General features: G+C 47.1%; 9 protein-coding genes across 16 annotated transcripts; all 9 read right to left on the bottom strand.

Moving 5' to 3' along the window:
* Positions 1–13,473: 13,473 nt before the first annotated feature.
* On the bottom strand, positions 13,474–48,818 carry TSPOAP1 (TSPO associated protein 1). Its single transcript, XM_033172568.1, has 28 exons — positions 48,709–48,818; positions 48,048–48,131; positions 47,601–47,690; positions 47,194–47,316; positions 45,915–46,019; positions 45,623–45,673; positions 43,983–44,003; positions 42,720–42,912; positions 42,159–42,388; positions 41,761–41,870; positions 40,414–40,523; positions 38,949–39,190; positions 36,211–36,799; positions 34,862–35,013; positions 33,245–33,793; positions 31,347–31,667; positions 30,358–30,546; positions 26,973–28,061; positions 26,168–26,288; positions 25,527–25,678; positions 21,192–21,360; positions 20,678–20,749; positions 18,795–18,833; positions 18,245–18,351; positions 17,830–17,901; positions 16,102–16,200; positions 14,633–14,706; positions 13,474–14,098 (listed from the first exon to the last, which is right to left on the bottom strand). Exons 5-27 carry the CDS (start codon positions 46,014–46,016, stop codon positions 14,680–14,682), a joined length of 4,806 nt encoding a protein of 1,601 aa, XP_033028459.1. The 5' UTR covers positions 46,017–46,019; positions 47,194–47,316; positions 47,601–47,690; positions 48,048–48,131; positions 48,709–48,818; the 3' UTR covers positions 13,474–14,098; positions 14,633–14,679.
* A 1,954-nt stretch (positions 48,819–50,772) lies between these two features.
* LOC117060352 (RIMS-binding protein 3A-like) lies at positions 50,773–66,192 on the bottom strand. The gene is made up of 8 exons (XM_033172569.1): positions 66,110–66,192; positions 64,811–65,006; positions 55,678–55,785; positions 54,796–54,924; positions 53,824–54,000; positions 52,443–52,718; positions 51,281–51,473; positions 50,773–50,798 (listed from the first exon to the last, which is right to left on the bottom strand). Exons 1-8 carry the CDS (start codon positions 66,190–66,192, stop codon positions 50,773–50,775), a joined length of 1,188 nt encoding a protein of 395 aa, XP_033028460.1.
* A 9,280-nt stretch (positions 66,193–75,472) lies between these two features.
* On the bottom strand, positions 75,473–82,267 carry SUPT4H1 (SPT4 homolog, DSIF elongation factor subunit). Its single transcript, XM_033172406.1, has 5 exons — positions 82,110–82,267; positions 79,104–79,210; positions 77,285–77,340; positions 76,659–76,712; positions 75,473–75,746 (listed from the first exon to the last, which is right to left on the bottom strand). The coding sequence occupies exons 1-5, from the start codon at positions 82,176–82,178 to the stop codon at positions 75,679–75,681; spliced, it is 354 nt and encodes a 117-aa protein (XP_033028297.1). The 5' UTR covers positions 82,179–82,267; the 3' UTR covers positions 75,473–75,678.
* A 3,988-nt stretch (positions 82,268–86,255) lies between these two features.
* On the bottom strand, positions 86,256–137,432 carry RNF43 (ring finger protein 43). Of its 2 annotated transcripts, none has more exons than XM_033172403.1 (9): positions 134,951–137,432; positions 103,268–103,390; positions 96,425–96,499; positions 94,744–94,875; positions 94,341–94,442; positions 92,793–92,948; positions 92,095–92,197; positions 87,761–89,212; positions 86,256–87,033 (listed from the first exon to the last, which is right to left on the bottom strand). In XM_033172403.1, the coding sequence occupies exons 1-9, from the start codon at positions 135,185–135,187 to the stop codon at positions 86,990–86,992; spliced, it is 2,424 nt and encodes an 807-aa protein (XP_033028294.1). In that variant the 5' UTR covers positions 135,188–137,432; the 3' UTR covers positions 86,256–86,989. The 2 variants fall into 2 exon arrangements, with proteins under 2 accessions (XP_033028294.1, XP_033028295.1); XM_033172404.1 differs by lacking the exon at positions 134,951–137,432 and adding an exon at positions 114,662–114,768.
* A 2,287-nt stretch (positions 137,433–139,719) lies between these two features.
* Positions 139,720–153,319, bottom strand: HSF5 (heat shock transcription factor 5). 2 transcript variants are annotated; one of them, XM_033172186.1, is made up of 6 exons: positions 152,259–153,319; positions 147,024–147,395; positions 144,251–144,348; positions 142,333–142,863; positions 141,631–141,808; positions 139,720–140,133 (listed from the first exon to the last, which is right to left on the bottom strand). In XM_033172186.1, the coding sequence occupies exons 1-6, from the start codon at positions 153,103–153,105 to the stop codon at positions 140,063–140,065; spliced, it is 2,097 nt and encodes a 698-aa protein (XP_033028077.1). In that variant the 5' UTR covers positions 153,106–153,319; the 3' UTR covers positions 139,720–140,062. The 2 variants fall into 2 exon arrangements, with proteins under 2 accessions (XP_033028077.1, XP_033028078.1); XM_033172187.1 differs by having other exon boundaries at positions 152,325–153,318.
* A 2,289-nt stretch (positions 153,320–155,608) lies between these two features.
* On the bottom strand, positions 155,609–206,801 carry MTMR4 (myotubularin related protein 4). 3 transcript variants are annotated; one of them, XM_033172162.1, is made up of 20 exons: positions 206,717–206,801; positions 199,017–199,079; positions 194,779–194,830; positions 182,299–182,388; positions 177,629–177,745; positions 176,269–176,351; positions 174,136–174,302; positions 173,714–173,810; positions 172,658–172,771; positions 171,650–171,846; positions 170,672–170,800; positions 168,766–168,877; positions 166,538–166,733; positions 165,215–165,400; positions 163,336–163,506; positions 163,095–163,249; positions 161,017–162,268; positions 160,252–160,362; positions 159,529–159,617; positions 157,644–157,821 (listed from the first exon to the last, which is right to left on the bottom strand). In XM_033172162.1, exons 3-20 carry the CDS (start codon positions 194,779–194,781, stop codon positions 157,644–157,646), a joined length of 3,447 nt encoding a protein of 1,148 aa, XP_033028053.1. In that variant the 5' UTR covers positions 194,782–194,830; positions 199,017–199,079; positions 206,717–206,801. The 3 variants fall into 3 exon arrangements, with proteins under 3 accessions (XP_033028052.1, XP_033028053.1, XP_033028054.1); XM_033172163.1 differs by lacking the exon at positions 206,717–206,801 and having other exon boundaries at positions 199,017–199,149; XM_033172161.1 differs by lacking the exons at positions 194,779–194,830; positions 199,017–199,079; positions 206,717–206,801 and adding an exon at positions 189,821–189,865 and having other exon boundaries at positions 155,609–157,821.
* A 10,068-nt stretch (positions 206,802–216,869) lies between these two features.
* LOC117060205 (caspase-1-like) lies at positions 216,870–225,339 on the bottom strand. Its single transcript, XM_033172384.1, has 9 exons — positions 225,303–225,339; positions 223,841–224,113; positions 221,943–222,088; positions 221,490–221,663; positions 219,999–220,233; positions 218,801–218,953; positions 218,059–218,168; positions 217,645–217,744; positions 216,870–216,937 (listed from the first exon to the last, which is right to left on the bottom strand). The coding sequence occupies exons 1-8, from the start codon at positions 225,307–225,309 to the stop codon at positions 217,652–217,654; spliced, it is 1,191 nt and encodes a 396-aa protein (XP_033028275.1). The 5' UTR covers positions 225,310–225,339; the 3' UTR covers positions 216,870–216,937; positions 217,645–217,651.
* Positions 225,340–230,601: 5,262 nt separating this feature from the next.
* ABHD11 (abhydrolase domain containing 11) lies at positions 230,602–235,247 on the bottom strand. Of its 4 annotated transcripts, none has more exons than XM_033172258.1 (6): positions 235,076–235,244; positions 233,694–233,829; positions 232,758–232,931; positions 232,353–232,523; positions 231,234–231,415; positions 230,602–231,063 (listed from the first exon to the last, which is right to left on the bottom strand). In XM_033172258.1, the coding sequence occupies exons 1-6, from the start codon at positions 235,192–235,194 to the stop codon at positions 230,919–230,921; spliced, it is 927 nt and encodes a 308-aa protein (XP_033028149.1). In that variant the 5' UTR covers positions 235,195–235,244; the 3' UTR covers positions 230,602–230,918. The 4 variants fall into 4 exon arrangements, with proteins under 4 accessions (XP_033028149.1, XP_033028153.1, XP_033028150.1 ...); XM_033172262.1 differs by lacking the exon at positions 235,076–235,244 and adding an exon at positions 234,922–235,041; XM_033172259.1 differs by lacking the exon at positions 232,758–232,931 and having other exon boundaries at positions 235,076–235,247.
* Positions 235,248–250,655: 15,408 nt separating this feature from the next.
* Positions 250,656–251,971, bottom strand: CLDN3 (claudin 3). The gene has a single exon (XM_033172378.1). It carries the CDS (start codon positions 251,872–251,874, stop codon positions 251,227–251,229), a length of 648 nt encoding a protein of 215 aa, XP_033028269.1. The 5' UTR covers positions 251,875–251,971; the 3' UTR covers positions 250,656–251,226.
* Positions 251,972–260,687: the final 8,716 nt, after the last annotated feature.

Here is a 260,687-nt window from a genome sequence, read left to right on the forward strand (position 1 = left end):
CAATTTCAACCATCGTGCTACAAATGCAGCAGTGTTGCTGCCCTTCCCTCCTTCTTCAGTCCTCCATAATCTCAAATTTGTGTGTCTTATCTGCTTTTCAATTTCCCCCCATTTTGGTTGCGGAGGATCTTTCCAACGTCCCAACCAGGTGCAAAACAATTTCTGGAACCTCTGCTTCTAAGGGAGACATTAACTCCTTCAAAGTGTCTATAAGAACTGTTTTGAGTGACACTGGCTGAGTCTAAACTCCTTCTTTCTGAGAGCTCTCTCTATTCACCACTGACCCTGCCATTTTGTCTGGTGTCCTGCAATCAGGATTAGCTTTTCCTGGGTAATTGTCTTGAGGTTTAAGGAACGGTGTCAAATCACCTGTTTTTGTCCTCAAGGTAGGTACTGACATCCGCTGACAGGTTTTCTTTCAGTTTGAAGAGTAACTAGTCACTAAGACCCTGGAGGACCCTGAATGTTGTCTGTGCCAGCCAGTAAGGAGAAGAGACATGGGGGATGCAAGGAAATCCATCTACATTTCACTGCCTGGCAACCCTGCTGACCTTGAGCTCAGTACTTGGTTAAATTGGAAATATTAATTTATGCTGTTGTAATTTTGCTTGTTTGTCTTATGATACCATTGTTTATTATGATACCTGTTTATATGATTTTGTAATACAGCTGTACCTCGGTGCCTGAGCGCCTTGTGACTCAGATGTTTTGGCTCCCGAATGCCGCAAACCCAGAAGTGTTCCAGTTTGCAAACTTTTTTTGGAAGCTGAACATATCGGGTTCTCCCTTGGGAGAGCACGCGTTGCGGTGGGGGCTTGCAAGACACCTCCCTGGTAGCTGGGCGGGTTTAGTTAGCTGGCCACAGCTCTTATGGGTCCCTGCGAGTTGCTGAGGAGAATTGAATGTAGCAATGTTGTGATGGACAGCCCAGCGTCCCTTATATTGCTCTGCATGCAGGGAGATCCTTCTCTTGGCTGCGTGCTTCGAATCACCTGGAATGCCTGGACCGTCTGGAGGACAGTGGAGCGATACTCGCATTGTCTGGTTAAATTTCTTTGTTTCCCCCCTTTCTTTCCAATCCTCTCCAATCCCTTAATTACTTTACTTCCCCTTTTTCTTGTTTGATTTCCCACCCCACCCCTGGCGGGGGCTTTGCCACACCAGGGGCATGTTTGGGCTCTTCCCTCCTACCCTTTGGGAAGATTCTCCCTGTGCCCGTGAGCGCTGCCCGTGCGTAATCCTCCTTGGCTTGCCATTCCCAATAGTTAGGGGCTTTCCTTCACACAAAGGGTTCCCCCCATTTCTCCCATTTTATAATGGTGGGGTTAGTCAGGGCTATTCCTATTTGGCCGGAATCACTTTCATTAGTATTCCCAAAGGTTGGCTTTATTTGGGGGGGGGGGGTGCAGTGCTGTTGGCCGAATTTTAATCTAGCCTTGGGCGGGAGCGCTAATGTGAGGTTCTTTAATACTGCAGCTGTTGCTATTGCAAGCGTGCTTTCCTAGCCTTTTGATGTGAGCACTGTTTTGGGCTGCTTCTTTTTCATTTCGTGTGGGCCTCATCATGACAAAGATCCTTAAGAGCAGAATCAGTGAGGCCTGCACAAATCATTCAAGCCTAAGCCTGCTACTGTTAACAGTAAATGGCTGAGTCTCTGTGACACGTGACTCACTCTCTCTATAAAAATGTTTGCAGGCTCACTATCAGTGTGGGTGTGACTGCCTGAATGTCTGTGCTGTTATTGCTTACTAGCTGGCCTGGCCACGCGTTGCTGTGGGGTTTTTTGCTTTTTAAAATTCTGACCCCGAAAGTATTCTGGAAGCTCCTGTTTTCGTTCTTCCCTGTCCCTCTAGAGCAGGGGTCAGCAACCTTTTTCAGCCGTGGGCCGGTCCACTGTCCCTCAGACCATGTGAATGAACGAATTCCTATGCCCCACAAATAACCCAGAGATGCATTTTACATAAAAGAACACATTGGTCGGTGGTATTGATCACTTGGGACTGTGTGTGTTGAACATGCGAAGCTGCGGCGGCCATTTTAGGTGAGGGCACTGGGCACCTTATAGAGGCCTACTGCGGGCCTTGCTGTGGTTTTTTTTACTGTAAAAGTGCACCCCCCACAAAGACCCCCCCACCTCACAATTAACTGGCCCCATGCTCTACACCATTAAAAAGAGCATTCTCCCCCACCCCAGTCCCCAAATTACGCACCCCAGCGACAAAATCCCCTCAGAGCCGGTCTTACTCACTGCGACCTCTCAGGCAGCCTTGGGCTTATTTTGCTCCCACATTTTTTTTCTCCCCCCTCTCTTCCGCAACTGCCCTGCCTCCTGCTCCGTCTTTTTTCCACATTTCCACTAAGCAGTTTGTGTCAGAAAGTCCTTGGGTGCTTACAGATGGCAGTTATAAAATAGTGGATGGGGCATGATTTCTCGGCGCAGGTCTGATGATGTCAGCAGTCAATCCGCCTTTCTATTGGATGCTGTTGGAGTCTTCATTCCTTTTGCTGGTGAGGTATAATAGGCGCGCTACTTCCCCCCCCCTTTATCCTTTATTTTAGGTATGACAGGTGTGGTTTTTTTAAATTTTTATTATGCCAGATCCTTCCTTGATGGTCAAGTTACACTTTGTCCTAATTTGATGCTGTTTGGTGCAGCGGTTACGGAGAACATAGGTTTCCGGCGTACACGCAATGGGAATATAGATGTATCTCTGAGGCAGAGTGGAGCCAGTGACTGTCTGTACCACATATGACTGTGAGCACTCTGTGTATGCTCTTTAGCTATGCTGTTTCTGAACAAGTTTATTTTCTTCAAGTATGTTTTGCCCTGATAGGACAGTCACCATTTTAGATGTCTATCTTACTTAGTATTCCTTACTGGGGCTATTCTATTGCTGGGTAGGTAGAATAGAAACAGAAATAGAAATACTTATTGTCACTGTACCACATGTTTACAGTGAGATTAAACAAGCCCCACTCCCCCCAATCTCTCAGTCCTTGTCACACGCTGTCGTACTACCACCAACCCCTAACGTCAGCTGCAATGTTGCTGTCTTTCATTCAGCAGCCTCACGGCCCATGGGTAGAAACTGTTCTTTAACCTGTTGGTGCGGCTGATCATGTTTCTATATCTCCTGCCCAAGGGCAGCCCATTTGTGATATTATTGATCCCCCCCCAAGAAGAACTTTGGGTTTCTTGAGGGGGTGCTTCCCTCTAATAGGGCAAGCAGGGGTACCTGGACAGGTGGCGGGCCACCTCGAGTTTGTTATTTCATTGGAATAGGGCTTTGCCTTAATAGGCCTAATGGTCCATGGAATACTGCAAACGACAGGGCTGTTTACCCATTACAGCCTTTGTGGTTGGGGGGCTTATTGTTCTATAAATAAATTTGAATAAACAAGGCAATTCGGACAGGATCTGATATGCCAAAGGTTTTAATAGTTCAGCAGCTTGGTCTGTGATTGTTTTGCGATTCCTTTTATCTGTACGCAGCTAGAATGGCTCCAAAGAAGGCTTTTCAATGCAGCCTGCTTCCTCTATCCCAGCAAAGAGGGCTATTAAGGGGCCACCCCAGTCACAATCCTAGTTGTGCTGTGGGCCGTATTAAATCCTTCATAGCAGGTTTGGCTGGTGATCCAGAAGCGTTGGCCCGCTTTGCATCCAGAATGGATGGTCTCCTTCAATGCTCCGCCCGTCAAACCAGTGCTCAAGCAGGGCCACCGCCTCCGGTTGGGGCTTCGTCTCCTGCTACATCGGCATCCAGCGAGGAAGGAGAGGAGCCCCCAGCATCAGGGGTTTTAATTTCTGATTCCCAATTTTCACGGAGTCCAGTTCCTTCCTCTCTGCAGGCCCCGGTGTGGGTGGTGGGAGCATCAGTTCGGCGGGCAGCTAGGAGGAGGGGGCAGCAAAAGGCCCCCTCCCGATCTGGGAGGTCTTCTCAGTCCTTACCCGGGCCTTCTTCTGGGGTTGGTATCTTACCTGTTTCCTTTCCTCAGCCTCTCCCAGGTACTTTGCTGCAGGATCCTGCGCCTGAGTCCTCTGCGGAGGTCAGCCTGCCAGTGGCAGCACAAACGTCTTCAGGCGGAAAGTGTCGCCACAAAAGACGTTACAGAAAGCCAGCCAAAAGGAGCCGGGGAGACTCTTCTTCTTCAACGGCCTCTCCCAGGTACCTCGGTCCAAGGGGCGATTCGCCATGATGGGAGCACCTCTTGCTGGTGCAGCAATAACAAATGCTGGCATGCTTTCAAAGCTAAGCAGGCCCTGGTGCGGTTCAAATTGGATGGGAACCACCTGTTGCGATCCTGGGAGTTGGTCAAAATGACCCTCAGGGTCCCTTCCACCTTGTCAATTATTTGATTCCATGACACCTCTTGTAAATAGGTGCACAAACTGTTCGCTACTTGCTGCTTAGGCAGGCACCCTCCCTTTTTTGGGGGGGGAGAAGGGAGCCCAGCAGCAACCCAAAATGCCCCCTGTCCAAGCAGGGCTGGGGCTTACAAGCAATAATTTTATACCCTCGCCCATACTCCCATAAGATTATCTCTATCGAAACCTGGCTGGAAGGTTATACAGATTGGTCAACTGTTTTGTACTTGTGGGAAGGGTTTCCCCAATATTCTAGGATTCCCGTGGCTTTTCAGCCTGTGGTTCGGAATACAGCAAATCAAAAGTCGGTTAGAGAGCTACCTGAGGTAGCCAGAAAGAGGGGTGAGGAAGGAGCTTGCATTGAGTCACGTGGCGGGACCCCTTTGATTCTCCTTTTGTTCCTGACTTACATTTATCCCCATTGGGGATTTGTCCCTAAGTAAGCCCCATGTGATTTCTGTCTGATACATAATTTTGCATCCCAAAGGCCCCCCGTGAACGATGCCATCCCGTCGGAATTTTATTCCATGAATACGCGTCCTTGGATCAGGCGGTTAAGCTTATCAAAAAATACACAAACAATCAAATCAGCAGACGGGAAGAGGGGCCTTGTGGTCAAAAAGGCGTTATTGAATCGGCTTTGAGGTTATTACCAGTTCACCTGCAAGATTTTAAGTAATAATAATAATAATACTAACAATAATATTTTTTTATTTATACCCCACCCATCTGGCTGGGTTTCCCCAGCCATTCTGGGCGGCTTCCAACGGAACATTAAAATGCAATACTCCCATCATAAAAAGTGTTTGGGCTTTCATTTGGATGGAGCTTATTATATTGAAAAGGAGATTCCAATGGGCTGTGCAATAGCCTGTGCAGCATTTGAGTCCTTTAGTACCTTCCTTGATTGGGCTTGGCGACTTAGCCTGGTTAGTCTGGTTCATTGGGGTGACCCATTAATATGATAATTTTCCTGGCTGGATCATGGGACATCAGCGATGGCGTAGTTTTACTGGACACCTTTATTCCTTCACTGAGGAGCTGTGTGTCCTGTTGGTAGAGTATTAGACAGAGGGTTCTATTGCCTCCCCCCCTTTTTTAACGTAGTTAGGGATCCTGTTGGATATCATTCCTCGAACATATTGCTTGCCTATGGAGAAGCTATATGCCTTGAGGGAAGTTATTTTGTAATACTTCCTCTGAAGCAAGTGATGCTTCATCAGATCCAATCTTGGCAGGTCATCTAATTTAATTTTGCAGGCAAAGTGGTTGCCCCAGGCCATCCCTCCGTTCCATTTACCAAGCGAGGTGAGGACGGATCTCATGCGGTGGTTGCACCTCCTAAGCGAGTGCTATAGTGTTCACCATGGCATGATACCTTGAACCTGCACAGTGTTTCAGGTTCATTCTGATGCTACTGGATCTTTGCCTTGGGTTTTATTTCAGGGGCGGCTGGTGTTCAAAGCCATGGCCTCCAGTCTGGTGTGGTGAGGCAATCATGTGACCTAACCTTTCTTGAGTTTCCCCCATTGTAGTAACAGTGCGCATCTGGACCGTCGGATCTGCGTTTGGTCTGACGACCAGGCAGTGATGAGCCTTGACAAAATGGTCCTCATGCTCCAGTAGAGTCTCCGCCCCTTTTACACATTTCCAGCTGCACTGCTTAAGGTTTCATATGGTGTTTTCTGCTCACTTTATTATGGGGTCGTCTGAGGTTTTCGCTGATGCTCTATCCCATATTTCCAGATGGAGAGCTTCAGGTCCTGGGCTCTGGACACCCAGCTATAACCGGACTTTTCTGGAGCTCCTGTGGCACTTTAGCAACAATTAATTATTACGGGGAGTAGCAGCTTCCATTCCCTCTTCCACTTTAGGTTTTATGAGAAAGTCTGTACTGATTTCTTAGCCTTTTGCTGGCAGTCACCGGCCATTCAGAGGGACTTGCCCCCATCCTCTGAGCAGGCGTTGCAGTACTTGGCTCGCCTGCTCCAGTTCGGACGTGCCACTAAAATCATCAGGATCCAGTCCGCTGCAATTTCCTTTTGGTAAAAACTTAATTTCCAGAGACCTTTGCGCAAAGGATGTCTTGCACAGGGCCTTGGAAAGTTGGAGTTGGCTCCAACCTCTGAGGACATCGGGCAGTGAGCAGGTCACTTTGACCTTCTATGCATTATCTGCAGCAAGCCAAGACTTGTCTGCTGGTCAAAGATTGAGGAAAAACTCCTTTCTGCTGCATATTCCATGGCAATTTAGTGCCCTGAGGGTTGAGGAAATTATGTTGCAGCCAGCACAGGGCTGAGAGTCTAGAGGCTTTATTGCTTCTGAACTTTTCCTTATCTGCTTGGAATTTGTCGTTAAGAGTAGGAGCTCTGAGACAGACCTGTATGCAAGGGGGCTGCCATCATCAGGCTTCTGGTCACAGGTGTGGCGGGCCCTTGCCCTGTTATGGATACCAGTAATATTTGGCTCTTCGTCCCCCTGGGGGCTGGTCCGCTCCTAGTGCACGAAAATGGGTTCCTGTTAGCCAGGCATCAATTTGCTCATGTTGAGCACCATTTATTACAGCCTGTAGCTTCCTACCGCTGAACACGCTTCATTCCTTCCGTATAGGTGCTGTTACAAAGGCTGCATACTGGGGCCGGTCAGGAGACAGGATTATGAATATGTGTCATCTGACACTGACAAGAGTTACATCAGGAAGCGTTGCCGGTGATGCCTGTGCTGATGGCCTGCCTGTTATTTCCTTTTTCCTAGGAGCAGATGTGTGCATTTGGTTTGTTGGCCGCAGCATCGTGCGCTGGGCTGGCAAGTGCACTGATGAGTCTGGACTGGGGCGCCATCTCGACCGTCCTGCCCATGTGAGCGTATCTTGGAGGTCCAGATGGCGAACGCTTTGGGAGGAGTTCCTTCCTTTCGTGCGGTCGAGTGTGACCGCCAGCAGCGCTGGTGGTGCAACTGAGCAAACTGTCCATGTGAGCGTATCCTGTGTGTCCAGACGAGGAATGCTTGGGAGGAGTTCATTCCTTTGGTGTGGTCGAGTGTGACCTGTGAAGGTCCTCCCGCAGCGTTGGTGGTGCAGCTGAGCGAAAATTATCTGCCGTCTTCCCCCGGCATTAAGTTGTTGTTGTTGTTCAGTCGTTCAGTCGTGTCCGACTCTTCGTGACCCCATGGACCAGAGCACGCCAGGCACGCCTACCCCTTCATGGATCACTGCCTTGTCGTGGCGAAGGGGCTTGAATTACTCAGGGAAGCTATGAGCTATGCCGTGCAGGGCCACCCAAGATGGACAGGTCATAGTGGAGAGTTTGGACCAAACGTGATCCACCTGGAGGAGGAACTGGCAACCCACTCCAGTATCCCTGCCAAGAAAACTCCATGGACAAAGACAACCGGCATTAAGTTGGTGTTCCGCAAAAGGAGGGTTTAAGGGTCTGGTTGGATATGTGAGTGGTTTTGGCGGGAGCCTTTGGCTCTGGTGGCGGTTAGGCATTGGTTATTGTGTTGGTTACTGGAAGGGTGCCCCCCCTCCAAAATTATGATGGTGGGCAGGGAATTCCATTAAAGGAATCCAGGGGCTCGACATGCTTTTGTCCGAACCCCCGGTAGGGGGACAGGTCCACGCAAGAGTCCCTGGGACCTCTGGGGAGAGGAAGGGCTCTGCTCCCGGCCTCCTTAACTCTCCCCAGGTGGCATTCTCCTGACGCTGACCGAAAGTCAGCTCTGTCCTGGTGGACAGCTAGTCTGAACCAATGCCTACGCAACCACTCACGTAATTTGTATTTTAATAAAGTTGTGGCCTAAATTATTGCCAAAAACCCAAACAAAAATTATGTCTGTAGTGTGAATTTTGGGGGGGGTGACTTGGGGACCTCAACACGCAACTGAAGCAGCTTCCGCAGTTTCTGATTGAGTGCAGGAAGCTCCTGCAGCCAATTGGAAGCCACGACTTGGTTTTTGAACATTTTTGGAAGTCGAACGGATTTCCGGAATGGATTCCGTTCAAGAACCAAGGTACAACTGTACTGTATATTGTTTTTCCGTTTATTTTTATTACTTTGTTTCTTTCTCTAGGGTTGAAAATGTTCAATGAAGAGCAAGCTATAATACTGTAGTTAATAACTACTACTACTACTACTACTAGTAGTAGTAGTAGTAGAAGAAGAAGAAGAAGAAGAAGAGTTTGGATTTGATATCCCGCTTTTCACTACCCGAAGGAGTCTCAAAGCGGCTAACATTCTCCTTTCCCTTCCTCCCCCACAACAAACACTCTGTGAGGTGAGTGGGGCTGAGAGACTTCAGAGAAGTGTGACTAGCCCAAGGTCACCCAGCAGCTGCATGTGGAGGAGCGGAGACACGAACCCAGTTCCCCAGATTACGAGTCTACCACTCTTAACCACTACACCACACTGGCTCTTTTTCTGGGGGTACGCAGGGGTACACATACTCCTAAACATTTTGTGAATCTAAGTTTGGCCTCATTGAGGGGCCGTATTTCAATATGAGTAGGAAAATGAGAGTACCCCTAAACATTTTTTTTAAAAGAAAAAAAGCACTGAGCAGTAGTAGTAATAATAATACATTTTGGGAAGATGAAAGCTCTATCCAGGAATAGAACTAGGAGTCTAATCAGTCATTTCCTCCAGGCCATATCCCCACCTTTGCAGCTTATTCTATTGCACAGATGTTCATTGAATACAGGGAATTGTCGCAAGCCTCAATTGGCACCTTTCCATTGCTATTTCACAGCGCTAGAGTTGCCACATGAATTTCTGCTGCAAGATTACGTCCAAAACAAGGTATTGCTTTAATTAATTTAAAGCAATAGACATATTGCTTTAGATTAATTAAAATTTATTTAATTTTAATTAAAATTAAAATCTATTTAATTACCGGTAATTGCAATAATCAAATCATTTGGGCTGGATCCAATTATACCACATGCAGTTCTGGTTAGTCACCAGAGCACACTCCCAGCAGTTCAAGAGGGCTAACAGCTATTTCATATAATATATTCTTCTTCTTCTTCTTCTTCTTCTTCTTCTTCTTCTTCTTCTTCTTCTTCGGTGATCACTCGTAGCCGAGTAAGATTGTCTTCCATAAACACGGTTTTAACATTGAGTCCGTAAGTGACTGTGGAGGCCACAACATCTTTGTTTCCATTGTGCACCAATGGAACACATTCTTTGCCCTTCCAAATCATGGTACCATTTTAGCCGTCAACCCCTTGACTACTGGTGCTGGCGGCAATGACACTGAAGTAAAACACCTTTCCTCTGTAACATAAGAGTCTAATATTGGAGTGGATACATGGATCAGTTGCTGGCCAAGTGCGTCAGGGGGATGAGGCCAATCACCAGGCATCACAATGATGTCAGGTGGCCCATTTTTGACCACACAATTTGGATAGCAAGTGTGGCACAGTGGTTGGGGTGTTGCACTAGGACCTGGGAGACCAGGGTTCAAATCCCCACTCAGCAATGAAGCGCTCACTGCATGAGCCTTGGACAAGCCACTGCATCTCAGCCTGGCCTACCTCACAGGGTTGTTGTAGGGATTAAATGAGGAGGGGTGAGAAACATGCACACCACTTTGAACTTGTTAGAGAAGACGGTGCAATATATATCTAATCAATCAATCAATGAAACCATGTGGGCAAAGGCACTGTGCTCTGCCAACCCCACCAATTAGATGATTGTTGGGGATTGCCAGCCTACCTTCTTTGGGCCTAGACAAAGCTTCACGTGTTCCACACCTGACATCATATTCGCATGGCTTGACCAAAACAGGTGAGTGGGGGGTTCGCCGCTGCTGATCTGAACACAAAAAAGTTTCAGAGATGCAGTGTTGACCTTCAAATGCAAGAGCATCCCATTCCAAGGGTGTTTCCTTTGCAGGTGGAAAGCCCCTGGTCTGGCCCACGCTGCAAAACTGGAAGTGGTATCTTCCCGAAAGCCTTGCGAGATGTTGGTGGTGTTCAGAGAAGACAACAACAGTCCCGTTGGATCATGAGCCTGACAGAGCAAATGCATGAGATTCATAGCAATTGCAACACTTCCTTTTCAGTTCCCTGCACAGCAACGGTTAATTGGGCCAGAAGAGAAATTTCAGCTACAGTTAGAAGTTATGCAAGGCAACTTCCCCTCAGCCTGCATCTCCGGAGTTCGAACCATGATAAATGTGTCTGACCTCGCAGTGGTGTTGATGTGCTTTGCCTCCACACACACCCTAGCCATATGAAGAGTGCCATCAGCCTAATGAATGGGGAAGTGTTTCGAACAGCAATAAATTATTTTTAAATCATCGATGGGCTTTTCTGAACTCGCTGAATTTCTGCCTGGGTGGGTTGAATCAGCAGCTATAGGGGAATTTCTAGCTTTTCTGTTGCCAACTCACTCTGTGTTATGGGCCTCCTCTCTCTTGACACAACCTTCCCCACCGGACTCCACAGTCCAGTCTTGCAAATGAGTAGGAAGTGAGCTGGGGGGTGGGGGCAGATGTTCTGGAAGAAAAAGGTGTGGGAAGGGACGCGAGCCCCAAAAACAATCTCATGGGAACAGCCTGCTGAATCCATCTAGTCCAGCATCCTGTTCCCACAGTGGCCAACCAAACGCTTGTGGGGAACCTGCAAAGAGAATTTGAGCACAAGAACCCTCTAACCTGTGATTTCCAGCAACTGGTATTCAGAAGCATTGCTGCCTCCAGCTGTGAAGGCAGAGCAGAGCCATCACGGCTAGTAGCCAAGGATAGCCCTCTCCTCCATGAATTTGCCGAATCCTTTGTGAAAGCCATCCAAGTGGGAGGCCATCATTGCCTCCTGTGGGAGGGAGTTCCACAGTTTATGCTGCATGAAAAAGTACTTCCTGTTATCTGCCCTGAATCTTCCAAACTTTTCTTTACCCACTTTCTCCATGGCAGGCATCATTTTATAAGCTTCTATCGTGTCACCTCTCTCTTGCCTTTTCTCTAAATGCCCCACTCTAAAAGTCCCAGACGCTGCAACCATTCCTCATAGGGGAGTCGTTCTATTCCCTTTATCATTTTGGTTGCTCCTTTCTGAGCCTTTTCCAACTCTGCAATATCCTTTATGAGGCGAGGCGACCAGAACTGTACACAGTATTCCAAGTGAGGTTATCACCATAATGACATTAGCAGTTTCCCCTTCAATTCTTTTCCTAATGATCCCTAGCGTGGAATTTGCCTTTTCCACGGCCTCATACTAGGTCACCGCAAACCCCGACATGGAAAGAAGTAAGCATCTAATGGCAACAGTCTCCTTTTTTGTGAAAATAGACTTTAATGTAATAAATTAGTTTTCTTTTAAATAAAAACATAGTTTATCCAAACTCCGACACCCTCCACTCAATGCCCCAGAGTGAACAGGATGAGCATGATTACCCCCTCCCAAAAAGCATGCAGAGGAACATCAGTTGCAAGAATGAGAGTCACACCATTAGTCTATGGTTTTAAAACACCCCTTGGCCTGGAATACAGGCTTCTCAACACAAGAGACGCACTCCTCAGGCTGGGTGTACCAGCTGGCACTGTGCCCCCTCCCCAGCCAGAAGTGCTTGACAGCTCACATAAGGCAGACCTGAGGAGAGGGTCACATGACCCTTTGGGGCTGCCATATTTGTTTGGCACAGTGGGATGTAGGGACTAGGGCCAAACCGCCCCTCTCCACCACCGCAAGAACTCACACGTCCATGTCTTTATCGAAGCTCTTTTTTGCTTCCTTTTTTTAAAAATGAATTTTCTCCAGAGTTTCTACAGAACAAGAAATTTCATTTAAGGAGAAATTTTGGGCCTATTTTAATAGTCCCACGCTCGACCAACCCGCTTGGGGGATTTCTTCACTAGCCCCAGAGATGGTGGAATGTATGAAAGGCTCTGGATTTGATCAAAACACCTGGTTCTGAAAATACTTTGAAGGTTTTCCCCCTGCTCAGCTTGTGAGCTTCCTGGAAGCATATGGGAAACAGGATAGAGTCCACTGAGGCAGGCCTTTGGTCTCACCCGGCAAGGCTGTCCTTATCACACCTGCCTGTTCTGGTAGGGTTGGCGAGGTAGGAAACGAAGCTATTAAGAACAGAGCATTGTGAAGTTGTTGATGAATTTTGCAGAATGTAAAATTCCGAGATTTGGGGTGTTGAATTGAGGGAAACACCAGAGGAATTTCAAGGACTGTAAAAAGATATGAAGTGAGAATCCTCAAGAGTGGACCTTATTCAGCCGGCTGTCTTAAAACATCCTGCCCAGTGGCAAAGAGAACTATAATGGCCCTCAGGATCTGATCCAGTGCAAGAATGTGAAAACTCTGAGGAGATGAGGGCTCCCAGACTGCTAAGTCACTGTGACCAAAATTACCCAGAGGCTCTGGTTTGTTCAAATGTTGGTGGAGTCATAAGAACATACAATGAGCCTGCTGGATGAAACCAAAGGCCCATCTAGTCTGGTGGTCAACGAGGTGCCTGTGGGATGGGAAACCTGCAAGCAGGACCCAAGCGCAAGAGCCACTCTCCCCTCCTGTGGTTTCCAGCAACTGCTTTCCAGAAGCATTACTACCTCTGACCATGGAGGCAGAGCATAGCCACCCTGGCTTGTAGCCACCCACAGCTTTCTCCTCCATGAATTTGTCCAATCCTCCTCCATGAATTTGTCCAAAGCCATCCAAGTTGGTGGCCATTGCTGCCTCCTTCAGAGGGAGTTCAGAAGTGCCCTGCTAGCATCTACTCCAGCACCGTGTTCTCCAGGGGCCAGCAAGATGCTTCTTCTGGGAAGACCACAAGCAGGACCTGAACGACCTCCTCTCTTTCCAGTGAAGGGACCAAGGAGGCAGAGCACAACCAGCATGGCAAGTCACCATCTCTTCCATCATGCCAGATCATTGGCCATGGTGGCTGCTGGGGGACCACATCTGGATGACCATAGGTGTCTCCCCATCTGCTTAGGCCTATCTGGGCATCAAATGATGATCCTAGTGTGAGAGGGAAAACTCTGCCACAATCGGTAGCAATTTAGAATCTGGATTATAAATTGCACGAGGCCTGTAGTGTGAATCTGCATGAATAGCCAATGGGTGGGAATCCCAAGTAAAATCTATTTCAGATTTCAATGCACCCTGGTGGGATCATTGTCCGTCTTTTTCTCGAATGGCACCGTGGAGGATGCTCCTGCTGTAAAAATCTATCCCCAACAGACCAGTGGGAGGCCTCAAGGAAAATCCTGGACTGGTGGAATGGAGGAGTGAGCTGCCAAGAGTCCCCACCCCACCCCATGCAGGCCTAGGGAAAGGAGCTTCTGTTCCTAACCAAGGGGAACGTTTTCTCAGATAATGGAGATGGGAAACATCCATCGGACAACATCACAGCCAAAACCACACACCGGAGAAAAGGTAAACTAAATGGCAAATGTTCCTGTCGGAGTCCCTTTTCTAGAGCGCTTCACAGAGCGACCAGCACATCCTCAGTTCCTGGAAGTCAAATGCCAGCAAGGCTTAAGTTTCTGGTAATCAGAATTCATCTTGCACTGCAGCGTCTCAGCTCTGCGTCATTGCCAGCCCTGCTCAGACCCACAGATGCTTATCTTCTCCTTCTTCCAAGCCGATGAGTCCGAAGCACGAGAGGCCCATGGGTCAAAGGCTCTCATCTGACTGAGATGGCGTGATGAAGTGGGGCTATCTAGCTACTACTCCAAGACAGAAGGCTGTGCCTCATAATCTGGTGAATGCCGCTGCTGAAGGAAAAGAAAGGGAAGATGGCAGTAAAGAAAAAAGAAAAGGCAGGTGATGTTATCTGTAGGGATACACAAGTATGCCCTCACTGCTTTGGTCCTTTTTCAGGGTTCCAGACAGCTGCCCCACTTCGACTGATCCTATTCCATCCCTACTCCCCATTTTCTTGTTTTCTTTTCCAACTAACATTCAACATTCCATGCTTACTGAGCATGCTCAGTCCTCACTGAGATGCGGCTGCTTGGTAGTTCTTTTGTTTTGCCTCCACCAACACACATGTACTTCTGTAAACCTTGGAATTCCCTCAAGAGCATGTTGATTCCTGGCCTCTTGTTTCTCAATAGACCCATTTCCCCTCTATTTCTGTCTGCATCCACTGCCCAAGTTTGGCATTAAGAGGAAGTGATTTTGACTTTGCGTTTCGCTAGCTGAAGATATCTGCTGAACGGTCCATGATGGCTGGTGGCTGCCAGCTGTTGCATGCGACACCTAAGCTGAAATGCTGCTCTTGTGAATTTTCTGAAAAGGCTGCTTACATGGTTTCTCTCCGTCGTTCTGTCTCCCTCTGCCTGCCTGGCGTGTGTCACTGGACTCTCCGCTTTCTCATTCTCTGAGGGACGCAACCAACCATTGGACGTGCAAAGCCAGGCAAATAAAGAATTAGTTTACAACAAATGGGAAAGCGGGTCAAAATAAAACAATGTCAGGGATTCTTTAGCTGTGACTCCTGCATTGCAGGGGGTTGTACTAGATGACCCGGGGGGAGGGGCAGTCCCTTCAACTCTACAATTCTGTGATTCTGTGATGGTGACAATATGCTGTCCAACATTATAGAGATAAAAATAAATACCTGCTCACCGCCCGTTCCCCACTGATTGAAAAAGCAGTTCATTTCGCTACAGATTCACTAGAAAAATATAATTGTCCTATAGCTGGTTGCCAGTGGTTCAGGATGTGAACTGCAATGTTGTCTTAACGGCTATATGGGTGTGCATTTGGATCAAGTGTGGAGCACTAGATCCAGCCTGTAGCTTGGATCCTTACCTCTCTCTGCCCGAAGGGACAATTTTGATAAGTGGGCAGGGTTGTCCATCTGCCAGTCTTTTGACACCATGGCGGCTTCAAAGGAACTTTCTCCCAGCACCAATCAGCTGATCGACACTTAGACTGAGCCATGTCAGCTGCCCTTGCGAGTTCCCCATTGGGAATGTGCAAAGCCAGGTAAAATTCCCATTGGGAACTCCCCCAGGCAGCTGATCCTAGTGGATCAGCTGGTGTCCTGGTTTCTACTTTTGGAAACAAGGCAACCCTAGTAAAACTGAATTACTGTCTCATGAAATGACACATGACTACAAAGTGTTGTCACCAACATGAAAAGTTTGGAAAGCACTGCTCTAGACACCCTCTAGGGAAGGAGGCTGAGCCAGTAGGAAGCAGAGAGTTGCAACTCCCATGGGGTCAAACTCTGAACTCCCCAAATGGGGACCGAGATCATTTTGGACTGTCTCTGGTTAAACTGGGGCAGTTGGGAGCATGCCACAAATTGCCTGCTGAAATCCAGGTTGTGGGGTGCTTGGGTAGGAAGCAGCACGCCCATTTCCTGATGTTCTAGACTAGAGCAGTGGGTGGTACTGGCGGGATTACCTAGGGGGTGCTAAGAGCCATGGGGGGCAGCAGGGGGGTGCTGGGGGTGTCAACGACCACCAAGCGGCTTTGAAAAGCTGGTATCACTGGGCCAAGTTCATCCATTGAAGAGTTTTAATTGGATTTTGAACAAATGCACAATTAATTGTTACTCTTTTGAACGTTGCTGTGTTATTATCTTACTTAGTGGGTTGTGCAAACTGCGATTCTGAATAATGCTTTTAGGGTAGGGGGGAATGGGGATGAATTTATGGGTCTAAGGTGGTGGTGGCCCAAAAATGCTTGGGGACCACTATTCTAAAGCCTCGATCAAAGCCTGCATTTGCAGCTAGGCCCCGATCCAGCAAGGCACCCCCCTTACCTGCCTTCCAAGGCTTGGCTCCCCAGGTAGCTCTCCATCCAAGGACATTGCTTCCAGGAAGTTAGATGGTGCAAGGCCCTTCTGCCCATTCACCTCCCCCTGCAGAGAAAGATGAGAAATGCCTCTATAGCCCACAAGGTATATGAGACTCCCTGGTGGATACCTAAAAGTAATTCAGAGTGAGAGGCACAGATTGAGAGGCTGCTGTGCTCGATGCCGAAACTTCAGTTGCAGTTGTTCCCTGGCAAGGAGATGTAGCCATGACAAAGACACTCCCTGTTGAATTTCTGCCGGTCACACACTTGTTTAGCACAGGAGCTTTATAAGAACATAAAAGAGGCTGCTGGGTCAGGCCAGTGGCCCATCTAACCCAGCATCCTGTTGTTGCAGTAGCCAAACACATGTCCATTAAGGGAAGCCCGAAAGCAGGATTTGAGCACAAGAGCCCTCTTCCCTCCTGTGGTTTCCAGCAACTAGTATTCAGAAACATTTCCGCCTCCAACTGTGAAGGCAGGAAATAGCTATCATCATGGCTAGTAGCCATCGATAGCCCTCTCCTTCATGAGTTTGTCTGTTCCTCTTGTAAAACCTTCCAAGTTAGTGACCATTACTGCATCCTGTGGGAGTGAGTTCCATAGTTTAACGATGCACTTTCAGGCGAAAGGTAGACAAACCAATAGTAAAAGGGAAGTGAGATCTGCCCCCCCCCCATAATATTAGGGAACAGGTAAAAAGACAAATTTCTTGACATAGAAGATGGATAGTTCAGCCTATTTGCATTGTGCCTCAGTCTCATTGGGGCTCAGCCATAGGTCTGCTCCATCCCATCTTTAAAAAAAAAAATTAAGTGCATGAAAAACATGTATTTGAACTGTATGCATTTTGTGCACATTTTATCTATGAAACACACATTTTGCATGCACTGTTTTGAACCAAGAATGCATGGAAAGATAATCTGGAGCTGTGCATAATCTGATGGATAGCTCTGTTCTGCTCTATATACAAGTCTGGGACGGGTGAATCAGAGATTGACATAGGAGGATTCGTGCATGCAGAAGAGAACCCTCCTGAACCCAGTTGTGAGTCTTGCATTGCTATGATTCTATGGATCATACAAAGGGGGCCCATCTAGTCCAGCACTCTATTTCCTTTAGTCTCCAACCAGTTACCCTTGGAGACCCACAACAACAGCCCTCCCTTGTGGTTTACCTCAGAGTACCAGATGCTGGAGATAGACTGCCCCTGTACGTGGAGGTTCCACATATAGCTGTCATCATTGATGGGCCTTGCTAAGTCAGTCCTCTCTGACAGCACTGCATCCTTTGAAAACCACCCAAACTGGTGACTGTTGTCCTGCTTTGTGGCAGTGTGTGCCTCATGTCCATTACGCCTTGTGCAAATGTCTCATATTAGCAGCCAACCAGTTTTCACCCATCTCTGATCTAAGCAATCGGGTTCCCCAAAGCTTATTTTAATTAAGTGGTGGTCCAGCTCAGCTGCCTTGAAAAAAAGATAGCTCCATAGCTCTTAATTGCCAACAACTCTTTGTAAGGAAACCCAGCGAAGGTCAACAATGGCAGAGCCTTCAAAGTGGTGGAGAGTGACTAAGACTAAGCGGAAGAGCTGGCAAGACCCCATATTGATGCAGCAGCAGCCCCTCTGGTTTTATTCAGATACATCATTTAGTGCCTGAACAGTTTGGATGAAAAGGAAGGATTCTGTACTTACATAATAGAACCCGTCATCGTCCATGGAACTGAGCACAGTGACAATATCCCCAGCACTAAACCTCAGCTCTGCCTAGAAGAAAAACAGCGAAGACAATGAGAAAGTTGGGGGTGTGGGAGAGTGACCTTGGAAATGTGTGTGAAGACAGGGCTGGTCTGCAGAAGTATCTGAGGAAGGCTGGCCTGACCTACTTGGAAGGGTGAAGATAGTATCAGGGAAAGCATGATGTTAAGAGAACCCCTCTTGCCATCTCATGACTGTAGGCAGAGTGAGTGGGGAGGCTCAGGGCACCAGGGTGACACAGAATTGCCCCTAATGCTGTTAAAACTGACTAGCCTTTGCTCATCATCACCAAAGAACCTTTGAGTGCTTTCCTAGCCCAGGAAACACTAGGTGACCAGCCGCCCTTGCTCACCTCCGTATCCAGGTTGGGGGAATTCTCTTTGGGGTTGTAGTCAAAGATGGCCACCATAGTCCTTGGGGCATCGTCCTCAGAGCTCAGATCCTGACCTTCATGTGCATCTATCAGAGAAAAGGAAGAATACGGTCACAGCTCCTTATTTCAGCCTGCCGCCCAAAGCAGAAGAACACAAGAAGAACATTGGCTGGATCAGGCCAATGGCCCATCTAGTCCAACATTCTGTTCTCATGGTGGCCAACCAGGTGCTTGTGGGAAATCCGCAAGCAGAATCTGAGCACAAGAGCTCTCTCCGTTCCTGTGGTTTTCAGCAAGTGGTTTTCAGAAGTGTTTCTGCCTCCAACTGTGGAGGCAGAACCTAGCCATCACAGCTAGTAGCCCTCCATAGCCCTCTCCTCCTCCTCCATGAATTTGCCTAATCGTCTTTTAAAGCCATCTAGGTTGGTGGCCGTCACTGTCTCCTGTGGGAGGGAGTTCCATAGTTTTAACTATGCGCCGCACGTAGCTTGGGAATCGCTGAACTAATTGAAGACGAAGCGGTGCTCACCAAAGCAAGGATTCTTCTCTTCTTGCTTCTCCTGCTCCACTGTGGAGATGAAAAACAGAAGAGCCAGTTTAAATAGAAACGCAGTGTGTCTGTCCCCACAAAGACTTGGCCAAGAGTTATTTCCAAATTGCTGGTTTGAGGCCCTACAGGCAGAGCACATGGTTAGCCTTAAATGCAGCTACAACAAATGCAGGCGCTCTAACTGGAAGAGCTTTGGGTGTTGATCTGGAGGGTTCAAAATAATAAGAAATAAAAAAGGAATTACTGTGAAAATAAAAAAAATACTTGGGACTGGTAGGGGATGTCAAGTTTTGTCCTCAACTCAGGACACCATATTACCAAAGGCCACCCCTGCTGATGCTTTCACACCCCTTTGCTACCCTACATGGAGGAATGGGGCATGATCGTCTAAAGGCTGTATGCGTTCCTGCGATATCTTGCTGTGCTTAGTAGGTGGAACCCTCTGTTGGTCACCTCATCTCAAAAACAATGTTGTAAAGTCCTCAGCCATCCTCATAAGAACATAAGCGTATGCAGGATCGTGCCAGTGGCGCATCTTGTCTAGCATCCTCTTCTCACAGTGGCCAAGCAGATGCCCGCGAGAAACCCACAAGCAGGATTCGAGCACAAGAGTCGTCTCCTCTCTTGTGGTTTCCAGCAACTGGTATTCAGAAGCATTGCTGCCTCCGACTGTGGAGGCAGAGCAGAGCCATTGGGGGCTAGTAGCCTCCTCCTCCTCCTCCTCCTCCTCCTCCTCCTCCTCCTCCTCCTCCTCCTCCATGAATTCATCTAATCCTCATTTAAAGCCACCTAGGTTGGTGGCCATCACTGCCTCCTGTGGGAGGGAGTTCCATAGTTTAACTATAAGCCGTATCAATAAGTGCCTCCATATGCATCAGCCTGACCAGCCCGCAAGACACAGGAAGCTGTCTGTTACAAAGTTAGATCCTTGGCCCACCTAGTTCAAGATGGTCCATACACCAGGGGTGTGGAACCCCTTTCAGCCTGTGGGTATCCTCCAGAGTTTCGGATCTTTTCTGTTCCCCAGCTGGAAATGCTACAGATTGAACCTGGGGCCTTCTACCTGCCAAGCAGGTGTCCTGGCCCTGAGCTACAACTCTGTGAATGGACTGTGTTTGTTTGCCAGCTCTGAGAAACCCAGATTCCCAGAGCATACTGTGGAAAAGCATCACCCTCCATCTATAGAAGCAAGAAACATTTTTAGAGTTCAAGGGCACCTCCTAACCAGGTAAAATTACTCGAGCAGGGTGCAAAGCAAGGCTGGTGAGGGGTGTGGCCCTGGGGTCAAATCCAGCCCTCCAGGCCTCTCTGTCTGAACCCCAGAAGGGTGTGTTTCCTAGAGACAGTCCCGAGGACCAGACAGAGAAACCTGGAGGGCTGGATTTGGCCCCTGGAATTGAGGTTCTCCATTGCTGGTCTACACTGGCTGGCAGAAGTTTTTCCCAATGGAACCTGGGACCTTCTGCAGGCAACGCATGTGGCCAACCACTGAGCAGTGGCTCTTCCTTTAAAAATCAAGCAGGATTCTAGTCCTCATTGTTCTGAATAAAGGAGCTGAATTAAGTAGGAACATAGGCTCCTTTTCTTTTAATCAAAACCTTGAGTCGCCCAGTTCAGGAGGACCATTTACACTGACTAGCAGTGGCTTTCCAAGATTTCAGGTGTTTCCCCATGCCCTGGAGATGCTGGGGTTCAAACATGGGAGCTTCTACTGGCAAAACAGGTGCTCCAACACTGAGCTAAGCCCTTCCCCACATCTTGTGCATGGACTGTGTTTTTGTTTCTCAGCTTTGTGATAATCTCTTCCAATGGGACTTGAGAGGGCTGCAAGAGACAATCAACACCCTGGACACAATACAGACCTTTTTTGGACCGCCGAGGCTTCGGAGGGCGAAATGTGAGGCGACGAGGAGGCGGGGAAAACACACCGTTATCTGCATTAAAAAACAACAACAACCCACCCCCAAGCAAATTAGCAATCTGCAAGATAATGAATTGTAAGTAAGAAGACCTTCTTACAAGTCAATCTTTTCGCAATATTAATTTCAGTTGGTGGATTCAGCTCTTGATCACTGTGGTATAGAGTCCAGATTTGGGGATACACAACTCTCTGCATCTTGGCTTGCAAGGGGCATGACCACAATTCAACGATACCTTCCAGGCAGGCAAAGGCATTTGAGGGGAGGGTGAGCTTTGATGGTGTTTCCTGCTTGGCAGGGGGTTGGACTGGATGGCCCTTGTGGTCTCTTCCAACTCTATGATTCTATGAATGGCCTGGGGAGAGTGCTGTGGGCCAGAGTGTTCTGGTGGGTCACATCTGGGCCTGGACCTGGGGTTCCCTATCCCACCCCGAGGTCACGGGACAGATTGGAGCACCTAGACTTTCCACCAGCATGTCCGTAGGGATCCGTCCTTCCTCTAGGAGCTGCTTCCTGGTGGCCTCGCTGTCCACCTGGACCTCAGAGACCATGTTGCAGGGGACATAGCCCATCCTTCCCCCGCATTTTCCTCTGTAGAATCCGTCAGCATCCTTGTGGCCATAAACCTGGAGGAGGAGGAAACAATGAGAAAGATGGACAATAATTTGCAAGAGATTTTTTTTTGGGGGGGGAAGCAGTCAGAGAGATATTAAGAACATAAAAACATCCTTGCTGGATCTTCAAACCATATTTGCAAGGAGGCATTTTAAGTATTTAGACTTCTTAGGGAGCACGCCATTGAAATGCATATTTGTATCTGGAAATCTAGCAAACAGTTCTCTCTCCCTCTCTTAAAAATTGTGCACAAGGGTGCCGAGAAAGGTTTACAGTGCAGGATGGTGACAAGGGCTTGAGTGTTAGAGATTTCAGAGTTGCCTACGTGCAGAAATTCAGCTGTCTATCTCCAAGCAATTAGTAGTTGGCAGAAAGCCCAGATCTGCTCTCTCTCAGACCCTTAGCAATGACCTGTGATTGGTCTATGAGTTCCTAAAGACTGAGCTCTGTGTGAGAGTTCTGTGGTTAGTGTGTGGTGCAGGTGTTGGTGTGGAGAAAGTGGTCAGTATAGAGAGAGAGAGACAGAGAGGAAAAGATTTTATGTTTTGTTTCTTTTATTTTGTAAAGTCTGTAAATAGTAACTTATGGATACTAGTTGTTTCAATAAATACTGTATATAGTTATCCAGTGAGTTGCTGAGTTCCTGCGTTGTGCTGTCCAGTCAATTACACATCAGCCAGAAGCTTCCAGAAAAGTCTGCGTCTAACTCTGCGGTGTCCAGGAACACATTATACTCCTGACACTAAATCTTAAGATTGAGAACCGGCATAGTTCCTTGCCTCTTCCCATAAGCAGAATTAGAAAAGCAAAGTGGTCAAAATTTCGTAATGAGTCTTGTTACAGAAGAGAAACCACTACGGGCACCCAAACTGTTTCTTAATTTAGGAACATTGCAGAATCGAGCTTCCTCTTGTTATCAGCACCACCAAAGCAGAGTTTCTCAGAGGGGGAGGGGGAGAGAGTGAAAAAGCTCCTCCCGAGGTGACTCAAGCTCTCTGGATGACCATTGACCAGAATGGCACCATCAGCTGATGGGAAGATAAAAAGTGTGGTATCAATGTGATAAAACCAGCAAACAAACATGAGAACAGAAGAAGAGTTCTGCTGGGTCAGGCCAAATGGGGACCATCTAGCCCAGCATCCTGTTCTCACAGTGGCCAACCAGATACCCAAATGGGAAACCTGCAAGCAGGACCTGAGCCCTCTCCCCTCCTGTGGTTTCCAGCAACTGGTTTTCAGAAGCATTGCTGCCTCCAACAGTGGAGGCAGAGCAGAGCCATCATGGCTAATAGTCATCAATAGAACTCTCCTCCTCTGTGAATTTGTCTAATCCTTTTTTAAAGCCGTCCAAATTGGTGGCCATAACTGCTTCCTGTGGGAGGAAGTTCCACAGTTTAACTGTGCTCTGCATGAAGAAGGACTTTCATTAGATGTCCACAAGTCATGACGGAAGGGAAAAACATTTTTCTACCCACTCTTTCCAAGCCATACATAATTTTAAAAACTTCTATCATGTCGCCTCTTGCTCTCCTCTTCTCTGTACTGAAAAGTCCCAAATGCTGCAACCTTCCTTCCAAGAGGACTTACTCCATCCCCATTTGACTTGCACTTTTCTGAACGTTTTCCAACTCCACCACACCCATTTTGAGGTGAGGTGACCAGAACGCTACACAGCATTCCAGATGCAGATGTGCCATATATTTTTATGATGGCCCTTAATTAAACAAAACCTGAGTCTCCATTGAGGCAAAAAGAAATTTGGAGGAAGGAATGCGTCAGCAGCTTTTTAACAGGGGAGAAATGAGAAAGGTAACTACAGGCATGTGTGGTGGACATGCACCAAGCTATCACTGTTCTGGGATCAAGTTTTCAGTGCAGTGGATAAAATGATTCTGTCATCTATTACAACAGTTTTCAGGCCACTGTCCCCTTGGTTCCATAAACTCATCCCCAGTGCTCCCCAACATTCAGAAGACTGGTTTGCACAACCCATCAAGGAAGATAGTAACACCATAAAATTCAAAACAGTAACAATTAATTGAATGTTTATTCAAAATTCAATTAAAAGTATTTTGTTTAATTCAACAAAATTGATGAACTTGATTCATCATCAAATTGATGAAATTGATTCATCAATACCAGCTATTACCAATAATTGGCTATCTTGTGACAACTCGGAATCATAAATACAAACAACAGTGGCCAAAGGAAATAAGTATTGAGAGTGATTAGTAAAACTTTAAATAGAAAGTGAGAAATAGGTTTTCCTCTAGGCTTTAGCCTGGTCAAGCCAGAGGCTGCCATGCAGCCCCCTTGCTTCTTGGTGCCCCCCTACGTACTCCCACTCCCCACCTGGATGTGATACTGTCGACTTTGGGAAGCACTGTTCCATTAGGAAGACTCCAGATTTAACTCTTCTAAATTTATTTGCAGGTGATAATACGGACTTGAAAAATCAACCCTGACAGGATACTTAATGGTCACTGCATGTGTGACCATTGCCATTTTGGGGGAGGCTCTTAAAGGAGCTAATTTAACAGCCTGATACAAAAAGATTTGGCAGATAGCCCTTGTGGAGAAACATAACATGTAAGTTAAGAATATCTAGAGGAAGTAAACAAAGAGATGCATTTGCGGAAGAGAAGTGGAGCTTTATCACTAGTACAAATATTTCAGACAACAAAAGGAAAGTCCCTAGGGGTGGCAATATATATGGGTTGAATGTTTGGTTTCTCTTCTTTATGACTATAAATACTGCACTTTTGAATTATGGTGCTGGAGGAGACTCTTGAGAGTCCCATGGACTGCAAGAAGATCAAACCTATCCATTCTTAAAGAAATCAGCCCTGAGTGCTCACTAGAAGGACAGATCCTGAAGCTAAGGCTCCAGTACTTTGGCCACCTCATGAGAAGAGAAGACTCCCTAGAAAAGACCCTGATGTTGGGAAAGATGGAGGGCACAAGGAGAAGGGGACGACAGAGGATGAGATGGTTGGACAGTGTTCTCGAAGCTACTAACATGAGCTTGGCCAAACTGCGAGAGGCAGTGAAGGATAGGCGTGCCTGGCGTGCTCTGGTCCATGGGGTCATGAAGAGTTGGACACGACTGAATGACTAAACAACACATTTATTGTTAATTTCTCTGCAAGCGTTTGCACAAAGGAGGCTCTTGGGATTTTCGTTTGATAGGCTGCAATCTTGATTCTGCAATATTGTTTTGCTAAAATTTTAATTCATCATGGTTGTTATGCAACTTAAGAAAATAAAAAAGGTTTATTTAAAAAAATAAAAACAACAAGCAAAAGGATTGGGAGAAGTGTTCCCTATCCAAATCAGGAACTAAATCTATGGGACACATATCCTGCACCCCATTGACCAAGTTTGATAGGTGGGCAAGCCCTTCTCCACCTATACCTGCCCCACATCTGACGTCAGGTGGGCGTGGCTTGTGTGTAATGGCCTCATGGGCCAAATGGGGAGGGTTCTGGTAGGCCTGAATAGGCCCAAGGACTGGAGGCTCCTGACTGCAGGTCTCAATTGTGGGGTGTGAAACACATAGCACTCAAGTACAACATTCCTAGAGTGGACATGCTAGGGGATGCTTTGTACCAGCCAGGAGAAAACTTCCTGTTTCCTCCTGAGCTAAACTTCCTGTTTCCTCCTGAGCTGGGACAAACTTCCTCTGCATGTGACTAGATGTAGGTGTGGCCTAATCTGGTTGAGGAGCACAACGTTTTTCTTTTGCTCTTTTTCTCCATTTTGTTTTTCTACATGTTAGCAGAAGTGACTGCCTGTCGACAGTCACTTGGGACTAACTCCCTTATGGGATAGTTCCACATGTATATATACTTTTGTAACCTAAGTCTGCCTTCAGGGATCCAACTGTGAACAGAATGAATGTGAGTAAATTACTTCTATATTGACTTTAATAAGATTGTCTCGTGTCTATTCTTTCTAAAAGGGACAAGAAGGGATCTTACCAGGAATCTTATATAGAGAGGCTCAGACGAGCCTGCAACAAGCAAACTGCTGTGTGTTTAAAGGGGGATGATTAAACTCTGCTAAGATATAGAACTTGCTAACAATATATCCTCTCCTGCCTCTCTGAACATTCCCACATAAATTGATAACCTGGGGGAAACGGAACTGTCCACCTTCTCCTTAGCTCTGCTCTTACCTTCAGGATCTGTCCCTCCTGAAAGGGGAGCTCTTCCTCGGCTGCGTCGGGGTTCGGAGACATCGAGGAAGGGTCATAGTCAAAGAGGGCCACAAAGAGTCGGGCTGAGCCCCCAGAGTCCATTGTTTCAGGGGAAGGGCTTCTCCAAGAATCTGTCCGAGACACACAAAAAGGGTGCAATTAGACATGGGTCTCCCAAGCTTGGGTCTCCAGCTGTTTTTTTTACTACAACACCCATCATCCCTAGCTAGCAAGACCAGTGGTCAGGGATGATGGGAGTTGTAGTCCAAAAACAGCTGAAGACCCAAGTTTGGGAAACCCTGAATTAAACCAAAGACGGTTCTAAGTCTGTTGGCCAGCACAGAGCACTTGGCCCAGCAAAGCACTGGATTGATCCCCAGGACCTGATTATTCCCGCCTCCCCAGAAATCCCTCCTTGTAGCTTTCCCCGCTCACAAAAATCCCTTCTAGGATAATTCAGTTGGTTAGAGAGTGGTGCTGATAATGCCAAGGTTGCAGGCTCTATCCCTGTATGGGTTAGAGCTGCATATTCCTGCATTGCAGGGGATTGGACTAGAGATGATCCTCCGAGTTCCTTCCAACTCTACAATTCTATATTTCTATATTTCTAAGCAGCTTACCGGAATTTGTGTCGGGAGGTTCTGCTACATCTTGACGCCTTCTTCGGGGATGCCTGCCTCTCCTGGTAGGAACCCGGCAAGAGGTTGAGTTCAGCAGCTCAAGGTTGCCATTGCCCGACACCTGGAAGAGAACCCTTGGCAGAATTAGTCCCTGATCCATCCTCACGAGATCTGAAAATTTATGGCCAGGGCAGAATCACACACACACACATATGTAAAAGCAAAGCTACAAGATGCAATATTCCTCTTCTGGAAATTTCTGGAATCTGGACCCAAGATTTTGGGAAAGTCCATTGTGTTTGGCGTTGTGGTACAAGTTACCTCTGACGTGTCCCCAAACCCACAATGCAGTGGGAGGGTTAGATCAGGTCCGTGGGCCAAATGTGGCCTATGGCCTTGGGGGCTCTCCACAAGCCACACCCCCTTCCTCAGCCACACCCCTCGCCTTAGGCCACACCCCATCGCCAACCCAGCTTTGACCCTTCACTGAGAGGGCTGGAATGTGTCCTTGAATTCTGAAAACATTTAATTCTTCAGCAGGGTTTCCCTTTGGGAAGAGGAATACTGCATGGGAAGCCTCCAGCCAGCCAAGTTGATTTTGGAGCGAGACAAAAGAAGAGCCACACCAAGGAGCATCGCAAATGCACCACAAGCTCCAGCTGTTAGGACAACAGGAGGCGCCTCTGTTTGCAGCAAAGCACTCAGCACAAGAATCAGAAAGCAAGCAAAAGCTCAGGAGCTGGGGGAGAGAAAGCACGGTCAGGGTTGCGGCAATGGCGGTAGGGGAAGGGGGCAGCTCACAGACCCGTCGGTGTGACGATGGAAGGACATCCTTCCAAGGCCGCTCCAGCCCGCCTCTCCAGAGAGAGGGGGTCCTCTCCAGGCTCCGGCTCCGCTCCTCGGAGGCGCCCACGGGGGCCCTCCTCCTCCAGCAGAGCCTCCCGGGTGAGCGGCTGGGGGACGTGCTCCAATCCCCGCTCTCCTCTTCCCAGCTGCTGCACCTCTTCAGCTCCCTCGGCCCGCTGGACTGGACTGACCCCGAGTGGCTGGAGGAGTCGCTCCACCCCTCTTCGCAGTCCGTGGGGGATCCGTCGGCCCTCCCGTCCAAACTGAGCTGGCTGGCCGGGGTGGACGTGATCGTCATGTCCTCGTCGGAGTCGTACTCGACGTTGATCTCCAAGCTCTCCGGGCTGAGGCAGCGGGAGAAGCCCCCGGGGCCGCCTTCCTCTCCCGCCGCCTTGAGGGGCACCGTCCTCCTTTGGCGGGGTCTCTGCCTCGCCCAGCTGCACAGATCCGACTCGTCCTCCACCCCGAGGCTGGTGATCACGTCCAAGTTTTCCTTCAGGCTCCGGGCCCTGTAGAGGCCTCCTCCGACTTGGTGGGAATTGCTCAGCATGGAACGGGCGGATCGCTCTTGTATATCCACCTTCCTCTTCCTGTTTCCCTGCGATGGGCTGAGTGCTTTCTCTCTGCAACGGCTGGGCCTTCCCCAGTGGGAAGACTTCCTTTCCACAGCAATCTCAGGGCAATCCCACTCCCAGCTCCCAGGGTAAGTTGGCATTTCACTCACACCCTCTCTCCTGAACTTCCCAGGGACATCCAGCAAGACTTCCTCCTCTGACAGAACCTGGTTCCTCTTCGGTGGAGCATCCACAGGAAGCGGAGGAACGTCTTTTCTTTTGTAGGGAGACTTATCCCGGAAGTCGTCAGAAGACTTCCCTGCCAGAGGGGGTGAAACTGGTCTGTTCAGGCCGCAGTCCCAATCTTCTTCCTCCTCCTCTTCTTCCGTTACTTCTGGGATGCTGAAAAGTGCTTTGCTGCAGTTTTTTTGCAATGGCATCTCCAGGATCCGTTCCAGGATCTCTTCATCACTGTCAGTGTCGCCAAGGTCCAGCTGTGTTCCAGCCCCGGAGAACAGGCCAGCAAGGGAGAAGGAGAGAGAAAGAGGAAATAGGTGTTAAAAGGGATGGGGGAACAGCGCTTACCTACCATCAGTCCTTCGGGTGGCAATAAAAGAGGGCTAAACGAGTTCGTGGAGGAGGCTGGCTACATCTATCAGTGGCTATATTAACTCTGGTTGCTAAATGGAGCCTCCACAGCCAGAGGCAATCTACCTCAGAACACTAGTTACTAGGGAAGGTTGAGGAACAGCAGGATAGGATAGTTGCCTTTGTTGCCCTGCCCATGGGCTCCTCAGAGCAACTGACTGGCCACAGTAGCAAATGTAGTGCTGGACTAGATGAACCTTTGGTCTGATCCTGCGGCTGCAGGGCTCTTCTTGTGCCAAAATCCATTGCGAAGACCAACATTATGAAGTTAGAGGAGTCCAGGTGCATAGAAAGAAGTCAGGGGTATTGGAGGGGTGGGTGTATGTGAACATCCAGGCGGAAGAATTGGCCAGTATCCCAGCTCTGATTTGGGCCCAGGACACTGGCTCAGTGATGGATCAAACACCAGCCTTTTCATCCTGCTTAAACATCTTGCAACTTTAGCAGGTCTTTTTTTCTGCTTGGCTCTTAAAGTCTTCTTCCTTAGGCCTGTCTACCTGATCTACCCTCTCTCAACGATCTGTGCAGTCCGGCTGAATAGGTGTTGCAGGTATCAAGTGGAACACAAGGCTGGTCTTCCTCCAAACAACTCTTAATGGGGCATCTTCCTATATATATATAAATGTAAGGCTGTCATCACATAGACCCCGCAGGAGGATTTGCAGTGCCACATGACGATCCTGGATTTGCATGAAGTCAGAACACAGACCCTATTGGAGGATTTGTAGTAAGAGGGTGGGGGAAAGGGGGGAAGCTGTGTGCAATGTGAGGAGGGATGGCAGCCCCTAGGAATCCATATCTGTCTGTCTGTCTGTCTGTCCATTTGTCCATCCACTTCTGTGGTTTCCCATGTCTCAACATGTGTAAGCTCTTCCTCCTTAGAATTAATTTGCTGTGGACTCTTGCTCCGAATTAACCACTGTATCATAAAGAAAAGCAGCTCCAGTGACACAGCGTGGCTCCTGACAGTCCTGCTTCTGTGCGTCACCTTCCTCCAGGGGTTCGTCTCCTGCAATGGGCGATCTTCCTCCTCCGTAGGGGCACCCCACCTGTGTTGCTGTTCCAACACAGTCCATTCTGCTCTATCGAGAAGTTCTGGATCTTGCCTAGTAGCTCAGTAGTATGGATAGGTGGGCCTCAAATTGCTGTACCTCCTTCTCCAGCAAGGCAACCAGTTTGCACTTGCTACAGATGTAGCTGTGCACGTTTTCAGGCAGGAAAAGAAACACGGCACAGGTATTGCAGGTCACTGCAGCATCTTCTTCGGCGTCCATGTCTCTTGGTCCTACACACACCATGAGACAGCACTCAAAACACCCTCACAAATGCTCCTGTTTACAAGTCCTGGTCATGAGCTCCCAGAGGCTGCAATCAACTAAACAAAACTTCTCCTGGGTGCCAACTCCTCCCCAACTCACTGGTTTGCCATTCCTAATGAGATGGCTTGCCATAGCTAATGAAAAGCTAAAGGTTGTGTTTCAGGGGGCTGAAGATCTTTAGGGGAAAGGGATTTGACAACTTGATCCTATGAGGTCAGATGTGAACGCCTCCGAGTTCAGTGGAGCATATTCCCAGGAAGAAACTGCATAAGATTGTCATTATGCTGTACTTAATAAAACTGATATTTTGCTATGTGCTGTGTGGTGGGATGAATATGGTCCCAGATCAACAGAGCTGCTTCCATTTTTGGACTCTCCCTGGGGGACATGGCTAGGGGCTCTCCCAAACAAGGGGAACCTCCTGAACCAAGTGATCAATGCGCCCCATTTCATTCCTGCTTTTGGATGAACCAGTCTGCTGAAGCTAATCGGATCTGGGCATGGTCAGCATCTAGATGGGGACAAGGGCCACCTAGGAACCCCAAAGGTTGCTGCCTTTAACCCCATCATTTGGAGAAGGAGCTCATGATATACTTTGTTATTAACAAATGCTCCTCTGGGTGAACCCAACTGACTGACCACACCTCTAGCTTCTCCAAGCAGGTGTGAGGCACCTGTAGACCACCAGATGTTGCTAGACTACAAATCCCATCAGCCCCGGCCATTGGCCAAGATTGCTAGAGGTTAATGTGAGTTGTAGATCAGCAACACCTGGAGAGTCAAAGGTTCCCCACTCATGTGGTTAAAGGAACCAACAGATTACCTTCTCTCCATTTTCTCTGCCTGGGCATTCACTTGGAGCCCATTTTGATTCTCCTGCCTTGCCAGACTGCTGACTCGCTTCCTCTTCTTCCTCCTCCTCTTCCTCCATGATATCAGACAGGTCCGACCCGCGGCTGTGGTCAGTCAGAAGAGTCACTGGACGATTTCCCGCATCAGACCTTTTCTCTCCCTGCGAAAATTTGAAAATTTAGAAATTTAAAAAGATATTACTGTCCATGAAGAATTAAGCCCCACAAAATTCATCCAGGAGCCAAACTGAATATTGCAATGCTTGAAGCCTGCCCAATTTCCAAATCTACATTCACGTTTTGAACATGAATGTTCAGGTTGTAATCTACATTGATCTTAACCTTGCAAAGTGGGATGCTTTAGGCTTGAGCATTCTGGGGTGTTTTTTGTTTGTTTGTTAAAAAAGCAAGCAACAGTTATGAAATCTCATAAAATGTTAGTTCTCCCATCCTAAATACCATTTGTGTGTCATCTATCAAAAGGTAACCACTGTTGCATGTCAGCTGTCCGGCACAAAAGCAAACTGCCATTGCATGCAAATTCCCAAATGAAATAAAATACTAATACTGTACAATTGCAGGTGAACAGCCTGATAGAAGCAAGTGCGAGCTACTTACTGCTGAATGTCAACTAACAAGCATAGTCAAATGCTGTCTACCATTGCATGTCAATTATCAAAGACTATTCATCAAACATTGGCATGCATCTGCGCTGTGAAAATATATCATTTGGTGGCAAAAGTTCATACACAAAATCTCTGTGTGTATGTTGACACCTGATAATAACATCAACACACACACGCCCCTGAACATTTTGCATATGAACTTTTGTAACCAAAAGACGGATTTTCACAGCAGAGATTCATTTCAGCTCAACTGGGTCCTAAAGCACTTGGTGGGAATTTACTGGCCCATGAGTTAACCAAATCCAATCAAAACCCTTTGAACAAAGGAGACGGACCTCTCTTCTGACCCTGGGCACCAGCAAGGAGTCATCCCTGGGAATCTCCTTCAGCATCTTCAGCCTCGCGGAAGATCCAGCCACAGATTCTGGGGCTCGCCTCTCGCTTTGCCCTGAGTCGCCAGACCTGTCCTCGCATTGCAGGGAAGATCTGCTGGGTGGCAACAGCTTCATTCCCAGGCAACTTTGATCGCTTTCTGCCCCCTTTTCGGGTGGGGGCTCTTTCGCCCTCATATCGGCAGAGCAGGCTTCCCCTCGGCTCGCTGCTTCCTGCACTCTGGACACCAGCAGGGGTTGCTGGGAAGGAAATGGTTGCAGCAAGAAAGATCAGACACCAAGAGCAACATTCGCAACAAGGATAGCTATCACTTATGATCTAATCACTTATGATCTAATCTAATCCTAAACCCAACTGCTGCCAGCAGGCCTTAACAGAGAGGGGCCAGCAGGTCAGCATGCCAGCCAGGTAGACTGATGCATCTACCTCGAGCCGGTGCAGCAATGGGGCTGACACTCAATGGCAGCAAGAAGGTTCTGGACCCAATGGATCCTGGGCTGCTTCGTTCCTTCCCCTTCCTCCTCCTCACCCCTGAATGCCTTGTATTTTCACCAGGGAACACATCCGATGTGCGGAAGCAAATGGCTGAACTTACAAAAACAGAATTAAAATGAGCTTGCACTGCATATTGGCCGAGCCATTAAAGAGTCAGGAATATAGAAGTAGATAAGAAGCAACTGCTGGATCAGGCCAATGGCCCAGCTGGAACAGCATCCTGCTCTCCCAGTGGCCAACCAGATGCCCCAGTGGGAAATCCACAAGCAGAACCCAAGCCCAAGAGCCCTCTCCCCTCCTGTGGCTTCCAGCAACTGTTATTCAGAAGCATTGCTTGCCTCTGCCTGTGAGACAGAGCAGAGCCATCGTGGCCTTATTGACCTCCATGAATTGGTCTAATCGTCTTTTAACGATATCCAAGTTGGTGGCCGTCATTGCGTCCTGTGGGAGGGAGTTCCATAGTTCAACTTTGTGCTGCGTGAAGGTGCTTCCTTTTCACGCGTCATGTATCATGCTACACCCCACTACCGCCATGAAGCTCAAGGTCCTATATAATCTTCACAGCAACCCTGCAAGGTACTTATAGAGTAAGAAAGAGTGACTGTCATGGACGCTTTAGTTGAGATTCCTGCATGGCAGGGGGTGGACTCAGGTTCCTCTCTGACGCTACAATTCTATGATGCTATGACTGGCCCAAGGCTACCCCCTTCCTCCCTGTCCAAACTCCAACCTTCTTCCCACAGCTGCACACAAGTCACTATGCCAGGAAATGGGGAAACTCAGGGGGCCAGATTTGACCCCTGAGGCATCTATATCTGGCCCTTGGGACTCTCTTCAGGCCACTCCCTCTCCCAGAGGCCACACCCTCCCCAAGTACGTTTGCCGGACTGGAATCATAAAAGCATAGAATTGTAGAGTTGGAATGGATCCTGAGGATCATCTAGCCCAAACTTCTGCAGTCTTCAGCTGTCCCATACAGGGATCAAACCTGCAACCTTGACGTTATCAACACTATGCTCTAATCAACGGTGTCTTTGAACCGGGGCAATGCCTCTTGCTTGCCTGGGAGGAGGATGGGTAGGGGAGCAGGGAGTGTAGAAACCTCTGCCTTTTCCATGGCTGAAAATTACTAAGGTAAGAGTCACATCCACTGCCCTGCACAGTTTTGTCTTTGAGTCCTGCCTAAGACTGGTATGCAGCCTCCAAAAGTTTCCCCCACAAAAGGAGGCTGCCCTTACCCTGCACCACACTGTTGCCCTAGATACAGTCCCTTCTGCAGCCTTGCTTCCTTTCCCCAACCTCCCCCCAAAAGAAAGGCCCCAACACACATGGAATCCACACTGACCAGGTCACCCTCTTCACATTCCTTCTGGGCAGCCTTCCTGAGCATGGCTGAATTGTCCTCAGTCACTGGCACAAAAGCATTGCCTTCGCCTCTTGGCAGAGGACCCGTTTCTGGAGGTGTCTCCTGCGGCACACGTGTCAAGGCAGCCCCGGAGGGAGAGCTGGACCCATTGGGAGAGGTCTCCGCCAGCAAGGCGCTCCCAGACTTCTTTCGGCTGATGCTAGGCTGGGAGGTGGATTTGGCAAACGAATCGGTGGTTGCGGCTGCAGGGGTGTCCTCCGTCCCGCATGCCTGGGAGGTCTGGGCAGCGAGGACGTCCCGCCCCTCCCCGCCCGGAAGCTGCACAGCAGGACCGCCAAACTCCAACGGGGAGGAACAGCTGGTGGTGTCTCCCAACAGAGCCAAGGGGATTTGAGCCGGCACCGAATCCACTGACTCGCCATAAAGGGACACAGTTCTTACGGAGACTTCCTGGCAGATCTGCAGGATCTGGAGCTGGGAAATCTCAGCCAGGACGCTGCCAGCTGTCGGAGAGGTCACTTCCATCACCTACAGAAAGGGGTCACCAGAGGGACAGGCATGAACCGGCGGCAAGAGGAGCAAATCCAACACCAAATTGGTTATTGGTGGTGACCCATGATATAAGGTGGTTTAAAATCATTGTTACGATTATTATTATTTATATTAGATGCTTATTTTGTCATGGCAACCCAAAGTAACTTAAAATGATTTAAGCAAATGATAAACACATACATGCATTAAAAACAGCATTTATTTTCTTTTTTATTTGATTTTTAATGAATTTTCCCCAGACACATCAGAAATTACTTGTTGATACAGAGGGTGGGCAGGGGGAGTTGAAGCAACAAGAGGACACAAAAACAGGTAATCTGTAGAAACAGCAATCTAGAAAACTGAAGAAAGTAATTTATAATTTTTTAGGCTAAAGGTCAATTTTTAAAGGTATAATTCAATGGATGTTGAAGATCTGGGGGAAGGGCTGCTCCCTGTTATCACAAAACAAATTCAACAAATGGAGACCAAGTAACTTAATAAAAATGAATTGTATATAAAGTTAGATCATTACTTCTTGAATTTAAATCCCACCCTTCCTTGGGAGCTAACAATGGGTGACAGTTTGTGGATTTCGACAGGTCTACTTTGAGTATGTAAGGGATGCAGGTGGCGCTGTGGGTTAAACCACAAAGCCTAGCGCTTGCTGATCAGAAGGTCGGCGGTTCGAATCCCCACGACAGGGTGAGCTCCCGCTGCTCGGTCCCTGCTCCTGCCAACCTAGCAGTTTGAAAGCACATCAAACTACCTTCCGGCGGGAAGGTAAACGGTGTTTACGTGCGCTGCTTTGGTTTGGCAGAAGCGGCTAAATCATGTTGGCCACATGACCCGGAAGCTGTACGCCGGCTCCCTCGGCCAGTAAAGCAAGATGAGCGCTGCAACCCCAGAGTCGGACACGACTGGACCTAATGGTCAGGGGTCCCTTTACCTTTACCTTTACTTTGAGTATGACTAAAGTTGTATACCCAAGCTAACAACAACAATATCAACAAAACAATGCTTCTGCCCAGTGCGTTTCATCTGCGCCCAACACAAAGCGGGTACCTTTTGCCCATCTGCGTACACGGCGTAGCCGGTGACTCGCACCCCGTTGGACGATCCTTCCGCGTCGATGGTGACAGGCAGCCAGCTGATCACCAGAATCCCAGGACTGGGACCAGCCTCCACTCGGACATCCAGGGGAGCATCTGGAGACCCTGCAAGGGATGAGTTTCAAATGAATGGCACTCTGTTTAATCTCTTGAGCTTTCCCTGTGCACGCTGCTGGGGAAGCGGCAAAATTCGCTCCGTTGGTGATACCGCAAGGGAATCTGTGCTGTTCAGAAGGCAAAGAGGGCACACGTTAAGAGCAGCAGCCCAAAGCCGTTTGTAATGTCTGGTTTTCTGCTCTTGGTTAATTTTTTGTTGTTGTTGCTTAACGTCATAAAAACAAGGCGAATAGCTGCTGGCAAGTTACACATGATTGTAGCAGCTCAAACAGTCAGAATCTTATCCTGGACAATTGGTACCATCCACTCTAGAATATAGCTATAACGGAGAAAATGTGTCATAATTTGAGATTTCCACAAGGACTCAAACATTCCTTTGTTACATAGACAATGGAGCCATCACTTACAACACAACCCTCGTCACGAAGCTTCGCAGTTCAGGAACCCTTAACTGATAACCAATGAACGCTAATATTCAACAGCTTTTATTCTCACTCTTTAATTTCATTTCCCCCCTTTTATTTATTTCATTAGATTTATATCCCGCTTGATTGCTAAAACCCTAAAAGCGGTTTACAAAAAAGGTAAAACAATAAAATTATCCGTAAAAGCCATTAACGATTTAAAACTTTCAAGGATTTAAAACATCAATTATATATATATTTTTAAAGGGATTGCGTCGTTGTATTCTAGTGATTCACAACTTTTTGTTTGAAATGTCCCAGAGGGCTTTGTTGATACGCAGTATAAAAAATGTTGTAATAAGTAAAGAGATTAATAATTTAATCATAATAATTTAAAATCGGCAGTAAGCTAAAAACAGATTTAAAAACATATCAGCATTCAATAGCTGTCAAGCTTTCCCTTTTTTGCGGGAAATTCCCTTATTATAGCATTGGGAAACAGCAGGGAGGGTTGACAGCTATGTTTTTGCAAGCAAGCGTTCCCCCCCCCAAAAAAAAGTACAGGAAAGGCACCTGCCTGATAATTAATAGGCAGGGGATTCCAAAGTATAGGCATCATAGCTAGCAGCCTTTGACAGCCTTCTCCTCGTCCATGAATTTGTCTAACCCTTTTTGAAAGCCATCCAAGTTGGTGGCCATCACTGCCTCCTGCAGCAGGGAGTTCCATATTTTAACTATGTGCTGCGCCACGTGAAGGTGCTTTTTCTTGGCTGAGACTCACCTGCTGATGCCGTTGTGAACTGGATCTCTGCGGAAAGCAGCTGATCCTGCTTCTCTGGGGACGGTTCCCCAAGCACCTGCTGCTGCGGCTGGACTTCCACCGTGGCCACGTAGGAAGTGCTCGGATTCAAGTTCCGGAAGGTGTACCAGTAGACTCCCGCCTTGGTGGCCTCGTGCTCCTCCCTGTTAAGGTACACGGTGTGTGGGAAGTTGCTGTTGCTCGGCATCCAGGAGATCTGCGCTGAGGTGGCCCCTACGCTCCGCACCCTGAGCTGGGTGGGGGCCACGGCAAACCCGCCCCCGGCAAGGAAAGTGCACCGCAGCCGGTCAGAGCTCCCGGCCTCCGAGACGCTTTGCACAGAGAGGCGGTAGGTTCTCGTTTTCAAGTCCAGCCTCTCAACGACAGCCTTCGTCTGCGATCCGGCCTTCACGGTTTGCCGCAGCTCGGAATCCACGTAGAGGTTGTAGCTCTGGATCTCCGAGGAGCCGGGGGTCGGCAGGGGGGGCTCCCATCCCACCAAGAGGCTGCTGCCAAACTGCTTGATGAGGGTCACCTTCCTGGGGTAAGGCACTACTAGCGAGGCTCGTTCCTGCACATGTGGTGGGAGTGCAAGATGGTTAACCCATTTGGGCCCTGGGTGTTTTCTTTGATCTCAAACGTCACTCGACAAAACATGCTTCCCAAACCCTTCTTAGGCGTTCTTCTATTTAGAGAGCGATACTGACCCCTCCACCACATATAAACACCACACAGATATCATTTTTAATTCTATTCCTGTTTAATTACAGTTTAATGACTGCCTCTTCTATGGTTTTGCTCTGTTTTATCTGTGTAAGCCGCCTGGTTCCCTGACTGGGGAGAAAGACGGGATATAAATAAATATTATAATCGGGGCTCCCCCCCCCAGCTCAGCTCCAGCACCTCTCAAGTGTGCACCATTGCCATTCTAAGAGAACAAGGGAGAAGCTCATGTTGAAGAAGAAGAAGAGAAGAAGAGTTTGGATCTGATATCCCATTTTATCACTACCCGAAGGAGTCTCAAAGCGGCTAACATTCTCCTTTCCCTTCCTCCCCCACTACAAACACTCTGTGAGGTGAGTGGGGCTGAGAGACTTCAGAGAAGTGTGACTAGTCCAAGGTCACCCAGCAGCTGCATGTGGAGGAGCGGGGACGCGAACCCGGTTCACCAGATTACGAGTCTACTGCTCTTAACCACTACACCACACTGGCTCTCACATTGGTGAGCTCTGGCACCTTTTTTTTTTTCTAGAAAAACAGCACCGATTATAATAATAATTTAAATACCACCTCAGTGAAGCATGGTTGGTATACTGGTTTGCTGTTCTTATTTCATTTCCCTGTGTTGCTTTTTATTTTACTTTCCCCCTCTTGCTTGCCTGTTTCATTGGGGCCTACACGTTTCTTTTTTATTTTATTAACTTTTTTATTTTTTGCTAACATATAAAATGCATACATTTACATTTACACAAAACACATACGCAACACACTACCTTATATTCATAGCATAAAACATACCTACATTACTCTATATAATACTTACCTATACTATACATATCAACATACCTACACACCTACCGCACACCCACCAAGTGACTTCCAGCCGTTCTTGTTACGATACTTTATTTTTCCAGCTAGCTTAAACGCATTTCATTATTTCTTAAATCTCTTCATCTACCTTGACTTTACTCTCCTTTCACTCTTATCATTTTCTGGATTCACTCAATACCTGTCAGAAATTCTACTTTTTCCACGTAAATTTTGATGTATTCCTTAAAGATAGGTAAAGGTAAAGGGACCCCTGACCATTAGGTCCAGTTGTGTCCGACTCTGGGGTCGCGGCGCTCATCTCGCGTTACTGGCTGAGGGAGCCGGCGTACAGCTTCCGGGTCATGTGGCCAGCATGACAAAGCCGCTTCTGGTGATCCAGAGCAGCGCACGGAAACGCCATTTACCTTCCCGCCAGAGTGGTACCTATTTCTCTACTTGCACTTTGACGTGCTTTCGAACTACTAGGTGGGCAGGAGCTGGGACCGAGCAACGGGAGCTCACCCTGTCGTGGGGATTCGAACCGCCGACCTTCTGATCAGCAAGCCCTAGGCTGTGTGGTTTAACCCACGGCGCCACCCATGTCCCTTCCTTAAAGATAGCCCACACCTTATTCACTTTTTGTACCATATCTCCTCTTATCCTCCCTGTTAGTTCGGCAATATGGAAGTATTCCATCATTTTAGATAGCCAGTCTGTTTTAGTTGGGACGCTGCAGCTTTTCCAGTTTTTGGCAATCAATAACCTTGCCGCCGTAGTCGCATACATAAATATTGGTCTGACCGTTCTTTTTATTTCCTCTGACATAATACCTAAGAGAAAGGATTCTGTGTTTTTTTTCCAAATGTAAGTCTAAATATCTTTTTCAATTCGTTATAGATATTTTCCCAAAATCACACTATCTCTTTGAAACTCCCACAACATATGTAGAAAAGTTCCTGCCCAGTTGTTGCATCTCCAACAGACATCACTACAGTTTTTATACATTTTTGCCAGTCTGAGCGGGGTCAGGTTACCATCTGTATTGCATTTTCATTACATTCTCTCTTAAATTATAACATGGCGTAAATTTGATATCTCTTTTCCACAGCCTTTCCCATTGGGCCTACACGTTTCTGTATGCAACAAAAAAATCAATTTAATGTTGAACCGGGGGGGGGGGGAGGCACTACCGTGGGTATGGCTCCCTCGTCCTCTTCCAGCCTGGAGGGTGCCGTGCTGGCGCTGAGCTCCTCGGTGGAGCAGTCGCTCCTTTCCGCACTGCTGAGGCTGGTGCTAAGGAAGCTCCGTTCCAGAGGGGAGCTCTGGGAGAGATCGTGGAGCTCCTGAGGCAGGAATGTCACAAGGTCCTCATCCGAAACTCGCTCTACGAAGTTGGAGGGGACCAGGCCTCTCCGCCCATCCATCAGCTCCCCTGGAAGTGAAGGTCAAGAGGTGACAGGATAGAAATTATGCTTAATTTTGTTGTGTGTGCTTCGATGCATTTTTATATATGACTCGTGTGCCCAAGACACAGATTCTATAAAACAGGGGTGGCCAACTCCCAAGAGGCTGCGATCTACTCACAGAGTTAAAAACTGGCAGTGATCTACCCCCTTTTTGGGGGTTCAGGTCAAACTTGTTGTGCTTTTTTTTAGGAAGGAGGTAGGCCCATTTTGAGGGGTTCGGGTCAAAGTTGTTGAGTTTTTTCAGGGAGGAGGTAAAATGTTGAGCCTTTTTAGGGAAGCCACAGTTGTTCAGCTTCTTTGGGGGGGAGCCAATGGTCTACCAGTGATCTACCGCAGATGTCCAGTGATCTACCGGTAGATTACGATCTACCTGTTGGACATGCCTGCTATAAAACATATTTTGCTGCACTGTGTGAAATTCAAGCAAGCCAGGGCTGAGCTGATTTTACCCTGGCTAGTTCCACTCCCAGGAAAACCAGAGGATTATTACCGGTATGTCATGTTCCTATTGGAAGACCAGACAAATGCCAGAACATTAGCAGTGGTGAAGTTTCTATCGGTGGTTGCAAGAACCAACGATCCCTGTTTTAAGTCTGAACAAAATGCTTGTGTAACCTGAAGGCTGACTGTCCAAATTGGGTATTGCTTTGTAACAAATTGATGGGTCTATGGACCGTAATAAAGATTGCATTGTATTGTATATATGACTGCCATCGTTATATTTTTGACACTCTGTAAATCTCTTGATGCTGTAAGGCACCTCCAGTACGGTGTCCCGTCCCCGTCCCCTATAATAGTTATTGAAGTTTCAAAACCATAAGAAAAAATGTACAGAAGGAAAAATGAGAAAGAAAGAAGAGAGGGAGAGAAGATACCAGAAAAAAAGAACAGGAAATTGTATTGTGCAGCATCAGTGCAGACATGGAACGTGAGCCGAGCAAAATATTGTTGAGGTTTAACAAATACTTCTACATATTTGAAAAAAGAAAACACCGCAGCAATTAGCAATATGCTGAACAGCATGGTTTTAACTATGGAAATGAGGGTGCTGGTTGTGGTGGTGATGCGATAATCTTCTGTTCTTTGGGTTGGCACTGCTTGCTCCCCAGAATTCTCGGACTCGCCACCAAAAATTATTTCAATAAGCAAGAACGTTACAAATAATCTTCATAAGACGATGATGCCGTACCTTCAAAGAAGCCATCTTCGTCCATTTCTCCGTAGACGTAAATGTATTCACCGGCCGTCAGCGGGAGTTCTGCTTCGGGGTTCTCGTTGGGGCCGGCAAATGGATTGTAGCTGAAATGGGAACAACAGGAATTGTTTTTACACGGGAAAGTCAAGAGCGGCGCTAGGAAGCTGACAGTGCTGTTTCAGAAGCCAGCGAGACACTGGATGTATAGGCAGCCAGCACAAGCTCTAGAGTCTCATTGCTGTACGCTGGTGGTAGTCTATCCCTATCAACAGTCTAGCCACAACCAGGGCCGGTGCTAGGGTTTTTTGCGCCCTAGGCGAGATCACCTTCTGGCGCCCCCCCCCCCCCGCCAATCCCTAGCACCGGCCCTGCAGAGAAGCCCGATTTCGGGCTGCTCCCCCCTCCCCGCCACTCTGCTGCTGGCGGAGCGGCACTGGGCCACGGAGGGGGGGGCAAGCTGGCCAGCGCCCCCTCCATTTTGGCGCCCTAGGCAACTGCCTAGTTCGCCTAAATGGACGCGCCGGCCCTGGCCACAGTGTTTTGCAGCATCTGGAGCTTCCAGACCAGGCCCCAAAGCCAGCCCCACACAGACTGCATAGCAGGAATCAAGTCTTGAGGTTTCCAATATATATGAACCACATATACTATGAGTGCCAGTTACTGGGAGCCACAAGTGGGAAGAGTTGCTGCCGTGCTCGTACCACTGTGGGAGCATGATGGGCCATTGGCTTCATCCAGCATGCTCTTCTTATGTTCCCATAAAATGCATCTGGATGGCCACTGAGAGAACAGGATGCTGGACTAGATGAGCCATTGGCCTGGTCCAGCAGGGCTTTCCCTATGTCATACACCACAAGTGTCCCAGAAAAACCGGGACATCCCGTTTGCTTCTCGCGAGAGGACGGCGGCCATTTTGGGCACTGTGATCTCGTGCAATTTCACGCCATGATTCCCCCCCCCCAAAAAAAAAACACTTCTCCCTGAGCCATGATCTCGTGTGGCACCCGAAAGCACGTGTTTTGGGGCTCCATGGCCCAACAAAGTGCTTATTTTTTTGGGGGGGGGGAGGAATCACAGCGTGAAACTGCATGAGATCACAGTGACCAAAATGCCCGCTGTCCTCTTGCAAGAAAAAATGGGTCCCAGAAGATGGCGTCATTTGTTTTTGCCTTTGATGTGTTGGAAGGTATGTTGTTTTCTTATGAGGCAAAAGCCACACAGCTGTTTGGAATAGCTCCACCCTGCCTTAAGTTGTGGCAGACCTCAGTGACCTTAAGAATTTGAGAGAAGCGAATTCAGAATTCCCAAGCCTCCTCATTCCCACCAACACGGAGACCCTACCTGTAACGAGCTAAGAAGACTCGGAGCTTCACTGGACCCTGGTTCTCTGGTTCTGGGATTAGTGAGATCATGTCGATATCCAGCTCTTCCATTTCACTGGCTGTGTCCACCTAACAAAAACGACAGAAGACAGTGAAATAAGGACACCTCTGCTGAGGGAAGGATAGAGCAAAGGAGCTAGTCCATCTGAACCCAGTCACCAATTTTGGTCTCCGTTTGAAGCCCTGTTAAGGGTGCCGCATAATAGCCATTTCCACATTTGAAAGAACTCAAACTTCTACTGTGGCAGGACCTACACCTTGGAACTCCCTGCCTATTGACATTAGGCAGGTGCCTTCATTGTACTCTTTTAGGTGCCTGCTAAAAGGAAAGAAGAAGACGCCTGGCCCAGGACTAACCTCAGGGGTAGGGCAGGATTTGGGGCTGTTCTGCATGGATTCGGATCTTGAGGAGCTGGACTGGGACTCCAGTTTCCTGACCATTTTCTTCAAGGCAAGCGGAGGGGTATTTGCATCTGGGCTTCTGACTACAACGGGCACCGCAGGGTCAGCAAGGCGGGAGGATCCTTCCAGCCCTCCATCTTGAGCTTTCTGGCTGCACCGGGGAGAGATGGTGGCAATTTCTGGATCTGAAACCGAACAGTATATACATTACGCCGGGCAGAGACGCCAAGCAAAGTGGGGGGTGCAGGGACAATGGAACACTCTGGAACTGGGGAGCTTGAATGACAGCCAAGAGAGCCACACTGCTGCACTTCAAGGCCCACCTCAGGCAACAGGTTTTGACCCAGATTTACCCCCCAGTCCCCTGTTTTAATTACTGTGTTGTTATAATTGGATTGTTATATTGCATGTTTGGTACTGCTTTGTCTGCCACCGCCAAAAAAGAAGCAAATCATACTCTGCAGTTACTGAATCTGGGAACACCATGGCATCTGGATTCTCCCCCTCCATAGTCACCTTTCTCCTTGAGTCCCTCCAGGAGCTGCAGAGAAGTCTGGCAAGTGGTGAAGGTGACCTCGGATGTCACCTGGGAGGAGGGCGGAAGACCGATTTTCTCAGTTTGGAGGCGAAACTGCTTGAGCTCTTGAGAGAGGAAGTTAAACTGCTCCGTGTGGCTATGGCACTGATCCTCCAGCTCTCTCACGCGGGCCTGGGGTGGGGAAAAGTTAAGGAAAATGGATAATTTGGCTGTGATTCCTGCATTGGACAAATGACCTAATGGGCACCTTTCCAACTCTACAATTCTATGATCCTTTGATTCTAGAAGAATGTCAGAAGGAACTTGATGGATCAGTCCAAGGTGACTCCTACAGAATCTGGTAGACTGCCTCTCAAGCTGGATGCCCCACTGAGACATCGCTCTTTCCCCCCCCCCCAAAACACAGAGAAACAAGGATGTTGATTGAGAGCAGACATTTAGGCATGATGTCTGCCCTCCAGCACCTGGCTGCCCCCCAACCTCAGCATCTCCAGCCTGTTGCATCTGCTTCAACTTGCCTAAGGGTAGGGATGGCTCTGTTAGGACTAGTGCAGCTACAACCAAACAAGCCACCAGAGGGGAAAGCGGACTGGTGTCATCACGTGCCCAGATCCTTGCACACATAACAACATCCACAGCACACATCTAACTATTTGCCAGCACAGCAAATGCATGACACTGCTATCCCTTTGTGCCACCAAGATCAAGAGCAAGCAAGACATTCCCAGAATGAGGTGCCTGGCCAAGGGAAGACTGCATCAGCGAGCAATGTAGGGCACTTATGTAAGTGAGCCAATTTGCATGTCATCATAATTGCAGGGGGGAAGCTCCAAAACCACCAGCCAATTTCCCTAGAAGGCAATATTCCTTCTCTCTCCCCAACACCCACATTTATTGCTGTGTCACCAAGGGCTCGTGTGTATATTTAGCAGTGATTCTTGCATTGCAGGGGGTGGGACTAGATGACTCTCACAATTCTATAACTCTGGCTGTTTCACTTGAGAAACAGCCTTTTGGGGCCTGAAAGCTTGCTCTTGTTTTGCAGGCTTGAGCACAGTTGCTCATTTGGAATGGAGAGCCCAATAAACCCTGAATTCCCTTCTGTTCTTCTCTGGCCCTCTCCCCAACCCAGTCCAAAATTGGTTAAAATCTGGTATTTCTCCATTCCAAACTCCTTCTGGGAAGCAGTCCAGGTTTGGTTGGGAAGGACATTTTCCTAAACACGGTGAGATCAGCAGTACCTGCATGCAATCCAAGGAATTCTGTCAGGAAAGAAGAAGGAAATGAGCAGAGAAAATGTGGTTAACTGCACCCTGGCATCTTCCTGAAACAATAATCCTGATGCAGAATCTAGATTTCAGAGAAATGGCTAGGAAACAGGTGTGAGGATGAACATAAGGGTCCTGCAGCTGGATCAAGCCAAAGGCCCATCTAGGCAAGCATCCTGTTAAGAACTTAATAAGAACTTGCTGTATCAGGCTACAGAGGGCCCATCTAGCCCAGCATCCTGTTGACTGACCAGATGCCTGTGGGAAACCTACAAACAGGACCCGAGCACAAGAGCCCTCTCCGCTCCTGTGGTTTCCAGCAACTGGTATTCAGGAGCATTGCTGCCTCCAACTGGAGAGGAAGAGCATAGCCCTTGCGGCTAGTAGACATCAATAGCCTCCCCTTCCTCCATAAATTTGTCTGGTCCTCTTTTAAAGCCATCCAAGTTGGTGGGCATCGCTGCCTCCAGTAGGAGGGGGTTCCATAAGACCATCGGAAGAGCCTGCCTGATGAAGCCCACGGGCGATCAAGTCCAGCATCCTGCTCTCACAGTGGCCAACCAGATTCCTCTTTGAGGAAGCCCTCAAGCAGGGCCTGCATGCAAGAGCCTTCTCCCCTCCTGAGACTTCCAGTAGCTGGTATTCAGAAGCATTTCCACCTTCACCCATGGAGCCAGAGCAGAGCATCATGACTAGAAGCCACTGAGAAGTTTCTCCTCCTCCATGAATTTGTCTGGTCCTCTTTGGTGGCCATCACTGCCTCCTTCATTGTATGCCCACCATTCTAGTATTATGAGATGGGGGGGAGGGGGAACCTTTCTCCTCCACTTTCTCCATAACATGCATGTCCTCACATTGGCCAACGAGATGCCCCAATAGGAAGCCTGAAAGCAGGACCCAAGTTCAACAGAAACTCTCCCTTACTGGTGTTTCCCAGGAACTGCTTTTCCAAGGCAACTCTACAATTCCTTCCAACCCTACAAATCTATGAAATCCTGCAACACATCAGCTCTGCTGAAAAATCCCTTTAATAAAGAAAACTCTTTGACTGTTTTCCCGGCTGCTGACACCTAGTACATTTCAAGCCCACGGGTTCCCCCAAAAGAATCCTGGGAACCGTGGCTTATCATCCCTCAAAGTTTCAATTCCCAGCACCCTTAAAGGTAAAGGGCCCCTGACCATCAGGTCCAGTCGTGTCCGACTCTGGGGTTGCGGCGCTCATCTCGCTCTATAGGCCAAGGGAGCTGGCATTTGTCCGCAGACAGCTTCCGGGTCATGACTAAGCCACTTTCTGGCGAACCAGAGCAGCACACGGAAATGCCATTTACCTTCCCGCTGGAGCGGTCCCTTATTTATCTACTTGCACTTTGATGTGCTTTCGAACTGCTAGGTGGGCAGGAGCTGGGACCGAACAACAGGAGCTCACCCCGTCGCAGGGATTCAAACCGCCGACCTTCTGATCGGCAAGCCCTAGACTCTGTGGTTTAACCCACAGCGCCACCTGGGTCCCTTAGCAAACTACAGTTCTCAGGGTTCTTTTAGAGGGCAAGACGTGTGCTCGAAACACATGCCTTCGCTCTGTCTGGCATTCCTTGATTTTCTCCCCGCTTTACCTCCAAGAGCTGGACAGCTCCTTCGTGCTCCTTCCTTGCTTCAGCCTGGGCCTGAAGGCGAGAGAAGAAGAAAAAAGAGGTTAAGGGGTCACCAGTCCTATTTCTTGAGGTCTTGGGTGCCTAACACACCCATCAGCCAGCACGACCAACCACCAGGGAATTATGGAAGTAGAGGACCATAGTTTAGCCCCCCCCTGCTTTAATCAGGTTACTAGCACACGGAAGAGCTCTCTCAAGGGTGCACTAACCAAGAAGGTAAGGATGCAAGCGGCCTCACTGGTGGATCTCTCACCTGCTGCAGTTGCCTGACTTCCTCCTGTTTCTTCTGCAAGGCCTGCAGGGCCCTCTCGTGCTCCTGTTCCAGCTGCTGCCTTCGTTCCGCAACATCTCTCATGTGCTGGGGAAACCAGAAGCGCATGAGCACAGAGCTGAGTGATGGTGACCCCTCCAAGCACCTCAGGGTCCTCCTTCCAAGCTATGGGGACCCTCATCTCAAGAAGGGGGCATAGCAGCTTCTGACAATTGAGAGGCAGCCCATGCCATCCAGACAAAAGATAGACATATTTTGGCCCATACTGTAGAGGGGAAAGAGTATCTTTCTCTTTTAAAAAAAATTGTGGTTTCACTTACAGTGCAGCTCCTGTTTGCTTAGAAGGTCTGCATTGGATTAAGACAGGGAGTAAAAGACCTCCAGCTGTGCAGACTTTATCTCTATGCTGACTTCTATTTCTTTGATGTCTGGACTGATAAATTTTAGGTTGCATCCTGTTTCTAACTTCCTGCTCCTCCTCTCACACTTTTTTTCTGGGATCTGAGGTCCCCTTGGGTGTATCCCCTGAGAACAAAAGGGGCAAACTTGGTTTCTTTGCTTCTCCCAACTAATTAGTTAGCCAATATAAATCAATATTTTTTTTATAAAAAAAATCTATTTGAATACAGATAATAAATACAGCACTGCGCTATTAAAAGCCCTTTCCTTTTTAAAACAACAACAACAACAACAAAAACCAGCCAGTTCCCAAGGGCCTGTTGGAATAAAATGGTCTTCACCTGCCAGCAGAAGGACAGCAAGGAGGGAGCCAGTCTGGCTTCTCTAGGGTGGGAATTTGACAGGTTTGAAGCAGCAAGAAGGTCCTCTCCCATGTTCCTACTAAGCATACCTGTGAAGGTGGTGGGACTGAGAGAAGGGCCTCCCCTGCAAATCGCAGAGCCCAGGCAGTTTTGTAAGGGTTAATGTGGTTCTTCAGGTAGCCTGGGCCTAAGCTGTATAGGGCTTTACTCAGACTGTCCATAAAAGGGCATTCCACTTCCCTGCTACAAATCCCTGAAACAGAAGCCACTTCCCCATTCCTGATTCCAGCTTCCTTTTTCAACACCGGAGCACAGCCAGCCAGAATAAGGAGCTGTCATCTACACACATGCACATCCTACCAATTTTTGAACTGGGAACCTGGAACCTGTTTCCCAAATCCGCCTCCTCTGTTATCCCAGCTCAGGGCAGAGAGCAGCTCAGGGCAGAGAGCTGCTCAAAGAGATGCCTCTTTCCAATCACAACGCTGGATCTGACCAACCTTCAGCGCCTGCCCGAGACTCTCCAGCCTGTTCTGGAGCTCCTGGGTTTTCTGGAGAGCAGAATCCCGTTCCTCGGTCACCACAGCCACCTGCAACCTCAAGTCAGCATTTTCAGATTCAACCTGCCCAGGGAGAGAAGGAAGGTTGCTCAGCGGCATAACACATGCATCCTTCATTGCATGGGGTCAGGCTAGATGGTCCTTGGTGTCCCTTCCAACTCTACAGTTCTATTACCTACCCCATTATTCTGCTGTCCCAACTTCAAACCTCTGGTTGAAGCCCCTGCCTGAAAAATTATTTTCTTCTCTCTGCCCTGAACTTACTGTGGATTCAATTTCCATTTCAGTTGCACTGAAAGTTCCTCAGTGATTATCAAGCATTATTGGGGGGAGAGATCCCTACTTACCTTTTCTGTCCACTCCAATTGCCCATGAAGCAGAGTGTTCTCCTCACACAGCCGGACATTATTGCTTTGCACCTCCTGCAGTTGGATTTCCTGCACAGGGACAAAAAAGCAGATTTTTCTGTGGAGTAAAAGATTTGCCTCCTTTGACAGAGAAACCAGGAATCTGTAGGAACATGTAGATTGTGACCAAGGGGTTCATACAGGAGCAGGCATCACACAATCCATTCTTTAATTGCAGGGACAGGAAACCTGTGGCCCTCTGTGTGTTGTTGGACTACAACTCCCATCATCCATAACTCTCAAAATGCTACTGGACTAAAATTCCCATCATCCATAACACTTTGTATGCTGTTGGCTGATCTGCCTCTCAAAATTTGGCCTCGGAGGTTAGCATGGAGGTGGAGATGCACCTCTGACAGTGCTTCTGGGGGGCAGGATCTTACTCACGAGCTCTGCACATCTCTTGTGCTTCTTCCTCACTTCATGTTCAAGGTTTTCACATTGTTTCCGCTTTCTCCTGAGCTCAGACTCCTACCGAAAAAAGGGGGAGAGGAAAGGAAATGAGGTGGAGAAATGCGCTAGACCAAATTTCTCATCACCACCCCACACATTCCATGCCAGGGCATCATAGTTCCTTTTTTTTAAAATAAGAATTTATTGGATTTTCCAAATTAAACCAATTACAAATACAATACACACAAAACAACACAACACACCCAATACACACAAAACAACACAATTAATTAAAAATCCTTCACTTCTTTAAAATCCTAAACTTGGGACTTCCTCACGCCCTCTCTTATGCGTTCATTTCTAATCTTCTTCAGTAACTTTGTAACATTGTAAAATCTAATTTCTTACATCTAATCTTAGTCTTACAATTATAATCAACATATCTTAAATCATACAACTTATTCTTATCAAATAAAACAGGGCATCATAGTTCCAAGGAGATTTGAAATCCAAAAGATGTTGCCTATTGACTGTTCCCCGTTCCCAGAAACTCCCCCCAACTGATTTTTTTACCATTCTTGTGGCAGTAGTGGGATTCTTATACTTTGCCAACTGCTTAGAAGCTAGATTCAAAGTAACAGCAAGGGGAACCCACCAATTGCTGGATCTGCCGTTTGGTCTCTGGAACAGTTGCGACCCCCTTCTTCACAGGGAGGGTTTCATACCCATCATGCACTTGTGCCAGAGGATGGGCTCTGGCGCCCCTCTGCAAAGGAGAGAAATCTCAGCCAGACTCAAGGGGGAAGTGGGGCCACGGGCAACCTTCCATTCTGCAGCCAAAGGGCTCCCCCCTTAACAGATAAAGCTCTACATGGCTAAGAACCTGGTGGCGGTTGTTGTTATTTAATGTATTCATAGTCCACCTTTCTCCCAAGTGAAGTTCAAGGCAGCTTCCAACATTTAAAAGCATCATGATAAAATACAAAGCAATAAAAACAAACTTGCTAAAACAAAGACATCAAAACACATTCAGAACCAGAAATTAAAATCCAGTTTGCCCTGACAGCAGCCCAGGGGCCAGTCACTATCTCTCAGCCTAACCTGCCTCGCAGGATTGTCATGGGGATAAAATGGAGCTGGGAGAACAATGTACGCCACCTTGAGCTCCTTGGAGGAAAGGTGAGACATAAAGGTAATGAATACATAAAGGTGCTCCCTATCTTTTAGGTAGTCTGTGTGGACACTGAGAGCAGGATCCTGGAACAGATAAGTTGTACAAGAGAAGAGGATTCTGTTCCAGGATCCTGCTCTCAGTGTCCACACACCCCTGAGGTTAGGTGGGTGGGTATCAGGGATATCTTTGAAAGTGGCACCTTACACACACACACCCAAATAGGACTCTATCTAATGTTATAGTCATCCTTAGTGTAGACCAATTGAACTAAGAAACATGACTAACTCAGGTTCGTTTATTTCTGGATTGTATACACTCTCAGGTGTGTAATACATACATTGCATTGGTATTCTACTGTATAAGATGAGTGGTATAGAAATTCCTGCAGTTAAATAAATAAATAAATATTTGAAGGGGTCTACCCTGAGTAGAGCTTCGAAGGCTATAACTCCATGCAAGCTTTCCCAGCTGGTTGAATAAATCTCTGTCATGGGTTTAAAACTCATCTTCTTCTGTTTTTCTAACTGTGCTTTAAAGTTGTTTTTATTATCTTCTGTACATCGCCCAGGGTCATGTGTGGAAGGTGAATTTATTTATTTTATTGCATTTCTACCCCACCCTTTTCTCCAAAGAGCTCAGGGCGGCTTGCATGGTTTTCTTCCTCCTCTTTTGATCCCCACAACAACCCTGCGAGGTAGATCAAGTTGTTTGTGTGTGTGTGTGTGTGAGTGAGTGAGTGAGAGAGAGAGACAGACAGACAGACAGACTGAGAGAGTTGGGCCCCAAGACCATCTAGTGAACCTCATGACTGAGTGGGGATTTAAACCCTGATCTCCCATGTCCTACTCTGACATACAACAAACAACAACAACAACAACAACAACAACAACAACAACAGAGCACTTTTGTCTTTCAGAGATAAAGCTAAGTCTCTTATGCACTGGCATAGTGTAGTGGCTAAGGAATTGAGCTATGTGCTTATGTATTCATAAAAAGGCTCTTAGAGCAGCTTACAAATGCCAATGGTTGTTTGTTACAATCTAAAAGATACAATAAAAAAAGAAAGAAAGGGGATTCAGAGGGAAGGGAAAAAACACTTTTTGTTCAGGCAAGCCTATCCAGATATATAGAATGCTGATGTGTGTTTTAATCTCTTTCTAGTGTTCTGTTGAATTTTATTATCTTTCAAATAATAGCATTGTAGAGTTGGATGTAACTGCTAACACTCCCCCCCCCCAAATGCAGGAATCACACCTAAAGAATCCCTGACAGATGGCTATCCAAATGTTTCCACCTACTTATATTTATTGATCAGTTTAGTATTTGTTGCAAACCGCATGGAGGAGGGTTGGTTACAATCAAGATGTATATAAATTCTGCTAAATAAATAAAATAAATGGGCAATGCCAGGACTGAACCCGCAGACCCTTCTGCATGAAAAAAACAACGGGGTTGCCCTGCCGCTTCTCTAATCCAAAGCTCTGATCTGGGCTAGTAGCAGCAGCAAAGGCCCCGATTCTGCCAGGGACCTGATGGAGAAGCAAGTCAAAGGCGAGCAAAGCCCTTGGTAGCTGCAGGGGAGAGGATAACCCAGAGGCAAAATTGGAGTTGCAATGCGTTTCCTTGTTGTTGCTGCTGCCCTTGCTGTTGTTTTGCTGCTGTTGTTATGCCCTACCTTTCCCCCAGACCACGCACTCAATACAAAACACAGTTTAAAATATCGATAAAAACATAATAGCGCTATTAAGTTTCTTCCACCCACCCCACCCATCGAACGCCTGGAAACCGCCCCTCTCTGGCTCCCGCCTCCTCCCGGTGGCTGCGGGAAGCACTCTGCAAACGCTCAGAGGACTCCATGATGACGTCCCACTGCACTGAAAGTCAGGCAGAATCCCGAAGAAGCCGGCCACGCAGGGAGCCGGCCCACAAGGCCAGGAGGGCCGGCTGCCAGCCACCCTCCTCCCTCCGGGGTCCTTATCCAGCCCCATCTCCCCTCCCTGCTCGGCTAAGCGGGCACTGCGGCCTGGCTCACCGGGCAGCGCCGGGCTCCTACCTGCTGCTCCCAATTTCAGCACCACGGACAGCTCCGCGCCGGCTCGGCCTCGGCTGGGCGGATTGGTCGGCTGGGCTAAACCACTTCGCCGCCAAGGGAGGGGGAGGAGGAGCCGCTCTCGGGAGGCAGCAAGCGGGAGGGTGGGCATCCGCGTTTCCTTCCACCCCTCCGCCGGCAGTGGGACATCCCGGCCCTGCGGGGTCCGGGCTGGGGTTGGAAAGGGCCGTCCGAGGGCATCAGAGGAGCTAGTAGGCGAGGTTGGCAGCCCTTTCCCCACCCTACATCGAAACCTCCCTCCCTTGTTAGCATTCGTACGTTCTTCAAGCGGCTTCACGTGTCTCAGAGTTCCCAGCAACCACGATAGCATCTTTAGACTCTACCTTAGGGCAAAGCAATGGTGAAGACTAACTGTTCTTCATGGTTTCGTGTGTAAATTGCCTTGAGGCGGTGGCTTAATAAATTAATTGCAATAAGAATAATAAATTCCTGCTCTTGCTGTGATAATGATCACCACGTTTAGATTTATGCAAGAAAGAGACCTGATGAGGGTACCTTTTGTTTTAATACTGGGCAGCCTTCAACTCTGTTTTACTCAGAGTACACCTGCTGAAATTAATGAGCCTAACTTAGTCACGTTCATTAATTTCAATGCACCTACTCTGAGTGCAACTTAGTTGAATAGCACCCGCTGAATCTAGCAGTTCAGGGCGGAAGCCACAACTACATAAAAACTCAGAGAGGTTCAGCTGGGGCCTTCATTATACACCTTTAGGCACCAGGCAAAAACATTCCTCTTTAATCAGGCTTTTGGCTGATGGACATCCAACACCCTTTTAAAATGTGTTGGGGATTGGGGGCAGGGGAGAAATTATTGGGTTGTTTTTCTATGTATTATATGTTTTTACATTGTGATTTTATCTTGTGAACTGCCTGAGACCTGTGGGTATAGGGCAGTATACAAATTTAATTAATTAAGCGTCCAACGTTCATTGCATACTTGACTTACATGCATGCTTGACTTATGTCCCCCTGCAAAAAACCTGGCCAAATGTCTTATTTACAAAGCAAACCAGAAAGGACATGCACTTTCATCTGATATGATAATAACTAGCGGGACTTAACAATAAGCACAAAGCTTTGAAGTGCAAGTCTAGCAGTTTACCTTTCTCACTGCCTCCACTGCAGAGGATAGCACATTTCGCTGCCGTGAAACCCTTGAAGGAGAAAAGCCATTTGAGTAGGCCGGCAGGGCTGGTGCAGGGGACCCCATGCCCATTACTGATGCCAAGGAAGGGTCCCCTGATCCCTGGCTGTGAGAGCCCAGGGATGCCTTGAAATTCTTCAGGGCGATCTGCCTCTGTAGACGCAGCACCTCCTTCTGCGACTCTCGGAGCAGGTGGCGGAAGTCCAGGAGGGGGAGGGAAGGAGAAGAAGCTTCCTAGGAAGACACAAACCATCACCATCACCTTTAGGGTTGCTTCCAGATTTGAAGAAATATCAGCTGGTTAATCAGTTCCTCAATGAGCATGAGAATATATTAAGAGATTGCTACATCAGGCCAATGGCCCATCTAGTCCGGCATCCTGTTCTCACAATGGCCAACCAGGTGCCCATTGTGGGAAACCAGCAAGCAGGATCCAAACACAAGAGCAACTCTCCTCTCCTGTGGTTTCCAGCAACTGGTAATCGGTGGAGGCAGAGCATTGATATTGGAGCTAATAGCCATCAAAGACTCTCTCCTCCATGAATGTGTCTAATCCTCTTTCAAAGGTGTCTAGGTCATTGGCCATCCCTGCCTCCTGTGGGAGGGAGTTCCATAGTTTAACCATACACTGCATGAAGAAGTACTTTATCAGCCCTGAATCTTCCCACGTCCAACTTCATTGGGTGCCCATGAATTCTAGTGTTACAAGGGAGGAAGAAAACCTTTTCTCAATCCACTTCCTCCACGCTATGCATAATTTTAAAAAGCTTCTACGTCACCTTGTGTCTAAACTAAAAAGTCCCAAATGCTGCAACTTTTCTTCATAGGGGAGTCACTCCATCCCCTCGGTCATTCGGGTGGCCCTTTTCTGAACCTTTTCCAATATCCTTTTCGAGGTGGGGCGACCAGAACTGCACACAGTACGATAAGCATCCCTCTCCACATTAAAGGACTGTAAAGGCAGCGCTTGCTGCCTGCTGTTCAGTGCTTTGTATAAAAACAATTTCATACAGAATTAACGCTTTTTAAAGGAATTAAGTCAAGTTTGGGGAAGGGGTAGGGTATCTTTTTTTGTATGCAGAAAGCCCAATCCTGGCAACATCTCTCTACAAAGGGCTGCAAAGTCCCCTGGTCTGAAACCGCAGAAAGCCTGCTTTCTGTCAGTGTACAGGCCAGGGATAAAGACCCAATTTTGGCCCAACTTTCTGGTGGCCTTGTGGCAGACGCAAAAGTTTGCAAAGCCACGAATGGGAATTTTACCTCCAAGCACCAGGATGGTTTTCGCACACACTAACGCCCCCCTCTCCAAACCCAAGATATCTAGGCATGGAACCTTCACCTTTCCCGACGTGATTTTGGCCTGCAGGTCTTGGCATTCCTGCTGCAGGGCGTTGATCTGCTTGTCCTTTGCCAGCAGCACACTGGCTTGCTCGCGCAGGTCCATAGCCCGCTGGCGGGCCAGTGCTTTCTTGCAGAGTCCCGCACAGGAGCCCTTCACCGCAACCGGGGTGTTGACCTGCAGCAGAAAGAGAACAAGTCAGTTGAGCAGACTACCTGGGAAGGTGGCAGGTTCTCCTTTGTTTGAGGCTTTCAAGCAGGGTTTGGAGTCTGTTGGGGATTCTTTAGCTGCAATGCAGGGGGTTGGGCTAGATGGCCCCTGGGGTACCTTCCCACTTTGCCATGCTATCATTCTAGATACATAATCGTAAAAGAAGTTGGAGTTCTTATTGCCAAATACACTGTAATGAATCCAAATAAGAACTCTGGCCAAAAGTTTTAACCAAAAAACATACGTTTACTCGTAAGTAATTCCAAATGTAATATCAATTCTGTAAAGAATTACAGTCTTAAACATAAAATAGTTTCAAATGGAAATTTTATTTGAAGTCTTCTAGATACAGATGTCAAGGCTTCTCAAATACGTGTCAGATGCAAGCCAGGGAGACCAGGACAGGGCCCTGTTTCGGCATGGATGCCTTCTTCAGCTGGCAATATCAAATAATATTAAATAGCACAGAGTACATCACGTTTCAGAATTTAACATTTTACAAAATCATTATTAAACAACACAAAACGAGTTGTATCAAAGTTTTAAACTTCTTTACAGAATTGATATTACATTTGGAATTATGAGTAAACGTATGTTTTTTGGTTAAAACTTTTGGCCAGAGTTCTTATTTGGATTCATCATTCTAGATACAGGCACAAGAGGCTGCCTCTTACTAAACCAAGTCTCTGGTCCGCCCACCTCAATGTTTTCTTCACCAGTGGTGGGGAATGTCTGCCACAAGGCACCTTCTCCCGCACTTACTACTTTGAGGTTGGCTTCCTGGAGCTTCCGTGCCCTTTCCTCCAGGCGCTTAGCGATGACAGCCAGCTCAGCATTTTTCCTCTTCAGGTGCCTCACTTTCTCCTGAGTCTCTGGGAAGCAGCTCTTGTGCTGAGAGGGGGGAAGTGGAAAGGGGTGGGAAGAAAGAAAGAAAGAAAGAAAGAAAGAAAGAAAGAAAGAAAGAAAGAAAGAAAGAAAGAAAGAGGTTTGAGTCCTCTGCAGCAATTGCTGGGCCTGGCCCTGCCATGAGGCAGAGGTGACAGACCCTTAGCCTGTTTAGCTCACTGACCCTGGCTGGCAGCCACTCTCCAGGGTTTCAGACATCCCCAGCCCCTGCAAAGCAGATGCTCTACCACTGAGCTAAGATTCCAGTCCTCATGGTTCAAGGAAGCTGCCTTAAAGTGAGTCAGGTGACAGGTCATTGTCTGACCCAGTACTGTCTACACTGACAGGCAGCAGCTCCCAGCTGAGTGAGCCTAAGGAGCATAGATGGTGTTTCCTTTTAGCCCTGGTCCTGCCCACCATGGACTTAAGCCCATCTGTCTGTGGACCCTGACAGATTACATATTACCACCCAACTGGAAGAAAGCTTGCTATAAAGTGGGGCGGAAGTATTTTAAGTCAGATAATGGGGAAGATCTGGACTGTGGGATGCCTGCCAGCCAGGAGGAAGTTCTCCTAAAGATGCCTGGTGGCTCCCAGATGTTTAGGACAAGAGATCCCATCATTCTCAGCATCACATGGCCATGCTAGCTTAGGCTGATGGGAGCTGTAGTCCAACAACCTCTGGAAGGCACTGGGTTGGGGAAGACTGGTGTTGCCTGATCTCGTTGGAAGGTTTCCCGTGCCCAAGCTCCTCCTCACCAGCAGGCTGTTCTCCTTCTTCAGGGTGGCACAGCGGGACTGCAGCTCCTCCAGCGCTGTAAGTAGGACTTGGTTCTGCCGCAGGAGACAACGGTAACTCACACCGTACTGGAAAGTGAGAGAGAGTGTGTGGCAGACACGTTTTTAAAAAGATCTCTTGAATGTACTTTTGCTCCAGTCTTTTAGCCACACCCCCTCTTTTAGCCACAACCACATCTTTAGCCACACCCTAATTCATTTTGCCATACCCCTTTCTCTAACCACACCCCTTTTCTTCAGCCACACCCCTCTTCCTTTGGCCACACCCATTTCACACTGAGACAGGGAACCTTTTTACCCTGGACTTTGACACCTGACAATGATATACATATTTTAGAACCTGCCTTATTCTTGTGACTGTAATATGTCTTAAAATGTTTTTAGTGTTGTCTTTTAGAATTGCTGGGACCTTTTGCTGAAGGGCATTTAATAAATCAAAGGAACAACACCCAGTAACCGTCCTGTTGTCAAACGTCAGGTTGACGCAGAATTTATTTTTTCAGTTTTTCAGTTTATTGTTTATTTAACAAAATGCATTTACTGTTTCCTTGAACAAAAGACCTCTAAACAGTTTACACAAAAAAATCCCTGTCTTTATTTTTTTTTCTTGTTACAAAATTGTATGTGCATAAATAATAAAACAGCTGTTGCCTGTCTAAACTTGAGGTTCCACCCAGATCTTGTTAGCACGGCAGGTTTATTAAACAGGCTACTGAATGATCTTCAATTCAAGCACCTAACAGTTGGTAATCCAAGGGAAGAAAAGCAGGTCAGAATCTGGGCAGTGGCTGAGAGAACAGCACAGAATTAATCCACCCTGATGGAATGCAAGACAGACATATATGAATTCCAATATGGCACCTGGCTCCAAGCTGATGCGTTCCAGACGTGTTGGACTACAACTCCCATCATCCTTGACTTGCACCAAGTCAGATCATTAATCTACCTAATCCAGTTTTGTCTACACTGACTAGCAGTGGCTCTCCAGAGTTTCAGACAGGGGACATCCCCAGCCCTATGTGAAGATGTCATTGAGGTCTGAACTTGGGACCTTCTGCATATGAAGCAGATGTTCTGCCGCTGAGTGACAGGTATTCCCCCACAACGACCGGGGCTGATGGGAATTGAAGTCCACAACCTCTGGAGGATCATGGTGGGGAGGCTGCTGTAAGATTCTGCTTACTGTTGTAATCCGCTGGCAAATTGAAAAAAAAAGATAAGAAAACCCCTTGTAGAGAAGACTGAAAGGAGTTGTTAGAGCCATCTTCAAATATCTGAGGGGCCATCACAGAGAAGACAGAGCAAGCTTGCTTTCTGCTGCTCCAGAGTGGAGGACCCAAACCGATGGATTCCAGTTGCAAACAAGAGATTATGACTCAACATCGGGAAGACGTTTCTGATGGTAAGAGCTGTTCGACCGTGGAGCAAACTCCCTCACTAGGTGGTGGACTCTCCTTCATTGGAAGTTCTTAAGCAGACGTTGGATGGCCATCTGGCAGGGATCCTTGGGCTTCAATTCCTGCTGCGTTGCAAGGGGTTGGACTAGTTGACCCTTGGGGGTCCCTTCCAGTTCTAAGATTCTATTACCTTTATTAAACAAATAACCCAGCAGCAGCCTCAAATAATGGAAAATAATGTGCCACTCCAGGAAAGGCTGCCCTAACAGCTTCTGCCATTTGCACCTTCTCTCTTGCACTTAGCTGCCTCTTTGAATTCTTTTTAAGCTGGTGAGAGACGATCTTCCTGTGAAATGACCGAGTGCTTTCAAAAGCATCTCCGGCGCTCAAGGTCGAACCTCACCGAATGAAAACTAATTGGCGCAGGCTCCTGTGACAGGACGGACGGACCATTTGATTCCGGGAAGCGGTGACACCAGAAGGCATCCCGAGGATAATGACTCGAAGCGACAGACGCAGACTACAAATCTGGCGCAAACGTTTAACGAGGAGGGCAAGGTAACCTTTGAAAGTGGAGCAGGGCCTCCGTGGAAATGCAGCGGGTCTATCTGGGTTGCACAAGGCAGAAGAGAGCTCAAGCGGCTCATCCTTGCCCTCAGATCCTCAACTACGAAGGGAGAAACTGAGGGAGAGGGGGAAAGTTTGAGTTAGTTCACATTTAAGGGCGGACCTACCTAATTCACCCATATGTAGAGTGAGAAACATCCGTTCTTCAAAATTTGCACTTGTCTGCATTTTGCAACGCAGCTCTCCAGCCAAGAAATGTGTCCCAAAATGCATTTATTTATGCACGTTGGGGCAAGATGGGGAGTTGTTTTCTCCTCACAGAGCTACAATTCCTAGCAACCTTTCAAAACTCAAGTTCCTGGGATTCTTTGGAGGAAAGTAATGTGTATGGTGTGGATGTGATCTCTTTCCAAGCCACATAAGCCCATGATTCCCAAAGTGGGTGGTACCACTCCCGGAGGAGGGGGGGTTACCTAGGGGGCTAAACCTGGGACCTTCTGCATACAAGGCAGATGCTCTACCCATTGAGCCATGTGCCCCCTTCCTCTGAAACCAATGTAAGATGCTAGTTCTCAAATGTCCTGTGGAAAAGACTGAAATAAATAGGAGCTCCTTGTGCAAAATCAGACCATTGATCCAGCTAGGTCAGGATCGCCTACACTGGCTGCCAGCACCTCTCTCCAGGGTTTTACGTAAGGGACATTCCCAGTCCTAATTGGAGCTGTTGGGACCTGAACCTGGGACCTTCTGCATGCAAAGCAGGTGCTGTACCCACTGAGCTACACCCCCTTCCTACTCCTATGGCGATGTTAGACAGGATCCGCCCCCCCCCCAATATTCTTGGCTGATGGAGAACAGGTGTTTGAGTGTTGCAAATCTGAAAAAAAACAACTCGTTTTAGTTTTCTTTATCCCATATGGTCCAGCTAGATCAGATCAAGGGGGATACATCTAACTCAACATCCAGCTTCCCAAGGCAGGCAGATGCCTCTGGGTAGACCACATGCAATGCAAAAGGCCAGCAGCCTTCTCCTGCTGCTATTCCTCCACAATTACTATTGAGGGATAGACTGCCTCAGAAGCTGCTTCCATACAGCCATCACTTGCCTCATCTCCTTTCGGATATTGCCACATCTTGTAGCAAGGAGTTCCACATTGATCAAACCACAAAAAATGGTCATATCAGCACGGCAGCTGTCATGATAGCAGTCGGGATACCATCTGCGGAGTGGCTAGGTAGGTATCAGGGGTGAGGAACATCTGTGGCCCTCCAGATGTTGCTGGACTATAATTCCCAACATCTGTGAAAATTGGGGCATACTGCCTGGGGGCCGATGGAAAGTGTTATATCCAAAACACCAGGAGAAGGGCAGCAGGATTGGAGATGGCTGGTAGATAAACACACATCAAGAACATATGTATGTATTTATGTATTTATTTATTTATGTATTTATTTATTTGATAGAAATTTATATGCCACTGGATTGTAAAAGAGAAACAAACAAATTAAAGGATAAAATTATCAATAGAAAAAAAAATAACAACAATAATCTAAAATTTTCAAAAAGCACCAGCTTTCTAAATATCTGGGTAGGAGGCATCTCTAAACAAGATTTTTTTATCTTTTTTTTACCAGGCGCCAAAAAATAGTACAGTGAAGATATCTGTCTGATATCAATAAGCAGGGAGTTCCAAAGTGTAGGTGCTGCCACACTAAAAGTTGTGTCTTTGGTGTCTCCGTTTGCATCATACAGCACCTTGAGATGATGGTGTAGAAGGCAATTAATAAATCAGTGATAATAATATCTCCTTGATATAACCGAAGGCACAGGCAAAACAGCTTTGACTCGGGTCTCCTTGATTGAGCATCGTCAGACAAATAAGTAGGCTCAGTAGCCACAACCAGAAAGGCAGTTCTGAGAGTTTTAATGTTCAAGGGAGACACACAAACACAACTGCTTGTTCCCACCATTTCCCTAGAAAATGAGGTCAAATCACCTCTCCTCCCTTCTTTCCCTCAGATTTGCAGCACCCAGAAGCACTGAAATGTACACCGCTTTAAGGCTTACCTTCTCTGCAAGCATATCTTAAGAGAAGCTCCAACACACACACACCCTTACCTCCCGGCTCCTATCATCAACCCAGCCTGTATTATATAAGCTGAAGAAATGCAGAAATCTGAAACAGTGGCAGACCCCCCACATTCCCGAGAGAGAGAGAGAGAGAGAGAGAGAGAGCTTTATGCCAGAAATTTCACAGTATTGAAAGTGGCATCCTATAGAGTTTAACCACCCTAATAACATCACACCATGATGAGTAAAATTAACCATGAATAAATGATAAAAAAGGATGACCAGCGTGGCCCTCAGTAGAAGGCATCTTCCCATTTAAAGTCTTTTCTCCAGAACCAGGACAACTGGAATCTTATTTAGTTCTCAGCTCACTGGCGGAGCAGCTGCTTTGCATGCAGAAGACCTCAGCTTCCATCCCCAGCATCTCCAGGTAAGGCTGGGGGTGACCCCTTCCTGAAATTCTGGAGAGCTGCTGCCAGTCAGTGTAGACAGTACTGAACTAGATGAGCCAAGCACCTGGCAGCTTCCTATGTCATACCCTCCAACATTTCTCTGATGAAAATAGAGATGTCCCATTCCATAATGATAATTTTACTGTTTATACCCCACACATCTTACAGGGTTGCCCCAGCCACTCTGGGCAGCTTCCAACATATACAAATACATAAAAAAAAAACATTAAGCAAGCATTTAAAAACTGCCTTCAGGTGGCTCAGATGTTGGATATCTCCATACCCTCCAACATTTCTCTGATGAAAATAGGGACGTCCCATGGGAAAGTGGGACATTCTGGGATCAGATCAGAAACCGGGATGGCTTCTGTAAATCCGGGACTGTCCCTGGAAAATAGGGACACTTGGAGGGTCTGCTATGTGCCTTTGACCAGTTTGGCCCCATTCAAGCAACCCCTGGGATATGGAAGAGTGAAAGAACTTCCTCCAAAATGAGACTTGGCGGCAGTCCAGAGAGGGAATGGCTGACCGCTGCTCCTAAGACCAGAGGTCCTCAAAACCTGTGGCAAGGTTACCCCCCTACCTGGACCTTCTAGAAGACCAGTTTTTCAGCAATAAAAATATTCGTTTTTTTCCCCTGGATTTGTATGGAGGTGGGGGTGAAGACTTAAACATAATCAGAATAGGATGTCTGGGGAGGTGGGGTGCTCTTCCCATACAGCTGATAGGCTTCCTTGCAAGATCACCCCATTCTAAGGTGAGGGAGAAGCCTCTGTTCTGGAAAGAGCAACGCAGGCCCTGCCTCCTTTGCTGTGACGCAGGGATGCAGCGGGAAAGAACCGGCCCAATTTCTCCCCAAAAAACAGGACCTGGTGGAGCGGAGATTTTTGCCAGCCAGCAGGGTGAAAGAACAGGCTGTCATCTCCTTGCCTCTCCAGGGTGGGGAATGGCAGCTTAGCTGTATAGCCTTGCAGAACTGCAACAGCCACGGAAGGAGCTCAGCCTGAGGTAGGAAGCTTCTTGGTCCTGTCCGAACTCCCCATTGCAAAGGGTCAAAGTGAACGATGAAAAGGGCATTAAGAAGAAGAAGAAGAGCCAAGGGCCGATTGAATCCAGCACCCTGTTCTCACAGCAGCGAACAGCAGCGAACCAGGCGCATCTTCTGGGAAACCAGCAAGCAGGATCCGAGCACAAGAGCCCTCTCCCCTCCTGTGTTTTCCAGCAACTGGTATTCAGAAGCATTACTGCCTCCGACTGTGGAGGCAGAGAAGAGCCATCATGCCTAGTAGCCACAGTCACCCTTTCCTCATTTTGGACAGCTTTGAAACCATTCCTTAGTTGTGATTCCTGCTTTGCAGGGGGTTGGACTAGATGGGCATTTGGGTCCCTTCCAACTCTATACATGTAATGCTAGGAATCAAATTCATGATCGAAGTGTACTCCTTCCACTGTCAGAAGCAACAGCAGCCGCAGCAACAACAACAACTTCTTAAATTTATACACCACCTTTTCTTTCAAGGAGCTCGAGGTTTCGGACATGGCTCTTCCGCTCCTCCTTTTACCCTCACAACAACCCTGTGAGGTGGGTTAGGCTGAGAGATGCTGATTAGCCCAGGCAAGGGTCATACAGTGAGCTTCCTGGCCGAATGACATATTGAACCCTTGCCTCTCCCGGGATTTCAAAGTGGGGGGGGGGGTTGCTGCTGCCCTCAGTTTTCCGCTTGGGGGCTCTGGGAGAAGAAGCCTCTGGTTGGCCACTGTGAGGACAGGGTGCCAGACTAGATGAGGCCCCATGGGGCCTGATCCAGCAGCCATGATCTTAATTTATTTCAGAGAAGAGCCCAACCTTAAAGTGGATCCCTTCATTTATTCTGAAGCTGTAGCTCAGTGTTAGAGCACCTCCTCTGCATACAGAATGTCTCAGATTCAAACCTTGGCTCCTGGTCTTTTTTTTTTAATGGGGGGGGGGAGTTTCCAGGGAAGACCCTTCTCTGCCCTAAAGACCCCAGAGTGTTGCTGCCCCTCATAAACAACTTGGGGTTCTCTCTAATGCTGAAAGGGCAGGACAACGGTTTTGACAAGGGATCTCTAGGCCCCAATCCCTCCCTAACAATCTAGCAGGATAGTGGCAACCGCAAACAAAAACTTCAGGCAACAACCAAAAGGAAGTGTTGTATAATGGTTAAGGGTATGCGGAACATCAGACATTGCCTTATAGTTAGTCCATCTAGCTCAGTATTGTCAACACTGACTTGCAGTGGCTCTCCAGGGTTGCAAGCAGGGGGCGTATCTAGAAATACAACAGATTGAAACTGGGGCCTTCTGCATGTCTAGCAGATGTTCTGCCACTGAGCTGTGGCCCATCCTCAGCCAGGTCCATCTAGCTCAGCACTGCCAACACTGACCGGCGGCAGCTCTCCAGGGTTTCAGCCAGGGGATATTTCCAGCCCTATCTGGAGATACCAACTGGGGATTGAACCTGGGACCTTCTGCATGCAAGGCAGATGATCTGCCACTGAGCTACACATCCAGAGCTGCAAAGGGACCCTGTTTGGCACCTCAACTTGACTAGCTGGCCTTAAACCAGCTGATGTCCTCTGAAGACTCTGTGCCCCAAGTTCCATTAGCAGATACCGGTAGTAAGATAACTTCAGAAGGTGGCAGACTCTCCTTCACTGGAGGTTACCTAGCAGAGGTTGGACAATCATCTGTCAAGGATTCTTTAACTGTGATTCTGGCTTTGCAAGGGGTTGGTATCCCATCCAGCTCTACAATTCTACGACTCTTAAGATCATCAGCTGCCTTCTATCAAAGACAGGTTGTTGAGATAATGGAGGACAAACATGCGAGAGGTAAACTTGCAAAGATGTCCGTAGAAGCTGCCATCCTCACCCCCCCTCCAAAAAAAATACTAGTCCATAAGTTCATTTATAGAAACATGAATCATTTCAATGTCAACAACTGGGGGCCCCAGGAACATTATAGCCTTATGCACAAACCCTGGATATTTGCTCGCCCAAAACCAGTTATTACTAGGCTCGTATGGGTGGTTATTCACAAACCTGTTTGGACACTTAGCAGGACTGGGATACTCAACATGGTGCCATCTGGAAGCTATGAGCCCATCCTACCATCACATCTGACCATTGGCCCTGCTGGCTGGGGCTGACGACGATACCTAGCTATGATAAGCACCCAGGTGAAAGGTCTGTCCATTGCAGCACTCTCTTCTCACAGTAGCCACAAAGATGCCTATTCTGGAAAGCCCACAAGTAGGAGATGTGGGGCCGAGCCCATAAATGGGTGATGGCCACAATGGCCATGCTCTGCCTCCAGTCAGAGGCAGCAATGCTTCTGAAAACCAGTTGCTGGAAACCGCAGGAGGGGAGAGGGCTCAGGTCCTGCTTGCAGGTTTCCTATTTGGGCCTCTGTGAGAACAGGGTGCTGGACTAGATGGTACACTGGCCTGATCCAGAAGTCCCTTCTTAGGTTCCTATTTGGCTGTCAGCAACTGGGATTCACAGGTATACTGCCTCTGGAGATGGGTGTTCCACTGAGGCAGCATGGCTTTCAGATTTCTCCTTTGCTTCCACGGAAGGGAAGGGAGCCCAGAACCACAGAGCCCTCAAGCGAGAGCTCCTTCCTGCTTGGCTGTGAACCCCAATTGGGAAGTGGGGGGGGGCGTCTGCGTTTTCAACAGGATTTTAAAAACCGTCAGTGTCTCTGCAGCTCAGCTACAATGTGGGAAAAACATGGTTCCTCCTTCATGGCCGTGAAGAAGGAGACTTTACTGCATCCCTCGTTCGACAGCTACAGGTTTGTGGGGAGAAATATATTATGATGGGGAATCTATAGATCTATCTAGGTGATCCCTAAATTAAATGCAAGCCATTAATTTCATTTTTTAAATAATAATAATAATAATAATAATAATAATAATAATAATAATAATAATAATATGGGTGATCTCTGAGTTAAATGCATGCCAGTAATTTCATTTTAAAAAAATATGGGTGATCTCCCGGTTAAATGCATGCCAATAAGTTCATTTAAAAATGGCATGATTTAAATTTTGCAGCCTGGTCAGGAAAATCAAGAGTCCATCAAGGGAGTGAATAAGGAAGAGACTGTCTGTGGAAACCAAGAAGCAAAGCTTCGTCACCAGCCAGATCCTTTAAGGAATTTCAGAAGGAAAATACAATAAAATAAAATAAAATAAAAATGCAACAGCCTCCTCTTCTTCCTCTTTGCCTCCCAGCACCTGGCATGAAGGTATACTGCCCTGGGATGGGGAGGAAAATCCTCCGTGAATTTGTCTAACCCTTGGGGGAGGGAATCTAAGCAAGCAACTACCAGCACATCTAACTATTCCAGTGCATTCCCAAGACTCAGCTAGATGTTATCACTCCATAGGCATGTCAAAGACCCAGTAACCTGTTTCCAATGCTGGACAGCCAGGTGCTTACGGAACGGGACCCTCCCCAGGTTTCTCACTGGCTTCAGGAACATGGAGATAGACTGCCTTGGAAGGAGGAGGCTCTTCCATGGATCCTCAAAGAATCACAACTAACGCTAGACCCTCCTTCCCAAATGCCGGGTGATCTTACCTGAGGTGGTGCGGGCACCTGGCAGTGCCCGAGCGCGGTGCTTTCTGGGGGGGGCTTGCTCCAAGGACCCCAAGCTTGGGACCTCCTCCTCCTCGTCTTCCTCCTGGAGGGCTGCCCGGACGCCTTCCCCCCTGCCAGCACCCCCGCTGCCCGGCATGGCTCCCTGCTGGCTCTCTGCAGAGGGCTCCTCCCGCCTCTTCATCCCTTTGGGTGGCGAGGAGACAGCGGCAGCACCCAAGGGACCAATCCGGGGGTGTCTGATGCTGCTGCCAGGATTGGACCAGGGGGCTCCACCAGCTGCTTGCTGGGGGGCATCACAGCTGAAAAGGCATCCCTGGGCGGCCCTTTCACTGCAGGGATGGCGAGAGAGGACTGGCCAGCCGGAGATGCTGGCGAGCGGCTCTTGCCTGGCGCTGGCTTAGCATAGGAGGAAGGCGGAGGAGGAGGGAGGAGGAAGGAGGAGGAGGAGGAGGAGGCTGGCGCCTCCCCGCCCCTCACCGCATACAAAAGGAGATGCGGGCAGCGAATCCGGCTGACTAGGGCGGGCGCTGCTGTCACCAGGCGGGGATGGAGGGGCGGCGGAGGTCCCCCCTCTCCAAAGAGGCAGCTGGGCCCGATCCTGGCTCAGAAGAAGGGCTGAGGGTGGGGAGGGAGCCGCCGCCCCCTCCCCTTCCCCGATTAATAATAATAATAATAATAGGAATTTTTGGTGGGGGGGGGGTGAAAGAGAGAGAGAGAGAGAGACTCTCGTCCGCCTTGGAGCTGCAGCGATGGAGCCAGCCCTCCAATAAGCAAAGCGCTCTCAGGCTGTTTCCATGGAAATGGTGCTTCGGTGACGGGGAGGGAGACAAGTGCGGTGGGTGCTGCCTGCCTATTGATTCGAGGTTAGGAATTGGGGGTGGGGTGGGGTGGCACAGACACCGCAGTGCAGCGCTGGCCCAAGAAATGGGCATCCGTGCCCTGCTCACTAAGGGACCACCTCTTCTTCCTCCTGGAGGCTTGGCTAGTTTACGCCCCCCTTCCCCTTGCAGAAAGCCTATAACCCCCCCACCCACCCCCCCCGGCTGCTGGGATGGGCAGTTTTGCAAGAGCCCCCCTCTTCTTCTTTTCCTCCTCCTCTTCGTCCATCACAATCCTTCCCCTCTCCTGCCACCGCCCGCAGCTTCCCCCCTCTCCGTTCTCTCCCTCACTCTTCTCTGGAGCACCTGACGTCCTCATTTCCCAGGGCCGGCCCTGCCATTAGCAAAGGTGTTGAAGGAGTTGAGGATGCTAAAGGCAGTTTGAAGGGCCAGCCTTTACTTCTGCTTGGGGAAGGGCTGCAGCTGAGTGGCAGAGCGCCTGCCTTGAGTGCAGAAGGTCCCAGATTTAATCCCGCGGAGCATCACCTCCGGGTATGGAGCCTGAAACCCTGGAGAGCTGCTGCCAGTCAGTGTAGACAACACTGAGCTAGATGGAGCCATGTTCTGAACGTAGCTCTGTGGCGGAGCACTTGCTTCACATGCAGAAGCTCCCAGGTTCATTCCCCAGAGAGAGCTGGGAATATCCCCTTGCTGAAACCTGGAGTGCCGCTGCTGCCTGCCAGTGTCAACATGAATGCTCTAGATGGATCAGTGGCCTGACTCGGGATGAGGAAGCTTCCTATATTCCTCTTTAGTCTTTACTCAGAGAATCTTCCTTTAATTTCAAAGGACTGCAGCCCAGGGGGCGGAGCTTATGCTTTGCATGCAGGTCCCAGGTTCAATCCCTGGTGGCATCTCCAGGGAGGGAGCCACGGCTGAAGCCCAGGAGTGCCACTGCCAGTCAGTGTCAACAACACTGAGCTTCAATGGGTTGGACTAGATGACCCTTGGTGTCCCTTCCAACTCTACGATCCTCTGCTTCGAAGAGGAAAAAAATAAGGCAGGAATGACACCTAGCTAGATGAACAAAGGGGTGTCCATGTTGTGGAGCAGTTGCAGTTCCAGCCAGTCAGATACACACACGCTGCTGTGGAGGGCGCCTGGGGGTACTCCTCTCAAGACAGACAGCTTTGCTGATCAGATCTGAAGCTTTAGTGGAAAGCACGGTAACCCTTTCCCCTCCCCCTCCATCCCCCTCCCCCTCACATATCATAATTTGTTAATATCTGGAAGCCACACACATCTCCATTTCCCTTTCATCTCAGCTGCAGCATGGAAGAGTAGGCACTCTGCACATGCCCCAGGGCACGTTCTGTTATTCAACTGCTGCTCCGACTTCTTTCGAGGCATAATTTGAGGCGTTGGGTTTTGATGTGTAAAGGTTCTGTTTGACATACCCAAGAGACTTTCCTGCATCCCATCATAATCTCCAAGATCCGCTCTCGACGACGCATCGGGTTCAGTCCCAATCACAGTACAAAGAGAGCTGTTTGTAGAATGCCACCCCACGCAAACACACCCCACCATCGCAGACTCGCAAAAACGTTCTGTGAGGCAGGCCTTAGGGTGGGTATGCTGCTGAAAAATTCCCAGAATCCTTTTGGGGACAGAAGCCATGACAGTTCAACCAGTCTCAGGCTGGATTAAAATGAGATGTATCCTAAGCAATGAAACTTTGCCTCACCAGCCATCCCTGCAGTCTGTATTTTGACTCTTCTTAAAGCCTTTTGCAGAATGGGAGGACTTTTAAAAAACATGCTTTTTTGTGCAGAGATGGATAAGTCATAGTACTGCTCTATTCTGCCTTGGTCAGATCCCCACCTGGAGTCATGCGTCCAGTTCTGGGCACCAGAGTTTAATAACTGGAACATGTGCGGAGGAGGGGTGACCAAGATGATCAAGGGTCTGAGAACCAAGCCTTATGAGGAACGGTTGAGGGAGTTGGGTATGGTTAGCCTGGAGAAGAGGAGACTGAGAGGAGATGTGATAGCCATCTTCAGATATCTCTAGGGCTGACACACAGAAGATGGAGAAAGCTTGTTTTCTGCTGCTGTAGAGAGTAAGACCCGGAGAAATGGATTAAAATGGCAAGAAAGGAGATTCTGTGTAAACATCAGGAAGGACTTTTGTTGGTGAGAGCTGTTTGACTGTGGAACGAACACCCTCCCCTTCGTTGGAGGTTTTCCAACAGAGCTTGGATGTCCATCTGTCAGGGATTCTTTCGCTGTGATTCCTGCACTGCAGGGGGTTGGACTAGATGGCCCTTGGGGAGACTCTATGAACTTTAGATTCCACCTCCCTCACATTTGAAGTCAAACCACTGGTGCATCTTGGCTGTAAACTGGCACATAGTAAGTGCACACGCAGGTACACTGAAGCGCCCGGCTTGCTGTCAGGAAGCAGCTGTGAGCCTCGAGGTAAGGGCACAGAGGGGTGTTCCTGGAGTGCCCCAATTTTACCTGGTGGAAATGACAGACTCTGCATCCTGTCCAACATTTCCCAGGTGAAATTAAGGGCAGCCAATTCTCTCCCCAAGGTGCTCTGGCTCTTGCAGTCCATTATTAAAAGATCACAAAAAGGGGGGGGGGGTGGAGAGAAAAACAACAACAGCACAGTGAATCTGTGAGCGAGTCCAAAACAAAGTATTCCCAGCACATGAAATGATAGGTGCTGGATTGTGCCTTATTGTTTCTGCTTTTTGTATTTTAATTTATCACCTGCCCACCACCCTAAGTTTCCAGGGTGGGCTACATCTATTTAAGATATAGCATTAAAAACAAATTTTAAGAAGCTTCTTAACCTCTCTCTTTTCCCTTCTCTCTCTCACACACACACACACACACACACACACTTTTCACTTTCTCTCTTTTAATTCCTTTTTATCCTTTCATCTTTCTGTCTGTCTTTCTGTCTTTTTCTCTTCTCTCTCATTTTTGCCTCTGGATTAATGTTTCAGTCTGGACCAAAATAATAATAATAATAATAATAATAATGGATGACAATAATCTTTGTATTTTTCTGTATAAACTCTAATGATATTTATTTTAAAAAAGCAATTTTTAACAACTTACAATTATAATAAAATGCAATCACAGAAAATAAACATCTAATAAAAACAACAATCACATATAATAAAAAGTAACCAGTTGTTAATATTTAGGCTTCCAAGTCTTTCTGCATTCAAAATCTTCAAGGCTATTAGAGATCATAGAATCATAGAGTTGGAAGAGACCACAAGGGCCATCCAGTCCAACCCCCTGCCAAGCAGGAAACACCATCAAAGCATTCCTGACAGATGGCTGTCAAACCTCCGCTTAAAGACCTCCAAAGAAGGAGACTCCACCACACTCCTTGGCAGCAAATTCCACTGTCGAACAGCTCTTACTGTCAGGTGTGATGTGACACACACAAACATCCCTCAGGAATTTAATTTCAAGAGTAGGGCTGGCTAACCTTCTTGGGACTGAGGGCCACATTCAGCCGTATCAACATTCTGAGGGCCACATGAGGGGGGGGGGTGCCCAGAAGCTAGAGACACCACACACTAATTTGTGCAGATCATAAGAAGTGGCCTTATACCAAGTCAGACCCATGTATCTTAGTACTGGCAGCAGCTCCTCAGGGTTTCAGATGAAGCATTTTTTTCTAGTGCTAAATTAACAATCAATGACTGTTTTAACAGAATAAAAAAAAAATTCCTTCCACTTAGCACCTTAGAGACTAACTTTGTTATTGGTATGAGCTTTCATGTGCATGCACAGTTCTTCAGATAGTTTTAACAGGAAACTCGTATTAAGCAGTAAACCCTGCACAAATTTGGAGTGGAGTCCCTAAGGTGGTGCCTTGTACGCCTCCTTCCGGCAACTCCTGCAGCCAAGCTGGTGCCAAACACCTTGCTCTGCTTTCCTTTGGGCCACATCAGTGAGGCTGAGAGTGGGGTCTTGCTGTCTGGGCAGTCCAGGAGCTCCATCTATGCTGCCCAGGCTTTGGTGCTGCCAACACAGCAGTTTGACTTCACCCCCAGAGACGCACTCCATTGTCTCTTAAAACAGATGGATGCCAGCAACAGCAACAACATATACCGTAGCACCAAGTATGAACTTAAGTCGGAATATAAAAGAGGGCCAAAATGTGCTGTTGATGTTCCAATTTAGAATAAGCTAGGGTCGATCCAGTGTTAGTCCTACGCAGTGTGGAACCATTGAAATCAATGGACATGCTTAATAGGTCGATCCATTTCAATGAGTTTACTCCGACTATGACCTAGTTTTTACAACCTACCTTACCTCACATTGATTTTTACATATTCTTAAAGCATTGTAAACCCATAGTTTAAGCTTGGCAAAAAGCCCATTTCTTTTACTATATTCTTCAATAGGTTGTTTGTTTATTTATTGCATTTCTATCCCAGCTTTTCCCTCCACTGGAGCTCCAGGTGCCGTACATCGTTCTCACCCTTGTTTTATCCCTACAACAACCCTGCAAGGCAGGCTAGGCTGAGAGGCAGCAACTGGCTTACAAGGCCAGTGAGCATCAAGGCTGAGTGAGGATTTGAACCCTGTTCTCCCAGGCCCTAGTCCAACACTCTTAACCACTACACCTTACTGTAAAGTTCCTATATGTTGGTTTTTATGACAATTTCATGTGATAAGGGAGAATAAATCTATTGTGCACCAAATCTAAGATGTGTCAAATAGGCCATCACAGAAAATCCCCATGATTTATCCAACATTTAACTTTGCATTTTTTTTACTTTGCATTCTCTAATTTCCTTGCATGATTCCTTGGCTGAATTGGTAGGGTCTTTTTGGGGGGTGTGGGGAGAAATTTGCTTAACCCTCTTTGTTAGAGATAGTCTCAGGGAAGCCATTTGGATTGAGAAGAACGAGAACAGCAAGAGGGAAAAGCTGGAACAAGACATCCCCAAAAGCAAAAAAAAATAAGGGCAGCAATTTAGCTGCTCTACCCTGCGCCCAGATTTCCTATAAATAGCATTGCCACGTGGTGGGTTTTTTACCCTGAAACTGTGCCTTTCACCAGCTGCCTGACACAGAAACTAAGCAGGTTACACTTTGTCAGTTGTGAAGATATGACCAATGGAAAAAAGACTCATCTGCTAAATTTTGGTGTGCCAGATCGCTGTTAAAAGATAGAAGAGCAGAATTATTATTATTTTTTAAGTTGGCAACATCTCCACTTTTAAAAAGAAACGAGATGGGGTCAAAAGCAGCCAAGAGGCCATCAGAACTCCGACCCTGCCAGTGTGGAGACTGATTGCAGTGGCATGAGAAACACTCTGCTCGTTCTCAGAAGCACTGACTGCATGCCTAAGCCCCAGGCAGCTGTGCAAGGCTGGATCTGTGAAGACAAGCAGGCGGGTGGAAGAAGCCTGCAGTTCAAACACTGCGGTAAAATAGGTCACTTGCTCCCTGCTATTCTGACATGCAGACGCATTAGATGATGTGCGTTTAAAACGTGCTCCTTCTCCCTTCCCTGAATCCTCTGGCCAAAGAGAGAGAGAGAGAGAGAAAAAGCCAGGATCGCTGCTGGCAAAAATAAAAAGGGAAGGTTTTGCAAAGAGAAGGTCTTGCATGAGGAAAGCAATAATATTATACAAACAAACAAACAAACGAACAAACAGCACACACAATTTTGAAAATGGTGCATCAGCCACAAAATGGAATTTAGCATTCGAAGGAGACCTGAGTGCAACACACCACTTCATGCTCCTTGGAGGAAATAGTGGGGTAAAAAAATCAATGAAGTAAAGCATGCAAGAGCTCTGCTGGATCAGGCCAGTAGCCCACCCAGTCCAACATTGTGTTCTCATAGTGGCTAACCAGATACATGAGGGAAACCAGCAAGCAGGATCCAAGCCCCAGAGCAGCTCTCTCCCATCCTGTGGTTCCCAGCAAGTGGTATTCAGAAGTGACCATGGAGGCAGAGCCTAGCCATCCTGGGTAGCAGCTGCAATACAAGCTCTATTTTAAATATAAGCTCTGTTTTTAAAAGGTAAAATGGAGAGAAAGGATAAAATGAATTACCAGGTTTGGATTCCAGGAAATCAGGGCAGATCCCCTGATAAAAGGGTCCCAGGGGGGCACCTGCCAAGCCCCCACTACATGACAGCGCCTTTTCACTTCAAGCCATCACCTGCAGGGTGAAGGGAATTAAGTTCTCGAAGAAAAGCAGAGAGTCAAATGGGAAGTGACGCAGTCAACCCTCAGAACCCGGCGTGAAAGCGCTGACATGACAGGCCCCTCGGGCCAGCCTCGTCAAGGAGGCAAGAGTTAAATGCGCATCTTAGCAGCCAAGGATGAGCCAGAGACAACCAAACCTCACACCCGCCTTTTGCAAAATTAAAAGCCAGCCACAACCTGGCACCAGAACACAGAGAGACAGCATGCAGTAATTAAGCTTGTCTGCTTCACCTCCAAGGGGGGGAAAAGAGGCCACAGGATGAAGAAGGGGAAAATGACAAAGGCTCATGAGCAAACGAGACACCCCAATGCCTTGCTCATGCGCATGATCACACAAGCCACAGATCCGGCATCTGAAGTGCTCGGTTTGCTGCCTTCAAAAGCATAAGAATGAGCAGACTTGGTATCCTGATGGTATTCGCCCTCCAGTTAATTGCACAATGCAGCATCTTGAAATATCAGCTTGCTGTTCCTCCTTTGCAAAAACAAGGCGCCAGTACTTATGGTAACAGCAGAACGCTCGAGTCCATTGCAGGCACTGTCCAAAAAAAATGATTAGCAAGGGGAGTGTTCCTGGGCAAACATTGACACAGGAAACCAAGAAATATCAAATTGCAACTACCGGGTCATGGAATATGTATCATTGATCTACTTTCCTCGCAAAACAAGTTGTACGTATTAGGTGCCTGAGATTTGGAAACTACAATAATTTGAAGAGAAAACATTTCTATATCACATATTACAAGACAATATTATATTATGATTAAGTTAATTACCTGCCCTTAACCATTAGGTCCCAGGGCATCTTACAATATGAAATTTAGGATTAAAAACAGTTGAAGATTTGCAAGAGCAGGGTGGGTCTTGAAACACACATCTCAGCTGTCAAAGGCTGGGGCAGAACGGTGACATTTGCCCAAAGCTGTATAGTGAAGGTACCAGACTCAGCTCTGCAGGGAGTTCCACAACTCAGGGGCCACCACAGAGAATGCCCCCTCCTGGGCCACCCTCTCCATCCTCTGAGTTAGGTGGGATGACCAAGAGGAAGTAGTGTACACACACAGAGAGAGAATTCATTATTGTCCTCCCAACAGTATCCCCTACTTTGGCCTTATGGGTTCTGGACGCCCGGAATGGATTAAGTTCGAGAACCAAGGTACCACTGTATATCCATTTCTCAATTCCTTTCCCCTTCTTCTCTTTTTAAACAGAAGTGGGCAATGCTGCTGGACTTCAACTCCCATCAGCCTCAGTCACTATGACCAATGGCCAGGCATGATGGAAGCTGGGGTTCAGCAACATCTGGGACCTCGCTGAATCACCAGGGTAGATTAATTGCCTGGACTGAGAGAGAATAGGGGCAAAGAAAGGCACCAGAGCTCATGAGGACCAATTTGAGGACACCAGTGGGGAAAAGGGTGCATGATCATAAGAGCCAGGGTTCAAGGTCCAAGTCCCACCTCCCCCCACCTTCCTCAATACCTCACAGATTGCCTGAACCCCTCATACCCCAGAGCTTGATCATTCAGATTATCTGCAGGAGCATCAATGCCTATTTCCTGAGTTGGTGAGGCTCATTTGACAGTAACAAGGAACTGAGCCTTTGGTGTCATTGGTCCAGTCCTGTGGAACACACTGTGAACAAAGGTCCAGCAGGTGCCTTCTGTGCAAACTTTTGAAACACTTGATGAAAACGTCTCTTTCCTCCAGGCATAAGCAGGCAATTAAGAATACACCTTTCCATAATAATTAACTGATGTGCATTTTCAACTCTTTTAAAGGGTTTATTGTATGGTTTATTGGATTTTAATACAATTTTTTGATGGCATACCAGTACTGTATATAATTATTTTTGGAAATAAATGAAACTCTGTGGCCTTGGCCAAGTCTCACTCACAGCTGAGTACCTGCCCTGTAAAGCGAGTTTAGCAATGATCTCCTCCCCAAGTGGCTACAAAGGGAAAGGGAAAAAAGTTATGAAATACTGTGTCAAAGAGAAGTTCTATGGCAGGTGTGGGGAACATCTGGGCCCTCTAGATGTTGCTGGACTACAACTCCCATCATTCCTGACAATGCTGGCTGAAGGGGCTGATGGGAGTTAAGAGTCTGGTAACTGCTAGAGGGCCGCAATACTCCCCACTCCTGTTCCACAGATACGGTTGGAAGTTGTGTGATGTAATGATCGTAATCACTTCTTCAAAAACCAGAAGAATTCAAGAGCCAAGGGTCACTGTGGGTGATAAAAGATATAAATGGGTTTATGGTTGCAAGGCTACAGACCATGGGTAGGCAAACTAAGGCCCGGGGGTCGGATGCGGCCCAATCGCCTTCTAAATGTGGCCCGTGGACGGTCCGGGAATCAGCATGTTTTTACATGAGTAGAATGTGTCCTTTTATTTAAAATGCATCTCTGGGTTATTTGTGGGGCATAGGAATTCGTGAATTCGTTCATTTCCCCCCAAAAAATGTAGTCCGGCCCCCCACAAGGTCTGAGGGACAGTGGACCGGCCCCCTGCTGACCCCTGCTACAGAAAGTTGCTCCAAGGAACAGTCCTGCACTGCCTCCTAGTGGCCATCATTAGAAACACAGGGCTGGTCATGCATCCATTTCTACCCAAACTATTCCAATTTATGCACATTTCCCAATGTCTCTTGCCATGTTCAAGATTCCTAAATCATTATCATCATCACCACCACCACCACCACCAACAATTGATTTATCACCTTCTATAAGCAACTGTCTTATGGCGATTTGCACACTAAATAACTAAAAACACAAAAACAGCAAATACATTTAAAATAAGACTAAAACCTTGGAATCATAGAATTGTAGAGTTGGAAGGGACCACCAGGGGTCATCTAGTCCAGCCCCCTACAATGCAGGAATCACAGCTAAAGAATCTTTAACATGTGAACATCCGATCTCTGTTTAAAAACTTCTAATGAAGCAGATTCTGCCACCTTCTGAGGTGGTCCTGTTCCACGGTCAAGCAGCTCCATCAGAAAGTTCTTCCTAATGTTTCATCGGAATCTGCTTTCTTATCATTTGAACCCACTGGTTTGGGTTCTCCCCTCCGGAACAGCAGAAATGTGACACCCTTTCAGATAACTGAAGATGGCTATCCTCTCACCTCTTCCCCAGGCTAAACATACACAGCTCCCTCAACCCTGCCTCATAAGGCTTGGTTTCCAGGCCCTTAATTATCGTTGGTCGCCCTCCCCAGCACACCTTAACTAAGTAGAGGCTCCTGGTGCTGCTGGACAACACCTCATTCACTGTGACCATGGGCCATCCTGCCTGCAGCTGATGGGAGTGCAGTCCAGCAATCTGGGCCACATTCCACACACACCCGGCCCAGAAAATAACACATCCATGACAGAACAAAACCTGCAGCCTAAGTACATGCTTAACAGAAGTCCCCACCACCCCCACTTTCAGCTCTATATGTTTTGCAGATGGCAAGGAAAACAGCAAACGTCAGGATGTGAATTTCTGACACCATGACCAAATTTATTAGGAATATTTACAGAAATCGTCAACACTTAACTGCTGTTGCTCCTACTTACAACGTCTCAGGAAGGCCCCTCTCTAGCTCAGCTAGCAGGGAGGAGGATGGTGCAGTCAGTCCACTCTTGATCCCCAGACAAAGACCCCACACCCACAAAGAGATCTTTGTTTCTTAACGTTAGGCCAGTTCTGAGCGGGAGTCTCTTCTGAAATGGAGGCCTGTGTGGGCATCAACTGAGGGGTGGGTGGAACGTCTCCTCCTTAGGTCTTTATAGCTGTGTCCCGAGACTTGTAGGCCACACCGCGACTCTTCAGTTCCCGGACGATGCCTGCAGCAATAAAAAAGCATTGCGTATGTTTAAGGGGTGGGGAGAAGAGGCAAGGAAGTAAAAGGAAAAGGCATGTGGCATTAGCAACCCTGCAGCTAGCTAATTAGCAAAATCCAAGAAAAAGATTATTCCCAAAGCTTTGTCATAGTGGGTTTTATCTACATCTCCGTGTGAAAGCATCACACCCTGAAACTGCAAATTTCCTAACCAGCTGCAAGGTTAATCATGATGACCGATTATACTCTTTCTGTGAGCCTAGTTCTTCCTTTTCCTTCCCCGTTATGTACATAAAATAAGATAAGAGCCTGCTGGATCAGGCCAATGGGCCATCGAGATCAGTATCCTGTTCGCACAATGCCAAGCAGACACATTTTCTGGGAAACCCTCAAGCAGGATTTGAGCACCAGAGCACTCCTGCAGTTTCCAGCAACTGGTATCCAGAAGCATTGCTACCCACAACTGTGAAAGCAGAGCATAGCCATCATGGATGGTAGACATAGATTGCCCTCTCCCTCAATGCTTATTAAAAAGCCACCCAGTTGCTGGCCATCATTACCTCCTGTGGGAGTGAGTTCCATAGTTTAACTATGTACTGCACGAGGACTTTCTTTTGTCTGTCCTGAAACTTCTAAAATTCAACTTCATTAGCTGTCCATGAGTTCTAGTGATATTATGCAAGCTCTTCCCCTCAAGACAGAAATGCCCAGATGACCACAGGCTCAGTAGCAAAAAAGGTGGAAATGTCCGAGGTTGACCTCATGTCCAGCTTGTTGGCTTCTCATTAGGGGATCTAGTTGGCCAGAAGAGGATGCTGAACTAAAAGGGTCCCCTTGGGCCTGATTAAGCAGCAAGGTTCTTATCTTTGTGAGCAAGGAAAGACTTTTATTTCATACTGAAAGCCTGGCAAATTACCTTGGGGTAGGCGGCCAGTCACAGACACTGCATACACACCGGGCTTGAAGTTACCTGGGGGAAGAGAACATGTTCCGGTTATGACTCCTTAAACCAGGCATCTCCAAACTCAGCCCTCCAGATGTTTTGGGACTACAACTCCCATCATCCCTGACCACTGGTCCTGTTAGCTAGGGATGGTGGGAGTTGTAGTCCCAAAACATCTGGAGGGCTGAGTTTGGAGATGCCTGCCTTAAACCAACAACTTTATGAAAAGGGAGCCTGGGCCATCCTGAACAGCAGCGAAGAAACACGGACAAAAACACTCACTCCCCACCTTGGTAAGCCTGCAGAGTTGCTGTGAGGAAAACTGAGAATCAAACAGCTGCAAAAAGGGTTTAAAGAATGTAGCAATAGGATGTGGGGAGGGTGGAAGGTCCCCAGGTGTATGAGGCAAAGCAATGGAAGAAGTTATAAAAAGCTGCTTCTATCGCAAATGGTAGCAGACCAAAAGGGACACACAGAGGAAACAGCAAACCGTTTGAAGATTTACAGCCAGTTCCAGAGAAAATGGGTTGATCTGCCTTTTCATTTGCCATAATTATGCTGAAGGCAGAGTGCGAAAGGACACAAGGGGGCGGACTTACTGATTCTCTGCCACTTGGAGACCCAGCTGTCCTCAGGGCTCATCATGGCAATAATGCTGCAAGAGGACAAGGAGAGTTAGAACTGCAGGAACACGTCACACCAACTATGCTTACTCTGAGGACGATGCACTCGTGGGTTTCAGCCTGAAGGGGTCCCTCACCTCACTCATCCGCAGAGAACACTGCTTGTTCACCTTGCATGTACAAGGCTGCTTTACACTATCGGCACATCTAACCCAGCACTGTTTATTTTGACTGGCAACTCTCAGGAAGTCTTAAACAAAAGTAATTTCCTGCTCATTATCTGAATATTTTCATAGCAGCACATGTGTAGCCAATGAACGGGGCCTCTCCTCACTGCATACATCCAGTGCCCACAAAGGCACCCAGAATGATCGAAAGCAACTAGTATTCCAGCCTTCTTGGGGCTAATATACTAACAGGGCTACTGCTATATTATGTGTCTAATGCAGGTGTGGAGAATCTTTGGATTCCGACTCCCATCAGCCCTGGAAAACATGGTAATTGCCCTGGGAAGATGGGTTCAGTAGTTCAGCAACAAAAATCTCTTTCCTGACTCGGAAACCGTCATTGAATTTTGAAAACAGTAGCATCATCTTTTCGTACCTAAATTCGCTGGTTGCCTGAACTTGTCTATTATTTCTAGGCAGAGGAGAGGGAAACTCTTTGATTCTTCTCCTGTTCCATACAAGAGACCACGGGGCTCAGTTACACAAGCCAGAAGTGGGGAGAATTATTAGGCTGAGAGGCAGGCAACTGCTCCTCTTTGCCTGTGTCAGTTCCCTCCCCTTGCACGACCCCAGCTCATTCCAACATCTTGCATCTCCAAGGAACTCAGCTTCCTACTTAACACAGCATACCATAGATAACTGCCCTGCTATCATTTCCATGATCATTCAGCTGGATAAAGAGACACCAGTCAAAAAAACCTTGGTCTCGTCATTGGCTGCCAAGCACACATTGCAACCTAGTGTGTTTAATGCTTGCCCCAAGCCGAATATCAGCAAGGGGTGAGTAGTGTGGTAGAAAAAGGTATTGACAGATAGCCTAAGCTGTAAAGGCAGCATGAAGTGTGAAGAGGATATTGGGTGAAAGGATGTTGTAAGAGCCAAGGTGTCTGTGAAGAGGTATGAAGGAATTTGCTGATACTAATAGATGAATCTATGACCTTGTTCCGCAATGTTACTTTTGCTCTTTTGACAGGGTTGTTAGCTAACTGCAACCTCTGCTTATTACATCACTTAATTTCTATAGCCCTATGGACTCCACTTCTTTGGGTTCCCAAGCAGCTGCTGTTGTTCTAACCAAGCAAAGCTGTCTTAAAACATCACAACTGGGTGTGGTTAACTGAAAAAACCCACTGCAGTACAATGTGAATGCCAGAGAAGACTGCAGGCACATGGGTGGCCCCCACTCTAGCCAACCTTTTTTGGTTCTTTTAACTGAGTAAATATTGCATTTTTATTCAGTTGTACCTTGGATCCCGAATGCCCTGGAACTCAGATGTTTTGGCTCCTGAACACCGCAAATTCGGAAGTGATTGTTCCGGTTTGCAAACGTTCTTTTGGAACCCAAACATATGACGGGGCTTCTGCAGCTTCTGATTGGCTGCAGGATGATTCCTGGAGCCAATCAGAAGCCACAATTTGGTTTCCAAACATTTTGGAAGTTGAAGGGATTTCCAGAATGGATTCCATTCGACTTCCAAGGTACGACTGTATTGTTGTATGCTGCATTGGGACCTTCTGGTCAAGCAGGGGTAAGAAATCCAATAAATAATATTAGTAAGCCGACTCACCCATCAAAGGAAGAGCTGGTGCAATCGTAAACCATCTCACGGTTCCCCTTCATCTGCAGGTAGGAGTCACAGTTGTCACAACCATCAAACTCAAACTGGTCAATGGTCTGAAGAGCAAGATGAAATTAAATCAGGAAAAGGAACTCAAAAGGAAGCTTCTACAACCAGAGGTTGAATAAAACAAACAAAAAAAACCTGCTGGAGCACAACCTTTTCAAGGAATCATTCCATCATTTCCTCACAAGGCAACCAATGAGAGTTATTATAAATGAATTCATTTCTAAAACTTGTAAAAAAAAATTTAAGCACATGAAACCAATCCAGACGCCAACGCTGTAGCCAAATCAAAATGTATTATATGGGTGCTTGGTTTATTGTGATTTGTTTTATTGATAAGTAAATAAATAATGAATTGCACACACCTCTCATACACCTATCCACTTATTAGGTGAGTTATAAATAAAGTCAAGACAGGCTAAAGACCTGTCAAAATAAAATTTTCAAAATCTTTGCCAATAGTGATAGGACATCACTATCAGGATGGGGTCCAGGTGCTGACAGGACTGGGGAACTGGCCTCCAAAGAGTCTCAAGGTCCTGCCCCAGAAGGGATTGTTCACACAGAATGTTAAGTCTGAGAACCAGTGGTGCTGTCATGGTCAGAGTGTCAGACTAGGGCAGGGGTCTGCAACCTTTAAGACACAAAGAGCCACTTGGATCCGTTTCCAAAGGGGAAAAAAACAACTGGGAGCCGCAAAACCATTGCGACATTTAAAACAAATATAACGCTGCATATATTGTTTCTTACCTTAATGCAATAATAATAAATAACGTATAGGAGCCAATGCAAAGTATAATTAGTAAAAACAACAAGAATAAGTTATTACTTTTTTGCATTGACTCAGGGGCGTACCCAGGATCAAAACTAGGGGGGGGGGGCAAGTCATGGTCGTTCAGGTTGTGACATTTCAGCACGGAAAGGCGAATGAAACCAAAATTTTAGGGAAATTATATATAATTATAGCAGTGCTTTATTACAGTAGTTATTACAATTATTTGCTTGGTTTTTTAAAAATTTTATTCTAGTTACATGTCTTATACCAGGGGTGGCCAACTCCCAAGAAACTGTGATCTACTTTCAGCAGTGATCTACCCCCGTTTTTTGGGGTTCAGCTCAAAGTTGTTTTTTGGGGTGGGTGGTGGGTGGGAGAGAGGGCTTCCCCCTCTAAGATAGGTTGGCAAGCGAACTAATAAAGAAAGAAAAAGGGGGGTGGGAATGGAAAAGTGGGGTGGAAAAATATAAATTGGGGGTGGGGTGGGGTGGGGAGAATATCTATTAAAAATATGTAGTAGTTTAAAAAATAAAAATAAAGGGGGAAAATCTTTTTCTTCTTTTTCCTTTTTTTGAAAACAAAAACAAAAGGGGAAGAGAAAAGAAAAAGGGGGGATAGAGGGAGAAAAGGGTAATAATAAAAATTCAAATAGAGTGGCTACAGCAGCTGTGGGGGGTGTTTGTTTGTTTAAAAAATGGGATTTCTCCCCTTGGATTAAAAAAGGAGGGGAGGAAGAAAAAGAGAGGGGGGTGGGAGAGCAAGGCAAAAAGCCAAAAAGCAAAAAACAGGTTTTGGGGGGGGGGAATCACGCCAGGCACTGCAGCGCGCCGGCCTCGGGGCTCCGGGCCCCCGAGCCGCCCTTGGGGCCGTCTTGAGCATGTACACCGCCCGCAGCGAGCGCTGGCGAAGCACCGGTTGGCGGAGGTTTCAGAAGCAGCCCGGACGTTTTCGCCGCCGCCGCCCCAAAGCAGCTCTACTTCATCCTGTCGGCGACCATCACTGCCCTCCCGTCACGGCGACGCCTGGCCCGCCTGCTCCGCCCTCCGCGCGGCCGCTTTGAAAAGGATTCCGCCCGACAGGGGCCGCTCAGAACAGGGGCCGCTCCAATCGCTGCCGCCACCTCCCGCCGCCTTTATTCTCCCGACTCTTTTTTTTCTCTCTCTCTCTCTCTCTCGATAACTCGCAAAGCCCAGCTCCTTCTTCTCCCCGCCCTAACGCCACCCTCATTGGCATGTTCCCCTCAAACAGGAACAGGCATCCCGGCGGCTCATTGGCCGGACGAAGCATCGCTCTCCCGTGCCCGCCTCCCGCCTTCATCCTCAGTGGCTACCTTGGCGGTAAGGCCCCGGCTCCGAGCCTATGCGCCAAGGCGGGCTATCTGTCCTGCCAATCGGCACGCCGAGGTGGTAAAAGCTCAGCCCTCCCCACACGCTTATTGGTGTGAAGAAGTCGCTTCCTCTCTCTGGGAGTGGTCAAGGTGGACATCAATCTTGGGTCTGTCCTCGGGAACCCCAAGAGGGCTGAGAAAGACCGCCCAGCTGTTCAACGTTGATGTGGATGATTCATGGTTTTTTTGGCCCTTTTTTTTTGCCAATAACCATTTAATTATTATTGAAAGGGCATTGAAAGGGGGCATGCCGGAGCCGCGGGAGACCTGTCAGAGAGCCGCATGCGGCTCCGGAGCCGCAGGTTGCTGACCCCCGGACTAGGGCCTTGGAGACAAGGATTAAAATCCCTGACTCGGCCATGAAGCTCGCTGGGTAACCTTGGCAGGTGGTCAGTGCCTCTCACCCTAGCTCACCTCACTGGGTTGTTGTGGGGATTAAATAAGGTGGGGGCAGAACCATGTATGGAAATTTGGAAGAGAAGGTGACATACATTCACCACAATCAGTAATTAAATACAGCACAGTAATAACTCTAGCAACTTCTGCCTTGAGCCACAATGGCTAAATCAGAACCTCCATAGTCTGGAAGCACACCGTGAACAGGCAACGAGAGTAAGGGAACAGAAAGGGCTACTATCTTCAAAGCTCCCCCACCCTGCTTTGTAGGGGGATCCCCAGGGTTGCAAAGGACCCACACTGGCTTCTTCCAGGGTGGCTACCCATAATTAAAAACTGGGACTTCCGGTTTATGCGGAAGTTGAACCGGACAATATACACGCTCACACACCTTCACAAGCGAGCAGAGCAGGCAGGCCCGCAAGTGACGCAGGTCTTTGGGCACCGTCTCCAGAGCCATGGCGGCGACCGACCGACCAGCGGCGAACGGGTCCGGCTTTAGAAAGGAAGAAATAAACAAAGGGGTGGAGTGACGGAACGCGTCACTTCTGCTGCGACGACACACGACTTCCGACCCCTCTGCCCACCCAACAGAAACTCTATGGTTCCACCGCTTTTCCCCTCCTGCAACACTCTCCCCTGCCTAATCTCTTTTTGCGCACGCGCGCAACTCCTCTCGCGAGCTGGCGGGTTTTGGCGGACTCGCTCCTCCCTTGTTGCCTTGGCGACGGCGCGCGGCAGTGGTTTAATTCGGCGGCGGCTCTCGCGCGTGCGCCTTCTTGGGTGTAGCGACCGTTTTGTGGTTTGTAAAGTGAGGGGGAGGCGGGGGCGGGGACAAGAGATTCGCGCCCAAATAAAATAAAAACATTTCAGTAGTGTTTCTTCCGCGGAAGGTTCCTTACAGAAACTGTATCGCCTTAAAAATGAAAGTACAGCGCTGGAACCTCTTTTTAAATTCTAGGTTATTCGAAATCAGTTTAAAAACAAAAAAACACCAGAAATGGTCCTGATGTGAATTGGGGGGGGGACACTCATCGCCATTACTGTATTTATTTATTATTAAAAATAACTTCATGTTGGCTTTTTCCACTTTTTGTATGTTGAGAAACTTAACGTTTTGAGATGAAAAAGCATTTCTCCGCGTAACTCAGAAATGAGACAAAATGCACACAAAAGCTCATACCAATAACAAACTTAGTTGGTCTCCAAGGTGCTACTGGAAGGTATTTTTTTATTTTTTTATTTTGTTTCGACTATGGCAGACGAACACGGCTACCTACCTGTAATCAAAAATGAGAAATGTGTACATTATGCATATATAATATGCATGCATATTATAAATGTGCATTGAGAACTTCAGACCAGCTTAATTAAAGACGTTCTGAAGCAAATTGTAAAAAAATAAAATGGAGAAGGGGTTTAATGCTATTTTTTATATAAAAAAAATAGATTTTCAATTGTTCCTGTCCCCTACTTTGTACGTTGATATTTTGTGATAAAATTGAAACAGCTTTCCCCACAGAAAACAGAAAATGGTTTGATGCATATATATCTCTCACACACATAAAGAACCCCTGTACATATCACTTACTCTAAAGTAAACTCCAGAGTGTTCAGTGGTGTTTACTTCTAAGCAAGCAGACGGATTTAATGCAAACACTTTCTTGGAGCTTGGAAAGAAATGGTGGATACCTGGCTGTAATGCTAAACTGAACAGTGGAACCTACTCCTTCATAAAGATACATGGGCTGGGCTGGAAGAATAAGACAGCCCAATAGCTGAGGCAGCAGAGGCAAGGTTTTAGATGGAGAACTTGGGGTGTTCCTTAACACCAAGCTAGAAGAGGGCCAGATCTGAATTGTGGTTGAATGGGAAGGGCTGTAGCTCTGGCAGAGCATCTGCATTGTGTGCAGAAGTTTCCCCGAGTTCAATCCCTGGCACCTCCAGGTAGGGTTGGGAGAGATCTCCGAGACCCCAAAGAGCTGCTACCAATCAGTGCAGACAATAGTGACCTAGTCCTAGATGGACTAATGGTCTGATTCAGTATAAGGCAGCTTACTATATGATCCTTTATGGCCCAATGATGCAAACGGAGGTGATCAGGAGCAACCCTGTGCAACCCAAGATTTAACTGTGTGCTGTTTATAGAGTCATGTCTTCTGCCTCCCAGCATCCCCATTGTTGGCCTGAGGTGGACTCTGATTTAGATGATGCCCCACTTGAGGAGGAACCCTCAGCACCTACTTCTACAGAGCATGGTGCTTCTTCCATCATCCTTGGGGTCCCTACAACTCTTCCCAGCTAGGAGGGCCCACTGGGAGCTGGCCAAGGTCCTGATGGACAGCTTCACCCTGAATGAGGCTCTGTTATCTCTGACCACTTGCTATCCGGGGCCCCAAATCCCCTCCAGAACAGGATCTTTAGCAGAGGTGGGGCTGTTTTAGTGTGCTGCTAACACAGGAATCCTTAGAAGGACTTTCTTTCTGTCCCCCCGCCCTCTTCACACAAGACCAAACCAATCCCGGATCCATTTTTAGCCCTTTATCTCATGCATATTAGAAGCCAACGTAGAGAGATTAAAAATAATTTATTTCTGAGGAATGAGGAAGAGGCATCTTCTTGAACATAGGCACCCAGTGACTTTATACAGGGGGAAAAATAACAGCCACATGAAGAGTTTCACATGTGGATAAATATATTAGCAAAATAAATAGGTTTGAGCATATCCCCATATTCAAACAATCTCTATCTCTTAAACATAAATATATCGTTTTGCATACGTATATACATAAACATTATTTCTTCCTCTCTCTTTTTGGTTTACAAAAGTACCCAAGTGCCTGCAATGTAGACTCAGGAAATGTAATTAAAAAGTACAAAAATAAATTCCTCGTTCACATTTCAAAGGGTCTGAGGTTTCCAGGAGGAAGGAGCAGACCGCCAGGAGCTGAAGGCATCTTGGGGGAAGGGTGCCAACATCCAACCCCTTCGCTGGTTGCCCATTTGTAATAACTTTAACTTTGGAGCTATCGGCCCTGGACTGTATCTTGTAGTTTTATTCCCCCTTAATAACGGTGTGTGTTTTGATTTTGACTGAAACAGAACTGCAGTCAAAATGACACCCATGCTTTGCAACTCCTTTGAGAGAAGATTTCAAAACATCAAAAGGAGCTCTGCTGTTTTGTATTGCCACATTTTGGCTCTGAATATATTTTCCAGTGTCAGAGCAACCCTAACAGAACAGAAAGGAAAGATGTATTCATTTTAACTTCCCTCTTACATGTGAGATAAATTGTGCTCCATTCAACAGGTACTCCTAGCATGGCAAAAATGGAAGCCATCCCATAGAACGGGCTTTGCCAACCTGACACCCTCTAGATGTTCCGGACCATAGTTCCCATCAGCAACAGCTGGAGGGCACCAGGTTGGCAATGGTTTTCAAATAACTTCACAATGAAGGCAGTGATTGATCCATAGACCACATGCCCTGTTGCTCTAGGGTGCTCCTTTGTTTTTGAAATGTTGATCAGGCCACCCTCTTCTTGTCTCCTAGCCAAGAAATTCAGATGCCCTCTGCCAAAAGCAACTCAAGCCCTTATTCCACGAGATGGTGCTTTTAAATGCATCTCAAGAATGAAGAATCCAGAGAATCCAGCAAAATGGTAGTTTAGCAAGCAAAATTGCAGAATCACAGTCCACAGTGTTAGTAACTGTTAAACTGGTTTAATTCTGTGGTGTGGACATGCCCTGAGGTGTGACCACAGATATATTACCCTTCAGGTTTCATTTCTCAGTGCCGAAAAACCCATGGCTGTGCCTCTATTTGCCACACATGAGATTATTTATAACAATGTTGTCCACATTCCCAAACATTCTGTGTGAACACAGACAATCATTTATGAACTGGTAAAATACCACAGCATTTTTGTGCCACTGAGTAAGCAGGTTGTGTCGAGATGAGAGTCTTCCAGCCAAGCAGCTGTTTGCATGGGGATGTGTTACTGCTTGCTAAATACCAGTTTGTATTCCCTCGTAGCTGCAATAAGTCCTCATGTAAAAAACATAAACATGCAAACTTTTGCTCTAACTACCAAGTTCAACTCCTTATCTTCCTCAGTTAAACCAGAATATAAATACCTGTACTCTGCACTGGATTGGATTTTTCACCAATGTGTGCTTGGATATCAAGAAATAAAAGCTCCTCCATGTGGGCAATAGTATATAAGAGGGAGCTTGCATAATATTTTGGTAGGAAGGCAAAATTAACCGGATTTAAATCTTTGGTGTGGGACTACCCTGTGAAGAACTGAAATCTTGGGGCATCTGCAAAGTCAGCTAGGAAGCGTCCGGGTATCCCTGGCTCAAGCTTTTGAGCGGTATATGGATCCAGCCTCCCTAAAGCTGACGCTCAGTCCATCTGATATTTGCAACTCAAATAAGCTCTGAGCAGAGACTGGCTCAGCCACAATGAGGCTGATGAGAGTCCCACATAACTCAAAAGTGTAACGCAGGTGTGAAATTCTCCTGTGCCGCCACTGCAGCTTGTGTGAGTTTCTCCCATGCATCTGATTTGGTGCAAAACTGAAAAGATGAAGAACATTCCCAAGTGGACAGGAGCAGGAGGATTCCCAACAGGAGCTTAGCCAGGTTGGTGAGAGGGAATTATGTGCTTGATCCTTACAAATTACATTTGCTTTGAACCAAAACCTCATTGAGTGCCCCATCCCAAACAAGATGGCAGAAAGAGGGACCAGGATGGGCTGATCTTTCTGCATGACCTCAAAACTGCACTGCATCGTGCCTGATTTGTGTGGGGAGTGGGTTTACCTGGGGTTTTCATTTTGGTGTTCAGCAGTACACAGATTACCAAACTTACAAAGAGCTGCAGAGTGAAGTGGGGGAAGCACCTTGTTTTTTTTCTTCGCCCTTGAACTTCAGAATGATTTGGCTCCTCCTGACACCAGGAACAAAAGGACCAAACCTCCTCCTACCCCAGAAAGATGGCAACTTTTTTGAAAACAGGCAAGTGACCTTGGCAGCTTATGTTTGTCAAATGTTGCATACAGGGTAGACAGGCAGGGAGCAAGCTACATAACCATGATATTAACGGTGGGTGAAGCAGGGGCTGCGTGGACAAGGAGCTTCTTATGACTGACAACCACACTGCGGACAGGAAAGGCAAGTCAGAAAGTCCATTCTCTTCGCTGAGTTTCTGCGCCGTTTTTTGAATTCTCTGCAGCTGCCTAACACAGCAAATAAGTTCACCTCGTGTCAAACCGAATGTTCATAAACATCTGGGATATTGTCTTTAGATCCTGCAATTAGAAAATTAAGGTGAGCAACCAGACTAGAATGTGCCACGTTGTTTATCTTTGATGGATCAATTTTCATTGTTGTATTGTGATGCTATCATCTTCACTGAATTTGCTCAATTTGTATGCTAGATGATGGTGATTTTTTTTAATTATTATTTCTTAGCCACCCTCCAGCATGAGGTCCCAGGGCAGATTTCAACAATATTAAGACAGTTAAAATGAGATTACAATAAAGATAAGAGTGCTTTTAATATATGCATCTCAGCTGTTCAAAGGCCAAGGTAAAGTTTTGCACCTTCAGCACCTGACAGAAACTGCATAATAAAGGTAGCAGACACACCTCTGTGGGGAGGGAATTCCACAACTTAGGGGTTGCCCCAGAGAATGCCCTCTCCAGGGTCGCCATCCCTCCCTCCCCCAAAGCTTATGAGAGTGGAGAAACTACTAAGAATGCCTCCTTCTATCACCCAATAAGCTACGCAGGGAAGAAAGCAGTCTTTCAGATATTTGAGGCCCTAAACTAGTTTTCTGTTGGGTCAAGTTTACAACTGCTGATGGAAGACAAGATTACAGAGGACCCTAAAGGAGAGATAGCAAACCTGTGCCCCTCCAGACATTTCTGGACTCCCAACTCCCATCATTCCTGACCACTGTCTGTGCTGGCTAGGGCTGATGGGAGTAGGAGTCCAACAGGTTCCCCAGCCCAGCCCTCAGACCTGAGACTTACCCTGAAGCTCTTGCAGAATTTGGCAGCTGAGGTAAAAGCTGGCATCTTTTCCCATGGTGTCCAGCCTCGGATATTCCCCAGGACACATGGCCTTGCACTCCAGCCTGTCCGCCTGCTCCTGAGGCTCCGTGGCCGAGTGCGACGAGGTTGCAAAAAGATGCCCGGAGGGACCAGTTTCTAAGAGAGGCTGGACCTCTGCAGAGCAGGAGGAGCTTCCAGAAGCAGGACCAGGAGGGTGGGGAACGCTGCAGACAGGGGGCACATTTGAGTCTTCGGGCAAAGAGGATGGGGAAGCCTTGAGGGGGCATTTCCATCTCCTTCTACTGGGATGGATTTGCAAACAGCGTTTCTGAGACGTCCATGGCCCAACAGCACCACTGTCTGCTGCTTTGAGGTTTGACCTGTCTGCTATAGAAAACTCTGTCTGTCCTTGCGGCAAGCAAGTGGGCTGTCTGGCTGAAGAGGCCTCCAGGGAGGCAGATCCACCTTCTTGCGAAGGCATTTTCTCTGTCCGTTTCTGCGCCTGGGCGCCATGAGGTCCTGCCTTGGCCCTTGGAGGTTTTGCCTTCCGCGAACCGGGTTCTTGGCCATTTGCACAGTCTGGGGGGCACCGTCCATAATGGTGGTGCCTGTGGAGGTGGTGGTGGTAATGGACATGGCTACTGGCCACCGGAGGACGGCCTGCTGCCACCGAGTCCACCAGCGGAGGCCGTGGGTCCCTCCACGACGGAGAGGGCGTGGGGCAGCTTTCTGGGGCCGACTTCTCGGAGCCACAGAAGGCGAATGGGTCGTAATCGCTGCTCAGGGAGCTGCGGAAAGTGGAGCAGCTTCCATGGATGGCCTGGAGGCTCACGTCCGTGCAATTCAGCATGGAATCGCTGGAGGATCCGTGGCAAGGACCTGAGCTGGAGTCACTCCCGGGTCCGTCAGGGAGGTACCCACTGGGCTCCGTGAGGTAACTGTCCCCGGAGCCACTGCTGTGGTGATGATGATGCCGCCCGTGGCGGATACCCCGGTGCGGAGGAATGGCACGGTTCGGTTTGGCCATGAGGGGCCCCCGGAGGCCTCGGCAGGAAGGCTGGTGCTGCAGCAGGCAGGTCCGGCGGGAGGGCAGGCCCGGCTCGCAGCCCAGAGAGTCCTGGCGCTGTGGAACCAGCAGGCCTCGGGTGAGGGAGGGCTGGCGGCTACACCAAGGAGGCTCAAAGCCCACCGGCCGATAGGGCAAGTAATGCATAGTCCCCAAATCCAGCTGGGAGAGCTCCGGGGAGTGGAAGAAAGGGTGTCCGTGGGGGAGCGTCGAAGAGCAGCTCCCAGGGGGCATTTGAGGGACCGTCCGTGGGAAGTGGTACAAGGCACGCCCAGGGTGTTGCCGGAAGAAGCGGGGCCTCTGCCCTGGTCCTGAGTTATGGGGGTCCTCGTGGGAATGCCTGGGCAAGGCGGAAGGATCCCGGTCTAGAGAGGGAGAGAAGGAAACCATTTCAATAAGGGATTCTAAGCGCCAACAAACCCTCTCCCTACAACTGGGTAATGCCACCAAGAAGTTCCTTCCCCCAGGAAACAAGTGACCTCCCCACCTACTTCTCCCCAGGTGCCTGGCCATCAAGCCCTTATATACCCACAGGGAATGCCTCCTATGTGCTGCAGCAGTTAGGCCAGAACTTCCATCCTGTGACCAAGTAGAAGGGGAAGGGCTGGGCAGGAATACAGGAAGGGTGCACTGTCTTCCCAGTTCCCATATTGCTGTAAGGCAGCGATGGGGAAAACTGATCCCCCGGATGTTGTTGGACTCCAGCTCCCATCATCCCTGGCTGGGGTTCACAGGAGTGAATACATCTGAATACAACAACATCCAAAGGACTGCATGTTGCCCATCCCCGCTCTAATGGGATCTCTTCACAAGCAAGGGCTGGGGTGTTGTTTAGGGGTTTTTGTTGCTGGGGTGTGTGTGTGTGTGTGTGTGTGTGTGTGTGTGTGTTGTTGCTGTTCTCCATATCAATTTTTTGAATGTTTATTTTAGATCTTATGATTTCTGTGGAAATTGTTCGATTCAGTGGTGCACTTTTTGAGATTTGATTTATTGTTTGTGACTACTTTTGTTATGTTCGTAATTATGTGTTTTCTTATGTTGTAAGCCACCTTCAGCATGGTTTTAATCATGGAAACTCAGCATACAGATAAAAGTACAGTATGCATGTATGTAGGGCCTTGGAGACCAGGATTCAAATCCCTGCTTTGCCGTGAAGCTCAACTGGGTGACCTTGGAGCCAGTCATTCTCTATCAGCTTAACCTACCCCACAGGGTTCTTGTGAGGATGAAGTGGGGAGCTTTGAGCTAACTGAAGGAAAAGTAGGCTCATACATGTAAAAATACATACACGTATATATAAACTTCCTTCTCTGCCTCCATCCATATGAACCTACCCGGACCATGAGATAAGGACCATCTGAGGCCCTTCTTCATGTGCCCTTCCATGGGAGTTCTGGAGGATGCAACACAAGAATGGAGCCTTTTCGGTGGTGGTTCCCCGTTTGTAAAATGCTGCCCAAGGGAGGCTCACCTGGCACTATCATTATCACTATCTCCAGGCGTCAGGCGAAAACATTCCTTTTTAAGCAGCCCTTTTGCTTTTAACTATCTATGACCTTTTAGAGTGGGTGTGATGTTTTAAGTATTTCCACTTCCCTGGTTTTAATGCATGTATGCTTTTTTGTAAGTTGTTTTGAGTTGCCATAGCAAAAAAAAAAAAACTAATACATTTAACATAATATAATAATAATAATAATAATAATAATAATTATTATTATTATTTCTGCATAGCTGTTTTTGCTTCTGGGGCTGTTATCTTTAGAAATGTCTCTCATTTAAGGGAAGGGATGTGCTCTGTACTCAGACCAAGAAGAATTTCCACCCACTCACCCACTTGGAATTTGAGGTTTTACCATGGCAAATTTTCTTGAAGTGATTACATGGGAATCCGTAACCAAGAGAGGGGACATCACTGCTAGTTAACTCCCCCCCCCCCCCCCCGCGCGCGCGCCCCTGATACATTCCAGTCCCCGGGATATACTGGGAACAGCTGATACACTTCACCCAGGCTGCATGGGGAAATCAGTTTCTCCCCATGGAGACAGGCCAGTGAAACATAGCCTTAAGCAGAAAAGCCATGTTATGGGCATAAACCAGCCTGAAAATCCAACACCTCATTTCCAGCCTACGGACATAAGAAGAGTCTGCTAGATCAGGCCAATGGCCCATTTAGCCCAGCATCTTGTTCTCACAGTGGCCAACCAGATGCCTCTTCTGGGAAACCAGCAAGCAGGATTTGAGCACAAGAGCATTCTCCCTTCCTGTGGTTTCCAGCAACTGATATTTAGAAGCATTACTGTCTCCAACCATGGAGGCAGAACATAACCATCATGGCTTGTAGCCACCAAAAGCCTTCTCTGCCAAATATTTGTCTAATCCCCTTTAAGGCCATCCAAGTTCCCTGCTTTCTTTTATCTGTCCTGAATGTTCTAAGATTCAACTTCATTGCATGTCCCTGAGGTCTGGTATGATGAGAGAGGGAGAAAAAACGTTCCTCCACCCGCTTTCTCCATGTCATGTATAATTTTACAAAATTATATCAAGTCACCACTTACTTGCCTTTTCTCTAGATGGAAAAGTCCAAAATGCTGCAACCTTTCCTCATAGGGGACTTGCTCCACCCCTCTGATCATTTTGGGGGCAATGTATGTGTCTGTGTGTCTATGGCTGAACCAATGGCTGAGACATCTCCTGATGCTGCTTTGCAAGGGCTCACTGGGCAAAACTAGAACCTCTCTGTTCAGGGGCAGTATACCTCTGAATACCAGTTGTTGGGGAGCATTAGTGGGCCAGTGTTGGCTCTTGCCTCCTGCTTTCCTTTTGGCCTTCCCAGACACCTCTGGTCAACCGCAGCATGCTAGGCTGCTTGGACCTTTGGCCTGATCAGGAGCAGAGGAAGGTGGGGGCAATGGGCACGATCTCAGTGGGGTTCCATCGCGGCTGCCCCCCGCCCACACTGGATGCCACGCCCCTGCAGGCTGCATACCACGCCCTGTGGGTGGCACGCTCCACCCCAGAACACACACACACACACCCCTTGGGCGGCACGCCACACCCCCAGTATGCGGGCCACACCCCTTTGGGTGGCGCATCACGCCCCCGGGATGCGTGCCAGCCCCGCCTCCGCCTGCTCCCCACCCCCAGTGCCGGAGAATGAAGCTCCACCACCGGGCCTGATCAGGCAAGTGTCCTCCTGTGTTCTTACGTCACCAATCGCAGAGATTGCATTTCCCCTGCCCCATCTTACCAACGATGTTGAACATGCACAGTGGACACGTTTGGCGCTCAAGGAGCCAGCGGTCAACGCAGTGCCGGTGGAACTCATGGAAGCAGGTGATGATGCGGAGTTCCTGCAAAAAAAAAAAGGGGGAAGTCAGTGGGAGAGGGTGGGGGGAATGCTGCCAGCTCAAGGGGAAATGCGGTACCACTTGTTCTGATCTGGGCCGTACAACAGCCTGGTTTCCAGTGACACATCTCACTGGAATTCTTTCTGGAGAAGTGATAGCCTTGCCTGGGCAGTGATGATCGGAAACCTCACACAAGAACCTAGGAAGCCCCTGCTGGATCAGGCCAATGGCCCATCTTGTCTAGCAACCTGTTCTCACAGTAGCCAACCATGGGAAACCAGCAAGCTGAATTCCAGCACAACAGAACTCTCTCCCCTCCCATGTCTCCAGCAATCTGTATTCTGAAGCATAACTGCTCCAGCCATAGAGGGTAGAGCATAGCCATCATGGCTGGTAGTCAGCAATAGCCCTCTCCTCCAAGAATTTGCCTAATCCCCCTTTAAAGCCACCTGAGTTGGGCGCCACCACTGCTCAAACTGGGCCTCCGCAAGGAAATGACTGGGACCTCATCTTCTGCTGATCCCCGTGGAAAAAAGCTCATTTGCGAGAACCCACCAGGGCCATTTATCCCACAGAGTGCGGAAGAGTCGGTGTTTACCTGGCCCTCGGTGAACTCCTCCAGGCAGATGGCGCAGACGGGGGCTGAGCTGCAGGTGCTGACAGAGTCCCCCGTGGGGGCTTGCCGGCGGCGGGCTTGATACCTCCGTGTGGCCAGCTGGTTGATGGCTTGCAGGGTCTCTTCCTGCACGTTACTCTGCGGGGGCAAATCGGACAGTTGAGGGAGCGGAAATGGAAGGGAGCCAACACACGCAGGGGGTCAGGCGAGCCGACCCTCGGGATTCCTTCCAACTCTGTGATTTTATGAATCTACATGGTGCACAGGCGGGAAAGTGGCTCAGTTCTGGAGGTATTTGTTGAAATCCAAGTAATTGCAAGACAAAACGCCAAGAACCTCCTTCCACTGAGGTTTTTAAACAGAGGTTGGATGGCCATCTGCCAGGGATTCTTTAGCTGGGATTCCTGCATTGCAGAAGGTGGGCTAAATGACCCTTCCAACCCAAGGGACCTGTGATTCTATGAGAGCTGGCTCTGCACAGTCTTGTTAGGGGAGATAACACCAACCTACTGCTCAAATCGCTAATAAGTCACCTTCTACTAGGAGCCAGGCTCACAACAATGAAATACTGCAAGAATCTGGAGGGTGCTCTCTTTGACAAGCTGGTCATAGCACCAGACTAGGAGATGATGGTTTGTAACAGGGAGGGGGTAGCCGTTGCTGTCCAATGTTGTTGGGTGCTAATTCCCAGTGGCCAGCCTGGCTGGTCCTCAGTGGGGGATGATGGGAGTCCAATGGCATCTCTAGGGCCCAATGGTTTGCCCATCCCTGGTACAGGCAGAATGACAACAGCAGTTTCTGTCCTGTTCGCTGATGAAGTCTGCAGAAATGTATGTGCGTGTTCTTGTTTGGGGTCAAAGATACATACTCCAGGAGTCGTACAACAGGAAGCTCCATGTCTCCAATATATACAAATAGCATCTATATTATACTAATAGGACCACTGCACATTTGAAGCACATGACACCCCAACAGTCCTGGGAATTGTACTTTTTTTTAAGGGTTGCTGCAAAACACCAACTCTGTGAAAGGCAAACTACATTTCCCAGGATTCTATGGGGGAAGCCATGTGCTTTAAACATGTGCTGAATATACAGTGCATATCTAGTGTGGATCTGCCCTAAATAATACAGAAGATTAACAACAGGAACATTTTGCAAACACAAAATCCCCTATTCATCGACTCTTGCCTTGGTGAAAATATGCTGATTGATTGATTCCATTTCTTTACTGCCCTTCCTCCCATGGGAACTCCGAGCAGTAAACAGTATTAAAATAAAAACTTTAAAAATGCATTTCTAAAATAAAAAATACAAAGCAATACCAGCTGCAGAAATTTCAGTAAGCATTCATGTCTCAAAAGCCTGGGCAAACAGATATCTATGTCAATGGCAGGCGGGGAGGCGGGTCTGGGAGTCTACTGGTCAATGATCTGAGCAAGGCATGAAGGGATATTGGCACAGATAGGGGCTCTTGAAAAGCAGTTTGGGGTGTCCAGAATAGGACTGGCCTCTGTCCGAGGGCTCTTACCCGATCTCTGCTTGGCTGACAACGAGTGCGGACAATGAAGATTAAAACGATCACCAGAACGGTGCTCATGACAGTGAGGAGTATCCAAACATCATAGTCGGGCTGTTGGAGAGAGAAGAGGTTAGATAAGCCCTACCTGGTTTAGCTCCAGGCTATCTGAAGGACTGTCTTCTCCCATACAAACCTGCCCAGGCTCTGGGATCTTTGGGGGACGCTCTTCTATTGATCCCGCCACCCTCACAAGCCCACTTGGTGGAGACACGGGAAAGGGCCTTCTTGGTGGCTGCACCCAAGCCTTGGAACTCTCGTGCACCTGGAGCCCACAAATCTTGCAAGGCTGATTTTAGCCCAGCACAGAGAGGGGTCGAGAGAGGTGCAGCAGTGGGGCTAAGTAAGAACTCACCCAGGCCGCCATCTCCTTCACCTCAATCTTCACGCGGGCTTCTCGGTTCTTGTTCACCACGCCCATCAGCAGCTCGGCATCGTGGCCCCAAATCAGAACAACGGGGTGACTGAGCCCTCGCGGATTTCTCAGCTGTGGAGACACAACCTTTGAGGTGAGAGCTGCATGTCACCAGGTGCTGGGCGCTGGGGATCCCCCTCCACACCCCAGGTGACCTACTTGAGAAGAACTCCAGGAATCCCATCCAGGCAACAGCCCAGGCAAGGTCTGGGTTCAAGATTCACATCTCTGCTGTGGCCTTACCCAACCCAGCAAAAAATAAAAAATAAAATGCTTGCACAGATAACCTGGGAGTTTTTTTGTGAGAAGCACAGTGGCCATGGACGGTTCAATGTATTTTGATGCTTGAGGCAGAGATTTAAGAACATAAGAAGAGCTTGCTGGATCAGGCCGGGGGGGGGGGCATCTAGTCCAACCTCCTATTCTCACAGCGGTGAAGCAGATGTCCCACTGGGAAGCAAGCAGGATCCAAGCACAAAATCCCTCTCTCCTGCAGTTTCCAGCAACTGACATTCATAAGCATTGCTGCTTCTGACCATGGAGAAAGAGCATAGCCATTAATGGCTAGTAGCCACCAATAGTCCTCTCCTCTTCCATAAACTTGTCCAGTTTTTGAAAGCCATCCAAGTTGGTGGCCATCACTGCCTCCTGCGGCAGGGTGTTCCACAAGTTAACAGTGTTGAATGAATAAGTCGGGTCTCTCTCTCTCTCTCTCTCATCTTCCACACAATCTGGATCTTGAGTGGAGATTCCCTGATGGTTACCTGGGGATATTTGAGCCCCGACACTTCTTACAGAGCTGGAGATTGTGCTTCCTACACACTGCCGGGTTTCATTACAGGTAAACACCAGGCCAAAACACCAGGCCAAAACAAGGCAGGTGGGAGAATTTGGGCACTGCCATGTGGGGGCAGCACAGAGTCAGTGGTTTCATTTACATTTTCCCTCGGGGGGGGGGGGTGAGAAAGCCGGGGATAGGGACTTCTGTGCCTCAGGCGGTGAAATGTTTTGGCCAGGTCTGCCTACCATCTCCTCTGGATCCTCATTGCTCAGACAGGGAGAAGTTTAAAAGGCTGAGCTTGGAAAACCAGTCATCCATCATCCAGGAGAAACACTCCCACATGACACCCCACCAGTCATGGTAATTGTATTTTTTTTTTTTAAGGGTTGCTGCAAAACACCAACTCTGTGAAAGTCAAACTACATTTCCCAGTATTTAAACGTGTGCTGAATATACAGTACATAGCTAGTGTGGATCTGCCCTAAATAATACAGAAGATTAACAACAGGAACATTTTGCAAACACAAACTCCCCTATTCATTGGCTCTTGCCTTGGTGAGCAGCAGTGAGGGTAGGTTCTTCAAGGGTAACAGGGAGCTGCTTGCTCATCAAGCACAATCTGCTCTCATCCAGCCCTCACCCAGCCTCTCTTCCTCCTCCTTAGTCTCAGTGTTGCCCCTTGTAGATCTCAGCAGAGAGGAGGGTGGGGACAACACTAGACTTAGTCGGCTCTGCCTGCCATTGGCTCTGGCGCCACCTGCTGTTGGCCTCCTGGCAAAATTGTAAAAAAGTGAGAGAGGAACAACTTAGAAAGAAAGAGAGGGACAGGTGACTCCTTACCTGGTCGACAGCACTTTCGTCATCCGTGATGTCAAACAGGACGGCGCGAGCTCCTCTCTCTCCCGCCAGCTTGGCCTGTCCAAAGAGAGCAAAGGGAATCATAGAATGGAAGGGGCCCAAAGGGGCATCTAGTCCAACCCTCTGTAGTGCAGGAATCACAGGGAGGGCGCAGGTGGGCTGCTGAGTGGTGGTCCCCTGGGCAACTGTATCACGGCCTGAGCAGCAGGAGCAGTGGGGGGAACGTTCCCAGCCCGAGGGCCATATTCCCTTCTTGGCAGCCTTATGGGGGCCGCATGCCAGGAATGGTTGGCGCCGGAGGCAAACGTGGGTGGAGCAGCGAATGTGAAGTTTACTTTTGTACAGCAGGTGTGTTTTTCCTCTCTCACACCCACCCACCCTGTGTGTCCTCCTTCCAAGCAAGCCAGAGTTGAAGGACACATCCCAGGCAGGCAAAAACGCTCAAGGAGGGTGTGGCCTGGAGAGATCCCTGAGGGCCGCATACAAAGTCCTGAAGGGCCTGACATTTCCCCCCACCCATAATGCTCTTCTGGTGTCAGACAGAACCTGGGCAGTCCAATACATTTTGTCCCCTGAGGCAGCCACATCCCCAGCTGCACTCCACATACAGAAGCCAGCCAGACTCCAACTTGCCTCTTTCTTCAATGCCGGCAACAGGACAGCACCCCCTGGCATGCCTGAGGGCAGCCGGCCGGCTGAAAGACGCCATCTTTGCTCAGAGTCCTTCAAGACCTGCCTCTCAGGATGCCTGCAGACTCTTGGAGCGGTGTATTGCTTAGGATTCCTTTTCCGTTGGGGTCAAGATTTAATTTTGGAGATGCTGATTTTGCTGTTACGGGTATTAATTTTTGGTCTCCTTATTTTTAGATCTCATTTTGACTTATGCGCCAGGGATGGTTTAATTCTGCCGCGTACATTTTGAAGTGCTTTTATTTATCGCCCGCGGCTACTTTTCTTATATTTTGGCAGTCATGGGAAGCTTTTAATGTTGCAAGGCCTCCTTGAGCATGGTGTTAACCATGGAGGGCTCTTGACTCCCTGCCCTCCTCATGATGGGCTTCCCAGATAGTGTCCTTTCTTGGGAACAAGAAACTGCGCTTTGGTGAAACCCAGCAAGTCGGATCTTTGATTCTCCCAGGCTAATAAAGTCATTTGCTTTGTTTTGCATATACGTAATACAACTGCAGAATTGCTCGACGGGCTACCGAATAAGCTTCCCCATGCTAGCTGATTTAAAACGTTCAAATGGGGAAAAGAGAGAGCCGTGGGTCGGCGGCTGAACTTGACTCCCACGGCAGCTGTTACCCTCCTGGGCAGCAAGCTGAACCCAGCAAACCTGGGCTGAGAGAGAGAGAACGCCTTTGCTGTGATTCTCTCCTTGCAGGGGGTTGCGCTAGATGACCTTGTGGGTATCCCTTCGCACCCTACAGTTTTCTGGCAGGAGAAAGGCAGGAAAGCCACCATTCTCTGTCTCTCTCTCTGTGCAATGCACAAAGCAGACCCCAAGAGGGAGAAAGCGGTCCCGGTTTCCCTGCCTCCTGGTGGGCCAGAGCCCTGCCACCCCTTGCTGAGGGCTAGCCAGGTGTGGCTACGACAACCACAACGGTGTTCCAAGGAGGGCTGTTGATGCCAGCCAGCCAGCCAGGCAGCCGGCCCCCTCCCCTCCCCTCCCTGCCCTGCCCTGTCTGCAGGAACAAAGGGCTGCTCTGTGCTGCTCTTGCCTTTGGTGGAGCAAAGCGCCCTCACCCTGCAAACGCTTGGCACTCCCGGGCCTACCTCAAGTCCCCTTCCGCCCTCCCTGGCCAGCCGGCTCACCTGCCTCCCTCCCCCGCCTCCCATTGGCACTGGATCCCTGCCAGGCCCCAGAGAAACCACCCGCTTGGCTCCACATCAAAGCCGGGGATTGGGAAGCGTAGGCCAGCCTCGCCGCAGCCCGGGGCAGCCTGAGCTGTTCCGCCAGGGCCTCTCGCCAGCCCTGGTGCGGAGAGGGAGCCGGGGCGGGAGACCTGCCTTCAGACGGAGGCAGCAAACAAAACAGAGGCCTGCCGCAGAACCCCAACTCCGCCTCGCGCCTCCTTCTCAGGGCCCACCAAAAGGAACCTCTGCACGTGCTCAGAGGCACTCGCATTTTATTATTTTTTTATTGCTCACTCTAGGATCTCCGGGGCCAGAAAAGTCGGCTCTGGAGCAGAGCTGTGTCTCAAGGCATAGGGTACTCTGCACATGGTCAGAGGCAGGGCACACGTGGCGGGTTATCGTTGTTATCGTTTATTCTTAATAGCGGTGTACAGTGGTACCTCAGGTTACAGACGCTTCAGGTTACAGACCCAGAAATAGTACCTTGGGTTAAGAACTTTGCTTCAGGAATGAGAACAGAAATCGCACGGCGGCAGCGGGAGGCCCCATTAGCTAAAGTGGTACCTCATGTTAAGAACAGTTTCAGGTTAAGAATGGACCTCCGGAAAGGATTAAGTTCTTAACCCGAGGTACCACTGTAGTGGTTAGAGTGTCGGGCCATGACTCCGGAGAGACCAGGGTTTGAATCCCTGCTCAGACGTGACGCTCGCTAGGTGCCTCTCAGCCTAACCAACTTCACAGGGTTGTCGTGCAAATTAAAATGAGGAAGAGGGAGAACAGTGCGCAGGCCGCCTTGAGCGCCTTGGAGAGAAAAAGGTGGGGTATGAATGCAATAATAAATAAATTTAATGCATTTATAGCCCACCCGTCTCCCAAGCTGGGATTTGAGGCAGCTGGCAAACTTCCGAGGCATCGTTATGAAACACGAAGCAGCAGAATCAGTAGTTAAAAAGGCATGAAAACACACATTTAAATCCAGCATCAAAGTATTTTGCCCTGATGGAAGTGCCCTGCGCTGATACTAGAGCTGATACTCTCTGCACACACTCAGCAGTAGTGATGGAGACCATACTGCTGCAAGTCTCAGAGCCGCCGTTTCTGTTTTGGGAGCGAGGGGGGATTACGGGGATGGAGTTTCAGATCAGGAACAGCGTTCCCAGCCCTTGACAACTGGTGGTTTGAACGGGCCTTCTCTTCCGTGGGACGACACGTGGCAACTCCTCCTCTCCGCAGGGGAAATTTAATGCAAAGGGCAGCCTGTAATCTACATTCTTTTGCAGATGGAAAGGGGTGGGGGTTCGGAAGGAGGGTGAGGAGGAACTGAGCAGCCCAGATCTTGTTGCTAAGAAATGCTGGCAGAGAGAAAGGGCCTCTCCTGGGCTGTGCCAGACCCATCTGAGAGGGAGACAGAGAGAGAGAGAGGCTGGCGGGTGGCACTCCTGGCTTACGCCCTCCCTGCAATTAGACACACACCGCAGCTACTGTAACCCAACAGCTCCTCTCTCTTCCCAAACCCAGGGAACTCTGGAGCCCAGAAGGGCCTCCCAATTTGGGATTTCTTTCTCTCCCCCCCCCTCACTTCCCAGCCTTGGTTTCCCAGAAACCTTTCTGCTGCCAGAGTTAGGAAAGTACTAGTGGTTAGGACCTAGGAGAGACCAGGGTTCAAATCTCATCACATACCCAATTGACAGCTCACTGTGTGTGACTTTGGGAGCTGGTCACTGCTTCTCACCCTGACCTACCTCACAGGGTTGTTGTGAGGAGGTGTTAAAGGAAGAGGTGGGAGAACAATGTATCCCACTTTGAGCTCCAGGGAGGGGAAAAAAGGTGAGATATGAATGCAATTAAAAAAAACAATGAATTGATTTTGAAGCCTGTCCAGGTGACTCTCCCAGGGTGTTGTGGAAACTTTACTCACTCACTTACTTACTTACTTACTTACTTACTTACTTACTTACTTACCTACCTACCTGCTGCATATACATGGTTCTCCCCTTTCTCATTTAATACCCACAACAACAACCCTGTGAGGTAGGTTAGTTTGAGAAGCAATGACTGGCCTCTTTCCCCCATGCCACCTGCCTCGTGCTTTCCTTTTCTGTAAACTGAAAACTCCTGAATGCTGCAACCATTCCTCACCCCCTCGTCTCTCCACCCCTAGATCATTTTTTGCTGGCCCTTTCTGGAACCTTTTCCAACTCTGCCATATCCACTTTGAGGCAAGGCAGCCAGAACGATGCACAGTACAGAAAGCTTTCTCTCAGCCAGTGGAGGGTCGGGGTGTGTGTGTGTGTGTGTGTGTGAGAGAGAGAGAGAGAGAGAGAGAGAGAGAGAGAGAGAGAGAGCCCTCTTCACCCTTTCTAAGCTCCACACAGTCCCACGCCAGATCCTGGCATGGAAGTAGTTAACCGCTGCCTGGTTAGGAAGGAAGAGAGGAAGTCTGATTAGCAAAGTGCAGGGCCTGAACGATCTTAGCTCATGCCTCTGCCGGCTGCCTTTGATCTGGGCTTCCTTGGAGTGTGTGTGCAAGCAGGTACCTGCCAGAATCGCTCCAGCAAGCTGGCTTGGCAGTTGCAAAGCCTGCCTCGAGCGGAGGGGTCAGAGGTCAGCAGCAGAGTTTCCCAGCTGGGAGATCAAAGGTGGAGGCGGCACTTTCGGGCTCCAGGGTTACCCTCGGAGAAAGAGCCACACCGCCCTCGTGGAAAAAAAACCGGAGGGCTCAAGGTTGCCATGAAGCGACCCACACGAACACGGCCCCTTTTTTTTTTGCCAGCTACTAAAAATCCCCCAAAGGGTGGATTAACACTTCTCCGAAAGTCTCCACTCCCCATCTCCACTCCTACATCCAAATTGCCTTCGCCCCAAACAGTCTTCAAACAGCAACGCTTAAAGAATCACCGGCGGTACAGGTAAATCTTTTGGCCAGCTTGCAACTGGCAAGACCTTTGACCTGAGCTATACTGCAGCTCCAGATTTGCGGATTCCGGCAGGTGAGGTTCCTGCAGGCATCCGAGAAAGGAGCTTGCCGCTGAAAGCAGGTCTCCGGCTTCTCTCCTCAAGCCGCCGGGGGCGCAACTGGTTGCCCACAGCTTCCTCTCCTGGCCACAGGATCGAACCCGTGCTCGGTTTAATAGGAGAGGAACTCTTACACTTGCTTGTGCAGGCAGTGGCGGCCAGGGAAAGGGCTGTTGCAAAGTGTTGCAAAGCGCAGGGTAATAGGCCTTTCTGAGGAACTGCGCCGAGTTGCAAGAGGTAGGCTGGTTAGCACATTCCCTTTGATCCACTAAGCTCCGCTCTTGGGGCTTAGCAGGAGAAGAAAGAGGCAGCATTCCTGTAGAATATTACACGGAGCCTTTTTGCAGGTGCAAAGTTCGTAAGAGATTGTTCTACTGAAAATAAGAAGAGCCTGATGGACTGAGCCAAAGGGGCCCATCCAGGCCAGCACCCTGTTCTCACAGGGGTCACCTGGCTGCAAGGAGGATCTGAGTGCAACAGCAACTCTCCTTTTCTGTAACTTCCAGCAACTGGCATTCAGAAGCATTATTCCCTCCAACCATGGAGGCAGAGCATAGCCATCGTAGCCACTGAGAGCCTTACAGCCCTCCATGAATTTATCCAATCCTGCTTTAAATCCATGCAAGGTGGAAGCCATCACTGCCTCCACTGGGAGGGAGTTCCTCAAGTTCATAGGCAGAGCCTGTTGGATCAGGCCAAGGGCCCATCTAGCCCAACATCCTGTTCTCACAGTGGTCACCCAGGTGCCCATGGGAAACCCGCAAGCAGGGGCGTTTCTAGCCCCTTGGCTGCCCGGGGAGGGAAGCCAAGAGGCACCCCTGGGGGCGGGGCATCGCGGCGTGTGTGTGTGTGTCATGACGTCATGATGCACACGCAAAGCCCGACACCCTGCCCCCAGGGATGCCAGGAAGGGCTTCGGGAGTCTCTGTGGGCTGCAGAGACTCCCGAAGCCGCCGCCCGGGCTCCTTTGGCGGAGCGCAAGTCGGGGCAGGGAGAGGGGCGGGCCACCGAGGAGGGGTGTCGCCCCTCCTCGCTGGCCCGCCCCTCTCCATGCACCGGCTCTGCAAGCCAGCCAGCGGCGGGAAAAGCCGCTGAAAGGGGGGCGAAGGAAAGCAAAGCAGGCGCTTGAAAGCACCTGCTTTGTCTTCCTTTCCTCCCTTGCAGAGGCTTTTTTTTGGCTGCCGGCTGGCCTGTGCAGAGCGCGGCATAGAGGCAAGGGGCGGGCCAGCAAGGAGGGGGTCCGCCCCTTGCCTCCACGCCGCAGTGAAAAAAGCCGCTGGAAGGGGGGGCTATTTTTGGCGCTGCCGGGACAGAGTCGCAGGGGCGGCCAGCGAGGGGGGGGGTGACACCCCGCCTCGCTGGCCGCCCCTGCGGCTCCACTCCGGCAGTGCCAAAAATAGCCTTTAAAAAAAAAAAAAGCCCAGGGGGGTGGGGCCACCGCCCAAAGTGTCACCCCCAGCAGGGCACTGCCCGGGGCGAGCCGCCCCCCCCCCGCCCCTTGCTACGCCCTTGCCCGCAAGCGGGACCTGGGTGCAGCAGCAGCATCTCTCCCATCCTGCAATTCCCAGCAACTGGCAGGGAACTGGAAATGAAGGACTGATCAGGGACTCCATCAGGGATGTTGCTGCAAATTGCGCTGCCTTTTCGCAGCGGAAATCCCAAGGAAACAAGAGCCTATGACGAATTGGAGAGCTATTTTACCTTGCTTACAGGGAAGCCAGATATACCACAAAGGGCAGTGCTGGAGGGAACCCAGGCCTCTTGCCCTCTTAACTTACCCAGAGAGAATCTATGCATATAAATTTAGCAGATGCAAATCGAATGCAGATTGAAGCCACTGTGCTCCTGATTGGCAATATAGGAGAGTGGGAAGCTGATCGTGAAGTTTTGCAAAGTGGGAGGAAAGGAGATTGTCAGGTCTGCTCTGATTGCCAATGACGTGCTCACACATACCTTGTTGGCCAAGGACAGGCAGGGGTGGAGATTTGGGTCAGGTGGTTCCAGTTTGACAATGGAGACAAATCCTGGGACCGTGTGCTCATCCTCGCTGGTGTTGCACAGAGACATGGGGTGGAACTGCGGAGAGAGAAAGGAAGGGGGAATCACCATGGGGATGCGGCAGAGAAAACTGCATCTCAGTATTAGGTGAAGCAGCAACACTTCAAAGGCAACTAAGTATATAATGTAATGGACATGACCTAGAGCTTTGTCAGAATGTCTACCATAGCTTCGTTTATACAGTATACCAACGCCTTCTTGGCATTACTGGAATCTAACTCCCAGAAGCTCCAGCAGCTAGCATGGTGAATGATATGGGGTGATGGGAGTTGTAGTACAACATCATCTGGAGGGCACTAGTTAGACTTGTTTTATTTTGTTTCGTAAAACATATACTTCACTTGATTGGAAAAAAAGCCCTCACCGTGGTTTACAGAAAAGGTAAAACAATAAAATTATCAATAGGAATAATTAATAACAAACTAAGACTTGCAAAAAGTTAAAATAATTATAGACTAAAAGCAGATTAAAACTTGCATCAACTGGGTAGGCTTGCCCCAACAAAAGGGTTTTTAGCAGGCACCAAAAAGATCCCCTTCATGGATCACTGCCTTGTCGTGGCGAAGGGGCTTGAATTACTCAGGAAGCTATGGACAGGTCAAGATGGACAGGTCATAGTGGAGAGTTTGGACCAAACGTGATCCACCTGGAGTAGGAACTGGCAAGCCACTCCAGTATCCCTGCCAAGAAAACTCCATGGACAAAGACAACAGGCATATAAAAGATATGACGCTGGAAGATGAGCCCCTCAGGTCGGAAGGCGTCCAACATGCTACTGGGGAAGAGCGGAGGACAAGTACAAGTAGATCCAGAGCTGATGAAGCGGCTGGGCCAAAGCCGAAAGGACGCACAGTTGCTGATATGCCTGGAAGCGAAAGGAAAGTCCAATGCTGTAAAGAAAAGTATTGCATAGGAACCTGGAATGTAAGAACCATGAACCTTGGAAAGCTGGATGTGGTAAAAAATGAGATGGCAAGAATAAACATTGACATCCTAGGCATCAGTGAACTAAAATGGACAGGAATGGGCGAATTCAGTTCGGATGACTATCATATCTACTACTGTGGGCAGGAATCCCGTAAAAGAAATGGAGTGGCCCTCATAGTCAACAAAAGAGTGGCGAAAGCTGTACTGGGATGCAATTTCAAAAATGATAGAATGATCTCGATACGAATCCAAGGCAGACCTTTTAACATCACAGTAATCCAAGTTTATGCACCAACTACCAGTGCTGAAGAAACTGAAATTGATCAATTCTATGAAGACTTACAACACCTTATAGAAATGACACCAAAGAAGGATGTTCTTCTCATTATAGGGGATTGGAATGCTAAAGTAGGGAGTCAAGAGATAAAAGGAACAACTGGCAAGTTTGGCCTTGGAGTTCAAAATGAAGCAGGGCAAAGGCTAATAGAGTTCTGTCAAGAGAACAAGCTGGTCATCACAAACACTCTTTTCCAACAACACAAGAGACGACTCTACACATGGACATCACCAGATGGGCAACATCGAAATCAGATTGATTATATTCTCTGCAGCCAAAGATGGAGAAGCTCTATACACTCAGCAAAAACAAGACCTGGAGCTGACTGTGGCTCAGATCATCAGCTTCTTATAGCAAAATTCCAGCTTAAACTGAAGAAAGTAGGAAAAACCACTGGGCCAGTAAGATACAATCTAAATCAAATTCCTTATGAATACACAGTTGAAGTGAAGAACAGGTTTAAGGATTTAGATTTGGTGGATAGAGTGCCTGAAGAACTGTGGATGGAGGCTCGTAACATTATACAGGAGACAGCAACGAAAACCATCCCAATGAAAAAGAAATGCAAGAAAGCAAAGTGGCTGTCCAATGAGGCCTTACAAATAGCGGGGGAGAGAAGGCAAGCAAAATGCGAGGGAGATCGTGAAAGATACAGGAAATTGAATGCAGATTTCCAAAGAATAGCAAGGAGAGACAAGAGGGCCTTTCTAAACGAGCAATGCAAAGAAATAGAGGAAAATAACAGAATGGGAAAAACCAGAGATTTGTTCAAGAAAATTGGAGATATGAAAGGAAGATTTCGTACAAAGATTACCACAATTAAGGACAAAAGTGGAAAGGACCTAACAGAAGCAGAAGACATCAAGAAGAGGTGGCAAGAATACACAGAGGAATTATACCAGAAAGATATGGAGGTCTCATACACCCCAGGTAATGTGGTTGCTGACCTTGAGCCAGACATCCTGGAGAGTGAAGTCAAATGGGCCTTAGAAAGCCTCGCTAACAACAAGGCCAGTGGAAGTGATGATATTCCAGCTGAACTATTTAAAATTTTAAAAGATGATGCTGTTAAGGTGCTACACTCAATATGCCAGCAAATTTGGAAAACTCAGCAGTGGCCAGAGGATTGGAGAAGATCAGTCTACATCCCAATCCCAAAGAAGGGCAGTGCCAAAGAATGCTCCAACCACCGCACAATTGCACTCATTTCACACGCTAGCAAGGTTATGCTTAAAATTCTACAAGGCAGGCTTAAGCAGTATGTGGACCGAGAACTCCCAGAAGTGCAAGCTGGATTTCGAAGGGGCAGAGGAACCAGAGACCAAATTGCAAACATGCGCTGGATTATGGAGAAAGCTAGAGAGTTCCAGAAAAACATCTACTTCTGCTTCATTGACTACGCAAAAGCATTTGACTGTGTCGACCACAGCAAACTATGGCAAGTTCTTAAAGAAATGGGAGTGCCGGATCACCTCATTTGTCTCCTGAGAAATCTCTATGTGGGACAAGAAGCTACAGTTAGAACTGGATATGGAACAACTGATTGGTTCAAAATTGGGAAAGGAGTACGACAAGGCTGTATATTGTCTCCCTGCTTATTTAACTTATATGCAGAATTCATCATGCGAAAGGCTGGACTGGATGAATCCCCAACCGGAATTAAGATTGCCGGAAAAAAATATCAACAACCTCAGATATGCTGATGATACTACCCTGATGGCAGAAAGTGAGGAGGAATTAAAGAACCTTTTAATGAGGGTGAAAGAGGAGAGCGCTAAATATGGTCTGAAGCTCAACATCAAAAAAACTAAGATCATGGCCACTGGTCCCATCACCTCCTGGCAAATAGAAGGGGAAGAAATGGAGGCAGTGAGAGATTTCACTTTCTTGGGTTCCATGATCACTGCAGATGGTGACAGCAGTCACGAAATTAGAAGACGCCTGCTTCTTGGGAGAAAAGCAATGACAAACCTAGACAACATCTTAAAAAGCAAAGACATCACCTTGCCGACAAAGGTCCGTATAGTTAAAGCTATGGTTTTCCCAGTAGTAATGTATGGAAGTGAGAGCTGGACCATAAAGAAGGCTGATCGCCGAAGAATTGATGCTTTTGAATTATGGTGCTGGAGGAGACTCTTGAGAGTCCCATGGACTGCAAGAAGATCAAACCTATCCATTCTCAAAGAAATCAGCCCTGAGTGCTCACTAGAAGGACAGATCCTGAAGTTGAGGCTCCAGTACTTTGGCCAACTCATGAGAAGAGAAGACTCCCTAGAAAAGACCCTGATGTTGGGAAAGATGGAGGGCACAAGGAGAAGGGGACGACAGAGGATGAGATGGTTGGACAGTGTTCTCGAAGCTACTAACATGAGTTTGGCCAAACTGCGGGAGGCAGTGAAGGATAGGCGTGCCTGGCGTGCTCTGGTCCATGGGGTCACGAAGAGTCGGACACGACTGAACGACTGAACAACAAGACTTGCAAAAAGTTAAAATAATTATAGACTAAAAGCAGATTAAAACTTGCATCAACTGGGTAGGCTTGCCCCAACAAAAGGGTTTTTAGCAGGCACCAAAAAGAGTACAATGAAGGCACCTGCCTGATATCAAGAGGCAGGGAGTTCCAAAGTATAAGTGCTGCCATACTAAAAAATGGATTTCTTACAAAGGCAGAATGGGTATTGTGTGGCACCTGCAGCAGTGCCAGTTCCGCAGATTGAAGTGGTCAACTGGGTGTATATGGGGTAAGACGATCTCACAGGCAAACTGGTCCCATGTTGTTATGCACTTTACATACCAATAGTAAAACCTTGAACTTGACCCACTAGCAAATTGGCACCCAGGGCAGATCTCTGAGAGGAGGTGCTATATGCTGATAGGATCTCGGTCTCTTCAGCAATCGTGCTGCAGCATTCGGCACTAACTGCAGCTTCCAGATCGTGCAAGGAAGGCCTCACACAGAGTGGATTGCACTAATCCAATCTCTTGTGGCTTCCAGCAACTGGCATTGCTGCCATTAGAGCTATTAGCCATCAATAGCCTCCATTAATTTGTCCAGTCCTCTTTTAAAGCCATCCAAGTGTGCGGCCATCACTGCCACCTGCAGGAGAGAGTTCCACTGTTCCATCGTTCCCACTATGTGCTGGAAGCAATGACTGAGGACTCAAGGTCATTCCAAGGGTGAGTTACTTTAGCCCCGAAATGCCTAGCTAGCTGGTCACAGCAGGTCCTTGGAGGCTCCAGAGGTCCCTCCCTCACAGTAGGAGTCAGTAAACCACAAGAGCGTCCAAAATAACTCTGCTGGCCGGCTACAAGAGGATGCAGCGCAAGCCACAAAATGAGCCATTTTCACAGCCTGCACTGTCACATGGCAGCCACGGTTTACGTGTGCTAATCAGTATTCGGTCAGCTTGAGCCATTTGCTTCAGCGCCCCAGAGCTCTCCACAATACCAAATTTGCCACTTGGGGCTTTCACCATGTTTGGGGGCAATTGTGTCAGCTGCCTGTTTCATCTCTCCATTCCATAGCGAAACCAGGACTCGATCATCAGCTTTCTCCCAGGAACGGCTCGGTTTGATACGATAAGATAGCCATCTTCAAATATTAAATTGGCTTTCCCGCGGAAGATGGAGGCAGATTGTTTCGCACTGCTCCAGAGGGGAGGACCTGAACCAACGGGTTCAAATGACAAGAAGGGAGATTCTTCTGACTAAACATCAGGAAGAACTCTCTGACGGTAAGAGCCGTTCGGCAGTGGAATGGGCTACCTGAGAAGGTGGTGGACGCTCTTGCATTGAAGATTTTGAAGCAGTTGCATGGCTATCTGCCAGGGGTTATTTAGTAGCAATTTATGCCTTGCAGGGGCATCCCCTGGGGTCCCTACAATTCTATGATTCTATGGTTTCCATCTGCCTCTGAGGGTGGGGCATCCAAACCACTCTTATAGGGGGAAATTGCTGCTGCGAATCCAAACACCATCTGGTAACAGTTGGTCATCATCAAAAGCCTGAGGGAGAAAAAGAGTGAACTCGCTTCCAGTTTAACTGATCCTAGTAATGGGTGAAGGGCGGGACACAAATATTTTTTTAATAAATGAACAAAATAATCCCGTTTACGGGAATTTTCTTGACAGAGCCCACATAGAGAATTCTTTTTGCAGATGAGGTAACTGTTTGCAAGTCACCCACCCACCCAGACGACAAGGATGACTTCATCTCATGGTTATGGTTTTGACTAAGCACCTCAGGTTGGAATCGTAGAATTGTAGAATTAACACCAAGGGTCACCTAGTCCAACCCCCTGCAATGCAGGAATCGCAACCTGCAGGAATCGCACCCCTGACAGGTGGCCATCCAACCTCTGCTTAGAAACCTCTAAGGAAGGAGTGCCCGCAACCTCCCGAGGGAGACCATTCCACTGTCAAACAGTTCTTCCTGATATTTAGTTGGAATCTCCTTTCTTGCAACTTGAAGCCCTTGGTTGTGCAAGTTTATCCCAGGCGCTCAGAATGGACACTTTGGAATTTCTTGTCCCATCCTTGCTTGGACAGAGATTGCTTTGAGTAAGCATCTCGGGGCTTGCAAGTTCATCCCGAAGTGCACTTACTTATTTATTTCATAAATTTTAAGATTGATTGTAAAACAACAACAACAACCCTCAAAGTGATTTACTTGCCCTGTGGAAGGAGAGCTGGGTCCAGAATCCAAGTTGTCCGGAAGACCCAGGGCTGCTGAGATGTTGTACCATTGCACCAAAACCTCTACACCAAACCTGCCCCCCCCCGATCTCTAGGGCGTGGGCTACTTTGGGTGGGAGATTTGCTCCTATGATTATTACAACTCTACTCTTTTGGGGGTGGGGGGTTTGGAAATGCAAAATGTTCAGTATGTACAAAGGATGCCAATCCCCTTCAGGGTGGAACAGCTACAGGTATCCAGTTATGTAGTGATGTAGGGCAGAAACCTTTCCGAAATGGAACCTCTTCCCGGCCCTTTATTTTTTTCCACGGAAAATTTTTCCATTTCACAAGTTCTTTAGCAACCATTCGCAAAATGCCTGCCACAAATTCAATCTGAGGCAAGTGTGGCCACGTTCAAAGGTTCCCCCTTTGTTTACTAAACGCAAGTAAAATAAACACGCTAATTTAGATTGCTGGCTAGAGCATGGGAAACACCCCCCCCCCAATACATTTGCTTGGTGGGGGAATCCAGAAAACCAACACCACAACTAGTCTATCAATCAATCAATGCAATCCATTGATGAGTCAATTCTGTCTTCACTGGGGTATCCGGAGTCCGGAAAGGAAACAAAACCAAGAAGACTAGCCATCAGTTGGAAATGGATGGGGAGAAAGGGTGTTCCATCAGTCACCTCCCCCAAGCCCCAAATATTTGCAGAAGATGCCAGTCTCATCAGACCTCCTCTCCCTCACCTGTCACCTGGGGGCAGTCAGGCCATCTTGCTGCCTCAGTGGGAAGCAGGAGACCCACTCCATCAACTTTGTTGGAGACACAGCTCCCATCAGGCACCTCCTGGCCCCCAAACTGTGCCAGCTAGCCATTATAGCAACTATTTAGAAATCAGTGCCCAAGTTTTGATTTTTCCTCTTCCCTCCCTGTCCCTCTTCCCTCGTGTGCCATGTATTTATTTATTTATTTTAGATTTTAAGCCTGCAGAGTAGGGATTCTCTTGTTTTTATTGTAGATAAGCTGCTCTCGAAGACTTTTTGGAGCTGGGTACAAACGCTCTCAATGAATGAATGAATGAATGAATGCAGGGGGCAGGGGCCATCTGCCTCACATCTGCTTTCCTGGGCCGCCTTGTCTGTTAGACCAAAGGTGAGCTCACACCTGCTTCCAGGACCTTGGCAAAGGATCAAGGGATATCTCTCTTCCACTGGAAGCTTGATAGCACCGCTCTCCTCTCCCGCCTCCCTCCATGGTTGGTTAAGGGGAAACTGGCACACGCTTTTATAGAGGGGCTCAACCGAGTGGGGCGGACAGCTTATCTTGCACTCCCAGGGGGAGCGGGGATGCAATCTGCGACATGAAGGGGCTGGACCCAGGCTGCATATACGTACACCATGAACACAGGATGAGAAGGTTATTGATGGCTCCACAATCAGAGGCAGCAGAGCTTCTGAATGCTAGTAGCTGGAAACTGCAGAAGGGGAGAGGGCTCTGATGCTCAAATCCTGCTTGCAGGTTTCCCATAGACATCTGGCAGGCCCAGGGGTGCCAACTATAGGAGGTGGAAGGGGCTTTAGCCCCCTCAATATTTGTGGGCAGATGGGTTGAGCTCCCCCCCCCAAATATTGAGGGGGCCGCCATGCCCCGCCACTGCCAGGAGATCACTCATGTGCCAGGCAAGGGTGGCATGGAGGGTGAAGATCGCGCTCCATGTTCCCCACCCCTGCCATTGCCAGGAGATTGCGGCGGGTGGGAGCAGGACCCATCACGTGATGCCGTGCCCACTCAATGTGGGTAGGCAAGTTGGCGCCCCTCAGTGGGAGATGCGGCTATAACAGCAAGATGGTGGGTAGATGGGCCATTGGCCTGAACCAACAGGGCTCCTTCATATCCATTTATTTACTTATTGCATATATATATATATATATATATATATATATATATATATATATATATCCTTTTCCTCTGACGAGATCAAGGTGGTGAACAATGTTCTCGTCCTCATGTTTAGCCTCACAACAACCCTGTGAGGTAGGCTGACTGGCCTCGAAGGTCACCCAGTGAGCTTTGTGGCCGAGGGAGGGATTCGAACCCTGGTCTCTCACTGGTCTGGTCCAACCACTGTGCCACGCTGGCTCTCATTTCCACATGTGTTCATTAAAAAAATTGCTCCCTCCCCTGCTCCATTTCTGCATCAATCTGATTTTAACAAAAAAAGATCTGCACAGAAATCTGTATTGAAATACGTATTTCAACCCACATTTATGTATTTTATCTCAGTGTATGCCTTCCTAAACGTATTTCACCCTGACATACACACTTTAAATGTGTTTTAGAAGGGCATTTTCACACGTGGACTTAATAGGAATTAACCCATTTGAACAATGCAACGTGGATTCTTAATGTACCGGTATGCTGTATGTTGTGATTCTACTTATGTTTTAATGACACATTTTTTTACCGCTAGCCGTCCTGGGCTCTCATGAGAGGAAGGGCTGACTGAGTAAAAGGAATTACAATAGTTTATGTTTCCTTTCCCTTCGGCTTATGAGAGGCCAGAGTGGTTAATAGTAAAAATGCAGCATTATTACACTAATAATAATCATAATGCCAAATTTGCAGAAGTGTGAAAGGGTAATTACAAAGATTCACTCATGAGAACCCAGAGGAGCTAACAGTAAAAATGCATTGTTATTTATTATTAATATTACAACATTTGCAGGAGTGTGAAAATGTAATGACACCCCGGATTTTAGTCCAAATCCGGTCAGATTGCGTCAGAATTCACAGAGATTGAATTTTTCGAGGTTCACCCTTCCAGATACAGTGGTACCCCGCTAGACGAATGCTTCGCTAGACGAAAAACTCGCTAGACGAAAGCATTCGTCTAGCGAGAGGCTGCCCCGCTAGACGAAAAAGTCTATGGGGCTGCCTCGCAAGACGAAAAAATTTCGTCTTTTTTTTTCGTTTTTGCGGAGCGCGGCTCCCATTGCCGCTCCGCAAGACGAAAACCCCGCTAGACGAAAATTTTCGCGGGACGAATTATTTTCGTCTAGCGGGGCACCACTGTACATACTGCACTGCGGAGCTGAGAGTGCCCATTTTCACGGAGTGGAAACTGAGGTTGGGAGGACGTGCATTAGGCCGGACAACGGGTCGGGAGAATTATGTCAAAATCAAAATCCAGTGGTACCACGAGGGGACAAATTCCATCTGATATTATCAGCGGCCACCTTGGCACTGAAGCCCACAGGATTGGGTCAGGGAGGTCAATCAGTAACGTGTCAGTAAGTGAAGAGAATCAGGACATAGAAATGTCAAAGATGGAGAAAGGATGGCTAACGGAGGCTGTAACCATAGGTAATTAGGCAGGTTCTGAGTCAAGCTATTGGGCAGGCTATTAGGCAGCATCTGAGCCATGTTATTTGGGTAGGTTATTAGGCAGGATCTGAGGCACATTATTGGGCAGGTTAGTGGGCAAGGTCTGAGGCAGGGGTCCTCACTGTGGCTCCCATGGGCACAAGGGACATCCTTGATGCATTTCTCTGATACTTGCAAGGCCTCTGAGCAGGGCCGGCGCGTCCATTTAGGCAAACTAGGCAGTTGCCTAGGGCGCCAAAATGGAGGGGGGCGCTGGCCAGCCTGCCCCCCGCCCGGTGCCACTCTGCCAGCGACAGAGTGGCGGGGGAGGGGGAGCAGCCCAAAATCGGGCTTCTCTGCCCCCTCCACCAGCGGCAGAGTGGCGGGGAAGGGGGGAGCAGCCCGAAATCGGACTTCTCCGCCCCCTCCGCCAGCGGCCGAGTGACGGGGAGGGGGGAGCAGCCTGAAATCGGACTTCTCCGCCCCCTCCGCCAGCGGCAGAGTGACGGGGAGGGGGGAGCAGCCCGGAATCAGGCTTCTCCGCAAGGCCGGTGCTAGGGATTGGCTGGGGGGGGGGCGCCAGATGGTGATCTCGCCTAGGGCGCAAAAAACTCTAGCACCGGCCCTGCCTCTGAGCCCCCCACCACTTCCACACACTTCCTTCAAGAAAATGGTTATTAAAATTGGTATCCCTCCCTTCCTCCGGAAGGAGCCTAGGTTGGCAAACACACAAAAGATAAAGTGATGGTGACATATCAAAACAATCCCAGGACAGATGCGGACTGGGGAAGATCTCTCATTAAAAGGCTTGCTGAAAGAGGGAAAGTACGTAAGGGCTGAAGGAGGAAGTTAGAAAAGTGATGCTCTTTCTTAACCCCTCTATAAGGTTTTCGGGGCTCCAGTCCTTTCGCAAATTGGGGAGAGCACCGTAAGGCCATGTAACGAGTCCCACTGGGGCAAGGGGTTTCCCCAATCACCTGGGGGGGAGGGTCAGGAGAACCCCCAGAACTGTGTACTTGGGGATGGGCAGAGGGGAAGTCGTTCCATCTGGCCAGCAGAAATGTTTGCAATGCTTGAACCTGTGAAATGAGCTTAGTACTAATTTTTAGGATATTACTTTGGGGGGATTAATCAGGAAAGTAACCAAGGTCCAGGATGATTATGGTAACGATAACTACAACAATAACAGCACACAATGGATGGAATTAACAAGAATAATGAAGTTCCAGGTTTGAACATAGTCACTGAAAATAGGTGCTGGAGCTAAGTCTCAGCAGCCATTTCAGGCACGCAGTTCAAACCCTGGCAGCATCTTTTTTTAAAAAAATAATAATATTGTGTTTATATCCCACCTTTTCCTCCAAGGAGCTCAAAGGGGCATACGTGGTTCTGTCACTCCACAACCAACTTATCAGGAAGTGAGCTTCATGGCTGAGTGGGGATTTGAACTCTGGTCTCTCCCGGGCCTTAGTCTAAGACTTTAACCACAACACCACACTGGCTCAGTTCAGGTAGTGTAGGGATGGGAAGAGAACACTGCCTCAAATCCTGGAGAGCTGCTGCCAGCTGGTGTTGGCAACACTGAGCCACATGGACCCTGAGGGCCTGATTCAGCACCAGGGGCCCTGCCTGCTTCCTCTAGGCCCACCACCGGGTTCAGAACTTGCACTCGGCTCGGCGCAGCTTTGAAGGTCGGCCGTTCGGAGTTGGAGCTCCTTTGTCTGGCTGTGCCTTCCTGGGTGCTGCACGCCACCCCTGCCACCAGGTCCCACAGCCATTGCGGCAGGGAGGCAGGAGCAACAAAAAAGGAAAAGTGGGGTTGGGGGGAGCCATGAGCCTGCCTGGCTGAGCGGGAGAGATGAAAAGCCGCCTGGCTCATGTAATAACTGATGGCCTCTGCAGTGCCGTTTTGAACTGTTTACAGACCGAGTTAACGATTACAAGCTCTGTGTGCTTTGGCCGCCTGCCCGAATTCTTACCCGGCCGTCAGATATTATTAAAGAGCCTTTCGATGCTTGCCTGGAGCCCGTCCAACACACCTCAGAGAGATGCCGCCTGGGCTCAGGGAGGAGCCACTGGCTGGCACTCTAGTCTTTCTCTCTCTTTCCAGAGGCCCAGGGAGAAGTCCCAGCCTGGGATGGGCATCTGGCAGGATTTGGCAGAGGCTGGGGCGCCTAGGCAGGAGGGGGAAAGGAGAACCCAGTTGCCACTGGGAAACTCATCGAATCGTGGAGTTGGGAGGGACCCCCAAAGGTCCTCCAGCCCAACCCCCTGCAATGCAGGGATCACAGCTACAGGATCCCTGGCAGATAAACCTCTGCTTAAAGGCCCCCAGTGAAGGAGAGTCCACCGTTTTCCAAGGGAGCCTGTCCTGCTGTCAAACAGCTCTTGCCACCAGAAAGTTCTTCCTGTTGTTTAGTTGGAATCACCTGAAGAGTGGTAACCAAGTAGTTAAAACTGTGGAACTCGCTTCCGCAGGAGGCAGGGATGGCCACCGACCTAGATGGGTTGGAAGCAGCAGTGCTTCTGAATACCAGTTGCTGGGAAATGCATGGAGGAGGGTTGCTGTTGCACTCGGGTCCTACTTGTGGGTTTCCCATTGAGGCATCTGGTTGGCCACGGGGAGAACAGGATTGCTGGACTGGATGGGCCCCTTTTGGGCGGATCCAGCTGGGCTTGAGAAAGATCAGCATCAAACAGGTGTATCCTTATAACAAAGGACAGGATAAACCTGAATTTTGGATAAGCCCATGTAAATGTGGATTAAAAACCCAACACTGGAAACATAGTTGAGCGCCCAGTAAATGGAACTGCCTTGCAGGGGGCTGGACTAGATGACACTTGGGGTTCCTTTCAGCTCAACAATTCTATACTTCTATGGGACTGAAGCAACTTCCCTACAAGGAACAGTCACTACATGTGGAGTTTTGTTTTTTTTAATTTAGATAAAAGGCAAGTAAGGGAGGCATACAAAATGGGTCAGTGTAAATGATCAAATTGGGTAGATTTCCCCACCCCCTCAAAATTCTAGAACTCAGTGGAGCGTGGTTCCAAAAGAACAGGGCCTTTTTAGTGGTGGCTCTCCCCACTTGTGGAATGCTCTGCCCTAGGAAGCTCGCCGGACACCATTTCTCCTTATCTTTAGGCCCCAGGTGAAAACATTCCTTTTTCATCAGCCTTTTGGGCTTTTAACTATCTATGGTGTTTTTACATGGGTGGGATGTTAAAATTTCTGTGTGTGTGTGTCTTTTAGACTGCTTTTTCTTTTTAATGCTGGTTTTAATATATGCATGTGTTATTTTGCATGCGCTGAGTTGCAGTAGGAAGAAAAGCTACCGATAAAATTAATAGATAACAGCAACAGCATAAAAACTTAAGAAGTCAAACAGCACAGCTGGTTAGAGCATGGTTCTGATAATGCCAAGGTTGCAGGTTTGATCCCTGTATGGGACAACTGTATAATCCTGCATTGCAGGGGGTCGGACCAGATGATCCCCTTCCGACTCTATGGTTCTATAAAGGGCCTTCTGGATCAGGCCCATGGTCCATCTAGTCCAGCATGCTGTTCTCACAGTGGCCAACCACTCAAGCAGTATATACGTTTCATGAAATAAGTAAATAAGTAAACTAGAAAGCAGGATTCTAACGCAAGAGCACTCTCCCCTCCTATTTCCAGCAACTGGTATTCAGTGGCATGACTTCCACCAACCGTGGAGGCAGAGCAGAGCCAGTAACCAAGGACAGCCTTCTCCATGAATCTGCCCAAACCCTTTTTTTTAAAGCCATCCAAGTTGGTGGCCATCACTGCCTCCTGTGGAAGGGAGTTCCACAGTTTAACTCTGCGCTGCGTGAAAAAGTCCTTTTTTTTTTTAATTTGACCTGAATCTTCCAACATTCAGCTTCGTTGTATATCCACAAGTTCTAGTGTCGTGAGAGAGGGAGAAAAAGCTTTCCTCTAGCACCTGTCCACATGCCACACATAATTTTATACATTTCTACCGTGTGGCCCCTTTCTCGCCTTTTCTCCAAACTAAAAAGTACGAAGAAGAAGAAGAAGAAGAAGAAGAAGAAGAAGAAGAAGAAGAAGAAGAAGAAGAAGAAGAAGAAGAAGAAGATGATGATGATGATTCAGGAGAGTCAATAGAAAAGTGCTTCTCTGCACAGCACGTAGTTGAAACCATGGTATCGTTTGCTCCCACACGAAGGCCACCAGCTTGGACGGCTTTAAAAGCCAATTAGACAATTTCATGGCAGATAATAAGGCAAATCCATGGCTAGCTTCTAGCAACAATGCCTGTGTCCTGGGCTTCTGAATCACGCCAGTTGCTGGGAATCGCAAGCAGGGAGAGCGCTGCTGCACTCGGGTCCTGCTTGTGGGTTTCCCAACGGGGCACCTGATTGGTCGCTGGACTACCTGCCCCCCCACCTTTGCCCTGATCTAGCTGCACAGGATAATAATAATAATAATAATAATAATAATAATAATAATAATAATAATAATAATAATTTATTTATTTATACCTCTCCCATCTGGCAGGGTTTCCCCAGCCACTCTGGGCAGCTTCCAACAAAATGTTAAAATACAATAATCTATTAAACATTAAAAGCTTCCCTAAACAGGGCTTCTTTCAGATGTCTTCTAAAAGTACTCTGGGAATGCACAGGGCTTCTCCAGCAACCTGGGACTAGACAAATGCATGGAGGGGGAGAGCTTATCATCAGATTATTAAGATCCAACAGAACCTCCATGTGTAGGGGCAGTCTATCTCTGAATATCACATGCAGCAAGGGTCCCGTCCAATTCCTCAGCTCTATGATTCCAGGAAGGGAAGGGTCTTTTAAAGGAGTCCGGGGGCAGGTGCGTTGATGTGCTCTCTCACACACACTGGAAACCCTGCTAGCTCACTCTTGGCAGGCCTCTCTCTCTCTCTCTCTCATCTTTCGCTGTGGGCCATTCGTTCACTGCTCTTAACCTTCCAGCTTGTACAGACAGGCCTGCTCTGCTCCAGAGAGGGAGGAATCTGATTCTCACCCCCAGGCGCTCACTAAGTAACTTGCCCGCACTTCAAAGGAGCTCTTTATTTTGCCTGGGTGATCACACCCTGCAAAAATTTCCCACCGACAAAAGAAATGGTTTTATAGGCAAAGGAAGGGATTGGAATGTCTCTCTCTCTCCCCCCCCCCAGCCCTGATGAAGGAAGGAAGGGCCCAGCACACACCCAGGGGGAGCCTGGGGTGGGGGGCAGAGATGTTGCACTCTCCAGGGTTCGAAAAAATCACAAGGAAGATTGGATGGTGGCCCACAGAGGCCAGCTGCACCAGTGGCCAACCAGAGGGCTCTCTGGGGCATATTTGGAGCTAGACTGCTCCTGAACATGGAAGTTCTATGCAACCTAATTACCTGGCGATGGACCTCTCCTCTTCCTCCTCCTCGATGCATGTTTAATCCCCATTTCAAAGCTGTCTAAGCCAGTAGCCGTCATCACCGCCACACCCTGCCAATCACACCCTGTTGCCCTTAATCCCACATGTGCCAATTCAGCATCAGAGGGAGAAGCACTCTGCACGTGCTCAAATTATTGGTTGTTTGCACCTTTGCTTTACTCATTTGGAGTATGAGCCCTGGGACCTCGCGCATGCCTTCTTAAGAACAGAAGAAGAGCCTGTTGGATCAGGCCGGTGGCCCATCAAGTCCAACATCTTTACACAGTGGCCAACAAGATGTCCCAGTGGGGAACCTACAAGCAGGAATTGACCATAGGAGCAACTCTCCCTTTCATGATGGCTATGTTCTACCTCCATAGTAGGAGGCAGTGATGCTTCTGAATACTAGTTGCTGGAAACCTCAGGAAGGAAGAGGGCTCTTGTGCTTGGATCCTGCTTGCGGGGTTTCCCAGAAGAGCCATCTCGGTGGCTAATGTGAAAAGAGGATGCTGAACTAGATGGGGCATTCGTCTTGGTTCAGGAGGCTCTTGTGTTTTTACGTTCCCAGCAAACTTCACACATGGGATTAAACGGGTTCTAGTAGACGAGTCCCTTCTTACAATAAGCCAAAACAAAATCAGAGTTGCCAGCCATCTGTGAAATTGATGTGAAGCCCAGTTCTTGGACTTCGGTTATTTAATTTGTTATGCCCTCCATCGAATCCAGCACCCTTGCACTTCCCAGTAGGCATTGTCTCCTTCTCCTCCGTGAATCTGCCACCCCCTTTTAAAAGCGTCATAGAACTGTAGAGTTGGAAGGGGCTCCAAGGGTCATCTAGCCCAATCCCAGCCCCTCATCATCATGTGGTAGCCAGTTCCGTAAGCCAGTCACACATTGCGCGGAGAAGGAGTCTTTTCTCTGATCTGCCCTGAACCTACTGCGGGGCAATTTCCGCAAATGACCCAAAGTTCTAGCATTACAAGGGAGAAAAATCTCCCAAGTTTCCTTCACAATGGGTTCTATATTATACACCTGTGTCATCCTCCCTTCCACATTACCAAATGCTGCAACCTTCCTTGGCAGAGGATTTGCTCCAGTCCAAGCCTCTGATCATTTTAGCTGCCCTTTATTTCCACCTGTGCAGGCACAGCACAGATTCCAACCATTGCTTTTGGATGCAGTCTATTTTCTGCAAAGGAGGGTGACCTGCTCAGGATGCATCTGAATTATGACACCCGGTTCTTTAAGGAAGTTGGCAGACTGTTGGGGAAGGTGGAGGAACACCTACCTGCTTTGCATCCAGAAGGTCTCCAACAGCATCGCCTGCTAGGACTGAGATTCCCTCCCTGTCTGAAATCTTGGAGAGCTGCTGCCAATCAGTGTAGACAATACTGGGTTCAACCAACCAACGGCCTGACTCGGTATTAGGCAGCTTCCCATATTCCTGCTTAAACCAGCCCTTTCTTCCAAACCACGACCCTTGCTTTATACACAGGGACAAAGCTGTATCTTAGTGACAGATCATCTGTTTTTACATCCAGGTTCAATTCCTGGCATCTCCAGGAAGGCTGGGAATGTCCCGCCTCTTAGCATATACTGAGCTGAATGGACCCCAATGGTCTGATTCCATATAGATCAGCTTCCTAGACTCCTATTTAAACCAGAGCTTTATTCATAACAATGAGGACTGGAGCCTTAGGCTGGTTTTAGAGGAAGGGCTGTACCGGGAGAGCATCTCCTCTGCTTGCACAAAGTTTCCAAGTTCAATCTCTGGCATAGGTCAGCTGATTAGAGCGTGGTGCTGATAATGCCAAGACCGCAGGTTTGATTCCCATATGGGACGGCTGCATATTCCTGCATTGCAGGGGGTTGGACTAGGGGTTTGACCACAGGGTCACCTCCAACTCGATGATTCTATGAAAGCTTAATTGACTAGTTATCTCCAGGGAGGGCCGGGAATGTTCCCAGCCCAAAACCCTGCACAGCCATTGCTACCAGTCAGTGCAGACAACACTGAGGTAGATGGACCAATGGTCTAACTCAGCCTAGGGCAGCACCAGTATATTGTGGATCCTGCACTGAGCTGTGAGCTGGACTAGTGCACCCTTCCATCTTTGGCTGTGGAGACAGTGATGCTTCTGAATACCAGTTGCTGGAAAGCACAGGAGGAGAGAAGGCTCTGGTGCTTGAGTCCTGCATACAGATTTTCCAGTGGGGCACCTGGTTAGCCCCTGTGAGAACAGGATGCCGGACTAGATGGGCCACTGGCCTGATCCAGCAAAGCTCTTCTTGTGCTCTTATGCTTCATGGTCATGAGGGTGATTATATATGCCCAGGACTAGGTGATGCAGCAAGAAAGTTTTTCTCCCTCTCTCATAGTGCTAGTGTATGGTCAGTGGACTGGGGGGACGGGGAAGGGACTAGCCTAGTTCCCTAAATTTCTCCCTGGCACCTCCTTCCCAAAGCCCAGGAAGCTTCTGCTCAGCTTAGGGAGGGAGGCGCAATGCTCACACACATGACATCACCCCTTCCAATCGCCCTCGCAAGCTTGCGCCTGTGGCCCTATATGTTCCCCTATGAAAAAATTCATCACACACCAGTGGCTAGACATCAGGGGCATCCAATGAAAATGAACATTGGGAGATTCTGGACAGATAAAAGGAAATTCATCTTTACACAGTGCGTAGTTAAAACTATGGGACTCGCTCTCACAGGAGGCAGTGACGGACACCAACTCGGATGGCTGAAAAGGAGGACTGGACCAATTCATGGAGGGTAATGCTGTCAATAGCTACTAGCCATTCTGGCTCTGCTCTGCCACCATAGTCAGAGGCAGTAATGCTTCCAAACACCAGTTGCTAGAAGCCGCAGGAGGGGAGAGGGCTCTGGTGCTCTTCCTTGAGGGTTTCCCAAAAGAGGCATCAGGTCAGCCACTGTGAGAACAGGATGCTGGACCAGAGAGGCCATTGGCCTGATCCAGCTGGCTCTTCTTGTGTTCTCTGTGTTTATAATCCCGTACCCAGGAGGACCCTATGCGTCTTAACTTGCAAGCGAGTCTCGACGAACTCTACAAGGTTCTCTCTCCCACCCCGCGCATGTTTAGGGTTGCAGCCCAAGATGCAGAAAACACTCTTGACCTGCCCTCCCCAGCTCTCTTAAGCAGACACCGCGGTCCCCTCCTCGCTGACCTTCCAACCTCAAGCATGTTCCTAGCAAGGAGGCATCTCTGGGAACTTCAAAGAAGATGGAAATCTAATTTGGAGACCCTGTGCCTTTTAAAAAAAAGAAGAAAAAGAAATAATTGTTAGAGGGAGAAGAAAAATGTGAGGAATATTTGTGCGTGCCTGTTCATGTTTTCGTAACAGCGGCGGCGGCGGCACCATCCTTTTAAAACTCGCTCTCATGTTCTGCACCAAGGGATGCTTCTATAAATCTTCCTGGATTCCTCTACCGATCTGGGAGTTCCTGCTCACCTGCCTTTGCTTCCAAAGTGGGAAGCAAGCATTAGGAATTCTCAACCTTTCCATTTTTTTAACCTCTGAAATCTGTAGCTTGAGACTCCTTTGCATCTGCTACCTTAAGAACATCAGAGCAGGGATAGCTCAGTTGGTAGAGTATGAGACTCTTAATCTCAGAGTCATGGGTTCGAGCCACACATTGGGCAAAAGATTCCTGCATTGCACGGGGTTGAGCAATAGATGACCCTTGTGGTCCCTTCCAACTCTTGTTGTTGTTGTTCAGTCGTTCAGTCGTGTCCGACTCTTTGTGACCCCATGGACCAGAGCACGCCAGGCACGCCTATCCTTCACTGCCTCTTGCAGTTTGGCCAAACTCATGCTAGTCGCTTCGAGAACACTGTCCAACCATCTCATCCTCTGTCGTCCCCTTCTCCTTGTGCCCTCCATCTTTCCCAACATCAGGGTCTTTTCTAGGGAGTCTTCTCTTCTCATGGGTGGCCAAAGTATTGGAGCCTCAGCTTCAGGATCTCTCCTTCCAGTGAGCACTCAGGGCTGATTTCCTTCAGAATGGATAGGTTTGATCTTCTTGCAGTCCATGGGACTCTCAAGAGTCTCCTCCAGCACCATAATTCAAAAGCATCAATTCTTCGGCGATCAGCCTTCTTGATGGTCCAGCTCTCACTTCCGTACATTACTACTGGGAAAACCATAGCTTTAACTATACGGACCTTTGTCGGCAAGGTGATGTCTTTGCTTTTTAAGATGCTGTCTAGGTTTGTCATTGCTTTTCTCCCAAGAAGCAGAAAAGCAATGACAAACCTAGACAGCATCTTCTATTATTCTAAGAGCCCACAAGCAGGACCTCAGCACAAGAGCCCTCCCCTGTGGTTCCCGGCAACTGGTACTCCAAAGCATTGCTGCCTCAAACTGTGGAGGCAGAGCTGAGCCATCATGGCTAGTAGCCTTTGATAGCCCTCTCTTCCTAATCTTCTTTTAAAGCCATCCAAGTTGGTGAACATCACTGACTCCAAGGGTAGGGAGTTCCACAGTTTAACTATGAGCTGCATGAAAAAGTGCTTCCTTTTTCATCCGCCCTGAATCTTCCAACATTCAGCTTCATTGGATGTCCTACCAGTGATGTTCTAGTGTTCTCTATCAAATTTCTCCATGCCATGAGTAATTTTATAAATGGCTATCTGCACGTGAACCACAAAACTCCGCAGAACAACAACTCTTGCCACATTTCCATTTGCCAGTCTTCCCCAAGCTAGTGCCCTCCAGATATTCTTGGACTATCAGTCCTAGAATTTGGAGCTGTAGCCTAAAACGCACAGGAAGCACCAGGCTGGGGCTGTGCGTAGGGTTGCCATATGTCCGGAATTTCCTGGACAAATCCGAAATACTGCAGTTGGCAGCAGTATCCGGGCAGAAATTGGCCAAAACAAATATCCGGGGAAATCCAGATGTATGGGAGCCCATGACAGCAGTGCTGTTTTTGCCAATTTTTCATAGAAATAGCTCAAAAACAGCATTATTATTATTATTGCAATTTTGCCCAAAACAAAAAAATCTCAACAACTTCGCCAAAAAATAGCTTGAAATATGGCAACCCTGGTGTGCAGCAGATATGGCTGTTATACAGTTGTTCTCAAGACTCTTTGGGTGGGGTGCACAAATAAAAAGAACCTTGATGCCACCTAAGGTCCGATCCTCACATCAAGAGCCAGTGTGCTGTAGTGGTTAGAGTGTTGGACTAGGAGAGCTGGGTTCAAATCCCCACTCAGCCATATAGCTCACTGGGTGGCCTTGGGCCAGTCACTGCCTCTGAGCCTAACCTACCGCACCGGGTTGTTGTGAGAATAAAACAGGAAGAGGAAAAGGCACACGTGCCCCCCTTGAGCTCCTTGGGATATAAATATAAGAATAAAATAATAACATAAAAGGCTGGTTTTTTGTGAGTTGAGGGACGCCTACCCCTAGGCACACTTGATGGAGTTGCAGGAGAGGGCCTTCTCGGTGGCTGCTCCCAGACTCTGGCACTCTCTCCCTAGAGAAACCAGACTGTGTGCCTCCCTGCTGTCCTTCTACTGGCAGGTGAAGACAGTTTTGTTCCGATAGGCCTTTGGGAACTGACTAGTTTTTTGTGTTTATTTTTTAGGAAAGGGCTTTTAATTAGGGCTGGGCTGTTTTAATTATCTGTATTTTAATATATTTGCTTTTTAAATTCTACTAGAGTTAGAACTAGGTGATTATCTTTTATGTGCTTTTTAGCTTTTTGCATTTTATCTGGGTTGTTTTGTAAGCCGCCATGGGGAAAAAGGTGAGTTATAAATAAATATAAATATAACAACAGCAGCAACAAATATAAATATAACAACAGCAGCAACAAATATAAATATAACAACAGCAGCAACAAATATAAATATAACAACAGCAGCAACAAATATAAATGTAACAGTAGCAACAATTACATATCCACACAGTGCAGAGTTAAACTGTGGAACTTGCTCCCACAGGAGGCAGTGATGGCCACTGACTTGGATGGCTTTTAAAGAGGATTAGACAAATTCATGGAGGAGAGAGCTATCGATGGCTAGAAACCACAGGGGGGGGGAGTGCTCTTGGGCTCTGGTCCTGCTTACAGCCTTCCTAGGAAGAGGCATCTGGGGTCAACCACTGTGAGAACAGGATGCTGGACTAGATGGGCCACTGGCCTGATCCAGCAGACTCTTCTCATGTTAATGATGAGGATGAGGATGATAACAACAACAGCCTAGAGGCCTGTTGCCTGTTCGGGATATGTGATCAGGCACAGTTGAGATCCAAGGCTGAGTCTTTTGCAGCTTTGGGAAGAAAGAGGTGGAAACAGAGCTCCATGTTTACTCTTGTAGTACTGTTGGAAAAACTAAGATAAGAGCTCATAGTGTACAGTGTGTGTGTGCGCACCTGGTTTTTATGGAGTGGGAGGGTGCAGGGCCGAATGCAAGCATAAGAAAGCCACATTTCCCTTTCCTCTGCTGTTCTCTAACCCAGTCACTTTGGGGACAGGAGCTTCCCACTGTGCTTTGCATCTCTCTCAAGAAACCAGGAAAGTGCTTTGTTCCCATAACTCAGAGAGTCAGTGTGGCATAGTGTTTAGAGTGTCGGAGTAGGCCCTAGGAGATCAGGGTTCCCATCTCTACTCGGCTACAAAAACTCACTGGGTCACCTCGGGGGCCAGTCACTGCCTCTCAGCCTAGCCTACCTCACAGGGTTAATGAGGTGAGCAATGTACACCACCTCGAGCTCCTTAGAGAAAAAGGTGGGCTATAAATGCAATAAATAGAATAAGAAATAAGCTCGAGGGAAACGTTCTGCAATTGCACACCTTTAACTTGGGAGGGTGAGGACATCTCACCTGCTTTTCTGTATGCTTTTATGTGGCCTATCAGCCGCCACAATGCCTTGCATCCAGTTATTATGTAAGCTAAAGGATGTTGGCCAGCGATTGCTGCACTCATGCCAAATACATTCATATCAGGGAAGATCCACACCGCAGACTTAATCTGGTCTAGCAGTCAATCCGTCTCCCCATGGAACTCTGGGAACTCTAGCTCTGTGAAGGATATAGAAGTGTCCAACAATTCCTAGCACTCAAAAAACTACAGTTCCCATAATTCTTTGGTGGAAACCATGACTGTTAATGGTATAGAATTGTTATATATATTGTGTGTGTGCGCTGGAAAATGGAGGGTCTGGCCTCACGGCGGCATCATTTCAAAGCACTTTCCCCATAGGCCAATTGCACTTTGTGCCCCAAAGCCCACTGATTTGTTAATAATTATACAAATCAGCAGTAAGGAAATGTGGACAAGGGAAGCCAAAGATACCCATTTGAAAGCTTATGGCCTCTGTCACGTTCAGGGCAATCGGGATGCATTTCAATATCGAGCAAAAGGAGATTTCATAAGTAGCAGTGGTCAATTTCGCAGTGCCATCAGGTTACAATGGTAATTTTGGGGTGGTGCTGTCGACGGCCTGGTGTCTGCAGACTTCCAGATATGTTGGACTACAACTCCCCTCAGCTGGCATGGCTGTGCTCCCTTCTGTTCCAGAGCATCATATGGCCATGCTAATATGAGAACACAGGAGAAGGGCCTCCTGGATCAGGCCAGTGGCCCATCTAGTTCAGCATGCTGTTCTCACATTGGCCAACCAGATACCTTACTCCAATGAGAAACCCACAAGCAGGATTTGAGCACAAGAGCTCTCCCGCCTCCTTTGATTTCCAGCAACTGGTTTTCAGAAGCATTACTGCCTCCAACTCTAGGCAGAGCATACCCATCATGGCTAGTAGCCTAGCCCAACCCGCTGCAATGCAGGAATCACAAACAAGGAATCCCAGGCAAATGGTCATCCAACCTCTATTTAAAAACCTCCCACAAACTTCCGAGGGAATCCGTTCCACTGTCAAACAGCTCTTACTGCCAGGAAGTTCTTCCAGTTGTTGAGCTGGAATCTCCTTTTTGTCATTTGAAGCCATTGGTTCTGGGTCCTTACCTCTGGAGCAGCAAAATACTAACAAACTTGCTCCATCTTCCTTGGGACAGTCCTTTAGATATTTGAAGATGGCTATCCTATCACTTCTCAGTCTTTTCTTCTCTTCTCCAGGCTAAAAATTGGCTTGTCTATCACTTCAGAAAGTGCAAATTGGGTAGTGTTGCATTAAAAGGCTGAACCAATTTCCTCCCCTACCCCTGTTTTATGACAACAACTATTGTAGTGGACAATTGTTTCCCTTGTGCATGAGTGTGTGCAAGACAGAGAGATGGAGAAGGCCAGGTCTTCTTCACCAGCAAATTAAAGTGTCGATTTTGGGTGTCACAACAGCCATCAGTCAGGGTTCAGGATTGGCCAGACACCAGTTTTAAGGCCTCTGCTCTTGGCTTCACTGGGCTGAGTCGGGAGGCGGCAGGATCTTCAGCCCCAGGTATATTCATTCCAGTTCTTGTAGGGAACTCTCAACTAGCTCATCTAACCATTTGTAGGCAAGGCAGTGGAGGTGAACCAGTTTGAAAGGGATCCCGTTTTCTAAGGCTAAACGAGCAATGCTGCAGGTGCCACATCATACCCATTCCACATTTATAAGAAACTGATGTGTTAGTGTGGCAGCACCTATACTTGGGAACTCCCTGCCTCTTGATATCAGGCAGGCGCCTTCACTGTAGTCTTTTTGGCACTTGCTAAGAACATTTTTGTTTAGGCAAGTCTCCCCAGATACGTAGAATGTGTATTGTTTTGATCTATTTTTAGTTTCTTGCTTATTTTATCTTTTGAATGTTTTAAAGAGTTGCTTTTACTGATAATTTCACTGTTTTATTCTCTCTATAAACCACTTTGAGGCTGTTTTCTACAGTCACACAGTGTATAAATTTTATGAAATAAATAAAAAGATAAAATGTGGGCCCCTGGACCCACGTTGCTGTCCCCAGGCAATGACCCATGTCTGGAGGGGAATGTTAATTCTCCTGGCCTCTTTTAATAGTGATCAATGCTGACCATCAACTCATCCTGAACAATCTCAAAGGATATTGGGAAACTGCTGAGCACTCCCTTCTGTTCCTACCTGAGGGGTTCGGTGCTCAAAGGCAGTGTTGGGCAACTGCTGCTGTGCCCCTAGGAATTATTTTACCACCTCAAGATAAGATCTTGTCCCTGGTGCTGTTTAACACCTGTACTCAGCCTTTGCGGAAGTTCATTCATCAGTTCTGGAGCAAGGAGCTGCCAGGTACCCAGAGACTTGAGTTCACCCAAATGTACCATGTTCACTGCTGCTCTCCTCCTACAGCTAGGAGCCTCTGAAGGGTAGCTTTTCATGCTAAACCAGTCATGGGGCTGTGGTTAACCAATCTTTTCATGAGTTAAGAAACTAGGGGTGATGTTATCAGGCAGCAGGAATGTCAACTCACGACACACATGGATCATCAAAGGAACTGGATGTTTAGCACAAAGGACATGGACTATGCAGGAAATGAATGTTTAAAAAGCAAAAAAATGTATGGTGTCTTGTACTTGCCTCCTCCTTGCCAAATAGTGTCACACACACACCCGAATTTGGTCACTGCATCCAGTGCTCCCCAGTGCTAAATATCATCCTCCCAAATATGGAGTTTTGCACCCATGAGGACTAGAACCTTTAACAAAATGAAAGCAAGTTTATGTACCCAATTCTACATCCTACACTTTTCTCTCTCCATGCCAATGCCAAGCAAGAGAACATATAGCAGCCCTGCTTACTATTACCCTGGTGTTAGAGATCAGTCCTCCAGCCTTCAGGAAAAACTGTCAAAATGTTTTTAGCTGCCAATGAGCTTTGCGTTTGAACCCTTATACGGTGCAAAGAATTATGGGGATGTGAGCAGTTCTAGGGCACACCCTTAGCTCACAAACAGGGTGCTGGCCAGGTCTTGGGGTTGTTGTGCATGAAGTGTGAACATGCCTTACAAGTCACCAATCACTCCTCTGTGGTGGTAGAAATACAGGTAAATGCTGGGAGCTCATCATATCTACAAGTTTCAAGATGGAGCACAACTGAAAGATTGAAATGTATATTAGAGCAGCAAAGAGAGGGGAAAGTTCCAAACGTGAAACTTGTGGCAATGCAGTCCCCATGCGGGGGCTGCACTGCCTGAGTCTTGCACAAAATCGAAAATTCTTTCTAGTAGCACCTTAGAGACCAACTGAGTTTGTTCCTGGTATGAGCTTTCGTGTGCATGCACACTTCTTCAGATACACTGAAACAGAAGTCACCAGATCCTTAAATATAGTGGGGGAGTGGGGAGGGGTATTACTCAGAAGGGTGGTGGGAATGGGTGATAGGCTGATAAGTGTGATAGGCTGATAAGTGAGTCTTGCACATCAGGCGTCCCCCTGTCTTGCTTGTGTTATTTTCTTGAAAGCAAGCAGGTGGTATATCTATAGCCATGAAGGAAGCTGGGTGTTCACTACACACTTAAATTTCTTGCTAAATTCAAGAGCGCAGTGAACAGGCCACTTCCTTCACAGCTATAGATATTGCAAAGGAATGTTGATCCGGATGAAGTTTCACTCCCTTTCCCATTGAAAAAAAAAGAAAAGAAAAAGCAGTGGTTAGTCCATAACAAATCCTCTAGAATAATATCACTTAATTAAGCAAGGTCTGCACCAGATAAGGCACCTACTTTTTGCAGCCAAAATGGAGAAATTGTGCTTTCCTGTCCCTGGATTTAGAAGTAAAGCAGAACTAAATATTTTCAGCCAAATGCAACCAACCAACCTGCCATACAAGACACCCTAGCCTTCCTACAGTGTGACTTGCTGGGAGAGTGAAAGGCTTGTGTGCTTCTGCCGCAGAGCTGTGCAAGGAGGAGGAGAAAGATGCGAAGGCAGGGAGGGGAAAGAGATGGGGATTAAGGAAAAGAAAGACAACAAGAAAACCTGATTGAAGAAAAAAAGAGGCTACTGGAAGATGGAGAATGCAAATGTTACGGCATGCAAGGGAGTCAACAGAGATGGGGTACTGAAATGAAATGCGGTACCAAGAGAAAATGAGAGATTCAAAGGGGTTAAAATGAAAACACTACGTTAAGACTGTGGCAGAAAGTTTTTTTTCTGAGGTTACTGTAGCATTGAGGCCCTTTAGAGTACGCAATCTATATATGTAAAATATACGGTATGTGAATACATGCATGCAAAAGCCAAGCTGGGAGTGATTTGAGTTTAAACCTTTGTAGGTTTCTAATTCGCTCTCAGGTTGCATTAATGTAAGGAGGAGGTGAGCCTCCAGTCTTGGAAGCTTCCTATCTGGTTAAGCACTCTTAATCCAAAACTATTTAGGACAATGGGGCTGGCATTTGTGAAATTAAAAGGGGGATGGGATGGGATTGGGTTCTCTTCAGAATCATGGCCACAATTCGGGTTTAGGCATGACATAGCCTCTCCCACCCCCCACTTGTCTGATCTAGTGTTACACGGGACCATCACCAACCCAAATTAAAATGCAATGATTGGGCGGGGAGGTGAGCACTACCAAACTCACTTTGAGAACTCTGGCTTGAAACTGAGCCCCCTTCTGACCCCCTCGCCTCCTGCTTGTTTCCTTTGACCCCCTCCCAGCGTCATGCTCCTCCTTCCTGCACACAGAGCAAGGCCAGTGAACGATGACAAGCAAGTCCCGTCCCCCCCCCATCCCCGCTCCCTCACCTGACCAGGCAAACCCCAGGTTTACAGCCCTACACACCTCAGTCTCTCCACACAGACCATCTGGCACTGGATTGGGGCTTAGAGTAGCAGATCTATGTGTGGAGCAGGGTTTTCTCTGGCTCCTCCCTCCTGAGAGGGACCTCCTTTGGCTCCCTGCCTGCTTCATCTCATATCAGCCCTTTGCATTTACACTGTCCTTGATTTCCGCTCCTTGACCCTCCTGAATATGAGAGTCAGGGCATTACTCCATGTTGCCCAGACCTTCAATTCCCACTCAGAACGACCTAAACGCCTCTCCTTTCCCCAAGCTGCATGGGCATCCAACCCCTTAACCTAAACCAGCTTTTGATTTTCTAAAACACTGTTCTGTCATTGAGCAGAAGCTCAATCTGGCAGGTTCTGCCCTGGATTTGTGCATCTTTTGACACTCAGAAAGGATGTCTGAATGGCAGCTTTGCCTCCCACCCCCACCCCCATTGTTGAAAGGATCCCTCAGAAGATCAAGTGCCTGTCCCTTGAAACAGATCTGTGCAACATAATGTGTAAGTCTTCAGGATGGACTGCTGCAATGCGCTTGCTATTGGATTGCCCTTGAAGATGTTGGAAGTGCTTCAGGTAGCACAAGAAGCTGCAGCCTGCCTCCTGTGAAATGTCAGGAAAAGGAAGTGTGCCCAGTCAGTCCTTAGCAGCCTTGGCGTGCACTTCTGTGCACAATTCAAGGGACTGGGGTTTTGGTTTTGGGTTTTGTTTTTTGTTTTTTGTTTTTACCAACACTGGCTGAGACCCACATCCTTAAAGACTGTCTCTCCTTGCATCAACCCTCCTGCCATTGCTATTCATCAAAACAGACCTTGTTTCAGCTACCATCTACCTGTGCAGTTTGAGAATTAGAGCCACATCCTTAGCAGCCATGGCCCTGATACTGTGGAACAAGGACATTCCTGTGGATCAGAGGAATTATCCCTCTTTGCTCACCTTTTGTTAAAGCTAAGAAACATTTTGTGTGTGGGTTTTTTTTGCGACTTCCTTTTTGATTAGTTGATATGTTAGCATATAGTTATTTTCTTTCTTTAAAAATTGGTTTTATTATTGCCATTTCAGTACCCACTTTCTCTCAAGGGAACATGGGTACGTCCACTCAAAAATAAATAGTGAGGATTGCTGGTACATGTGGTGCAGCCAGCAATGGCCCTGTTGGATTCTGAGGATGCACAGAAGGTATCAGCCTGTTTGAAGTCCTGGGCACATGCAGAAGAGAGGTGCTAAGAGGTGCCACTACCCTAAAAAAAAAAGTCACCACTGAGTCCTTGCTTTGCTTGGACAATGGATTCAGAGGTGGCCTTACCAGATGTGTAGCTGCCAGATTTTGAGCTTTTGACCTGGAAGTTATTTGTGGCAATTGGCCTCCAGGTATCACTGTGGGCTCCCAAGTTCCTTGTTGTTTATTGACTTCAAACACTTTCCAAATAAAAGACCTCCCGGGGTGGACTACCACAATAAAAAGATTATAAAGCAATTTATAACAGGCAGGAGGTCAAATCAACACAGCAGGAATAACGAATAGCAGCAGCCAACAGATGGGTCAACAGGAAGCTACTCACAATCAGCCTGCCCTATCTCAATGCCTCCCTGTCCTCAATGAATAACTGGAACTTTATTGCCAGCCAGAAGGTGATGGAGACTGGTGTCCCTTGGGAGAGTGTTGCATAATGTCAGTGCCAACAATGGAAAAGCTTATGGGTTGTATCTAATGTTAGTCCCTTTCAGAGTAGATTTCTAAATCTGTGGTTCCCATTATTTTTTTGGGGGGGGCACCGTCCCCTTGGTTCCATACACTCATCCACAATGCCCCTTACCACACACTATAGGGCACATCCATGCCAAACTGGTTTAACAGTCAATCCCTCTTCCCAGGGAACTCTGGGAATTATAGTCCTGAGAGAGAGATGGGAGTCACTTCACAGTTTCTAGCACCCATAACAAACTACAGTTTCCAGGATTCCTTGGAGGAAACCATGACTGTTAAAGTGGTATGAAATTGATATAAAGATATAGTGTGGATGAGGCACATAAAAAGAATTATTCAGAATAGCAGTTTGCATGACACACTAAGGAAGAGAATAAACACAGTAAAACATGAAATGGCAACAATTCAATGCACGCTTATTCAAAATCCAGTTAACACTATGTAGTTTAGTTAATTCAAGTCCCCTAGGGAATCACACTGCCCCCTCCGGAAGGGGCAATATAGCCCACTTTGGGTCTGGCGGCTCCAAAGGCTAAAGCCAGCCCTCTAAACTGTAGGCTCCATATGATAGGCTCAGATAACATTCTGGCAGCTTATTCTTAAAAAAAAAAAGTTTTTTATTAAATTTGCCTGCAGCATCAACAACAATAAACAATTCATACTGAACACACAGAGTGCAATTGTGGCTGTTGACCATCATTATGTGAGCCACTGCCATTTTTAAAGGCAGTTCCACACAAAACGCATAGCAGCAACGCTAACCTGTTAGTTATGAAAGGCACAAATAACAGTTGCAGAATCATGCTCTCTCCAGCACTGGGTCCCAGCAGGGGCCTTTCAGCTCATGACAAGATGTTTGAAAGCCGGTATGATGTACTTGGCGCCACGGACTGAATAAATATGGCCCTTGAATCAGCCACATGATGGGTGCACAGCTCTCTTATATGACCCCATCTTTTCTCCTTTGTTTGGACCTGCTCCCCCACAACGCATGGATGCTGCCATCTCTCACTTCTTTCAAATTCCCCCTTAATGCCCAACTTTTCTAGGAAGTCTTCCGCACAACCATGCTATACTGTAACTTAGTCTGTCACCAAGCCTAAATATGCATACATGTTGGGAAAAGTTGCAGGAAATAAATCTAAGAAATAAATGGAATAATTGCACATTCTTTCTCTGCCTCCACTTCCCCTGTTGTCAAATTCGTCTCCGTTCCTTCATCAGGCAGGGACCGGTCCTCTTGGACTTCCAAGCATATCGGTGGCATGAAAATAAATAAATAATAGGGGACCTTGGGCCACTTATTATCTCTCAGTAATAATCTATATCATAGGGTTGTTCTGGAGGTAATATAAGCTAAATTACTGTGTATGCCATATAGGTTTCTCCAAGAGCCATGGACAAAATAAGGTGGGATACAAGAACTATGAGTAATATTAATATTACTCTTGCATGGATTCTTTAGCTGTAATTCCTGCATTGTAGGGGGTTGGACTAACTGACCCTTGGGGTCCCTTCCAATTCTGCCATTCTAGGATTCTAGAAAAGATTGAGATAGTCAGATCAAGTTGACGGGACATTCTTTTGCTCTGGAAGTGTGTATGAGGCAGCCTTACTCTTGTTTGCAATTATCAGAGATGTTCTATTCCAGAACCATCTCATTCTGCTCTGCGAGATAAGATTCTGCATCTCCAGAAGGTAATCATTTGCCCAAAGCTCTCTGAACAAGTATCCAGAGCCAACTTTATCACTACTAGCATCTAAGTAAGCTGTGATAATTGACTGATGTCAGCATCAGACATCTAGTGAACATTGCCGAAAAGTAAATAAATCCAATGCAATGTATGAAGCTGCCTTGTGCTGCTGCTCCTTGCAGCCTGTATCACTTACTCTGACTGGCAACCAGGATCTCATGCAGAGAGAGGTCTTTCCCAGCCTGTTACCTGAGATCCTTTAATAGGTGATGTCAGCAATGAAGCAATATGCCTGCCCCAAATAAGTACATGTTCCTTTATGAAGCTGCCTGGTGCTGCATTGAAAAATTGGTCCAACTCGCCTAACATTTTCTACTTTGACTGGCAGAGGTTCTCCGACTCACAGACAGGGCTCTTAGTTCTGCTCACATCAGATTCTTTGAGATGGAGATGCTAGGAGTATAAGAAGCAAGGACCTTCCACATGCAAGATGGATGCTCTACCAACACCACCAAGAGAAGACACAGGAACCCAAGAGAAGACTCATGTTCTCTCTCATGTTAGTGGGCAGTTGCATTATTAAGCCCTCAACTCCTGGACCTTAACAATTTGATCCATTGAGCCACAGGAGTGCTCTTATGTTTGTGCATTTCCCACAGACATCTGGTCAGCCATTGTAACAACAGGATGCTGGACCAGATGGGCCATTGTCCTGATCCAGCAGGCTCTTCTTATCTTCTTCTTTTCACATGGGCATTCATAAACCACCCAATAAATCTGCCACTTTTTGTTTCTTCTCTGTCTCCCAAGTAGCCCCCTCAAACCAGTTCAATCCAATGCAACTGTTCCAATTCATTTACAATTTTGGTTTCAACCCAGTTAAATTCAACCACTGTCGGCAGCTTCCAACTCATTAAGGGTTCTGAACTGGATTTTGTAAACTACAAGGCATCGGCTGGGCTTTGTACTGCTTGCCTTGAGAACAATGAACTCAAGTCATGTGAGGACCCTGCAAGGTGAGTCACAGGTTGCGAGGCAAGATGGCACATGAATGCAGAGCAGCAGCTGTGCTCCATCACAATAGACTGGGCTTCACAACGAGGGGCTTTGGGTTTTCCCATTTGCAAGAAGCCCCTTCGTGCATCTCTCCCTCTCATGACCGAAACAAGAGGACCCATGACTGAAGTTTCTGAGTCATCGTAAAAACTCATGGAAAGAAGATACATGGCCGTCACTTCAGAACACAGCTCTTTGGGACAGGAGAAGGGAGCAGATCACTCACGTTTCGAGGTGACTATTTGAAAATGCACCTTGTCGCCAAAAGAAACCAAATGGAAGGAAAGGTTTCTGGATGCAATGGAGGAAGACCAAAATGATGCATCCAAGAGAGAGAGAGAGAGAGAGAGAGAGAGAGAGAGAGAGAGAGCCTCAGGTATCTGGTGCCTTTACATTTCATTCACAAAGAGAATTCACACGTTTGCATGGAAGCCACATGTCCCTAATCTTATGCTTAGCAGCCGCAAGAGAAGTAATTCAAAGCACATCTATCACTCTGAAAAAACAACAGTGAAAACTAGACAGGTGGGCACCTCCACAAGAAAGAAAACTCTGAGGCTTTAGTTTCTTGGTGGAATGCAAGACCCCTGTAGTCAACAGACCAACCACTGGACATAAATGGAGCAGGGAGAGGGGCTGGGGGGGGGAGCAGAATAAAGGTCCTCTTACCTGCAGCAGTTTCCCTTCAGCTGGGGTGACCTCGGCCACACTTGCGAAGACTCCTTCCAGTGTGAGGGGCTCCAGCTTCAGAGGGATCACCCGGATGATTGCCTTCTGGGCCAAAGAGCGCTCAGCTTCCATGGCCGCCACCAGAGCCAGTCCTGAGTAGCCCAGGCGTATCTGCAGCATAGCCATTAGCAGCCAAGGCCAGAGGACTGCCAGCTGTAGCTGGGGGCCAACACTCATGCTCCCAGGTGCAGCAGTGCGCTCCGGCCACACATACTGCTCAGGAATGTGTCTTCACCCCGCCAGCAGGTTCCAACAACAGGCAAAAATTGTTGAGGATTAGAAGCCCTCCGTGTGGCGGCGGCAGTCAATGGGTCAGAGGAGAAAACAGAGCAGGGTTACCTGCCGTCCCTACCTCCGGGTTCTCCTTGTTTTCCCTGTGCTAGGAGGGTTTCTCTGTGCCACGTGTATGAAGGCCTCAAGCTCCACAAGATTACAAGGATCAGGTCAGGTCCTCTTCCTCCTCCTCCTCCAGATGAACTCAGACGTTGTAAGCAGAACCAAGGGGGCTCGGGGAGCGTAGGGTACAAAGAGCTCTTGGGTTCTTCTGGGAAGGGTGTCAGAGCTGGTGGTTGGAGAGAGGCAGTTCCCCATGGAAAGACAATCTCTGCTTCCCAAATCCTTTTAGCCTCTTATATCCTAGGATGGCAAACAGGGCCAATCCCGATATCAGATGGCCTTAGCAGCCCTTGTTGACTTCTGGCCAGTGAGTTACTTTTCCCATCTACTCCTCTCCAAGAACATTAACTATTCTTGTCTCTCTCTCCTTTCCATGCCACACATGAACAGGCAATGGTGACTGGGAAGGGGCTCCATTTCGGAGTCAGAACAGTCAATCAGTTTTTTTCAAGTTAAATTAAGATCACTGTCATCAGCTATGTCTTCATCTATTTCTCTTTACCTGCCTCTGGTGCCAACACCTCAGTCACCTGGTTGTGGGTATTAGAATCAATCTTCTAGGTTGGAATTTTCCACCCGTTTGTCATTTTTAATCCAGATGGTATAATCTGCAACTCCCTAAATTCATGAAAGGAACAAGACATTGCTCAGATGTTTTTCAGATCTCAGAAATTTAAAAAGGCCCCAAACAGGAAAAACAACTACAGAGAGAGACACCTGTGCATTTTATTCCATTCCTATGCGAATATCGGAATTAATATATCCGCTTTTAGATGTGCATCACTGAAAACATAAATGAAGGCATCCTAAACATTAGGGAAAAAAATATCCACAGGAAATCTTCATGACTGCAGAAAGTCATAGACATTTATCTGCGAAAATGTTTGCTCAGTCAAGTAAAGGAGGGAAAATATTTTTTTTAAGTGGCATGCAAACCTGGTATGTAGTTTGCCTCTGAGAATCCATGGGTTTAAGTAACAGCTGGAAGGTTCACTACAAATCCTGGACAAAAAAATATTTCAGTAATCAATCAAAATGTGTGCTGAATCTTACTTACAGATTTCAGGGAGTGAGGGGAGAGTGAGGAGACTTGCAGAGACATTCTATACAGGTAAATGTGAAATTCCAGTCTGAATCAGAAGGAAAAATTGACTCCAGGCTGAAGACTCGTGGGCCAGGCGTGGCGACAATCTAGCTTCCAAAGCAACCTAAAAAAATCTTGCTAGGAATCCAGGAGCACTTCTGAAAACTCCTTTTGAGTTGGAGCGGAACAACCTCCCCTTCTTTCAGCAGATACAGTAGGCAAGTCTAAGCAGGGAGCAGGAAAGAAGTTGCTTCAAACAGCAGAAATCCAGCGGCAAACTTCGGAAGGTTGCTTTAAGGGAGAATGTGATCTTGTTCTTCAAAGGAGTAGCAGGGAACCGTGGGGTAGAGTGGACTTGGGCAGCTCTGCAGAGGTTGTGGGAGAGCTTCCTTTCCAGAACAGCACTACTGGATCAGCTCCTGGGAGGCAAAAACCCTTCCCCAAAAAAACCTGTGGCTCGTAGCTTGTACTCTCTGCTCTCTGCCTCCCTCCCCTGGGACTGCAAGCACTTTCTACCTGCTGACACAAAGTGAGGGTGGAGCAGCCAAAGGCAACGACCCCACCCCCTAAATCTGGTTTTCAGAGCTCCTAGACTCCCTCTCCTGATCCACGGCTAAACTGCATTCAAGTACAGTACAGCCTTCACTTCGCTTCTGACAACCGAATCATCTGTTCTATGCAAGCCAGATTTGCTCACTTCTCCCTTCCAAACAACTGCACACAACAAGAGCACAGATGGAAATTAAAAGTCAAATGAGTTCAGTCCAACAAAAATTGTTAGGGCTCCTTCGTTTGCCAATGTAGACTAACCAGCTTCACTGTAGCACTTTAAATAGCACAGAGGCTAGTATCTGTAAGTCACTTCCACACAGGAGCAAGAATAAATTCACAGCCGGGAGAACTGTGTATCCCACAGTTTTTCTTCAGCCCTTGTTAATTTTGATTTAGAATATGTTTCCGCCACTGCCACCACCCCACCCCACCCCGCCGTAGCCACTGCAAGGAAGATTTCAGGTCATGCTGATGTCAGAGACCTGGAATTCAACTACTGTATTATTCTCCTTTGACATCATTAAGAGGTGAGTAAGTTTGCAAGTGGGAGTTGTAACTACACATGTGATATACTGCACTGGGTTACAGCATTCGGGTTACTAGAAAGTCAAGTATCCTGCAATGTACAGAAACTTGTGACAAAAATCTATTTTTTCAATAAAACCAGTTTAGGTACAGAGAAAAACTACATCATCTGAAATAAAAGAAGGAAAACTGACAAGATCCAAACATTTAGCCAGCTTCACCTTTTGTGCAATTGTGGCAAGCTGAATATGGATTTGTACTATCATTCTGTGAACTCTGTTAGTTAATTATCTGTCATTATCTAGGTTGAAAGTGTTTTGTACAATGGTTTCTAACTTCTTGCTTTAAATAAAGAGGAGCAATACAGAGTAACAATTTTGTGCCCATAACACACCCTGTTTCTGTCCACTCCAGATCATCCACGCTGGCGGAGGCTTCCACCAACATACTTGGGGAGGTCTGCCAGTGGACGTATCATTCCACTGGTGTGGCTTTGTCTTCAGTAGCAGAACAATACCTCCATCACTTCCTAAGGCTTCTTGGGTGTTGGATCTTTAAGACAGAATTGTACCATTACAGTAAAAGGTTACAACTCAATGGATATGCAAGTCTCCTTTCACACTTAGTGGGTGGGATGTTTTTGTAATTCACTACTCAATTTAAAACAAACTATGAAACTGTAGACTTCTTTGGAGTGGGCACTTTATTTTTTATTGACTACATACATTAGGGCGAAAACTGGAAACACAGAGAAGACTGTTCTGGAGAGTTAACCCTGTTCTATTAGTTTCAGCAATACTGTGCAGATTTCTATGCAGATTTCTTTAGACAGTGTGAATGTCCTTTCTCTTTGCTATCTTACAAATGCTCAAGAGCCAGTAAAATTAAATAATTGTGCCTATAATATGGCAGGAGATCCAGCTCCTTGGCCTCTTTGTTTCAATTAGCTCATGGACAGGAGAAAGATAATAAATACTATAATTTCCTAATTCCACTTTAAAACTGCAGACCCATGTGAAAGCTCTTACTTTACTGATTGCTCATAAATGACTACTAGATATATTTTGGAATAATCCTATGAAGGAGTGTCAAAAAAATCAGCTTTGTCTGCATTAATATGGATCAATACTAGTCTGGTGCCAAACACCCATCTCTACGCTATTTTGGATGCAAGCAACATGACTACTACAACTCTTACCATTCATTTTCAGCATCTCAGAGACCCTGCTAGATAGTCACTGATTACAATGGCATTTCCCAGCTCAATTTGACTTGCTTGTCTTAAAATAATACTGAATTTCAAGATGGACAAACAAGGCTGCAGAAGACTAATTGAGGGCTATCTCAAAGTATTCAAAGTATCTGGTAATCTATGCAATGGCAGTTCTAAAGGAAAAGACATAACATTAAGATCTATCTCTATGAGGCTCCAGCAGAGTATGTACATCTGACCTTGGTTCATCCTGCTGTTCACATGGGTACTGGGAGATAACGAATGTAAGAGAGCAATAAGCTGCAGATCTGTTTGTTCTCTCTGCTTTTTTCAAGTACTTTCTTGTGCATTTTTCACAGTTTCAGAATTTGACACTGAAAATATGAGTGAACGAGCTTAAAGCACATTCTCACATTCTCATTCACACACACACACACACCAATATACTTACAACACAAATAAATAGGAGTACAAAGACATGGCTCTTTAACATATATTATCAATAAATATAATTATGTTAAACAAGTTAAAATAGCCTGAGAAGATATATTTAAACTAAGCAATATAGTAAAACAACAATTGCCTTAACTAATTATTATAAAGTGCCTCTAGAATGAGGAAATTATTAAAATCCAAGAATGCTCCATTAACATAAAGTATGCAGCAGCTGTTCTCTTAGACAATATAATATTTGCTGTTGAAAAGGAACAAATGCAAAAAAGAAGAAAACTTCCTGTGCAATCACATAGAATATGAGCTCATCATTCTGAGCATGCCTTTCCTTTCTAGAATTAATGACTGATTTGGACCTCAGATTTTGAGAGCTCAAGTTCCTTTGTGTTCTGTTCATTTTGGAAAACCCTCCACCTTTAAATGCTCTCCAAATGAATTTTAAACAGTCCTAAGGGTGGGAGATGTTGCTGCTGCTGTTTGCTACAACACAGTGTAGACATTCCAGTGCAAAACAAAGAACATTCTGCAACTGGAACAGCTCCCTGAGGATGTTAAGTTTTCCTGTTTATCAAGAGACCATGTTTTCTGCTTTTAAAGAGTTTGGGCAAATAAATCAGGAGAAATTGACCAGAAAAAATATTTAAACCTATGAAAGAGGTATAATAAAAACAATGACGGGACTATTTACATGTGAAACAAAAATGACCAGATAAGGAGAGTGTTTTGTTAATAACGAAGGAAAAGTATCCAAAGTCCTTTTGGAGTGAAAGGCACTGCTCTTCCCCAGCTGGCCACTACTCAGCATTTGCACACACTTTCCACCAAGTTCTCACTCCCTTAATTCTTCTTCCTTTGGAAAATGTTCTTGTTTGCAAGCCACATCCACTAGCAGATGTAGATCTAGGAGGAATGGAAAGGGCAATTCAATATCTGCTTTGGAGGGCACTGGAAATGCATGCTACATCTTAAGAGGCAGAAATGAGTGCTCAGGCCTTCCTTTGCCAGTTAATTTCCACATGAAACTCACCCACCAAAACTGCCTTTATCCTTGGGAGATTCAAGCCCCATGTCAGTAAATTAAAAATGGTTCCAGAACACTGGCAGCAGTAACAGAAGCCTACACTCTAACCAGCTGAGCTATCCAGCCAGTAGTAACTTAGAGCAGGACTTTCAGGGTAGCTGCCCCTGTTCTGTGGAACAGCACACAAGAGGTATGCAGGGTCTGTACATTCTAGAAGCACTTCAAGATATTTTTGTTTCTGAATGAAAAGGTCTCAATCTTAGGTGTCCAGTTTGTATTATTTAAAAATCTATATTTAGTTGTTTTGTGTGGTTTAAATTTGTTTAGCAGTATTTATGGCATATTTGTTAACTGCCTTGAAACACTTGCAAAAGGTGATTCATAAATTAAACAACAACTTCTGTAGGAGCAGAGTCCCAGAGAATGATGGAGCTCTTCCTTTTCACCAAACCCTTGTCTAGTGCAGTGCACGCCTTTCAGGGTTTGCTCTGCAAAGGATCAGGATTTCATGACACAAGAGTGTAATGTAACATGTAGTTCTCCCCTACTCATCTACAATGTGATTTATGTTAAAAATGTGTTACTGACAGGGCAAACAAAAATTTAACTCTGTCCCTTAATCATTGTCCAGAGATCAGCAACAGGTCAGCAGATCCTACACTCCCTCCCCTACCTGCTCGCCTCTCATGCTTAATGTCTTCCTCAGTCACTCTGAGGATCACTGTTAAAGGTTACACTGGAACCAAGGTTAATCATGATGCATTCTCTAACCAGGATTATTAACCAACTTCACACCTTGATTATGAATAAACTCTTGTTAGAGCTAACCACCTTTAACACTGAGCCCTTGCTGGGGTGTGATACATTTTGCCCACCCCATTCCTAGGGATATATGCTCTTTCTTCCACCACCGCCCCACTCCATCCCCTATGTACCCACCCCAAAATGAGCTATTAAAGAGGCTTAAGGGGGCTTAGGGGCTCTGTGGGAGACACAAATGGCTGAGGGGCCCTCCCTCAACAGATAAAACCAGAATTTAGAGTTTAGGAGGAGTGTGACCTAGAAGAAAAGCAGCAAGAGAGTCAAAAGCAATGTTTGATGTCTGTTTGAATCCAAGCCTGTGGCTATGGGAGAAACAAAAATCTCTTGGAGTGATAATACTGTTAACCCTTCCATTGTAGGCTCTGGTTGTATATATGTGTAAATAAACCATATATCATAAAGACACTTCAGTCTCTGCTGTGCCTCATTCCCAAAAGAAAGCACGACCCCTGGGTAAGCACCTGGAAGCCCCGGAATTTCACACAGCTCAAAGGTTGGGGTGGTGCACAACAATACATTTGTTTCAACAAATCCTTAAAGGCTGCCATTCTTACCAGGGGATTTGCCCTTCTGTGAACTGCTCCTTCTTTCTCTGCATTTGGTTTGGATGGATGAAACTGAATCTTTGGCACATTTGCTGAGAGGACCCACCTCCGAAAGGAGGAATCCTATCTGCTCTGAAGACACAACTGTCTCTGATGGATTTGTCTGACACTTGATACTGGGATCCTCCTTTAAAAAATGCACAAAAAAATCCCCATGAAGTGTTCACATAAATGTCATTTTAACAGTTCCTTGAAGATGTTACTTTACACCATATTATTTATTTGAAACATTTATATCATGCCCTTACTTTAAGGAGACCAAGAAAGTGACTAGGGTTTTCCCTACACCCTATCTTATATGTACTCAGAATTTTGTGAGCGAGATTGGACTGAGAGAAAAGGATTGTCTCAAGGTCAACCAGTGAGCTTTCTGGGTGAGTGGGGACTTAAGTCTCCCCAGTCTTAGCCCACTAACCACTGTACCACACTAGCTTTCTGCATTATGTCTCTCAGCAAAACTTATACAGGGATCTGAATAGTCTATGTGACATACAATGTAGAATATTTATGTTTATAACTTTGGGAAATGAACCATGCTGTAAATATAAGTTGTATTGGTAGTAATATAAATATTGGTTTGTCACATAAAAATATTCAGGCTAGGTTATCACTGCAGAATGTGGTACCCGTTTGCACTGCATTACACCATACCTGCGGCTGACTGAAGGGAAGTTCCTCCTGTACAAACACCATGGAAGACTGTGTTGAAGATTGGTTCATCTGTTCTTTCAGCTTTGCTGGTGTTGGCTGCGTGGCTGCAGGCTGCTGCACTATTTGCGCTGTAGTATTCTCCACTGGTTCAGTGGTGTGGATAGTGTAAATAAACTCAGGAGACTGCGGCAAGGAGCATGCTATAGCTTGCTCTGATTCCACCACAAAGGATGTAATATCTGAGCCCACAGGTGTCAGAGGTTCTAGGTGGCTAGCTTGGCCTGAAGAAGGTGCATCACTGTTCCCCGGATTAACTAGTAACTGCTGGCCTCGGTTTGGCTGTGAAGTTGGACACTGGCTCTCCACTGGTTCCACCTTCACCATTTCCAACTTGGGGGATGAATGCATCTCATCTACAATCTGGAAGACAGCCTCCAAATTTACTTCTGTCTTCTTGTTTTCATCAGAGGTGTTGCAGGACCAGTTAGAAGGTAGAAATTCAACAGGGTATGAAGATTGCATTGGTGGGTTCTGGCAAGGTAAAGGCAATGAATATATTTATTCCATTTATCTATTTGTTTTTGGCATATACATTATGCTCTTTCAACAATGTCAACTGGGCCCCTCACAAACAATGTTAAATGCCACCAAATCACATACAAACATGCATTAAAACCATGTTAACATTATCATTCTGGTTTGGCTTAATACTTTAAACACTTCCATTTGTCCAACCAAATGAACAATAAGCCTTGTCTAATGAGGTGTAATTTATAAGTATGGAGAAGACAATGGGCATGAAGCATTATTAATGCCTTTTGGGCTAGGAACATATGAACACAGAAAGCTTCCTATACTATGTCAGATACCCTGGTGCGTTTAGATGATGATGATGATGATTATTATTATTTACAAAGATTTAGCTGGAGAAGCTGGGGATTGAACCTGATAACTTTTCAATGAAGTGTTCTACCACTGAGCTGCTGCATTTTTTATGTTCATTAAAAACAAAAATGTTTTATTTCGAGACCATGAACACATCAGATGGAAAGGATTGAGGCCTGCGCTGTGAGAGAAGAGAGGTAAACAGCCAAGCCAAGCCAAACCGTGTGTGTGTGTGTGTGTGTGTGTGTTTATTTTATGGCTGCCTCCACTAAACAGCCCTTTAGCCTTCTGGACTTTAACTGACCCATCCTACTCCCTATACTGGGTAAAGTGGTATGGCAATGAGACATGGGGTGAATAACAAGGCCTCAAACAAAATGTTTCTAAAACAAAAGACAGTTTTAGTTAAGGTTTTTGTAAGGCAAAACGATTATAGAAGAAAATGATTTTAAAAGGAAGAGTAATTTTACTTTGCTTTGAAACTTAAACAGTTATTTATGACTACTTGTTTATATCAATCCATTTGGCTCCGAAACAATGTAAAGAGTTCACACACTATTCTTTCATTTATGAATTATTTAAGCAGAGACTGGATGGACGTTTGTCAAGGATGCTGTAGTTGTCTCTTCCATTGCAGATCTTACATTGACTTGATAACCTACAATGTCCCTTCCAGCTCTATGGTTATATTGTTTTCTTTCCATTTATTTTTCAATTTTGCAAAACAACGCTTCTTATGCATTGATATGTAACTGAAGTAGCGAACCAGAATGAAACTCTTTTGATACATGGGTTATGATCCAGAGACATGTTCAATTTGTTCTGCATGATCAAAGAAGCTTTGGTCTTGTGTTTCTCAATCTGCAGCTCCTCTCTGGCATATAGCAAGCCTCTTTTGAAACAGAGGAGAGCTTCAAAAACAGTTTGCAATGTGCACATCAAAAGAGGCTGCTCTTCAAAGTCAAATATTGCATTAGGTATGCCTAAAATGGCTCATTAGATCATGGCCAACGTACTTGCTTATTTGACTCACCTGAAAATAACTGCAGTGTGTATAGGTTGAGGCAGTAGGACTAGCACAACCACTTAAGGGATCCATGTGGGTAGGTGGAGAGCAACACTGTAATACAGCTGGAAAGGGGAAGAAAAGGTAAAATAATAATAATAAACTTTCCCAACCATTAAGAAACCTCTCTGGGTTGTATTTTTAAATACATACTATAGTTCTACTAGCTCCAAACCAGCACAAAAATGCAATATTCTATCTGCACATAATGGAGAAGGAACAGCCTGGTTTCAGAGAGGTATTAAAGAAGAGGAATGCACGGCTTGGCAAAGACGTACATAGAAAGCAAAAACACAGGGTTTCAAAAATAGCAGGGTACTCTTGCCAGAAGAGAGAATAGCTTTGCTGATGTTTGCTACTATTTCCGTTTTTAAAATCCCATGATCTACTGAAAAGTATATGGCCTTGCTCAACAATGTCTAGATTTTGATGTATGAATAAATGTCTATCTTATTTTGTTTCCAGTTTTCTTTCTTAATTTAGAAGACATTCACACCATACATGAACATAAACGATAAAACTTATTTAGAACTTCAGCCAGTGGGATGAGTATGGATTTGTACTGCTTTTCGCAGTGATCTTACAAAGCACACTTTAAAAGGTATATAACAATCATGCAACCATATTCCACTTTTTTATAAACCACTTTGATGTTTCGTTGGTTTTACATAAATTTTGTTAAATAAATAAATTCAACGCTGCGCTCATGTATTTTTTTTAGTTGCTTTTTCACTAGTGTCCTCAAGGTGGCTAACAGCACTTATAAAATACAACAGAGCTCTTACACATTTGCTTGCACAAAGCTTACATGGAGGCTAGACTATATCAAGTCTTTATTGATCATGAGTTCTCTCACTGGGGCAACAGAGCCCTTTAATCCACTTTACTTGTGCAAACCTAAATTTCATGGTATGTGCTTGAATCCCTTCAGAAAACTAACAGTTTGGAGGTGATCCAAGAACCACACCAGCCTCACTGGAGCAGGAGCATGCATCAGAGGCCCATTCCCACAGGCAGTTGCTGTAATTTGGCAACCAACTTATGTTCACAAGTGTGGTACCAGCTCAAGGGGCAATTACATTTTCCTACTATTTTGTAACAAGGACCGGAAAAATCCTCAAGATATATCAGGATCCATACTCTCCCAATAAATGATTGGCAATTGCAAACTTATTGTGTTGTTGTTTTTTTTTAAAGAACTGCTTGTCTCATCGAAACTAAAATGAAATCAGTTCACTGCTGGCATGACAGACTGTAATGCACTCCAAAGAAGAGGCAAGTAATGAATCTAGGCTACAGGTTCCTGCTGCAGGTAAAACCTCATGTAGATTGCCCAAGCACCATGCTCTGAATATTGGCAAAAAAGACCCCATTGGGGTTACTTCTCTATATGACCCCAAAATACACATTCCAAGCCCAAGAATAGTGATCTAACCAGACTCAGGGCTGGTTTGCACAACATTTCTACAATAAATTGTGTCCCACGGGTCAGATCTATCTGTCCCAACCTGGCTCCAGTAATGGTACCTAAAACCCACTCTTAGCAAGGAAGCCACAAGAAGAGACGGCTGCGTACCTGCTGCTCTTCTTGGGACTCCTCCAAACAAGCCTGCTGCAGAGGGATGTGTAAGCCAGATTGTTCTGCATGTATGCTTCCAATTAGCAGATGAATCTCTTCCAAGTGCAGCATCCTTTTTTTGTTCCCACAAGAGCTGATCTGTGCATACAAACTTTCCCCCCATTATTGAATGAATGAATTAAACAATGGGGGGCAAAGGTGGGAAGTATTGCAACATAATTTTCAGGTGAACAAAGGAAGAGCCATAAGCCAAGCCTGTTCCTTAGTGGGCATACACTTTGTTTAGAGTATCTAATTTTTTTTCTGTCCTTCTGTTGTGATATTTTTGTTAAGTTCATACTTTTGTCTCTCTGCCCATATGTAACATATTATATTGTATATGCACAGCATTATTCACATAATGTCCTATTTCAGAGGTCACTTCACTTTATATATTCCTTCTTCTGAATCTGGTTGTGCGCCATTGTGGTAAGATCTGAATACATCCAGGAACATTGATCAGTTGAAGTCTGTCTACCTGCTGGGAAAGCAGCACCAATACTGTACAGCATTCCCAACCCGTACACCGGAAAACAATTGCAGCAGATATGAAAAATGGTGATAGATTCCTCTGCCCTCTATAAGCAATTAAACCACACCTTTTGAAAATATGGGAAAGGAGCACTATGAACCATTTTTCAAATAGCCATAAGAAAAGCCTCCAGGAAAATAATAAGATTGGTAATGATGTTGTGTGGATGGACTGCAAAAAAATAGAGAATGAGGAAGGGTGATTCCACACAAAATGCCCCACAACAGTGTCACAAGTTTCCTTCCAAAATACCGTATATAATGAAGGAAGCCAGATTCAAAATAGTGGCCCATGGGGCAGAGTAAATGGTCTACCTCCCTATAATCCATGAGCCCTACACTTAAATACCCTACATACCGTATCATTCTATATCTGAATTACTACAGATCACAGCTTCTAACAGGCTTCTTTTTTTTTAGGGGAGGGGGCAGCGGTCTGTTCTTGCTATTGTTAAACAACTGGGAGTCAGAAACTTTTCCCAATCTGTTCTGAATAATCCCATTATCTACCATCTGCTTTCTGCCCACCCTGCATTAAAGCACACTTGTATGTTGTTGTTTTCTGAAATATCGGTACCTAGATCATGTTACCTGTTGGGTAGTAAGCTTGGGAGTATGGTGCTGAAGCTGCGTAACTGGTATATTTCTGGGATGATGCAGCAATCGTCTGTGGTCCTTGCTGAATGTGCACTGAGGTAGCGCTGGGCTGCAGAGTGTAAGTTACCTCAGTTGGAAACCTCTGGAGCACAGGAAATGGAACTCCTTTGTCAGAAAAAGTTGATGTCTCCACCTGCCCTGGGAGCATCCCAAGGGAGTTCTGCCATGTTCGTGGAGGAAGAGGAGTCCGTTCTGAACCTTTCAGTGGGAAGGTATTTTGGTTGTGAGATGATGGCGACAGGTATGAGTATGGAGATAAATTATCTCTCCGAAAAGACCGGTGAAACTGTCCTAAAGTCAGCGGTGCTGCATAGGGGGAGGGAAAATAAGTATTCACTGGATTATTAACAAGCATAAAGCAGTAGCTACCTCAATATTAGCTATAATTAAAATATTACAGAGAGCAATACTTTTTTTATTTCAGCAAGCATTTTAAGTTATTTCTGATTTAAAGGTTTTAATGATTTTTATCTTTATTGTATTTGCTGAGTTTGGGCAAAGTGTGCACAAAAATGCATATATTACTGAAAATAACATACAAAAAACATATTCTGCATCTGGGAAACTGCTTGCAAAAAAAATAGTTGAAACTGCATGCATAAATGTGCTTATTATGAGAAATTCACATTAATAGCTGACACATTTTCTTGAGGATTATAAAAAAAATGCTGCAGAAATGTGAACTGGATTTAAGATTGGAAAAATGAGGAACCAGAGAAACTGAAATTGACATTTGTCCATCTGTATGTACAGCCATGAACCAGGATTTAACTGTGAGCCCTTCCTGTTTTTCGCATCAAACTATGCCCAGGATCTCACTACAAAGTTTAAACTTTAGAGGGATACACAGCCTGAATTTCCAGTTCAGAATCAGAAGATGCCATTTAGATAGCAGGCAGGATCATGATGCCAATAGCCTGACTTTGCTGCCACATCAGTGTTGCAAACTTTTGAATTATATGTGCAAATTGAAATTGGAGGCTTGTGTGATGGGGGCTCCTTACATAGTTTTCATTAATACAAATATTAAGGTATTTGTATCCTGCACCCCAAAAAGATCCCAGGGAAGTTTATAACATATATACAAACTATTGTTATTAAATTTTAAAATAAAGAAATAAAAACACAATAAAATCTAAAAGCAACAGAAGAGCAAATAAAAAACTAACCAAAATTTAATATTCACCATTAAAATAACTAAGAAAGAGCTTTAACTAATGCTTAAACAGCATCAGCGTGGAAAGCCAGGAGAGCATCTTTAGCAGGCATACCTTGGAAATGGGACACCATCATCCCTTTCTCCAGTTGCCACTTGCTAGCTATATTACTATTATTACTATATTATTATTATTTATTATTATTATTTACAGAGGACTTCCAAGAATGATCTCAGTGTATGGCCAGACTTGTGTGAAAATAGGTGCTCCTTCAGGAATTCTAGTCTCAAACCCTAAAGGTAAGCACCAGTATGCAGAGCTGGTTGTAGAAACAGACCAGGCCATTCAGACGACATATGTCCCTGAATACCAACTGCTGTCTGCCAGGGAATCACAAATCAATAAAGTGCTGTTGCACTCATCTTCTGCTCGTGGGCTTCTTAAAGGCATCTGGTAGGCCACTGTGAGAACAGGGTGCTGGACTAGATAGGCCTTCAGTCTCATGAGGCAGAGCTTATTATAACCCTCTCCCAGTTAGCAGACTCACAGCTGTTTGGTTTTTTAAAACTAACCAGAGCTTCCAAACTTATTTCAAAGGCAACTGCACACAAAATACATTATAGTAGTCTAAACCATAGGTAAATTACTGTCAGCTGATACACTACATCTGTTCTTTGAGACTGCAGAGCTGGCATGTCTAGATTATTGGAACTGCCTTTGAGAAGTGCATGGAAACTACCATGTCTGTGGCCAAGTTGTTAACCAGGGTGGGTGCAAGGGGACTGCATCTGTTGGGAGGGCATAAATCCTTTACTGAAACAATTGAACTAGCTTCCAATTTATTTCTGGACCCAAATCAATGTGCTGGTGATGACAATTAAAGCTGCTCATGATTTGGGACCAGGATCTCTGAACAACTTCCTTCTCATGTAAAAACCTGCCTGCTTACAGAAGCCTCGTATTCACCTGAAAGTTCCAAGTTTGCTTAGCTGTGACCAGGGAGAGGGTCTTTTTAGTGGCTGCACTCACACCCTGGAACTACCTCTGAAAGGCTAGTTTTTCCTGCTTTTTAATGGCCTTCTACTGGTGGATAAAACCCTCTTCAGGAATGTTTTTTGACCATGAGAAGTTGTCCTTGTATTTGTATTTTAATTCCTACAGGATCTCTAGTTAAAATATTTTTAGTGGCAATCTGATGTTTTTTATCCTGCTGCTTCAGCATTTCCACTGTTAAAACAGTTAACATTGCTTTAATTCATTGTTGTTCATCTCCCTGAACTAAACTGAGGATAAGTGGTGTATTAATGTTTTAAATAAATTTGTTTAAAATGAAAATGACAAGGGCCATGGCACAGTGGTATGCAAAAGGTCCCAGGTTCAATACCAAACATCTCCAGAAGGGGCTGGGAGAGACTCCTTGCCTGAAACCCTGGAGAGCCCCTACCAGTCAGTGCAGACAATACTGAGCTGCATAGACCAGTTTCCTATTTGTCACATTCTATTCTATTTGTGGGCTTTTCTTGTATGGATGTGATATTTGTGTAGGAATTGTGTGTTGTGTGAAGAGTCCCTGTCTATAAGGTGTATATCTCAGACAAAAGCACTGCTCTTCTAAAGGGTAGGCCTTTCTTTATCTCCCTGCAGAGGTTAGCAGTACTTTCACCCATTTTGATGTTTATACATTTCCTCCTCAGCCTGAGCTAGGGGAAGGATAGATATCAATTAAAAATGTATATTCTGTTAAAAATGGAGGGAGGGCAATCTCCAACCCAATGTTTTGCCTCCTGTTTCCTTTCCTTTTGTCTCATTAACCTAGTAGGACCATCAGCTACACATCCTCCTCTTTGGGTTTGGGGCTAAGGTTTGAAATATTGTGCAGTCATTTTTGCACCCTACTGGGTATGCAAAAGAGGAGAGGCTTGTGAATGTTGCTTAGTTGTAGCGGCTATAAAAATAAATATCATTATTCCTTGGGCTGAGGAAAGTAATAAAGGAAGAGTGAGACAATGGCTAGGATAAGAAATGGTCCAATTTGTTTAGCAAGACCTGATTTGCTCATGGGGCATTGTAGGAGTCAATTCTTCTTTATAGAGGTGCTCTACTTTTTCTGGGGGGGGACCCCAAGAGATATAAGATGCAAACTGCACCAGCTAATTGCAGTATATAGCGACTAGTGTACAAAATGAGATGGTGCACACTTGCCCTAAAGGTTGGGAGCAGATAATGTATTTGTGGGCATATCTATGCAGCAAAATTCAGTCCACTTAATCACCTGTTTCTCCTCAAAAAAATTAATAAATTGTAGCCCTGACTAGGATCTCAGGTTCTTTATTTTCATTGTCCTTTGAGGAAAGCAAACTTGAAATTTACAGTATATGCATTATGTAATAGGACAGTACCATGAAGGGGGAGTTATTCTGTACTGATTTGCAATAGAAGTGAATCCTGCCCCACATCTCTAACACAATGAGTGCAACAGTAATGTAGATGGGGTTTGTGGTGGGAGGAGTCTTCTCAGCTAAGGCACTGCAGAGCTGAAACACCTGGAGTGGGAGAGGGAAGTAGATAGAGCACCTGCTACCACCACCAACCTTCTGGAGTATGATTGTGTGAATATCCTGTGATCTTGTTTTCTGAGGTTGCGTGTTTTAAGATTAGTTAATATAAATTAGATGCTTGTGGAGGTATCTGAACTTTCCCATGGTACTCAGAAGCTGGATAGCTTAAGATGGTAACAGAATGGATTTTCCTCCTGCCCTTTCAGTCAGTACATACGGACGCAGTGGGAGATTCAAACAAGTGTTTTTTGTGATTATAGATCTGGAGGATGAGGTTTAATCTGGAGCAAAAGGCTGTTTCAGAAAATGTTAGAACTAATGTGAATGGCATGATTACTTGGAAAGAGGTTAGATGGATTTCAACAGGGTGTATTTTCATACCCTAGGAAATTGGGGAGAGGTATGTGTATGAATGGAACTATGTCCACATGTGGTACCAAGGTGCTTTCAACTTGTGGGAGGTGTTCATAGGGGGCTTAAATCTGAATGCTAGAACTAAACTCTGGTGCGCGCCTGTCATATGCATTCCACATCAGCACTGAATAACTGCAGCCACAGTCACACATCCAACCGTTATGTGGGACTAGAAGTTTCCATGTAAAAATGAAAGTGAATTTTGCTGTAAGGGGCCATGAACATACAATCCAATTCTATGTATTTTCAGTGGGAGCAGCTCTCCAAGGGCTGCTAAGAACCAGGGGGGTCACTGTGTGTTGTTTCTGCAGCAGATTAAGTTTTGTGGCACCTTAAAGACTAGTACATTTATTATTACATGAACTCCATCCTGTGTGACCATATATGTGTAATCTACACATAGACAGAGCTGTCAACTGTGGATAACACTTGGTGATTCTGTTGAAGCAGAATGTTTATGCCTTTTTTCATTTTTTAAGCCTCATCTTTAGCCAATTCATATTTGGAAATAAGGCACATGTCAATCACATATGCTAAAAATGTATTAGTTCCATCTAAGCCTTTTCTATTTACCTGGCTTATATATTACTGGTGACAGATAATTTTTATTTTATGCTGTTATTTTATATTGGTGGATTTTAAAACGTGCATTGAATGCTTTTTATTCTTTTGCACAGCACACTGGGACTGTTAACTACTGAAGCAGCCTGTAAGCAATTTAAATGTCTACTCAGAAGCAAGCTCTTCTGAATCCCGAAGAGCTCACTCCTAGGCATAGCTGTCAACTTTTCCCTTTTATTGCGAGAAATCCTATTAGGAATAAGGGAATTTCCCCTTAAAAAAGGGAAAAGTTGACAGCTATGCTCCTAGGTAAGTAGAGCTAGGACTGCTGCCTAAACAGATCCATAAAATGGGTGCCACAAAGCTTTTTGCTGCCCTTGTTCAATCAACTAAATGTTTGTGTGGGTGGGTGGGGGTGTGAGATTGAACCCTGGAGGCTCTTTCGACGGCCCCTGTTCCCCTTGGCAGGCTGTGGTTACTCTGCACGTGCTCAAGAGCCTTCTGGTCTTGCAGGAGCTGCTGCTGCGTCGCGCCGTCTCTCTCACCGGGCTTGTTGTCGCTGCTCTTGGCGGCCGCCCCGGCGGCGGAGGCGGCTGCTGCTGCTGCCACGGCGGCGGCGGCCTGCCCCGCGGGGCTGTTGTGCTGCTGGTGGTGCTGCTGCGCCAGGAGGGCCTCCCCGCCGTGCAGGGAAGTGCTGAGGAGGCGCTGGAAGCGGTTGGGCGGGCGGCTGGTGACCTCCAGCCCGGCGGCCAGCTTGGCTTTGTTGGCGCTGGTCAGGCGCTTGAGGTGCACCAGCAAGTCGGGCCGGTCGCGACGGAAGTGCGGGCTGTGGAAATGGTGCAAAGGGCCGCCGGGGGCCGAGGACGACGACGAAGCCGGGGAAGAGGAGGAGGCCGAGGAGGCCGAAGAAGACGAGGCCGACCCTCCTCCGCCTCCCCCTCCGGGCGGGCCCAGCACCACTTTTCGAAAGCCGTACAGGTTGAGCTGGCGGATGAAGCTGGTGAAGTTGGTGGTCTTGAATAGCTCCGGGGACGCAGGCGGCCCTGAAGGAACGCCAGACGACGAGGCCGAGGCGCCGCCTCCATCGCCGCCTGGGCCGCCTCCCCCAACGGCCGCCACCGCCGCGCCTCCCCCGGCTCCTCCTCCTGCTCCTCCTCCCCCGGCGCCCAGGAGCTCCGCCTCGAACAAGGGCTGGTCGATGAGGAGCCCTTCGCCGCGGGCGTCCCAGCGGATGGAGCGGAAGCGCGGGCTGTTCACCAGTCGCCACAGCTTGGCCGGGAAGTTGTTGGGGTTGATGGGCGCCGCCGACAGCAGCGGGTCCTCCATGGCGCTTCTGAAGAGGAAGAAACGGGCGGCGAGGCCTCGCGCGCACCTCAGAGCGAGACACCCCTCCTTCTTTCCCCTTTCCTTTCACTCGTTTCCTGCCCCCATGGCCCCCGCCTCAGGACGGCCCAACGGACGGACGGACGGCGCGAGGGACCGGCGGCTTTTTTTTTCCTCCCCCAACGGCCGCCGCCGTCAATCACCCGCGGGGCCGCCGCCGCCGTCGAGGCAGAAGCGGGCGGGCGACCGAGGCACGCGCCGAGGCCGCTTTCGTGCTCTCCCGCCAAAACCGCACAATCGACCCCCACAACAACGGCGATTAGGCAAACCCATAAAAATATAGGCACAACAACAGCGACAATAATAATTTAGTAATTGCACACGCGGCGGCACGGGCCTCGTTTGTTGCCAGGCTATCATTGGGGTAGACGACTCGCAAAAAGTTCCCGTTGCAGTCTTATGATACCTGCGAAAATCTTCTGGATTTTCTCATCCATTTCCTCCCCTCGCCCCCAAATCCGCATCTCGCAGTTCTTTTTCATTTGTGTGTTATTTCTGCAATCTGAACAAGTGCATCTTTTAAAATAATAATAATAATCACCCGAGTTTTCAGAGTTTCCTTTTACTCCCTCCCTGAGAACATGTCCAAATGTCATTAAAAATAAAATAAAGCAATTAATATACACCTTGGCTATGCAAACACAAATGTGCATCATGGAAATAGTTAACATATAGCAAATTGGTATGGGTTGTAACAAATGAGCCTCTGTAACAAAGGATGCTTTGCCCTCACGTGAAGAGCACAAGATTCTGCATTCTTGGAATCGCCTTCATAAACGGACTTAAAATACACTACACGCAGAACATGAATTCCTGTAGGCACACAACACGGAATCTACAATTTTTTTATTACCTTTATATCCCCTTTCCTCCAAGGAACTCAGTGTGGTGTACATAGCCTGAGTCCCAAAACTTTCACAAATTAAAAAGGGTGATCTGAGCCAGTGAATGGGTAGCTGACTGCCTTTTCCTACAGGATATTACCATCAATGAGGAGAACAGGATGCTGGACTTGATGGGCCCCGTTTGGCCTAACACAGCAGCTGGGTTCCTATGTTACCATTCTCGAACTTGGTGATTGAGGGAGAACTGCATGTGTTCAGGACACTCTCCCAACTTATGCAAAAAATGCATATACATAAACCATAGTGTTTGAACATCACACTAGTGGTTGTTGTTGTTCAGTCGTTCAGTCGTGTCCGACTCTTCGTGACCCCGTGGACCAGAGCACGCCAGGCACGCCTATCCTTCACTGCCTCTTGCAGTTTGGCCAAACTCATGTTAGTAGCTTCGAGAACACTGTCCAACCATCTCGTCCTCTGTCGTCCCCTTCTCCTTGTGCCCTCCATCTTTCCCAACATCAGGGTCTTTTCTAGGGAGTCTTCTCTTCTCATGAGGTGGCCAGAGTACTGGAGCCTCAACTTCAGGATCTGTCCTTCTAGTGGTACCCACCCTTAACTCTAAGTGACACCTAAATCTGAAAATAATTAAATAAATGTACATGCACAGAGCTTTTCCCCTTGTCACTAATAAACGAACAAACCTTGCCCCATGCTCTTAGAATTGTCACCCCAATTTATGTACCCGGTAAGTGCCAAAAATATACTAGGTGCTTTACATGAATGAAATGCACAGGGCCCCGCAGGTGGCCTTACAATCAGCAGGGTTCCCAAGTAGGTCTGAGCACCCACTTTAAAAAGGGGGGGGACATTTTCGAAAATATGCTTTAGTCATTTGTCAACTCGGGCTTGGTGGCATGGGTTAGGAAGCCTCTCCTGTAAAAATGTCGCTGCAGCAATGGCCTCCCAGTGCTTCTGTCTGTCTGGAATACACCCTTGAACTGTGACTGCTTCTTTGCTTGCTAGGGTGGAAGCATGTGTCTGTGTGGAAATTCTGACTTTTACATGGCTTCCCTTCTGTCCAAAGGGAAGAGTCATATCTGTTCCCCCAGCCACTTTTGCCTGTGGCCCTGCCCAACACTCGCATACATACAGCCCCTGGAAAGTTGCCCTGTGAGGGAATGCAGACCTTGGACCAGCTGGCTGGGGCTGATGGGAACAATTATGCAAAACATCTGAAGGACACCAGGTTGCCAAAGCTATTTGAATGGTTTTATCTAAATTGCTTTGTTTTGCCTGGAAAGCCATATAAAAACATCGCCTGCCATGTGTTGAATATTCAGCTGGAAATTTCTCAAGCCAGGGACCTGTGATTATTATTTATCTACAAAGTGCTGTGGAGTCCATGATGGCACTGCCCCCAGCCTGCTTTTGACATAGTTAAATTAAGGGCCCTCTCCAAGCTGTTAACCACCAACCTTCTCTTTTGAAAAGCCATTTTTTCACCTAGGAGAAACAGAGCAGCCCCGGTTATATCCTCCTCTAGGAAAGGCTCAAGGAAGATCATTCATTCACTCATGGTTAAATAAAACGGTCCAACAAAGCAGCACTAATATAGAGATTTTATTCAACTGTATTGAATTTCTTACAGCACATTGCCTGTCACAAAGCTATTGATCTGATTTTGGAGTTGTTTTTTGCCTGAAGACAGTGACACAAATTCATGAGAGCTGAAAGCAGTTTTGATTAACCATGACTTGGGAGGGTCTTATTCTACTTTTGTTTTCATATTTTTGTTCAACATCTGTGCAAATGAGTTGGAACCAAACCTGAACTCTTCCTCCTACTTCCATCACTTCACATGGACAAAGGTCAGAATATGGCAAAATCGGAGATCCCACCTTTTAGCAATATGAGGTGTGTGGTGTGGTGTTTTTTTTTTCCTCCTCGAAAGAGGCCACAGGGCAACTCAAGGAGATCCAGTGTCAGAGGATGATGCTGGCTTTTAGGCTTATGACCAAAAGCAAGCTGAAATGTGGAAGAAAGTACAGTATAAGGTAGACAGAACCACAAACTTCACTGAAATTTTATATATCAGCCAGGAATAGACTGCTGGCAAGAATGCAATCTGAGTGTGGAGAGGGCAGTATTTTTGCATTCTTGAGACAAGATGTCTTGGCCCAGCCTATTTGTGGAGTATCTGAGAGCTCTCGGACCAGCTGGAAGAAACCCTCACAATCCTGTTCACTCTACAACCCCCCCCCCCTGAAGATGTACTACACTTCAGGATAAAGTGATCATGAACATTGCGCTCATGAAAAGCTGTGGAAATGTTGGCCGCATCTCACTCCCCTTTTGTAAAGCATGTAAGTGCTCGTTTGGATGGAAGAGAAAGTACAGTATTAGGGGAAAGTAATTGATACAGTCACTGAAGTAGAGCATCTATAAATCAAAAGAGACATTTCCAACAGGGGGGTTTATTGACGTCAGAATGAGCTGGAGAGCAGTTTTGTGAAGGTGGTGGTGGTGATGATGATGATGATGATGATGGCATTTTATACTGCCCCTTGCAGCTTCTTGAGTGACAGGAACAGGAAGTCCCTGTCTGCAAGTGCTCACCGCCTCCCATTTGTGAAATTGGCATTCTTCCCTCCCTCCCTCCCACCCCCCACTTTTGTTCTCCAGACTACAGTTTTTAAGTGCAGAGAGAAATAACATTAGCAGCATTTTGGACTGAAACCCTCAAGCACACTATAAACAGCACATTCCAGGAGGTAAAGAAAACCTACACAGACTACCCCCTCCAGGCACCAGGTTTTCAGGATAAAGAGCAACCAGAAATAGACACAAGTGCAGCAATAAGGAGTGGAGGGGAATGACACACTGGTGTAGATCGAGGGAGGCTCAAGGTGTTTCTTGCGAAGACACCAGGCGGGAACTGGCTGCCCAAAACCCACAGAGGGCAGGAAGTGTATAGCAAGCCAAACTTAACTGCTTTCCACAAGCAACAGCCCAGCTGCCGGGGCAAAGAGTCTTACTCCCTGATGGGACACAGGGAAGGGGCAGAGAGAGATGCTCTGCTTAGTATGGAAGTCCTCCCCCAGCTCCTGCTTTTTGTACTAGTGCTGGCCATGAGCCACTCAGGGAAGTGGTTGGCAAGCCGAACACAACTGAGACACGATAGACACAGCCAGAGTGAGCTCCTGCAGATGTACAACTCTGAGGCTGCAGTCTTCTACTTCCTTGCACAAGTCAACCTGCCTGCCTTTGTGAGGTGGGGGAGAAGAGGGTCTGGTTCGGACCATACTTTCCTATTGCTTTTGGGAACAAGGCAGTTGTAATCTGCACCACATCCCTTGCCAACCCTCTGAAGTAAAGACACTGCAGTCTCCGATTTAGCCTCAGGTCTTCAGACCACAAACAGTACCATGAGGTGGGCCATATCACACTCTTTAATCCAATTTCCTCATCTCCAATACACGGGGCACCAAGTGGGGGAAATCGCCAACAGTGCATACAAGGCTTGGTGATCAAGTGCTGCTCTACCGACCTCCTCAGCTGCAGCAGAGGCAGCCCCTCCCCTTTCCTTCCAGTCTGCAAGTTGAAAAGGCCAGGCCTTGACAAGTTTTCCTCTGCTGGCGTTCAGCTAGAAGCGGTGGCAATGGGCTTCTTCAGATGCTGGCTCATAAGTTCCCTGGCACGGGATACCTGGATGTGATCGTAACAGGTGTTGCAGACGAGGACCGGGTCATAGAGCTGCTGATCAGGAATGGGCAGCTTCAGGTGGCAGCAGCTGGCACAGAACACGTTCCCACAATTCCTGGGCAAGGAGTAAAAGAACACAAGGACAGCTGTGACCTTGGAGCCAAAGTGGTCTGGTATGGGGAGAATCTTGTCTAAAGAGAAGGGGCTTGTGTTATCTTGTTTGGCACAGTAATGGATCAGACAATGCAATCCAAGCAACCCGAGGTATTCTGCTGCACTGTGGTTCTTCAGTAGCCCCTGTGGCCTAAGGAACAGATTCTCCTGTGGGGACACTGGGAATATAGCATGAATTAGCCAGAGCTTCTTACATCTGCTATGCACTACTTTTTGGCTTATAAGTGGAAATGGAAGAGCAGTTGCTTGCAGGGAGTGCCCATAGATCAGTGGCATAGGACATGTTTGAATGCAGGAAGTGCCAGGTTCAGTCCTTGGCATCTCAGTGGGGCTGAGAAAGACCTTCAGCTTTATATGTTCACATAAAGCTGTGCTAAAGCACTGACAGCTGATTTAGCCCACAACTCCTGCTCAGAAACCTTTCATCCCCACTCCCATTTTGTCCTCCCAGCTTTCCATTTCAGCTCTGCTTACAGTACTCCACTATCTCCTCACAGAAATCCATCTTTGCCCTTTCTATCTTTCCCCCCCTTTCTGCAAGGCCTCTCACTTCCTCATGTATGCTGACGTACCTGTACTTTATATACATTGGGCCAAAAAAATTCCTAACTACACATGGCATGGGGTTGCACCAGATGATCCTTTGGTCCCTTCCAACCCTACAATACTATGATTCTGTATACACTGATGGGGTCTGAGCAAGTGGTGACTGACCAGGAAAAGGATCTTGGCGTTGTAGTAGATAGCTCAATGAAAACGTCGACCTAGTGTGTGGTAGCTGTGAAAAAGGTGAACGCCATGTTAGGGGTAGTTAGGAAAGGGACTGAAAATAAAACTGCCAATACTGTAATGCTTTATGGAATTCTACAGTGCAGCCACACTTGGAACACTTGTGTACAATTCTGCTCGCCACGCCTAGAAAGGATATTTAAGGGCTGGAAAAGGTTCAGAAAAGGGAAACCAAATTGATCAAGTGGATGGAGCAACTCCACTTCGAGAAGAGGCTGCAACATTTAATGCTAGGGGTTCATCCACACGTCCGTGTGCCCCACCACTTTCCCCCAGGGAAACTTGTGGTTTATCGCTGAATTGGAACAAACATTTGTTCTGACTTAACACTAAAGAGTAGGTTTTCCAGGGGGAAGCCGTGAGCCAAAGGCAAAACCACTTGTTCCCGTGTCTAGAAAGCAACAGACAAAACTGCTTGGGAAGAAGGACAAAATGGTCTTATGAATGAACGCATGCAAAACAGACACAGACATCCCTCCACCCCTAGGTCTGAACCAGCAGGGCTCTCTTCTTATATACCTATTATTTTATCTTGGTTATTAATACTACAGTCTTGCTAAGGCACTGATTTAGCACTTTCAGGAAAATGCTGTCATCAGCAAAAAACAAAACAAAAACCCAGGATTTAGTGGATTGCAATCCCACAGAGTTTTAAGAAAAGGTTGGCAATTGCACTGGCCAACCGTCCCCTCCTTGCCAGGAAAGAAACCAATCCTGCTCTCCAGTGGGGAATCTTCCGCCCAATCCTTCTCAAAATTGTATTCACCATGAACATTTGAGATGTAGTTACTGAACTGAGGGGAAGAAAAATAAAACAGACAACTGATGAGAAAGAGTCATAGCAGTTGCTAAGCGTTACCTGCAGTGGTGCCTGCGTTTGGCTAACCAGAACTCACAGTCACAGTTAAAGCAGTGTGAGGCCATGTGGTCTGGAACCCAGCGAGTGACCTGCAGAGAAATCACAGTGTGTATCTGTTAGTTAGAAGGATACTCGTCTACAGAGTCAGGGAGCAGCATTTACTTGGCACATTTGAAAGCTTTGCTTGGAGTTCTGTGTTTCCAGCACTTCCAGTTTCAGAAAAGTGTTTGACACACAGGAAATAATTCAGAAAGGGGCCACACTGACAGTTTAAGATGGGAAAAAGCAAACGATAAAATGAATGTTTTCTCTAGAAATAGGAAGAATGCTGAGTTTTTAAGCATCAGAAAGGATGACAGAGAATAACTGCTCCTTGGTGTAGACTAGCCTTCCCCAACCTGGTGCCCTCCACAAGTTTTGGACTAGCACTCCCATCAGCCACAGCCACTGGTCAAAGATAGGAGTTGCAGTCCAAAACATGAATGACATCCAGTTAGGAAGTCCAGAGTAGACAGTAAGGAGTACTTCTAGACATACAGTTCATTAAACCCTTAATACATCCAGATATAGTGAAATGCAAGAGAGTTTATAACACCAGATCTAGGATGGGGCAATAGCAGACACACACACATACACACACACACACACACAATAATGGAAATACTGAGCTTCCCATGTCATGCATCCCATGTCATGCTAGCCAACTAAGGAGATGCAACAGACCTCAGTTTCCCTTTTATCGACAGGCTCCCAGCTTGCTTCAGAAAGACAGTCTTCACTGTGATCAGAGTAGAAGTCCTCATTTTCACTGCCGTCTGATTCCTTGAGGCAGGTCTGCAAGGAAGGCCACAATAGCCATTAGCTCATCTGTTACATACCACACACATTTCCACCTCCCCCTGAAACCTCAGTATCCCCTAATAGTGAGTTGGGAATAATTACTCTCACAGGGGCATCAGAAGCTGCCTTGTATCAGGTCAAGCCAACTGTCCCATCTACCCCAGTATCTACTGTAACCAGTAGCACTTCTCCAGAGTCTTAAGCTGAGGGTCCTTCCCATAATGGCTGCCTGATCTTTTTATAACTGGAGTTGCCAGACGGGACTTCCAAATGCAAATCATGAGCTCCCCCACTGAGCTACAGACCCTCTTCAACCAACAGAACAGAGGAGTGGGAGACCGTGGGGAATTCTAGAATGCCTCTGTTGGAAAACAGGAAGAGAGAGGGAGACAAGAGGAGATGCAAGCAAGGAACAAATGATTCTCAGAACTATGTGAATGGAATCTGGCAGTGTGTCCACCTTATCTGCTCCACCAGAACCTCACAGCATTGTACCTATGTTCTGCTTGGAACGCGCTAGCAGACACAAGATGCCTCTGAGGCAGGTGTGTAGTTGATGGCCTTTCAACTCCTCCCATCTACAATTAAATGATTGTGTGCCTTCCCCAGGGGCTGCTGGAGAAACCACACCCGCAAGTTGTCACTTACGAAGTCGTCTTCGTAGTCCATTTGTGGTTCAGCTGGAGGCGGGTAGCAATGGCGGATGTCCAGCCTGAGCTGCAGCTCCCGCACTTGCCTGCGTAGTTGCTCAACCTCCTGCTTGTAGGTGGCCTCGATCTGCCGCAGCCTGTGCTGGATCACGTCTGTGGGGAAGGGGAGCCCGTCGTCGTCTAGGTAGAGTGGAGGCACTGGGGAGGGGCTGCTCGGCGGTGCGTGCTTGGAGCTGAGGGCCTGCTTCAGATGGCAAGGAAGCCACACCTTGCTGGACTTCCCAGCATAGCCTGCGCAATGGGTGCCGGAGTGGCTGGAGCAGCCAGGGGGCTTTGCACTCTCTTTCAAAGGCCACTGACCACTGAGGCACAGTCCAGAGGCCCAGAAGTGCCTGCTGCTCAGCCTCTTGTTGCAGCAGCCATAAGAGAGGAGCCGCCGGGGACCCACGTCACCTCCAGGAAGCGACGTCCCCATTCCCTGAAAGCTGTCCCAGCTGGCTCCCAGGAAAGAAAATTCGCTCGTCTGGCTCTGAGAGATCCCTTTCCGCCACAACTCCGGCTGAGTCTTCCCTGTCTGGCTGCCCTCTTCCCCATGCCTGACGTGGCCACTCTTGCCGTCCTCCTCCTCGTTTCGGCATCCAGGAGCATCCTGCCTTGGAACACTCAGAGCTGGTGGAATCCAACGGGGGCCACCCACTGAAGGCTGGAGGGAAGTGTCAGGACAGCAGGGCTCTGCAAGGTCCAAGGGGCTGTTAGATTCCAGTCCAACATCTTTTGCATGGTTGCAGAGGAACTTTCCAAGCTGCTCATCCGTTCCAGTCACGTCCCCCAAAGGCTTCTTCAGCTGAGAAGCGTTTTGAGTGGGGCAGGGACCTTCCACTGCTTCTGGACTTGCTCTGCTTACAGTTTCTACCTTGGGAGATACACCGTCTAATTGCTGAGACCCTCTATGGTCTTGTGATGTCTGTGACTGCTCAATGCTGTTGCTGTCAGAGTTCCCATCACTGGCAACAGGCAAGGGATGCACTTCTTCTTTTTCTTCCTGCTGCTGTGGAGGCACCTGGGGAAGTTCCTCTCCCACACTCTCTTTGCCAGCTGCCATCTCCTCAGCACCAGAATGCCTGGGCTCCAGGCTGACCCTGACATCCTGACAGTGGTTGTTCAGGTTTGGATCGCTTGATGTGCGGGTCAGCAAGCTGCTGGGATCACAGGCAGAAAGAAGATCATCCATGGATCTGGTCTTTGGTAATCTGGAACCACAAAAGGCAACCTTAGGCACTGGAGAGAATGATCTCTCTGCCTGTGGAGGGCCTTGCAGAGCCTGAAACATGATATGGGTTCACCATGGGTGCAAGCAGCCAAGTGGCCCGAGCCTGTCCCCACTACCTGAAAGTCTGCCAACTAGTCTCTGGTCCCATGTCAAGTGTTTATGGCCAATGGAGAAAAACCTAGATATTTTTGGAAGGGCTTCAGAGGCCTTACTGTTTCTAATGGTCTCTTTCTTAGATGTTAATGCTCAGTACACTGCAATTAAGACTGTATCTCAGGATGAACAGGTTGAGGGGACCCTCTGAATATCAGCAACCATTTGTATAACAGGTATTCAATCCTTACAATGCACCTTGGCATTTCAAAACATATCTTATATGGTCCTCTCTCCAAAGGTTTTTAAAACATCAGTAAAGAAATCACCACATACGTAGAAGCATCCTTTCTTGGTGTGTTAGATATAAATGTCAGGTTCTTGATAAGCACTGACATTAACAACTCTTCCAAGATTTTTTAGGACAGCAGGGAATGTCAGAATATACAAGTGGATAATGTGATGGAATACAAAGTAGGTTGAAAGCACCAGAACCTTCCCTTGGACAAGGCCCACTGTATATAGTGGAAATGGAAAATATATGGCAAAATTTGAGCTATGCTCTAGACCTAGAATCATAGAATTGTAGTGTTTGAAGGGACCCAAAGGGTCATCTGGTCCCACACTTTACAATGCAGAAACCACAGCTAATGCAAGCAGGCATCCTTAGAAACCCTGGTGCAACTCACAAGACGAGAGTCACTTTATCCTACCTGTCAAGAGACCTGCTGCTAAACTCCTGGCTTTGGGATCCAGAAGGCAGGTAGAGGTCCATGCCCTCTTCTCCAAGGGGGCATGGGGAGGATGCTGGGAGATACACAGCCGTCCAGAGGTGCAGTGCTCGCACATGGCATACAGGATGTAGCACCTGCCATGGAAGGTGGAGAAAAGCAAGCTCAGTCAGGGCAGGACACCTCCCCCTCCTCCAGCACCAGGGGTGGGAATCCCACTCACCTGTTCGCTACCAGGCACGTAGAGCAGGTTGTGGAAGTTCTTGTTGCCGGCTCTCAAGAGGGACCAGACCGAGCAGGTGCGCTTGGCGATGTTGTGGATCTCGCGCTCACAGGGACTGTTCCCTAGGAAGGTCCCATAAAGGCAGGAGTAGGTGTGCTGCACCAATTTCACCTGGAGGAGATGACAGGAAGGGCTTTGGGTTAAAGCTTGCATTAGCCCATCTCCGGAAGAACTCTTTTCATGCTTCCGTGTTATTAAACAAAATATTTTACACTGCAAGGAGTTTCAGGACACGGTCCGTAGAAATAAATATATAAGAGAAATAAATGCCTATAGACTTGTATTTGGAAACTACCTGGAGTATTCTTGGCCCTGTGCATTCACACTTCAGATGCTCATGATTAAAGTATAACTGAAACCAATGACTGGACCAGCCTACCTACTGTCAAAGGCAGGAGAAAGTGTGTTGCACGGAGAAAGGGGAAATTGTGATGTACTATTTTATGCAATGTTGGATTCTTCATTCTCAAATTATTTTTATTATCAATATCTGATATTCTGTGATGATGATGATGATGATGATGATGATTTATCCTGTCTTTTCCCCGGACAGGGTTTCAAGGCAGCTTACACAAATGAAAAGAACACAGATAAAATACAAGCAACAAAAAACATACAAAAATTATAGTTAAAAGGTAATTAAACTCTAATAGAATTTTTAAAATATAAACATTTAATCTCTTAAAATACAGGTAATAAAAGAGTACAGCGCTGTTGAAGGCCCTTTCCTGAAAAACCAGTCAGTTCCCAAAGGACTGTTGGAATGGAACAATCTTCGGCTGCTGGTGGAAGGACAAGGACAGAGTCAGTCTGGCTTCTCTAGGAAGGGAATTGCCACTGAGAAGACACTTTTATAAAGAATCCAGAATCCAGGAATAATGGGGGAAGAAATCCTCAAGAAGGATACTACTGTACTTTCTTTCTGTATGCCACAACAGCTGCAAGGATATTACTAGCCAACAACTGGAAGACTCAAGATATTCCTACTATTGATGAATGGCAAATGAAGATGTTTGACTTTATGGAACTTGCCGAACTGAATGGAAGACTCCACAACCAGGATGAAGAGATGGTGGAAGAAGATTAGAAGAAATTTAAAGCATATTTGAATAAGAATTGTTGTATTTAATATACCTTAGGGAAGTTGTTACAGGTTTTCGGTTTATATTTAGATTATAGGTTAAGCTCTCGTTTAGAAAGCAGTTAGGATTAGATTTATGTTTGTATTATGCTGAAACTGCCAAAGATGGTAAGAAATGAAATTCAGGTAGGGGGGACCGAGGGAAGTCACCCCAAGATGTGAGGAAAAAGTTATGATTGGTTAAGATAAATTTTTGTTTTGTATGTTGTTTTCATGTATTTTTTCTTGGTTTTTCTATAAAATGAATAAAAATATTTTTTTAAAAAAAAGAGAAAAAAGGTTCCCTCCCACCAAAAATGCCTGTGAGGGTGGTGGGACTTAAGAGAAGCGCCTTCTGGAAACTCTGTAAGCTAAGTGTCTGTGATTTATTCTAGCCTAAGTATTCTCATGGGGAATGTTTATTTAAAGGTGGATAAGGGCACCAAGTTTCAACGTCCTTAGAGCAATCACCATTGTGCTAACTCTGCTATGAAAGAGTAAGAATCTCTCTTCCAAACTTCTCTCTCCAACAAAAGTAGGATGCTGTACAAATAAAATGATGAATGAATGCATGATTTATTCTTCAAACTAAGCTCTTGTGAGCCATCCTGACTCTCCCATGAGAAAGACCAGCCTGTGATAAAATGATTGGTCTATTGTGATTTGCCCCTCCCTAGGCTGTTGCAGCCTCTCTCTTACCAAGAAAGCCTCGTTGAACTCAAAAAGGCAGGGGAACTGCTTGAGCAACTGGTGGACAGAATCCAGCCACTGCAGGAAAACGGGGCACTGCTCGTTCTGATCCTCTGCCTTCTCCTGGTGCCCACAGCGATCCCCAAACTTGTGGCCATAATCCAGCCAGTCTGATTCAACCAGCACCTGGAAACCCTGGCAAGAGGAAGGAGAGAAATGTCACCACCGTAGACCCACTGGGCAGGCCACAATGAAGGGGCAGGAAACTTCTAGGGCTGCCAAAGTCATTCCTCAGATTGTTCCTCCTCATATCCCGCCACTGGTGTTTCCAGCATAACCCCTTGCCTTAGCTCAGCGGCTATAGTTCAACAGTAGAGCACCTACAGTAAGTCCCAGATTCAATCCCCAAGTAGGGCTGCATGAAACTCTGGAGAGCCACCACTGCCAATAGACAATACTGAGGTAGACAGACCAGTGCCCTGACTTGTTATAAGGCAGCTTCCTACCTTGAAAGTTCTCCACAGCCGTACCCTGCCCCACTTTTCTGCTCTCCTTTCCATTAAATCGCTTCCTGTGATCTTCAGTCCCAGCTTGGCCACCAGAAAATCCCTTGATTCCATATACAATAATATCCATTCTTCCTTGCTGCTTTGTATGCTTGGAACACTTTTCCCAGGCAAATGGTGCAGTGCCTTCTCTCACTCATCAGATCCCAACTCAAAACTCACCTATTCATTGAACTGTAGAGTTGGGAGCAACACCAAGGGTCATCTGGTCCAACCCCCTGAAATGTAGGAAGTCTAACTCCATGTTACTGTATTTGGCCACTTTCACCCCTTGCTGTCCTCATCTACCCTTCCCCCACCAGCTTCCTTTTATCTTCCACGTTGCTTGTTTTAGATTGTAAGCTCCTTGAGGGCAGGGTCCTGACTATTCTCATTCTGTAACGTGCTGTGTGTCTATCTAAAAATAATATGAACAACCATTTATCTGACCAACCTTATATGGCCGATGATGTCCTACTTTCTTGATTGGGTAACACTCCAAAATAAAAAAAATGAACACTCTTTTTAATTTCACAGAAAGGCACAAGCTTGTTCCGGAAGAGATAACAAGGTGAAAGCTCACTGCCTCCTGTGGGAGGTTGCCTTATCAGTTGGAAAAAAAGAGACGCAGAGGACTTGGGAGAAGCAGGAGAATAGGTTGTGCTTTGTCTACTTTGGACTATTATATACAGAAGCCAAAGCAAAAGAATGCCCCACCCACCCAAGTCAGGTTCTCCTGAAAACTGCCCTTTCATCCTTATGTTAACAGGCAAAAGAGACATGATACCTCCATTGTCCGGTAGTAAGGGTCCAGAAGGATCTTTGCCAGGGTGACAATCTGTGGGGTCCTGTCCCAGCCGTCTGAGCAGTGAACCAGCACAGGGCGCCCCTCTCGGTCGACAGCATTGGAGACCAACACAGCTGCCTTCAGCATGACAGAAAGGTGCTGCAGCCATTTGGTGCTCTCCAGGGCCGACAGCCAGCTGGAAAGGGATATAGGAATGGGAGAACATTAAGCTTCTGTCAGATCTAAGGGAGCTGTGGGGAACCTTGGGGGGAGCAACTGTTCTCCAGGCCCCTCAATTCAGCCCTCACTCTCCCCATGCTACCCCCTTTTCCTTCTCAGCCACACTCCCTCCAACACAGCCACTCTCCATCACTGGCCCAGCTCCGCTCCCTCCTTGGGTGCTTCTGCCCAACTGGAACGTGTCCTCAAACGGGGATCCTGCTTCTGGCTTGCGTGGATGGACTTTCGTGTGTGTTTAAATTAGTGGCTGTTGCATGGCTGGAAGCCGCTGGTGTAGAAAGGGAAGAGTCATATCCCTACCCACTTCTGCCTCTGGTCCCAGCCACCACTGGGCTGTGACCCCCGGAATGTGGCTCACAAGGGAATGTGGCGCTCTAGCTGACAACCATCCCTCAGCCCTGTCCTATCCGTTTCCTCCATGACCTGCTTCCTCCAGAAATTCCTCCTCTCTCAATCAGTAGCACCCTCATCAGAGCCGACAAAGTTGGTTGGCCGAAAGGGTGGGTTTCCAGATGCAGGACCAGACTGGCCTTGCATCGGATTCAACAGTCTTGATCTTTTTTAACTAGCTGCCCCCCAACCTACACGCTGAACTGCTATCCTAGCCCCCTCCTGCCCTTCCCTGTTCATGCCTCTTGCCTTGCCTGGGTGGAGGATGGAGAGTCGTGTGGAAGTGTGTTTAGACACTTGCCTACTGTACAAGGGTACTAATTATATTCATTGCTGCACCCAATTTGTCCCCACCCCCAACTGGCATGTGGCCCTTGGAAGGTTGCACACCTTCCAACCTGAAGCTCCCCTCCCCTGCTTCAAGGGTTGGAAAGTGAGGATCCAATTCCGGCTGGAAAGGAAGCCACAGAGAGATCAACAGCAGATGCCACCTTCCTTCTTTTCTAAGGAGAAAGTCCTTACCAAGGACATGGCATGCACTTGCTGCAGCTGCTGGCAACCAGCAGCAGCACAAGGAAACAGAGAAAGCTCCCTCCTGCTCTTCAGACTGCTGGCCCTCAATAAGCTAGGAGGAAACATTTCCATGGCAACAGGGGAAAAGAAGAGTGATGTGATGAAGCTGGCCTAAAAAGATACAGTAGAAAAGGCAGGGGCAGAGAGAGCAGCTATCTATATTGAGGTCATTGCCCTGTGGGGTGGAAAGGAGGCAAGAGAAAGCGGAGCAGCTAGGAAGAGAGTGGCCATATCAAATCCCCCTGCCCTGCAAAACAACAACAACCCAGAGAGACACTGAGACATAGTGGAGAGACTGTCAAGCCCTGGGTTCAAATCCTGCTCAGCCATGAAGTTCACCATGTGACCCCGGGACAATCACCTCCTCTCAAATTCTCATGGTTGCTGGAAGGATGAATGGGGTGATGTTCTGAGCCACAAGCCCAAAGGAGGGCTTGTGGGAGTGGCTGGGTGCAGGGATAACCAAAGAAGGATGTCAAAAAACAACAGAACGGCCAGTTCTAGGGCTTTATTAAAGAAGGTGCAGACTTACAGCAAATCAACCTGCCAGGTCTCCCAACCTTTTATAGATGTGGGACAGACACCGCAGCAAGGAGATGCCTTGCCTGTGCCCAAGGACCTCTTATCACTTCACCTGACCAGATGAGGGCATAGGTGGCAAATACCCAAAATATTACAGTTAAGTTCCCCTTCTGGGCTCAGAGCCCAGCACCCCAAACCCCCCAAATAAGGAGAACTACAAAGCAAGCCAATTAACCTGTATCAGAGCAAGTGAATATAAACATATATGAGCTCACTGTTACAACAACTACCAATTAATTGTGGGGTGATCTTGACTACCAAGATGGCATTTGCAGAGCTTCTGAAACAGTTTGCCTTTGGTTGAACACAGGTGGGGAGGTGTTTGGCTGTGCCCCTGTGCTATCCCATCCTGATCAGGAGGCCCTGGGAAGAAACCTCACCCTAAAGTGGAGTTAAAAGCTATCAGTCCCATTAACCAACTGAAAATGCGGATTGGAACTTACTTGCTGGGGTCTGGCATCTGACTGCAGACAGCCCGCAGGTACTGGAAGCTGTTGCGGATGGAATGGATGTTGGCCATCCCCATGAACACCACTTCACAGTTTGGGTAATACTCTGAAACACAGCACAGAAAGGGAGGGGGTCAGCTGGAAGCTGATACTGGCTGTCAAAGGAAATATCTCACAGCAAAAAATAAAAATATTCTATTTGTTATTGATCTGTCACAAACTAACACATAAATATGTAAACAGTAAGAGAACCATACACGGAACATATTTGGTATAAAAAACAAATTACAGAGTTGCAATTACATATATCAAAGTTTCTAACATGAGCCTATATAACCCAACCACAACGAGACATGAATAATGCTTACCCATGAAAGAACGAACATGGAAGGGCATTGGCCAAAATACAATGAAATTTTGATACAAGAAGGAGAACATCTTAAATTGAAATCATACGAGCAGTTGAAAGGGAAAATATCTGATTGGTTACAATACTATCAGATTAATGAAGTATTCAAGACAGATAAGAAACTTGGTTTTCAGTTGGAAAAATCTAAGTTGGAGATGGAATTGCTAGAGCCAAAGGTCAAAAATTTATCCAGAATGTACAATTTATTGCTTGAGTGGCATACAAAAGATGAAATGGTAAAATCAACAATGATAGACTGGGCTAAGGATGTGGGGCACAACATCATGATGGAGGATTGGGAAAAACTGTGGAGAACAGGTATAAAATTTTCAGCATGCAATATTCTTAGAGAAAATGTTATGAAGATGATGTACAGGTGGTATTTAACACCGGTTAAATTAGCAAAAATGTATCATGGACAGAGTAATAAATGCTGGAAATGTAAGCAAGTAGAAGGAACATTTTTCCATATGTGGTGGACGTGCCCAAAGGTAAAAGACTTCTGGGAAAGGATTTATAATGAATTGAAGAAGGTGTTGAAAAACACATTTAATAAAAAACCAGAAGCCTTTTTACTTGGTATTGTAAATCAAGAAATCCCAAAGTGTGATAGGACTTTCTTTATGTATGCCACGACAGCAGCTAGAATTTTGATAGCTAAGAACTGGAAGACAGAGGAGTTACCAATGATAGAAGAATGGCAGATGAAAATGATGGAGTTTGCTGAACTGACCAGGAAACTTTGTGACCAGAGGGAAGAAGTGGTGGAAGAAGTTTGGAAGAATTTCAAAATGTATTTAAAAGATCATTGTAAGATTAAAGATTAGATGTAAGCTGAAAGATATGTTAGGCTGCAGATTCAGAAGATAGATTTAAGGTTTATACGGTAACTGTTTGAATAAATGATAAGGATATTAGATAAGAAGAGATGTTAAGGTTAATTAACAAAAAGATGAGTTTAATAATGTAAAAAAATTACTAAAGATGATATTCAAGGAACGCAGGAAGAGAGGACGTGAGGAAGTCAACCCACAATGATAAGAAAATAAGATAGTTGTATTAAGATTTAAGTGTTTATTTTGTATTATTGTTTTTATTGTTTGTTTGTTTCTGTTTTTGTTATGTGTATATTTTGTTAAAACTAATAAAAATTTAATTTGAAGGGGGAAAAAGAAGAATGGGAGGAATGCTTAAAATCTGACCACACATCAGCAGATGCACCCTCCAACCTGCCTTACAGCCGACCCACTCACAAAGAATAGCATGTGTGTGAGTGAATAAATGAATAGCAGCAGAGACTTTTCTGAAAGGACACCTTGTGACTCAGCTGTGGCAAAACAGGTTGGATTCACCCTGGGCACATGCTCCTTTCCTCTCCCGTCCCCTCCTGACAAGTCAACCACAGAGCTGGGGAGCAGAAAGCAACACCAGCACTTCTGTTAGGGGCTTTGACTCATGCGCCCCTATTGTGTGCTCAAATGCCCCTCATACCTTCACATTCACAGCCTCCTCCCTTAGCTCGGTTGGCGACGGCGGCAGTGTAGGACCGGGCATCCAGGATCAACAGCTTCTGAGGTGTCGCTGAACTCTCCACACTTGAGCACGCGGTCAGAGATGAATCTGCAAAAAGGACAGTTCAGTCTCCCATCTCCCGATCCATATCCTAATTCTATACAATTTGCCCAGCAATATGGAATTCAGAAGAAAAATAAAAAAGCGGCCTCATAGCGAACTTGAACAAAAGTACCAACAAAGGATAACTAAGCAGCCTTTGCCTTCTTTGCAGTCATAATTCTCAGAAGCATTAAATGATGCCATATCTAGAATACTATTTCTGGTTTGGGCCTTGTGAAGGAGGAGAAATTCAAGCAGCAATTAGGGGTGGCAAACAGAGAGCAGCTTTCAGGGATAAAGTAATGAGGAAAGGGTATAACTGCACTCCACAAGTCTGTCAGAGGCATAACAAAAGATGACAATGAACTACACTCTTTAAACCAAAACTGTAGGCGCAACCATTAATGGCGTTACACTGGCCATTAGCTGTTTTGATAGGGAATCAGAGGTTGGCTTGCAGCCTTCTCTCTGTGCTCTCACAACACTCCCAATTGCAGTGTGTTCAAAGCAGAGCTGGGGGGGGGGGCGACTTATCAGCTCTCATGATTTGCTTTTTAGATGGCTAACTGGGATCATAATCTTGGAGTCTTTCTTTCCAGCTTCTGGCAGTAGCTGCCCTCCTAGAACCCTTCAGCAGAAAACCAGCTTGTGGCTTTATTTGCACAATTCCTATGTGGAACAGGGACTGGACTAAAGAGAATTCCGGGGCTACAATTTTAATCACACTCTTCAAGAAGAGTATAGAAGTAAGGCCAGGCCCATGCTACCATGGTCAAGGGACCAAACTCTGCCCAAGGGCGATACAGCATTTAAGCAGCAAAAGTTGAGAGAAGAGAACATGCCTGCCTTACTTACCAAAACCAGCATCACAGGCCTCGTTCCCGTCGCTGAGCCCAGAGTGTGGGGTCCCCCCTGCCAGCCTCTGTCCAGGGTTCAAGGCACAGGCTTTGGCGATGGAGGTTACGAGGTACTCGTCATCAGCGTTGCGCCAGCCCCACCAGCTGATCTCCGGCTGACTGCAGCGCGCAATCACCGCCCCATTGCGCAAATGTCTGGAAGAGAAATCAAGGAAGCCCACTAGTCCCAGAGTACATGGACCTGTCTCAAGATGCCACAGCTTCTCAGCCAAATAATAAGGATATTTTTTGATTGGGGAGGTCAGGGAGAAGTAGCATTTCCCAGGATCCCGTGAAAGAATATGGAGCCTTATTCCATATTGCATGTATGATCTAGTAGCTGGACTAGAAGACCCTCAGAATCCTGTCCAACTCTACAATTCTATGTTTGCAGCAACCTTCCACAATGCCGTACCCTCCAGATGTTCTGGACTACAAATCCCATGATCCCTGCCCATTGCCTATGCTGGCTGGGGATTCTGGGAGTTGTAGGACAGAGAGACAGAGATCTGCAAAGCAACATGTGGAAAAGGTCTTCCCCATTGGTTGAGTTATGAAAATGCAAAAATTATCAAAAAGGTAAATTCTGTGTCAAAGACCAGACTTTGTTCTGCAGATGAGGGTACATAACCCTGAACTCACTCTCTTTCTGCAAAGGCTCTGTACATACAACACCAACTAAATAACAAATAAATTCCCATAGCAACTCTAGAACCAAACCAGACAGCAACAAGTTAACACAGAATTGTAGATCAGGCCATGAGCCTACAGATCGTTTAGTCTACTTGGCCAGAGGAAGGATAGCCTATATCTAAAAATGGATGAATAATCCAATTTGATCAATCTTTGGCTGGTAAGATGTAACCTGGACCATGGTTTGCAGCCTTCAACCCACAGAATCACAGTGATTCCCCTCAGCTGCCACTGGATTTGCAACCTTCTATAGTTTAAGCACTCTTTTTTGTACCTATACACAACTGCTGGAATTCGCTTCCACGATCGAAAGGAAGCCACGTTCTCCAGCTCCTTGTCAGTGATCCAAACAGGAACCAGGAGTTTCTGCGGGTAGCTGGTGCACAACCTAAGAAAGAAAAGACACAGGGAGCTGACGATGGGACAGGAGTGAAAGAAATGAGAGCAAATTCCACACTTTATTTTTTTAAAAACCTGCAAGGTTGTGCATGTTTGGAGAGCCACTAAGAAGAACTTCTGAAATGTGCAGCAGCAGCAGCAACAACAACAACAACAACAACAACAACAACAACAACAACGGGCTCTTCAACTGGAAATAGAAATAGAAGGGGAAGAAAAGGGATAGGCAATCTTAGGTGGTCACAAGTGGGGCGGGAGCAGGGGGCCTTTTTCAGCCCAAGGGCAGCACTTCCCACCTGGGGAAATGTCCAAAGGTTGCATGCCAGTGATGGGCGGAGCTAGAGGCAAAAGTGGGTGGGTCAAAGATGTGACTCTCACCTTTGCACAACAGGATGCATTCCAATCACACAAAACTGTAATTTTTGTGGGTTTCTACCTACACCTACACACACACACACACCCTCTCCATCCAGACAAGCAAGAGGCATTGTCTCTGTTCCTGTATTCTTTGTTTCATGTTCCTATATTCTAAAGCAGGGGTTCACAAACCTTTTTGGACCACTGACCCCTTGGGTCCCATAAACTCATTCCCAGTGTCCTACCCTAAAAGAAGCATTATTCAGAATAGCCATTTGGAGGACCCACTATGGAAGATAATAACACAATAAAATTCAAAGCAGTAACAATCTATTGCACATTTATTCAAAATCCAATTAAAGAATTAATACAACAAAGCTGATGAACTTGATCCGGTGATGCCAGCTTTTCGAAGTCTGATAATCATATCCACCTCCGGCACCCCCCTAGGTAATCTAAAGGGACAGATGCCTAGCTAATGTAATGCCTAGTCTGGACTTCAGTAACAAGGCGGATGAGGGGCTGCAGATTCTTTTTGCCTCTGAAGATGGTGAAGCCTTAACTGATGACTCACTTGTAGTTGTTATTGATGTCAGAAACCCTCCACACGTTTTGCAAGTCAAAGCCCATCCGAGTCAGCTCCATCTCAAATCGGTATTTCACGTGGTCTCCTGCAAAGGGATAAGCAGTTTTTTAAAAGTCAGCTCAAGCACAAAGTGACCTCCAGAGGTTTCGGACTCCAGCTCCCACCATTCCCCATCAAAACTCCCACACGATGCTGCAAAAGATGGGAGCACAGTCGTGCTGGCTGGGGCTGATGGGAGTTGTCGTCCGAAATCTCTGGAGGGAAACCAGGTTAGCAAAGGCTGTCTGAGCACAGCTCTGTCTTAAATTGGTGAGGAGGGGGTTAATGGGGCCCAGCATTGTGAGGCATGAAAAACAGAGGCTAGAGGCCCCTCTTAGATTTGCCTTAGAAGGTGTCCCTTTTGATCTCACCAGGGCGGCAGAGGTGGGCATGCTGGTCCTCCTCATCAGCACAAACCCCCAAGCACCAGGCGTGGTAAGCAAACGCAAACAGGTCTTCCGGCCTGGTAGGGCGAGCGATGGCTCGGCTCAGCCTTTTCAGCCACTCCTGGCATTGCTTGAAAGTAGCAAAATGGCACCTGCAAGACATAGATGGGTACAGGCGCACTTTGTAACGCTCAGAAAAGCAAGACAGACAAACTGAACTACAGGAATGAAAGGAGACATAAGCACCCACAATCTCTTTGATGTCTACTGCCCGTGGCCACTAGCTGAGATACTCCATAAAAACATTTAACAACAAAAACTCTGTATAATGGGATGATACATCTACTGGACCTGTGACATGTACCTAAGAACAGCAAGGTTTGAACTCCTTTTTCCTTTATCTCCCCCACTCCGTTAACAACTTTTGTTCCTAGTATTGTTGCTTTTTAAAACATACATATAAATACAACTTTAAAAAAACCACTTAAGAACATAAGAGGAGTCTGCTGAATCAGGCCAAAGGCCCATGTAGTTCAGCATGTTCTCACAGTGGCCAACCAGATGCCTGTGGGAAACCCTCAAACAGATTCCAAGCACAAGAGCCCTCTCCCTTCCTGTGGTTTCCAGCAACTGGTATTCAAAAGCATTACTGCCTCAGACTTGAGGTATCTGAAGAAGTGTGCATGCACACGAAAGCTCATACCAGGAACAAACTCAGTTGGTCTCTAAGGTGCTACTAGAAAGAATTTTTGATTTTGTTTTGACTATGGCAGACCAACACGGCTACCCACCTGTAACTGCCTCAGACTGTGGAGGCAGAACATAGCCATCGTGGCTAGTAGCCATCATTAGCCCTCTCTTCCATAAATTTGTCTCATCCTCTTTTAAAGTCATCAGGGTTGGTGGCCCCAAAGTCAAATTTGTAGAGGAGAGGTCTTTGCAAGGGTTTGTAAGCCAGGGCAGAAAACTGAACTTCCACTTACAGGGGAAGTCTACCTCTGAATTCCAGATGGGAGAAATAAAGGGGGGGCATTGCTGTCTTCACGAACTGCTTCTGGGCTGCTTCCCGTTGGAAAGAGAAAGCTGGACAAGATTAACCTTGGTCTAATTCACCTAGGCAATTCTTATGTTCTGGTGAGAGGACCTGGTTTACAGACCACACTACCAACACAATACGTTAGACGAATGGTGGAGAATCCCCTGCATTCAGCTCACAGCCAGATTTCAACTCTGCCTTTGGGGAGGGAAGAGGGTTTTGATGCTATGCAGCGTGCAGTGGCAGCTCTGTCTATTACAAGTTCAAATCATGGAAAGGCTCGTAGCTCAGTGGTAGAGCATCTGCTTTGGATGCAGATGGTCCTAGGTTCTATTACCAATGGCAGCTCCAGGTAGGACTGAGAAAATTCTCTGCCTGAAATCCTGGAGGGCTTCTGCCAGTCAGTCCAGATGTAGACAATACTGAGCTAGATGGACCAAAGGTCTGGGCTTAGTGCAAAGCGGCTTTCTATGTTGGAAACGTCTTGGCAGACTCAGAACCCTTGCAAATATGCAAAAAGGAGTCCATGCATTTTGCAACTGCATGTGTGCAATTTCTGAGATGCAGCTGCATTCTGAAGTTTACAAAAACCGTAATGCAGAGTTTGTAGTTCAACTGTGTACATTGAAGTTATTTGCATTCTTCCAAGGGGATTTACTGAGTTTGCCTTTTTCAAAGCCAGGATAGTTAAAGGGTATTGAAGAGCTTTTTCTATAATCTCTGTGTTAAAAAAAAGAAAAGAGAGAGACTGATGAAGAAAAACGTGAAACATGAGTGGCATTGCTAAGAATTAAATACATGCATCTGTTTCCATGGGAAATAGGTTTGTGTGATGGTGTGCATTAATTTTTATTTAATAACATTAATATTCTGCCCTTTCTCATAGATGATCTCAAGGCAGGTCACGACACAACAGACAGATGTGTGGGTCTGGCCTGACCCAATACTGGAATATATAACCTCAACAGGTTTCCAAGGGGAATGTGGCCCTTCACCCAGAAGGAGTTTCCCCCACCCCCTCATTTAGGTTAGTCACACACACACCCCGCTGTAACCCTAGGCTGTCATCAGGTAGCACCTACCTGACTACTTTAGAGTCCTTGCAGACAATGTGAAGCTGGAACATGTCCCGACTCTCCACACTTTCCATCATTCTCAAAGGCACCTAAAACAAAAGATGAGGAAAGAATCAGTGTGAGGTAGTGTGGTGTAGTGGCTATGGAGTGTCAGACAAGAACCTTGGAGACCAAGGTTCAAATCCCTGCTCAGTCATGAAGTTCACTGGCCAGTCACAGTCTAAACTACCTCACAGGGTTGCTGTGAGGATAATGTTGTAATTCCCATTCCACCTTAATAACAGACTGAGGACGGGAGCTTGTCACATGTCTGTATAGTGTTCCAGTGTGCTGCTGGGAACTTCCGTTCCTCAGTCTGTACTTTCTCTTTCGTTTTCCAAACATGGAGGTGACTGCACGTGTGCTTTCTTTTGTCCTCATGTTCGCCTAATAAATGCTTAACTATAATGCTCATGCCAGCCTCTGTGGTGCATCTTCTGCTGCTGAATGGACAGAAAGAGTGCCTGGCTTTCTGAAGCCAGGTCTCTGGTTTCTGCTGCTGTTCCAGGGCTTCGAAGTTCGACCGGCAGTTCGGCCGGGGGGGGGGGGGTGTTTGGCCCAGCAGGGAGCATGCCCGTTGTTCCCGTTTCCCTGGACAATTTACAACAGATGAAAGGGGAAGGGAGCACTATGTACACCACCTTGAGCTCCTTGGGGGATAGGTGGGATATAAATGTAATTAGTAAGTAAATTAACTAACTAACTAACTAACGAGGCAGGCAAATGCCAGCCTCTGTGGGCAGAGACCTAACCAAACTTCCCACATTTCTAATATTCCAGATTAAGACATGCTGAGGTCCAAAGGGATGTCACATTAAAGAGGCCCCACAGCGTTAACAACAACATCTGTATTATTCTAACACAGAGGTTATCTGTATACCACCAGTTGCCCACAAGTTTCATCCAGGTGGTCCAGAGGCATTCGTATTGACTTTTAATTGCATTTCCATTGTTTCTTTTACTTCCTTATTGTGTTACGATTTGCAGTGAACCCTTCAAGAAGGAATTCCGCGCACCTCACCCACAAATGTCAGATTGGTAGTGATCTTTCTAAGGGTGTTGGGCATGTATCTTCCTCCAGAGGGTATGGTTGTTCCCTCCCTTTGCTTGAGTCACCTGGGGCTTCTTGAAGAGCAAACAGCCCCGACTGAGTGGGTTGATCAGGAATGCAGGGGGACAGGGGAGCAAGGAGCACCCAAATAGGACCATTTTGGCAGCAGGGTTGGAAAGGGGAGAATAAAGGACTATTTCAATGGGGGAGCGACCTAATCAAAGACATTGCAAGCTCTGCCCAAACAGACAAGCAAATGTGTAGCCCCAGACGTACGTTGATTACAGAGTCTTTAAACTTGATATGGAGCCGGTAGTTGGAAATGGCAATGATGGCATCACTCGCATGGCCCAAATATTCCACACCCTCTCCCTGTAGCACTGAAAATGGAACCTGGAAGGGGAAAGGAGGAGTGTTAAAACCTTCTGGCTGAAGTTCCAAGGAAGCCACCACCCACAGCATCACTTGAACAGGCGACTGAGAGAGAGAGGGGAAAAAATGACATCTCAGTCCATGAGGACTTCCACTTGGGAACAAGCTGAAAAGTTCTCAAGGTACTGGAGCAGTACTTTGCAATCTGGAATCCCCTGAAGATGTTGGACTACAACTCCCATCATTCCGCCCCCCCTCCCAGCTAGCATAGTCAACAATCAGGAATGATGGAAGCTGTAGGCCAAAATCACCTGGGGACAACAAGGGTTGAAGGACACTGCCCTGGGATACAAAAAGAGCGAGGTCACTAAGCCTGTTCCTGGCTCTACAGCTCCTGCCATCAGTCCAGCACTCTTCTGGGTGTCTGCAGTGGGAACAGGTCCCAAGAGATGCCTGGAAGCAATGGCTTCAGCCTCCTCAAAATACACCCACCCATTTCTTCTTCTTTTAAAATAAGGAGTTAGGAACATGGGGAGTTAGAAACCTCACTGGCTGCAGAGAGAAGGAAGAGGAGCCACCGCCAACGACCGCATGACACCACATGCACACACCTGCATGAGGTGCATGTGACATCACACACACACACAGCACGCAACATCATGTTGCATTTTTGGAGGAGCCACCCTCCAAAAATGTGACGCAATGTTGCACGTTGTGTGTGTGATGTCACACACACTATGTGCGGCCGTGTGCATGTGATGTTGCATGTTCACGTTATGGCAGCAGGCACCCACAATCCGGAGGGTGGGATGGTGCCCCTGCTTCTTCAGGAAGGCTGGGAAAGACCCCCACAAGTCCACACTTGCTACACTAGATGATTCTGTATATAAGGCCGCTTGTTTGTTCCTAATATGACCAGCCAAATAAAGTTACCTCCCAATTATCTCCCTGCTATGTTAAGATACATACAGTGGTACCTCGGGTTACAGACGCTTCAGGTTACAGACTCCGCTAACCCAGAAATAGTACCTTGGGTTAAGAACTTTGCTTCAGGATGAGAACAGAAATTGTGCTCTGGCGGTGCGGCAGCAGTGGGAGGCCCCATTAGCTAAAGTGGTACCTCAGGTTAAGAACAGTGTCAAGGTTAAGAACAGACCTCCAGAACAAATTAAGTTCTTAACCCGAGGTACCACTTTACATCACAAATACCATACAACCACATTTTAAGAACTTTCCCCCACCCCCCTTTCCCCCACCCACCATCAAGGGTGTGGGAAGAGATGATCCTCTGAACTGTTGGCCAGTACTGCATTTGAACCGAACTGCTAAATTGTGTTTGTTTCCTCCTGAAAACATCAAGGGGTATCTTCCCATGCTTAAATATAGATCTCCCCCTTTCCTCTTTTTTCCTTTCTGCTGGTTAACTGGGAAGCTTAACACCTGAAGGCTGGTGTGAAATTGTGCAGGGGATGTGAAATTCTCACAGGACTGTGGAAATCAGAGGGGGAGGGTTTGGAGTGCAATTTAGCTGGCAGCATAAGAAAGGGACGCATCACTGCCTCACTCTGGCCTTTTAAGTTCTGGGCTTCAACTAGGAACAAGAAAGCGTTCAGAGCCGGCTGCCTGCGTCTTTGAAACACCGCTGAGATTTTATGAAATGTGATTTTATTCCCTGGGGGAAGGAGAATATGAAATCGTGCAGCAGGATGCCCAGGCTGTCTCCCCCCCCCCCGCCCCCCGTTACAACTCTCTGTGGCAACACTGACACAGCAAAATTGAACAAGGCTCAAAGGCACATCAGCACATCACAGGAAGCAAATCACAGGGCATACTCTCAAAAGCCTCCTCCTGAAATTTGTTCTCACTGCCCCCATGCATGATAAAATATATGTGTGAGCACACAGAAGACAGGGAGCCCCAATTCCATATGCAGCATCCCTCTATTTTTACTTGGTTGTTTGAGTTTAATATTCTAAGATCTAGAGTGTGTGTGTGTGTCAATGCACACAATTTAAAAATCAAGATTAAGACTCCTAAAAGTTTGAAGCATGGGAAGTCATATAAAATTAATAATTTGGCAGTTTATTTGGATTTATTTGGATTATTCGATATTCAAATGTAAAAGTGGAATATTTGATGTGATTATTACAATTGGAAAATTTAATAAATATAATAGGCAAAAAAAAATCAAGGCAAAGAAAAATATATGCTAAAAATTCAGTCCCATATTTGGAAGTGTAATCCTCTCATGCCAATAGCTGGCCCAAACAATAAGTTATTACAGTCCTCCTCAGAGTATTTGGGTGGAAAGGAGGCAGCATCAGAGGGGAGCCACGGAAAATTCCTCTCTGTGTGGGCTCTGTTTCCCTAAGGTCACGTCACAGGATATTTAGCTATCATCCCCCCCATCCCTTTTAATCCAATATATAATAAATGTGTTCAGCAGTGGCATTTTGGGGATTTTGCTTAATTCTGCATCGAGTTCACCAGACAAGATCTTATTCATATGACATTTCAATTACATTGCCCAATTACATGGCCCATGTTGAAATCCGGGTGCAACAACTGGTACATTCTCTATTTATTAGCTTCAGCTAAGAAGGCCTCTTCTGTTGTGGAGGCAGGGGTGGAGCAAGGGGGGGCGGTAGGGGCGGTCCGCCCCGTGTGCCATCCTGGGGGAGGGTGACACTCAGCACGACTCCCAAGCCTACAGCGAGCGACGGCCATGACGGCCCGTCCGGGCCGCTGGCAACGCGGCAAAGCTCTCCCCCTTTCCCCAGGCTCGCTGTAGGCTTGGGAGGCGGGGGGCGCCGTTGCCGCACCACCCAGTAAAAAGCCTCGCTACGCGGCTTGTTCATTCACCCGCTCGGAGCGTTGCTTCTTTCCCGCTCAGGCTGTGGGCAGAGGCGAGGGGCGCGCCAGGGAGGGGCATCAGCGGCCCAAGAGAAGTGTCCCCTCACACCCCTCCCCTCCGCCCGCAGCCTGAGCAGGAAGGAAGCAAAGCACTGAACAGGTGAGTGAGCAAGCTGCGGAGCAAGGCTTTTTACCGGGCGGCGGAGCAACGGCACCTCACAAGCCGCCCAGTAAAAAGTCTCGCTCCGAGACTTGCTTGCGGTCTGCCGCCGGCGCTGCTCCAGTGCCGTATGGATGGTGCCGGAATCCTCTACTCGCGGCTGCATGTAGAGGATCCTCCATTTGTGGCTGCAGCCGTGAGCACAGGATCCCGGCACCATCCATACGGCGCTAGAGCGCCGGCACCCCGCTACGTAGCACGCATGCGCAGCGCCGCTACGTAGCGACACATGCATCATACATAGTGACACTGCGCATGCACGCTACAATAGCGATGCCCCGCCCCCGGGTGCACGGCATGTATGCCGCTCTGGGTGCCCAAACGGCTTCCTACACCTCTGTGTGGAGGTTCCCCTTTCTAAGATGCACAACACCTTACAGTCTATAAATGCCTAGGGAACTTGGACAGTGAATTAACAGTCTCCTAGAACCATAAAATTGTAAAGTTGGAAGGGACCACGAGGAACATTAAGTCCAACACCCTGTAATGCAGGAAAATTTTGCCCAATGTGGTGCTCGAACCCACAACCCTGAGATCGCAAGAGTCTCATGATCTACCGACTGAACTATCCCAGGTCGATGTAGAAATTTCTCAAACGCCTTTACAGACAAAAGGAAACCAAGGCTTGGTTGGCCCTTTGTAAGTCATGCACAGAAAACTGTACAACTATTTTAAGAACTGACAAGACATGTCTGGGGTCAACGCTAGTCTAGCCCAGTAGCTGTTTTCTTCAGCTCTGAACACTCACAAAGATCTCTGTAACCCAAAAGATTGAGCCCTTGATAATGTAAAAGCTTTTGTTGTTGTTTAGTTGTGTCCAACTCTTCGTGACCTCTGTTGCTACATATTTCTCATTCTGGGAGCCCACTGTGACTTTTACTGTGACAATAGCTATAATGTAATAATAAAGTCCATCCCAGGCTGTCAGCTAAGGTACGAGAGATAGTTGTGTTCTTGGCTATCAGCGGATGATAGACCAATTTGCAACATTTAAAGAGATTCTGCTTCTGGCTGTTCACTGTCCCAGTTCATTGCCATGAGTGGCTTAGACTGGCACATTAAAAAAAACAAAAACTCGGGGTCATTAAGGACATTTTGAATTTTCAGTTTCTTTCCCACTATTTCTTTTCTTCTGGTGGTCACAAGTCTCCAGGAGATTGCACATTCCAGCAGATTGTGCGTGCTACTCTGACTGTCCCCGTCCCTCCCTTGCAAAGCAGAAGAAATATGGTGCAGCTCTAGAAGGGGCACAGAACTAGCTCTGAGGAGCAGGGGAAAGGACCAGGACTCACAGAGGTCTGAATGACTCCAGAGTGATAACAGCGTGTCCTTGCAGCAGCAGCAGCTGTGACACAGCTTTGCACTCAGGCTGCAGGAAACATTCGCTTCCAGGAGTCTGGAGGGAGATTTATTACACACCCGCAGTCCTCTCCCCCCTGCCCAGCCATAAGGAATTACACTAAGCACCATCCAGCCTGCCAGAGCCCCCCAGGTAGCTTACCTGTAAAGACTCTTCTTCCTTGATCAGCTCTTTGTGGGGGAACAAGTCCTTGGCCTGGATGTATTCCAGACTGGGCGGGCCCTCTTCACCCTGGATGCCAAACACAAGAGCAAATGCTCAGATGGGCACAGCACATTTGCCAAAACGCCACGGGATGCACATCCCAAACACAGCACAGATACACTGCTTGCACACCTCCTGCTACACCATTACACTTTGCCCCTCCCCTGCAAAAACAAACAAACCAAAAAGAATCTTTCTTTTGCCTACATACAGCATGTAACTTTGCAAGAACACAAAAACGACACAGATTTCCTGTGCAAGGACGAGCCAAAGAAGAGGACAGGCAGGATCCATACGGTGGGGAGGCTTATAATACTGACACACTGATACTGAACCATCTGCTATAGTCCAGGACTCAGAATACATGGGAATAACCCCTTCTGCTGCCCCCAATTCTGCCCATCGCTGATTTATTTATTTATTTATTGCTTATGCCGCACCAGATTTTTAAAACATCCATTAATATTCTCTAAAATGTATCCTAAAATATGGTATAGAATGAAACATAATCAGTTTGGGGCCAAACAGCTGACAATATAATCACTCACAATCCAGTTAGCAACCACTACAAATCAGAGTAGTGCCCAGGAATAGGCTGGTCAGCACAAAAATTCCAAAAATGTACAAAAGGTTGTAAAAGCAGCAATGGAGAAGAAACAGTCCCAATTCCTTTGTACGGAAGCACTGTCCTTGCTTTCCATCACAAGCCAGCATGTGTTCGCCAAGATATGGACCGGATCTAGATCCCACCTCCCAAACTAAGTACACCCCTGTTTTAAAACCAAGCAGGGAGATGTCTCTCTTAAAAATAAGACTTCTCCTGATTTCCCTCTGAAGTCTAGATATCTTCTGTTCAACTCCCAGGCTCATCTCAGTATCCCAGCATTCTTAGAATCATATTCTGCATGCAGTCTCTAAAAATTCTCCAGCCCCATCTTCACTAAATCAGTTTGAAAGTGGCCCATCATGGCTCCCCCACCCAGGGACTCTGGGACGAAGTTATGCGCAGATGCTGAGAATTGTCTGAAAATAATAACGAGTTATAAGGGGAGGAAAAGCCAGGTCAAAATAAGTCCAGTATTCTGTCTCTCTCCCCCCACCATCCAGTAGCCAGCAAGACACTTTGGGGGAGGTCATAAACAGTGCACAACTTTAGGCAAGGGTCCCCTGCAACTGGAATCCTGCAGCAGAATGCCTCTGAACATGGAAGCTCCACAAAGCCACTGTGATCAACAGAAACACAATAGCGCCAGACTCTCAGTGCAAAGCAATGACCATTAAACAGCTTAGAGGCCATAATAATTCATTAAGCAATATATAAATCCTGTCAAATAAATAAATGAAATAAAGCCTGCTGTGTGGTTAAGCCCCCCCTTCAAGGTATCTGCCCATAAATTATCTGCACAAAAGAAATGGGGAATTAAGCATTTTCTGAACAATAAATAATTTTTCCAGTGTCTCTTGAGAAAAGGGACCCCTCTTCTATTTCAAACCCATTTTTTACACAAAGGATGTCCATGTCTTTAAGTGTCTGGAACTATCAGAAGAGGAAAATATTTTAAATTCCTAGGAACCAGCATAAATTCTTGCAAAAAATGAAGAAACTGGGCGGAGTGGGCTTTCCACTCCTGAGGTTAGCTTACTTTTTTAACACTAGAAATGACCATTCACACCATACGCTTAAAGCACCCTTATACCCCTTTAACAGTCATGGCTTCCCGCCAAAGAACTGTTGTTTGTTAAGGGTGCTGAAAGTTGTCACAGAGCTACAATTCCCAGCCATTATGACGTGACCAGTCGTAAAAGTTAATTTTCACTCTGAAAGGCCATCAAATAGAAATGGAGGGTATTCCCCCCCCCCTTTCCATCTGATCTTCTCCCGGTTGTGTTTTGTTCCCTCATCTCAACTCGAAGCATAAGACGAATCTGAAGAAAGCAGGAGGGTGATCAAACTTCTTCCCCAGAAACCAATAAACCAAGGCATCTTACATAGTTGCACATAGCTAAGCTATGAAGTTTGCTCCCACGAGATGTAGTTATAGCCACCAACTTTGATGGCTTGAAAAGGGAGATAACACAAATTCATGGAGGATAAGGCTGTCAAGGCCACTCGCCATGATGGCTATGTTCTGCCTTCACTGTCTGAGTTGATAGACCTCTGAATGCCAGTTGCTGAGGAACATGAGTGGAGATAGCACTGCTGCCCACATGTCCTGCTGCTGGGCTTCACAATGGGGCATCTTGTTGGCCACTGTGAGAACAGGATGCTGGACTAGATTGATCCCCTCTGGCCTGATCCCAGCAGCCAGGTTTTTCTTAATACTATCTCATGACCTGGGTCTGGCTGGCGCATGTACACATCACAGTTTCAAAGCTTGGACTGGGAGGGTCATGGACTCTTACCAATTTTTCTATGCTGACCAGACCTAGCACTGAACCTATTAAAAATGTTGGGAAGTGACTGGAGCTCAGAGGCAGAGCATGCACTTTGCATTTGGAAGGTCCTGGGTTCTATGACCATTTTACAGTTATAAGGCAGCAGGGCCGGGATGAATCTCTGCTAGGGACTCTGGGGAGCCACTGATAGTCAGAGAAGGCATACTGGCCTAGATCAGGTTCCCCCAACCTGGTGCTCTTTAGAAGCTGTTAGACTACAATTCCCATTAGCCCCAGCTGAAATTGTGGACCACTAACCTGACTCTGCATATAGCAGCTTTCTATGTTCATGGGAGCATTTTCATCCTGATGTATACCAGGATGGTCTGGCACATAAAGGCAGTTGTCATATGTTCACATATTTCAATATTATTGGTCAAATCTAGAATCCACCCATCTACAGTAATACTCAAGAAGACTGCAGTGGAACTAGTTTTAATTAAAATGAGAGAAGTTTTTTAATGATATGAAAGCCTTGTGAAGTTGAAGCATTTCTCTCACCCACCCAAAAATGTTTTGGCCCCATGACAAAAATCCATTTTAAGCTCAGGAGATATTGATTCTGGATGCCCCAACATCTGATCCAATTGGACATACAGCCTTACCTATTCTTGATCTACTAAATGACTGTGGTCTGCCTTCAGACACTGACAAAGACCAGAATTTCTAGGATGCATTAAAACAATTTCTTCCCTTGAAAAATGACATCATCCCTCATTGGAAATTCAGCACTGAGACATTCAAGTTCACCAGGCTCTTCTAAATATACCAAATTAGGTTTTGCTTGCTTTCAAACTTCACAATATGAGCTGTTTCACCTATTTTCAAGCACACATTTTATCTTCCCCCGAGAAGGTGGTGGTGATTTGGGGGGGGGGGGGACGTTTAATAGGACAAGGAGAAAAATATTTTAGGGAAGCTAGTTAACAGTTTCTTCAGAGACTGGTATCTGCAAGGCAACTTCAATCAGGGGCTGAGCATTCACTGTTTCCCAGAGAGATGATGTTCTTCAAATTAGATACCTGGAAAATTACTTCTTCTTTTTTTGCTATTCTAAAAAAAGAAAGGGCTGTGTATGTAGCCCATGATAAATATAGGCCAAGATGGAGCTATTACGGTCTTGAGGCTGAGGAGGCAGTCTCTGAAGTCTCCCCAAGTTCTGAACGCAGCTTTTAACGGGGTAGGAACTTAATTTATTTCTTACATGTATATCCCACCTTTTCTTCCAAGGACCTTGAGACGGCATACATGGTTCTCCCTCTCCTCATATAATCCCTACAACACACCTGTGTGGTGGGTTAGGCTAATAGGCAGTGACTGGCCAAAGCCACCCAGTGAGAGCTTCGTGGCCAAGTGGCAATTCGTGACCTGGTCTTCCAGGTCAGAGTCCGGCACTCTAAACACTGCACCTCACTGGTGCTCAAAGAGCACGGGTGCTCCCTGATGACAGCAGGGAATTCCAAGGGTGGGGTGTGGAGTGTATCATTCCCCCCCCACACACACCTTTCTTGTGCCAGCTTAAGGTGGGGAGCGAGCAGAGAGGAGAGTGTTGCTGCTACCTATAAATAAAAGCTTGTGTATTTGGCAGATGGGGCTGGTTGTCTCTGCTGTATTTCAGGTCCGCTAGTAGTTATTACAGCCCCCATCTATTTATTGTTTTGGTTTATATTGACATTTAAGGATAACTTATCTAACTTTAACTGTGATTTCTGCATTTCAGGGGGTTAGACTAGATGGCTCTTTGGGTCCCTTCCAACTCTACAATTCTACGACTCCATGTTTTCTGCTGCGCTAAAATGTGGAACTTTTATCTTATTTGTGGGGGTTTTCAGATGCTGTAAACCCCTCAGCGTCTTCTTTAAAGTACAAAGCAGTATAAAAATTACCTAAATAAATAAGGAAATATCGTTTCTGAGTCAGAATAATTTTTTCCACAACCATGTGTCAAACAATCCTTGGCGCCATTCATGGTCATTGTGCACACATGAGCCAGAAGTAGACAGAGGGTGGCTGTCATGTACCACGTACCATTGGTCATATTCAATGTGGCAGTACACAATTTGGAGAGGATGCCCAGTTATGAAATTCATGCGTAAGTCATTCCATGATAGCAGAGGGAAGGTGGTCTAGGCACCCATATAGGACCTGGCAAGCAATCTTGGTCCCAGTGGTGGGTAGTGCTTTGACCTGACTATAACAGCAAAATCTGAACATGGGTAGTAATATCAATGGGAATTCAGCTTATCCCCACAAATTAAGGACTCTGGGTTCCTAAATGCAATCAGGCTCCCTCTGTGACATACAACTTTATAGACAGGCTTATAAAAATCAATCCACTGGCACAAACCACTGAATGGCTTTGGAAAAAAAGTGGCCTCAACATTTGCTTGCCAGGGCTAAGTGCAAAGTGCAATGTACGGAACAGCAAACATTGGCTGCTCCCGTAAACCATACAACAAGCGCTGTGTAGTGGTTAGGACTTGGGAGAGACCAGGGCTCAAATCACCACTTGGCAAGAAAGTCCACTGGGCCTCTTGGGCATCTCAGCCCAACCTACCTCACAGGGTTGTTTGGGGATTAAATGAGGAGGGAGAATGTATACCACCTTGAGCAACTGGGAGAAAAGAGTGGGATATAAATGCAATACATGCAATTGCACACACCCCCCCAGCTCACCCTTCCCCTATCCCTAAGAATTAGCACTGGGATGACCCTCATCCCTGCTTGTCTGCACACACACACACACCAATGTCCGCCACAGGATGGATAGTGCTAGGCAACTGCCAACTATAGGTACATATGCACACGCACTCTCACAACATGGATCATGGATATATCACCCTTCACCACCTCTTCCGATAAGCTTTTGGTACAGGTGGGTAGCCGTGTTGGTCTGCCATAGTCGAAACAAAATAGAAAATTCTTTCCAGTAGCACCTTAGAGACCAACTGAGTTTGTTCTTGATATGAGCTTTCGTGTGTATGCACAGTTCTTCAGATACCAGCTTTTGGTACAAACCCTTATTCTGCTCCCTAACACTGCCTTCACTAACCTGGTCCCTCCAGTTGTTTTGAAATACAATCCACATGAGCACCAACATCCTACAGCTGTGCTGGCAGGGGCCAATGGGAGTTGTAGCCATGTATATCTGGAGGGCACCAAGTTGGGGAAAGGCTGCCTTAAAATCCAAGCACACTTAGCTGATTTTGCTCACTTTCTCACCGTTATCCTTTCCCAAAGGCTGAAAATCATCTGTTATATTGAGAGCCTGCCTTTCTTCTATCACAGAACTCAAGGCAGTGCACAGAGGAAGGAAGGAAGCTCTATAGTAGAACATCAGCTTTGCATGCAAAAGGTCCCAAATTCAATCCCCAGCATCTGAAAGTAGGATTAGTAGAGACTCCTGCCTGAAACTCTGGAGAGCTGCTGTCAGGCGGTATAGACAGCAGTGAGCTGGATGGACCAATGGTCTGATAATACAGCTTCCTATGCTCCTAGGCACACCAGGTACCGGTAGTCTCCCATCCAGGCCCTGATCCACACCAATATGTGCCTTCATGGACCATGTCCTGGGAAACTTAGGCTGCAAGCTTCTCAGGGGAAGGAAATGCCTCCTCCTCTCTCCCATCCCCCATGTTGCTCTGTGTGCAACTATTTTCATAATAATGCCAAGAGGCACATTGTGATTCACCTAATTCTGCACAGGACCCCATGTCTGCAAGCACTTGACCCACTGGACTAACCTGTTATCATGTTTGCACACCTAACAGCCCTCCCCATATACACACACACACACACACCTGCAAGGTACAGTCATCTGTGTGTGTGATAACAAAGCATCATTCAGTCAGGACAACAACATGTAAAACTGCACAACATAGGAGCCAACTCCTAGGGGCCGCGGGGGCTTCAGTCCCAACAATAAAATATTAAAGGGGGGCCGGGCCTCCATAAAGTGCGCACCACATCATGTGATCAATTACGAAGGGGGGTGCTTGCCTCGGCCCCTTCAATATTTTACTCAAGTTGGCACCCCTGCTGCACAACTTGTACTGCATGATACTACAAGGGGACAACTGGCTTCTGAGCCACCATACACACCCACCCCCCCAGGGGCTGGCTCCACATTCTACTCTTCTCGGGAACAATCTGTCCAAGTGACTTTCTATCAGAGCTCCTCAAGGCCTTATCCTCCTTCAAGAGACAGCAGGCTGGAGGATGCACTCAGGAAGCCAGGAGGGAGGTTACCGTGCCGCCATGCTGAGTAACTGCATTTGGAGCTGCAGCCAGCTGCTGCTCATGAAGGGTGGGGAGTGGGAATCTCTTTCAGAGGACAGCAGAAGATGGGCGTGAAGCAGGCCGCCTTCTCATTTCCTCTCTGCAACCAAGCAGCAGTCAGTGTGAGCCTCTCCTGGTATCAATCAACACGAAGAGGGGGATTCTAAGGGGAAGACCGGTTTCTCAGCAAGCCAGGCCCCCTCATCAGCCACCATGTGGCTATGACCTAGAGAGCAGTACAAAGCAAGAGAACCCACAGCCACCAGAAAGAGAGATTTACCGGTATTCTTGCTGGGAGGATGCACCTCCCAGGGCAGAAAATCAAACTTCTGCCTGCATCTTTGACCCCTATTGCTTTGCTCAGCAGGGGGCAGGGGATGTCTATGCAACCATTTTGCAACCCCAGTTGGAACGGTGACCTCTAACCTCCAGCTGAGGATGAGGTAAATGCTGGGGGGGGGGGACAGGGAGCCCACCAGATCAAGGTGAGGGTGAAGAATTGGAGGTGGGATAGCAGAGCCACTCCCCAAGTACTAGGCTGAAAGAGAGCTGTACGGAAAGGCCAGACGCCTTCGACAGGCAGTTCACAAGATGCTCCATTTCCAGACACCTCCTACCCCTCCCGCCTGCCCCCACCCCCAATATCAGACACGAAGAGAAAAATCCAGACTGACAAGCAGCCTTGCAGGTAGGCAGACAGAACAGAGAATAAAAGGGGTGGGGGCGGGGAAAGAGACCCACTTACAAAGCAGTTGAGCATGGAGCATGAGACACGGCCCGGTAGAGTCATGGTCGCTTCCCGGGGAGGTCGCCGGCTCGGGGGCAGGCAAGTGGCATCGCTTCCCCCTGCCCCCCTAACGACTCAGGCAGGCGGGCAGGCGCACCAAGACATGCAAAGAGCTAGAGCATCTCTGCCGCCGCTGCCTCCAGAGCAGGTGCGCTGGCTGCTTCAGTGGCTGCTGACAATGGAGGGGAGGGGAAGGGAGGGGAGGGGGAGGAGGAGGAGGAGGAGGAGGAGGAGGAGGAGGAGGAGGAGGAGGAGGAGGAGGCAGAGAGACTCCACCTCTCTCCGATAGAAGCCAGGGGAGGCTCTGCCATGCCAGGGGACTCCCTGACAGCCAAGCACAGAAAATGGAGTCCCTTACAGCAGGGTTCTGGGCTCGGCAACCCTTGCCCGCCCCCTTTGTCCTGGGACTACAGGGGCGGAAAGGAAAGAGGCCAAGAGGCATGTGCTGGAATGCACAGGGAACAATAGCAGCAGCAGCGGCAGCAGCCTGGCTTTGTGTGTTCCGGCAGGAGAAAAACCCGGCCAGGATTCCGCTCGGAGCTCACGTCCATGCAGGATAGCCAAGTAGCAGGAGAGCAGAAAAGGGGCATGCCACTGCCATGCCTGCCAGCTCTGCTGCACGGCTACCCGGGGCCTGCAGTCTCCTCTGGCTAGGATCCAAAGACTACATGGTTGACATCTCTCAGGAAGACGCACACCCCGCAATAAGGCACAACACAAGGGACTCAGGCCAAAGTGAGGCAAGGAGGGAGTGTGCGTAGACCTCACTCTGGCACCAAAGGAGTTGCCCCCTTCAGCACTCAAGGGAGGCTGGGCAACAAAGTCAGCTCAAAATGGGTGGGGGAATTCCCCAGGGATCACTGCACTGATTGCATGAGAAGAGGGGTTCTCTGGACAGGGGGTGGAAGCTGAGGGGACAGCTGCCCAAGCCCCACCTCTTATGCAAGGCCACAAGGGGAGTCTTATTTTGTCACAAGCTAGGGGGGGAAAGCAGTAGCTTTTGTGGGGGTGAGAGCACAAGAGGGAGAGCAAGTGGGGTGTAGAGGTTCGAGTGTTGGATTAGGACCTGGGAGATCAGGGTTCAAATTCCCACTCAGCCATGAAGCTCAATGGGGGTGACCTGCCACTCAGCCTAACCAACCTCACAGGGTTGTTATGTGGATTAAATGGGGGGGGGGGAGAATCAAGTAAGTCACCCTGAGCTCCATGGAGAAAACGGTAGGATAAAAATGCAATGATAAATAAAACACACAAATAATTGCTCCCTTAATCTATTGGACCTTGTCGGGGGTGGGGGGTGGGGGGGTGGGATTTCTGGACTAACAAAGCCACATTCTGTGAGAGGGTAACAAACCACCTTAAACTTCTCAGTCAGATGCTCAGGAGTAGATGCCCCTCCCATTTCTGGAGAACAACATGCTACCATCCTCTTCTTAAATTTATTGGGACCATGAGCCCCCAGCACACACTGTCAGCAATCAAGTAGGTTATAACTACAAAACATCTAAAAATAGCCCAAATAAAGAAAAAAAGCCAGGCAAAATATAACACTTTTAAAACCCCACCTATTCAAAGATTAACTCTGCCCAAACTGAAAGGCACCACAATTGCATGGGGCAATCTGGGGGACAGGGATTCTATTGCAGCCTACCTTAGCGGCAATCGGTTAAATGCTGAATAATGGTAGAACTTGGGCAGAAGTTCAAGATGTTGCTAAGCAGCCTGAGTCTTCCGCTGGCATAACTATAGGACTATGTTGGTTCTGCCTTGTTATTTCCTTTCCAGGTCCCCTGCTAGATCAGGCATTGCTTACTTGGGAAGTAGGGTCCTGCTCCAGCACAAGGCAGCGCAAGCCCAGTGCTGAGGACAAATCTAGGTGTTATGCAACAGTCCTATTCACAGTTCTCTGCTTGCCACTTTCAAGGTGAGAGTGGGACATATATATGCAGGGGAAATGAGTTATTTAGAATCAAAGAACCGGAGAAAGGAATCTCCTCTAATAACTGGAGAAGCACCTATCTGCTGGAGATGCTTCAGGGAATCCCCAAGAGCTAGTTGTCCAGCCTTTCCTTGAAGGCCTCCAACAAGGGAGAGAGCCCACCACTCTTCAAGCTGTTCTTACAAGGACAAGTGCTTGTCCTCTTCTCTGGGACAGCCATTCAGGGGGTTGAAAATTATACTCAAGTTCCCTCCTCTGCCCACCCTCCTCCAGGCTGAACATTCCCAGTCACTTCAATCTTTCCCCCATCAAAATTATTTTCCATGCCAGTGACCTCCTTTCTTGCCCTCCTCTGAAGCGGTTCCAATTTGTCTCATTTGAACTCTTAACCAGCCTACTGGCTCTCTCTGCAAACACTCCCACCCACCCCCAACTGCTTTTATTTCAGGTGCTGGAGCCTTGCCAGACTGAGTGCGGGAGGAAACTGACTGGGAAGGGGGTGGCACTGGCCAGGGATCACAGCTGGGCCCAGGAAAGGTTAGGCTTCTATAAAACATCTCAGGGAACTTTAGGAACGTAAGGTAGACATGTCGTTTCACCTCAATTCATGTTTTACCTCACTAAAGAACCCCTGACAGAGGCTTCCTGCTTGAGGTGCCTGGATTGCTGCAACCCGCCCTGAGATCTTGTGGCAAAGAGTGGGCAAAGAATCATAATATCATCACAATTTAAAGCAACAAGCCAAAGCACAATAGAAAAAGAGCTCCTTCATGTCAGAGGTTACCGGGGCTTGTGCCTAGCAGTTGTTCAAATGCTATCAAAGTGTATGCTATCCAGCCAAACACAGATGAAGGCCATTTCATTAAGGTTCTATCAAAACACACCCGTATTTCTAATATGACCCTCCACCAGACAACAGCTAGCCTACATTGTCACCCTGGAGGCAGCGGACGTCACATATGTGTGCAGATGCCAGTCCCTCATCTCATAAACCCATCCATAGAAGAACTTGCATGGTGTGATGGCACTTCTAGTGTGCTTCTTCTAGCTCCTCTACATCTAGAAGAGATCAAGTCACTTGTCCTCACCACCTGCAGCCATCTCCACTCACCAGTGGCTCACAGAGGCCTTGAGGCAAGGGTTGCTCCCAGCTTGGCTACCTGAATACCAAACTATACCTGTCATCCATCAGGTAGTTTGCCCTTGAGTGGTGGGCTCCTTCATCACAAACAGCCAACATTGGTCTGGACTGGGACTCTATAAGGGGTGGGGAAGGCTTTAATCCTTCCCTTCCCACCTGCCATTTATTCTGATAGGAGCTCCCCAGCTGCAAATAGCAGGCACAGCAGCCCCTTCAGGAATGAGAGCAGAAGGCAAAGGGTTAAAGCCCTCTCTTCCTCCACATGCTAGGGTCCTGATCTAGAACTCCCAGCCCACCCCAACTTTATGGGAAAGCATACATCTCCACTAAAAGGCAGACCATGGGATTAACATCATATGTAGTTTGGAACAGAAGGTCTGAAGATGCCAAGGGACCTTATCCCTGAAAAATCTGTGCTATTCCCCTCCTGCCTGTGATCTCAGGACAGTAACATTTTTAATTTTTTTGTTTCATTTAAAAGCATTCATAAACATTGAAAATGTTCTGAGTAGCATACAATGTAAAAAACCAACCATATCACTAAAACACACAGTAAAAACCAATAAAATAATAATATAACGGTATATTTAAAAAAACAACAACCAGGAATTCAAGGGATTCAAACACATAAAAACAGGGTCCGATCGTACGGGTCAGGGAATAGCAACAAAGAAGCCTGCACATCTGCTTCTAGCTGGCCTAAGAATAGAAGAATTATTATAGGCACTTATAAATTAGAGAAGGGCTGTACCAGGATAGAAGATGAGTCCTGCCCACAGGCTGACAGTCTAGGGTCCTCCTTCTAAAGGCCTTGAGCAGAGCTGTCCCTCCCAAGCCCTCTACTCACCAGCCCCTGGTCTCTCCTACATCTTGTCTTAAAAAGACAGTCAAGGGGGTGGGTCATTTTTATGTGGAGAGAAGCATGCTGGCAGTGGGCAGAACAAAGGTGGTAGTGGGTGGGGCCACCCCACTCTTCCCTTCCCTCCCCCCCTCTCTCTTCCAAGACACGTGAACTGATCACTTGCAAGGGACTTTTCTTTCCCCCTTTTTCTTTCCTCTCCCCATTCAGTTCAGCTTCTCCCCACCACACAGACATTCCCTCTGGACTCCAGCCACATGAAACCAGGTAGAGGTTGACCTGCCCTTCCTGCCCCCAAAGCTCTTTAAGGAGGAATCATGTCCCTCCATAAATGACTGCAGCAAGAAAGCTGGGATAGACCTTCCTACCAGTGCTGTCAAGTATCCCGTTTTCCCCGGGAATCTCCCTTATTTCAAGCAGTTTCCCGCTGCTATCCCTTATTTTTTATATCCCTTTAATTTCCCGTTTTTTCAAAGGAAGCAGCTCCTTTCCCTCTCCCTGCTGGCCAGGGACTGGGAAGACCTTGCCTCCTTGCAGCCTCAAAGAAAGCAGGAGCCATTTCCCGTGCTTACAGGCGTCGTAGCCCACGGGCAGCGTTCCCAAAATACAGTAAGCCTACTGCGCGCGTTCACACCAGTGCCGCCCACTTTTGCTTCTGGCTCCGCCCACCACTGCCATGTGACTGTCCCCGGGATAGGTGAGGCTGCTGATCCCTTATTTTCAAATCCGAAACCTGACAGCTATGCTTCCTACCCAAAGAGAAACATGCTACAGCCGCTTCTGTTCTGCAGCACTTGATCTCGGATCAGCTTCTCCTTAGCCCTCTGCACAGCATTTCTGCATCCTTCAGCTCTTATTGCAGAAGCCATACAGGCACAGAACCAGCAGCCTCCAGCCACCACCAGAGCGAACCTCAAAACAAATCCGCAGCAGAGTGAGATGGAGGCAAGGCAGAGCAGAACAGAAAGCCCACTCACCATGGTCGTTCTCCAGATGTCGGTTCTCTCTCCGGAGCTGCTGAAGATCCACCTATATTTTTGAGAAAAAGGAAGCCTGTGTAGGAACTGGATGTGTTGGATGCAACCAGAAGCAATGGTGGCTTGGGCCTGCTGTCACAAAGGCCTCCTTCATATGCTCCTTGACACAAAAACGCAAAGTGCCAAACCGTGTGAATGCGAAGAGGCTGGCAAGGAGCACTGCACCCAGACTCAAAGTACCAAAGCTTCCTCAGAAAGCATGCAGGGAGAGTGAATGTCTATCCTGCAACCCTCACCCCCGCCGCCGTTTTATAATCCATGTAGAAGAAAGTCCACATATTAGCGTATCTTCCTAGCAGGTGCTTCCAGTATGGAAACGTAAGGGAGCTAAACATGACATTGCAGGCCCAGAGATAAGTAACTACTGTATATTCTGGCGTATAAGACTACTTTTTAATCCAGGAAAATCTTCTCAAAAATCGGGGTTCGTCTTATGCGCTGGGTGGAGAATCTGCGGTCAAGTATATCTCAAATTCTATATTTTAACTGGAAAAGTTGGGGGTCGTCTTATACGCCCAGTCGTCTTATACGCCAGAAAATACGGTAATGTTACTTGAGGATGCCTTGGAGCAAAGGGAAGATCACTGTCCACTATAGAATGCATTTTGTGTGCCTTTTGTATATGTAAAAGCTTTGGTCTCAATCTGATGTGATGAAGAGGTGCTTCCCAGGTCACTCTAACCCAGTGGTTTCCAAAGCAGGCAACAGGATTACCTAAAATGCTAAGAGGCGGGGGTGCGGCGCTGGAGGTTTGTTTGACGATCAGACTTTGAAAAGCTGGTAACACTGGATCATCAGTTTTGTTGAATTGATTAAACAAAATAGTTTTAATTGCATTTTCAATAAATGTGCAATGAATTGTTTTAAATGTTATTGCATCATTCTCTTCCTTAGCAGGTTGTGCAAACCCATTAAGTTTATGAAATCAAGGGGGCAGTGGTCCCAAAAAGTTTGGGAACCACTGCCCCTACTCCTTGCCTGCCCAATGCTTGCCTCAGCCAGTCTTGCCATCCAGACTACTATAACTAGGATTTAAGGGGGAACAATCCTAGTTTTCCATATCTACATAGCGAAGCCCTGCCCAACCTGGGACCTTCCAGAGATTTTGGACTGCATGTTGGCTGAGGGAGATTTGGACTGCAAAACACCGGGTGGACACCACATCAAGCAAGGCTTTTATACAAATTAAGCCAAGAATGGAAATTCTATTAGCAGGGAAAATACAGTCTGTTATGTGCAGACCTGGAGTAACCTTGCGAGAAATATTGATTCTTTTTTCAAGATACTTGGCACTCGACATCTGCTTTTTGGTCACGACTGATATGAGTCACAGTCCAAAGCATTTGAAAGAGACCAAGCTAGGAAAGTGTTGCGTGCAGGGTTGTTTTATTATCATGGAAATTGTTTCATACTTGACCAGTTGGGGCTGGCAGGATTGTACCTCCACATCCATTTTTTAAATCATCTTGAATCGTTATTACATTCAGTATCAAAATATTTATCAGTTACAGGTGGGTAGCCATGTTGGTCTGCCATAGTCAAACCAAAATAAAATAAAAAATTCTTTCCAGTAGCACCTTAGAGACCAACTAAGTTTGTTCTTGGTATGAGCTTTCGTGTGCATGCACGAAGAAGTATCTGAAGAAGTGTGCATGCACACGAACGCTCATACCAAGAACAAACTTAGTTGGTCTCTAAGGTGCTACTGGAAAGAATTTTTTATTTTATTTTGTTTTAAAATATTTATCGGTTGATTTAAAAGCATTTGTAAACTGCTTTATATATTTAAAATCTCCAAGCAGAATCCGTTCCGGAAGTCTGTTCGACTTCCAAAGTGTTCGAAAACCAAAGCACAGCTTTTGATTGGCTGCAGGAACCTCCTGCAGCCAATCGGAAGCCACAGAAGCACCGTCAGCCGTTTGGCTTCCAAAGGAACATTCGAAAACTGGAACAGTCACATCTGGGTTTCAATCGTTCAGGAGCCAAAACATTCAAGAACTAGGTATTTGAAAACCAAGGTACGACTGTACTTTAAAACAATGATACAACCTTAAAAAAAAAACCAGAAATTTATCCAAAGAAAGGCTGGGCAACAGAAAAATAGCAACATGAAAGAAAAATTTTTCAAATGATGCAAAACATGGAATTCATGGCCACCACAATGTGCAGAGATGGCTGCCTTGTGAGGTTGTATGAAAATGAGACTAATTCATGGACAGGGAGACAGCTATCACTTGCCAATGACTAAACTGAACTCCCCCATTCAGAGGCAGTCTATCTATGAATACTGGTTGCTGAAAGAGCAACTTGTCTGATTACCCTGCCGATGAGTTTCTTGGAGGCATCTTATTGGCTGCTGTAGGACAAGAAGGGCTTTTGGTTTCATCCAGCTGCGGGGCTCTCTCTCTTCTTATGTTCAAAGGGCTTTAGGCAAATTAGGGGAGATTTCCACAAAGGCTGTTAGTCATGGTGTATATATGGATATATGTTCTGAGGAAGTTCATGTCTGACTACCAGTTTCTGGGGGCAAGGGAACAGTGAGGAAGGGCTTTTTGCCTTCATGACTGTGGACTTGATAGAAGCATCTATTTGAAAGCAGGATGCTGGACCAGATGAAACACAGACTGGCCTTATCCAGAAGGGTTCTTCTTATGTTTTTAACATGCTGGGAAAAGAGGAAGCCTCCCAGCCTCCTAATCAATCACAGAGAGGCTGACTGGACCCATATGACATATCAACCAACACCCAACACCTTCTCCAAATATGCAGACTCTATCTATTATGCAATGGTGTGTGTGCGTGTATGTGAGAGAAAGTGTATGAGCAGATTTCTTGTTTCGTTTATAGCTGGGTTCTGGCTCCCCTTTTTATAATAATTAGACACTTCTTATGGTTGCTGTAGTTTTCAAACACTATGAAATGCAGCCTCTGGAAACGAGATACATTTCACAAAAAAGCACTTCTGATGGTGCCTGTGCCAGTTCCTAGATGTATTCAATAAAAGCCAGTGTTTCTCAACACTACAACATCCCTGACCACTGGTCCTGCTAACAACAGCACACTGCAACAGGCCAAATCAAATTTGACACAGTTCTGGCCTACATTTAGGTTATAAATGTAAACAGGGACTCAGGCACTTTCACCTGTGCTATATGAACTCTCAAGTGGTTGTGCAGGAAGCACAAAATTACTCCAACAAGGCAGCATGTGGCTTGAAGGCACATGATGCATCCACCTTGTAAAAAGCTAAGCAGATCCTGGTCTGCTTGTTGCCTGGATGGGAGACTGCCTGGGAAACTGCTTTCTAACACCCCAAGCTCCATTGTGGGGGGAAATCAGGTGTAAATGTAATGAATAAAAAACTGGCAGTATTATGAGCATTAGCATTTTTATCCCGCTTTTCAGCCAAAAAAACCTCCCACAGCAGCTTATAAATATCAGTGAAGAGACAATCCCTGGTCTTGGGCTAACAATCTGACAGACGCCCATGTAGACATTGGGACAAGCCTGCTTTTTCTGTGCAATTCCCCCTAACGGTGACGGAATGCAAGACCCTGGCACTCTCAGGGGGACTTGCTGTATTTGCATGCAAAATACATGGTAGAAAGGAAACCTGCACACTAGCCGCTCCAGGGTAGATGACAGATTTTAATATTTTTTGTAAAGGAAAAATATTATCTTTGAGGAACAGAGGCAGCACTGGACTGTCATATAAAGGAATCTGCAGGACTGCATATTCTGAAGTGGACCCACAATGCAATCTGGGTCATGATTCTCCCAGATTGAATCAGATGAATCCACTTTGGAATTTGAGTTTGGAAGATTACTCCCACCTCCTTAGCCACAGATGAGGAAGGGGCCTGATGCAGCAGGTGTTTCAGCAAAGCCTGAGGAGATGCCTTGAAGTCCCACATCTATCTCAGCCTGATAGAACGGTACATTGAATGGGATTGCTCTGAACTAAGTGGATTTCCCAGCAGGGTATTTCTTCTACCCTTACCAATGATGAAGTTCAAATATCACCCCAAAAGATGAACCAATAATTGCTTGCCACTTAATGCCTAGTTCGAGGGAAATGGAGCTAATTTACAACATGCTAGGAGAAATTATACTTGGGTCTTTGTTCGGCAAATGCAGAAATGAAATGCAGAACTGAAGACATTAGCCATTAAAAGTACCTTGCAAAGTCTCAGTCTTCCTCGGTTCGCAGGCGTCCGGTTGTACTGGAAACTGACATTTTCCTGAGGGGAGAAAAGTGAATGGAAATCAAGGGAGTGGGGAAGAATACCAAAGGACAACAACAGCTTTATCCTTGCATCTCCCTAATAAATCATGCCACACCAACTCCCTTCACTGTTGAAACACTCCAGATGGTTTGAGAAGAGTCCAGCAAACTGGATGCCGTAAAGCTGCCCTGTGCTGAGCTAGATTATTATTATTTATTGAATTTATATACCGCCCTATACCCGGATGGGCCAATGGTCTCGCTCACTATAAACCAGCTTCTTAAATTCCTAGTTGATGCATAGGCACACATAAATCTCTCCCCAAGCAATTCAGTTACCACAAACATGCAAGCCAATCTGTCCATAACTTTACTAAAGTTAACCAAAAAGGGAAAAAAAGAAAAACCAAGGAAGTTTAAATAAGAAGCTGCAGAACCAAGAATAAGAAATCTGGCATTACTTCTCATGAAATAGTGGGTCAGACAAGATTATAATTGAGGTTCCTTCCCTCTGCATCACAAAAGAGCTGCTGCTCATTTGAAGCTACGTCAACTTTTTATGGTCATGCCTTGACGCTCCAGCAAACATTAAGGCCAAATAAAGATTTCACACCTACAGTTTCCTCTGTCAAGATGTGTTTTGCCCGTTTGTTAAAAGTCCCATTTTACTGAGCTCTCGTTGCATTATTTTTTTCCAGTATACCATAATCAGTGTGCGGGTGCAATATGCAAAACTCTCCATTTCTGTAAGAACAGAATCAGACCAAGGTTCAGTCTAGGCATATATTTTATTTCTCTGTGACCAGTCAGATGCTTCCAGGAAGTCCAGAAGCAGGGCATGAAGGCAACTGCCCTTTCCTGCTGTTGCTCCCCAAGAACTAGCATACAGTAAAAGACTCCCTCTAAACATGGAGGTTCCATACAGCCACTATGGCTAATTGCCATAAGCCCGGGGTGGGGAGCTTCAGGCCTAAGGCCAAATGCAGTCCTCTGACCCCCTGTGTTTGGCCCTCACAACAGTCCCCAGGCTGAACCCCTGCTTTGCACCCTTCTTTGAATGTTTTTACCTGGCTGGAATGTTTCCTTGAACTCCGATCATGCTTGCCTGAATGGAAGGCAGAGAAGGGTGTGGGAGTGTGTGCAGAAACTAGCCTGCTGCACAAAGGTAAAATCTGCATTCATTGCTCTGCTCACTTTTCCCTCTGGCCCTGCCCATCACTGGCATGCAGACATCAGAAGGTTGTCCTGAAGGGAATGAGGCACTGGGGTTGAAAATGCTGCACCCCATCTCTGCCGTATCGACCTCTCTTCCTCCTTCAGCCTACACCCCCATTATCATTTTGGTTGTGCCTTTCTACAGCTTTACCAGCTTCACAGTGTATTTTTATTTTTAATGTGGCTCGCCAGGGAGGGTTGGCAGGCTGCAGCCTAGAGATTCCCCATGCACCTTTAAAATCTACCACTGAATAAGGAAATGAGGCAGACAGCCCTGTTATCTCTTTCCATCCCCCCGACCCGGCTGTGTTGTTCAGCCTGCCATATTGAGCAAGACTTTCCATGTGCCATACAGCTATGTGGGAGGGGCAAGTGTAACAGGACTGGGGCCTGGGGTTGGGAAACCATGCAGGAGAAACCTGGATGGCTGCTTCGTCTCCTGAGACAGCAGAAGATTAAAAGGTGCAGAAAGAAAATCCACATGGCAAATCAAAATTGATGCATCTGATGGAACCAACTCCAACCTAAGAAAGGCCACACCACAAGAAGCCACGTAGCTTTTAAGGTGCCACAGCACTGCTTATCTTCATAGGCAAAGATTAATTATGCTCTCCCAAGGTGTCCAGGTCAGTGTGGATGACAAAAACCCTTTCAAATACCCTGACTGGTAAATCCTTGTTATAAGAGACAAGCTGTTACCTGTGGTGGCTGGCTCATTTGGAACATGTGCGATTGAGGTGTCAACACTACTTTCAGCTCAATACTAAATGCACTGCCTTGATACGTAAGGCACTTCCAGGTAAGTGAACTTATAAGCAGACGGCATGATACAAAAACCTATTAATTAAAAACGGAATACTGGGCCATCTTCAGCTGCTGTAGAGAAACATGCATATTCATCATATCAACAGGCGCTGGCAAAGTAAAAAGAGGCCCCACTGAACATCTGATTCACCAAAAAGCTATTTTCAAGCTGAAGCATGTCCACAGGAGTCACCTGTATCAATCAGGAATTGGCTCCAGATGACCAGGAAGTGGAAACTTAAGACTTGTAAACTGGAAGAGACATGCCCCTTGTTTTCTTTCAAGTTTTCAATATGCTATGAATGATTTCCAGAGGTTGGTGGGCAGCTGGGCAAGTAGCTTTTACAGGGTCATTTGCTGGACCACTTAAAGAATATTAGTGAACCATTTGTAATATATAGGAAGATTGACTATGTTTCCTTCAAGAAGATTCCATGAAGACAGAATCACTAAGGGTGGGTATGAAAACTACAACAGATAAAATAGACATGTCCTTCTCTTTGCCTCCTGGAATGTTTGTGTTGCGTATATCTTTTCTTCTAATTGTGTTTGATTGCTTTTAACATATGAATTGTAAGCTGCTTGGGGGCAATTCATGTGAGCTGGAAAAACAGCATAATTTATCAAAGTGTAGAAGATGAATTTTATTTGAGAGGGAATTTCAAACTTTCAAGTGTTGAAAATAATGTTTTAAAAAAATAGCACACAAGACTCATTTTGTGCACAACCCTGGATCTTGGTTGAATATCCAGATTCAGTAACAGAACATGTGAAGTAAGAAGGAGTGCTTGTTTACCTTACCAATGAATAATCACAATCATACACACACATCCATCAGGGATTAGGACAAGAAAGAGCTGCACAGAAGCAAACCAAGGGACAAACATCCTCTCCAGATGTTCTGGTGCCCAACTCATTTCAATATGCTGGATTTAACCTTTAAAGCCCCAACAGTTTGGGGACAAGTTAACTGAAAGATTGTCTCCTCCCACATATATCCACCCATACCTTGAGGTAATCTTCAGAGGCCCTTCTCTGAGCACCCTGCTAGATGACGAAGTGTGATGGGTGGCTACTGGAGAAAGGGTATTTTCAGTGGTGGTGCCACATTCTACAATGTCCTCCCAGGAATGCTCTCCTGGCACCCATGCTATGATCCTTTTTTTTGCACCAGGTTAAGTCCTTTTTAGGGACCCAGGTGGCACTGTGGCTTAAACCACTGTGCCTAGGACTCCCGTTGCTCGGTCCCAGCTCCTGCCCACCTAGCAGTTTGAAAGCACGTCAAAGTGCAAGTAGATAAATAGGGACCGCTCCGGCGGGAAGGTAAATGGCGTTTCCGTGCACTGCTCTGGTTCGCCAGAAGCGGCTTTGTCATGCTGCCACATGACCCAGAAGCTGTAAGCCAGCTCCCTCGGCCAGTAACGCGAGATGAGCGCTGCAACCCCAGAGTCAGACACGACTGGAACTAATAGTCAGGGGTCCCTTTACCTTTAAGTCCTTTTTATTTTTCTGGGCATTTTAAACTCATATTTTAGTGCTTTCTAATACTCTTTATAAAGTTTGTTACTCATAGCTTTAATTCTATTTTTTATTTTGATTATTTGTTTGCTTGTGAAGTCCCCCCCTGCCGCCCCCACCACCACACACAAACCACCATGGCTTGTAAAATGTATTGTTCACCATCCAGATAAATTATCTGGGTGGGATAAATGGTGCAAGTAAATAAATAAATAAAAATTAAAAGCACAGCCTGACAGCTGGACAAGAAAGGATGGACGATGGCAATAAATAGTGATGTTGGGATAAGGAAGTCAGGTGGCAGTGAAGGATCTGGTAAGGCAAGATCACGATTATTCAGAGGTTTTGCAAAGAAACTGGAAACTGAAACAAAGTCTTTAAATATAGAATACATTATGGTGTGAGAGAGTGTCTGTTACAGCAAACACACAAAACAGATCTATTGTGGCAAAAATGTTACTGGGCTAGAGCAGATTTCATCAGATGCATGTGAATTCAGGACCTTCCAGTCTACCAGTTCTGTAATTCTCATAATAAAAGGGCATCCCTGAACGATAATAAGAACCCTTTCCCTCATAAACGCAAGAAATACAGCTAGCCCCAGGCACATATCTGTGTTTAGAGGCAAAGATTCCACTGTGTCGTTTCCAAGCAATTCACATTTTAGAAAATAAGCACAGAGTTCTGCATACACCCACACAGAGTCAGACCCCACCCTAGAATCTGTTTTGAATGCTATGGAATCAGACCTGGAGTGCACGAAGTAAAAGCTGCCAGAGTGATAGCAAAAGCACCTCTAAGAATATGAAGCAATTTCCCTGAATCATCACTGAGCAGGCAACCATACAAAATCCACGTCCCTCATGCCTCGGGGACCATGGGGCATGTGGCCCATCCAGCTACCACTGATTTTAGAAATTAAGCTCATACTTACAGACACACACTCTGAAGGCGTCAACCTTAGCCTCTCCCTTTAATGTTGCAGCTCAATCCAAGGGTGTATTAAATAGCAGAGTGAAAGTGGAAGCACCTCACAGTGTGTACAGTGTTTCCCTCCCACACAGCTGCATCTAGGATTGAGGAAGGAAAGGCGGGGGGGGGGGAGTGCTTTCAAGTCCTCTCCTTTTGGAAAGTGAGCAGCCAGTGCACCCTCATCATACCACAGGGCCCTCATTAAGCCACAGATACATTTGTACCAGTAAGGGTGAGTGTGTGTCACAGTTTACCAGCACAAGGGTATAAGGGTAGGGGGGCACTGCTGAGCGTTGGAAGTAGAAGATCCCAGATTCATCCCCCAAGATTTCCAGTTAGAAGGTATCAGGGAGGAGATGATGTAAAAGACTCAGTCCAAAACTGCCAGACAACAGCAGCAGACACTACTATCGGGTTAGACAGAGCGCTGCTCTGGTATCAGCTAGTTTCCTGTGACATTAAAGCATCAGCTCAACCCTACAAGTGAAAAGAAGTATCTGGGTGCATGCAGAATTGAGATATTGGTTGTTCCTTATACTCCTGTTTGTACTTGCACCATGAAGTATTTCTTCTTGAAATGAGAGAGGTGTGTGTGTGTGTAATAATATCAGTAAAACAAGTGATTATGGTGGTGATGTAAGAAATATACACACATGTATTTTTCAGTCAGTTAGCCGTGGTCTAGTTCTCATATACCAGACAGGAGGAGAGTGACAAAATATTGTTTTCTGGTACCCCACCACTTCAGACAGCAAATGTGGGGAGCTCATATTTCCAACTACTCCTTCATGCACAAACTAACATCATTACATGGAAAAAGGAGGCCTTTACCCTGACATGCTAGCTTTCTATTTTCATCCTTTCAGCTGTAAGCAGCCCCACTGAACACAGTGGGGCTGCCTTCTGAGTAAACATCCATAGAACTGCCATTTAAATGTTTTCTGTTCAATTAAATCTGCCTAAATTTGCATACAAATAAAATAACGGTTTAGAACAACAACAAACCCCCTTTGTTTTTAAACAGTGGAGTGCAAATAATCATATCACAACAGGCCTTCGCTTCTCTGAAGGGGGAAATGTTTCTTTTTGAAAAAGACATCAGCAAGTTTCACACAAACATTAAGGAAAATTAATAAAAACAATTAACTATTTAAAAGTGTGGCCTAGTTAACTGGGACTCAATCAAAAGTTTTCTCAATGGATTGCTTAATGACTGATCACCTAAAACTTGCAGTCCTAACCGAAAGCTACTATTTTACATTGCAAAACTGCCTTGAACATGCTGAGTGAGAGAGGTAACATATTTAAATATATGGGGCGTGGGGATGGGGGAGACCAAACAATGGAACCCATGCCTGGTTGTCAAAATACCTTCTCCCTCCACCTTGGGGCTTACTCAGAATTCTGTGTGCCATGGACATGGTGTACCTTCTAGGACCAAAAGAGACATGAGCTCTGCTTGCTTTAAGAAATAACCTTATGGCAGGGGTGGGAAGCCTTTGGCCCTCCAGATGTTGCTGGACTACAATTCTCATCAATCCCCCACTCTTGGCCATGCTGGTTGAGGGTGATATGGAGGACCACAGATGTCTCCCACCTCCGTGTTACATCCAAACTCAGAGGACCCCTATGGGTTATTTTTTGAATGTTTGCACTCCTTTCAGCTGGGAGTCAAACCAATCCTAAGCTTGGAGACCAAATAAACCCAGACTGTGAATCCACCTGCCAAATTTGCTTCCCCTCCCCCACTCCAAGTGGTATTTGGGGCAAGAGTGGCAGGGGTTAAGGGCCTTTAAAAGCAAAGTATAGCCAGACATTTCCAAAGGACAACCTCCATCCACAAGATGCTGAGCTGATATGTGCCCCTTCTCCTTTTCTGATGTTGGAATCATGCCCAGGACAGGCAGAGTCCCTGGAGCTGGGACACTTGGAGATTTGGGGCCTGGCATTGGTGGCATTCTATAACTGCATGTATCAGTTATATCAGCCTTTGCCAACCTAGTGTTCTCAAGACTTTTTTTTTAACTACAACTCCCATCAGCCTCAGCCAACAAAGCCATGTGATGATGGGGCTGATGGGAGCAAGGCCGCTCAGGCTAAGGCTGATGGAAGTTGGAGTCCAAAACATCTGGAGGGCACATCAGGCTGCCAGAAGGCTGAGTCATATGAGCATCAGCTTTCCTTTTAGCTGATCACTGCATGGACAGGGACAGGGACAGGGAACATCTGTGGCTCTCCGGGCTTCCCATTTGGGGCATCTGGTTGGCTGCTGTGGGAAACAGGATGCTGGACTAAAGCGACACCCTTTGGCCTGATCCAGACACGGGCTCTTCTGATGTTCTTGGGCTGCAGCTCCCATCACCCTTAATCACTGCACCATGCTGGCTGCAGAGGGTTGGGAGTCCAGAAACCTCCCTTGGAAAAGGAGAGTTGCTACAGTTGCTCCGTACAAACTGACAAGGGATGAGTTGGCTGGGGGGAGTACTCTGCAAGTGCTTAGAGGGAAGGAATATAACCAGTTTAGTAGGTGGATGAGAGAGAGAAAATGAGAAATCGTTCTGCACATGCTGGGGGTGCGGGGGGAAATCACTCTACACATGCTCAGAGTAAGGACTACAGATCCTTCCTAGAAACAGATAGTACGGCTGTTGAGGGGCAAGAGGGAGAGAAATAACTCGGCACATGCTCAGAGTGAGGGGGCTGCAGCTGCATATTAAGAAACTGTCAGTGCAAACGTTGGTGGGTGGAGAAATCACTCTGCCCATGCTCTAAGGGAGGGGAAAAGTAATCCGTTTCGCAGGAGGACGAAGCCTACTGTGCCGACCAGCACTTCCGCACACACGCACGCCCCTTGAGCATGTGCAGAGGGCAGAAGTGGGCGGGGCTTAAGAGAGGGGGCTCCCAGGGAGAAGCGTGGCCTGGCGCGGGTGTGGAGGTGTGTGTGTATGTGGAAGCCCCTCCCTCCCTGCCCACTGGCGGCTGACGGCGCTGGGCCTCCTCCTACGCCTGAGGCGCGGCCTGCTGCGGGCCAGGCGATCTTTGCACCCGGCCCACCTGCCCCGTGGGCCTGCTGCGACTGAGGGGCCGGGGCGGGCGGTTCAGGGCGGGGCCGGGGCGGGGGCGCGACGGCGGGGGTCTCCTCACCTGCGCTCCTCCCTCCCGACGGCGCTGCTCCCACCTCAGCTGCCGCCGCGCGCCGCTCCCGCCCACCGGCCTCACAGCGCACCCCCCCCCGCCACGCAGCCAATCAGCGAACGCCGTGAAGGGCCAATCCCGAGGCACACTCTCGCCCCGCCTTGAGGGAGGGGGCGGCCCCTTCGCGGCGCGCAAGGCCCCGATTGGCCCGCCGCTCGCGTCGATCGACCCTTGAGTAGCTCTCCGCCCTCCCTGCCTGCTTGCCTGACAGGGGAGAGGGGGAGGGACGCGCAGGATTGGGAAAGGGCGGGCCGCGGCGGCCAATGAGAAATCACAGCGCGTCCTTCCCGCTGTCCAATGGGGAGCAGGGAAAAGAGAAAAAGGCGCGCCCACGTCCGTTTTCTGCTCGGCGCTGTCAAAAGAAAGGGAGGAGAAGGAGGAGGAGGAGGAAAGTGAGGCGCCGGCTGATTGGCTGAAACGGGGAGGCGCGCCTGGGATGCTCTCGGCGGGCAGGCGCTTCCGGAACTATTTTAGCGCCTCCGAGCATTGACCACGCCCGCCCCCCTCGCCACGCCCCTGCGACGCCTCCATTTCAGTCCAATCAAAAGATGAGGCGGGGCGCTGCTCTGCCTGGACCAATCGGAGCACGTGGAAGCGTGAGAGTGGCGCTCCCTTTCTCCTTTGTCACCTCTGCCCTCCAGGTGGGGCTCCTCCGTGGGTGGGGCTCATGCATATTAATAGGAGGCATGAACCCTGGTGAGTTCAGATAACGCAACAACTGCAGTAAAAACAATGTATTCAACAATTGCAATAATGCTAACGTCGAAACAAAATTTAAAAATTCCTTCGAGTAGCACTTTAGATACCAACTAAGTTTGTTTCTGGTATGAGCTTTCGTGTGCATGAACACTTCTTCAGATACCTACCTGCAATAATGCTAATTATTTGTTATTATTATTCTTGCAGGGGGCTGAACTAGATGACCCCTGGGGACCCTTCCAACGCTACACTTCTATGATTCTATTATTATATTATTACTGTTCTTGTTATTCAGCCGTCTCCAAGCAACTTTCAATATAATTTAAACATAAATTTACAGTATTATAGTATTAACACATACACTTTTTTAAAAAAATCCCTAGAGAAATCATATACGTAATTGAAATGTAATTGTATTTTTGAAATAGTGCTAATGCTGTTGTTGATATAACAACTAGATGATGATGATGATGATTGGGGAACTTAATAAGCTAATATTTCATGAATATTAGCCTAGCAAGGGATGGGTGCTTGATGATTTAGCACTTTGCATGCATATGCTCCCAAATTCATCAGGACAGTTTTGCCTTCCCCCCTGCCCCATAACATATATATTCAGTGCTTTTTTCTGGGCGTACGCAGGGGTTCGCATACCCCTAAACATTTTGTGAATCTAAGTTTGGCCTCATTGAGGGGAAGTATTTCAATATGAGTAGGAAAATGAGAGTGCCCCTAAACATTTTTTTAGGAAAAGAAAAAGCACTGTATGTATTGACAAAACAAGGGCGATCTTCTGGTTGCATCCCTTGTTAGTCATACAGAGTAGACCCACTGAAATTAACATACATGGCTAATTTTGATCCATTAATTTCAGTGGCTCTGCTCTTAAGTAGGGATAAATTCAATTCAGTGTGAATTAAAATGCAAACCTACCTAAGTCACAGTTTCCAAGAAATACATCAACTGAAATATGAGCAGCCTTTGAAATCTGCATTTTTCTGAATTCTAAACATTAGGGCTGACCTCCATCTAGATTTGGGGCAGGATCTGGGTCTATGCATTTGGATTAAGGCAACATAATCAAATTTTGCATGATGGTTCCTGAGCTCAAGGAGCAGAATGTTGTCAATTTTTGGATATTTGGGTGCCATTTTGAATCAAGATGGTGGAGTAAAACCTGCACTTTGGGGGGGGGGTGTCAGACCTCCTAGGCGCCTCTGAATACAGAGTTACTAGTGCTCATCCCACTGCATTCCATTCATCATGGTGTTGCATGCTACCCCAATCCCTGAGCACGAGTTCCAGGCGCTGGACCAATGTTCAATTTCCTTGCAATGATGGTTGGTAGAGAGATTGTTTTTAGGATATATGGTTTTATTTACACATATATACAACCAGAGCATGGAGGGGCTAACAGCATTAACACCCCCCAACAGATCCATTAGTTGTAGCTTTGGATCCAGGGCAGAGCAAGCATGTCCCTGTGTCTTCGGCTTCCAGCCTGCTTCCAGCTTGGCTCACACATCCCACACTGGCTATTGTTCTACCTAGCAGCTAGGTGAGTGTGTGGCTGGGAGAAGGCCCACCCATTTGTTTTGTGGCACTGAGTAACCTTCTGTATATGCTAATTGTGGTGCTTAACTAGTCAGGCAAAACCCTTACCTAGACATAGGGACTGGTCTGGCAAGCTCGCTCTCCTACATTCTACCACACCAGATACAGGATCCCAAGAACTGGAAGAAATTCAGGGCATCAACAGAAGTATAGCATTGTATCACTCTATTCTGCCTTGGTCAGACCACACCTGTAGTCCTGTGTCCAGTTCCGGGCACCACAATGTGCAAAGAATATTGACAAGCTGGAAAATGTGCAGAGGAGGGTGACCAAGATTATTAAGGGTCTGGAAACCAAGTCTTATGAGGAACGATGAAAGAGCTGGGTATGTTTAGCCTGGATAAGAGGAGACTGAGATGAGATATGATAGCCATCTTCAACTATCTAAAGGGCTGCCACAAGGAAGATGGAGCAAACTTATTTTCTCCTGCTCCAGAATAGGACCCCCAGACTCATGGCTTCAAGTTTGGAGAAAGGAGATTCTAACTAAACATCAGGGGGGGAAAACCTTCTGACGGCAAGAATTGATTCCCTCAGAAGATGGTGGACAGTATATTTCATTGGAGGTTTTTAAGCAGAGGTCAGAGGGCCATCTGTCCTAGATGCTTTAGTTGAGATTCCTGCATTGTAGGGGATTGGACTGGATGACTCTTGGGTTCTTGTTATGTATTGAAGTTCTCACCCTAGGCTACTAGGGGTGTGTGTATATAGTTCATTCTGCTGCAGTTTTCACTCAGGTCCGCACATGCAAATGAGGGATTGAAAGTGACGTTCAGGGATTGGGCAACTACAGAAAGTTGTTACTGTTGCTTTGTAGCTGAGTTCTATATAAGCAGGTTGCTGAGCCCTTCAGCTCACTTCTGTTCCAGCCTGAGAATAAACAAGAGCTGTTTGGAAATCATTGTGTTGTCTGCTGTGTCCACCCACAACTTAACAGTTCCCTTCCAACTCTGCAATTCTATGATTCTGTGATCCAGACTGACCCTCCATACTCATAACAATCTGAAGCTTTCCTCTGTTATACCAGCTTTGGAGATGAGCTTGATGAGGACACAGAAAGTGGGGTATTCTTGGTAGCATCACCCAGACAGTGGCACGCCTTTCTGAAAGAGGGCTATCATCTCTCTCTTGATTTTGGGGGGGTTGACAGATACTTTTTTATTCTGCAGTGCCTTAAATCTGTCAAGGCTGCTATATTCATAAACAGACCCAATTGTTTCGTCCCCCTCTTGCAGCTGTTTTTATACATACTTAATCACTTTTATCTTATTCTAACTGTATTTTTGTAAAAACAAAATAAAAAATAAAAAAATTCCTTCCAGTAGCACCTTAGAGACCAACTAAGTTTGTTCTTGGTATGAGCTTTCGTGTGCATGCACACTTCTTCAGATACAATGAAACAAAAGTCACCAGACCCTTATATATAGTGAGAGAGTGGGGAGGGATATTACTCAGAAGAGTAGTGGGAATGGGTGATTGGCTGATAGGTGTGGAAAACCTGTTGACAACTGTTAACGACTGCAATTGGTCTTACAAGAAAAAGCAAGGGGTGAGATGGCTAAAGATAGCTTTGTCATGTATAATGAGATAAGAATCCAATGTCTTTGTTCAGACCAGGTCTCTCCATGGTTTTAAGTTTGGTAATTAGTTGCAATTCAGCAACTTCTCTTTCCAGTCTATTTCTGAAATTCCTTTGTAGTAAGACAGCTACTTTGAGATCTTGTATAGAATGTCCTGGGAGACTGAAGTGTTCTCCTACTGGTTTCTCTGTCTTGTGATTCCTGATATCAGATTTATGTCCATTTATCCTTTGGCATAGGATTTGGCCTGTTTGTCCAATATAGAGAGCTGAAGGGCACTGTTGGCATTTGATGGCATACACAATGTTAGAATTACAGGTGGGTAGCCGTGCATGCACACGAAAGCTCATACCAAGAACAAACTTAGTTGGTCTCTAAGGTGCTACTGGAAAGAATTTTTTATTTTATTTTGTTTTGACAATGTTAGAAGATGAGCAATTAAATAGTAGGGGAGGATTCTAGAAACCACCTACGAGAGGGGGGCTTTTTTTGAATTGAAAGGTGGAACAGACATTTTCTAAAATAAAACATACACTCCATTGTCGGCTAAGCACTTGCCTTTCTTATTTCAGAAACTGAAAATGTTAAGTTTCTCCTTCCTCATTCCCATTCCTCATTTGTAATTCCTCTTCAGTTCTACATTGCCTCCTGTTCAGAAGTCCATCGCCCACCACAGGTTTCTAAGTGATGTGAGTTCTCATAAACAATTTTTTTCAAAGTATTGGAATCTTTCGTGAAAAACAGATGCTTCTTAAAGACATTTAATAACTGGTTATCAATGTAATGAAGACTTAGCAAATCCCTGAATTGTTATAATAATGTGTCCTCATTTCATGAAAATGCAATTTCTTTGCAGCAAAGTTTCAGCACTATTAGTTTGGCAGTGATAATTATATGGCAACAGCCTGGCCAGGAACATGAAGAAATTGGTGGAATATGCCTTATGTTGTTAGAACGCCTCCAGTTCATTTTGCTCCTGGGCAAAATAATTAGCAAAGCATGCTCGATTTATTACCATACTTTTGAGAGGCCTTCTGAAATAGTTCCACAAAAAAACACATTACATTTTAAAATCATTTTTCCTTGTTATAATGGTAGATAGAATCGCAGAAGGGTCATCATCCAACCCCCCCACAAGGCAGGAAATCACAGCTCAAGTAAATTGTCTAATCCTGTGCTAAGGACATCCGTAGACTTGGGAGTCTTCTACTGCATTTAAAGGGATGTTGTGATTGTCTCCCTTTAGAAATGTGGCTGAATGAAAAATGATATGAAATGAACCCTGAAGAGAGACAATTCAGCAAACCAGATTGAACAGCAGGTGCCTCAAAGTTCTGAAGAAACAACACGACTCAGGAGGGGCAAGATTGACCCAGGATCAAAGTGGGTGGGTTGCCATGGTAACAATGATTTGCCCTCCATTGTGACACCTCTCACTTCTCCCTTAAAAGCCACTAACTACAGGTGTCCATTGTGTGTCTATAGGTGTCTACTTGATAAGAGTAGACTCAGGGAAATTAAGGAGAAGACTCTTGGAATAATCTTGGAAGCTGCTAAGGGATGAACTAACTTGTCCCCATGTCCTTCTCTTGTTGCAGTTGTGCCACAGCTCTTCAAGGCTTTTCCGGAGCCTGAGGTTAGTACTGGGGAAAACAAAAGAGTAGGGTGTCAGGGCGACAACAAGTTGGTGTGCTGCAGCGCAGCAGTCAGGACGAGATAAGCCAAGGTCAACAGTCCAGGTCAGAAGCCAGCCGAAGTCAGGTACAGTATTGGGGTCAAGAGAAGCCGAAGTCAGAAACAGTCCAAGTCAAAACAAGCCAAGTCAGTCAGATATGAACCAGGAACACAGGAACAAGACGAGTACAGCAACCACGCGCCCAACACAATTGTTGCAGACGCAATGGAGTAGGGGAGTAGCTTTCTTAAGTAGTCGGCTCACTCCCACGCTTCCTATGAGCTACAGCTGTCTCTAATTGCCGCCTTCGCTTCTCAGCTCGGCGTTCTACAGCTGAGAAGGGAGGAGGAGAGGGGATTGGCTGATTCCGCTCTGGACTGGGACCTGCTCCTGCCCCCACTTCTTCCTCTAGCTCTGGTCTTTCCTCCTCCTCCCTATCAGATTCCTCCTCTTCTGAGGAATGCCGCCACCAGTCTTCCCCAGGTACGAATTCCTCAGATTCCTCTGTGGGTGCTGCCTTGTCAGGGGGGGCTTGCCACCACTCCTCCTCATCTGACTCGACCCTGACATAGGGACTGCATCCCTCAGACCCTCTGCCCGCTCACTGACTGTGGTCTTTGCCCCCAATTCTGCAGTCTCTGATGTGGAGAAGCCCTCACCTCACTATGAACTAACAGCCTGACTTCTGCCATGGCTTTTCTTAGTCCGGATAATCGGGAACTGTCAAGCAGCTGTCCAGAGGGGCTTCCAGAGCATAGAAAGCTCAGAACTGGCAATTTTAGTGAGTGCAAAGTTATGTAAGTTACCCTCACAGTGAGGTGGGTGGGAGCAGGGGTGGAGGAAAGGGGTGCGGGCCACCCTGTGTGTCACCACTTAGGGGGGGTGACAAAGTGCCGAGTGGCACTCACCGCAGGGCCTGCAGCGTGCCTGAGCCGGGGCCTGCAGCATGCAGGCTCCGCGCTGCCCCAACGGTCCGTCCGCTGCCTCCCCCCCCCCCAGCTGTAGGGCGGCTGAATGGGAGGAGGCAGGCAGACTCCGAACCCCACGGTGCACCCCGCCCCTATGGGTGGCCCGCCCCGCTCCTGGGTGCACCGCCCCAGGTGCCCAAATTGCTTCCTCCACCACTGGGTGGGAGGGCCAGGGATGGGATTGGGGGAACATTTTGTGGGTCTGTCTGAAACTAAGACCATGCAGACATAGGGCATGGAATTGCCCATTTCTGTGGAAAGCAAAGCCTGGAGTTTGGGGTTGGGACCGCCCTCCTGATGTCCAAAGAGGGACCTGAGTTTTCTCAGCTGCTCTTTCAGGACATCCTGGGGGCACCTGGGTCACTTGAGGCCTTCTTCCAGTTGAGGTGAATTGTGTTTCTTCTAATGGATGGGGGTTGTGGTGGTAGGGCAGAACTCAGGGATAAGCTCAGTGTGGGGAATAGCAGTGGGAGGAGGGAGAATGGGGCAAGGAGAGTGGGGAAGGGGGGGAGAATGAGGCAAATGCACTGGCTGCCAGTTAGTTTCTGGGCCCAATTCAAAATGCTATTCTTGTTATGCATTTCCAACATGGGACCTATGGGCTATAAATGTGGGGAATAAATTTGTTGTTGTTGTTCAGTCGTGTCCGACTCTTCGTGACCCCATGGACCAGAGCACGCCAGGCACGCCTATCCATTACTGCCTCCCGCAGTTTGGCCAAACTCATGTTGGTAGCTTCGAGAACACTGTCCAACCATCTCATCCTCTGTCGTCCCCTTCTCCTTGTGCCCTCCATCTTTCCCAACATCAGGGTCTTTTCCAGGGAGTCTTCTCTTCTCATGAGGTGGCCAAAGTACTGGAGCCTCAACTTCAGGATCTGTCCTTCTAGTGAGCACTCAGGGCTGATTTCTTTGAGAATGGATAGGTTTGATCTTCTTGCAGTCCATGGGACTCTCAAGAGTCCCATGGACTGCAAGACAACAAAGACAACAGGGGAATAAATACATGTGGAATAATTCAGTCCCATGAAATACCAGTAATCATGGGAGATATTTAAAGACATGGCCACAGGTACAAACCAAACAGTTTGTCAATAAATAAGGAAAATACTCAACTGAAACCGGAACACTTCCTGCTGGGACTTATGGATATACCGTTAGAAAAGGACGATGGAACTTTGTTACCGTATATAAATACGGCTGCGGGACTTTTGTATGCACAAAGATGGAAGGACCCGTTATTTCCAACAGTGGAAGAACGACTGTTGAAACTAATGGACTTAGCTGAGATGGTGAAACTCATACGTATAATAAAAAAAAAGTCATTGTTAATGTTTGTTAAAGACTGGAAACTTCTCATAGACTTTTTGCATGAAAAATAAAATAAAATAAAATAATGACATCTAGATTTGAGGATTGAAGATAATGTTTGTTTATAGAAAGTGGCTTTACAGGGTGTTATATTGGATTGGGCTACGTGAATAGTTTCTATATAGCAAGCGGTTGAAGAATGAGAAGTTCTTTACTTTCTGAATCTTATTTTTCAATCTTTCTCTTTTAACCTCTTTTCTACTTTTTTATTCATTCCTTTTTCCTTCTCTATTTCTCCCCCCTCCCACACCTTTTGTGTTTTTATTGTATCTATATAAAAGTCTTGGTTTTGTTAAAAAAGGGGGAAAGATAATAAGTTTTGTATTTATAAACCTTAATAAAAATTATTTAATTGTGCTTTAAAAATTGTTTGTTTTTTTTAAAAAAATCTTTTGTAGAATGTTTTATTGGTTTAATAATAAAGTTACATTGATCAGTTTCAACAAAATCTGTAGTGTGTGTCATGCTTACATCAGTCACATGTGCTGGAGGGAGAATACGGAGCAGACTGGGATGTGGAGATATCGGAAGCTGAAGAGGTACCGGTAACAGGGTTTGCTGAGCAGGAAGAGGCTGTGGCAGAGGGCAGTTCAGACTCTGAGGCTGAAGCAGAGGCTGGAGAGGAGAGGGGTAAAGAGGTAGCTGAAGAATCCAGGGAGTCTCCCCCTCCTGCTGCCACCAGCTCCCCTCCCCGCTGGTCTCCCAGAACATAGAGAGGAATGAAAAGAGCAGAGCAAAGAGAGGCAGGACGGAAGAGCCTCAGGTTGCTGGGGAAGGACCTAGGGAGGAGACTTAGAGAGTGCTGGGAAGTCTCCGCAACTGCCTCAATGCAGCAAGACCTGCTGGGAAAGGTTGCTGTAATCACTAGGCCTGCAATGGTTTCTTTGAATAAAGAGTTAACTTCACTGACACCGGGTGTTTTATTGCTGACCTATCTCTGGCTCCTGACACAAGCAAAAAGAGAAACTGAGCAGGGACACCATCATTGAAAGAATCACCAACTAGCCATGACATAGCTTCTCCGTAAGTCAGCCTGATATTGACATCGCTTCTGTCTCCATAGCTGAGATATGGGAACCCGACCTGGTCCAAAGGATCACAATTAACTTGTCAGGTGATTTCTAAAACAGGCAGCAAGGCAAGGAGGTCCTTATGGATATAAGGGGACAGTCTAGATCTGTGTCACATGACAGAAGGGCCAGAGCCGGATTTGGGTTCTATGATGGACCCATAACATACGCACACGAAAGCTCATACCAAGAACAAACTTAGTTGGTCTCTAAGGTGCTACTGGAAAGAATTTTTTATTTTGTTTTGTTTTTTCTCAAAACCCAGTAAGTGTTTCACATTCCCACTATGAATGTTTGAGGGCCACCCTCTCGTTGCGGCCCTGCCAACTTTGAGAACAGGATGCAGTGGCTCCACCACAATTATCTAAGGCGCTTTCCACTAGACTAGAGGACAAGTCTCTTCCCCTGCAACAACCCTGGAAAGAGGCGGCAATGGAAGGAGAAGAGGGAAAGAGGGAAGAATATGCATTTATTTTGGATCATGCGCATGGGAAGTAGGAGACTCTGGCACAGGAAAAGCAGGTTCACTGATCATCGTGTTACAAGATTCTTTTTTTAAAAAATAAATCTGCGGAGCAATTCTGTCAGAGGTAGTATGCCTCTGATTCAATACCAGTTGCTGGGAATCACAAGTGAGAAGAGTGTGGCTGTTGCACTTATCTCCTGCTTTGGGGCTTCCCAGAAGAGACATCTGGTTGGTTGTGGGTGCTGGGCTAGCCCCTTTGGTCTGATTTAGTTAGCTGCATGGCTCTTAAATCTGTGAGGAGGGATCTGAAGAGGTGGGTGGCATCACTCAAGTGCAGAGAGAGATCATGATCATGATCAAGGATGTGCCCTATGAGAGAGTTGGGAGGTGGAAGGAAGGTGTTTGAAGATGAGTTAAGCAATGCTGCAGTTAGAACTTGCAAATACAGTCAAACCTCGGTTTTCGGACTCTCGGCTGCCGAATGCTTCAGAAGCCGAACGCCGAAAACCCATAAGTGAATGCTTCCGATTTCGAACGTGCCTAGGAAGTCAAAAGGCTTCCGAGACGCATTTTTCAATTTTCCCCATTGAACTTGCTGGAAGCCTTTTGATCCTCGGTTTCTGAACATTTCGGAAGTCGAACAGATTGCGTTTGAAAACCGAGGTTCCACCGTATATGATTGTCCAGAGGAGCTGAAAGGGACTCAGTTCAGAATGCTGCCCCTTCACCTGCAGGAGAGAGAAGAAAAGGAAGTTGAGGAACGCCTCCTGATGTTCTGCAGCCATTCTCCACAATAATACAGAAGGCTCAACATTTGTCAGGTGATTCCGGGTGCTCAACAACAACCCTGCAAAGTAGGCCAGTGTTATATCCTCTCATGGGGACGGACTCCTGAGACTGAGATAGAGGGGCTTGGCTAAATACACCAAATGATGTCAGGGCAGAGACTGGAACTGGGGACCCCCTGCTATGTAGCGCAAAGCACAATCCTAAACAGGCCCACTCAGATGTTAATCCTTTTGAATACAGTACAATGAGTCTTGCTCCTAGGTAAATAGGGTCAGGATTACAGCCTTTGCCTCTTCGCTACACTACAGAAATGTTTCTTACTTGGTTTTATTCAGTTCTACATTTATACCCCACCGTTCCCCCAAGGCATACAAAGTTCTCCCCATTTTAGTCCCACAACAACCCTGTGAGGTAGGTTAGGCTAAGTAAGAGACAGTAACTGGCCCAAGGTCACCCAGTGAGCTTCTTGGCAGAGTGGGGATTTGAACCCTGGTCTCCCAGGTCCAGGGCAAACACTATAACCACTACACCATACTGGCTAATAAGCCTCCATATAACATCCAGACTTGCCTGTCCCTCAGGCTGTTGCCCCAACCCCCCTTCCCTGGCCAATCCAGTTAGCAAAAGGGGAAGCAGGGGCACTTACTCAAGTTTTAGTGCCCCGGGAAAAGGTAGAGCTTTTTGGTCAGGGTGGTTCGGTCCTTGGAGGGCATCTGGCATGGGTTTTTTTCAAAGGACTGCATGACCTGCAATGCAGACGAGAGAGTTCACAGCAGGTCATTCCTCAAAAGAAGAAAAGAAAAGAAAAGAAAAGGGGGGGGGGGAAATAGTATCCCTGTTCAGCTGGAGAAAGGACTAGCTCCTAGAACTTCCATGCACTCTTGTAAAAAGACTGGTTTATTTATTTTCCATTAAATAAGGATTAAATAAGGCTGACTGAAAAATAAGAGTTAAGAAAGGCTGAAGCAGCATCAGAGCTTTGCTGTCCGGCTTGAGCCCTGCAGAAGGGAGCTTTGCCTCGCCTGGGGTCAGAGCAGGACACAGCCTTAGGAGGGCGTACCTTTCTGAAGATCTCCTCCAGGTTGCAGTTCCAGGCATGTTTCTTGATATCTTTGATCAGCTGCGTGATGAAGAGAGATCCAGTTCGGGGGCTTCTCCAGGATACATTATCTAGCGAGGAAACATGAATGTACGGCGCTTAGGGCTAAATGAACCTCTGAACTGTTGGTTTATCTCAGTTCCTCATTTTTCTAAGAGTTGTCAGCTGGCAATTCTGGGAGGCTAATGCTAACACAGCATCTGAGGCTGACCAGGGCAGCTTATCCAGTTGCCAACAAACAGGGCTAGATGATAACTTGCGACCAGTTTACCTACAAAATCACCTTACCCCATTATCTGCCCACTCCACAGCTTTGATCGATGGAACTGGCACCGTTAGAAGTGCTACATAATACTTGTCTTCCCTTTGTAAAAAAAGTTGATCTTTTAGTATGGCAGCACCTCCACTTTGGAACTCCCTGCCTCTTGACATCAGGCAGGGGCCTTCACTGTACTTCACTGTTTCTGCACCTGCTAAAAAACATTTTTGTTTGGGCAATTCTACCCAGGTGTTTAGTAAGCTGATGTGGGGCTTCATCTGTTTTTAGTCTATTGTTATTTTAACTTTTCAAAAGCATTTAAGTTATTGTGCTTAATTTTTCTTCTTGACAATTGTATTGTTTTATATTGTGAGAGGTGTTGTTGTTTTTCAATCAAGCAGTGTAGTTATGAAACTAAAAAACAAGACCACAAGAGCTGCTTGCCTGGGGTTGTGGAATAGAGGCAGATGAAGTCGCTTTCCACGTGTACTTTCTGAATGACATCGCTCTCAAAGTCTTCTTCCGGCCACTGGACAGGGCTGAGGGGGGTGGCCGAAGGTGTTGCCGAGTCGCTCACATATGCAAATCCTTTATTCGCTGGGGGAACAAAAGGAAAGAGCCTCTGTCAGGAGTATACAGTACCCCTCTTTTCTGGAATCATCATCAGTCATCTCCCAGTGTTTTCCATGTTCTGACCACACCCCAACTTCTTTCCAGACCTGGTCCTCTGAGGCGAACCACAAAACGGCACTCTCCCCACCAGGAAAGAAAAGGGGGGAGTGAAGATCTACATCAGGAACAGGGAGTGAGAGGAGACCAGCAGTGCCTCCTATTCACCAAAAGGTGCTGTGAGGCAGATTAGGCTGAGAAGCAGAGCGGATGATACATTCCCTGGAGGCCAGATCGGCTGCCCCTGTGGATCCTGCCACCTGAGGCATCCATTTCATCTTGCCTCATGGGCAGACCAGCCCTGTCAGCAGTTTATTTGTGACAGAATACAATTGCGGGGTCAGCTTGTGCAGCGTGGCGCACTGCTGAGGTGTTGAAGGACTGCTGTGCCTTTAATCAAAAGCTTCCTGCTTGCTGGTTTTGCGCCTTCTATTAGTGGCCATTTAGTGAGACCAGAGAGACGTGTGAGGAATTGCCCCGCAATCTGTGAACTACTCTTCCCTATTGCAGGAGGGGAGATTCAGAATGGCTTCCTCGCATTACTTTTTCTGTTGTAGTGAAATGGTGCTATTTTATTCTAGGAATTAATGAAATCCAGTTAATACAGGCCCCCACTCCCCCACATTACTGCCTGTGGAAACAGAAACTGACTAATTCAGGGGCAATTCTTTTCATCCTGTTGACCAGGACCCAATAAAACAGCCAGTGCCCCCCAACAGGATTGGTCTGCCAGAGAAAACATGGTGCTGTCCCACCAACCCCAGTCTGCCCTCAACCAACCACCTTCCTCCTGGCCTCTCATTATTGCCTCTGGCTCCCCCTACTGTTGGGCTCCCTACCTCCCACCCTACCAGTCCCAAACACCACCACTGCTAAATCTTTTACTCCCTGCTTAACCATAGAGGTGCCTTGCGCTACATCCTTGGGCAGCAGGCAGGCGGAGGGAATCCCGGGTTCAACACCCACCACGTACCGCCACGGCAGGCCTGGATGACGATGACCTTGGGCTTCCCCCTCAGAGCCGGGCAGTTCTTGTTGTTGAAGGTGGAGAAGACAGTGTCCACGGAGAGGAGATCTGAGCACGAGTCCTCATTCTTCACCCCACACAGGCCTTCCCGGAGGCCGTGAGACATGAGCACCACAAAGGTGCTATCGGAGGTCTTGTGTTCCTCCTGGGCTGCGAAGCTCTTTAAGCGCTCGGCCATATCCTGCAAGCAGAGAAGCGGGGATGTTGGGTCGGCAGCGAAAGGGCAGCTTGCTTAGCTAAAAGGGAGGAAGAGAGGTGGCTCCTGGAACCCCCCTCATGTCCAGGGAAGTAACCAAGGCTGCCCTACAGACTTTGCTTGGCTCCAACTCTCAGCAGCCCCAGCTGCCAGCACTGCCAATGATGACTCTTGGCGACTGCAAGGAGTTGGGAGTCAGATAATATCTTCAATGCACCACACTGGTTGTCCCTGCCTTATGTGTGGAGTAAAGGTGGGATTGAAAATTTATTCCTTTATTTATTTGTTTGTTTTCGATATCCCTCCCCCCTTTCCTCCAAGGAGCTCAAAGTGGCACACACACACCCATTTTATCCTCACAACAACCCTGTGAGGCAGATTAGGCTGAGAAGCAGTGACTGACCCCTAAGGTCACCCAGTGAGCTACACGGCCAAATGGGGATTTGAACCCTGGTCTCCCCCAGGTCCTAGTCCAACACTCTAACCACTACACCACACTGCCAGGACTTAAGCACAGGGAACCTAATGTGCTTATTCTACTATGTTTATCCTGCATTGAACAGGGGGTTGGACTGAGTGGTATCTAAGGTACTTTCCAGCTCTGTGACATACTAGAATATATTAATAGAATATATACAGTGGGACCTTGGTTTTCAAACATAATCCATTCCGGAAGACTGTTCGCCTTCCGAAACATTCAAAAACCGAGGCTCAATGGGCAGTCGGCAAAATCCATTGAAAAAATGGAGAAACACACCTTGGAAGCCAATCGACTTCTGAGGCGCATTTGAAAACAGAAGGAATTACTTCCGGGTTTTCGGTGTTCAGGTTCCAAATCATTCAGCTTCTGAGACACTCGAAAACCAAGATTCCACTGTATTACAAGGCTTTTTCTGCATCTCAGTTCTGGCTGCTCTGCGTATCACCACAAGGTTTCTGACTCTTGGTCAGGCCTCGGAATTTCTGTGCGTGTCTGTGTGTGTGTGTGTGTGTGTGTGTGTGTGTGTAGGAACGAAACTTCTGTGCTATTTGGTTGTTATAAAATCTTTGGCTTCTGTTTCAGAGGCTGTTTTGAGCAGGAATTTCAGGAAGTCTCCAGGAAGGAAGTTTGATAGCTAAAGGGAAATGAAACCTAAAGATTTAAAGGGCAGAGGCTTCTGGGGTAAAGAGAAGGTGAACAGGCTTTTTGGAGGATGGGAACTGAAAGAGCCTTGCAAAACTCCACCACCACCACAACCTACTTGTGAGCATAAGTTGGTCTCGGTTTCCACCCTGTATCCCAGCCCTTCCAGGAGAAGCTTCATCTGGACCAGATCCACCTCGGCTCCTTCCCTGTTGCTACAGTGCTTGAAATCAATGTTGCAGATGACCAAGGCCAGTCGGGTGCGTGTCTCTTTGTCCTTGATCGGGTAGATCTGCCAGGGAAGAAAAGTCAGGTTGATTGAAATCTGGGTTAAGGAGCCTTATCACACTTCTAGCCAGGCCAAAGCACTCAAGAGGGGCACAGAGCAGGGCTGGTGAGAGGAGGGGCCTGGTGAGAGTCTGAGGCCTCGAGGGCCGCATTCAACTCTCTGGCCTGAGTCCCCCACCCAACAACCCTCGCCTTCAGCGAGAGCGCGGAAAGTGAAATGGCATCTGGATTTAGCCAGGTCTGGCCACACCTCATTGCGACTGCCCACTTGGTCCTTCCTCACCTCGTCCTTTTCCTCAGCTTGTATTTTCTGAAAGAGGTCCAGGGGGCAAAGCGTGAGCCCATCGCTGGTCTCCTGCAGCTGAGCTGCTTTTGCTGAGGCGATGGCCTTTGGGCCGACTTCCTGGAGTGGCAAACGAGCCTGTTGCTCTGGAGACAAGACAGATTCGGGTACCGGGTTAAACTTTTGGATGCTGTTGAGGATCACAAAAAGTGTCTGTAGATATTCTGAATTTGGTTACATCATTTGGCTCCTTTTGGAAGGAGGGCAGAATGCAATAGTACCGGTAATTATAATAATATAGATTATAGTAATAGTGGTAATAATAATAATAATAATAATAATAATAATAATAATAATAATCTACTATATACATTTTTAAGTGGCTTGTCTATTTGGCCGTCTGTTCTCTATGGATTTGGCCCCCTATTGTCATCAAACTCTACATCAGAGCTCCTGAGGTGGGAGCTAGGTGGTCTTTGTAAACGTTTGGGTGCCATTTTGGATCAAGATGGTGGACCCCAACACGATTTTTGGTGTGACATTGCCTGGTTTGGGGTTCTAAACACTTGTGTGTGTGGAGAGAGAAAGGGAGAGAGAGAGCCCAGTCTGAGTACCACCACCACCCACTCTTAAAGGTTGATTTCCCAAGGTTTATTTTCCACCAAAGACTCAGATGGAGCCTCTTCCTGTCAGTGACACTAGAGGGTTTTTTGGGGGGTGGGGTGGGAATGCAGAGGTGCTTCCTGCCTCTGTGGGGGGGGGGAATAAAGGGGAGTACCTATAGGTTGACATGATGTGTCACGAGCAACTGAAATAGGGAAGGCGGCTGCATTTCGTGTGACTGGGACTTGGTAGTTCAACAGGTAGAGGTGCATTCCTAAGAGCGAGCAGCTATACGGAAAAGACCACAAGGAAATGTCACTTGTGCTGAGGTTTCCGTTCCACATTGATCATCGGTTTCCCCCACCCCAAAACTGGCCAGACTCATAAAAGAAAATTGGGGCATGGATGGGACTTGAGGGTGGCTGGGGAAATACACTGTAAGGGGGAATGTCTGGCCTTTATCCAAGGCAAGAGAACCAGAACTGCCAGTGGCACCAGCTGCACGAACTGCAAGTTTATGAACTTGTGCATGAGGTTGCTCTTCCCCTCCTCCCTCCTCCTCTCTTTTTCCTCATGCATCATGCCTTCTTCAATTGGGACCTTGAAAGCGACTCCAAGACTTCAAGGGTCAGGTATAAATGTCATCATCAAATCAATAAATCAAGTCACACTTTATTTATTATTTAAACCAGCGGCTCCCAAATGTTTTCAGACCCCCCCTTGGTTCCATACACTCATCCCCAGTGCCTCCTACCCTATGAAAAGCATTATGCAGGACAGCAGTTTACCGGTACATGACCCACTCGAGAATAATGCAATAAAATGCAAAACAGTAACCATCAATTGCGCATTTATTCAAAATCCAATTAAAGCTATTTAATTAATTCAACAAAATGGGTAAACTTGACCTGGTTGATCCTTTTCAAAGTCTGATAGTCTCCCCCTTGCTAAACCCTTGTCTCTTATTGCCCCCCTGGGTGATCCTCTCTCCCTCCAGGGGGTGTTTCCACCCAGTTTGGGAACCACTGGTTTAAACAATGCATTTAAATTGAATTTAGCTGGACTGTAGTTCTTAAAATTTAAATATCTGCATAAACAATCCAAGGAGAGAAATACGTGGCACAGTTGGTCCATGCATCTGGTTGTTAACCAGAAGGTTGGTGGTTCAAGCCCACCCAGGGATGTCTGTGGGCAAAAAGATTCCTCCATTGCAGGGGGTTGGACTAGATGACTCTCAGGATCCCTTCCAACTCTACAATTCTATGAACTGATAAACTGGTTATTTAAATAAGCACCTGGATGAGGGACTTGAAGCCTTAGTTCTTCAGCCAAGAAGCTGTCTTGGCACTGGAGGGCCTGGATGAAGATCTGGCTGGCTCTGGGCCCCTTCCTCCTCACGTGGTCGATCAAGATCCTTGCCTGGTCCTGCTTCTTCGTGTTCTCCTTCACCTCATCTGCCTCCTCCTCGTTCAGGACTCCTTCCTGGAGAAGCTTATCGAGGAGCTGGCTGACGAGGGTCTTGTTAGCACAGTTCACAAAATCTGCGCGGATTTCCTTCAGCTTCTCATCTGCAAGGAAAATCAGGTCACCAAAATTGGCCCGAGGTGCAAGAACGTAGGAAGTTGTCTTGTACGAAGCGAGACCCATAGGTCCCTCTAGCTCCATACTGTCTACACTGACCAGCAGCAGCTCCCCAGGTTAAAAAAGCCACCATGCCAGGCTAACTCTCGCAGCCACTGGGCAGGCTTGGGGCACAGAAGGTTCACGGGGCCATGTTGCGCTGCCTGTCAGCTTGTGTATGGGCTGGCTCGGCTGGCTGATGTATCCCCCCACCAACGCTGGTTGGGTGGCCATTCAGTGAGGGGGCCCAGGATGCAGTGGCAAGGCCAGGCCAGGCTCCAGGGCCCAGAGACCCCTGGCAGCAGGCAGGGCGGAATCCCTACATTGGGGGGGGGTTGGTTTGTGCCCCCCCAAAAAAGTAATGCTATCAGGGCTACAGCCCGTCTGCCCCCTCCCACTATGCCCCTGCTCATGACTCTACATCAACAGCTGATTTTAAAATAGGCTGGATTATACTGAGTCAGACGGCTGGTCCAGCCAGTTGAGTATTGCCCACCCTGGCCAGCTGCAACACCCCAGAAAATATTAGGGGGAAACGTGCATTGAAATGCACTTTCATGCAGAGGCTTTTTCGTTTTTGCTTTGACTGCAAAATGCATGCGGAAATGGGGTGAGCCAAGACTGGAGAAATGAGAAAGTGAAAGAAATGACAATTTGTGACGCTTCTGTCCTTTCCTAGCAGAGCATCGTCATCAACGTGTTTCAGGGACACGGGGCAAGGTGCACAAGCAAGAAGAGGTATACTTACACACACACGCACGCACGCGCACGCGCGCACCCACCCACCCACCCCGAAGAGTAAGAGAGAGCAGTCAGTCCAGGCCATAGCTGTCAAGTTCTCCCTTATTTTAAGGGAAATTTCATTATGCCGAATAGGCTTCCTCGTGAGAAAAGGTAAAACTTGACAGCTATGGTCCAGGCTGACAGCAACGCCGCCGTTCGCCGGATCTGGAAAGGAACGGATCCAACGGAGAGCGGAAGTTTCCTTCCTGCTGTGAGCATCTTTTGGAGGATGCCGAGGGAGGAAGGGAGGGAAGGAGAAAGCGGAGTCAGCCTGGCCCCCAAGCTGCCTCCCTCCGCAGTGACCGATCGGCCGTTTTAGCAGAAGGAAAAAGGGGGTAGTTTGCGCGATCTTACCCGCCATGGCCCCTCAAGGCTCAACCAACACGTGGGGCAGCGCCTCTGCAAGAAGGGCAGCGATTGTGAAAGTAAAACAAAGTCCTGCTAGCAAGGGGCGGGAAGAGACTGGCCCAGACGAGCGGCTGCCTCCTGGTGGAGGAGATGCCGCGAAAGCCAGTGGCTGAAGCATAGGAACCAGCTCCTGGGGCTGAGGTCCCTTCGCCCCCCCCTAAAATATTTGACCCCCCCCCCAGTTGATGTCCAGTGCCATTCAAACCGCATGCTTGTGCCGCGCGCATCATGTGATCGATTTTGTGGAGCTTAGTTCCCCCCAATATTTTATTCAAGTTGGCACCCCCGAGCTAAAGCAGCCCTGCAGGGGGGTCTCTTCGTGGTCCGGCCTTCCTCTAGCCCAGGGGCCAGGCAGTTTCCCGGACTGCCAACTGAGCACAAGACGCAGCTGGTGGCAGGGGCGCCAACTTAAATAAAATATTGGGCGGGGTGGGGAGGTAAGCCCCACACTCCACATAATCGATCACATGACGCAGTGACGAGCCTTAAGACCAGCCTTAAGTCCGATGCCGAGCCGGCTCCGACCACTCAATCTCCAAAAGCGCATCCCTACCAGCATCACCCAGACAAGCCCTGCAAAGCCAACTTACTCCGAGGAATGGCCGTTTGCTTGCTCAGTCGTAGGATTTGGGATGCTTGCAGCGCAAATAGTTGTGCCCGCGCCGTACGCTCCAGAAGGAAGAGGCGGGTGATGTGTGCCTCTCTTAATTTTAAAAAATGTGTTTAGATTTGAAAAAAACAAACAAACATGCCGTCCGCACAGCGACAAGGAGAAAGGAGAGAAGCATGGAAGATTAAAGCAGAAGGCAACACATCAGGAAGGCAGTATCTCTCTCGAAGAAGAAGAGTTTGGATTTGATATCCCGCTTTATCACTACCCTAAGGAGTCTCAAAGCGGCTAACATTCTCCTTTCCCTTCCTCCCCCACAACAAACACTCTGTGAGGTGAGTGGGGATGAGAGACTTCAAAGAAGCCTGACTAGCCCAAGGTCACCCAGCAGCTGCATGTGGAGGAGCGGAGACACCAACCCGGTTCACCAGATTAGGAGTCTACCGCTCTCAACCGTCCACAACACCACACTGGCTCGCAATAAAGGAAAGGATGCGAAGTTGAAAATTATTACTATTGCCCACTATAGCGATTTTTAACTGTAAGAAGTGGTTTCGAGCGTTATTTGTTCATAATGCGTCACAAAAGTCCACCAGGTGGCAGCATGGTTCAGTAGTTTAGCAGCTCCTTGCAAAACCTTTAAATGGAGAGGAAGTTTTTCCAGATACTGTACAGCTATATACAGTCTAAGGACATGGGGAGAGCTCTTGCTGTACCAGGCCAGTGGCCCATATAGCCCAGCATCCTGTTCTTACAGTGGCCTCTTCTACGAAACCTGCAAGCAGGACCTAAGCACAAGAGCAGGACTTAGCTCTCCTCCAGCAGTTTCCTGCAACAGGTATTCAGAAGCATTTACTGCATCTGACCATAGAGGCAGAGCATAGCTATTGTGGTTCTTGATTTTTTAGTGCCTGGGGGCTGTGTATTGATCCCCAAAATAGGGATGTTTCAGAAGGCAGACCACACCGTCAGTGTGGTATGTCCCCTGAAGGCAAATGATGATGGGGTGCTGCCTCCTGTCTCCTTGATAGCACCCCCCAGGCCACAAATGTTCCATGGCATAATGGGTTTGTCACCCTGTATTTTACTCAATAAGGGGTAAGTTAGGTAAGAAGATTAAGGGTACCATAAACACCTACACCTAGTTTTAGAAAAACATGCGAAAAATCTGAACCGGTCAAAGAAAAAAGAGAATTACTTCTATTAAATATCACCATGTGAGTGCATGTGATTGCAAAGTATCTACGTGTGTGTGTGTGTGTGTGTGTGTGTGCGTGCACGCGCGCGCGTGAGAGAGAGAGAGAGAGAGGGAGGGAAGGAAGGAGGGAGGGAGGGAGGGAGGGAGGGAGGGAGGGAGGGAGATATCTTGCACACACAAGCAGGTATTTTGCAAGTTCTCTCTCACACACACAAGGGCAAATATTATGCAAGATTGCATACACACAGAGAGTGATATTTTGCTTCCTGTTAAAACCATATGAAGATGAAGCCGGACAGTTTCTAAAGAGAGATGGGGGGGGAAATATGAATGCTTGCTAGCTGCATTATGAGCCTGTCAGGACACTGAAAAGTGAGTCCAACAGAGAAGGGGAAAACTGGCAGGGAGATTTTCTGCTGCTTTTCCTACCTGATGGAGGCTCAACCAATGTGGCTCTTGAAAAAGAGATTGAGCACACAAGAAGCAACGAGGGCAGAATGCTCAGCAGCCAAATGGAGCTGCAACTGTGGAAAGAAGCCCAGTAAGGAACGCTGATCTCAGCGAAAATGGCAACTTTAAAGGAAGCAATTGGGGAAAGAGGCAAGCAGCGAGACCCGAGAGCCATGGATGTATTATTGTTGTCATTTCTTCTTGGTCAGGAACACATTGTGGTTTTCCCTACTGGAATCAATGGAAATCATAACCTCATTATGTGAATGCTTGCCCAACAAGCCATTTCTCAGGAACACATTGTGCTTGGATTGTGGGACCTGCAAACAGCATTAAGGAAAGAGGGCCATAATATAGCATGCTGGGTGCAAGTGGGACTGTCCTCTTCTGCCTTGAGAAACTTACTTCAGTAAGCAGGTTGATCAGGTTCATGGGAGCTCAGGTAGTGCTTCTTAGATATGGAACGAGAAGGTCCAGCTCTTCCTGATTCCAGTGGATCTTTAAGCTTCGAAGGGTTAGAATATGAGAGGCTCTCTTGGCAGGAAAGAGCCATGTGCAACATTCCATTTGTCACAACCATGAAGCAAATGGGAAACGGCCATCAATATGGGATTTGGGCTTCTGAAATGGAAGAGTTGTGGGGCACAAGTACTGGCAACGGTGCACACTACCCTCACTAAGGTCTTGCAAAAAAAAACTAAACGCGGTATCTTGGGATTTAAGTTATTTGATGTTTTACACATTCTTCCTTAATTAAGCAGTAAGAAAAGTGTAGCAGATCATCTTCTCCAAGGTTCCTCAGAACCAGCAAGGGAGAATGGGCAGTGTCTTGCCCATGTTATGTCTTAATAGTTATGAACCGCAAACGTTCATTCTTCATTTATGTTGAAAGCATTTTGCCAGGAAAGGTAGACTGTGCAAGAGGGAAATCTCTGCCAAATCTGCACTCACACAAAACATTGTGCAACGTGATAGCAAGGAATCTACCCATTTCCAGCTAAACCCATCTAATGTCTCCATAAACTATCCTTTCAAAGGGTGAGTGTGTCATAGAATCGTAGAGTTGGAAGGGACCCCCGAGGGTCATCTTGTCCAACCCCTTGCAGTGTAGAAGTCTTGCCTACAACTGCCCCTGGGTGGGATTGAATCATCAACCTTCTGGTTTTTCTGAACCAGCCAGGGAGAACGAGCAGAGTTTTGTCTATGCTGTGCCTGAACAGGCAAGAGATTCCCAATTGCATTCTTGGTTCCTTAAGTCGACAGTACGTTACTCAACCACAGCAATCTGGAAGCAGCAGAGAAATAGTGAAATACTCTCTTCCCAAATTGGCACTTACGCCAAATGTTGTGTAATGTGAAACCAAAGAATCAACCCAATTCTAGCTAAACCCAGTGACGGTTTCAGTGTGTGTGTGTGTGTGTGGTTTATTCACCTATTTACATCTTCAGTCTGCATGGAGGGAGTCCAGATCTTGCAGCATGGTCATTTCAGGTGGGACTTGTCCCCCAAAGCAGTGCAGCCCTGGAGTCAAAGGCATCTCACCCACTTCCTAGCACACTTTGCTAAAGACTCTTTTCCTGTCACTTCAAACTCTGGCTGCAACTGGGCATTTTTACAGTAGAGCGGACACTAAAAGTGAACCAGCTACCAAAGGCATATACAGTCCATCCCAAGAGCATGGATGGGATGGATGCGAGGAATGTCTTGATCCTTTTGGAATACAATAAGTCCACAACTTTCGCACATTTAACTTGTGCACATTCAGCTTTATGAGCTTGAAAAATGTTTTTAAAACTATAAAAAGGGGACGGAAAAGGGATGGGCATCTCGCCATTGCCAGAAGTAGGAAACCCCTCAATACCGTCTGCTGGTAATAAGACTTAAGTTTTCCGAGTGACAAATCTGGAAGCCTTCTGTTCCAATCTCGCCTCTACCACAAAGGCACCCAACATGGGGTATACAGGTTTGTTGTCCTTGTAACAGCAGCTATGCAGGACCTTTCGCCCCCCAGATGTTGCTGAATGAAAACTCCCACCAGCCCCAGCAAGCGGGGCCAATGGAATGCACCCTGGAGGGGCAGAGGCTCCCTATAGCTGCCAGTGCCGTACAGGGTTGTAGAACCCTCAAGGTCACTTGATAAGATGTTGCGCCTTCAGTATTAATGTGGGGAAAAGACAGTGGCAGATAAGAGAGGCATTTCTAAATTCCTTTTCCTTTTCTCTCTTCTGCCAGCGTCCTCTGTGGCGATCGTTGGCCCTGGCTGCCGCTGTGAACAGGGGATCATGTTCAGCAGCAATCTGGAGGCAGCTTCGCTTTACCTCGCCTTTGAACCCCTCCATAGTCATGCCACCCCTCTTCCTTCGAAAGAACCCACTGCCTTTTCTGCTGAGGGGAGGGTGCCCATCTCCTCCTGTAACTCGGCCAAAGTCTATGGAACAGAAATAAATGCCTATCTGCAACCTCACTTCTCTCTCCTACTTCTATTACAAGCTCGTTCATCTTGATGGGGGCCACATTCTGGCAGGGGACAGAGCAAAAGGTGGAACAATAGGTGTGGAGCCTACCTTTGTAGAAAGGATGCATTCCAGCCATGCAGAAGTCAAGAGGCTTCTACACACTCAGACCCCTTTCCCTCCTCCGTGCAAGCAAACAAGAGGCATCACCAAGGACACATTAAAGCAAGGGAAAAGCAACATACCGATATATCACGATGTCTGAAATAAGGATGGAGCTATGTAGAGGCGTTGGCTGGCTTGTTTTTTTCCTACATTGTGATTTTTGCATAGTACACACACACAATTTGCCATATATTGCCAGGCCAAAAATTACAAAACTGTTATCACAATATGGACCTCAAACCAGTTTGGGACGATAAATCAATATAATCGCCCTACACCAGCACTCATCAGGCTCCTTCTCTCTGGATCAGATGCCTTGTTGGCTGTTTCTTTCTCTCCTGGCTCTCTGGAGGGTCAAAGGTCACCCATTTAAAACGAAACACCATTTTATTTAATATTAAATACTGTACAGTGAAGGAGCCCCATGGAGTTAAGTGGCATCCCAGCCACCAGTGGGGTCATATTCGCAGGATTTCCACATGGCAGCTATGCAGACCTCCCAGGAGGGCAGGGCAGGAGGGCTCTTAACAAAGAGCATGTGCCAGTCTTGAGTTGGGGAAGCCAGTTCTGGAGAACGGGAGCCATTCACAGGAGTAAAGTTGGCAAAAAAAGAAGCAGGGATATCCTGGCTAGTGTCAGGAGAGGGACCTGCTTGTCTTTCCTGTTCTGGGAGGCCAGTTGGAAACTACAGCGGAGGAAAGCGAAGGAAGTTGCAAATGGCAGCAATGAACTCTTGGGGCTGATCCGCGTGAACCCAGTGTCCAGCATCAGGGACGTACTGGATCTCTGCCTCCGGGAAAAGCCGGTCGATCTCAGGGTAGTCGTCAGAGCTGCAGAGAAGGGGAGGGAAGGCAAAGCTCAGCCAGAGGGATAGGAAAAGGAAACAAGACAGGTTGGGTACCTGATTTTGCTTCATGTGACACTGAGAAGGGGACTCGGCAGGGCCCCTTCGACTCTCCAAAGCGTTTGTGCAGGAGACCCTCTGCTGGCGACAGCTCACCTGATATAGCCAGACTTGGAGCCCCCGAGGAAGAGAGTAAGCCCTGGGTAGTCCACCTGGAAATGAGGGAAGCCCATCAGTTCACCCAGGTGCTGGGAAACGGCGTCCAGGTTCACGCGCCACACAAACCGGTCCTCGGCGTACACCAGGTTGGTGAGCAGAAACTGGCGGATGGTCGGCTCCTGAGCAAAGAAGATGGAAGGGGCTCATGGGGAAACACAGGACCCAGCAACAGGCACTGTGTGCAAACATACCTTCTAAGCATGGAATCTGGGATTGGGATTTGCAAGTCCCCTTTCGGCTGTGCCCCAGAAACCCCTGCCCCAACCCCCCAGCCCACTCTGCCCTGTTTTGGTCCTGTGCCAGAGGAAAGGCGGTAGTTCAGTGGTAGAGTGCTCGCGTTGCACACAGAAGGCCCTGGGTTCAATCCCCAGCATCTACCAGTAGGACTGGGAATGTCCCTGCCTGAAACCCCAGAGAGTTGCTGTCCAACGGTGTAGACATCACTGAATGATCTATGGCAGTCTGTTAAAAAGAGCTCTCAGAGCTACTAACAAAATCCATTACTAAGAAAGCTCCTGTCCCCAGGCTCACAACTAAAAAAAGACACAGCACACAAGGATAAAGGAAGGGGAGGGAGGAGGGGAAAGCAAGCTCAAGCACAGTATCTTTCAAGTTACAGTTCATATAATGCAGTTAGATAGAGCTGTGCCCAACTAAGCTCTGCTCAGAGCAGACTCATTGAGATTAACGGGTTAGGAAATTTAACAAAATGTGAATTAATCAGTAAGTTAATGAAAACTTCTTGTTAAGAAATGTTCAATAAAGCTAAACACCTGGCTTGTAATTCATAATAAGGTCTAACAACAAAATACAAAAATGTAATTGGGAAAACAGGACAAATGATGCAAACCCAAAATTAAACCATGACCCCCAAAGAATCCCATAAAGGCCACCCCACCCTGTTCCAACTGTGGAGGCAGAGCAGAGCCAGCATGGCTAGTAGCCACTGATATGCCTCTCCTCCATGAATTTGTCCAAGTCACCAGAGTGATGAGGCTTGAGGTCTGGCCCATGTGATGTTGAACCTCTGAGGAGGTGGTGGTGGTGGGGCGTTACCTGAATGGCTGGGCGCAGTTGGTCTTCTGCCAGCCGGCGAGCGGTGGAACGAGGGATGCCTCGGGGGATGTCCACCGCCTTCATGGCAGCAATGAAGTTCTGAAAGCCTGAGATGGCCGTCGTCTCGCTAGGACTGATGTCAACACACACCAGGCGCTCCACCAACTCTGGCTAGGGTGCACAGGAGCCAAGGGGTCAGAGAAAGCCTCAGGTGCAGGTACAAGCAGGGATGCCTGTGGGCCACACCTTCCCCACCTCTGAGCTACTGGTCCCCACCATCCCCACCACCAATTCCCAGTTAGCCTAAGCGATGCGCTTGCTCCTTAAGCCATTGTCCGCCCCACTCCCACAACCGGAATCCAGCAGCAGAACACAGGAAGGGCCACCAAGCGACACTCCACCTACCCACTGCAGCGCCATCACCATGGCTGTCTTGCCGCCCATGCTGTGCCCAATCAAGACACACCTGCTGAGGTTCAGCTGGTGGAGGAGGAGGTGGATGTCGGCACTCATGGCTTCATACGTCATGAGTGGGCTGTGGGGGCTGTCGCCGTGGTTACGGGCGTCCACCGTCAGCACCTAACTGGGCAGGAGAAGAGGGACAGAAATGGGTTTGCACAGGTTAGACTTTGCATAGGCTCTGGATGAAGCAATATGAAATCCTGATGGGGCTCTGCAGCTTCACCCTGAGCACCCAGGATTTCTACCTGGCTACATAAAAATGACCCCCAACCCGACCTGGCACGGCAGCAAAAAGATGCTACTAAGTCAGGGCAACGGTATTCTAGCTCAGTATTCTTCTACATCAACTGGCAGCAGTTCTCCAAGCAGTGTTCAAAATCCCCCAGGCACCAGGCAAGTTTAGCTACTGGCATGGGTCCAAACGCGACTACATGGAGATTTCTGGGTGCCAGGTTTGTGGCCATAGTTTAAAAATCTCTGCCTTAGTTCATAGCTAATACAATCTCCATGGTTTGTGTTTCTCCTTCTTGTATTCCAGGACAAATGAATTGCTGTAAAAGCAAGCTATAGTCAAACAATGTAGTTGGGATCATAGAATTGTAGTCTTGGAAGGAACCCCGAGAGTCATTTAGTCCAACCCCCTAGTGAACAAGACATTCTGTTTTGCAGACCATAACTTAGGTTTAAGGTGCCATTTGGCACCTAGCTTATACACTATATCTGAGTTTCTAACAGGGTCTCCAGGGTTTCAGGCAGGAGTCCTTCTCAGCCCTACCTGGAGATGCCAGGGGTTGAACCTGGGGCCTTCTGCATGCAAACCAAAGCGCAAACCAGCAGCGATCACCTCCCCAATATAGCCCCAAACCAATTCTCACTCACCTTGCGGCCAGTTTGGAGCACCAGTTTCTTGGCCAGGGATGCAAAGTTTGTCTTGCTTCCAAACAGCCCATGTAGGAAAACGAGCGGGGGCTCGGGAGAGGGTCCATCAAACACTGCATACGATACGGGCACCGGACTGCAAAGAGAGGTGAGAGAGACAGATCATGTGAAGGAAAAAGCCTCAAGGCCTTCCTTCCAAGAAAGGGATGTCTGGACTTTGCCACAAGTGTCAGCAAACAGCTATAGGGTGAAAAACTCCACCACTGGTATAGGACTCGAAAAAGAGCTCTGCTTAGATCAGAGCAAATTTAGTCATCCTAGACTAAACTTGTGGCCCTTCAGTTGTTGCTGGACCCCACCTCTCATGAAGGCTAACCACTGGCCATGCTGGCTGCCAGGGCTGCTGGGAGCTGCCGCCCAGCAACAGCTGGAAGAGGGCCACAGATGCTCCTCAATCATGTTTTAAATCTGTCTAAACTTGTGGCAGGTTATTCTGATGTCTTCTGGTTCAGAAAAGAGCAACCAAAATTATCAAAGGGGTGAAGCGAAAGAGAAAAGGCTGCAGCATTTGGGACTTATTATTTTGGAGGAAAAGTGAGTAAGAGGTGACATGATAGAAGTTTACACAGTTATGCATGGCATAGAGGAAGTGGATAAAGAGTTTTTCTCCCTCTCTCATTACATTAGAACTCGTGGACATCCAATGAAGCAAAATGCTGGAAGATTCAGGAAAGAAAAAATACAGGACTTATTCAGGCAGGACATATAACCTATGGAACTCGCTGACACGGGAGGCAGCGTGGAGAAGTTATTAAGCAAATTTTAAGCAAAGTGGGGATCTCTCTCCTGCACCCGCTTTCTCTATGCGACCTAAGCCTTTAATGCCTATCCTGAGTGCGTTCGTGCTCAAGCACGAAAAACGGATGTCTTGCCTCCATCGGCCCAAGAGGGGGAGATGTCTTTCAGTTCCTTGTATAGAGACTATCCAGAAAAAAATATGGAGTGCATACATCTCTAAGGCAGGGTTTCCCAAACTTGGGTCTCTAGCTGTTTTGGGACTACAATTCCCATCTACCCTGACCACTGGTTTTGCTAGCTAGGAGTGATGGGAGTTGTAGTCCAAAAACAGCTGGAGACCCATGTTTGGGAAACCCTGCTCTAAGGGTAGCTCCATCCGGGAACCTACAAGCCCACAGCTGAGCGCCAACGAGAGACACGCAGCGCCTACCTAGGCTTTTCAACTCTATGGTCCCAACATCCGGCCAAATGCAGGCTTCGAGCAGCGGCTAGGCCCCCCGCGGAGGCTTTCGGGAAACGTAAAGCCGCTCTCTCCCCCCTCGCCGCGTCCTTCAGCCTTTACCTCCCCCTCCCGGAGCGCTTACGTCACGGCGTGGCTGGCGAGGCCCTTCCTTTCTCGGGCCGGCCCTGTGCGGCGGCGGCGAAAAGGATGGAGCCGGGACCAGCGGGGCGGGAAACTCGGGAAGGAGAGAGCGCGGAGCATCCTTGGGCGGGCTTAGCGGTCACCAAGGAGACACGGGAGCGGCGAATAAGCGGAGGGGGCGGGGCCATTGGAATCATTTCCGGTCTGTTGCCACGGTTACAGGGAAGAGTGGCGAGCAGCAGTCCCGCCTCTTCTAGCTTCGTGTGGAGGCTCCGGTCCCTAGTGTCGCTTCCAGAAGGGATGCGGGCATGCGCCGCCAGGGGGAGCCAGAAAGCAGCGCGAGGGTGTCTAATACAGTTTGGCTACTGAGTGATCTGCAGCTTTCAGAATCGAGCAGCGCTCCTCTTCTATTTAAAGTAGAAGAATGCTGCGTCGTTTAGAAGCTGGCATTTATCTATACATATGCGTGAAAAGTGCTGCACAATTCAAAAGCTTGCAGAGCGCATGCTGTTGTTGTTTTACCCTAATGCTCCAACGCCAAGACAAGTTCCAACAATTAAAACACATTAATATTAAAACACAAAATTGCAAAATATTAAAAACAGCTTAAAACAAAATTTAAAAATAGGGTGGGTCCTAATATATATACATACATCTACACATACATATGTAGTGAATGAAAAGGCAAGGAAATTTCATATTTAAAGCAGTACACACCCTTCCTTTCCAAAGGAAAGAAGAAAAGAGTTTCTTTTTTTTTTTTTTTTTAAGGTAATCTTTATTGGTTTTATTTACACACATTAAAAATATTTACAGTCTCATCAATACAGATAAGAAAAGAAGAGAAAGAAAAAAGAACAAAGAAAAAGAAAAACACAGAAAGGGTTAAAATTAAATTACATAACCACACTTCTCACATACATACATACATACATACATACATACAAGTCTTCCGATCTTTCTTATTGTACTTTCGTTACATCATTGTTTGTCTGCACAGTTTTGATCATCATTTCTCGTTCCTTTATCTTCAATAGTATTCGATATTTGTTTAATTACAAGTATCACTCTAGTTCTGCTAATATGGCCTTATTATTGCAATATATTCTGATGTATTCTTTAAATATTTTCCATTCACCAAAAGTTTTCTGCATCATTTCTCCTCTAACTCCTCCTGTCAATTTTGCCAGCTGCAAATAATCTAACATTAGCATCTGCCACTCTAGGATTGTCGGTACTGATTCGTTTTTCCACTTTCTAGCCACAAGAATTCTAGCTGCTGTGACAGCATACATGAATAGCGTTCTCCTTTCTTTTTTAATCTCTGGGGGTAAAATTCCTAATAGGAAAATCTCTGGGGTTTTTTTAAAAGTAATTTTAAACAATTTCTTCAGTTCATTGTAAATGTTATCCCAAAATTCTCCAATAATTACACACGTCCACCACATATGGTAGTAAGACCCCACGGCTTTTTGGCATCTCCAGCAATTTGGTGACCCTCCTTTATACATTTTCGATAATTTCGAGGGAGTGTGGTGCCACCTGTAAAGCATTTTCATGGTGTTTTCCCTTAGGGTATAACAGGCTGTAAATTTGACATCCTCCTTCCACAGTCTTTCCCATTGATCCATATATATGTTATACCCAAAATCCTGGGCCCATTTCACCATTACCGTTTTAACCTGTTCTTCTTTGGTTTCCCACTCTAAAAGATGGTCATAAATTCGTGAAATATTTTTCCCTTTAATCAAGATTAGATCTTTTTCAAATTTGGATGTCTCCCTCGCTATTCCCTGCTTTATATCTATTGCCAATCTTTGATTTAACTGAAAATACTGGAGCCAGTCCGTTAGGTAGCCCTTAATTTCCTCATATTTTTTCAGTTTGAAGTTATCATTGTTTAATTCCAGTACTGTTCTATACGTTGGCCAGTTTGCTTTCATATTCGGTCTTTTAACTGCTATGGCTTCGGTTGGCGACATCCACAGGGGTATTTTTGGCTCCAAGATTCCTTTGTACTTATTCCAGATCTTATACAATGATTTTCTCACAATGTGGCTCAAAAAACCCCTGTGGACCTTTACTTTTTCATAGATTAGATATGCATGCCAACCGAACCTGTTGTCGTGGCCTTCCAAATCGAGTATGTCTGTATCTCTTAGTGTGATCCAATCCTTTAACCAATTTAGTCCAGCTGCTGCGTGGTATATTTCCAAATCCGGCAGTGCGAAGCCTCCCCTCTCCTTTTTGTCTATTAACGACAGATGTTTGATCCTAGGTTTTTTCCCACTCCATATAAATTTAGATATTTCCCTTTTCCATTCTCTAAAACAATTCATTCCTCCTAGAATGGGCATCGTTTGGAATAGATACATCATTTTAGGGAGGACACACATTTTTACCACTGACACTCTTCCCCAAAATGAAAGGTGGAGTTTGGTCCAGGTTTCCATGTCTTTCTTGATTTCTTTCCACACTTTACAGTAATTATCTTCATACAAATGTAGACATTTATTTGATATCCAGATCCCCAGATACTTGACTTTATTTTTTATTTCTAGCCCTGTCTTTTCTTGAAGAGTTTTTTTCTCATCCCCTGTGAGGTTTTTTGTCAGAATTTTGGTTTTTTGCATATTTATTTTCAGCCCCATAATTTCTCCAAATTTCTTAATTTCCTCTATTGCTGCTATTAAACTTTGCTCAGGATCTTGAATCGTAATTATTAAATCGTCAGCAAAAGCTCTTATTTTATAGACTTTTGCTCCAATCCGTATCCCTTTTATATTCTCATTTTTTCTGATACTGTGGAGTAGAGGTTCTATTGCTAGTATGAATAGCAGGGGCGACAAAGGGCACCCCTGCCTAGTCCCTTTTGAAATGGAGATGTTTTCTGTTAAGTTACCATTTATCAGCAATCTAGCTGTTTGTTTTTCATATATTGCCTCTATTCCTTTTGTAAATTTTACTCCAAAGTTCATTATTTCCAGTTGCTTCTTCATGTAGTCCCAGGACACATTATCGAATGCCTTTTCGGCATCTAGTAATACAAGGGCAGCCTTCTTATCGCTATGTGCTTCTAAATATTCTAGAATATCTATAACATTCCTTGTGTTTCCAGCTATTTGTCTGCCCGGGAGAAATCCAGTTTGATTAGGGTGGATAACCTCCTTTATAGCCTCCCTTAATCTATTGGCCATTATATTTGCAAAGATTTTATAGTCACTATTTAAAAGTGATATTGGCCTATAATTTGATATTAGTTCTGGGTCACCTCCTTGTTTCGGTATGAGAGTTATGTAGGCTTCTCTCCATGAATTGGGTATCTTACCTTGTTTTAAGATATTATTCATTGTCTCAGTTAATGGGGTTGTTAACAATTCTATCATCTTTTTGTAGTACTCCGCTGGAAGACCATCTGGGCCAGGTGTTTTGCCTGTTTTAACTCTCTGGATAGCTTTCTTGGTTTCTGCTTGTGTTATCGGATCTTCAAGTGTTTGTAGTTTATCCTTATCTATTTCTGGGATTTTATACTGACGAAGATACTCTTCCACCCTCTCTCCTTTATTTGTTTTTTCCTTATATAAATCTTCATAGTATCTTACAAAACTTTGCATTGCAAGAAGAAAAGAGTTTCCACCCCAGAGGATTTGCAGGGGTGTAGGAAAATAGCAGATCTGGATACCAGGGTCTTTGCCATCCTATTACCCCTCTTTCAATCTCCCTCTTTCAATTTCTTTCAGTCTCCACTTTTCCTCCACATACAGGACTGAACCTAGGGTGTTATGACAAGCAGTGCAACCAAGCATGTACAAAGTGCTGTTCAGACAGTAATGAGAAGCAGTAGCCCAGAAATCTGGGTGTGTAGAGAGTGGGTTTGTGTGGAATAATGCAATTTCCTTTTTTAAAAAGTTTTTAAATGCTTTATTGATTGTAAACTATAACAAAAATGATCAATAGATGTTAAAGACAAAATAAAATAGTCCCCAAATTAGATTCCTTGAATACGCACTTAACTTTATTTTCTCCATGTTGTTTAACTTACTTTAAATTTTATAAAATTATCCTATTTACACACAGAAGTTCAATCAAAACCTGCCAATGAATTGATATTTTGAGAATGTTCTTTTACATAAACTCTGTATATGTCCCACTCTCTGATAAATTTTTCATCTGTAACGTCTCGTAACCTTGCTGATAGTCTCGCCAGTTCAGCGTGCTCTCTTAATTTATTTTGCCAGTCTCCCTTCTGGCGTTTTGCAATTAAAATTCTGGCAGCAACTGTAGCATACATAAAGACTTTCCTGAACTTTTTTGGAATTTCGTTACCCATAATTCCTAGCAGGAAGCCTTCAGGCTTTTTAGGGAAAACATTTTCTTAAGCTCATTGTAAATCATTTCCCAAAACTGTCTGATGGAATGAAGCAATTTCCAAACAAGATGACGTGCCGCCACTCAGCTTTTCTCTGTTTTTTTGTGTTTTGTTTTTTGGTAGGTGATGAAGAAGAAGAGTTTGGATTTGATCAGAAGAAGTGTCAACACAGCCACACTTGTCGAAAGAGAGACCAGCTTTGGCTTCTCAGGGATGGAAATCAGAGTGCTACCAGAGTGGTAGAGCATCTGCTTTTTGTGCAGAAGGAGGTTTAGTCTCCAACATCTCCAAGCAGTACTGGGAATGTACCCTTGTCTGAAACTCTAAAGAGCTGCTGCCAGCCAGTGTAGACAATACCAAGCTAAATTGATGACAATGAAGCTTACCAGTAGAGCATCTGCTTTACATGCAGAAGGTCCCGAGTTCAGTCCTTAGCATCGCTTGCTAGGTCTGGGAAACTCCCTGCCTCAAATACCGGAAAGCTGCTGCCAGTCAGTGCGTAGGTAATGCTGAGCTAAATGAACCAATGGCCTGACGCAGTATGAGGCAGCTTCCTGTGTTCCTGTTAAAAAGGCCCATGCAGAAAAGGCCCAGTCTCATGTTGCCACAAAGGAGGCACACAAAGAAGGGCCTCAGATGATGATTACATGGTCTGGGTTGGTCTTTATGGAGAAAGGCAGTCCTTGACATATTGCTGTCCTGAACTGTAAGGCCAAACCCTACGCCAAAGGATAAATGGACATAAATCTGATATCAGGAATCACAAGACAGAGAAACCAGTAGGAGAACACTTCAATCTCCCAGGACATTCTATAAAAGATCTCAAAGTAGCTGTCTTAATACAAAGAAATTTCAGAAATAGACTGGAAAGAGAAGTGGCTGAATTACAACTAATCACCAAATTTAAAACCACGGAGAAACCTGGTCTGAACAAAGACATTGGATTCTTATCTCATTATACATAACAAAGCTATCTTTAGCCATCTCACCCCTTGCCTTTCCCTGCAAGACTAATTACAGCCGTTAAGAGTCGTCAACAGGTTTTCCACACCTATCAGCTGATCACCCATTCCCACCACCCTTCTGAGCAATACCCCTCCCCACTCCCTCACTATATTTAAGGATCTGGTGACTTCTGTTTCAGTGTATCTGAAGAAGTGTGCATGCACACGAAAGCTCATACCAGGAACAAACTCAGTTGGTCTCTAAGGTGCTACTGGAAAGAATTTTTGATTTTGTTCTGAACTGTAAGGTTTCATTGGTCAAAACCTTCACTTTGAATTGGACTTGGAAAGTTTTTGGCAGCCAGTGCAGTCAGGCCAGGATTGGCATTATATGCTCAAACCCTTTTACCCTGGAGAGCAACCTGGCTGCTGAATGTGGAACCAGCTGAAGTTTCCAAACCATCTTCAGAGGCAGCCCCACATATAACACATTGTAGTAATCTAACCTATAAATTGCCAGAGCATACACAATGGAAGTTAGGCCATCCCTGTCCAGATAGGGGCACAGCTAGGCCATGAGCCGAAGCTGATGGAAAAGCAAAATGCAGCCTGCATGTGCGGAAGCAGCAGGGCAGATGTCAGGTGCAATCAATGGGCATTTTCATCGCTTGTGAGCTCCCAGGAGGTATTTGGCTGCTGCTGGACCAGAGAGACCTCTGTGGCCCAATCAGTCAGGGATGTTTTTATCTTCCCGCTCACAACGTTGCTTGGCTCGCTTCCTTAAGTCACCAGGAACTATTTTGTGGTGCAACAACTTCTCATACACTCTGGTGGTTTGGACCACATGGATCTGTGTGGGCTGGTTGGTAGACTGTCTTGCCTTTGGATTGGGTGGAGCAGTAGTGGACTGATGGAATTGCCATTTGGTCCCATCCAACTATGAACTCAGAGCAAAACTCTGCCACTCCCCTTCCCAGGACTTACCGGTAATTTGTGCCAAGACTCACTCAGCTATGAGAAACATTGTGGCATGTGAAGAGCAATGAGTTAGCCTCTGAGCATGCATCGTGAGCCTGTCCCAAACCACTGTGTAACGCCTGCCACGTGTAATTTCTTATATATTTATCCCATGTTTCATCCAAGGAGCTCAGGGAACATACATGTCCTACCCCCACCCCACCCCATCTTTACAACAGTGGGAGGTAGGTCAAGCTTGTGGGCATTGCATCACACTGTCAACTTTACGCACAAGAGGACTGCATAACCAGTGACAAGCTGTGCCGGTGGTAACTGGCTAATTTTTTTTCTTTCTATCTGACTCACTGCAAAACCAGGGAAATCATCCACGGCACAGAGAATAACCACAATGGCTATGTTCCACCTTCATTGTGTGCTTCTGAATACCAGTTGCTGGAAACCACCGTGGGAGAGTGCTCTTATGCTCGGATCCTGCTCGCAGGCTTTCCAGAAGAGGCACCTGGTGGATGCTAGACTCGATGGGCCAGCAGGGCTCTTCTTCTGTTCTTAATAAAAACTTGGCAGGGTAAGCCACAGCATGTTGTGTTTTGGGTTATGGAAAGAAGGCAGTGCTGTATTTATCCGGTGAGGTGGGGCGGAATGGGGGTTGGATGTCTTTCTCCTCCTCGCATTGTAGCCTGCACTGTCACCTAACCCTCAGGCTCAGCCAGCACCACCCAGCTCTTCCTAGAAGGACTTGCTGGGCCCAGGAAAGGGTTAAACTGAAGCGGCATGCACAGAGAGGGTGGCAATGGGCCAAGTATCTTGCTCCTGTCTCAGTATCACAGGTATCGGTCATGTGCTTTGGGGTGTGACGGTCGCACAAACCCATTCTTTGTTCTGCACTCAGCTGCACAGAGCAGTCCTTGTGTCCTCCGCCGTTAGCCTGCTACGGAGTGTTTGTTAGGGTGCATCCACATGGCAGCCCCCACCCCATAGATGCCTTTGCTCTTTCGGCCAAAGCCACAACTCCTGCACCACCCATGCGCTCCTAAGCAGAGACTGGAGCAGGATAGCCAAGTGCTTGCTGTATTTTAAAGGCAACACACGGGACGAAGAGTGATTGCCGGGGAGCACTCTTAACAAAAGTGTGCAGCAATGGAGCTTTGCTGAGTATGTGCAGAGTGCAATCTGGCTAGGCGAAAACAGCCTCCCCAGATTCTCTGCCCTGTTTATGGATGGCGGAACGGTGTGTGTGTGCACACGCACGCGCATTTTACACTGAACATCCTGCCCTCCAAGGGAAGAAGGTGGATCAGCACATTTCTCAGAAAATCCTTCTGAGGAATGCTGAACCATGCTACCTTTGAAGAAAGTGACAGTTAAGGAAGAGAGGAATAAAAAGTGTGTGATGGGGGGGTACCTTCAACAATATTTTTGGGGGGAGGGAAGCCATGTTATGGATTCTACGCACAAAAGCTCATGCCTTCATAAAAATGGTTGGTCTTTTGGGCACCACTAGACTCATCAATTTTGCTTACACACACACACACACACACACACAGAGAGAGAGAGAGTTGGATCCACTCTGTTCAGAGGACTGAGAAGTTGAGGTCACCCAATAATCTCCAGGGAAGGGCTTGACTTTAAGAGAAATTCTCAGCAAAACTTTTTTGACACATTTTGGCCACCTTCTGCCCTGAACAACTGACCCACACTATATATTTAAAGCCCATCAAATTCTCCTTTAAAGCACAGGATCCCCCCCCCCAAAGGAAAATCTTGTGAACTGTAGTTTGCACCCCCACAGAGCTACAATTCCCAGCGCCCTTAACAAATTACAGTTTCCAGGATTCTTTGGGTGAAGCCATGAGCTTTAAACTTGTGTAGGACGTGCTTTATGGATGTACAGATCTGCCGTGAGTAACTGAAAGCACGTCTTCCAACCTGAGCTGGAGTCCTCCCAGTCAATCTTGCAGCATTTTACTAGATTGGCACTGAATGGGCTTAGCCAGGGACTGGATCTTTTATGATGAGGGTGAGGTCTTTGGGAACACGCTGTGCCCTGCTTGCTTTGAGAGCAAACACGGTGTCATGAAGGGCAGAGTGCAGTTCGCTTCCCTGGATGTTTGAAAGTGGAGCAGAAAAGAGCAAACTGACCTCTGCAGCCTATGAATTCCCTCTTTAAGCTGTGATTCTTGCATTGCAGGACCCTTTGGGTCCCTTCCAGCTCTACAATTCTACACTTCTACGATTGCTGGCGCCCTAAGCTGCTTCCCAGACAGGCAACTCCTAGTGCTAGTAAGCTTCTGGCTCCTCCACTCTGAATTGCAAGCAGAATTGCAAAGAGCTTTCTGCCCCATCAGTAGGGTGACTGCAGACTCCTTGCCAAGCATGAAGACTCGGATTTGAATGGATTCTGCATGTCCTCCTTTATAAGAATTGCTGCACATTTAGAAATGGCAACTATGATTTCCATAGAAATACTACCCCTCTCACCCTAGTGGGGAAGACCTGTGCCCAGGTGATGTGCTGTTTATACCTGCTGGGTCTGTTGCCCAGGTGGTGCTCACTGTAGATCAGGGGTCCCCAAACTAAGGCCCAGGGGCCAGATGCGGCCCAATCGCCTTGGGCAGATGCGGCCCAATCGCCTTGGAGGTCTTTAAGCGGAGGCTTGAGAGCCATCTGTCAGAAATGCTTTGATGGTGTTTCCTGCTTGGCAGGGGGTTGGACTGGATGGCCCTTGTGGTCTCTTCCAACTCTATGATTCTAATTTCTAAATCCGGCCAGCCGACAGTCCGGGAATCAGTGTGTTTTTACATGAGTAGAATGTGTCCTTTTATTTAAAATGCATCTCTGGGTTATTTGTGGGGCATAATAATTGTTCGTTATTATTTTTTTCAAAATAAAGTCCGGCCCCCCACAAGGTCTGAGGGACAGTGGACCGGCCCCCTGCTGAAAAAGTTTGCTGACCCCTGCTGCTGTAGATCCTTCTTGCAAGAAGCTTAGACAAATTAATGGAGAAGAGGGCTATCCTTGGCTGCTAGCCATGATGGTTCTGCTCTGCCTCCACGGTTGGAGGCGGCAACGCTTCTGAATACCAGTTGCTGGGAGCCACAGGAGGGGAGAGGGCTCTGGTGCTCAGATCCTGCTTGCAGGTTTCCCACTGGCATCTGCTCTGAGAACAAGATGCTGGACTGGGTGAGCTATTGGCCTGATCCAGCAAGCTCTTCATATGTTCGGGGTGGGTATCTCCATCAACTTCTCCCCACCTGCTCTTAGGGTTCTGTATCTTTAAACAGGACTGGGACTGGACGTCCCTGACTCAAATAGAGGACACCTTCAAATAGAGGACTATCCTCTGTGAACTAGGATAATGGTCACCCTAACTATTAGGGATATAGTGCTTTATTGTACACTTGACCCACTATGAGCAGTAATTTGTGGTGGAGCTGAGATGGAGGGGGGGGGATCCAATTCACCAGAGTGGATATTTGTAAAGTGGGTGGGAAATCTGAGTATTTACTCCCCCCCCCCCAAAAAAGCACTTAAATCCCATTACTTATTTGTGACAGTGCTTATTGATTTAAGAGTGATCATACTTTATTGCCTGTTAAATGTCAACAACATAGTGTTAAATGTTTGCTCTGGATTGGAAGGGATATTAATTAGGCCGGGGAAACAGGTGCTAAAATGGTGATAAGCCAGCCTTATCTTTTGATATATATATATTTAAAAATAGTGTTTAGCTGTTATAGTGCTCCAGAGCCTTTGGTTAAGGAGTATGTTGTTATTGCTATTTCATTTATTTATTTATTTATTTATTTATTTTAAAGCCTGAAAAGTGTTCTGGGACCTAATAAAATAGTGATAGTAAAAAAAAAAAACCCACCAAAAATACAAATGTCCACTTTTTAGGTTTTTAGTCTTGCTTTTGTGTGTTTTGTGTGTGTGTGTGTGTTTAATGGTTTTTCATTATCTTATGTGTAAAGTGCATTGAGAAGGTGGTTTAGGAAGTGATTAATGACTTAATTTTAATATTATTATTTTTTAAAAAAAGAAAATGATGAAGGTGACACCATGAAATGTAAGCTGAGCTATAAGGGGTACCATTGCTCAATAGCATCACTGCCCACTTCGTAGAATAAGTTGAAGAACTGGAAGGGGCCAGAAAGGTCCTCTAGTCCAGCCCCTGGCAATGCAGAAATTGCAACTAAAGAATCAGCTAAAGACCAGGCCTCTCAGAAAAAAAGGGAAAAGTAGTGCCTTTGCCAACCTGGGGCTGATGGGAAATGCAGTCCAAAACATCTGGAGGGCATGGAGTTGGTGAAAGCTGTACTGTACTGAATGGAGACGAGGCTAACTAAAAAAACCCGAAAGTTAGACTTCATACAGTAAGGAGAAAATACAGAGGGTGCTATCCTACCAAATCATCATCGGATTGACTGCTAAGTTCCTTAAGTCCATTTATTTCAGTGTTTGTCCTCTGAGGAATGACTGACATTGGCTGCCCCCCAGAAGCAGCACTGGGGAATCACAGGAAGATTGCAGAAGGATGCCAGGGGGCTGGTGTGAGGGGTAGGCACAACTGGGTGCATGCCAAGACCCGCTGCCTTAAGGGGTGGGCACTGGCATTCTCTGGAGCTCCGCAGTTTTGCAGGTCCTCCCCCTCCTCCTCCTGCCTCTTCATCTACCTTTCCATCAATTCCCTCTGGGCAGTTGTGCAGATTTGTGTGTGTGAGAGAGGGATTCTTTAGTGGCGATTCCTGCATTGCAGGGGGTTGGACTGGATGACCTTTGGGGGAACCCTTCCAGCTCTACAATTCTACAATTGGAGGTGGGGGGGGGGGAAACTGATGAAGGCTCCCTTGCTCAACTCCCCTCTCCCTCCCCAAAATAAAACCTGACACTGGTGATGTATGGACACCCCACCCCAAAGAAATGTGGGTGATCAAGAGGCTGGGCAATTTCGCTCCCCAAACCATTCCACGCTGCTTCTGTTTCTGCTGAGGATTCCCAGCCCCACCTGCCTCTTTCTCTCTCCCCCCAACTCCGCAGTGTCCTCCTTGCAATGATTGCCTCATACAAGTGCGCTGATCCAAGGAGGACGGTGTGGGAGCCTGCGCAAGGAACAGGCGGATATAAACAGAAGCTTGCTCAACCCACTCTCGTCTGGGAACGCACCAGCGAAAGGTGGCCAAGGGCTGCTTCTCTTCCTCGTCCCGGCTGAAACCAAGCAGGTTTAAGCCACCCTCTGCAGGAAAACAAGGAACGGGCATAGGTATATTGCCAATTCACGTCCTGGTTCAACTGTCGAGATTGCCATTTGCGAGAGCCTTTTGTTTGAGAACCTGCATGCAGCATTTGGGATGGAATGAGGGAAATAATAACAATAATATTGCATCACATTGCATAGAGCCAGTGGTGGTGTAGCTGTTAAGAGTGCTGGGAGACTAGGGTTCGAATCCCTCATCCATCATGAAGCTCACTATTGTGACCTTGCCTCTCAGCCTGTCCTACCTCACAGGGTTGTTGTGTGGGGATTAAACAGGAGGACCATGCACACCACTTTTTGAGTTCCTTGGAGAAAAAGGTGGGATATAAATGCAATAATAATATGGGGAGCACTGCCTCTGATCATGTGCTAAGTGTTCTGTAGACACACAAGTACAGAGCTCACAAAGTTTCACACACACCCCTTGCTCTCAAACCTTGCTCTCAACCTCTCACCCCAGAACCTCTTATTTTGAGAAACAAAGCCCTGGGCTTAATTTGATGCAGTTTGTAATCTATTTCTGATATAACACAGCTCAGTCCTCTAAACAGACGCGGACAGTTGCCTTTCTGCCTCTCACACTTGCAGTGGGCCCCATCCACCAAGTCTCTTGCTTCAATTCACCCATTTAGCTCCTGTTGTCATTTGTTATATAATCGTTGACCCCACTGCCACTTCCTTCTCAAAGGATAAAGGTTGGCTGCAGTTGAGCCATATCTCACCTCACCCTGACAACAAGCAACGAACTTTGAATTCAGGGACTTCCCATGGCCCAGACTAAGGATTCTCGCCCGCAAAGCATCACACACACACACACACACACACACACACCCCACACAAAATGTACAAATTGCCTGACTGGGGTGGTAGTTCGGGGATGGGGAACCCATTCCATCCCAAGGGCCTCATGTCCTCAGAAACCTTCCAGGGGCCAGATGCCAGGGGTGAGTGGGGCCAGTAGCGAAAGTGGGTCGGGCAAAGAACGAAGATGTTTACCTTTGTACAGTCAGGTTGTTTACACTCACACACCTCTCTCTTTTCTACTTCCAGGCAACCAAGAAGCATGGTCAGAGTTCAAGGACACACTCCAGTCAGGCCAAATCCCTCAAGGAAGGCATGAAGTGTGGTGGCCTAGGGAGAGTCCCAAGGGCCAGATAGAGAGACCTGGGGGCCGTATTTGTCCCTTGGGTCTGAGATTCTCCACTCCTCTGACTGAGCATCTGTCTTCCAAGAATGGCAACTGAGGTGCCCCTGGGAAGTTTCCAAGTGCAGCATGACAGTGATGACCCATCCATCAGCATCTATTCCCAGACATCTAATATTCAGAGGTAGACTGCACTTGGTACATGCATGCTCCATTTTGGCATCCTGGGTCCTTTGGCCCAGTGGTAGGTTCTGCATCCCACAAGCAGGGTATGAGCAAACATCTGGTACTCAAAACTATCCTTGACAAATAGAGACAATCATCTGTTTAATTATCTGTTGTGTCCAATAGTCCCCTTTCCTTCCCCTGCCCACACTGTATTTTATCTCATTTATTTTTCTCTCACCTCCCATCATGTGGCAGGGAGTCCCTCATGTTAATTACGCCTCCTGTGGAGAATGACGCCTTTCTGCTACGTCCTGAACCCCTTACCAACTGACTTCCTTTGGGCGGAAAACATTCCTCAGTCATCTTCTTACAAAGCTCCAGTTTTGCTTCAAACTGGACATTCTGGCAGCTCAGCCTTCGCCAGCCTGGTGCCCTCCAGATATTTTGGAGTACTGTACAACTCTCATTAGCCACAGTCAGCACGGTCGATGGTCAGGGACGATGGGAGTTGTACAATGGTAGTTGTAGCATGGACATCTGGAGGGCGCAGTGGCTGGGAAGACTGCAGTGGTTTATGCCCTATGGATCAGACCCAAAGGCTTTTCACTCTACAACCCTTAACTTACTGTAAAGCCCTCACAATGCCACCTCCCCTGATTGAGAGATGGATTATGGCATGTGCAAGCTAGCAAATAAGACCTGCACTTTCTAAATCCTTTGTGAAAGCTGGTGGGTACTATACACACCAATTTCTCTCCCCGGAGTCAGAATACTTCATCATAGCCACTCAAATTTATGATTTCTAAATTGTTTGTAAAACAGGGCCAGAATACGTCATCATGGACACTCAAAGCTGCAATTTCTAAATCATTTGTAAAAGGTGTTGGACAGCGTGCACCAACTTTTATCCCTGGCATTGGAATATTTCATTGTGGACACTCAAAACTCATCATTGTAGTATTGGGCGAGGGTCTGGGTTCTCTCAATTCCCCAACAGTTATAGTTATGCTTAGCACTGCGGCCAGCACAACGCAGGCAAACTGTGCAGGTGAGGGGGAGTGCTATGAAAAGATCCCCACATATCCTCTTGGGACAGAGGAGATCCTCTTGGTAGTTCTACAGCCCTCAGAAGTTTGGGATGGTGACCCTATAGAGGGCATTTTTTTTTGTTTCTGCATAATTCTCCCCTCACCAAACACACATACACAGAAGTGCCTCTGGCCCAATGACTGTATAGCTTTCATTGTAAGCTGAAGATGCACATTTTTACCCCGACCTTTAACACCCAAGAGATGTGGGTTGCCCTGTTACAGGTGCCACATAAACCCCTTCTGCATGTGCATTAAATTGATATTTGAGTATGGCAGCCCCAGAACTCTGGAATTCATTGCCTCTTGACATCAGGCAGACGCCTCCACTGTACTCTTTTTGGCGACTGCTAAAAACATTTTTGTTCAGACAAGCCTACCCAGACATGTAGAATGCAGATGCATGTTTTATTCTCTTTTGCATTTATTGCTAATTTTATCTTTTGAATGTTGATTTATGGTTTTCACCGCTAATTTCATTGTTTTATTCTTTTTGCAAACTGCTTTGAGGGCTATTGTTTTTATACAATCAAGCGGTATATGCATTTTGTGAATAAAATAAATATTTTCAGGCGGACCGACCATTTTCTTCTGATTTTTAATTCTTATTACTGGTTCTAGTATTGTATTTTTTCACCAAGGGATCTCACAGTGGAGGGCGGCTAAGAAACCCAATTAATAAACACAATGACAACACCAACAGCAACAGAAATAATAATAATAGTAAAACAAAGTTGGAGCAAAAGAACAACAGGGGAGCTCTAGAAATTTGGCCAGCCCAGCTCGCCGTTCCCGGAAGAATGGAATTTGCCAGTCCTGGATTGTCAAGTACACCAGAGTTTTATTGGCGCGAATAAAGCGGGATGGGGGACAAAAGAGAGACAGAAAATACCACATAACTTATCGTATCACAAAGCAAAAGAGGGAAGCACAATTGCGCTCGTGCTTGTGTAACAAAGTTCACCACCACCAACATTGTGTCTCCTTTCCAGAGGAGGGTTGAGGGGGAAAAGGTCACAGGGATCCACCGCATGTCAAGGTGAATTTTCCTTGGCTTAAACTGCCATTGGCAGCTTCTTATTCACCCCTCTGCCCTCTCCTTGCGGATGGTGCCACCGCTGGGCATCCTCAAGGAGCTGGACTTGCTGGGCCATTTGTTCCCTTGTGCCCAAAGGGAGCTCGCTCTGAAGGGCAGGAGGGCGTGACGAGGCAAAGGCTGTCAGCCATCTTTACCCCTCAGCTCGGCAACCTTCAGCGAGCTTCCCCGCCTCAAGAAAATGCCTCAAGCGCTCAGACGCAGCCTCTCTCTTTTTGTTTTGTTTTGGTTTTTTGCCTCATAGCAACTGCTTTTCTTCAGCAGGACTGTTTGTTTTCCCTTGGATTTGTCTTCAGAGATGGCAGCGTGGGCTCTTTCCAAACTAGTCCCTGAAGGGTAAAGAGAGAGGAAGAGGTCTGCAGCCACTAACCTTCTGCCATTTTGCTTACGGAAAAAGACTGGCTGTTTTTGAAACCGGTTCAGCCTCCTTCTGTGCCCTCCCCAAAGTGGACTATTTTATCTTCTCAAAGCCTGTTTTCTTAACAACTGCCGACCTTCATTGGACCATTTCCCAACACAGATCGGCTAAGAAACAGACTCTTCTGCGCCAGAAAATTATCACAGCCCTCCCCCACCCCTTGATTGGTTTCTCAGGTTACCCCTCCATGGAAAACAAAAAAACCCAAACCCACACAAAACAATCCATGGGAGAGAAAATGGACGCCTAACACAAGGGTGGAATGGCATGAGGCAGGCCATCTGCTAGGAATCTCCCAGGCCTATACAAACCGTTGGCGGTTATGCCCTGGCCCCATGCTGGGCTCGAAGGGGATGAGAGGCAAAGTTTGAGCCATGGGGTTTGGGGGTTCAGTCTGCCAAGTGTTGGGTTGAAGTCCAACAAGGGAAGCAAGGAGTGTTCAGCTCAAAGGCAAAAAACATCCACACACAAAAGGAGAGGTCAATGGAGGTAGCCAAGTCCATTCCTCTCCCGAGGACGTCTTTCATGTCCTCAGGCGCAAGTCCGGTCCCTAAAGGGCAAGCTGAGCAATGTCTCTGGACATCTATTCTCCCTCTCAGCAGCTGCTCTTTCCTGGAGGAAGCAAAGGTGAAGGTCAGGAGAGTCCCGGTGGGCACCTCAAACTTCACCCTCGAACAGGGCTGCCCTCCCACTTCACACATAGTTCTTCTTGTCGTAGCTGGTCGCTACTGACCTGGGTGCTGCAGTGTAGGCCACATTCGTGGGTCTGTACTTGTCCTCCTTGGGGGGGCAGGAGCAGCAGAGCAAGGCGCCCCCAAAGAGATACAAGGCGGAAGCTGCCCAGCCGATGTAGAGAGCCGCTCCCAGCTCTCGCTTCTGGGGTTCGGGAACCAAGACGTTGTAGAATTCACGGATGATTCTGTTGGCCGACCAGCAGACCGGGATGAGGGTCACGATGCCGGCCAGCAGGAAGATCACTCCGGAGACAATGGTGACTTTGGCCTTTACGGACTCTTCCTCGATGCAGCGGGTGCACTGAGCCCCGGTAAGAAAGAGGAGCACCCCGAATGCCCCAAGGACAATGGCGATGACTATCAGGGCTCGGGCGGCTTGGATGTCCGCCCCCAAAGCCAGCATGGAGTCGTAGACCTTGCATTGCATCTGGCCGGTGCTCTGGACCACGCAGTTCATCCACAGGCCCTCCCAGGTGAACTGAGAGGTGACGATGTTGTAGCCGAGGAAGGCGGTGACTCTCCACATGGGCAGCCCGCAGCACAAGATGCAGCCCACCCAGCCCAAGAAAGAGAGGGAGATGCCCCCGATCTCCAGGCCCATCGACATGTTGCTGCTCCCGAGTCAGTCGCTGTTTCTCCAAGCACAGTGTTGCGGTGGCGGCCTGTTGCTCTCTTGGTTTCAGGCAGAGCCTTTGAGGAGCCCAAGCTCATCAGGGTTGATTTATAACAGTTCTGGAGCCAGGGCGGGGTATGTTAGCACAGGCAGGGGCGTGGCATCCCTAACGGACTCTCAACCTGCCCTTTCCATGCTGTGAACATCCTCTTTCTGCGTTTGTTTGTTTGTAGAAATGGCATGCGTGAAAGATGGCGCTTTGCTAAGGAGGGCAAAGCTGGAAACGGGCCCTGAATTCCAGCTGATTGCTTGCCGTGACGCTCTGGCTGGCAGTGGCAGGTGAGGGCAGGACCCATTTGCAGTAGAAGGCAGGGGCCATACCTGATGGGGGGGGGCTCTTCATCTGTGGGTCTTCCTTTGTTGAACCTCAGCTTCAAAGCGGATGTTGCTAAAGGTATGCTTCTGGGCTGTTTCATGTTATGTGGCTTCCAGAGCTGCTGATCTATCAGGGACGTCTTTTGCCTTGTGCTAGAAGACAAGCAACTTGAAGCCCTCTTCAGGCATGGGTGCAAATAGAGCTGCCACATCGTCCACCATGACTGGCAGGCAGTAGGGAGCCCCTAACTCATCTCGGCTTCCTATATAAACCAGAGGTGGTGAATCTGAGGCCTGTGGGCCAAAGCTGGCTTTCCATGCTTCTCTTTCTGGCCTCTGGGACTTTCTCCATGCCCACTACTTCACCTGCCCTGTTCCATGGCCCCTTTGAGTACCTTTTCCAGGCTAGAATGCATTCTTGAACTGTAATCATAACTCCTGTTTGCACAGATAGACGATGGAGAGATGCAGAAACCTCTGATTTCGTCTGGCTGGACTGTTGCGTACAATACAACATTAAGAGTTGCACCTGTTGTCCTGCCCACATTTGCCTCTGGTGATCATACCCAACATGGGCATGTTACTATGGAAAGTGTCCTACAAGGGGATGTTCCCCTTGAGTTTGAAAAGTTCCCCCATCCCTGGTATAAATACTGTCAGCCTCATCCTCTTTTTGTCTGTCCTACAGAGCCTGTTGCACTGAGAGATCCTTTAGCACAAGGATGGGGAACCTCCAGGTGTTGCTGGACTTCATCTCCCACCATCCCCTGCAATTGCTCATGCTGGCTGATGGGGGTTATGGGAGTCCAACTATATCTGGAGGCTCCGAGGTATTCCCTGCCCTGCCTTTGAACATTAAACCGTTGGACTCAATAAGATTTCAAAGCATATGACCTTAATAGATGGCCAATAAATAAAGGTCCATATTTACATCATATGCACACCCACATGTATAGTGATACTTTCTTTTTTTTAAAAAAAACTAAACAGGTCAGAAGTCAGTCTCTGGTTGACTCACTCACCGAAGGGCATCAGCGCTGTCAAGGGAATTTCCCAAAGGCTAGAAATCTGTCACACACATATAATCCCTGATTATAGAAAGCCTGGGGAATGAGACACCTTTATGAACGCTAACTCCAAAGGGGTGCCAAAAAAACTCCTCCATAATACCAGCTGGCCCCTCAATCTGTGGGATGCAGGCGCAGAAAAGTTTTCCCTTCACACACCACACCTAGGGAGCATTTGCAGCGGCAGAAAAATCCTGGAACAGCAATCACATGTCACAGAATGGGGTAGCAGCAGTATGGGTGTTCCCCCCACCCACCCACCCATGCATGCTATGGGAAAGGGCCACAGTTCAGGGCAATAGGGTGTCTGCTTGGCATGCAAGAGGATCCTGGTTCAAGGCCCAGGTATGGAAGGGCAAAATCTGTCCATTTTAGTTTCGCTGAGATTTCCCCCAATCTTCAGTTCTCCACATTGGGTTGCAGATTTCTTTTTCTTTTATTAAGCTGCATTTCCGACTCCACAAGGAGAAGGGAAGTTGTCACCTCGAATGGTAGATTTTGGGGCATCAGCGATTTGCCAGTTATTTAGTTAGTTATGAGCACAAGACAATTTAAATGTTTTGGGGTGTTTTTTTAAAGTGCATAAAAACTGAGATAGAACAGATGTATGACGGAATGCATAGGAATATAAGAAGCGGCTGCTGGATCAGGCCAGTGACCCATCTAGTCCAGCATCCCGCCCTCGCAGCAACCAACCAGATGCCCCAATGGGAAGCCCATAAGCATGACCTGAGCACAACAGCAGTTCTTCCTACTTGTGATTCCCAGTTCGTATTAAGAGGAATGCCTGCTTTGACAATGGAGCGAGGACATAGCCATTGTGGCTAATAGCCATGGGAAAGAAACTAGGTGACCTATGGTCGATCCCCAGCTCTAAGAGACAACTGTCTGACTGGAGTCAAGCATACTGGACCACAAGGCCTTTCCTGTTCTGCCCTGGAGTTTATGTAAGCAACGATGACCTCTGCAGCAGCCTTGTTTAACAAAGCAGCCCAAGCAAAGACTGTTTGTTTGCAGTTGCTTTTATTCTATCCTTGAGTACATATTCCCAGGCGGTTTCTTATCAACAGTTTGGTTTCTCTATAGCTTCATTGCCTCCTTAGGACCAGGAAACATAGAAGAGGCGATGAACCACGTCCGTTTTTCTTATGAGGCTGAAACCCTTCCCTCGCCCCAAGCCAACTTGTTCGAGGTGGGGAACCAGGAAGTGAGTGAGTTTCACCCTCCTCATCACATGGCCAAGAGTTTTATAGAAAGGCCGAGTGATACCTTATAAAAAAACCTTTTACAGTCTAGGACAAAAGGGATAGTTTTCTAAATAGGGCAAAGGTGTTTTTCAGCCAACATTTATCGGTTGAAAATAGGAACGTCCTAGTTCATACCCTCCAGCATTTCTCTGATGAAAATAGGAACATCCCACCATACCCTCCAACATTTCTCCTGTAAAAATAGGGGTGTCCTAAGAGAAAGCAGGACATTCTGAGATCAAATCAGAAACTGGGATGAATCTGGGAGGGTCCCTAGAAAACAGGGACACTTGGAGGGTCTGCTCACCCACAGAGCCTGATATATTATGTCATGTGTGGGACAAGTATATGGTGGTTGGGGGTGTGGGATTCAATACAATTAATTCATGGGCCAAACTGGACTCTGGGCATTTCTGGAAGACTAATAATGATTACTAGCTGGGTGTTGTGGTTCCCGTTGGTTGGGATGGGTCTTTGTCAGACCCGTGTATGCGGTCATCTTAGACTTGGGACTTAACGGTCTTATGGGCCACCTTTCTTTAGATGGTATATGGCAATAATAATAATAATAATAATAATAATAATAATAATAATAATGCCTTTATTGTCAATGTACAACCAGTGTTCAATGAAATTAACCGAGCCTCCCTTCTCCCCGAAACACTCAATATCATTGCACTCTGTGTGCTTATCGCACAATACACCAACCCCGAAAGTCAGTTGCACTATATTATTTTCCGTTCAGCAGCCTAACAGCCTACAGATCGAAACTGTTTTTTAGCCTGTTGGTATGACTGATTACAGTGGTGCCCCGCTAGATGAAAATAATTCGTTCTGCGAAAATTTTCGTCTAGCGGGTTTTTTGTCTTGCGGAGCGGCAATGGCAGCCGCGCTCCGCAAAACGAGAAAAAAAAAGACGAAAATTTTTCGTCTTGCGAGGCACATAGACTTTTTCGTCTAGCAGGGCAGCCTTCCGCTAGACGAATGCCTTCGTCTAGCGAGTTTTTCGTCTAGCGAGGCATTCGTCTAGCGGGGCACCACTGTATACTTCTATATCTCCTGCCCGAGGGTAGAAGATTAAAGAGGTGCTGGCCGGGGTGTGACTCGTCCCTGAAAATTTTTCTCGCTCTCCTAAGCCATCGATTCCTTGCGATGTCATCTAGCGGGCTCAGGGGACAGCCCATAATATCATGTGCTGTGTTCGCCACCCTCTGTAAAGACTTTCTGTCCATGGCTGTCAAGCCAACGTACCACATTGTGATACAATATGAGAGGACACTTTCTATTGTGGACCGGTAGAAGGAGGTCATCAAATGTTGTTTAACATTGTTCTTTCGCAAGATCCTGAGAAAATGGAGTCTCTGTTGGGCCTTCCTAACCACCTGAGTTATATTGTTTTTCCACTATATATTTATATCAATTGTATACAACTTGAACAGTCATGGTTTCCCTCAAGGAATCCTGGGAACTATAGTTTGCTGTGGGTGCTAAGAATTGTCAGGGGATTTCTATCTCCCTCACAGGTCTACAATTCTCAGAGTTGCCTGGGAAGAAGGATTGACTGTTAGGCCAGTTTGTCTATGGAGTGAATGTGCCCTTAGGTCTCCCGAGGAGACCCTGTGGTTGTTTCATGACCTGAGGATCATTCCTCGGTGGTAACACAGAAGCGGTTCTCCTCAGTCACCGCACACACCCCTCTGGAACGCCCCCCCATTTCTGCCTGCTACCTTCCCCTCCCCCGCACTTTCCCTGGTCACCCCGAAACTCTGTTGCTTACTGCTGTATAATTGCAAATGGAGCTCGCGTTCTGGAAAGCGGCTGTCGATTGCTGTGGCCTTGGAAGGCACGCACGCACACGCAGAGGCTACTTCGGGGGTAGGTAGCCTCCATTTTTGCCCCGCGTTACCATAGCAACCTGGCCTCGCAACGCCGCCTGGCCTCAAAGCCCAGCTTCTCTCCTGTCTCTTGAGGTTTGGTTGTGTAGTAGCAGCTCTATTGCCCCGCCCGCCTCTCTGCTAATGGCTGCCTGCTTGTTATGCGTTGTCGGGCCCCTTGAGGCGGCGGCTGAAAGTTAGGCCACAAATGGCGGACAACCGTTTGAGGCGGTGGCTGTAAGTTGTTGCCTTGGGAGTTGGGTGGCGCCTTTCTATTGGTTGCTGGTTGTGATGTCAGTGCTGTTGCTGGTGACATCTAATAGGCGCGCCAATTTTTTTGCATTTATTCTTTATTTTAGGTATGTCAGGTGTGGGTTTTTTAAAAATTTAATTATCCTACTGGTATGTTATTCCCTGATGGTCATGGAATGCTGTGTCCTAATTTGATGCTGTTTGGTCCAGCGGTTACGGAGCAAGTTGGTAACACCCGCACACGCAATAGGAATATATATATATATATATATATATATATATATATATATATATATATATATATATTGTAAACCGCTGGGATATTGCAATTATTTGAAGCAGTATCTAGTCCAGCATCCTCTTCTCACAGTGGCCAACCAGATTACTGAAGGAAACTCTCAAGCAGGACCCGAGCACAAGAGCCCTCTCCGCTGCTGTGGTTTCCAACAACTGGGATTCACCTGCTTCTGGCTGTGAAGGCAGAGCACAGCTGTCATGGCTAGTAGCTGCTGGTAGCCCTATGACCCTCTATGAAAGCCATCCAAGTTGGTGGCCATCACTGCCCCCTGTGGAAGTGAGTTCCATAGATTAACTATGCAATATATGTGAAGAAGTCCCTTCTTTTATCTGTCCTGAATCTTCCAACATTCAGCTTCATGGGATGTGCATGAGTTCTACCACGCCATGCTTAATTTTATAAGCTGCTGTCATTTTATAAGCTTCTATCATACTGCCTCATACAGTACTTGTATTTTCTGTACGCTAAAAAGTCCCAAACGCTGCAACCTTTCCTGCTAGGGGAGTCTCATCCTCCTTTATGTTAAAGTGCTTTAAGGGGGCTTTAAATCTGTTGTATGAATGTGACCCAAGACATTCCCTCTCTTGAAAGGAGGCCCCACCTGGTTTCACTTCACCGTTTTCCCAATGGGAATTTCTGAGCGCTGCTCCTCTCATGTATCATATTTGGGAGATGAGAGAGCCAGGACCTGAGTCATGACGGCTGCTCCTGGGTTTCGAATTTCTTCACTAGAGCGCTGGTTTGCAAACATTGTGTCTGTCACTCTTCCGTAACGGCTGATTTGCTGTTGCTTAAGAGCGATGGCAGAGAGACAGGCACTGGGACAGAGAGAGGGACGTTCTGGTTCACCTCCCGGAACCCCATGAGAATTCATGAGGACTAGCAGCAGTTATAACAAACATCCCCCACGTGGCCATGTGTGTTCCTCACCAGCTGTGGTTCTGTGACATGTAGGGACTGAGTGAGGGAGATAACTATGGGAGGTGGAGACCCAAATGGGCAGGTCTGCAGAAAGCAACCTGTTGAAAGATGGCTGCGGAAAAAGCATGCCTGGAAGGAAAAGCATGTTTGTGCGTAGTGTTCACTTGTGGACACTGGACAAGCCATCTCTCTACACATCTGTAGAGGTGTAAAATCGTTGTACAGTTCAGCTGTTGATTACAGAGGACCACAGACACTACACTCTTTGACGATTACCTGGGAATACCTGTGCAGGTGTCAGTTCAACTAGTGTATACAAAGGCGCACATATTGTACACTTGTTAAAGATATCATGTGGACACACCTTGTGTGTTTGGCTTTGTCTACAGAGTAGTTTCCCTTATTGGTAAAGAAGCCTAGGAGAAAGAGGGCAGGAAAATCCCTCCTCCCAGAAATCGTCAGTGAGCTTAAATGATCTCAGGACAGCAGAGCATGGCAATCCATTGCCACTGCAGAACTCTGGGTCACTGAAGTTACAATTTACATGCTCAAGCAGCATTTTCTGTCTTTTACTGGAGGGGGGGCTCTTTGGGAAAGCAAATTCAAGACAGTCTTACTGAGGTGGAGCAATAACATTCTGCCAAAGTGGGGTAACTGAGAAACCCTCCATGCTCTGGCAAATGGTTGGGGAGATAACAAGGCTTTCAAGTTGGTTTGAAACAGCTTATCAAAGAGGAAGTAGGGGAATGGTTTACAATTTTTTGACTGTCAGCTGGTCTGAACAAATTGGATATGATGCTTGGTCCTGCTCATTGATCACAGCAATAAAGATTTGAATTGATTTGGGTATTATCCTGTTTTGTTTGTTTGTTTCTGTTTATGAATCACTTCCTGTGAAACATCCTGGAGCACCTCAACAAAAAAACTCTCAAAAATAACACACATATAAAACAATTTTATGTATAAAGGCAATTAAAACATTTTTATACACACACGCACATACACACACAAACATATTCCAGATTAAGACAATTCCATATAAGAGAACAATTTCAAAACAAATACGAGTTCAGACTGGGATAAAGAATCCCCACTGAAAAAGTTTGTTGGAACAGGAATGTCTTGTATAGAAACCAGAACGACAATAAGAACTTGTCTGAAACGTAACTGCATGGCACTCCAGAGGGCAGGTGCTACCACACTAAAAGCCCTGTCCCAACATTGTATGTATGCAGCAGACCTCCTGGTGGGCCCACCTGCTATTTGGGGTGGGTGGGTGTGGTTACCAAGGATCAACACATCTGCCAGCATTTTAGGACTCTCTTTGGGGGAGTGGCCATGCAGGCTATAAGTCACGGCTAAGGATGGGGGAGAAATTTGAGCCCGCTCACATTGGAAGACGAACTTGGCAGATCTGTGTTTCGTGAAATAACTTGCAAGCTGAAATGCAGCTGTCCTTTGAAATCCTAGCGATATGAGAGAAGGGGGGGGGAACTTATCTTTCTCCCCACTGTACATAATCTGGATGACCTTTCAAAAGCCATGGCTTGGGGATTGCCCTGGAACTCTAATGGGGAGGGCAGATCTGTTGGGATGTTAATGCTGCGAGTCCCTCCATCCTATGCTCAGGTTGTATATATGTGTAAATAAAACTATATAATCCTAAAGACACTGCAGTCTCTGCTGACCCTTTCCCCAAGGAAACTGAAGCTGGATAGGTGCTAGAAGCCCTAGTTTCTTGCTTGCTCCCCAGAGACTGGGGAGCATGCAACACTGGTGTCAGAAGTGGGTTTATGTTTCCTGGAGGAGGAAGTATGAGCCCTTCCATCCCATGCTCAGGATGTATATATGTGTAAATACAGTGGTGCCCCGCTAGACGAAAATAATTCGTTCTACGAGTTTTTTCGTAGAGCGAATTATTCGTCTAGCGAAGCGGCAATGGAGCGCGGAGGTTTTCGTGCAAAAAAAAAAAATCGTCTTGTGAAACAGCCCCATTGACTTTTTCGTCTTGCGGGGCAGCTTCCACTAGACGAATGCCGTTCGTCTAGCGAGTTTTTTGTCTAGCGAGGCATTCGTCTAGCGGGGCACCACTGTAAAGCCATATAATCCTAAAGACACCACCGCCTCCATCTACCTTCATTCCACAGAAACCAAAGTCAGAGTAAGTGCGGGAACCCCTAGATTCTCTTACTGCTCAGAGATTGGCCTGTATGTAACAATATATATGATGTTCCCAGCTCTTACCTACTTTCTACTTTCTTGGTTTCTCAAGTTACCCCTCCATGGGAAAAAAAAAAACCCAAGCCCACACAAAACAATCCTTTTTAGGGAAGTTTTTAATGTTTGATATTTTTGTATTTGATTTCTGTTGGAAGCCGCCCAGAGTGGCTGGGGAAATCCAGCCAGATGGGCGGGGTTACAAATAATAAATATTATTATTATTATTATTATTATTATTATTATTATTATTATTATCATAGTAGAGAAAATGGAGGCTAATATGAGGGTGGAACGGCATGAGGCAGGCAATCTGCTAGGACTCTCCCAGGCCTATACAAACCCTTGGCTCACCCACAGAGCCTGATATATTATGTCATATGTGGGACAGGTATATGGTGGTTGGGGGTGGAATTCAATACAATTAATTCATGGGCCAAACTGGACCCTAGCCCTTTTCTGGTAGACTAATGATTACCAGCTGGGTGTTGTGGTTCTCGTTGGTTGGGATGGGTCTTTGTCAGACCCATGTATGCGGTCATCTTAGACTTGGGAC

The sequence above is a fragment of the Lacerta agilis genome, chromosome 15 (genome assembly GCF_009819535.1).
Source record: "Lacerta agilis isolate rLacAgi1 chromosome 15, rLacAgi1.pri, whole genome shotgun sequence".
NCBI classification, from domain to species: domain Eukaryota; kingdom Metazoa; phylum Chordata; class Lepidosauria; order Squamata; family Lacertidae; genus Lacerta; species Lacerta agilis.

Coding starts and splice junctions, on each gene's coding strand:
- TSPOAP1 (XM_033172568.1), bottom strand. CDS start 46,016: ATGAGAGATGTTGCGGAACGAAGGCAGCAGCTGGAACAGGAGCACGAG. Junction 40,524..41,760: donor GTCTTCTTAGCTCGTTACAG/GTAGGGTCTCCG, acceptor TTCCCATTTCAG/CTACAATCCATTTGCCGGCC. Junction 28,062..30,357: donor GCAGAGAAAATGGAGAGAAG/GTAATCTGTTGG, acceptor GCTGGAACACAG/CTGGACCTTGGCGACACTGA.
- LOC117060352 (XM_033172569.1), bottom strand. CDS start 66,192: ATGCTCCGCGGGATTAAATCTGGGACCTTCTGCACTCAAGGCAGGCGC. Junction 55,786..64,810: donor AGGTGCCCGCACCACCTCAG/GTAAGATCACCC, acceptor CTCACTTTCCAG/TACGGTGTGAGTTACCGTTG. Junction 54,925..55,677: donor AGAAGGAGAACAGCCTGCTG/GTGAGGAGGAGC, acceptor CCCCCCTCTCAG/CACAAGAGCTGCTTCCCAGA.
- SUPT4H1 (XM_033172406.1), bottom strand. CDS start 82,178: ATGGCTCTGGAGACGGTGCCCAAAGACCTGCGTCACTTGCGGGCCTGC. Junction 76,713..77,284: donor CTCCAAGTGGCAGAGAATCA/GTAAGTCCGCCC, acceptor CTCTTCCCCCAG/GTAACTTCAAGCCCGGTGTG. Junction 75,747..76,658: donor GACTGGCCGCCTACCCCAAG/GTAATTTGCCAG, acceptor TTATTGCTGCAG/GCATCGTCCGGGAACTGAAG.
- RNF43 (XM_033172403.1), bottom strand. CDS start 135,187: ATGAGTGTTGGCCCCCAGCTACAGCTGGCAGTCCTCTGGCCTTGGCTG. Junction 96,500..103,267: donor GCCTGTCCTTGGCCAACAAG/GTATGTGTGAGC, acceptor CTCTTTGGACAG/GCCAAGCTGGCGGGAGAGAG. Junction 94,443..94,743: donor TGAAGGAGATGGCGGCCTGG/GTGAGTTCTTAC, acceptor TCTCTCCAACAG/CCCGACTATGATGTTTGGAT.
- HSF5 (XM_033172186.1), bottom strand. CDS start 153,105: ATGGAGGACCCGCTGCTGTCGGCGGCGCCCATCAACCCCAACAACTTC. Junction 147,396..152,258: donor GGCTCTTGAGCACGTGCAGA/GTAACCACAGCC, acceptor CCCCCTATGCAG/CACCGCTGACTTTAGGACAG. Junction 141,809..142,332: donor TTCCCTTCAGTCAGCCGCAG/GTATGGTGTAAT, acceptor CATTTTTTAAAG/GAGGATCCCAGTATCAAGTG.
- MTMR4 (XM_033172161.1), bottom strand. CDS start 189,865: ATGACTCTACCGGGCCGTGTCTCATGCTCCATGCTCAACTGCTTT. Junction 172,772..173,713: donor GACATCAATAACAACTACAA/GTGAGTCATCAG, acceptor TTTCTTTCTTAG/GTTGTGCACCAGCTACCCGC. Junction 160,363..161,016: donor TGGACTACGAAGACGACTTC/GTAAGTGACAAC, acceptor CCTTCCTTGCAG/ACCTGCCTCAAGGAATCAGA.
- LOC117060205 (XM_033172384.1), bottom strand. Junction 222,089..223,840: donor GCTTCAAGTCCCTCATCCAG/GTGCTTATTTAA, acceptor TCTTGTCTCCAG/AGCAACAGGCTCGTTTGCCA. Junction 221,664..221,942: donor AAGCTGAGGAAAAGGACGAG/GTGAGGAAGGAC, acceptor CTTCCCTGGCAG/ATCTACCCGATCAAGGACAA.
- ABHD11 (XM_033172258.1), bottom strand. CDS start 235,194: ATGCTCCGCGCTCTCTCCTTCCCGAGTTTCCCGCCCCGCTGGTCCCGG. Junction 232,932..233,693: donor TGCTCCAAACTGGCCGCAAG/GTGAGTGAGAAT, acceptor CTGCCCAGTTAG/GTGCTGACGGTGGACGCCCG. Junction 231,416..232,352: donor AACTGCGCCCAGCCATTCAG/GTAACGCCCCAC, acceptor TTCTTTGCTCAG/GAGCCGACCATCCGCCAGTT.
- CLDN3 (XM_033172378.1), bottom strand. CDS start 251,874: ATGTCGATGGGCCTGGAGATCGGGGGCATCTCCCTCTCTTTCTTGGGC.